The 288358-nt window shown below is 38.6% G+C and overlaps 3 protein-coding genes across 4 annotated transcripts in view; 1 reads left to right on the top strand and 2 right to left on the bottom strand.

Moving 5' to 3' along the window:
• Positions 1–91318: 91318 nt before the first annotated feature.
• Positions 91319–96565, bottom strand: LOC137498479 (uncharacterized). The gene is made up of 3 exons (XM_068226027.1): positions 96061–96565; positions 95510–95771; positions 91319–93975 (listed from the first exon to the last, which is right to left on the bottom strand). The coding sequence occupies exons 2-3, from the start codon at positions 95766–95768 to the stop codon at positions 93746–93748; spliced, it is 489 nt and encodes a 162-aa protein (XP_068082128.1). The 5' UTR covers positions 95769–95771; positions 96061–96565; the 3' UTR covers positions 91319–93745.
• Positions 96566–127394: 30829 nt separating this feature from the next.
• LOC136886345 (uncharacterized) lies at positions 127395–236846 on the bottom strand. Its single transcript, XM_068231040.1, has 5 exons — positions 235648–236846; positions 162879–163112; positions 151176–151385; positions 136650–139521; positions 127395–130717 (listed from the first exon to the last, which is right to left on the bottom strand). Exons 1-4 carry the CDS (start codon positions 236461–236463, stop codon positions 139348–139350), a joined length of 1434 nt encoding a protein of 477 aa, XP_068087141.1. The 5' UTR covers positions 236464–236846; the 3' UTR covers positions 127395–130717; positions 136650–139347.
• A 34757-nt stretch (positions 236847–271603) lies between these two features.
• The window catches only part of Hmgs (hydroxymethylglutaryl-CoA synthase), a 245140-nt gene continuing 228385 nt past the window's right edge, over positions 271604–288358 (top strand). Inside the window, exon 1 of one of the 2 annotated variants that reach the window (XM_067141604.2) lies at positions 271604–271899. Coding sequence is in view for 1 of the 2 variants with exons in the window: in XM_067141585.1 (XP_066997686.1) it covers positions 273458–273511 (54 nt within the window). In the remaining variant the exon portion in view is untranslated. Of the gene's footprint in view, positions 271900–273442; positions 273512–288358 lie in introns of those variants that run through there. The other variant, XM_067141585.1, reaches the window with a different exon arrangement.

Genomic DNA, 288358 nt, shown 5'->3' with positions numbered 1-288358 from the left:
TATTGTGACTGACAGTAGGCAAGAGGGGCTGCCATTGTAATCTAAACACCAAAACTCTACTGTGACTGGCAGCAGGAAATGGGGCCTGCCATTATAAAGAAAACTCCCCTAATTCAAACTTTACATGGGAAACAAGGGACCGCAACTCCCCATATTGTTTCTTAGGTATCGCTAAGAGCATTGCAATCTAATAAAATCTTACAACTTGTATGGTATTTTACCTAGAATTTCATATAAAATATAGAATTCCGTAGCAAAGCACGAGTACATAACCTAATGATTCATATACTCCACTATGCATACTGTATGTTTATTTTATTACAGTAAAATTTGGAATATGATTGTCCAGAACTTTGCTTGTCTGGATGATCCATAGTATCAGTTGGTCCAGATAATCAAGTTCCTACTATAATTCACTGTCAGCATGACCCCTTTCAGAGCCATTTGCAAGATCTAAACTAGATCCCTAATACTTCTAATAAGTGAATATTTTCCCCAGTTAGTCCTCTTGAATTTCAACCTTATCTTCATATCATGATCTTTCCCACTTTTAAAATCCCTTCTCAAACATGTTCATCTACTAATGTCTGTGGCAAGAAGACCTAATAATGTCATTCAATACCATCTCTCCACCAACAGCTCGGAACTTACAACATCTATATCACATACTACTTAGTCAAGCAGCTCTTCTCGTTACTCCCAAGTCTTCCCATTCCAAACTTTGTAACATTTTGGTAAAACACTGTTTTGTTGGGAATCACCCAGAACAAATTATGCTGCTTTCATTTGGATCGTTTTCATTTCTCATATTAAGTAAACCTGCTGTGAGTCTCGTACATTGAAACCATACTCTAATTGGTGTCGTACCAGAGACTTATACACCCTCTCCTACATCCTTACTAAACCAAACACCATGGTGCAACAGCCCCGAAGGGCCATGGCCTACCAAGCGACCGCTACTCAACCTGAAGGCCTACAGATCATGAGGTGTTGTGTGGTCAGGACGACGAATCCTCTCAGCTGTTATTCTTGGCTTTCTAGTCCAAGGCCGCCATCTCACCGTCAGATAGATCCCCAATTGTAATCACGTAAGCTGAGTGGACCTCAAACCAGCTCTCAGATCTAGGTAAAAATCATTGACATGGCCGGGAATCGAACCCGGGGCCTTCAGGTGAGAGGCAGGCACGCTACCCCTACATCGCGGGGCCGTTGCTTTGCATCCCTACTACAACCCTAACATACCCTAATAACCATATGAAGAGATCTGTAACCTTTATTTACAACCTCATTAATGTGATTGCCCCATGAAGATAATTTCTATATTAACACCTAGGTAGTCCGGCCCCGCGGTGTAGGGGGCAACGCATCCGCCTGTCACCCAGCGGCCCCGGGTTCGATTCCCGGCTGGGTCAGGGTTTTTTAAATGTAAATGATTAATATCCCTGGCCTGGGGACTGGGTGTTTGTGTCGTCCTTAACGTTCCTTTCCTTACATTCAACACTCTACACTTCCTCTGTTCCAATTACACGCAAGTTCATATCACGTGGTGCAAGTAGGGGCAAAAGTTATTTGTAGGTCGATGTGCCGAACAAATAGCATTTTGAAAGAAGAAAAAAAAAAAAAAAAAAACACCTAGGTACTTAAGGTGATCCCCATGAAGTACTATAACCCCATCAACGCGGTAATTAAAGCTAAAAGGATTTTTCCTCTTGTGAAATTTACAACCTGGCTTTTCCTCCTGTTTACCATTGTACCCATTGTCTGTTGTCCATCTCACAACATTATCAAGGTCTTCTTGTAGTTGCTTACAATCTTACAACTTAATTACTGCTCTGTACAGTATAATTGGGATGGACAGTATGGAACACTTATCGATTTTATAAAAACAGACCGAGAATGGGGAAGATACGTCATGAAAACGAAGATAATCCCCAGTGAAAGTATGGAAGGTGTGGAATTAAAACAAGTAAAAATCCCTAAAATTGTACTGAAGAAGAAACCAAAGATCAGGATTTGGGAATTGGAGGAAGAGGATAAAAAACTGGCATTCCAAGATTGTGTAAAAAGGAAGTTGCCTAAGACAGAAATATGAAGTGGAGAAGAAGAGTGGGGCAATTTAAGACAGACATTTGTGAAAGCAGCAATTGAGGTATGCAGAAAAATGAAAGCAAAGGTTAAGGGAAAGGAGACACTGTGGTGGACAGACAAAATAAAAAAGAAATAAAAGAAAGGAGCAAGGTGGAGAAAGAAATGGATAAGGAAAAGCAAAAAATGTATCAGAGGGATGAGAATAAAATAGAAAGGTTGCATGTGGAATACAAAAGATTGAAACTACAAGTAAAGAGGAGTATCAAGGAAGAAAAGGAGAAATGTTGGGGAGAGTTTATGAACAAAATTGAGCAAGATAGTCATGGAAATCAGAAACTATTATACAGAATAATAAAATCAAAAAGAATGAATCAAGAAAAAATCAAGGCATTAGAGAGAGAAGTTGAATCCTTAGTACATGACGGAAAGGGTCTTCAGAAGGTAATGGCAAAATATTTTGAAAAACTTTATAATGAGGATGACTGCTCGGAGGAAGAAGGAGATAAGAAAATGGAAATAATAGATGAAGAAAAAGAAGAGAACCCGATAGCATGGTTGGAACTTGAAGGGCAGTGAAAGCAATGACCAAACGTAAAGCAAGTGGAAAAGACTTATTCAACGCTGATATGATTAAGGCAGCAGGGAGCAGTGGACTACAGTGGCTATACGGAGCCCTTAGTGCCATATGGAAGGATGAATGGATACTTGAAGAATGGTAACAAGGAAGCATTGTACCATTGTTCAAAAAAGGAAATAGGAAGAAATGTGAAAACTATAGAGGTATATCACATGGGCTAAAAATAATGGAGAAAGTCATAGACAAAAGACAGAGGCATATAATAGAAACACAGTTAGAGGAAGAACAATATGGCTTTAGACCGAATAGATCAGCTTGATATTTACAATGTGAATGATAATGGAAAAACATCTGGAAAGGAACAAGGAAATCATCTTTGTATTTTTGGATTTGGAAGAAGCTTATGATACAGTTAAGAGAAAACATGTATGGGAATGTTAATGGAAAAGGAAAGTACCAAACTCATTAATTAACAAGATAAAAATGTTGTATACAAAAAATGGTCTCAAGCAAGGAAGTGCACTTTCGCCATTATTGTTTTATTATATTGATGGATGAAATCATAAAACGTGTAAAACAGAGTATCAGTAGTGATGAAGTGAATGCTTTGGTATTTGCAGATGATGTGGTGATTTGGGGAAAGGAAGAAAAGGAAGTACAAAGGAGACTGGACATTTGGAATGAAAATCTGAAGGAGTTTGAAATGGTAATTAGTAAAAGGAAAACTAGTCATGCACTGTGGAAAACAGAAAAAGGGAAGCCAAGTGAACGTAGATGGAGAACGGTTAGAGAATGTAGAAAAGTTTACATATCTGGGTAGCATTATTAAGGGAAGTAATGAAATCAACCCTGAAATTAATAACAGACTAAGTTAAGGTACAACACTTTATCATCAAGTCAGAGAGCTTTTATGGGATGACAAAGTATCCAAGAGGACGAAATTAACATTATATAAACAGTATTTCATACCAGTTGCTACATACGGACTAGAAACGCTGGTTAACTAATAAGAGACAAGATAGTAAGATCCAAGCAGTAGAAATGAAAGTTTTAAGAACATGGGTTAAAAAGACAAGAAGAGATAGAATCCAAAATATTAAAATCAGAGAAGAGCTAAATATAGAACCGTTAGTACAGAACATACAGAAAGCAAGACTGAGATGGTTTGGACATGTAAAAAGAATGGGAAAGGAACGGGTAGCAAGAAGTTAAAAGAGTAGAAAGAGAAGTTAAGGGAAAGAGACCAGTCGGAAGACCAAGAAGAAGGTGGGTGGATCAGATTTGGAAGGACATTAGAGAAGCTGGATTGGATGTGGCGGATGTAATGGAGCATGAAAAGTGGAAGGACAGAGAGGAGTGGAGGAGGCTTGTTAACAACACCCGGGCAACTCTAGTGGGATATTAATGATGATGATGATGATGACAGTATATCATCATTTCTAGAAACATAGCCACTCATTCAACCTGTCTTTTGCTGAGTGTTATAGCCCTCATTTTCACCAGTAGTCTTGCGTGATCTAACCTATAAAAAGCCTTGGATAGGTCAATAGTGATAACGGTCCATTTTACCTCCCGAATCTAAAATACTGTACATGCTATATTTTGGAATTCATTAACTTAACCATTGTGATTTAATTTGTTTTGGTCTACATTGACTTCAGTATATTCACCACTGAAAAACACTGTTATATATGTAAATAAGCCTTGTCAACACCATTAAAAATTTGTATTGTTTATTTATTTCAATCACTAAATGCATATATATTTCAAGAACTTTACATGTTCTATTCTTCAGTGGCCCAAAAACCACCAAAAACGTTTTGGACTTGACCTGTCATCACCTCATATTTAACAATAATCAAGCTATTATTATAAGAGTCATGTGTATAACATATTAAAACTTTTGTACTAAACAATTCAAAATTAAAATATCAGGTAGGCCTACTATTTGTCAGTCAACTGTAAACTTACAATCTTCTACACAAAATGCTATTAAAAAGACTTGTCTAGTATCTAAAACATTTAAAACTATACATAAATCAAATTATCATAAAATAAGTGTCACTTTCACTTAAAATACTAATAAAATCCTTCAAATGAAAGTTTTCGTTTACAGTGAATTGTTAGGGCTCCTTCTGTTGATCAACACCCCATGAACAATCTCTTCCTGGTAAGTTAGCCTTTCTTTTTACTTTTTATTTTATAGTGTAGTATATCGTAGTGAAAACAAAGGTTAACATACCAGTAAGAAATTGTTTGCGGGAAGGTGTTGTTCAAGAACTTTTATATAAAGTGTCCACGATTGCGCTCAGATCTTTAACCAACTGGAGGCCGTACGCTCAGATATAAATACAGCTGCCTCCCCAGCAACCATCACAGTCACCAGCAGGACACAGAAGAGAATACTTAGACGACATCACAGATGATGACTACCGCAGCAGTATTTGAAACGTATGACAGGAACAAGGGGAGAGTAGACCACGACAGAATAGCCCGGAATAATTTGATTATATTGACTCCGGCCATGAAAGCCTTTGTACTTTGATGATGTTTAGTTTTTGTATGAGGTCCCTTTTAGGTAATGAAATACTGAAAGAATGGTATACCATGCTATAATAAGTGCCGTGTTTGTGGGCTTGGGGGTGCAGAGAGTCTTGGTGAATAGTATTGACAGTTTGCGTAGATTTTCTGTAGATCTTGTAGCTGAGGGAATTGAGATGGTTAAATCTAAAAAATTAATTTTTTTTTCAACTTCTGATCCTAAGATAAAATTGATATGTGGATCAAGTGTATTCAAGTTTGATAGAATAGTAGTGGCATTGCATAAGCTCTCATTCATTATCACTAGAGTGTCATCCACATATCTGGCCCAGAACTAAATATTATTAAAAATGTTGTTATTGAAATTTTGGTATATTCCAAATTATCGAGGGAGTTTTCGGTCAAAATCCCTGAGGCTGGCGACCTCATAACTAGACCATTCTTTTGATATATAGTGTTATTGAAACTAAAATAATTGTTGTTCAAAACTAATTTTAAAACAGAAATATATTCAAGAATGTCAGGCTGGCTTTATCTACTGTGTTTTGCCAAATTCTTTTGGATAATGGAACAAACTTCCGATATGGGGATACTGGGATACATATTAACATAGTCAAAAGAGTGGATGGAGTGGTTGGCTTTAATTTCAATATGATTAATCTTATCAACTAGTTCTTTGGTGTTCCTGATGCATTTGTTGGATAAAAAATGTTTTTTGCTTTACGTCGCACCGACACAGATAGGTCTTATGGCGACGATGGGACAGGGAAGGGCTAGGAGTTGGAAGGAAGCGGCCGTGGCCTTAATTAAGGTACAGCCCCAGCATTTGCCTGGTGTGAAAATGGGAAACCACGGAAAACCATTTTCAGGGCTGCCGACAGTGGGGTTCGAACCTACTATCTCCTGAATACTGGATACTGGCCGCACTTAAGCTACTGCAGCTATCGAGCTCGGTAAATTTATTTTAAAGAACTTCTGAATGAACTGTAAAATGTTATACAAAGGGCTGGATCTGTAATTAAATATTGGTCTAATAGGGATGCCGACCTTATGAATCTTGGGAAGCGCTCTGGCCGTAGATGGGCTTGGATTCCTGTTGATAAGAAGAGTGTTGCACTCATAATCTGTTAACAAATATAATGTGTTTTTAAGAACATGTTTAAGTTGACGTTGAAGCTTAGTGGTCGGATCCTTCTTAATTGTAGAGATTGAACTTTCTGAGAAGAATTGTTCTGTTTTCCTTATATATTCAGCTTCGTCGATAATGACAGTAGAGTGACCTTTGTTTGCCTTAGTAATTATAAGATTATGAGCAGCAATTTTCTTTCTGAGATCGTAGATTTGTTTCTGTGTAAAAACTTTGTCCTTATTAATGTTGTTGATATTGTTGTTTACATGATACTGTATAGGCTTTTGGGCTTATGCCGTGTCAAGAAAATAAGGTGAAATTCTTTACGTTTCGCAGAGAACTGTGTTCTGCGTCCTCAGAAGAAATCTCGACTGTCCACGAGAAAGGCTATCAATTAAGTAATACCTGGTTGCCAGCCATTAAGAATTTACGTAGGTAGTTCCCTTCCCTGTCCTTTAACTATTGTTACTTCGTCTTGGTGTTTTCCAAATTCGTTCGTTCCTCGTCGCCAAATGTTTCATTCCAGGCTTGTGTCTATGTCATATACCTGTCAATGTCATATGTTACGTACACACGTTATGTGAACAGCTTAGACGGATTTTGATGGTTTGGTCAACTTCCGCTTCGAATGCTAGCATTGTGCCACGTCCAGGGAGCCATCTGGTGGTGAATGAACGTACCATTTCCACTTCTATTATAACGTCTAAATTTTAAAGAGTCATTGTTTAAGAAGCCTTTCTTGTGGGCATTCGAGATTTCTTCTGAGGACGCAGAGCACAGTTCTATGCGAAACATAAAGAATTTCACCTTATTTTCTTGACACGGCATAAGCCTATACAGTATCATGTCTATAAGTACAGGCCATGAAAGCATCGATGGCAATGATATTGTTGTTTAAGACTGTTGGGACTAATGGTATACAATAGTTTTGAGGATGTTACCTAATTTCTTTATTGCTTCATGCCTGACCTAGTCTTGACTATTAGGAAGGAGTTTACTGCTGGCTAATTCACTTTTGGCCATAGTAGTGATTACATTGTCAAATATATTACATTTGGGCCAATTATGTTTAGGACCTCTGCTCAAAATAGAAGTCTCAATATCATCCAGAACAACCTTAGATAAGTTAGTGATAAAGGTCCTATTGCCTGTTGGACCTTGGATAGTAGCTTGGTGGTTTCAAGGTGCATCTGGTAGAGCCTGTTATTGAGGAAAGATTTTTTCCTATAGAAGAATTTGATCTCTTCCCTGAGCCAAATCTTATTGGTACAGGTTTGAGTATTCATTATTTGGAAGGAAGACCTGTGTTTCTTAGAGTTTACCTTTAAAAAAATTAGGAATCAAGTTATGTGTTATACATTATTTAAGAAAGTCGATGTCCTTGCTTCACTTTGCTATTTTGACTTTTACTCCCAAATATAAGTCGGCTTTCTTTCTTACCTGATTAGCATTATAATTATAAGCAATAAATGATGAAGGTTATTGCTTATGACAATTCACTGTAGACGAATGAAAGGCTAACTACCCAGTAAGAGATTGTTCGTGGGGTGTTCAACAGAAGGAGCCCTAACAATTTGCTGTAAACGAAAACTTTCATTTGAAGGATTTTATTAGTATTTTAAGTGAAAGTGACCCTTATTTTATGATAATTTGATTTATATGTAGTTTTAAATGTTTTAGATACTGGACCAGCCTGTTATTTTAATAGTATTTTATGTAGAATATTGTAAGTTTGGAGTTTTATTTGACTGACATACTGTACCTAATATGTTAATTTTGAATTGTTTAGTACAAAAGTTTTAATATGTTATACATATGACGTATGTTATAATAGTTGCTTGATTGTTGTTAAATACGAGATGATGATAGGTCAAATCCAAGAAGTGTTTGGAGGTTTTTGGGCCACTGAAGAATAGAACTTCTAAAAGTTCTCAAAACATGTATGGTGTTTATTGATTGAAATAAATAAACAATTTTAATAGTATAGACAAGGCTGATTTAGATATATAACAGTGCTATATCTTGCTCGAATCCTACAAGTTGAGCCTCACCGGAATAGCATTTCCTAAACCCAAACTGCCTTCTATCAAACCAGTTAGTAATTTTGCTAATATGTTTAATATAATCAGAAAGAATGTTTTCCCAGTAAGCAACACATGTCAAACTAACGGACCTGTAATTATCCTCTTTATGTTTATAACCCTTTTGCTTGGAGAGTCATTGTTGACCTGAAATCTTTGAGGTATCCCAGAGAGGCCATCCATTGATGCCATGTTAAAGTGGTATTGCTACTATAGCAACTCTCCATTCATTTGGTACAGCTCCTTCATGCAAACAATAATCAAATATGTATGATGCCAGCCTCAGTTGAGCTAATGAAGATGAAATGAATGATTTTGAATAAAATAGGTTAAAGATGTGGAATGAGTCACCTGTGGCCTATGAACAGGAACTGTCCCGGCATTTGCCCAGAAGTGAAAATGGGAAACCAGTGAAAACCCTTCTCAGAACGACAGCCGATGGTGGGGTTCGAACCCACATATCTCCTGAATGTAGAGCTTGGCTCCATAGCCACAGCACATTAACATGTACGGCCACTCCACTCGGTTGGAATGTTCAGTACTTCATTAGTATCAGTCACCTCCTCTACCTGGGCATTATCATTATATCCAACTATCTGTACATACTACTGGCTGAATACTTCTGCATTCTGAAGTTCTCACATGATGATCCCTGGAATGTCCTTCCTGGAACTTGCCCCTGCCAGTAACTATACTACTTTCTTGATTTGGAAATGGTAGTATAATAAGAAGAAAGCTAGTTTAAAAAAAGGGCAAGGGTAAAGAAGGATAAGAAATAGAGATGGTAAAAGACAAGGAACATGGGACATGTTTGAGATATGTGGTTATGCAATAAGTGTAGGATTTATAGGTTTTTTGTTAAAGTGGTTTGTATAGTTAGGATTTGTTTTTATTTTTGGTTTGACTTTTTAATAGTATCTGTAATTGGGAGTTTTTATCTAGATACTGAACAAATCTCTCCAATTCCAGTCTCTTACTGGGCTAACATATCAACTCTGGAAATTTTAACATTCAAACTTTCTTTATATTCAGCATAACAATGGAAAAAAATTTGTTTGGTGGGAAATACTGTTTTAACCCATAGTATTTTTTACAAATAAGTTATTTTATTTTATTTTTCATTTTTTCCGTAAAGATTGGCTAAGGAGCGCAAGTGTGGCGAGGCATTGAGGGGTATGAGGGAGGAGTTGGAGAGTTTGAGGGAGAAAATTAAGATTCTCACAGAAGACAGGAAGGAAGATAGGACTCCCTCAAAAAATGTACAGGTTACAGTAGGTGTACAAGAGGGAGGGGAAGGAAAGGGGGGAGTTGTAGAAGACAGGTGGTCTAATGTTCTAAGGGGAAGGAGATTGCAGGCTAAGGGCTCTATTCAGGATCAGAATTCAGGACAGGTGTCTGTGCGAAATAATCGGTACGAGTCACTCCGGGTAGAACAACAGAGGGAAGATGAGGGTCAGGGAACTGATGCTGAGATGTGTGGAAGTAGGAGAAAGGGAAAAGGTAGGAAAGGGAAATGTAGAGTAGAGGATAGGAAAAGACAGGTGGAACAGGGTCGTGGGTAGGAGAAAATGGAGGAGAAAGTAGCTTCTGCAGCTATCAGGAAAGATAGGGCTGACCAGGAGGGGTGGGGATCAAATGAGATGGGTAGGGTTGAGGCTCTGGTCATGGGGGATTCCATCGTTAGGCACGTAGGGAAAGTGTGTGGAGGAAAGGGTACCAGGGTAGAGTGTTATCCAGGAATTAGGTTGAAGCCGAAGTTGTGGAAAGTAGAAGAGAGGGAGGAGGGGAAGGAGAAGGTGGTAGTGTTTCACGTTGGTACCAACAACGTAAGGCAAGCTGATATAAGTACCAACATCGTTGGAGATGTGTGGGATCTGGTAAATGCAGCACGGGTGTTTAAGAAAGCGGAGATTGTTATTAGTGGAATACTGTGTAGGAGGGATACTGACTGGAAGGTGATTGGGGATTTAAATGAGTCTATGGAGTGGGTATGTGGGAAACTGGGAGTGAAATTTCTAGATCCTAATGGGTGGGTAGGAAATAGGGATCTGCGCTCAGATAGCCTTCACTTAAACCGCAGTGGTACGTATAAGTTAGGAAATTTGTTTGGAAGGGTAATAGAGAGGTACATTCAGGGAAACAGGGTGGCCTAGGGAGCGGTGATAAGGGAACAGGGAACTGGAAATCAAGTAGGGATGACATAAAATTGTTAGTGTTGAACTGTAGAAGTATTGTAAAGAAAGGAATAGAATTAAGTAATTTAATAGATATATATTTACCAGATATTGTAATAGGAGTTGAATCATGGCTGAGAAATGATATAATGGATGCAGAAGTTTTCTCACGGAACTGGAGTGTGTGTCGTAGAGATAGGATAGGAATGGTGGGAGGGGGAGTATTCATTCTGGTGAAAGAAGAATTTGTAAGCTACGAAAAAGTTAAAGATGAGACACATGAAATTCTAGGTGTAAGGCTCATTTCTAAAGATAATAGGCAACTTGATATATTTGGAGTGTACAGACCGGGAAAGGGTAGCACCGACACGGATTCAGAATTATTTGATAAGATAATCAGCTATGTAGGAAACAACATGGAAAGAAATGTGATTGTAGCGGGAGATCTGAATTTGCCAGATGTCAATTGGGAAGGAAATGCGAACGACAGGAAGCATGACCAACAAATGGCAAATAAGTTAATATGGGAAGGACAGCTGATTCAGAAAGTGATAGAACAAACCAGAGGGAAAAATATCCTGGATATGGTGCTGATAAAACCAGATGAGCTCTATAGAGAAACTGAAGTAATAGATGGTATTAGTGGTCATGAAGCTGTTTTTGTCGTGGTTAAAAATAAATGTGATAGAAAGGAAGGTCTTAAAAGTAGGACTATTAGGCAGTACCATATGGTTGATAAAACAGGCATGAGGGAGTTTCTAAAAAGTAACTATGATCAGTGGAAAACGGTAAATAAAAATGTTAACAGACTCTGGGATGGGTTTAGAGTAATTGTTGCGAAATGCAAAAACAGGTTTGTACCTTTAAGGGTGGTAAGGAATGGTAAAGACCCACCTTATTATAAAAGAGAAATAAAGGGACTAAGAAGGAGGTGCAGACTGGAAAGAAATAGAGTTAGAAATGGCTGTGGAAGTAAGGAGAAATAGAAGGAACTTACTAGAAAATTGAATCTAGCAAAGAAGGCAGCTAAGGATAACATGATGGCAAGCATAATTGGCAGTCATACAAATTTTAGTGAAAAATGGAAGGGTATGTATAGGTATTTTAAGGCAGTAACAGGTTCCAAGAAGGACATTCCAGGAATAATTAATGAACAAGGGGAGTGTGTATGTGAGGATCTTCAAAAGGCAGAAGTATTCAGTCAGCAGTATGTAAAGATTGTTGGTTACAAGGCTAATGTCCAGATAGAGGAGGAGACTAAGGCTAAAGAAGTATTAAAATTTACATATGATAACAATGACATTTACAATAAGATACAAAAGTTGAAAACTAGAAAGGCAGCTGGAATTGATAAGATTTCTGGGGATATACTAAAGACAATGGGTTGGTATATAGTACCATATCTGTAGTACTTATTTGATTATTGTTTGGTCGGAGGAGCTATACCAGATGAATGGAGAGTTGCTATAGTAACCCCTGTATATAAAGGAAAGGGTGATAGACATAAAGCTGAAAATTACAGGCCAGTAAATTTGACATGCATTGTATGTAAGCTTTGGGAAGGCATTCTTTCCGATTATATTAGACATGTTTGTGAAATTAATAACTGGTTCGATAGAAGGCAGTTCGGTTTTAGGAAAGGTTATTCCACTGAAGCTCAACTTGTAGTATTCCAGCAAGATATAGCCGATATCTTGGATTCAGGAGGTCAAATGGACTGTATTGCGATTGACCTGTCTAAAGCATTTGATAGGGTGGATCATGGGAGACTACTGGCAAAAATGAGTGCAATTGGACTAGACAAAAGAGTGACTGAATGGGTTGCTATATTTCTACAAAATAGATATCAGAGAATTAGAGTAGGTGAAGCATTATCTGACCCTGTAATAATTAAGAGGGGAATTCCTCAAGGCAGTATTATCGGACCTCTATGTTTTTCTTATAAATATAAATGATACGAGTAAAGAAGTGGAATCAGAGGTAAGGCTTTTTGCGGATGATGTTATTCTCTATAGAGTAACAAATAAGTTACAAGATTGTGAGCAACTGCAACGTGACCTCGATAATGTTTTGAGATGGACAGCAGGCAATGGTATGTTGATAAACGGGATTAAAAGTCAGGTTGTGAGTTTCAAAAATAGGAAGAGTCCTGTCAGTTTTAATTACTGTGTTGATGGGTTGAAAGTTCCTTTTGGAGATCATTGTAAGTATGTAGGTGTTAATATAAGGAAAGATCTTCATTGGGGTAATCACATAAATGGGATTGTTATTAAAGGGTACAGATTTCTGCACATGGTTATGAGGGTGTTTAAGGGTGTAAGGATGTAAAGGAGAGGGCATATAAGTCTCTGGTAAGACCCCAACTAGAGTATGGTTCCAGTGTATGGGACCCTCACCAGGATTACCTGATTCAAGAACTGGAAAAAATTCAAAGAAAAGCAGCTCGGTTTGTTCTGGGTGATTTCCGACAAAAGAGTAGCGTTACAAAAATGTTGCAAAGTTTGGGCTGGGAAGAATTGGGAGAAAGAAGAAGAGCTGCTCGACTAAGGGGTATGTTACATGTAATAAATATCATTTTTGGTCCGTATTGATGATATTTGATTGAAATAATAACATTAAGTTATTTATTAGACCACCTAATCAATACAAAATCGTCTTGGATGATTTACATAAATTTGTTAACTAATAGTGGTACATGTTTCGCCTTCCCTGAAGGCATCATCACCCATAGTCTTAACCTTAAATTAAAAATAAGCATCTAAATAACATGTAATAATGAAATGAATGTTAAAATCTTGAAGAGATTTGAAGTAAAATAACATTAAAAATAACAATGATGGTTTAAAAATTCAATGTGATGAGATACAATAGTCATTAGAAGACTGCTAAAATAAGTGCAATGGATAAAACAACAGATTGTTATATAACAAGTAGTAAGATTGCATAAAGATAAAGTTGATAGTCAGGCGGTTATAATTAGACGATGGCGAAAAAACGTATATAATCAAAGTAAAGAAGAGAGAATAAAAGTCAAAGTTAGTCGAGAGATCCGAAGTTAATCATGATCTTGAAGATAAAAGACGAAAGTCAGAGGCATATGGTGAAGTTGTAGAACACGTTGAGGATATGAAGTTGTAGAATAGAAGTTGAAGAACAGTTTCAAATAGGATCTCTATGGACCATCTCAAAATTTGAAGTAATGCTCAAATGTTGTAAATTGTGAGTTTGTAGATATTCTAGTTGAAAAAGCATATAATAGTGGAATCTGTAAAAGGAAGCAAGAAACATAGGGTTAATTGTGTGAAAAGATATTTGAAAATATTGAAGTAGAATCGTGTGCACTTACCATTTGACGGTGTAAAGGTAGCTTGTAACGTTATGAGTTAGAAGTATTTGCAACAGTAGACTTCTTGCTACGTGTGTTATAGCTGAAGAAGGTTTGTGCTGGAGGGGGATCTGTTTGCATTGACGTAACTATTAGAGAGGGGCTGCTATTGGTGGGAGGGAAGGAAGAGAGTGTATTACTGCGCGTGTTGTATCGGTGTAAGGCTATTGGAGGGAGGGATGTTATGGTGGGTGTGGCTATGGGTTTATTGGTTGTATTTGAATTAGAGGTACTAGCGGCGGGGAGAAGGGAGGGGGGTATATTAGCTGTAGGGGAGGTGGGAACGCTAATTGATGTGAGGTTGAGGATTTTTAAGAACGTGTTGGTGAGGGGAGTTGATTCTCGTAATAAAATAAGAATCTGTTCATACAAGGGGCTTTTTTTTATCAATAGTGTCATTTAGGTTCTTATCTTTATTAAAATGTTGGTCGAGGAAAATAAATAAGTTTTCATATTCTGTCATGAGTTTACTTTTATCGACTCTTTATAGGATATGGAGGTCTTGTTCTATTGTGGTGAATTTATGCCCTGTGTCCCTCATGTGGTTGGCCATTGCGGAGAATTTGTTGTGTCTTTGGGCATTGTAATGCTCGGCGTATCTGGTGGAGAAGCTGCGGCCAGTTTGGCCAACTTAAGAAAAAATACATGTAGAGCATTTCAATCTGTATATTCCTGATCCAGAGTAACTATTGTCTGTGATGTTAATAGAGTTGTGATTGAAGAATAAATTACGATTAGTGTTTGTTGTTGTGTAGGCTATTTTTATTTCGTGCTTCATTAATGAATTGGTTATTGGATAAATGCTATGGTTAGTGAACGTGAATTTAGCGTATTTTTGTTTGACGGGTTTCAATGGAGTTAAATTTGTAGCTAGTCTTTGGCATCGCTATGTTGATGATACCATAGCTATCATTGGTAAACAAATCAACAACAGCAATAACATACTATCACATCTCAACAACTTAGATAATAATATTAAATTCACTAAAGAAGATGAGTTCAATAACTTTGAACTTCTTAGACATCAAAATCACACGAACATTGAACAAATTCGACTTCCAAATATACAGAAAACCCACCTTTTCTCCAACAACCATAAAAAATGATTCTTTACATCCCAACTCACATAAAAAAGCCACTTATCACAGTTTAATACATAGAGCATTAAAAATCCCTATGTCCTCTATTAATTTAAAGAAAGAATTACTATTCATTAAGGAAATAGCTAAATTCAATGGATTTAACACGAGTATGATTGATAAAATCATTAATAAAACTAAACTGAAACTAGCTACAAATTTAACTCCATTGAAACCCGTCAAACAAAAATACGCTAAATTCACGTTCACTAACCATAGCATTTATCCAATAACCAATTCATTAATGAAGCATGAAATAAAAATAGCCTACACAACAAAAAACACTAATCGTAATTTATTCTTCAATCACAACTCTATTAACATCACAGACAATAGTTACTCTGGATCAGGAATATACAGATTGAATTGCTCTACATGTATTTTTTCTTATGTTGGCCAAACTGGCCGCAGCTTCTCCACCAGATACGCCGAGCATTACAATGCCCAAAGACACAACAAATTCTCCGCAATGGCCAACCACATGAGCGACACAGGGCATAAATTCACCACAATAGAACAAGACCTCCATATCCTATAAAGAGTCGATAAAAGTAAACTCATGACAGAATATGAAAACTTATTTATTTTCCTCGACCAACATTTTAATAAAGATAAGAACCTAAATGACACTATTGATAAAAAAAAAAGCCCCTTGTATGAACAGATTCTTATTTTATTACGAGAATCAACTCCCCTCACCAACACGTTCTTAAAAATCTTCAACCTCACATCAATTAGCGTTCCCACCTCCCCTACAGCTAATATACCCCCCTCCCTTCTCCCCGCGCTAGTACCTCTCATTCAAATACAACCAATAAACCCATAGCCACACCCACCGTAACATCGCTCCCTCCAATAGCCTTACACCGATACAACACGCGCAGTAATACACTCTCTTCCTTCCCTCCCACCAATAGCAGCCCCCCTCCAATAGTTACGTCAATGCAAACAGATCCCCCTCCAGCACAAACCTTCTTCAGCTATAACACACGTAGCAAGAAGTCTACTGTTGCAAATACTTCTAACTCATAACGTTACAAGCTACCTTTACACCGTCAAATGGTAAGTGCACACGATTCTACTTCAATATTTTCAAATATCTTTTCACACAATTAACCCTATGTTTCTTGCTTCCTTTTACAGATTCCACTATTATATGCTTTTTCAACTAGAATATCTACAAACTCACAATTTACAACATTTGAGCATTACTTCAAATTTTGAGATGGTCCATAGAGATCCTATTTGAAACTGTTCTTCAACTTCTATTCTACAACTTCATATCCTCAACGTGTTCTACAACTTCACCATATGCCTCTGACTTTCGTCTTTTATCTTCAAGATCATGATTAACTTCGGATCTCTCGACTAACTTTGACTTTTATTCTCTCTTCTTTACTTTGATTATATACGTTTTTTCGCCATCGTCTAATTATAACCGCCTGACTATCAACTTTATCTTTATGCAATCTTACTACTTGTTATATAACAATCTGTTGTTTTATCCATTGCACTTATTTTAGCAGCCTTCTAATGACTATTGTATCTCATCACATTGAATTTTTAAACCATCATTGTTATTTTTAATGTTATTTTACTTCAAATCTCTTCAAGATTTTAACATTCATTTCATTATTACATGTTATTTAGACGCTTATTTTTAATTTAAGGTTAAGACTATGGCTGATGATGCCTTCAGGGAAGGCGAAACATTGTAACGTTCTTTGTACTTGATAGCGTCTTTGCTTACTATCAACTTGCTAGAAATAGCGTTGTAATTGGGACTTGCTTTCAAAAGGGTGCCCTTGATCGGGACACTAGATAACAAAATATCAAAGTACTCAGGAACGGCAGTACACAACCGCGCAGAGTGCCGAGAAGCGTGCAACATGAGAATATAACAGTTCAATACTTTGTGTCAACATTACCGTAAACAGTGCAGCTTAGAGCTCCATACATGTGCATAAATAAGTTAAAAGGCCGCTACCCAAGAGAATTGCCGTGGTAGGTACCAGTGAAAACAAAAGCATTAAGGGAAAGGAACTCGAGGAAGAGAATTTTGGAAAACAAGTTTGAAAAATAACAATATATATTATACCAATCTCAAAGGGGTAACAAATTATATTTTACATCAGAACAAATAGAATGAACCAGCATATGTCATAATAAAAGCGTTAAGTTTGATTTTAAGATACGTAGGTGATACAAATTTTAATTACATCGTCATAATCGAATCCCTAAGCACCAATCACTACAATCTTTGGACATATGTTCCGACACTTCAATTAGGGGAAAAAGAAAGGGAATGGGGGGGGGGGGAGACCCATAAATTCAGAAATCAGTTTCTTTGCATTATATTACACAATATGCTAGAAGGGAGGTACATCAATAAGGTTTCAGGCTCGTGCCAGTAGAATAGAAAGTTGGTAGTGTGATACACCTGGAAGATGAGCTCACAAATTGATACAGTGTTTACAATAAGACATCGTAATGCAACCTCATGGCAAACAATTCAAGAGATTCAGAATTGAAATAAACCAATCTCGAATTTCAGGGAGTGATCCTATTGGTAGATTAAAAATAAAAATAAATAGGAATTCTAACAAGTGATCCCAGCAGGGATTAAAACACACACGCATGCGCAGAATTGATAATAAAATAGAAGCTAACCAATGAACATACAAATATAATTAGCAGACCACATCTTTTGAGCAAGCACCATTTTTACGCAAATTAAGCAGATAAATGGGGTAAGAAAAGAAATAAAGATAGGTACAAGATAAAGGATAGAATAAGGAAATAAGAAACGGAGGAATGGGATAGCATAAGGATCAAGCCGCCAAGTCCCCAGCGCTAACAGACGCGATGCAAGAGTTCATCTCAGAAAGCAGGAATGTTTATGGACTAGAATAGTAGATCAGCTGTCCAGTACACCATTTTACACCACATTTTAGGAATATAAATGTCCAAAAGGCAGAACATTTGCGCTGCTAGAATACTCAGATGTGTCCTGAAGGGACCAAAGTTCAATTTTCGTTACTACGGCGAAGCCCAAGTATGGCAAGGGAGGGCACGTTAAATGATAGAAAGAAAGTGTGTCTGCTCACCCTTGACAGAAGTCCAGCACGAAGTTTACAAGTAAAATGGACACGGACCAGCCGTGTGGAGAGTTCCAGCTCCCACTGTCTTCAACAAGGTTATACCACAACTGACCTGCCAAATAAACGACACAAGGCCATATATATATGCCAGCGGGGTATATCGAGAACATACTATAGGTGTGACGTCAGAGTGGATGCGCGATAGAGGCGAGCAGTGACAGCAGTAGTAGAAGCAGCGGGGAAGCCGACAGTTCGTAACAGCAGACGGAGAAAAGAGCACCAATTCGACGGGGAGATTATTATTTTTTATTTTAACGTAAGGTAAGCACTAATAGTTCGCAACATATACTCCCACCACACGGGAAAAATCCGAAGGATTGGAGCGATGAACGATGAAGAAGCACGTCGAGCAAGCGATGGTTGGTGGAGCCAGCACAGATGAGGACGGTGAAGATGCAGCGCGGATCCCATGATGAACAGACGAAAGCAGCAACAGAAGAATGCAGAAGAAACGTAGACACGCAGATCCGACGAAGTCCAGACGTGGCGCATCTCCGGGGCCGGGCAGGATGCAGGAGCAAAGGGGAAAAAAAAGAACGAAAGAATGAGTAACAAGAAAGAAGAAACAAGAAAAAGAGGAACAAGTGGGGGGGGGGGGGGGGGGAAGGAGGAGGACAAAGGAAAATCCGGATCGTATCATAACAATAATACAATGATAAGTGGTCTGCAATCAAAATGTTTACAATAAAAGAACAAACTTGATCAATAAATATATATATATAAAGAAGGTAACACAGATAACGAATATAATGAGAGGAGGTCAGGCGTGAAAAGATTAGACAGTGGGAGCTGGAGGGAGGGAGAGCAGAAACCAGAAAAAAAGGGAGAAAAAGGAGGACTGGACAGCAAACGATACCAAAGAAACAAGAAAAAAAAAGGTATAGCAGGCCCGATCGCTACCCAACTCCCACCCTAGAAAGAAAAAAAAAGGGAAGGGGAGGGGGGGTTAAGAATGGAACGGTTTTAACATAGAAAAATGAGCTTTTTTAATGTCCGTGGGGGTATGAAGAGATTGAAGCTGAGCAGTATTAGGGGATGGAAAGGAAAGAATACGAAAAGGGCCTAACCAACGTGGGGAAAGTTTAGCGGAAACATTTTGTGAAGCGGAACTAAGAGGATGGTTTTTCAGAAGAACTTGGTCAAACATCTTAAATTTAGGTTGAGAGACCCGAGTTCTACAAGCTTTCCTATGTACTTCCCTCGCCTGAAGGAGCTTGTCATATGCCTTTTGCAATTGGGAATGGCTGAGGCGATGAGGAGGGGTGTCCAAGAGGGAGGGCAAATCCCACGTAAGAGACAAAGGGGTGTTCAATTCACGGCCAAGAAAAAGTTTAGCAGGGGAAAAACCCGTAGAGGAATTGATGGTCGAATTTAAAGCAAGCACAAAAGATGGAAGTTCAGTATCCCATAGCTTCTGATTATTGGAGTGAAAAATGGATAGGAAGGTTTTCAAATTCCTATGGTACCGTTCAACAGTGTTGGCTTGAGGATGATATGGAGAAGTACAGATTTTTTTGATACCTAATGAAAAACAAAAATTATAAAATAATTTCGACGTGAAAATGGATGCATTGTCAGAAATAAGAAATTTAGGGAGGCCAGTAATTGGAAAAATATGGTTAGACAAAAGATTTATAACAATTTGAGAGGAAATATTTCGCAAAGGGCGAACAATGAGAAATTTGGAGAAACCATCTAATAAAGTAAAAATATAAGAATTTGATTTAGACGATTTGACAATAGGTCCGACAATGTCAACATAATATTTCTCACAGGTGTAGGTAGCGGGAGAGGCGGCAAAGGTGCCATAAGGAAGGTGATTCAATGGCTTATGGCGTTGACAAGAGGCACAAGAACGCACCCATGAAAAAATATCCTTGCGCATTTGGGGCCAATAGAATTGGGAGGCAAGGCGTGCATAAGTCTTAGCTCTCCCAAAATGTCCCCCTACAGGAGAGTCATGAAAGTATTGATAAACCATGGATCGTAAACTGGAAGGAAGAACAAGGCGAGGAGTGACCTTGGGAGTAGGCTTAAAAATGAGAAGTTGCTGCTGATGACGAAACGGGCCAGAATAATTAGGGGAAACCAGGTCACGAGAAATTTGTTGGCAGTAAGGATCAAGCTGTTGATGTTGTAAACACGATTGAAAAGAAAGCGGAAAATTAGTTAACGAGGAAACAGAAAAAACAGAATTAACAGGAAGTGAATCGAGCTCAGAGGGTTGGAAATGAGGTTCTTCAAATAAACGAGATAAAGCATCGGCAACGGAGTTGTTATATCCAGAGACGAATTTAAGAGAGAACTTGAATCGTGAGAGGCGGAGTAACCAACGACCCGTACGACCAATTTTTGGGGCATTATGGAGGAGCCAAGAAAGAGCCTGATTGTCGGTACTAACAATGAATGGGCGGTGGTCAAGATAATCAGCGAAGTGTTCAATAGAGAGGATGAGGGCAAGAGCCTCTTTTTCGTAGGTAGAATATTTACGTTCGGCAGGGGATAATAGACGGCTAAAATATGCAATAGGGAGTGTGCAATCATTAATAGTTTGTTGGAGAACGGCGCCTATAGCAATATCAGAAGCATCAGTGGACAATTCAAAGGTGACGTTAAAATCAGGAATCTGGAGAAGAGGTGCATGAGATAATTTAGTTTTTAAAAGATCAAAGGCAATTTGTTGTTGAGAAGACCAAAGGAATTTAACACCTTTACGTTTAAGAGCATTCAAAGGTTCAGAAATAGCAGAAAAATTTGGAATATATTTGGCATAGAAACCGACCATTCCCAAAAAAGATCGTAAATGTTTTAAATTAGAGGGAGGCGGAATTCTAGTAATAGCAGAAACCCGTTCAGGGTCAACAGCAATACCATCAGAACTTAAAATATGACCCAGAAATTTAATAGAGGTTTGAGCGATCAAAACCTTAGACGGATTTACGGTTAAGCCGACGTTGCGGAGACGTGTAAGGACTTCGCGAACGTGGGACAGATGAGATTCAAAATCGGGAGAAAAAATCAAAATATCATCAATAAAAGGGAAAAGATATTTGTACTTAATATCAGAGAATAGGGAGTCGACGAAGCGTTGCATAATTTGGGAACCTAAATTCAAACCGAAAGGGACTTTTTTAAATTGGTAAAGGCCATTAGGGGTAATAAAAGCCGTATACCGGGAGCTAATGTCATCCAACGGGAGCTGGTTGTAGGCCGAATTAAGATCGAAAATCGAAAAAAATTTTGAACCGGAAAAATGTTGAAATGCAGAGTTTAATTTGGGCATAGGATACGCATCATAAACAATTTTCTCATTCAACTTACGAAAATCCACAATAAATCTCGCGGAGCCATCAGGCTTATCAACCACAAAGGCGGGAGAGGCGTAATCGGAAGATGATGGAATAATAGTACCATCATTCAACATTTTTTGTATTAGCTGATTTAAAACCTTCATCCGAGGAGGACTAAGGAAATATGGAGAGGAGCGAACAGGGGTGGTATCATTAAGATCAATATGGGCAAAAAAGTCCCTGACAGTACCGAGCTTAGGGGTGATGACGTCCGAAAATTCAGTGAGCAAAGCTTGAACTTGATCGGAATGAATAGAATTAATTCTAGGAAGGGGAGAATAGAAACGAGAAGGGTAGTCGAGAGTATGAATTAAGGGAACAGATTTATCAGAAAAGGGAAAAGAAACTTTAGAATGCGCGGAATCAAGAAGACCAGTATAAGCAAAAAAGTCATACCCCAAAATGATAGGGAGAGATAAAGATTCAGCGATAAGGAAGGTAAACGGCCAGGAAAAATACTGCATTTTAATATGCAAAGAAACCGTACCAATAATATTCAAAGGCTGATTAGAGACAGAAAGACAACGTGTAGAGGTAGGAAGATAATGTAAATGGGGATCTAGTTCGGTTAACAATTTATAGAATTGATAGCTGATAAGAGAAACAGCGGCACCTGAATCGAGAAGGGCGACAGAAGGAGAGTTATTGGCAGTAACTAAGATATGACAAGTAGGAGGTAAAAATGAAGCCAAATTTGAAGTGGATTGGGAAGATGCCGTTAATACAGGAGGCAGATTTTCCCCATCAAAGCGTCTACTGCCTAGCGACGCGGGTGGAATGCGTTTCCCGAAAATGGAGTAGTACACTGACGGGCAAGGTGGCCGGGCAGTTTGCACCGATAACAAATGATAGGAGGGCGGACAGCGTGAAGGGAAGGTGCGGGTAAAGCAGAATATGAAGAAGTAGAAGGAATAATCGGAGGAGGAACAGATGAATAGAACGAACGATCTCCTAAAGAATTTATAGTGTGCTGATGGGCTAAATTATAAAGGTGCAGAAGAGAAACAGGAGGAGCTAAAACGTTAAATAGCATGCGAAATGAGGGAGCCGCGTAAAACTGTATAATGGAAATTAATTCCTGGGTATTATGTGATATATTCAAAACATCGGTATAAGTTATGATAGAGTCAAGATAATCATGAGCAGGTTCATTAGGTAACTGATGTCGTCTAATAAATTCATTACTCAATTTATAACGTACTTCCAGGGGTAGAAAATAATTATGAACAGCGTGCCTCAATTCGTACCAGTTAGAGAAGTTGGACATATTATCAAGCCAAAATGTGGAGAAAAAACCCGTGGTTTTCGTGGAGAGAAGACCAATCAGTTGAGGAAAGGAAGCTACTTTAATATTTAAAAATTTACGGGCTGAAAATAACCAAATTGTAAGACTACGAGGATCTGTTGCCGATAACTGGGGGACTTGAAGTAAAGATTGTTTAATAATCTGAACATTGAGAGAACTATCCACCGAAGTGGTAGGAAGAACAGGGGAGGGAGGGTATGGAGGAGGGGGAGGGGCCATAGGGTATCGGAAGGGAGGTGGTTTACTCTCGTCAGATGTTACATCAGGCGCATGATCAGTAGAAGACGGAGAATCTGAGGAAGGAGAAGAAAACTAAATTAAATTGGGAACAGAAGGATTTGGGAGTGACAAATTTTGAGGAATTGGTGAAGACAGTAGAGAAAGGTCATCCCCTAAAGGGAAATTATCTGAAAAACAAGCCATGATATACAGAATAATCAAAGAAAAGGACTAAAATAAAGGGTAACTCTGCTACCATATGTAACGTTCTTTGTACTTGATAGCGTCTTTGCTTACTATCAACTTGCTAGAAATAGCATTGTAATTGGGACTTGCTTTCAAAAGGGTGCCCTTGATCGGGACACTAGATAACAAAATATCAAAGTACTCAGGAACGGCAGTACACAACCGCGCAGAGTGCCGAGAAGCGTGCAACATGAGAATATAACAGTTCAATACTTTGTGTCAACATTACCGTAAACAGTGCAGCTTAGAGCTCCATACATGTGCATAAATAAGTTAAAAGGCCGCTACCCAAGAGAATTGCCGTGGTAGGTACCAGTGAAAACAAAAGCATTAAGGGAAAGGAACTCGAGGAAGAGAATTTTGGAAAACAAGTTTGAAAAATAACAATATATATTATACCAATCTCAAAGGGGTAACAAATTATATTTTACATCAGAACAAATAGAATGAACCAGCATATGTCATAATAAAAGCGTTAAGTTTGATTTTAAGATACGTAGGTGATACAAATTTTAATTACATCGTCATAATCGAATCCCTAAGCACCAATCACTACAATCTTTGGACATATGTTCCGACACTTCAATTAGGGGAAAAAGAAAGGGAATGGGGGGGGGGGGGAGACCCATAAATTCAGAAATCAGTTTCTTTGCATTATATTACACAATATGCTAGAAGGGAGGTACATCAATAAGGTTTCAGGCTCGTGCCAGTAGAATAGAAAGTTGGTAGTGTGATACACCTGGAAGATGAGCTCACAAATTGATACAGTGTTTACAATAAGACATCGTAATGCAACCTCATGGCAAACAATTCAAGAGATTCAGAATTGAAATAAACCAATCTCGAATTTCAGGGAGTGATCCTATTGGTAGATTAAAAATAAAAATAAATAGGAATTCTAACAAGTGATCCCAGCAGGGATTAAAACACACACGCATGCGCAGAAGTGATAATAAAATAGAAGCTAACCAATGAACATACAAATATAATTAGCAGACCACATCTTTTGAGCAAGCACCATTTTTACGCAAATTAAGCAGATAGATGGGGTAAGAAAAGAAATAAAGATAGGTACAAGATAAAGGATAGAATAAGGAAATAAGAAACGGAGGAATGGGATAGCATAAGGATCAAGCCGCCAAGTCCCCAGCGCTAACAGACGCGATGCAAGAGTTCATCTCAGAAAGCAGGAATGTTTATGGACTAGAATAGTAGATCAGCTGTCCAGTACACCATTTTACACCACATTTTAGGAATATAAATGTCCAAAAGGCAGAACATTTGCGCTGCTAGAATACTCAGATGTGTCCTGAAGGGACCAAAGTTCAATTTTCGTTACTACGGCGAAGCCCAAGTATGGCAAGGGAGGGCACGTTAAATGATAGAAAGAAAGTGTGTCTGCTCACCCTTGACAGAAGTCCAGCACGAAGTTTACAAGTAAAATGGACACGGACCAGCCGTGTGGAGAGTTCCAGCTCCCACTGTCTTCAACAAGGTTATACCACAACTGACCTGCCAAATAAACGACACAAGGCCATATATATATGCCAGCGGGGTATATCGAGAACATACTATAGGTGTGACGTCAGAGTGGATGCGCGATAGAGGCGAGCAGTGACAGCAGTAGTAGAAGCAGCGGGGAAGCCGACAGTTCGTAACAGCAGACGGAGAAAAGAGCACCAATTCGACGGGGAGATTATTATTTTTTATTTTAACGTAAGGTAAGCACTAATAGTTCGCAACAACATGTACCACTATTAGTTAACAAATTTATGTAAATCATCCAAGACGATTTTGTATTGATTAGGTGGTCTAATAAATAACTTAATGTTATTATTTCAATCAATAAGTGGTATGTTCCGAGCTGTCAGCGGAGAGATGGCATGGAAGGACATTAGTAGACGAGTAAGTTTGAGTGGCGTTTATAAAAGTAGGAAAGATCGCAATATGAAGATAAAGTTGGAATTCAAGAGGACAAACTGGGGCAAATATTCATTTATAGGAAGGGGAGTTAGGGATTGGAATAACTTACCAAGGGAGATGTTCAATGGATTTCAAATTTCTTTGAAATCATTTAGGAAAAGGCTAGGAAAACAACAGATAGGGAGTCTGCCACCTGGGCGATTGCCCTAAATTCAGATCAGTATTGATTGATTGATTGACTGATTCAACTGTCAGAGATTTATTACTTTTTATGAACTTATAGCAGCTTATTTGATACTAGAGTAGATTGCAGAGAATCCCCATTGAATGATGTGATCAGCTGGGCTGGGGGGGGGGGGGGCAGAACCTATAAATTGTTGACTTGAAGTCTTTGAGGTATCACACAGAGGCCATCCATTGATGCTATGCAAGTTTGTTATATTGTTTCTGTCTTTCAGTACTTCAGTATTTTAAAATAATGTGATGCAAGAGAAGATCAGCATGAATGCCTGATGTTGAGGGTGATAAGAATTTTTCTTAAAGAACAATGTTCTTACAGCCAGTCAGTACTATTAAATACTCATTATTTATTTAAGCAGACACGTTAGTCGGTTCAAGTTCCCTTGGTTGAAAGAAAATTCATTATCAAAACATTGGCTGGCGGGGTAGGAGAGGTGGTAAAGTTGGATAGTTTTCAGCCACTGAACAACAGAATTACACATTGTTATCCCCAATGATACGGTATAGTATGGTAACACTGAAAACATTCTCCTATACAAAAACTTACATCACATTTACAGCAATATATTAGTTATCATTTTCTTCACAGCACACCCACTGTTGTGCTTAGACTTGCCATAGCAGACCTTGCAAGTACTCTGTGCATGCCCGTCCTTCTCCGTGCTCACTGCTGGTACTCTGTATGGAAAATTATCTCTACCTCCAGGCCATCCAGTAATTGATGCTCACGATTCTTCAGCGATTTCAGCCCCAACATTACCGATCAAATCATCTGCTAAACATTCACAAAATTTTGAAAGGGCAAGTTTCTGTGAACGAGTCTTATGGACAGTAGAGAGGCATTCACTATGGCAAGATCCAATAGAAGAATCATTTTTGCCACCACTTGTTCAATACGGACAAAAATGAAATTCTTAGATTTAAATTCCTCGTGAGTGCATAATATGCCAGCAATTTGTCAAACTTGTCAACTTTAATTTTGAATTTGTTATAGTCCACTACTGCTGATGGTTTGGACTACTCATAGCTCCCTCTTGCGCTGTGGGTACTTCAATCATGTCATCATTATGTGCAGTGCTCGCCATATGCACATCTCGAACATCTCACCACTTTATTGCTAGAAGGTGTTCTCTCTGCAGTGAAAGTTTTTCAACCATTCTTCATTTCACATAGTTGATAGATCTTAATTCCGTGTCTTTCTTCTCATGAAAACATAAAGAAATATACATTCCCTTAATTGATATATTGCTTTGTCAATTATCAGTGATTCATCAGGTGTGTAACAATACACAATTCAGAAAACTTGTTTCAGGCAGTCTACTATTGGTTGGATTTTGAACAGAGGACCATAGTCTGGATGGTCCCTTTGTTTCTGCTTATCGTTGTCGTTCAAGTGCAACATTGTCAGAATAGCGAGAAATTGGTTTCTTGACTTCCCAGTAGACTTCACGTGTTCAGTTTTTAGAATGTGGGTTGTGTTGCAGTAGTGCCGGAAAAAAGGTTCACATATCAGGCACATATGAATCACTACTGCAAAAAAAAGTTAGTTCATTCAATGTCACCAGTTTCCACTGCACATACACATTTAGGTTTCAAATGGTCATATTGCTTCTTCAGATTTATTTCAACTCTTTTTATTAAAAGTTTTTGGGTCCACCTTATTCAATACCTTACAATTTTGTTGTGTAGATGTAATTACAACATATTATGTTTCATTCAGTACTAGTTTCGACACTATACTGAGTCATCATCAGCTGAACAGAAGTTTTTAGAAAAATTGGCAATCATATAAGTTTATCAACATCAACTTTATCACATTTAAAATCATATTAATAACAATGAAACTGTGTTAAAAAGTATACTGTCTATTTATCCATCCTTATGTTTCAACAAGTCGAAGACTTGCGGGTCTTATGCAACAAACTAATAAAAACTAATAAAAAAATATAAAAATAAAAATATAAAGTGAATTCAAAATAGAACAACAGAATATAAAATGGAAATAGTCTTGAGAACTATTTGTGCTTAATTGATCACACTTCGTAAAACATCACGTAGTACCATAGTAAAAATAAGTTCAATATAATCTACAGTGTCCCTTTGACAGTGGTGTTGAATGAAAGCAATCCTAATGAGGTGGAAATGAACACAAAGTCCTTTAAGATATTATCAAGAACAACGTTTCCCAGTTCAATACGGACTTGTAAATAACAAAATTTGCTATAATTATCACTTCACCGAAGAGGCAAGATATAAGGTTGTGTCCTATAGCGTAATTGCTTCTACGTGACTCACCTCAAAAGGTCGCTGACTATGCAAAGCGTAATGAAGCACAGCAAGCAGTGATGTGATAGAGTTCAAGTGCCCAAGGTGGATTGGGATTGAAGAGGAGGAGTAAGGGCAAGTGGGAGGAGCAAATGAGGAGTGGCAATGTGGTGGAGCTCTGGAGGCCGTGGACATAAGAAGCAACTAGCAGAGCTAATCCGCATAATACGAAACACCGAACTATTGACCGGGACCTGTACATTTTTTTAAAACGCAATAGGAAAATCAAATAAAATTTTTGATTTTTCAAAAATCTCATTTAAATTAAGGTTTGGATAGAGGTATTGATCTAAGTGTATATAGCAACATTCCGTAATATCAAGCAAAGTTCCTTTTCTAAGTTTACCAGGATCTCAATGTCACGCTTTATAGTTGTGAATTTATGCTTTATATCGTGCATATGCTGGCCTACAGCACAAAACTTGTTATATTTTATGGCATTAGTATGTTCTGTATATCTAATTTTAAAGTTGTGTCCTGTTTGACCCATATACGTGCCCCCACAGTCGTTACATCTAAACCTATACACACCCGATTTGGAATAAGGGTTAGATCTATTGATTGAGGCTGAATTATGCAATACCTCAATATTACTATTATCGGTACAAAACGAAACCCTGGCATTATGCTTCTTGAAAATATTAGTAAACCTATAAATATCCTTGTCAAAAGTAAATATTGCAAAAGCCTTTTGACTATGTTTGTCTTTGAGCAACCTGGTTTGCGAACGATACCTAATCTTGTTGATTATACATTCAGATTAGACTTTGTCATGGGTATCCTAAAAGCTTGTTCTACTAAGCTATTGTATGTAGTTTTTTGATTCTGTGGGTGCTCTGAATCTTGCCTAATAGTAACAGCCGTTTGTGTAGGCTTTCTAAAAATACTGTATGTAAAAGAAGAATCAGATCTGTTGATTGTTAAGTCTAGAAAATTAATTGATTTATTGTTTTCCGATTCCAAAGTAAATTTTACCTGTGGATCAATGTTGTTATGCGCATCTAGAGTAACAGTTGCATCCCTAACACGTTCGTCTAAAACTTCAACATCAACATGGGTTGACCATGTGGGTTTAGTGACTTTCAACATAGAGTGATCATCAGTTGCCACATAAGCAGGACATCTGTAAGGGACATTTCTAACCTTACAAATGTGCCAAAATCTACTGTCAGTGATGTAACTGTAAAGTGGAAATGTGAAGTTACAATCATAGCACAACCCTATTCTGGTCACCCACATACTGTTTACTGACACCCAGGGACCAACAAATATGAAAGAGGGTGGTGCGAGAAAATTGTTGTCGGTAGAAAAAATCATCAGGGAACTTCAAAGTACTGCACATAGTACAGCCAGTCCCATGACCGTGCATTACAAGTTAAAAAGAATAAGGTTTCATGGTCGAACAGCTGCCATAAACCAAATATTTCCCCTCTTAATAAAAAGCGCTGCCTTGCTTGGTGTAAAGAGCAAAGTTACTGAAACAGAGGAAACAGGTAATTTGGAGTAATGAATCACATTATAAATTGTGGCTATCTAATGAGAGGATTTGGGTATGGAGAATACCCGGAAAACACTATCTACCATTAATGTTTAGTACCAACAGTGAAGTTTACAGGAAGTGGCATTGTGGTGTAGAAATGTATCTCATGGCAAGGACTCAGCCCTCTTGTTGGACTGCATGGCACTATAAACATAGAAGAATATCAACATATTTGTAATGTTTCCGTACTGCTTTCCGTGGAAAATCAGTTTGGTTATGGCTTTTGTTTATACCAAAATGATAATGATCTAAGTCATAAAGCAGACTCTGTAAACCAATGGTTGAAAGGTAAGTAAAGTAAACTCATGTCCTCGTCCCGAGGTGGAGCAACTCATTTCAAGCACACCTCCAACGGAGGTGAGCTGCACATGCCAGTTTAACCACATATCAGCCCTCCTGCTATCCTTAAAATTCTGACAGTACTGGGAATCAAACCTCCAAGGACAGCAGCTAATAGCGCTAACCATTGCACTACAGAAGCAGACAGTTTAAGGATAAGAATATTCTACAACTGGACTGGCCCACACAGTCCGTGAAAAATCAATTTTTTGATGACCATTGCTTATATAACCATGATAACGCCTCAAGTCATAAAACAGGCTCTGTAAGCCAATGATTTCAGGATGATAATATTCTACCACTGGACTATCCTGACCTAAACCCTATAGAACTTCTGTGGGATGAGGTAGAAAGGCAACTTAATCCCAGACACCATGTTCAACATCAACACATTCTCTGGGTATGGCTCATCAGGAGGAATACGATGCCATTCCCATGGAAATGTTCTGACTTCTGATGGAAAGTCTCCCTAACAGAGTCAGGGCTATGATAAAAGCAAAATGGGGGCCAAAATCATATTAATGTTGACTATTAGAAAGTATGTTACCAATAAACACTCTCTTCATTTTGTGGTAGGTGTCCAGATACTTTTGATCAGATAATGTAAGTTGTTGATCAAAAGAATTATGCACTGAGAATGTCTTTAAATAAGGTGAAACATGTCTGCTGGAATAAATAATAAGTATTTATTAGTACTGATCGGCTGTAAGTACATTATCATGTATCTAAGATTAATTACTGTAATCGCTATGGTTGAACATGACTTCCTTTTTCCATTATGATATTAATTCGCCAAGAGTTTTATATTCAATCTGTCTAGAGTTCTTGTAACTACTTCTCTCTGCTAGCTTATCTTAAACTGTTTTTAATTTTATCTTTTTCCTTCAACAGAAGAAGTTTGTGTTGCCAAATATGGATGACTTGATTATTCCGCCGATGACTTCAAATGTTCCTGAAAACTAGTATATACTTCATCACTGCACAATTTGTTGGGACTGCTTCTTTTTTGCTGGTGGAATGTTTTTTACTGCCATCTGAATAGGGGACCATGGAGATGGTGCTATTCAAGCAGAAGAATTCTGAAAATGAATTGCTAGTATCCTGATGCATATCTTGTTGCTTTAGTGACTACTGCTGTGTAGCATCAGCAATATTGCTTGAAGGTCAGGATGGTAATACAAGACAATATTCTTAGCCTAAGAAAACTGATTTTCTTAAGTTCATGCCTCTTCCTATTTTTCATTCTTAAATGTGTAAATAGTTGTGATGTGCAACTTATTCTTGCCTCAAGTACAATATTCTTGACTCTGTATTTTTTCTCTTACAACTTACATATGGCCTTTGTTGTATTAATGTTATACCTGTTTTGTAATTATGTGCAAGTGATGTTTGAGAACTCTTTATGGATAAAAATACTTGCTGTCATTGCAGGTCTGTCTAGAATTGGTTATATTTGACTTGATAATTGATGAGTGGTCTTGTCAACGTATTAAACTTTTGATTGAGCTTTTTATTTGCTGAAGATTTATGCCAGTAAATTGTGTTAGTTGTTTGGCTGACTGTGTGGTTCTCATAGGTAAAGAGGTACTGCTCTTTAACGTTGGTTGTAATATTACAGTTTTCAAAAATAAACAAGTGGCCATATTTAATACCTATCATCAGCTGAAATTGGTGATCATTGTAATATTCTGCAGAATAATGTCTTCAATTGTCAGTTGTAAACAGTGCATACTGGTGGTTTGTCTTAAGGATTGAATATTAATTTAATTAGTCCATTATGATCATTGTTTTTCTGTCTTAAAATTTGAGATGGTAAAAGTTAAGGTTATCCATGCCTTTATTTTTAAAACTGGTATAAGATATCTGTGAAGTACCATGACACTTTGTTTCTATACTTTTTCTCTCTGTTGTTAAATGGATTATATCTTGCTGGAATTCTTGTTTAACTCAGTGGTATTGTTTCTAAGTTGGCATTACTATACTGCAGAAGGATTCGGGAAACAAACAGTTCTAGGTTTCAGTATATGTGATATTTTTTGAACTTGTTATTAATATACTGAATCCCAAACATTTTTTCCCCGGCCGCTTGGTTCCAAACACCCAGACTTTTTAGGAATGTGTTTCAAATCATTCTGTGCATGATTTATGAGAACATATTAAAGAACCATTACCATATTCTGAAGGAATGAGGGATCAAGGATGTTTTAGATAAGAATTGACAACACCAATATTTATGTTTTCTAAATTTATTTGAGAAAATATAAAATTATAAGGAAAGAATTGCATAATTTGCATAATCGGATTAGTTGAAAGATGGCGACAAATCAACAGCATCAAAGAGAGAAGACCAGTAAACATGTCTGTAGTAAGCCAAACCCGAATTCTGGTCATATATATGAACTCTCAACACAGAAAATTTCTTCCTGTCTTATACTCAGGGGCACAGGTGTTTCATGCAGCCCAAATTCAAGGTCCGACATGTGCTGTAATGTTTGCCCTCCAGAGAGGCCTGATGCAGATCTTTCTCGAGTTGACTCCGTGTAGGCAAGCTGCACGTCTGTGAAAATTGGGCCCTGTTTATGATGAATTTGAATGCTGAACTCAGCACACACACCCAAGCCATCAGAATTAACCAACGAAGGCTAAAATCCCCGACCAAGCCAGGAATCAAATCTGGAACCCCTTGGACGGGTCGGGGATTTTAACCAATGGGCTTCAGTGTGTTAATATGAGCCCTTGTTTTCTTGACTGTAATCCAGCTAATACGTATAGGTTCAGCATGACATTTCAAAACAGCTGTACTTATTGTGATTTGGCGACTTTTTGCATATATGCATGGGAAAGTTTTACTTTTTATTTATTTCACTCAACCACATGCATGCACAAGGTGGTATAAAAATTGGAAAGCCCTGGAGATCAGTAACATTATATTACAAATCAAAACAAGTCAAAATTACATTCAGAGAGACAGGTGTGAAATTTGGCAGTTGATTGTGAGAAAGGTTAATGCAACTTACACAACGTCAAATATCAAGAAATGGTACAGAAAAACTCAAGTCAAATGTGGCTTAGATAGTTGCATGCATGTGGAAAAAACTTATAATGACCATAGCGTACTTAAATTATAGAAGACTTAACAAAAATCGCAGTGAGAGAGAAAAGGATAGAACTTCATTGTATGCAAAAGATGACTTGATCAGATACAGATCCAAATTATACCTTTTTCTTTACTAGTAAACACTGGCTTAGTCTGAACTTATATTATTTTACAGTAAATTAACCACATTTTACTGACGTTCAATGTTTTTTGATGGTCTTAGTTTTTATATGACAATTCTTTGTGCCTCCTTTATATGTTATCTTTATTTGCTAAACTTCAAGGCTTCAGACTTCATATAAAAACTATTAAGATAGCATCAGCGTTTTCTGGACTTGTAGGCCGTGGTCCAGGAGCGAGTGAATGTCCTGATGTTCCACTGGTGACTGCGTTCGGCATTGTCAAAGGTTCCAACTGACTTCGATAGCAGTGAAGCTCTCAGTGGAATTAAGTGCTGTTGTAATTCCACCTCATTATATAGTGCAGGATACGGTACGCTGCTCACCTATTGACCGCCATGGTGGGGGGCAGTCGCTGATTGGCTGTTCTTCGGCCAATAGTTGAAGCATTAGGGAGCCCAGTGTACATTGACCTGCCTTGGCAGAGACAGGCAGCTTATCACTCGTTGCTTTCTTCTGGTCTGCTGCGGCTATCGTGTCCTTCAGGATTTAGAGCTTTCAAGACTGGAAACCAGGCTTTGTTTACCCATTCAGATTCCTCCTTATGGTTGAAGCTGTTGGTGTGCTTCAGGATTTCAATGGCTTCCCTCTGTAGCTGGGCGTTATAAGACACGTTAGTTGACAGTACTTCGGTGTCGCTGTACTGTATGTCATGGCCTGCTAGCAGCGAGTGTTCAGCGACTGATGATCTATCTGTCTGTCCCAGCCGGCTATGTCCGTTACGCTCCTTCAGTCGTGTGGTGATGCTGTGTTTGGTAGTGCCTATGTATACCTGGCCGCAGCTGCACGGGATCTTGTAGACACCTGCTGTGGAGAGAGGATGGCGCTTGTCTTTGGCAGACCTGAGCAGTTACTGGATTTTCTTTGTCGGCCTGTATATGGTTTTAACCCCGTGGGACCCCAGGAGACTCCCTATTCTGTCAATTACTTTCTCGATATACGGCAGAAAGGCTTTAGCTGCCGGCCGCTCCTCTTCTTTCTTCTTGGTTGTTAGATGTCTGGGATGGAGTGCTCGCTGGATGTCTTTAGGGCTGTACCTGTTAGTGACTAGGGCCCTATTGAGGTGGCTGAGTTCCTCGTTTAAGTGCTGAGGTTGACAAATTCTCTTGGCACGGTCGGCTAGCTTCTTAATCACTCTGTATTTTTGTCGTCGGTGGTGGTTGGACGTCTTCTGAAGATAGCGGTCTGTGTGGGTCGGCTTGCGGTATACTGTGTGTCCCAAGTTTAAATCGTCAGTCTTCATTACCAGAACATCAAGAAAAGGGAGCTTTCCCTCATTTTCTGTCTCCATAGTGAACTGAGTACTGGTGTTAATACTATTCAGATGCTGTAGAAACAGCTGTAATTGTTCCTTTCCGTGGCTCCAGATCACAAAGGTGTCATCTATGAAGCGCAGCCACACCTTGGCCGAAGAACAGCCAATCAGCGACCGCCCCCCCACCATGGCGCGCAATGGGCGAGCAGCGTACCGTATCCTGCACTATATAATGAAGTGGAATTACAACAGCACTTCATTCCACTGAGAGCTTCGCTGCTATCGAAATCAGTCGGAACCCTTGACAATGCCGAACGCAGTCTTCGGTGAAACATCGGAACATTCACTCGCTCCTGGACCATGGCCTACAAGCCCGGAAAACACTGACATGATTTGTAACGCCGGCCGTGAAAGCCTCAATTGTTACATATTAAAATAGCATTTGCTTAATGACACAATTACATCTGTATAACATATACTAATTTAGGTTGTTCTGTTTGATGTAGTAATTATTGAACATGCTATTTTGAAAATAAGTCTGTAATCAACTGGAACATAGGTTATGGCTCTTCATAGTTTTTTCTCGGTTGTTGAGTACACACAGTGGCCTTTCTTTATATTGCTTGAATTACAGTGGTGGTGGTATTTGTGGGGGGTTTTTTTCTTCTTTCTTTTTACTAAATGGGTGCATGTAATTGCTTTGTGACTTTCAGACTTGCATCAATCACTCTATAAAATAATATTTTTAGGAGAATTATGAGAGGTGCTATTAAACATCAGTCAGTCTACCTCACCCAGTGAAATGCATATACCAACTGACTCCATAAGCAGTACCTTAAAACTATTTGTCACAGAGACTGGCTGCATGAGGAATGATATTAATAGCATTCCTGATATCTCTGCTACTTTCATTACTGACAAAAGACAAGGATGATATTTCAAAGTAACAAACTTGTTCTTGCCAATACCAGAAAACATAGGGTACTTCAAACACCATATCACACATAAGTTGAATCTGAGATGATAATGATGATTATTAACTATGATTTAACCTTACCAATACCTTTAAAATTCCAAGATATTGTTATGTAAAAATGTTAATAGCCTAGCATAGGGGTAGTCAAGAATAAAACCATCTGAAAATAATTTCTGAGTAAAGCTCTGCTTTCTCTGAACAATATTGTGGTTAAGTAAAATGTCAGGTGTAATTCAAATATACACTTTATTATTTATAGATAAATACCCTATATTTGAGTTGTTATATCATTATTCAGTGTTTCATCAAATCAAAGATAATCAGAAAAGATTCCAATTTCATATCAAAGGTATTTTTACCTTTCATATTTTATTCATTTTTACCCATCTTATGAAGAATAGACTAGTCTGTGAGAGAAATGATGCTGTGATCCTCAAAATCAGGCTGTATAAACAGTTATCCATTTTAATGTATGGTGCATAGCAATTGAGAAAAGGAAAGAAAAATTGGATAACCAATAGTCTTTTTTGGAGACTGGCAGCAACAGATTGAAGGTTTCTGGTTTCAGTTCGTTGCTGCTACAGTAACAGTGATATAATGTAAACTGCTTGAGTATCCCATGCAACTATTTATCTTAGCTGTCTCAACACATTAAGTACACTAAACAAAACATTCAGACAATGCTTTGCAGTGATAACAGTTTGCAGTAATCTTACATTAGGGAAACTGTTGATAGGAAGCGTATAGTATAAATTATTTCCTGACACCTTTCACCTCTTTGCAAATCATGCTTTTTATTTCACAATGGATAATCCACAAAACAGATTAATCAAGGGACAGATAATTACAGTTCTGCTATATAGGGTATTTTATACTATTGTACTATGGTGCAGCAATTTTAAGATTGTAAAACTTAATATTTAATCAGTAAAAAAAATATATATATTAAAAAAAACGTAAGACCCTGTAGTGGTGGGCTTTCCATAAAATTGTGTCATAACTATTGATATAAAAAAATTAAAAATGGGTTAATTTGCCATGCAGTAGAAGATGATTGTCCATTATATTATTTTCTTATCAGCTCCTTCTGGATTAATGCTTTTGACTAATTCTTTCACTTGGCTTTGTCTCATACATTATCCTTCATCAACAGCTTCTTCCTCAAATCTTTGTGAACACAGGCCATCAACTTTGTTCTCAGTCTTCCTATCTCTGGGACCCTCCACAAAACAGGTCCACTGCTATGCTTCCTGCATAATGTATCTTTAATGTCAGTTTAATACTTCTTTTAATCATCCTGTTCTTGATTCTATCCTTCCTAGTGACACCACACATCATCTCCACATTTTCATTTCAGCTACATCCAGCTTCTGACATTGAGACTTCATTGTTGTAAAAGTCTCCTCTCCATACATGACTACAGATCTTACCACACTCTTATAGACCTTCCATTTAACTTAAATTTCATTCTCCTATCACAGAGAACGTTAGACATTCTGGCACTTTGACTCTGTGAGTACTATTGCTGAACACAGTCAGTCCCAGATACTGAAACTATTCATCATTCTTAAATTAGCTGCCTCTGTGGATCAGTGGTAGAGTGTTGGCCTCCGGATCCCAAGATAGTGGCTTCAAACCCGGGAGAGGTAGTCGGATTTTTGAAGGGCGGAAAAAAGTCCATTCGACACTCCATGTCGTACGATATCGGCATGTAAAAGATCTCTAGTGGCACATTTGCTGTTTACCCGACAAAATTCATTAAATCTCAGCCATAGACGCCCAAGAGAGTTTCGGTTTGCTTGGTCTGATATCTAGTGGGCCTAGAGTAAAACGGAATGTCGAAATTGACGAGCAGACAGCCAGATGGCATCAAATTGAAATGTCTGCACACGGTAGCTGAGGCCATACGATTATTATTATTATTATTATTATTATTATTATTATTATTATTATTATTATTATTATTATTATTATTAAATTCATACCATCCATCCCAATATTATGAATTATCACAACAAAATTCTGTGATTATGACTTCTTGAAGCTTTGTTTACTACCATGCAACAAATTCAGTAATTAATAATCAATTGATTTAAGTGATAGTTGTGAGAATTACACCTGTATACTTGAAATTAATGAATTATTTCAGTCTAGATTCTGTGTTAATGAAGTTGAAAACCATATCCTGTTGATCACAACTCAAAGAAATGCTTATTTTTACATTTGAGCAGATTGTGGTCTAAATTAATTTTGTAGAAAAGAAGTATAATTTTGGTACTGTGATATTTTAATGGGGAACGAAGGCCATTTTCTCTTATGGAACTTTTGTTTCTTTGCCTGCCCATTGTTCAGAAATTTCTTGCCAAAAATGCTTCTTCACCCAACTTGGTTTTAAAGGTGTTTATAAACTTTTTACTTTAAATATTACATGTTGAGCTTTGGGCTGTTCTAAGGAAACTAGAGCTGAATCTTGAATACTTGGATTTTTGGTAGCTAATTTTACAAGAACCAGATGCACTGATCTTCAAAATTTTACAGTGAATTTTTTTATGTCCTTGAGGCATTTTATAGCTATTGTTTTGTGTTTTGTTCTTTTAAATGATATTCGTTCTCGCCGTCGACCTCTAGAGAACTTTTGCCACTACTTGCTCCACATGATATGAACCTGCGTGTAATTGGAATTGTGGAAGTGTAGTGTTGAATGTGAGGAAAGGAACGTTAAGGTCGACACAAACACCCAGTCCCAGGCTAGGGATATTAATCATTTACAACTAAAAACCCCTGACCTGGCTGGGAATCGAACCCGGGGCCGTCGGGTGACAGGCGGACGCGTTTCCCCCCGCACCGCGGGGCTGGACGATAGCTATTGTTACATACACAGAAACTTGCAGTACTGGAGGTGGTGTTACAATACATACATATTATTTTTAGGGTACCATACCTACTAAAAAGACGGAAATCTATATTCTTAAGCCAATTGGATTCACATAAAGCACACCATACTTTATTAACTGTAACTTCTGTGCTTCATCCATAAACAAGGAAGGAAGGAATTTTGTTGCAATCCTAAGATTATTCGTGGAGGTAAATAAGACTGCTACTAGATCTAACTCATACAAATAACCTTTGTGGTAGAGCCTCTGCTGAGAATGAAATGATGTGAGGACAGGACTACTAGTATCATTCTCTTCATAACTTTTGGTGTACTGTAACATATATGGAGCCTGAAATCCATTTCTACCAACAATAGTACAGAATGAATTAGGTAATTGTTGACATATATCAATAAAACCATCACCCTGAGTTAACCAAGACCAGACTGCTGTACTTTTATGACTGTTTCATTGTTTTATGTTTTATTGTTTTATGGCAATTACTGACAACATTGAATTTGCACTTAAAGACAAAACAAGTTTTCATAAATGTTATTCCCTTGTGAATTTGTGTAGAGTTTGTAAAATAAGATCATTTTTACTCAGTATTTAATCCCAAATCAGGGTTGATTATGTACTTAAGACTAAAATAATTAAGTGAACCCTGCATTCAATGGTTTATCAATCAAAATAACCAAGAATTGTGTCATATGTTTTTTAAGTTGTGATGTGTATTATAAATTTTCAACTTTGGTGGATGTTCTGCCTCATTTACAGGATACAGATATTTTAACATTGCATGGTCTTGCCTTTCAGTTTCAGAAGGCTGCCTCAGCAGCAGAATTGTTTTAATTGCTCAGACATGAAAAGGAAATTATATTCCTGAAAGTAGTGGTGTATTGTTATTTTATTCAGAGTGAAGTAGAGAAAAGAGAAATAGTGGTGGTTTTCAGAAGTTTCTCTTATAATTTTTTAATACTAAATTATATTGAGAGGTGGATACTGTACTTGTCAAAAGGCTAATCTTTTCTGAAATTGGTTATACAGCCAAACGTATGTATAATAAAGATCAGTATAACAATAAACCCACATTAACTGATACTTCTGTACGATCTTCACAAATTTCCTGTCGTAATAACATTAATTGTTGTTCATTACACCAGTGAAGCAATTTCATAAATGCCCTGTTGTAATTCTATGTTTCTTGATTTTAAGTGATCCTTGGAAAGCTGGTCTGATAATGGGAATTTTTGTGAATCAGTGAAGACCATTGGATCAATCCTTCTGACTGGTTGACATAAATTTTCTTGCCTGTTCCAAAGAAACCAATGCCTAAATCAGGTGGAGATTGTAGAATCGCAAGTTAAATGAGCCATATTCTTAAAATCTTCCTAAAAGTAATACACGTAAGAATATACAAAAAATGTGAATCATATTGTACATAGGTCATACCCAATTTGGATTTTTCACTGGATTTGGCACCAGAGAAGCATTGCTGGGCATTAAGGTTTTGTTATATATGTCTGTGAATGTATATGCTTGGTTTTTTGATTATGAGAAAGCCGTCTACCATGTGAAACATGAAGCATTGCTGCAAATCTTCATATGATATTGGCCTGGATGGTAGACTGATCTGAATTATTGCCAACCCCGGTATTAGAATCAGACGGTATTTCTTAAAGTTGATAGCACCAACACCTGTGCTATTGAAATAAAGCAAGGAGTAAGGCATGACTGTTTTCTGTCTCCACGCCTCTTCACTATCTACTCTGAAAAGGTATTTTCTGACACACTGGAAGGAAAACATGAGGGCATCACTGCTAATGGGGTCACGGTAAATAATCTGCAGTATGAATATGATAGGCCTTCAGTTCTGCTTGCAACAAGTGCTGAAGATGTACAAACATCATTGAACTGTGTAGTGCTTTTAAACACGAAAAAGACATAAGCAAACGTGCATTTAACCTGTTAACTTGACAGTAGCTGACATATCACTGGAAATTGTCCAACACTTGACTGCGCACTTGGTCACAGCTGGAACAGTGCTGTTGAAATCAGGTCCCGGATTGAACAGTCAAGGACTGCATCAAAAGAGTGAGTAAAATCCTCTGTAACAGGGATTTCTCCATCTTCATTTTAGTGTTACGTACCCTTTGTCTTACTTTGTTGTGATTAGGCCTGGACCGTAACAGAGAACACCAGTAAAAGACCTCAGTCCTTCAAGATAGAAGTTTATGGAATACATGGAATGTTCCAACACCTGAACAGAGAGTTGGAGCTCATGCACAGCATCAAAAAGAAGAAACTGAAGTAGTTTGGCCATATCATTTGAAATGATAAGTACATGCTTCTTCGGCCTATCTCACAAGGTAAGATTGAGAGAAGGAAAAACAGGGGAAGAAGCAGTATCTCAGCCATGGAATCTATGAGGATGGTTTGGACTCTGTACTCCTACACTTTTCCAAATTGCTGAGAATGAGAATCAGATTATCCTGATGACAGCAGACATCCGATGAGAATATGGTACAAGAAGAAGAATAACGTGAATGTGAATAAGTGAAGTAAACAATCTTTAAAAGTAGTCAGTATTCCCAGTTATTTTCTAAGATCATGGATATAACATAGATATTACCTCTGTTAAAAGTAAATCAATAAATTTGGAAACAAAATCACCAACGTTTAAAGATTTGGATGATGGAATAAAGCACACAACAGTTGCAAAAAGAAACATGGATGTTTGCAATCTCAGTTGACAATATTCAGAATTCATGAGAGAAATGGAACAAATCCAGTGTGCTTCAATTTCCCTTTAATGTGCTACGAAAGAACAGTTAATTGCTTTGGAATCTTTAACACTTTCAAACCCAACCTCTATAATAGTCAACGTGTGCACAGTAAGCCAGTACTTTCAAGGAATATTTTAAAAAATAATTGTTTATTATTAAAATGAGTTGGAGAATAGAATAGAATAGAATTTATTGCATTAAACAATGAATATTATAACAGACAAAAGTCCAGCAATCCATAAAAAAATATGCTCTTAAAAATCACGAGTATGCTATTAAACATCGTTCACTCTCTTGTAATATATACTGTACTATAACTATTTTATGCTGTATCAACAAGTAATATATCTACATATTTACACATCTTTACTAATTTATATGGATGTGCACCAATTTTGCTTCAAATTCCAGTATAATGTAAATGCTGTTTCCAGTCAACCAGCTTTTTAAAGTCTTTTGAAGATTTCACAGACGTATCTTTTAATTCCAATGGGAACTTATTAAATATCATTCCTGTGTAGTTATGGTATTTTTGTGTTTTCTTTATTCTAATATGAGGAGTGTCTATCATTTCTTCTTCTTGTATTATATTGATGTACCTCCTGCTAAATGTGTGGCAGCAAGGTGATGCTTTTATGCAAGAGATTCCAATTACATTACTTAGATAAAATCAATAATGCTTGACCAAAATAATTCACTTTGAAGCTATGTATGAAAGGAGTTATTTATATATGATTCAGTTTACACAAGTTAAATCTTCAGTAGCTTCATAAAAAGCATCATATGACAATGCAGTAATTTAGCATTATAGGGTACCTTAAATTTTTGTGTGCATGTATACATGTGCGCAAGACCAGTGGGATGAAAAGGAAGTATGTCCTATTGAATGATATCATCTCTGAAGTTGAAATGAGGAAACCTTAGAAAACCCAGTTCAAGAATGTTTGACAAGGCTCAGGATTATCCATCTCCCAAATTCTGGCCTTTATTGTAGGTGCCTCAATTTACTCACATTATCTATTGGTGTAGCATGATAAATACAATCTGTGAAAGAAATCTCCAGTTCAAAATAGTTTGGGACTGTGTAACTAAATAATAATTACATCCTTTCAATGACCATCAAACAAGACAGAATATAGACAGTGAATCAAACTGCACTGTAAAACTACAGAATATGGGCATTAGATCTTTGTCAGCTAAATCTGTTAACACAACCCACCTCTTTTTGTTTATATTGAAGTGCTGTTGCTGATGCAGAAAATCCACCTTGTTGTTATGTACCTACATGTTCTTAGTTAAGATTATATTAATAAGACTGTGTACAGTTCATGGGTATGTAAAATTATTAAAATGGCCTATAATTGTTTGCAAATATTTAGTATTAGAACTTTGTGATGCTTGCTTGCAGTCATGTTTTTCTTTCATTGTTATGAATAAAGATTCCCAAGTACAGCATTACTTTGTAGTCTTTAAAGTTTGGAGTAGTGATTACTGAACATATCTTGTGCCGTGTTTAAAGTTCTCTTGTATATTTTTATGGTGTATTGTTTATATGTATATACTGTAGATTACTCTGCTCTGATCATATTGTTAGCTCTGTTGGATTTTTGAGTGTGGTTTTGTTTTCTACTAATGAGTAGATTTAAAATAGTTTATTTGTTTTATCAGGAAGTGCAGACCATTTGAAGTAAAGAAATGAATATATACAAAGGCTTTTTCTGTATTAGTGGCAACCATTAACCGATACAAAAGAGATACCTCTACGAAACCTGTATAGTCCCTCAGTGTAGACCCCAACATCATGTAGACCCTGTTGTCAGCAATGTGGAAGCTGTAGTATTCCTGTAGTAGCACCTGTTCTCTGGGTACGAATGGAGCAGTCTACCATCTGCAGAACTTCAGGGATAGTTTGGAAGCAGATACTAAGAAGCGATTCCTTCATCTTTTACAAAGTTTAAACAAGGAGTAATTTTAATACCACCTATTCAATACAATTTATTCCACTATTGTGTGGTTAAATACACATAGAAATTACCAGAATTTTAAAGGTACATGTTTTGCCCACTATTTATTGGGCATCATCAGCCTCATTCCATCTTGAAACATACACTGGTCTAAGGAATCTTAACAATTTACATAAAACGTATTGATGAACATTTACAAGTGTTGATACTGTGGTTGCATAATGATTACAGCACAAAAATATTGAATAAAACAGAACGTATACTAAAATCACTTTGAAAAATTAAAATGTTCGTCTAAAAGTAATTGTCACACATTGTTTTTTTTTAAATAATCCATGCCTGACACTGAAATGTATCTTTTTGATAAAATGCTTGAAACCATATATATCACGTTTGGAGAACAGAATATCAAAACCAAGGCTTCCTTCATCTCTGGCATCAAATCAGAAACACAAGGCCTTTGGAGTGTATGGGGGATGATAGATGACTTCCCAGCCCCAATGAGCATATAAATAAATAACTGGTTGCACAAAATGAGGGCAGGCATATGCAGAAATTGTTGTCGCTTCTTGGGCAATGCTGGTCGCAGGTGTTCCAAAAATGAAAATGTAATACTGTACATTCATATTATTTAGTTTATTTTCCAGGTTGAACCGTGTTGTTGTTTTCTGTACATTACGTACAGTTTGCCGACGTTTCAAATACATACACGCCAAGAATCAAAACACAGATATTTCAGCGGTAGACAAGCATTCCTACAAAACAAGACACAGAATATCATTTGACAAGACCAAAATCCTAGCAGCTATCCCTTGGAATCTGGAAAGGAAAATCCGCGAGGCTGTCGAAATCAAGAAACATCCAAACAATATGAATTTAGAAGAAGGATTTAAAATCAGTAATTCTTGGGTGTCTGTCATACATAGATTAAGACATACAGACCACAACATAAACACGCAGGTCGAACCTCCTATTACATAACTGCGCGGGCAAGCCCCACTACCCAGTTGTGACACATACCTTCCAGAATTCTCACGAGACAGCCAGGGGGCTTACATCAGCCAGAAAGGCTAGGATATATAGACCAAGGTTAGGAACCACTCTTTGTAGTGTGATTGCTGCCTAGGAGACTGATTACCTCGGATCGAGTAGGGGTATTTCAGTCGCCTTGACAAAGAATACTGCAATGTATTCGAAACGTCGGCAAACTGTACGCAATGTACAGAAAACAACAATGCGGTTCAACTCGGAAAATAAACTAAATAATTCTACACACCGTGGAAGCTTCACCTCTAAGATACTGTACATTTATAGTTTGCCCATGGGGTACGGTATGTATTAAGATAATGCCATCACAGTCATGCGCCAGAATCACCATCCCCTTCACATTTCTGGGGTCTTGATACACTTTTGACTAGTGGGGACCGAATGATGCATTCATTCAATTGGTCTTTCAGTTTGGGCTTGTACAGTCGGGCCCATGTCTCATCCATCATTATGATACGATGTAGGAAAATCTCATCTTCACATTCATAGCATTCTAAGTGGGTTTGTGCAGTTCAATATTTTCAAATGGTGTGGAACCTAACACAATACTATTTTCCTCATACCAAGGCAGTCTTTCAGAATATGAAATACAGTTTTAGGTGGTATGCTTGTCTCTCAGGCTAACTCATGAACCGTGTAATCCACAACCTGTCAGCAAGGCATGGGCCCTCATTACTGACACCAGGATAACTCAACCAAGGTACGTAGACTACATGCTATCGTTTGTCATTGAAGACTGATCCACCATGCCACACTTCTGTAAGGCAATGCCGAATGCTCATATGACTATCATATCTAAACTAGTTTGATATATGACAGCTGAGAATGACCCCAAAGGGGTCGAAACCGGTACTGAATTTACTGTAATCAATAGTAAATAAACACTGTATTGATAAAGTGGAGACTTCCATATCATTTTTATGTTGCTCATATGACTCCCGAAGACCTTGTGCTAACACTGTCCTGATCACGGTGACAAATATGTAAACAAGGAAAGCTCAAGTGGGCGGCAACCAAGCTGCCAGCAATAACAAAGAGTCATTACAATACTAGATGCTGCTGCTATTATCTGTACAGGTGGATTGCACATGCTGGCTGGGCCTATAAAATCAGCAAGACAATAGGAACCAAAATGCATCAATAACTCGAATGCTAAGCATGAGGTGTCGATCTTCTTAAGGAGTGGCCTGGATGGTACAACCAGACCCATGTCGTCATGTTCTACGGCCTCCTGTGAACCATTCTGTACACACCCGTTGCACAGCGGACATGCTTCGTCCCCCACAAGCAGCAGTTTCCCGGATGGATGCCTCACGTTCTCTCATGCCAATTATGCGCCCTCTTTCAAACTGACTCATTTGACGCTAGGGTTCTCGCATATGTCTGCGAGGCATCCTGCACATATGCTAAAGTCACATTGATCCATTACCTTAGGTTTATAGCGACAACAAGAGCTGCAGGCATATTTTACCAGTCGGTGGGGGTGTGCCGAGATAATGATGTGGACCTTGAACATGAGGGCCGACATAGTTAAATGCTAATCATTTCTTCAGAACATACTAATGCACATGTCCTGTGAATATGAACTTCCTATCTCTAGTCTTTCAAGGTGTTCTGGTTTTTATGAACATAAGTGTACATCATGATGAATGTAGGGACAAATTTAAGTAGTAAAGATCTGAGGGGTCAATGCGAGGTATACTTAAATAAGAATTTGCTAGCTTATTTATGGGATATATGGGTTAAAATGCCCTCCATAAAACAAAGTTCAAAAACCATAGTTCAGTTTGACAAGGGCAACTTTCATCATATCCCGTATGCAACATAAATCTTTTAGATCTGTCGAAGAACAGACACGCTGGGATTTCCATGGCTAATGTTAATTGATGGAAGATCAGATTGTAGACTGTTTGGTGGAGTAAATAACACTTGCGTTCATGATCAAATGCACATCTCCTTTTCAAAAAAAAAAAAAAATTCACATAAGCATGTAATCACTCACAGATTAGTAGAGTAGAAATGTCTGCTTCAGCTTCAGCATGAAGTTCATTTGACAATCCTTCGTTGTACAGTCCTACAAAGCTTATACTCCCAAATCCGCCATGGCATTTAATATATACTTGAAAACATGTTTTTGGCTGGTGAACTAAGTAGTATTCATCGGGGTTTCATCTTCTATAATGGTACCGAGTGGTGGTTTGGCGATTACCAGTGTTTCTCTGGGCTTGCAAACAGACCAGTAAATATCTCTTACCTAGGGGGCCATTTAAGTGGTACAATGCAGTAAACTTCTAACATCATCGTGCACCCCACCGTAACCACCATACTCACTACACTGAATACCACCACTTCAGGCGCTGTCCCATCAGCTGCAGATCTAGCAGCCACTACATATCACACAGCCATCTTGTCTTCACACACTGATCCAAACTACCAGGCCCGGTTCCTGCCTGTGAACTAGCGTCGTGCTGTGACTCCACCATCACTACCTACTGACCCCATCACCAGAAGAGATCACTGACATCTGCCCTACTTGTAATGGGATGCTCATCATACTTAATGGAAAAGCCGTTACTCAGAGAGACTCACTCAAGCAATAGGTGCAGCTCAATTAGGATCATGAGTACCTTTTAAACCTCCCTCCACCCCAACTAACAAGTCATAGTTTAATCAGTTGGGTGATGCATCGGGTGGACCCGGTCATCTCTGATGACGATATTCTGAATGAGCTTCATGCGGACAGAATTCAGATTTGGAACGCCTTTCGCATCTTTAATTTCATCAGGTCCACCTTCATGGTCTGCATACTCCTCCCCGCTGTCTAGGATCGCATCCTTGTCAGTGGAGTTCCTATTTTTCGGCATCATCATAGGGTGGAATCTTCTAAAGCCCTCCCCCGTCAGCCCATCCATTGTGACAGGTGTCTAGTTTACAATCGGCATCCCATGGCATGATGCACCCCTGAACAACCAGCCTGCATCCACTGTTCCCATTCTCATCACATCTCTAAATGCCCTCATCTTCAACTTTCTCTCAAATGCCGTACCTGCGGGGACACTGACCCCACATATTCTCACAAATGTAAGGCCCGCCTGTTCCCTCCCACCAACAGACTGGATCTTACAGACATGATACTGTATAGACTTTTGGGCTTATGACATGTCAAGCAAATGAAGTGAAATTCCTTACGTTTTGCAGAGAACTGTGCTCTGCATCATCAGAAGAAAATCTCGACTGTCCACGAGTAAGGCTTCTTAAACATTGACTTTTTAAATTTAGACATTATAATAGAAGTGGAAATGGTACGTTCATTCGCCATCTGATGGTTTGATCAGCTTCCGCTTCGAAAGCTAGTGCTGTGCCACGTCCGGGGAGCCATCTGGTGGCGATTGAACGTACCATTTCCACTTCTGTTATAACGTCTAAATTTAAAAAGTTATTGTTTAAGAAGCCTTTCTTCTGGACAGTCGAGATTTTCTTCTGATGACGCAGAGCACAGTTCTCTGCAAAACTTAAAGAATTTCACCTTATTTTCTTGACACGGCATAAGCCCAAAAGTCTATACAGTATCATGTCTTAAGTATGGGCCGTGAAAGCATCAATGGCAACAAGACTGGATCTTGTAGACTCCATTCGCACGATTGATTGTCCCTCTGGCTCCAACCACTCTCTCTTTCCACCACCAACCTTAGAGGACCTAATCCGCTTCATTACCATATCCCTACTAAATATCTACTACTTTCACCAATCCTTTGTCCTTGAACAACTCCAAGCAGCTGCCAATTGAACTATAAACTTTTGCTATTTGCTTTACTTCGCACCGACACAGATAGGTGTTATGGCGACGATGGGATAGAAAAGGCCTAGGAATGGGAAGGAAGCGGCCGTGGCCTTAATTAAGGTACAGCCCCAGCATTTGCCTGGTGTGAAAATGGGAAACCACGGAAAACCATCTTCAGGACTGCCAACAGTGGAATTCGAACCCACTGTCTCCTGGATGCAAGCTCACAGCTGTGCGCTCCTAACCACATGGCCAACTCGCCCGGTGAACTATAAACTTGCATTACCAAACCTCCCACTCGGGTCTGAACACACACTTCACCTTCACCCCACTCGAGACATTGGTTTAACTCCTCACAGTACCCGGTTCCCTATACTATCCTGACCACTCACACCCCAGTACTCCACTCTAGGATGACGACCTCTATAACTGGACGGGACACCCTTCCGAAATTTCCATGCCCACCTAGTGTAGCAGTCACCCAAGGTAACTCAAATACTGTGGCAAAATCTGTACCTTGGGTACATCATTCCTACCCACAGGGAACAATTTAATATTAGTTTGCATGACAACATTGTGGTGTTCAAATTTGTATATACCAATGTAGATTCAGTCCACCTTCATACTCCTCCCTTAGATACTTAATTGGATACTTAACTGTAGAAAGGTGCAAAGTGCCAAATTCATTAAAAATGTGATAAGTGGTTTGAAAGGTGCAGGATACCAAGGATACATGTGAAAAAGGGCAATGTCCGCTGATAATTCCAAGCGGTTATAAATGTTGCCACTAGGTGGCAATAGTACTAAGTTGCCTGATGATTTCTTAAGAATGGTGCAATGTGCAATTCAACAATGTTTCTCTTTCCGGGTGTTTCATTGCCATGAAAGTTAGACTTTTATTCTGTCCTATTTTCTGAATAATTGCTCTTCAAAATTATAAGATATGTGCATAAATATTCCCTGCGACTCTGAGTTTGCCTTGATAGAGAGAAGGAAGTCAGTGACGAAGGCATTTGCACCCAGTGACCTATGCAAAATGGCCGAGGAAGCAAAGGTTGTTTAAACTTTCAAAGGACCTAATTTTTTTTTTTTTTTTTTTTAACATTCAAGCTGTGGCGGAAAAATAATCTGACCATTTCAAAACCTGTCAGCATCACATACGATTCATCAGATGTTGAAAGTGTAACAGTAAAAGAATGTTACACCGACATAAAAAGCGTCCGTAAGGTGAAAGTCCTAAAAAAAAAAAAATGGGAGGTGGGGGGGGGGGGCACAAGCAAGAAGCATCAATCTGCTATTTTTAATCTAGTTTCTCAATGAACTCAATTACAGATGAAAACAGAAGGATTGAAAGGCTATGATCCTGTACCTGGAAAGGAATGAGCATAAAGAATATTATATGCAGATCTGTGGAGAGTGACTAAGAACACAGCACCTAGAATAATTTGATGGAACTTAGCACCTTTCATAAATGTCTTAAGTTTGAATTTCCTCCAGCACCAAAATATTCCAACATTGTCATGAAACTGCCAGTAATGTATTATAAGAAAATCTCAATGGTAACTTCGAAACGTTTGAGGAATACATAATTAAAACACTGCACCACAGACAGCTATTTTTTTTGTAATAACTTCTGTTCAGAAATTTGGCACTTTGCACCTTTCTACAGTTAAGTATCCTATTATGTACTGGTGTCAACTTAGACAAAGGATCTCCTGTATGATTCTAAGATATTTGCAATACTGTAACTATGTGACTACGCAGATATAGATGCTAGCAACTTCAGACAATTCAAATGATGACTTAATGATGTATATATATCAAAACCTATGCTTACATTGTACATAATCATGTTAACCTTGTAAATTGCATATCATATAATGTCAATATCAAAATAGTAATGAAAGAAACATAAAAGCAACAAAAACACTTTTAAAAATAATTTAAAGTTTTTAAAAATAACAAAAAGTTAAAGTGGCCAAAAAATTCCACTGTTGTAAATTCATTTTTTGGGTTCAAATTAATACCGACCAAGCAAACAAAATTATTTTCCTTTTTTTTGTAACTTACTATCGTACACCAATTGATGTATAAAAATAAAATTTAAAAAAATTCACCCTTAGGCCGAAAAACCCAATTCCATCTCCTTCTTACTTCACATCTTTTACCCCTCTCCTTAATCCTTCAGTTCCTCTTCAACCTGCCCGCATCTCGTGACCCTCTAGGTGGCCCGCCCCATCCCTTCAGGGTGGGGAATTAAAACATTTATAAATAGATAGTTAATATCTGTCCAGGTATTCACGGCTTTGGGGGAAAGAGAAGAAATCCTTGAGGGAAGAAAATGTCTTTTACCTTGCACCAGGTAACCAATTTTCATTCCTCAAGTCAGGTAGATAAGCAGCATCTGTTGATTCTCAGGGAAGGAAGTAGGCTCACTGATACAAGAGGGCATGCACATTATGGCAGAATTTCACTCTGCTAGGCATAGATAAAAGGACTTTAGATCATTTGCACCTATGAGATGAGGCACTTGCAAAGGGAAATGTTACAACTTTCACAATACTGTCATTCTGTACGGCTGTGGCCACGTTCACCTTTAACCCAACTCACTGTTCTTGTTTCAAGTACGTCTTAGATGCTAACTGATCGACCGGTCTCCAACAGATGACACTATACTTCGCAGCACAGCACATGCACAGATTGTTGGATGGACAAGTCCATCTAGTGTGAGGTAGGTTGGATACCACCCTAACATGTGTATACATAAGAAACACTGGTTCTATTTCCTGATGTACACACAACAGTGTTGCCACTAATAGAGAAACAGCCCAGTATTAACAGTATGTTGTACTTTTTTTAAATCTGAATACATGCTGCTGAGAAGTTCCTTGAATGCAGGCACTTTCAAACTTTATTCTTTTGAATGGTTCTTTAAAAATGAACTTTGTTTATTATCTTCTCGTGGTATTGTCTTAGATTGAAAGACTGATCTTTCTATGTTCAATCAATTTTTTTTTTCTTAGTACTTTTACAGTTATATTGTATGAAATTATGGTAGTGGTGATAGTGGGGCTTGATTTTAATTTCATGTTGGCTAGAAACTGTTGCATATACCAGTATTCATATACACAAATAATTGATGAACAGTTATGTTGCTAATTCCGTAATTGATCATTAATTATAGTATGTTTTATCTAGATATCTGACCATCAATTTTCTCAGTAGGTTTATTGCTTTGAGTATCATTAATCCTCTATGTATTCCTCTGAATAGGCTTACAGTTTTTGTTATTCTTGTCCTTTTTGAATAATTTATTCTGTTTTATCAACATTTTATAATGCAAGAATTTGCCATTCTTTCCAAACCAGCTTTATGGTTAATTTAAAAAGCCTGCATATCACATATTTTAAAACATTCCAAGAGGGTGTAATTGAAGGGGAGCTACAATAGGGTACAGACTAAATGTCTTATATCATTAAAATGGAAACTGATTTTATATGATTGTCTCTTTGTTGATTCTGATACCAGATAGTTCGCTTTGCATCTTAAGCCCCAAGATCTCGGGTTCAATCCTGGCCGAGGTTGTTGACATTTTTGAAGACAGGAAAATTCACGGCATGTCAGATGTAAAAGAACCTTGATGATCACACTGTTGAAGGTATTCATTCTGCTAAATTATCTCACCATTCTAATCTATCAAAACAGAGTTCTTGTTTTGCTTCTTGTTTTGCTTTTAGGAGAGCTGACAGTAGTTAACTACACTGGTGTGACCTGTTTGTAAGATGAAAATATTGAATAATGTTTTAATTTTTCCAAGTAACACTAACTCAAAAGACTTGTATTTAGACAACAGAGACCATATGATGACATTTTAAATATTTATTTAGTATATGGCTTTTAATACCAGGGGAGTCCAAGGACATGTTCAACTTGTCTGGTGCAGGTCCTTCTATTCGATGCCCACGGGCGACCTGTGTGTCTGAGTGTGAGATGATGATAATGAGGCAGGGAGAGGATGAAATCCAATGTCAGCACATACCCTACTCCTGTCAAACAACACCAAGGGGTCTGCTCAAAGCTTAACGTCTCCATCTGATGAATGAATTACCATCAAGAGCATATGCCCTTACTCTATATGAACACTGCGGAGAGGTTTGAAATTGAATCCAGGCTTTTGGCATGCAATCTACTGAGTAGAAAATTGTATGCCACCACCTCTCCTACCCTGCTCGCCAACATTCTGATGATGAAAAATTATTCCACCAATGAAACATTTCTTATGTTTATATTGAATTCTATACTTCCCAGATAATTTTTTTTCTAACTTGGCTTCTTCTTCTTCTACTTTCCTAGTCTTTTTCCCAGTTACCTGGGGTTGGCACCAAAATTCAAGAGTTTGAGTTTACACAGTTCTGATAAAGATATTGGACCTTGGTGGAAAGCATTATTTCTTTCGTATTGTCCGTTTCAGTTTTAAAAGTTTTGAAACCATCTGAGGAAAGTTGTCCGTATTTCTTTTTGCCTTTTCATTCTCTTTGTCTAACAAAATTATTTTAATGTGGAGTTTTTTTTTTTTAGCTTGTTGAAGATTTCTAAAGTGGGTGTTAACTGTGTAGAGATGTCCATCCTCTTTCTAGATTTTATACAATTATCACAGTCTATTTCAAATGTATAACCAATATCATCCTGAGTCATTTTTTCCATTATCTCTTGAGACAAGGAGGTATTTATTTCATCATCATCGTCTTGGACATGCTCTGCACTGGATTAAAAAAATATTATTGAAAAGGCCTCAAAAGACTATTTTGTCTTCCCAGAATGAGTTACTGATGAGGACTGTACTTTAACCCATAAGTCAGAATAACATTTTTAGTGTTCCCTACTGGCCACTGTTAACTCACAATAAAAGAAGGGCAGCATTAAAAGTACTGTTTACCAAAATACCACACTAAAGTGATCATAACATTCAATTCACAATATCTAGTCATGTGAAACTACAAACTTCCTCTTTTTAGTATTTTCAGAAGCTAACATTTTTGGGTGTCACATAGAACTTCTCCATAGAATTCAGAAACCAATTTACACCAGCCACTTTGTTCATTGTATCACTGAATGGAGATGATTGTACGATCTATTCTTGAAAATAACACATGGATTTATTATTATTATCTTTGTTAAACCTTCTCAAAAGAGCAAATGAGACACGCATCTTAGTTGGTTGAAGCCTTAAATGGGAGAAGATATAACATTGTTTGCCACTTGGTTGATTTTCTGACTGGTCCACCACCCTGTTTGAAGAGAAATTGGAAGGTAGAAGGAGCAAAAAAAGACCTAGAGTAAAATTTATAGACAGCATTAAAAGCAAGCTGTTGGCCAAAGAAAGGAAATGCTTGGAGAATATGCATGTTATCCACCAACCTTAGGGTTGAGGAGTAGAAGAAGAAACCTATGTGTACAGTATACCAAGCATCACAATCACATAGAGTAGACAATTTATTTCTTCTTCTTCTTCTTCAACTGCTTTTCCCACATCTGTGGGATTGCGGGTGCAAGTTGTGTCGCATTTGTGGATTTGGCTTTATTTTACAATTGGATGCCCTTCCTGATGCCAAAACTATGTGGAGGGATGTATTCACTATTGTGTGTTTCTGTAGTGGTTGGGAGTGTGGTGTCTTGTGTAAATATGAAGAGAAGTGTGTTGGGACAAACAAAAACAAACACCCAGTTCCCAGGCCAGAAGAATTAATCATACGCAATTAAAATCCTCGACCTGGGCGGGAATCAAACCCGGGACACTCTGAACTGAAGGCCTCAACTCAGACCATTCAGGCAAGGAGTCAGACGAAACGGACAATTAATATTCCTTTCAATATTCTTCAGATATTCCTTGACAATGAAGGCTAATGTAGTAAAAATTCCTCTCAGTATTACATCTTTTAACTCTATTAAAGACATTAACTTTTACAAAGTTCTCCAAAATCACTAATTCTGCTAAAACTTTCATTCTCATTTGTCTGTCAATGGAAAAACTTATGATATCTAGTTTATTAAACTTATGATATCTAGTTTATTTTAGAGTCATTGACAGAATTTCCTTCCTCTTAAATATATGTGTAACTTCATAGTTTTGTGACCCATTTGACCAGTTGCATCTTTAGTATTAGTTGTCAGTATTGTGAAGCTTTGATGAATTAGGAGTAGTTTCAGTGATTTCTGTTCGCTAGCATAATATAACTGCATATTTTATACTTGATGGAAAGGATGTTGCTCTGATTTATTTTTTTATCAAGTCTGAAGGGACATGCTGCAAATCAGAGATAGGATTAGAAATTTGATCGTGAAATTATTTCATAAAAAAGTAGCTTTTAGTTTCTGCTGACACAGTACCACCTAGTGGCATATTTATAATGCTTATCACTAGAGCCCAGATTTTCATGCACTATCAAATCTCAAAGTATGCATACATTCATGCACTATCATATGGCAAAACATGCACAATAAAATGGAAAATATGCACTATCAAAATTCAGTTCAACATGGTTCCATTTTCAATGTCTTTTGAAACATTGCACAACATCTATATCAACAACTAAGTTCTCCAAATTGTTTTGATTGTCAGCATATTCATAAACACAGAAAATGATCTTTGTACATCACAGGAAGTAACAGGTGCACACTTAAACGAAAACATCTGGGGCAAAGTGAGGTCAGATTGTACGTCTTTTGCCGTTTCAGCATACAATACAACTTTTTTACACTTCAAGAATTCAAAATCATGATTTTGAACGGATCACTTCATACAGCTTATCTCTAGGTGCCACCGCTACTATCCGTGTGATTATTGCAGACACATTTGAATGTCTTCAATAACTTTGAACGATTCGACAAGGGGTAGACTTGTAGCTTCCAATGTTGGCAATGCAGGCAATTTGCCAAAATTTGATTTTATATCAATTATATCTTGCTCCTCATTTTTACTGCTGAATTCCACTTGCGCATCTTTAATGCAAACAACGTCATCTACTAGAAAGCGGTCTACGACCTAAATTACAAACCATCACTCTCATTTTTGTTCCATATTGAAAACAGCGATCTCACTTAGTTTACAAAAGGAGTATATTTATTATCCCACCTATTCAATACAATCAGTACCAACGTTGTGTGGTTAATTAGGCATAGAAAATCTAAATATTATGGGGACATGTTTCGCCCTTCTTTTATTGGGCATCATCAGCCATATTAATTTAATCTTTTTTTTTTTGCTAGGGGTTTTACGTCACACCGACACAGATAGGTCTTGTGGCGACGATGGGATAGGAAAGGCCTAGGAGTTGGAAGGAAGCGGCCGTGGCCTTAATTAAGGTACAGCCCCAGCATTTGCCTGGTGTGAAAATGGGAAACCACGGAAAACCATCTTCAGGGCTGCCGATAGTGGGATTCGAACCTACTATCTCCCGGATGCAAGCGCACAGCCGCGCGCCTCTACGCGCACGGCCAACTCGCCCGGTAATAATTTAATCTTAAAACAAACATTGTTTAGAGAACTATGACATTTATAATTTGTAAAAATTGAACTGTGATTTCTTATGATATTAACATTACGGAATAGTGGTTATAAAATATGATGTTGGGACATAACATATACAACACATGCTAAAATCATTGTAAACAAATTTAAAATCTTGTCCAAAAGAAAATTTGTGTCAATATAAAGTTCTAAAAACGGTACATGTCTGGTACTGAAGTGGATCCTCTTCATAAGAAAAGTCAGCATATACTTGTTGGGACAGTTTTAGAACTTTATATTGACACAAATTATCTTTTGGACAAGATTTTAAATTTGTTTACAATGATTTTAGCATGTGTTGTATATGTTATGTCCCAACATCATATTTTATAACCACTATTCCGTAATGTTAATATCATAAATCACAGTTCAATTTTTACAAATTATAAATGTCATTGTTCTCTAAACAATGTTTGTTTTAAGATTAAATTAATATGGCTGATGATGCCCAATAAAAGAAGGGCAAAACATGTCCCCATAATATTTAGATTTTGTATGCCTAATTAACCACACAACGTGGTACTGATTGTATTGAACAGGTGGGATAATAAATATACTCCTTTTGTAAACTAAGTGAGATCTACGACCTAAAACCGAAAAAAAAAAAAAAAAAGTTAGGTGATAAGTTGCATGCAGACAGATATTTTTATATCTAATTTACTTAAAGCAGTTGTCACTGTGGGGGAAAGGCTTTGCAACATCAAAACTTAATGGAAAAAGGTTGCTGCAGCAGAAAGCTGAAGGTTGGATGACATGTATAGGAAATTTAATGTCAATAGGAAAGCAGTTCGTTGAATGAAGACCAGGGATCGGTAAGCACTGAATGCTGTTGCTGCTACCTTTAAGTACACACAGGTGTAATAGGAACGGTGACTCTAATGTGCCGTGTATCGGATCACTGTATCAATTCAGTAACGTGAACAGAATCAAACGAATCTATTCAGTGAAATGATCTAATATCCCATCTCTATACCGTATGTACTAACTTTGGTTGTGAGGTAGGATGCCAGGAATACATTCTATCTCAATCTCTCAATCATAGACATATAACGTGGAAAAACGATCTCAAATTCTGCAAACTAACATTCACAACAGACACTATCACGCAACTTTAACAGTATATATCGCCAAAGTCAGAAGAGAAGTCATGTTATATGCGTTATAAACATCCAAATATCGCTGTTAAATTCAACATCCTCAAAATATGCATTATGCATTAATTTTCTCTTAAAAAGGCCAAAACATGCAAACATCAGGGAAAAAGAACAGTTATTTGGAATCGTTAAGTCATAAAACAAATATTTGCAAAGTTTGAGAAGTGTAACTAGCTTATTTAAAAACATGCATTTGCATGGAAATCTGGGCTCTACTTATCACTTTTGATCAATAAATGGTTAAACCTAAAAATGTAAAGAAACCATATCAATACTGCATACTATACTTGCATACAGTAGATAATGAGTACTGTGTATAAGTATAAAAGTTGTGCAATATTTTAAATGCATGACAAGTGTTGTAGACAAAGTTCTATTTCTATAATTTGAAAGAAATTCCACTGCTTGCTCGTAAGTTGTTACAGTGAATTGAAGGAATGCACATTTATAGGTGAAGTGTCTTAATTCGTGCTCAGCAATAAGATTAGAAAACATTTTGAAATTCAAAAGTGTAAAAACCTTGGCACTCTGTGACTATAGCGATTTTCTTTCGAGTAGCTCCCCTCCTCTTCAGACTTTGTCTTCAAAAAAATTGCTGGGATGACAGGCTTACCTTACTTCACATTGCAGGACACCTATCCCAGTACTCTACCTAATGATTAAAATTATTTCATACACTACATATCCAAAGATGTCTCAAGTCCATAATGTGAATACTTAGATACCAGTATGTTCAGTATGTTGAATAAATAAGAATGGTTACAAATTTGAAACAGAGTCAACACTAGAGGGTTGAAGATACTCAGAAAATATTAAATAACTTCTAGCTTTTACAAAACATTGAATATTATGTAAAGAAAATATTTTTGTTTCACTATTTTAAATGCAATTTTAATGTAACTGTAACAATGGCTTCTTTTTTTTTTTTTTTTTAGTAGCATTTAGAAATGGAAGATTCACTTCGTAATCCATTGTAAATTGCTCTCCAGCTAAATTAATGCTCCATGTTTTATTTAGTATGTAAAAAATGTTTAGATAATTTGATTTATTTCTATTTAATTATTAATTGTGTATATCCTTTCAAGACATTGCTTTTATTTTCTAGTCTGTTAAATGTCAAGGTCTTTGTTGGATTGTATGTGTCTGCTTTTAAATGCCTTGCAGTATCTCTCTGTGATTTTTATCACACAACATTATTTTCACTAAAGACTGTTCTAGAACACAGGTGTCTCATGTTATTCTTTTGAATGAAATGTGGAGCATTAAGTTGATTTTGTTATCAAAATCTATCTTTTGAAAATATACTACATTTATCATTTTATTTTATATAATCACACTTGTTACTATAAGGTAATTTAAAAATTTCATATTTTTGGAAGAAATGCATCAAATTACTAACTCAATATTATATGTCTTTTGATCTTCCCGTAAAGTGTAACCGAGATAGTTCATACCTTCAGGTGATATGTTTTTATAATGTGTTTTAATTGTGTTCAGAATTAGGCGGTATCGATACTAAATCTCAAGTTCGATATTACAAATTAAATGGTCTAAATTAACTATTGTAAATAATGATAACATTTTTAGCTAGCTGTCTGCTGCATATCTTCACAGTTGTTCTGGAAGTTATGAATGTTCAGTTAGGTTAGGAGTATGGTTATCCTTTATGAACATAAAGAGTTGTATTGAATGTTTAAAAAAAAATCATATTCTTTTAGGTAAGAAGTTAAAATTAAAATCCACAGCCTGTTTCCAGTCATTTGACCAGTTCAGTAATGGGATGAATGAAGCTCCCATCTAGCGGCGAGATTAGGAATTGTGCAAGCTGCCGAAGCTTGTCACACTCCTATAGGGCAGTGATTGACAGATGAAATGAAATGATATTGGAGAGTGTTGCTGGAATGAAAGATGACAGGAAAAACCGGAGTACCCGGGGAAAAACCTGTCCCACCTCCGCTTTGTCCAGCACAAATCTCACATGGAGTGATCGGGATTTGAACCACAGAATCCAGTGGTGAGAGGCCGGCATACTGCCACCTGATCCACGGAAGCTCGTTAGGGATGAAATATGCTGATTACATATTTTAATTCTGTTGTAATAGTAGCAATATTTATGTGTGTGGAGTACTGAAGAATAGCAACATTTACAAAAACACAATATTTAGAAGGTGCAAGGTAGCATTAATTGATTTGTTGTTCTATATTTTAGAGCTGTAGTGTCTTAAGAAAAGACATTAGTATTCCAAGTTAGAGGCTCTTCTTATTTAGAAAACATTCCAGAAAATTGTTGTCTGTATGTGTATGCTTTTAATTAAGATTACTTGATGCATTTCAGTTTTAAGTACTTTAAATAATGGATACAGTATGAGCTTTCTGTTATTAGGGACTTCTGCAGTGGTTTAATAATGTTATAAGTGATCAAGTGCTAATTTTATTTTTGATGGCAGGGGAAAGTTATTAGAGGAGTGAAACTTCTTTAAGTTCCAGGCTGTGTTTCTATAGATAACATAGAAAAAAGGCAAATGTGCCATCAGAAAGAAAAAAAAACTTGATTTGTTGATTATTACAGGTACAATTGATTGATTTTCTAGGAGAGGAAAAATGTGCTTGTTTCTTCTTCTTCTCCTTCTTCTTTATTGCATTCCCTTCTCCAATTCAGGTTGGGGTCGGGTTATGGATCAATGACCTATAACTGCTTCTGTTCTTCCACCACTCTACTTCAAATACCGTTCCACATCTTTCATTCTTCTTCCCAGATCTGCCTTAACCTGTTCCAACCATCTTCTTCTGGGTCTTCCCCTGGATCTTATGCTTTTATTTTCATTTCACATACTTGTCTTCATCTTCGTCTTTCCTCCATTCCCTGCAGGTGCCCAAATCATCTCAAACATGACTCTTCAATCCTTTCACTTAGCCCCTCACCTTCTGCACATGGGTTTACATGATCTGCATTTCTTTCATGATGTCTTCTTGTTCTTCCTAGCACACTTTGCAGGAATTTTATTTTACTTGTTTGTATTTTGCTCTCGTGGGCTTTGGTGGTCACCCATGTTTCTACTCCATTTGTCAGGATTGATACAACATAGCTTTTGATAAGGGTTCATTATTATTTTACACCTGTCCTCCAATATTGTGAAGGAACCTTCCTGCTAACTCCGCTCTGCTACTGATCTCATGGCTTAACCTCTCATCTTCTGATATCTCGCATACTTAGCATTTAAACTTTTTTACTACAATTCACTTTCACACACCCTCCTCCATTCCCCTCCTTTCTAAACAGCTGCCTTGGTTTTCACTTTACTAATTTTCATTTCCAATCCTCAATTATTTCACTTCACACATTAATTTGATCTTGTATTTGTTCCCTGTTGTCTCCCATCAGTACTGCATCATCAACAACCAACCATACCCTTGTTTTTTTCTTTTGTAATCTTTGTTTTTATCTCCTTTTCTATTTCATGTATGACACTTATAAACAAAAGGGGTACAGGATACTACCTTGCCTTGGCCCTATTTTTTACTTTGAAGTCCTAATGGTATAAAGTAATCTAATCTCTTTGACATCACTGTCTGCAACTTGGTTAAGCACTCACCTTCTGCATGTGGGGTTACAGGATCAAGTTTTGGCTTTGTCAGTTAGTTTTTAAGAGTGCTTAATTAAATGCAAGATATTAATATTGGTGCTTTCATGGCCCGTACCTGTAGACATAATATGGGGTTTTGGGCTTATGCCGTGTCAAGAAAACAAACCTAAAGAGTTTCACCTTGTTTTCTTGACATGGCACAAGTCCAAAAGCCCATATCATGTCTATAAATGCTAAATATGTTCGTTTGTAGATTTAGTGACATTAATGAGTCCATCTTTTGGTAAAATTACAAATTTCTCATAAAACTGAAAGTATTTTAGCAGATGAGCCATTTATATTAGAAAGCTTTTCTTTCTACATCATGTTTAAAACTTAGCCTTTCAAAAATGAATCTAGGGAAGAAAAATAAGAACTTGTATTTCAGTTTGAAGTGCCTTTTTCAATTAAAAGTAGCATTTTGTGCTTTTAATACTAAATATTTGGCATAGAGAATTAAATAATGGTGTGAATATAAGCTTCTAATCAGAGTATATTTCAGGATAAGTACGTTTACATAGTTAGCATTGTAAATCTAGTTCACAGACCCTTTGTCCTAATTGTTATACAAGATTTTTCTGGTTACTGATATTGGACTGAAGAAGATAGTACACTTTGATTGAAATATGGTGCATGTGCTGCTTTGCACCCATTTACTCAAGATGTTTTGCATTGCAGATATTAACTCACTCTGTTAAAAGGAATACTTTTCACTTCAAGAAATTTTCTATTATTTTACAAGGGCTGTTTTTTTTTCTTCAACCTCCGATGGGGCACAAAATAAATACAAGTGTGAATAAAAAAATGTTTTATTACCAGGAGTCAAGAACAGTCTGAGTTTTTTTTCCCCACAAAGTCACCATGAAGATCAAGACATTTGTCATAACAGTGGACAAATTTTTCAATACCCTCTTTATAGAAAGTTTCTGCCAGCATATTGAGATAGTTCTCCATGGCGTTTTGAACTTCTTCCTTGGTGTGGAAGTGCTGTTGTCCCCAGAGCTTTCTTCAGTTGTCGAAAAGAAGGCAAAAGTCACTCGGCACTAGGCCTGGGTTGTACATCGGGTGATCGAACACTTTCCAATGAAATTGAGCAAGAAGCTTTTGAGTTACCACATCAGCATGTGGTTTGTGCCATAAATGTGGCTCAATCTGCAATGAATTTCTGCTGTGCTATTCCCTTCTGTATGTATCGAATGATGCTGTGCAACTTGTACTTGGTGGGAGAATCAATGATGTCAGCCATGTTTTAGTTCTTATAGCTCAGCTTCAACTGATGTCTTGAAATCGCCAATGGCAGACTTTATAGCGAGGTAGCTGCACGGTAACACAGTGTGCAGATTCGCCCAATTCCACTTGTTTGGTCACTTAACAGTGCGATCAGAGATTGAAAAAAAAAATGGCTGTCAAGGTAGAGAGAGTTAGAAACATTTTGATTGGTCCGTATTAAACTGAGATTACATATATATTTGAGTAAAATTTACAGCCACGCTCTGCACACCGCTAAACTTTGTTGTTCAATCCTCCCCTTTCTTCCTTAATCTTGGAGCTAACATTGGCTTTTTTCTTGTTATTAGGTCCAATTACTCCACAATGAACTGAGAAATCTTCATCAATCTTCTTACAAACATTTATTCGACCTTTACGCATAGCGCTTGCCTTCAGTATCTCAGACCTCTACATGAAGTTCATCCAATGATATGTTTTTAATTTGCTTACATTATGTGTATGACTTAATTCCTTTACATTAATGTCAGCAAGGCCATACAACCGTTAGAACTTATGTGAAAGACACACATTTTATAAACAATTAGTACCTAAAACCTGTTAGTTTTTACTTTAGCGGTGTATAAATGCCATATTCTGAAGCATTTGTGCTTGTTTACGTCATGCGTATAACTTAACAGCATTAAGCAAGGTCAAACAATCACCAGAACTCATCTGAAAGATACACTTTTTAGACCAATTAGTACCTAGAAATACATTAGCACTTTTCCAACAGCATGTTCTGAACCACTTATTTTAGGAACTTTTATCATCTCTGTGTCTCATCATCATCTAACTTTTAAGCTTGACAATGTTATATTTGTTTATTTTAATAAAAATGTCATGTTAAAAATGTATTGTTTTAGGACCTTTCGACTGAATTGTATAATTGAATGTTTATGGCTAATGAACTGAGAAATCTTCATCAATCTTCTTACAAACATTTATTCGAACTTTACACATAGCGCTTGCCTTCAGTATCTCAGACCTCTACTTGAAGTTCATTCAATGATATGTTTTTAATTTGCTTACATTATGTGTATGACTTATTTCCTTTACATTAGTGTCAGCAATGTGACCCCGAACAGGGTCGAAACTGGTACCAAATAAATTTTAAACTGTAATGTAAAAAACTGCATTGCAAAAGTATATTGTATTGAATAGGTGGAATTGTAAATTTTACTCAAATAAATATATATATAAAGTAGAGAGAGTAGAAGGAATTTGGCACTAGCCCTAATCCTCTTGATACTCCAGAAATTAAAAAAATATGTGTACCTAGCAAGTAATATTTCTCCTTCACTACTGAAATGGTCATGTAATTTGACCAGAAGTTTATCATACATTATTTTTGTTAATATGGTCTGAGGATACATTTCCAATATGACCCTAACTACTTAAATCTTAAGTCCTAAATTTCTTTGAGGTGGAAGTAACTTGCCAGTTAGTAGAGTCTAACTTTTATCTCTCCAGAGCAATGAATAGAAACATATTTAAGTTCCATATTGAAGTTTATTGACAAAGTGAAGAACTTCAAGAAAAATTATGTTTCTACTTCATTTTGCTGTAAAATGTATGTGCCTCATGTATGTATTATATTTTGAACTTGTAGTGGAGCAGTGAAGAAGTATTCGAGACTAGAAATGTACGGCAGAAATTACTTTTCCCTCCCTGTATGAATAGAATTGGTACTGAAATGGTGTTTGACTTATTGACTCATATATTAGCATTTGTGTGTAGAAAAACTTCCTTATATCATTTGGTGTAATTAGGAAATGATTGATGATTGTAAGCATGGGGATTGATAGCCAAACCAGTAGGTAGAAAGAAAAATATGAGCTGTGTATAGACAGACTTGAACAAATATGCTTTGTATATTATGCACATTTATTCAGTAGATATAATGTATATATTTATTACTACCCAACTCTGTATTTCCCCTTCAACTGCTGTTGATACAAATTCATAAAACTTTTATCTTTCTTAGAATGGAAGATTTATATGTGCCTTTAATATAATAATTGTAAATGTAGGTATTTTATCATAGGTAAATTATATTTTGCTGAAGCCAGTGTCATGTCATCTTACGGCTGTTATATATTTCGAGTTCCATTGAATCTAGATAATTAGTCCATCACCACAACAGTAAGTAAAGGGTAGCCATATTAAAAGCAAAAGCAATATCTTTCTTAACATATACTTAATTATTGATACAGTATTAAATGATCACCAGAACAACTGCACTGACTGATAAGGATAGGTAATATTGAACCTAAATGTGATATTAATTGAGCTTTTAGCAGTAATAGGCTGGACTCCAAATAGTGGTGAATTTTTATGATGATTTCAGCGGTCTGTGCATCGTATTAGTTATTCACACATACAGAAAATATGATGTACTTGTCATGTGTATTCAGTTGTTAGTACAGTATTCACAAGCAGTCATTTATGAACAGTGTAACTGGAAATGAATACACTAATAAAAATAATAATAATAATAATAATAATAATAATAATAATAATGAAAATATTACTGGTACCTAATAATCAATAATACTGCTCTTTGTAAATTCAAGTAATATACACTAATTTTAACATTCTGTTTCAAGCAGTAATTTTGTATTTTTGAAAGGAAATCCAATGCATGGTAGATCAGAAACATTTGTTGCTAGGCATATAATGGAGACTTTTTCTTTTTACCTCCCTTCTGAAACAATATAGCAATCAGACTTTTACCATGGTTGAGAAGAATTTTCTGTTTCAGTGAGTCTTATATATTTAAACATAAATTTTGAATATATATGCTATGTACCTTTGGTTCATATTGTATGAAAATTTCTAAAGTAACAGTAAAAATACTTGATATTTGATGCATTTCATTTTTCATGTTAGGGTGTTGAATCACTTAAATGAAACTATAATGACTGGATAATATTTTTTGTGTTATTGTTGTTTTATTATGGTTTGGTAGTTGAGAAGCACTGAATGTTGTCTGTAGCGTTTCATCTTTTCTTTTCAGTGTGAATAGTAATCTTTTTAAATGTCTAGTCAGTAACGATTTATTTGTAAAAAGGAGACAAACATTTTACAGTCCAAAGAAACTTTACTCCTTAAAGAGACAATAACAGTTCTAAACTGTATGATCTGTAACTGATGTTTGTTCTTGTTAGTAGGAGTATAATGTTGGCCTTCTTCTTATATTATACAGTGTATCCATTTTCGTGTGTCATTATATATATGTTAGAATTATGTAGACACTACCAGGCAGTAGTAAATGTTCTTCCCGGTAAACGGTAGCTAGTGAAAAACAGGCTTGAAATGAAATGATGAAGTAGCCTTTTGTCTATTTATTTTTCTCTGTAGTAATGCAGCACATTCACATGTATCACTGCTCTTTTATGTCACTAGTTTCAGATAAATACCAGACAGAAATAAGTTAATGTAGGTCATGAATAAAATACAATCTCTGAAGGGTTTTGTTGTTTTAATTTTTATATATGTGAAAACTTAGAATCTACTTTGATTGTCAGTTCTCAAGTTATGGAAATATCTTAAAGCAGGACTGTATCCTTTCAGAATGAAAACATTTAAAAGTTGATTTGCATGAGGTAGGGTGAGACTAGACCCTCAATTCTACATCTTAATTAATGGTTCATATACATAACGCATATTCAAGATACGATTGCACTTGAGCTTGGATGGGCTAGTAGTTCTTTATTGTAATTGGTTGGTGACGTTGGGGTGAGTAACAGACTTGTGAGTGGGTTGAGTACAGTCATCACATGCATCTCGCATTATTGGCAGGACAAGAGTAATTTTAGAGAATAATTTGTGAGTGCTACTAGTGCAAAAAATAATAGGACAAATTCAGAATGGAATGTGTGTTCACTGTTCAGGAGCTAGCTTTGTTAGAACTAAGGGAACCACTGTATCACCAAGGACTAACTGTGCAGTCATATATTTATTGGGCTCCTATACCCAACAACAAAGCTGGATGACTGAGCACTGAACACAAACGAGGAATAGTTTCTGGCATGGCTGAGTGGAATTACATCTTGAACACATAAAACCAAAGCAGTAGAATATTAACTGTTTCCAATCAGTCTTTCGGACATAAGATATAAATATTTATAAAATACTTATACATTCCTGAAAAAAGTACAGATTATTTTCAATCATACCAATTTAAAACTTGTTTGTTGAGTCCAGTGAGATATTTCCAAAGATCGATCTGATATTCCTTATTAATTTTATTAGATCCACACAAGGAAGTAAGGTTTGTAGACTGGACTTGAGAATATTCTCTTTAGCACATCAGGGTGATGGGAGTCATTCGTTTGGACCAGTGATTCAAATAAAATTTGCCTTGCACACTGCTCCTTATATGCTGGCCTAATTGTATACCATACTGTATACACACTGCACTGATAATTGTGATAAATTGCCTGCCTGACTTAGCTATGAACTGATGAAAACAGGAAAGAACAGTCATTTTTTGTTTTAAATACTATTTGTTCGGGGCGTCGACCCATGTGGATCTTTTGCCCCTACTGGCACCATATTGTATGAACCTGCGTGTAATTGGAATGGCGGTAGTGTGGAATGTTGTGTGTGAGGAAAGGAAGATTAAGGACGTCACAAACACCCAGTCCCCAGGCCAGGGATATTAATCATTACAATTAGAAACCCCTGACCCGGCCAGGAATCGAACCCGGGGCTGCCGGGTGATAGGCGGACGCGTTGCCCCCTACACCGCGGGGCTGGACAAGAACAGTAATTACTCGTTTACTTTCAGACTATTGTGTATGCACCTGAACCAACTATAGAAATGAATACACTGTATAATACAATGGAATATCATTAGATATGATTTCCTATAATATTACACTGTTACTACTTTCAAAATTTGAACTTAAAAGAAGAGTCCATAAATGACGGAAACATTCTACACGTGACAGATCTCTTGCACCTGTCTCTGCTATAAATGGTTCACTATAAAATGTGTAGATAATAATGCTGGTGTAAGCTTGTATCCTGTATTCAACAGTGCATTCTTAAGCAATTTGTTGTTTGGCTTTCTATGTTTCAAGGCCTTGATGTAATTTTAAAAAAATACTGAAAAGGAACGAGATGATGTCTTTCAGCAGGAATTGTTTTTGTGTTTAGCTAGTCATTGTAGCTTTTTATCCAGTTTACTCAATAATACTGATAGAACATTGAGAAAATCTCTTCTCCTATTTTAATGTGATGGAAGGTTTTTATTGTAGCATAGATGTTGAGTGTAATTGTTGAATGTTTGTTTGTGATACTTCAGTAAGCCAAAAATTGTTTTGAAATTATAAAAATGTTCTATATTATAACTGTTGAGAAATATGTAACTGTTATGTATTTCTTTAAAAAAAAAAAAAAGGTGCAATTTGTATTTTTCTGCTATAAAAAGAATGGGTTTACTGGTAATAAATTCCTTTATGATATGAATGGTTTGTTACTACCATCCTTCCAGTAATGCATGCAACATAATTTGTGTTTCAGTGAGTTTTTTTCTTTTACGTTGCACCATCTTGGATAGGTATTGTGGTGATGATGGGATAGGACGGGGGGTTTGAACCCACTATCTCTTGAAAGCAAGCCCACAGCTCATGACTCGAACTGCGTAATGAACTTGCTCTGTCTCCCTGAAATTAATCACCTTACTTAATATTAAATACTGTCAGAATTGAAATCATTACTAATATATAAATCTAAATATTTGTCTCTCTTTCATGTAAAAATTACTTGACAATCAAGCTCAAATTTGGCAATATATAGCTGGTGCTTTTGGTTAACCCTTAACCTTAGATCACAAAGCTTTTGTCTGCCAGAACACAGGAACATGGTAACATGCGCTGTGTATGACAAGGAGCTGGGCAAGAAGAAGAAAGTACAGTGCGGACTATGTGAAAAATGGACTCACAGTTAATGTAGTGAAATGAACAACGGCAAGTGTTGTGGGGCAAGTACGAATCAAAAGCAGTGCTATTCTATTGAGGACATGGTAAAGTTGTTACTAGAGCTGCAAAGTGAAATAAGGGAACTCAAATCTGAGCAAATGAAGAGAGAGTGTGAGCTAGAGAAGTCTATAGATCTCTGCCATGAAAAGACAGACAGCAACACTAAGTCTATTGCTGAGCAAGAACACCTTATAAGGAAAATTAGTAAACAGGTGGAAGCAATCCAGGTCGAAAACTCTAATCTCAGAGCTCAGTTGAAAAGACTCGGCACTCAATTAACAGAGTCTGAGCAATATTCTCGCAGGAACACACTTGAAATATTTGGTGTTCCAGAGAAAGTCAACAAAGACAAGCTGGAAACTTTAAAGGGCATAGGGAGAGCTCTGGACCTCCAAGTAGAAGAAAATATGATAGATGCCTGTCACCGGTTACCCAAACTACCCAGCCAGTCTCACAGTGGGATCATCGTGAGGTTTGTTCGATGTTCCGACAAGGAAAACTTCATGCAGAGAAGGCGAGTTAAACACAACTTTTTTACACGGCACCTAGGACTTCCGGGCGACAGCATCATTTATGTGAACGAAAGCCTGGCGCCGGAGAAGAGGAAGTTGTTAGCACTCGCTTGTAGATTCAAGACAGAGCACAACTACAGGTATCTATGGGTAAGAAATGGAATCGTACGACTAAGAAAGAGTGAAGGTTCAAAGATCTGTGTAATTAATGAAACTGAAGACTTGAATAAGTTGAATTAGAAATGCCAACTTTGACTTCTGTTATGTTTCATGTCCTTTGCATTGTCTGTAGTATTAGGAAAATGAGTGTACTCCGAGTAGGTATGTTCAGAGAGCAGCAGGCCTAATCTTCTTTACTTTCACTTTGCAAAGGCTTCTATTCATAGCTACCGGCATTCCTTTCTGCATTACTGGAAGATTTCTAAGTAAGTCATTAAACGTGTATTACCAGAACTGTAGAGGTCTAAGAACCAAGCTTGATTTATTTTATACAAACTTATTAGGAAATAACTTTGATCTGTGGGCTCTGACGGAAAGCTGGCTAAATTCTTCTATTAGCAATTATGAACTCTTTGATCAGAGATACAACGTATTTTGATGCGATCGTAATAAAACATCAACAGGTAAAGAACTTGGCGGAGGTGTTGTACTGACTGTCAGCAACAAATATAAGGCCTCAGAGGTTGACTACATGTTTCAACTGAGCATGTATGTGTTAAACTTTTAAGGGAAAATCTTGATAGTATCTTTATTTATGTGGTATACTTTCCGCCTAGTACTAAACTGGCTGCATATAATAAATTTTATGAAGGTATTGAAGCCAGTCCTATTTTAAATAGTAAACAGTTAGTAATATTAGAGACTTTAATTTACCAAAGATTACTACAGAAAACGATATAACATGTACATCCGTACACTTGAATAATTCTTACAGTTCATGGGATTGAGAAATGTTAACGGCGTTGTTAATAACAATGGCAGAATGCTTCACCTAGTATTGTCAAATATCACTCCCATTACTGTCGACAAAATCTTCCATCCTCTCGTACCAGAGGACAGAGGCCTTAAACATTACTTTCTGTTACCAACAAAAGGAGGTAAAATGTAATGATGCAGGAAATAAAATTGTATACAATTATAAGGGGCAGATTTTGAATTGTTACACAGAGGACTTTTGCACATAGATTGGTGCTTTCTGGAAAATGATACTGATGTTAGCCAGGCATTAGATATATTTTATTCTAAATTTTATTCTGTTACTAGCTGATGTACCCGTGCTTCGCTACGGGATTCTCAGAAAGATTGACTTTGTGGCTTTCGTAACTGAAGTCAACATAGGTCATTACATAAAACATCAGTAGGAAAGTAGCAATTAAAAGCAATGTTGTCATATATAATATTCAATCAAATGAAACATTGCACATTTTCTCACTTTTAACAAATAGTACTATGGTGCCGATCTAACAGTGGAAAGTTCCAGAGCTGGTATGACCAGGCCGCAGACAGCCGAGAACGCTCCTTTGCCATTATTCCGCTAAATATGCACACTGCTCATTCCAATCAGTGCCTTAGAGTAGAGATTGAATAGCTCAAATGCTATGATGAACCAGAGGAATGGCATACAAAAGAAGAAAGTTTTCTAGCTCCCCAGCTACTTCCCGCCAATATTCAGGCAGACTGTTACACTCGGTATGACCGGGCGAGTTCGCCGTGTGGTTAGGGGCATGCAGCTGTAAGCTTACATCCCTGAGATAGTGGATTCGAACCCCACTGTTGGCAGCCCTGATGACTGTACTCCGTGGTTTACCATTTTCACACCAGGCAGATCCCATCGTCGCCATAAGACCTATCTGCGTTGGTGCGAAGTAAGGCAAATTGAAAGAAAATACTCGGTACGCAGCAGTAATCCTATATATCGGAGATGAGTGACAACAGAAGACACAAAGCACAACACAACAAACAATGGTCAATGTAATGTTATTCATAAATTTTATGAGCTTTCTGTAATGTAGGCCTTCACATTTAGTTTTCTTCCGACTCTGTGATATTAGGGCGTCATAAAATTATTTATAGCGCAGACTGTAGTTCTTTATTCTCCGACTTTACATACGGATTTTCATTAAATCCTGTTTACCAATTTTCTCGTGACTCGGCGCTGATATGGACTTAGTAACGAAAATTCAAATTCATGAATATCTCTGCGATTATAGCTGGTACGGTAATAATGTATAAGACATAAATGATCGGAAATTTAATACCGGTACTATATAACTTTAGTTCTGTAGTATTTATCGACATGACCACTAATAACATAATTATTTGGCAATTAACCGGGCGCGTAGAGGCGCGCGGCTGTGAGCTTGCATCCGGGAGATAGTAGGTTCGAATCCCACTATCGGCAGCCCTGAAAATGGTTTTCCATGGTTTCCCATTTTCACACCAGGCAAATGCTGGGGCTGTACCTTAATTAAGGCCACGGCCGCTTCCTTCCAACTCCTAGGTCTTTCCCATCCCATCGTCGCCATAAGACCTATCTGTGTCGGTGCGACGTAAAGCCCCTAGCAAAAAAAAAAAATTGACAATTAAATTTTAGGACTTCCCCTAAACTACCATTTCACTCAGCGCAAATAATATTATTTATGGCCTAGATTATAGCAAGTTATTTCCTGACTTTGCATACTGATTTTCATTAGGAGACCACTAATAACAAATATTTGAGAATTCCATTTTAGGCCTTCCACTAAACTATCATTTATCTCGGCCTGAATACAATTATTTATGGCCTAGCTTGTAGCAACTTATTCCCCGACTTCACCTACCGATTTTTGTTAAGATACGACCATTAATAACATAAATATTTGAGAATTAAATTTTATGGCTTTCCCCTAAACTACCATTTTACTCAGCGTGAATAAAATTATTTGTAACTTAGATTATAGCAACTTATTCCCCGACTTTGCACATTGATTTTCATTAAGATACGACCACTAATAACATAAATATTTGGGAATTAAATTTTAGGCCTTCCCCTAAACTATCATTTCAGTCAGCGTGAATAAAATTATTAATGGCCTAGATTGTAGCGACTTATTCCCCGACTTTTCATACCGATTTTCATTAACTTCTCTTCAGCTGTTTTCTCGTGATTCACGTACATACATACATACATACGTACAAACAGACAGAAATTACGGAAAAGTAAAAAGTGCATTTCCTTGCTACTATGGACACGACTGATACAGAAATACCATCCTTTTTAAATTCTGAGCAATGTACAGACAAAACTCTTATTTTATATATATATATATATATATATATATATATAGATAAATTCTTGCGTTCCGGCAACCGTCAGGAAAAAGAAACGATACCCCTATTGGTTTACGCTAGAGATAATAAGAAATATTAGGTGGAAAGCATAGCATCACAGGAAAATGCGTGAAGGGCAGAGAAATCAGGCTTTCCATTTCTTGAAATTCAAAGAATTGAGAAGAAGTGTTAAGAAAGATATAAGCATTGCGTATAAAACCTATATCGGGCAGGTAGAGCATGAAATAGGCATAGATACGAAGAACTTTTGGGCATTCGTTAAAAATAAGCAATGGAAATCCTATGTCATTGTAATGAAATACAATGGAAAAGAACTACTAAGAGACAAATCTGTTGCTGGCAGTTTTGCACGGCTATTTCTCATCTGTATACTCAGAGAAACGGGCATTTACCGAAATATGAGAATACGGTTATGGATCCATTGATGAATGTACTAAATGTTAATGAAATTAGTACTACCGAAATTCAAAACGCAATATCGAGATGAAACCTAAAAAAGCCGCCGGCCCAGATCTACTCCCTCCATATATAATTATTTTTAACATTTTGCTAAAAACTGTAACTTTTCCTACAAAGTGAAAGATAATGCGAGTTATCATCATCATCAATGTCCCACTCCAGTCACCCGGGTGTGGTAAACAAGCCTCCTCCACTCCTTTCTGTCCCACTTTTCCTGCTCCATTACTTCCGCCACATCCAATCCAGCTTCTCTAATGTCTTTCCAAATCTGATCCATCACTTTCTTCTCGGTCTTCCATTTGGTCTCTTTCCCTTAACTTCTCTATCCAATTCCCTTCTTGCTACCCATTCCTTTCCCATTCTTTTTACATGAACGCGAGTTAGTCCGCTTCACAAATCCGGAGATAGGTCAGTAATTAATAACTACAGACCTGTTGCAATTTCTTCCGTGTTAGCAAAAGTTTACAAACAAACCCTCTATCGGCATGTGTTCAGAACAAGTAGAAATTATCATCAGTGACACCCAACATGGCTTGAGACCGGGGAAATTGACGACAAATCTGTTGGAGTTCACTCATGAAGTATCGGCAACCATGGATGAAGGAAGCCAAGTTGATGTAGTTTTCACAGACTTTAGAAAAGCAGTCGATAAAGTTGATCACGATGTACTTTTAAATAAATTAGCTTATTATGGACTCTCTCACAGCTTAATTCTCTGTTAGACAACAATTTGTGTCTTATAAAGGATTTGACTCTGTGTATTACAATACTCGATCTGGTATCCCACAGGGTTCAAATCTTGGACAATTACTCTTCTTACTTTAGATTTTAACATTAACAAGTGTCATGTAATGATATTTTCCAGGAATAAAAGTAAAATTAGTCACTCATATAATATTTTGAATACTAATCTGTCATCAGTAAATCCTATCAAGGATCTTGGTATGCATTTTGATGCTAAATTGACGTTCTCTCTACACTTGAACAAAGTTGTTGCAGATACTTACAGAATATTAGGATTTATTAAGAGATGCACACGTGACTTCACAAATCCCGTGGCAATAAAGCTATTATACAACTCCTTTATAAGAAGTCAGCTAGAATATGCATCGCTCATTTGGAATCCCAGCTCTAAACTACAGCACAGTATATGAAAACAAAGTTGAAATGGTGCAAAACAAATTTCTTGGATACCTTACATACAAAATAACTAATAGTTACCCTAAATTTGATTCTTATGATGACTTAATGAAACAACTTGGCTATAAGTCCTTAGCAAAAAGACAAGTAATTGCAGTTCTTGTATGTGTATACAAATTATGTAACAATCTTATGGGTAGCTCTAACTTGCTCTCTCTGTTCAACTTGTCTGTCCCTAATCCATCTATATGCCCAAAACATATTACCTTCTACTGCTCTAGGTCAAGAACCCAACAACCAGTAATTCACCAGTTAAACTCAATGAAAATACTGTATTTAATAAATACAGCAATGAGTGCAGACTAGATATACTGTATTTGCAACTAGATTCTCTTCCATAGTAAAACAATGTAAACAAATAACTTAATTGTTTTCTGTTCTAAGTTAAAATCCCAATTTGCTGACTCTATTGTTATGCTCATAACTTTAGTTCACTGTTTAGTTTCAAGTAATACCATCTGCCTCATCATCATTATCCTCGATAACATCACTACCATCATGTATATTTACAGTACTAATACAGTTTTAAAGCCGTTAGTAAATCATTTCAATTGTACTCTAATATTTTAATACCTTGTTACACTATGTGTATATGTAACTGAATATTTGTAATATTATGCTACTGAAGAAAAGTGTAATTTTATTTCATTTATGACTTTATTTTATAAGGACTTTCATAGGAGATAATATAATTTTAATTTGATATTTGTTTTTATCTAATGTAATGTGTTTCATATCATTAGGTTTACACCTGTCTGAAGCACAATAAATAAATAAATAAATAAATAAATAAATAAATAAATAAATAAATAAATAAATAAATAAATAAATAAATAAATAAATAAATAAATAAATAAATAAATAAATAAATAAATAAATAAATAAATAAATAAATAAATAAATAAATAAATAAATAAATAAATAAATAAATAAATAAATAAATAAATAAATAAATAAATAAATAAATAAATAAATAAATAAATAAATAAATAAATAAATAAATAAATAAATAAATAAATAAATAAATAAATAAATAAATAAATAAATAAATAAATAAATAAATAAATAAATAAATAAATAAATAAATAAATAAATAAATAAATAAATAAATAAATAAATAAATAAATAAATAAATAAATAAATAAATAAATAAATAAATAAATAAATAAATAAATAAATAAATAAATAAATAAATAAATAAATAAATAAATAAATAAATAAATAAATAAATAAATAAATAAACAAATAAACAAATAAACAAACAAACAAACAAACAAACAAGATTCTATCAAACAATACTTTTTTATTATTAAGTTTTTTTTAAATTATTACTAACCCTTGGCTGGGCATGTCAGAAAATTGTGTTTATGGTCACTAGGGGCCTTTCAAGATCCCACTAGTTTACTTAAGGAAAAGAAGCATCATTCTATATTTTGACTAAATTCACAATTAACATTTATTTGGAAGCATTATGGCCTCTTGTCCATGACACAAATGTTCACTGGAACGGTAATTCTGCCAGCTGGTAGGTAACTTGTGTGGTCTTGTCCATGGAGACTCCTGTTAACGTAAGTCAGTGCTGGAAAATGGATGTATATATGCTTATTGCACTATACTATAAAAAGAAATGGTGACAACGTAGGAAGTACTGGGTGAATCCTGTGTTGCAAGACAAATGAAAATTTGGTGCAATTAGCACATCATTTGAAAAACTATGACAAGACAACACAAAGCATGATAAATTTGTTAGAATGTCAAAAGAAACATTCGACAAGTTACTGCAATTGTTGTTCATCTATTTGAAACATGAACTGTGGAAATATGCGGAACTGTGTTTCTCCTCCTGAAATGATAGCTGTGACACTAAGGTGACATTATTTTCCTGCTTGAAAATAAATACTTTAAATGAAGAAACTCTCTGTAAAACAAGTGAAATGAACAATAAATAATTCCTTTTAGGTAATTTAGCACAGAATCAAATATCCATTTTTATTCAATAAACTCAAAAACAAATGAAAAAATATCCAAAATTGATATGAATTATTAAAATCTAATTACACAAACGATAAGTAAGCTTCCTTAAATTAATGTTATACTCTTAAAGTAGCAACCAGACAAAAAAAGTCTTACCTTTTTTTTTTTTTTTTTTACACATTTATAGTTTACAGACGTCACATTTTAGAATTAGTTTTAAAAATCTATAGTCTCTGAAACATGAGATATATGTTCCCTAGATGCAGCACTTCCACTAGTTGAGGCTTGTGAATAATTGACTAGTTGGCCATGCTGCTGATTAATCCATGACGTCCGATACAGCGATGGGCCTCCGACAGTTTTGTATCCAAGTGGTAGACGATGATGGTTTAATTAAACTAGGACTATAGATGCATTCCACTATTTCAAGGTTTTGATAGGATTCTTTTAATCAACTTCATGATTTCATATTGAAAGTTGACGAGATCTTCGTCATTAAGTTTGTCTACAGCTGGTGCAATTCCCTTAAAAAAGGACGTACTATGCTTTGTTCCCATTCAAGTGAAATGTCAATGATAGTCTAATTTTTCTGTCCAATTCAGTTGCAGCTCTTATTTTTTCAGCTGTTTTTCACAAAAGAATTTAAGGTAAAACAACATACCATATTGTTTCTCCCTTTATCTCCCAGTTTTTGAAGTCTTCTTGCAGGTGTGAGCATACGTCCTTTCAAGCTTGCACATTTAGCCACATGTCTTTGTACTCTTCAATTGTCTTGTCTCAAAGCACTGGTCTTTCCTCAACAAGAGTAATTAATAGTTCACTGTTAATAATCAAGTCTGCACTCATCATAATCAAAAGAATATCAGAGATACTCAGTGAAACTTGCATTCGATATCACTGCTAAGTGTTGATTAATGGCGAGTTTGCCAGCTCAATGACATGTGCTCATGCTATTGCATTGTCATGATCCTAACGACAGGACAGGCTGAGGACTTGGGTTTGATTCTAGGAGCAATGTAACAAATCAACAACATACCAGATTAACCTGACTCAAAATAATATCACCTTGTATGGTTTAATCCTAGCGATTCTATATACACAAATTTTTCACTTATTGTACACAATGTACAAGATCTTTCTCTGCCTTACAATCAAGGGAACTCCCTTCCTTGAAACATCAAATGAAATTAAAAGTTTTTCCTGGAATCCTTTTAGTTCCCTTTTTTAATTTCTCGAAGTACTCCTCCAAATCACATCTCTCTTAAATACAGTTAATACTTAGCTCAGTTGGATGTTTGCCTTCTTCTCTCATACGGACATTGATTACTGCTTCGGACACCTGGTTGACTGTTTGAATGGAAATGCAGAACCACGCACTCAAACTCTTGATCTTCTAAGCGGAGATGAGGACCACATTAGAGTCTTAATTCCTTCCCTTTTAAATACACTCCTTGTCTTCCATAGTTTGTTACTGTGCCTATTGCCCTTTCCAGTCCTGCAGACTCCAACAACTCAATGTTAAAGAACGAGCTTCCGTATTTCAGCCTCACATTCCATAGTTTTCTCTTGTCTACCGAGCTTCTCCCTGCATGGACTTCACTCTCGTACATCCAATGGTGCCTCTCTCCCACACTTCTTATGGAGTTTCTCCCATATGAACTTATTCGCAGCTACCGAGCTTCTCTGTCCTCATGCGGACTCGATTGTGGCTACCCAGCTTCTCTCTAATGCAAACTCAATCATGGCTGCAGAGATTGCCCCCTGATGTGAACTCGATCACGGCTACAGAGCTTCTCCCTGATATGCCCTAAAACTTCAGCTTATAATGTCCAGTCTGTCTTTCTAGGAAGTTACCAGCGTTCTCCCAAATAACAACCCCTACTGTTTCACAGTTCTGATATGTCCACTCAATTGGTTCTCGTGATCCTCCCACCATCTAAAGGGTGTTGGTTCATGCAATTCTTTCTAGAACAATATATTTTTCTACAGCGTCATAGCACTGTGTTTTTCCTTTCACAGTTTATCTGATGTATATGGCCCTACCTAAAAGTGTGGCGACAGCACGACGCTGACACAATATTTCACCATATTGCACTCACTGCTGTTTCCACTAAGATTTTGCTTCATGCTAAATGTGTTGCATTAAATAATGCTTAAATACTCTCAACTACAGGGAGTATAGTTTAAGACATCCCACTTCTGTTCACAGGCCGTGGGAATCCCCTAGCGGGTTCCATATGACTTGTGTCAAGCCTCACAATTACAGAGTTTTTCTGACGTTCCCACCTAATCAATACTATTTATGTTGTAAAATTTATTAACATCTAAATTACAATACTGGTTTTGATCTGTGGATCATCTTCAGTTGTTTACGTTAACAATTAAAACAGTACACACAATCATTAAAAACCACTTTTCTGAGTTTGTCATAAATAAATCTTGTAAAGTACAAAGACAACTGAACCACACTTCGCACTATTAAAAAGAAAGTTAAGAACCACAATACCATCGTGGACACTATACATTAGCTAATTGCAAAATCTTATTCTTGCAATGAAATCTGTAGGCTGTATGTTATGGACTGAATGAGTTTGGTAAGATCGTAAATGTAATAATTTTGTTGCATTACATGGTGATGAATGTGAAATAAATTATAACAGTTTCCAAGTAAACATTACACATAATTTTTTGCAAATTTGTTGCATGTTCTTTTTGTCTAAACTTCTTGGTGACATGGAGCACTTTTTCTCTAGTTTTGTCCTTGTTGTCTAGAAGAAATTCCAGATGGCAATTCATAGTCATATCCAAGGGCAAAAAGACCTCCCATCACACCCTTTTGCATACATCTTTTTTCCAGAAGCTGACTGTGCGTGTAGGGATGAACAAGCTTTTTTCCTTGCTGCAGCAGAAACTTTCTCCTTTTCTGATTGGAATGTCCTGAAAACTGTACTGATTGTGTGTACTACTTAAATTGTTAATGAAAACAAATGAGAATGATCCATGAATCGAACTAGTATTGTAATTTAGAGGTTAATAAATTAATTTTACAACATAAATAGTATTGATTAGATGGGAACGTTAGAAAAACTTGGTAATTGTGAATCGAGAACCATCAATACGGAACATACATACATCATTATAGACACTTATACCTTTCAGCGATCAGTCTGCAAGCCTCTGTGAATTTATTAAACGTCGCCACAATCCTCTATTTGCAACTAGTGCTGCGGTCTCATTTAGTTCTATACCTCTTTTTTAAATCATTAGAAGAAACTGAGTCTAACCATCGTCATCTTAGTCTCTCTCTACTTCTCTTACCCTCCATAACAGAGTCCATTATTCTCCTAGGTAACCTACCTTACTCCATTCGCCACACATGACCCCACCACCAAAGCCGGTTTATGCGTCACCTTCATCCATCAAGTTCATTCCTAACTTAGCCTTTATCTCCTCATTCCAAGTACCCTCCTGTCATTGTTCCCACCTGTTTGTACCAGCAATCATTCTCGCTACTTTCAAGTCTGTTACTTCTAACTTATGAATAAGATATTCTGAATCCACCCAGCTTTTGTTCCGTAAAGCAAAGTTGGTCTGAAAATAGATCGATGTAAAGAGAGTTTTGTCCGGGAGTTTACACCCTTCTTACAGAATACTGTTGATTGCAACTGCAAGCTCACTGCATTAGCTTTACTGCACTTTGATTAAATCTCACTTACTATATTACCATCCTGGAAAATTGACATTCAGTTCTGTTGAATTTTTTATCTGCTGACATCAGTTTAGTCTATGAAGGGTTCATTTCCATACCATACTCATTGCACCTATTTTCAAGTTCCAAGTTATTAGACTGCAGGCTTTCGGCACAATCTACCATTAAGACCAAGTCGTCAGCATAGGCCAGACTACTTACTACATTTCCACCTAACTGAATCCCTCCCTGCCACTGTATACCTTTCAACAGATGATCCACGTAAACTACGAACAACAAAGGTGAAAGATTACAGCCCTGTCTAACCCCTGTAAGTACCCTGAACCAAGAAATCAATCTACCATCAATTCTCCGTGCAGCCCAATTGTCAACATAAATGCCTTTGATTGATTTTAATAATCTACCCTTGATTCCATAGTCCCCTTGTATGGTGAATATCTTTTCCTTCGGTACCCTGTCATATGCTTTTTCTAGATCTATGAAACATAAACATAAATGTCTATTCCTCTCGTAGCATTTTCAGTTACCTGGTGCATACTGAAAATCTGATCCTGACAGCCCGTCTGTGGTCTGAAACCACACTGGTTTTCATACAACTTCCTCTCAACCACTGATCGCATCCAGTGAATACTTTGCCTGATATACTAATCAATGAGATACCTCGATAGTTGTTGCAATCCTTCCTGTTCCCTTGCTTATAGATAAGTGCAATTACTGCTTTTGTCCAATATGAAGGTACCTTCCCAACACTCTATGCTTATCTTACTACTCTATGAAGCCACTTCATCCCTGCCTTCTCACTATACTTCACCATTTCAGGTCTGATTTCATTTATTCCTGCTGCTTTGTGACAACGGAGTTTATTTAACATCCTTTCCACTTCCTCAAGTTAATTTCACCACAACATTTTCCTCCTCCCCATTAGCTCAGTTGTTCGCAACACCACCATGAAGATTTCCTTTTATGTTGAGAAGATTTTCAAAATATTCCCTCCACCTGTCCAGTGATTTCCTGGGATCTATTATGAGTTCACCTGAATTAACCAAAACACTGTTCATTTCCTTTTTCCCTTACTTCCTACAATTCTTTATTACTGTTCAGGAAAGTTTCCCTGCTGCTTGACCTAGCCTTTTCAGGTTATTACCAAAATCTTCCCAAGATTTCTTTTTGGGATTCAACTACTATTTGTTTCGTTCTGTTTCTTTCATCTACGTATAATTCCCTGTCTATATCAGCCCTTGTTTGGAGCCATTTCTGATAAGCCTTCTTTTTACATTTACAAGCTGCTCTCACTTCATTGTTCCACGAAGAAGTTTGATTTTTCCCATCTTTACATACAATGTTCCTAGGCATTCCCTTGCTGTTTCTATTACAGCATTCCTGTATTCCACCCATTCTCTTTTTATATCCTGAACCTGCTTACTGTCCACTGTTCAGAACTTCTCACTAATTATATCCATGCACTTCTGTCGAAGGTCCGACTCATTGGCTGAACGGTCAGTGTACTGGCCTTCGGTTCAGATGGTCCCGGGTTCGATTCCCGGCTGGGTTGGGGATTTTAACCTTAATTGGTTAATTCCAATGGCACGGGGGCTGGGTGTATGTGTTGTCTTCATCATCATTTCATCCTCATCATGACGCGCAGGTCACCTACAGGTGTCAAATAGAAAGACCTGCACCTGGCGAGCCAAACCCGTCCTGGGATATCCCGGCACTAAAAGCCATACGACATTACACTTCATTTACTTCTGTCTAATTTCCTCGTCCTGGAGATTTTCTACCCTTATTCATTTGCAGACAGATTTCACTTTCTCTATCCTAGGCCTAGAGATACTTAGTTCACTACAGATCAGACAGTGGTCTGTATCATCAAAAAATTCCTGAAAAACCTGTACATTCCTAACAGATTTCCAGAATTCGAAGTCGATTAAGATATAGTCTATTATGGATCTGGTACCCCCGCTCTTCCATGTGTAGCGGTGAACAGCCTTATGCTTGAAGAATGTATTTGTAACTGCTAAACCCATACTAGCAAAAGCATCCCATTCCTATTAGCTTCCATATCTTCCCCACATTTACCAATCACCTTTTCGTATCCTTCAGTTCTATTTCCAACTCTCGCATTGAAATCGCCCATTTGCACTATCCTCTCCTTGCTGTTGACCCTGACTACGATGTCACTCAATGCTTCATAAAATTTGTCAACTTCATTTTCATCTGCACCCTCACATGCTGAATACACTGAGACAATTCTCGTCCTAATTCCTACAACTGCCATATCTACCCATATCGTTCACTCATTTACGTGCCTAACAGAAACTATGTTGCTTGCAATAGTATTCCTCATGAACAGTCCTACCCCATACTCTGTCCTTCCCTTTCTAACACCCGTCAAGTACTTTTTTTTTGCTAGGGGCTTTACGTCGCACCGACACAGATAGGTCTTATGGCGACGATGGGATAGGAAAGGTCTAGGAGTTGGAAGGAAGCGGCCGTGGCCTTAATTAAGGTACAGCCCCAGCATTTGCCTGGTGTGAAAATGGGAAACCACGGAAAACCATCTTCAGGGATGCCGATAGTGGGATTCGAACCTACTATCTCCCGGATGCAAGCTCACAGCCGCGCGCCTCTACGTGCACGGTCAAGTCGCCCAGTCGTCAAGTACTTTATAATCTCCTCTCTCTTCCTCGTTATCTCCCTTCACCCGAATATCACTTACTCCTAGCACATCCACATGTATCCTCTTTGCTGACTCAGCTGGTTCTACTTTCTTTCTCCTATAAGCTCCATTAATATTGATAGCTCCCCATCGAATTCCATTTTGTTCGCAGAGTTGTTTTTAAGGAGTCCCTCGCCTGTCAAATGGGAGTGGGACTCCGTTACTCCCTTACGTCCAAGGCTTGCTTAACATGTTCTGAGCTTGGTAAATTCGCGAAGCAGGATGCTATCCTACTTACACATAGTCCAAGTGAGGATCTCTCCTCTGACGTGTTAGGGACCACTGGTGGATTGTATAGTCCTAGCCGCCTGAGCACAAGGAGGGCCATGACTCAGAGTATGTCCGAGATGCCCACTCCCATTCTGTAGCAACTGGTATCCCGACTCTAAGGACCATTTACTAGGCCACTCAGCCATTGCCTATGGTTCATGAACTAGGATGTGACTACAGTAACTCACATCATGAACCATATCAATAAGGTAAAATGAAACTAATCTCACATGGTATTGTGTGAAGCCTGGTGTGATAAAAAGTGTTCACAGCTGAGGCAGTAGGATGTTTAGCTCTGTCGCTCAGTTCGCTAGTAATGATTAGACATTTAAGGTTTGTTGTAAGATTATTATCACGATGATTAAGTACACTACAGCGCTGTTAATATTTTTGATTGAGTGTTATTTGCACAAGAACAAGAAACCATTTAAAAGGTGCCTTCAAAAATTTCACTGTAATGGTTCCATAACTACTAAGAAAAAAAACAGCGAATGAGAACAGCTCTTACACAAGAGAGGTTAGAAGATATACAGGCAAGAATGCAAGTCAGTCCGCATAACTCGCTTTGGAGATTAGCTCAGGAAACGGGTATGGCAATTAGCTAATGAATAGTGTCCACGATGGTATAGTGGATCAGAACTTTCTTTTTATGAGTGTCGAAGCGTGGTTTCATTTGAGTGGACATGTCAGTTCACAGAACAATAGGATCTGGAATACAGAGAACCAGCACATTTTAAAGCCGAGACCTATACATGACGTGAAAGTGGGTGTATGGTGTGCTATTAGTGCCAGACGAATTATTGGTCAAATATTTTTTCAGGACACAATTACTTCTGACTATTATATTCACAACACTCGAACCATTTTTTTGCTGAACTGACTGAAGAACTAAAAAGGGACGTCTATTTCCAGCAGGATGGTGGGGCGGCTCATACAGCACGTAGCTTTTTGCGATGGTTGCAGGAAGTGTTCAATGATGATCAGATCATCAGTTAAGGCTTATGGCTCCCTAGTTCATCTAATTTAAGCACCTGCGACTTTAATCTATGGGGAAATATCAAAGGAAAAGTTTACAGAAATAATCCTCAAATTGCAATGTGCATTTTGAAATCTCATTACAAGATGTGAAGCTTGCACTGCAACTCAGAGAGATCACTTTCAGCATCTTCTGTAAATACTGTCGAGTTCACTTTCATTTACTAGTTGGTTTGTTTATTTATTTATTTGTTTCTTTGTTTATTGATCATGATGTGGGTTACTGTAGTCATGTCCTAGTTCGTAAACCATAGGCAACGGCTGAGTGGCCTAGTAAGTGATCCTGAGAATCGGGACACCAGTTGCTACGGAATGGGAGTGGGCATCTCGGACATGTTCAGAATCATGGCCCTCCTTCTGCTCAGGAGGTTAGGACTATATGATCCACCGTTTGTCCCTAACCCCTTAGAGGAGAGATCCTCACTTGGACTGTGTGTAAGTAGGGTAGCATCCTGCTTCACAGAATTTACCAAGCTCAGAACATTTTAAGCAAGCTTGGGACCTATGAGAGTAACACAGTCCCACTTCCATGTTGACAAGCAAGGGACTCCTTGGAAACAAACTTGGCGAATGAAATGGAATTTGTTGGGGGAGCTATCAATATTAATGGGGCTTATGGAAGAAAGAAAGTAGAACTGGCACAGTCAGCAAAGAGGATGCGTCTGGATGTGTTAGGAGTTAATGATATTCGGGCAAGGGGAGATAACGAGGAAGAGACAGGAGATTATAAAGTGTACTTGACGACTGTTAAAAAGGGAAGGGCAGAGTGTGGGGTAGGGCTGTTTATCAGGTATACTATTGCATGCAACATACTTTCTGTTAGGCATTTAAATGAGTGAATGATGTGGGTAGATATAGCAGTTTAAGGAATTAGGACAAGATTTGTTTCAGTGTATTCACCATGTGAGGGTGCAGATGAGGATGAAGTTGACAAGTTTCATGAAGCATTGAGTGACTTCGTAGTTAGGGTCAACAGCAAGGATAGAATAGTGCTAATGGGCGATGTCAATGCGAGTTTGAAATAGAAACTGAAAGGATACGAAAGGGTGATATGTGGGAGATATGGAAGCTAATAGGAATGGCAAGTGTTTGCTGGACTTCAGTGCTAGTATGGGTTTAGCAGTTACGAATACATTCTTCATAAGGCTATTCACCGCTACACATGGGAGGGTAGGGGTAATAGATCTGTAATAGATTATATCTTAACCGACTTCGAATTAAGGAAATTTGTTATGATGTACGGGTTTTACGGGGATTTTTTGATGATACAGACCACTATCTGATCTGTAGTGAACCAAGTACATCTAGGCATAGGATAGAGAAAGTGAAGTCTGTCTGCAAATGAATAAGGGTAGAAAATCTCCAGGACGAGGAAATTAGACAGAAGTGCATGGATATGATTAGTGAGAAGTTCTGAACAGTGGACAGTAAGCAGGTTCAGAATATAGAAAGAGAATGGGTAGCATACAGGGATGCTATAATAGAAACAGCAAGGGAATGCCTGGGAACAACTGTGTGTAAAGATGGGAAAAAGCAAACTTCTTGGTGGAATGATGAAGTGAGAGCCACTTGTAAATGTAACAAGAAGGCTTATCAGAAATGGCTCCAAACAAGGGCTGATGCAGACAGGGAATTGTACGTAGATGAAAGAAACAGAGCGAAACAAATAGTTGTTAAATCCAAAAGGAAGTCGTCGGAAGATTTTGATAATAACCTGGAAAAGCTAGGTCAAGCAGCAGGGAAACATTTCTGGACAGTAATAAATAATCTTAGAAAGGGAGGGAAAAGAAAAATGAACAGTGTTTTGGGTAATTCAAGTGAACTAATAATAGATCCAAGGGGTTCACTGGACAGGCGGAGGGAATATTTTGAAAATCTTCTCAACGTAAAAGGATATCTTCATGGTGGAGTCACGAACAACTAAGCACATGGAGAGGAGGAAAATTATGTTGGTGAAATTACGCTTGAGGAAGTGGAAAGGGTGGTAAATAAACTCCATTGTCATAAAGTAGCAGGAATAGATGAAATTAGACCTAAAATGGTGACGTATAGTGGGAAAACAAGGATGAAATGGCTTCAGAGAGTAGTAAAATTACCATGGAGACTTGGAAAGGTACCTTCAGATTGGACAAAAGCAGCAATTGCACTTATCTATAAGCAAGGGTACAGGAAGGATTGCAACAACTATTGAGGTATCTCATTAATTAGTATACCAGGGAAAGTATTCAGCGACATCTTGGGTAGGAGGGTGCGATCAGTGGTTGACAGGAAGTTGGATAAAAACCAGTATGGTTTCAGACCACACAGGGGCTGTCAGGATCAGATTTTCAGTATGTGCCAGGTAACTGAAAAATGCTATGAGAGGAATAGACAGTTATGTTTATGTTTCGTAGATCTAGAGAAAGCATATGACACAGTACCGAGGGAAAATATGTTTGCCATACTGGGTGACTATGGGATTAAGGGTAGATTATAAAAATCAAAGGCATTTATGTTGACAATTGGGCTGCAGTGAGAATTGATGGTGGAATTAGTTCTTGGTTCAGGTACTTAAAGGGGTTAGACAAGGCTGTAATCTTTCACTTTTGTTGTCCGTAGTTTACATGGATCATCTTCTGAAAGGTATAAAGTAGAAGGAAGGGATTATCCTTTCAAAGACTAAACTGATGTCAGTAGGTAAGAAATCCAAGTGAAATGAATGTCAGATTGGTGATACAAAGCTGGAACAGGTAGATAATTTCAAGTATTTAAGATGTGTGTTCTCCCAGGATGGTTTTATAGTGAGATTGAATCAAAGTGCAGCAAAGCTAATGCATTGAGCTTGCAGTTGCTATCAGCAGTATTCTGTTAGAAGGAAGTCAGCTCCTGGACAAAACTATCTTTACATCGGTCTGTTTTCAGACCAACTTTGCTTTACGGGAGTGAAAGCTGAATGGACTCGGGATATCTTATTTATAAATTAGAAGTAACAGACATGAAAGTCGAGAGAGTGATTGCTGGTAGAAACATGTGGGAACAATGGTAGGAGGGTACTCGGAATAAGGAGATAAAGGATAAGTTAGTAATGAACTCGATGGATGAAGCTGTGCGTCTAAACCAGATTCAGTGGAGGGATCATGTGAAGTGAATGGAGGATGATACGTTACCTAGGAGAATAATGGACATTGTTATGAAGGGTAAGAAAATTAGAGCGAGACCAAGCCGACGATGGTTAGACTCAGTTTCTAACGATTTTAAGATAAAAGAGTCAATTCACAGAGACCTACAGACTGAACGCTGAAAGGCATAATTTTCTATAATGATCGACTAATTGATTATTTATTTGTCTTGAGCATGTATATAGCTGCTGAGTTCAGTTTCATTTAGTTTCTATAGGCGAAATCATGCCGCTTCTTTGAGACGACTACGTCTGTTCACCATTGCGGGCACTCGGCTCACTATCACCGCTCTTATGCCTTGGTACTCTGCGATGAAGTCTTAAAACATACTCCCTGTATAATCACTAATACTTGAAGTACATATGTGCTCTGCAACGTTTTTAAGGGTGTGTTCCTAATGCCAGGGAAGGACGATACTGAGAGCACAGGAGACAACACTCCGTGCGGAGAATGTGGAAAACAGATAACAGAGACCAGTGCTGCTGTGGGTTGTGATGGAAACTGTCGTAAGTGGTTTCACAAGGAGTGTTCCGGAGTTAATGCGGGTGACTTCGCGACTCTCAAAAAGCCTAGCACTACATTGCTATGGATGTGCAAGATATGCAAAGATGATTTAATTATGTTAAGACATGGAAAAGAAGAATTAAAAGCAATATGGGAAGAAATAAGAAGTCTTAAGGAAAGCATCAAACAAACGGTTGCGGAGGAGATAAATAAAGCGATTCCTAGACAAAATGAAGAACATAAGAACAGTTCTAAAGGAACCAGTACTTCTGTTATAGTTCAGCATCCTCATATCACTGCCAAGAAAGGATTGGCCCCGAAACCACCACAAGTGGAGTCAAATAGCCACGAACAGAAGATTCCAGTAATTGAAGACAAAGAAACGTCATCTGATAACACCAAAGAGGGGACTTGGACGGAGGTTGTGAAGCGAAACTGGCACCGTAGACAGGTAATCATAGGTTCGAGAAAGGCTGATGAAACCAGCAACCTAAGAGCAGCTAATAGAACAGCCTGGTTGTACATAGGCAAACTTCATCAGAACATGGTGAGGGAGGATATTATTAAATTCCTTCGAGATAACAATATATCTGATGACATTATTTGTGACCAATTAGACACAAAAGGTACAAAGAAGGCGTTCCAAATTGGTATTGGATTTGACCACCTAGAAAAAGTAAATAACCCAGAATTCTGGCCAGGGAGGATTTTGGTGAGGAGGTATAATTTTCGACCCCATAATGGCTCGGGTACAATGCTCCCAACCAAATCCTGATAAGGACGACAACGTTTTGCCTACATCAAAGATTAAGCTACTATTATGGAATATTGAAGGACTGCTGAGCATGACAAACACACTAGAAGAGATGATACAGGAATTTGATGTAATAATCCTAGTGGAAACATTTTTAACGCATGCGTGGCAAACTAGTAGACATTGTTCAACATTTGTCATGGCAGTAAAACCTCCAGTAGGGAGGCCCAAAGGAGGCATTGCATGTCTGTTCACTGATCAATTCTCACCATTTAGTGTACAATACAGATCTACGAACATTTTAGTAGTTCGAACCAAGCCGTGTGTATGACTGTGTATTTCCAGCCAGATTTCTCATCAACTGAGATTGTTGAGGAAGTTAGTAAAGCTTTAACTGTGACTACTAGGGATGATGCCATTATCCTTGCCGGAGACCTAAATTGTCGCATCGATACAGAACATCGAAAATCAACAGAAGTTTTGGACTTCTTAGAAGAGGAAGGTCTTCGGTTGGTGAATGCCTCTGACATGAATACCTACATGTCTCATAATGGTGCTAGCACAATAGATCTGGTGTTTATAAACTCTAAGTTTGTGCCGATCAAGCAGGAGGTTATTCTCGAGGCGCAACGGAAACACCTACCAGTTGCAACTTCCTTACAGCTGGAGAATAGGCCTAGTACGCTTGATACAGTTAGAGACCGTACAAAAATAAGTAGGAAAAGTAATCCGTCTCTTATCTGTGGTGACGATAATCAAACGATACTTAACCTATTACGAGAGGGTAATCTTATTTAAACCTAAGAATTTTATATTTTTGTCCGTATTGAACTGAGAATGGAAGATAGGAAAACTTAAAGGGGTCCACCTTTTCAATACAAAAATGTAATAGTTTATTTATAACATGTATTTGCACTTGGAACTAGTTTCGACGCTGTTTGGCGTCATCATCAGCCAAAATGTGGGAAATAGGCCAGCATGTAGGCATTTATATTACACAAGGCGTTACATTAAACAATACACATCTTACAAGGAGATAAAAACAGGGACGAATATAGAAACAAATGAATCGTTGAGAAAGCAAAAGTTGTACATATTAAAAATAACCTTAACCACACATCTTGCAGTGCGAAAATATTCTTCTTGAATGATTCCTTAATATAAAACACACGCGCACACATTTCTGAAGAGCCAGCAGGCAGGACAAAGTAAAGTGAAACCTTAAGAGTTCTTCTGAGAAGAAAATAGACAGAACATAGACAGAATGATGAACCCTTCTCAGAAGAACTCATAAGGTTTCACCTTACTTTTTCCTGCCTGCTGGCTCTTTAGAAGTGTGTGTGCGTGCGTTTTGTATCCAGGGATCATTCAAGGCAAATATTTTCGCACTGCAAGTTGTGTGGTTAAGCTTATTTTTAATATGTATAACTTTTGCTTTCTCAACGATGCATGTGTTTCTACATTCGTCCCTGTTTTTATCCCCTCGTAAGATGTGTATTATTTAATGTAACACCTTGTGTAAAAAATTGGGTTAAATGAAGGAGTCATATCATGTTCAAGATCATGCTTTCACGTCTCTGCACAACATTTAAAATGAAATTTACCGTTGGTCTTTATAGCTATTGTTGAGAGTGAAGGAGAATTTCCTGTTGTGTATGTTTATCAGGAACTCAAGGGAGACTTCATTAGTTAGTCGGAACATACAAAAAATGATGAACTCTTCTCAGAAGAGCATGAGTAAGAGATGACTCTCAACGTTATTTTTCACTTCTGTACGCAACGGCTGCGCAAAGATCGCCAGGAATTGCACATTAGCGCCTCTAGTGAGCACAGGGCTGAACTAAAATTACCGGGCGGGCGATTTAAATCGTTTAGCGCGCGGAGGGTCCCCAGGTTCTCCCCCCCCCCCCACTCTTAAATATTATATTAAATATATTTTTGTTCTTTTTTTTCCTTGTATTTTTTCTTTCATTTCATTTTCTTTCTTTCCTTCTTTGTTACCTTTTTCTGAAATACTGCATTCTGAAGAACAATACACCTGGAGGTTGGCCTGTGCTTTATTATTATTATTATTATTATTATTATTATTATTATTAATTTTTTGCTGGAGAAAAGAAGCTTACCAGCTTGTGCTGCTTATTATAATTATTTGATTTATGGAGTTATATTTTACTTTTACTAATTCACAAAGCCATGAAGGATGGGAGTGACTGGCCTTGCCTGTGCTGCTTTTGTTTGTTTCTGCTGAGAAAAATGGAAGCTAACTCACAAAGGGAGGAAGGAAGTGACCAGAAGGTGAGTGGAATTGGCAATCCCTATCTCAGATTAAGACCTATGACAGAAATAGGCACTAAAATCCCCTCGTACATCAGTCCTCTTTAACACTACTTAAGCCAACCGTAACAGTCAATAGTATCAAGATATGCCACTTATGCAGGAAATAAAATATAAATACAATGTAAGAAAGAAAACCATACACAGGAACCACAATGATGAAAGGAAACTCATATGATAAGGAGGGAGTTTGTAGGATTCAAAGATAAATTGAAATGAAACATGATCTGTTGATATTCTACCTACTATCCACAGTGTTACAGGTATAAAATTGTGTAGAAATTTGCACAAAAGTTTTAGTGATCATAGTATATCATAATATCATGACATTACATTCAGCAGTGTTAATCATCAATTAATATTCATCAGCCAGAAAACTATGCAATACAACACAAATACAAAATCATTCATTTAGGAAAGAAAGACTGGAACTGACAAGTTACAACATAATACTTTTCTCTCTTATTGCAGTCTAACGTTGCACTGACATTGCAAAAGTTTTCAGCAACACCATTTGTATTTTCCCAAGGAACTTACTATATGATAAATCTTTCAGTCTGTCAAAAGAGGCACCTAGGGCCACACATTGAGAAATATTGAGATTTGTACTTCTTTTGCATCTACTAGAGGATGGCAAATCTCTGGCAGAGTAGTGTTTGAAGAAACCAAGACATGATAGCACATACTCTGTTCCTACATACTGCACCAAAACACAACATATCATTCAATCAGTCATCTGCATTTAGATGATAAACAATGTCAAGCTACAAAATTGTATGCATCCCGTGTATTCATTGATCTGCACTATTTACAATACTTAAAAATGTTCTATTTTATGTGACAGTAGGATATACCGTATCTAAATTTTTCTGCTACATGGAAAAAGATGGAATCATGAATATGTTTGTGGGTTTAAAAGACAAGAGAGCGCTTACAGATTCTGTGATTGTTCCCTCTTACAACATGCAGGAGGTACAAATAATGCTTCCTTTCAGTCCATCCGCAGGAGAGGAGTTCCAATAAATGGACAGAAATATGTAGCATCAGGATCTACGTACAATAATATGGCAGCTGATCCAGCACAAAACATTACCATGCCAAGTCACAACATAGCTCCGCCTATTAAGAGCTATGTCCAAGGAATTGTATGCTAATTTAGTACAGTATTATGAACAATATGCTGCTACTTCCACAACATTATGGTGTGCAAGGGCCTTTGCTGTGATCTAGACGAAATGCCTGTTGAAGACAGTGCCATTTGTACCTACTGTATATCGAAGGCGGAAATCTATGTTGGTGGTTGCAGAGTAAGCTGATCTGTGGTCTGACAGCATGCACTCCACCCGGCCAACCAAGTGGGGAGCCTGGCACAAGTAAGCGGAAACAATGCCAAAATTCAATTAAGGGCTGCGTGGTTGCCCACCCCCTACCCACAGGGGGACAATTATGATAAGGCTAGTTTCTTTACGTTGCACTGACACAGATAGGTCTTATGGCGACGATGGGACAGGAAAGGCCTAGGAATGGGAAGGAAGCAGCTGTGGCCTTAATTAAGGTACAGCCCCAGCATTTGCCTGGTGTGAAAATTGGAAACAACAGAAAACCATTTTCAGGGCTGCCGACAGTGGGGTTCGAACCCACTAACTCCTGGATGCGAGCTCACAGCTGTGCGCTCCTAACCGCATGGCCAACTTGCCCAATACTATGATAAGGAAAGTTTGTAGAACTGTTACCATCACATCAAGTGAATGGGTTACCAACATCACAAAATTCACAAATATTAATTTAGTTACTTGGACATTGCATACATTTATTTATTTTTTTATTTATTTATTGGTGACAAAAGGTCCCATGAGCCTCTGGCTCGTGATAGGGACAATACAGTACATACTTTTTTAAGGCAACACAATAATTACATTTCATATACAATGGCTTTTCTGTAAAGTGACAAGTACTTTTTTTTTTTTTTTTACATGTTAGGATCATAATTTTTCAGAAGTATATTCAGATATTGCATGGCTGTAATATACTAAATATGGACAATATATATATTATTGTATTAATTAAAGCAAGTTATATAGAGATTATATTACGATATCTGTAAAAGAGTAATATTCCTTCAGTTTTTTCTTAAAACATATAACCGATTTAGAGTTCTTTATAACAGGAGGCAACACATTATATTCCCTAAACATTGATGATTCTATGCCTTTCACTCCGTACTTTACTGAATTAGAATGAGAGGGATATATCCTTAATGATCCTCTAGTTTCATATCCATGAATTTCACTAAAATGGGAGAAGTTAACAGTAGAATGGGTTAATTTCCTGTCTAGCTTATACATAAAGACTGCTGATGAAAATGCAATTTGTTTATGGAATGGCAGAATATTTGACTCTGAAAAAACTTCATGTGATGGTTTGAGGAAGGGGAATCCATACATGATTTTGATGGCTCTTTTTTGTAGGATTTCCAAATTATTAATGTAATCTTTCCTACATCTTCCCCAAATAAAGCTTGCGTATGTTAGATGTGGGTGGATCATTGCATAATATATACACCTCAATTGTTGATGAGAAAAATTACTGTATCTTAATCTGTGCATTATTCCTATCAAAGGGGTAATTTTGCTGATTACATAATCAATATGGCTTTTCCAGGAAAGTGTTGAGTCTAATATTATACCAAGATACTTAGCTGAGTTGACTCGCTCTATTACTTGGTCCTGTAGGATAACAGTGTTAGCCGCTGTTATCTTATGGGCTGTACATACCAGTACATACTTTTGTATAGGAGGATGTGCATACAAACTGCAAATAAGAGAGGAGAGAGCATAATATATTTCCTGTGTTCTGATGAGAAATGTTCTCCAAAATACAAGATTTTCAGTGAAACCTCCTTTGGTAGAAATGAATGCTTAACCAGAACTATGACTTCTTTACACAAATCATTCACACAATATCACACGACACTTCCACTTCAGTATTTGAATATTATCATACAAATGATGATCTCATATAAAGGAACAGACTATGAGTTCAGTAAACCACATGTTTGAAAGGTTCATTGCTCTTGAAAATAACTCCACATTACAGTTTTTCACTTCCCATTTAGCAGATATGTTTCATGATGTACTTAATCTCCCTATAATAATATTAATAGTAATACTAATATTAATGATAATAATACATGTCCCATGAAGTTTAAATAAAGTGTTTGATTATATAACAATTGTAGGGCAGGAATTTATAAAAGTCATTATGAATGCAATTAAGACAAATGGGGGTCTGAAACATGCAGATGTATGGCATATTTTGAATTACAACACTGAACATGAACTTAACATTTTTCCACCTTTATGAACAATTATAATGATGTTCTGGGCTTCATAATGACCACATTTTTTTGCCTATGAGGCTCATACACCGATTCATGGCAACGACAGAATGGGCCTCAGAAGGATGCAACTGTGGCCTTAATTACGGTATGGCCTTAGTATCTGCCTGCCTATTGCAAAGAAGGGAAACCATCTTCAAGATAGCTGACAGTGGGGTTCGAACCCACCACTGCCCAAGTGCAATTTCATAGATACATGACCACACTGCACAGCCTACTTGTTGGGTCTTTTGTAATACAAAATTAAATATATTACTAAACAATCATTAGCATTCATAAACTGAAATTGCGTAATTTGAATGTAAAATTAACAATAATAACATTAGCACCAGTGTTCTCCCCAGAAATGTTTGTCAGGCGGGTGGCAAGAATGAGTAGCCGGGCGGGGAATACTACGTAAAACTTCAATATGAATATAAATTTCAATTCGTTCCCCTCAGGGCGTTAACAATAATATCAGACAGGTAAATATTAACTGCACAATTGAACTATTTGAATGTTATTATCATGAACAAGTTATAAGAGAGTACGTTGAACGTCTAGTGTTCTATTGCTCCTTCCAAATCATGTAACACTGGACTTAGGCCTCCCACTTGGTTGCTGTGGACATGTGGACTGCCTTACAGGTTTGTGATGTCATACGGAATAGAGGGCTCGCATGCGATTCCACGCTAATCCAGACCCCTGCTCGCGACTACATAGTGGTCAAGCTAAACATTTGATCTCTGATGTAACTGATGCAATTATGGTAATGATTTATCATTTAAATTGGCAGATTTACAGTATTTATAGGTGAATTTGGAGTACCCAATGACTCAAATGTGTACCTATTAATAATATTATGTAATTAGCATATATCTAGGTTTAGTCAAGCGGTCTCTAAAACCGGCAGGGTGGTGCACCCATTAGAAAGGTCCTAGGGAGAACACTGAGCACATAAATACCAAGTAGTGAAACAACAATTACAGTCCACAGGCTGAAGAGAATAAGAAATTACCTCAATAGTTCTTCATAATAACAACTCTTTACAATAAACGACATCCACTCAGGAAGGGAAGATTTCTTTCTAAGGGTTATATATCACTGTCAGCACAGACGAGCGATGACTCATTAAAGGTTTATTCGTAGTAGTAGCAGCAGGCGTGGAGATGGTGGTGGCAGCAACAGCACCGGTGATAGTAGTAGTAGTAGTAGTAGCAGCAGCAGTAGCAGAGGCAGTAGGAGTGCAGATGGTGGGAGCAGCAGTCATAGCAGCTGAAGGCCTTGGCCGAGGACCAGACTCGTGTTCAGGCACACCTACATGCACAAGAAAAAACAGTAAGAATGGTACCATTTTTTCCTCCTCTACTACAGTGAATGCAGGGTATTGATTTTCAAATCTCATAATGTCATTCATTCATAAACATGTATTATGGTTCTTATGGTCCCTCTATGGTTCTTACAGTAGGCAAAACAGCAATAAAATTACATTGAGCATATGATATTGTCCACCTAAATATTAAGCACTTGAATACATTAACAGTAACTGTATTGAGAGATGTCATACAACTGTTTTTGCTCCATTCATGTTCAGTTGAACTTAAGGAAGAAAACCTAATTGTACTTGCACATGTTATATTCACTGAGTCCAGAAAAGATCCCCTACATGCTGAGAGGATGTTGGAAATAAATTCAAAATGGTACATTCAAATGTTAGAAATTCCCCATCCCCTCCCCCCATGGGCCTGGTTCACCTCTGCTTAGCCAACCCAGTCACTCCAAGCACCCCCAGGGTCACCTGTGCAGACACCAAGTCAACGTAGATCACTGACCAGAACTCCTGCCCTCAAACCATCCTCTAAATGAAGAGTGGACACTGCAGTTCAGCACATAATGAAAGCCATCAAAATAGTGAAAAATAAAGAGCCTGTAGTTCTGGGAGGTGACCTAAGTTGTAGAGTTAATACACCATATCAAAAGACAATGATTATACTATAATTAATAAATGATGAAGGATACAAAGTAATCAACAACTCAATGGAAAAGATATACATAACCCTAAACAGTACAGTACCACTGACTTAGTTTTTGTGAAAGGCGCCATTGTATGAATTCTAGTGCAACAGATTATGTACACAGATCCGGGAAACATGATGGTAACAAGCAGGTAAATACTAAACAATGTCTTGTCACAAAATAAAGTATGAATTCATGATGGCAAAACAACTCCAGATACTATTAAACAGTGGGGTGAAGTATTACAGGGTGATCTATCAGTCCGCTTCTATTAAATATTGCCACAGCAGACGTTACAGAAATAATTCTTAATGCAACCAAATTGTACTTATACGCTGATGACCTAGATATAGGTTCTTACAACAAAGATTATCTTCAAGCAACTATGGTCAGCCTTGAAAAATATTCTGAAGACAACAAACTTAAAATTAACCTGGACAAAACGGTACAAATGGTTTTCGGATAAAGAGGCAGTTAGGATAGTGAGCTCATTTAAATACCTCGCCTTCACAATACAGGCAACGTAAAGCCATTGATGGATTATAACAAGGAATAACATTTGCACATGTGTGCACTATTTTGTTAATAATAAATGTTAGGTATTTCAGCTACACTCTGCCTCAAAGAAATGTACACATTTCAACTTACAGGTAAGGCAAGCTCAGGTATGACAGGCATTATAGTAAATTTCATTATGAGAAGCGAGGTTCCCCCCTCATCTGGCACTGATGAATTTATGATCATTACCTCTGGAGAGCAATTTGAAATGAATCACAGGAAAATGTGATAGGTCACAGTACCGGTACTGTGAACAACAATAATAACAACTACTTACTTCTTTCCGAGACAGCATCTTTATACAGCATCTTTGATAGGGGTCCTGGATAGCTGGAGTGACGAAAGTGCCCCGAACACACAGTGCTGTTCCCCAGCTGCTTCGGGGGAAGCTGCCGCAACCGTTCGACCTCCACAACGTCCAACCATTCTCTGCAAATGTCAGGTCTAGCAACAGGGAAATGATGAAATAAGATTCCCTGTTGCCGGCCTTCTTCGCTATCTGTGTACATTCCACAGATCTGACACTTTTCGTGCATGGTCTGAGACATGAAAAGAAATAGAAGAAAATATTTAAGGACACTGTAATCAGCTTATATTTTTACTGCTAATATCAATACTATCAAAACGATAGTGGCTTATCAGACATAATATAACATTACATCAACTGAATTTTAAGGTGTCTGTTTCAAGTAGGCTTATGTAACTATCATATCAACCACCATGCAAAAAGGTAATAAAAAGGTGACAGTCAAAAATAATAAAAATACATTTTTGGGAACAGAAGCAACTATCAATCATCAACTTATTAACTTACTTAAGGATGCTTACCTCAAATATCTTGTACTTTTTCTTCAAACACGCAAACGAAGATAACAGATATACGCATCCAAATCAAAGTGAAGCAAAATGTCACAAACGTCAAAAACGTGGTCGTCCCACGTGGTCCAAGGTGTCAAACTCAAATCGACCAATAGCAATCGGAAGATGTTTCTACCAATAGGAGCTGCCGTATTCGTCACGTGGGCTATGGGTGAGTGACGTGTTGTACAACAGCGCCCTCACAAGAGTGGAGGGCGAAAGTATTCAGTCTGAGCCGAGCCCTCGGAAGGGTAAGACCTATGCCGCTGTCAAACCCTTGCTAAGTTAGGCTCGTCAGTTGGGACTTAGCACACCACCCAAGACGCAAGGCTAGTGCATACCGTGGAGGCCACTGCATAGGCTACTTGAAGCCACCAGCAGTGCCAATGCACTATGAGAGCTATGTCTCATTTCCAAAAATTGATGCCTGCCTGGCCATCAAATGATGTGGATGTTGATTTCCATAGGGAACCTAAAATATTTGTCCTGAATGAGTAAATTTATAATACCAATATAATGGTCCGTTATTGGACATTATAAATTTTCCAGCTAACTCATTCTTGGTTGCCTGCGTTTCGCCCTCGTGTGCTAAGTTAGGCTCGTCAGTTGGGACTTAGCACACCACCCAAGACACAAGGCTAGTGCATACCGTGGAGGCCACTGCATAGGCTGCTTGAAGCCACCAGCAGTGCCAATGCACTATGAGAGCTATGTCTCATTTCCAAAAATTGATGCCTGCCTGGCCATCAAATGATGTGGATGTTGATTCCCATAGGGAACCTAAAATATTTGTCCTGAATGAGTAAATTTATAATACCAATATAATGGTCCGTTATTGGACATTATAAATTTTCCAGCTAACTCATTCTTGGTTGCCTGCGTTTCGCCCTCGTGTGCTAAGTTAGGCTCGTCAGTTGGGACTTAGCACACCACCCAAGACGCAAGGCTAGTGCATACCGTGGAGGCCACTGCATAGGCTACTTGAAGCCACCAGCAGTGCCAATGCACTATGAGAGCTATGTCTCATTTCCAAAAATTGATGCCTGCCTAAGGACTGGTGTAGGTATGGCTTTTACGCGGTGCACGGCTTTGCTTTAACTCAGCCAAAAGGAAGACCTATCGAAGGGGTGTCATGTGTTTAAATCAAAAATTTTCTCCTTTCACAGTTGAAATGAAATCGTCAAACATCGTTGTTATAAGAACCAAATTTCGTACTATTTCAGGCATTTATATTCAACCTGAATACAAAGAATGCGATATATTAGATCTCATTAATGAAGGTCTAAGTAAGACTAACCGGGATGAATTGGTAATTGTTGCAGGAGATCTTAACTGTCGCATAGATGTTATGTCCCACAAATCGGAAATGGTGCTTGACTTCTTACAAGCAGAAGGTTTGACATTAATAAACAAACGACAAGAGAAAACTTATATCTGTCCCAACGGAAGCAGCACAATAGACCTGGTGCTGTCTAACCTACACTCTGTTCAGTCTGTCAACCAGACAATCCTCAACAGAATTAAGAGGAAACATCTACCAGTAACAACGACCTTTCTACTTAATCAGAAACATATTACCCCTCGTAAGATAACCTGCAGATCCAGGGTATTGGATACGGACCTCATTATTTCAGATAAAGAACGCGTCATTTCAATTAACAATCTATTATGAGATGGTCACATTAATATAGCAATAAAAGAAATGGAGACAATTATTCACAATGCAACGACAATAGTTAAAACTGACAGGAAGACAAAGCCATGGTTCGATACTACCTGCTACAGAACTCAACAGGAGGTCTTACACTATCTTCATGTTGTTAGATATTCCCCAACAGATGTTACTCTTCATGATTATGCTGAGAGAGGAAAGGAATACAAGAATCTCATTAAACTCAAAACGGCAGAGTACTATGAGAAAATAGGCAAGGAACAAATTAAAAAGGCTAACAGTCAACCATACAGTGTACTCGGGCAAAGAATACCGAAATTCCCTCGTGACATTCCGATGGAAATCTGGGTTGAACACTTCTCCAAGGTCCCCCGACCTAACAATACAAGACCTGCTAAGAGATTTGACAAGATATTGGAATTTGATAACTCTCTCCTATTCACACAAGACGAAGTAAAAGATATAATTGACAAGCTGAATATGAAGAAAGCTTGCGGACCAGATAACATTTACAATGAACACACAAAGAGTGCGGCTCCTGTTCTTCTGTTCAATGAATGCCTACGACAGGGTTGCATTCTGGATCATTGGAGAACCTCTACTCTAAAGCTCTTGTACAAAGGGAAAGGGGATCCTTGTGATCCTGATGCTTACAGGAGTATCGCCTTGGAATGTACTCTTTTGAAACTGTTAACCAAACTTATAACACGAAGGCTAAAATCCCTAGTAGAAAGTTTTCTTCCTGACAAGCAATTTGGCTTCAGAAAAGGTCGATCGACTATTCATGCAATTCAGTGTTTACAAAATGATATTCACGAGGCTCTCCGGTTTAAAAGAGGGAAGTTGATTACGGTGTTTGTGGACTACACTAAGGCTTTCAACTTAATTAACCGAGTGAAACTGATGGATAAATTAACAAATTTATTGGGTGAGAACAACCTTTTAGTTTGTATAATTAATTACATTTTGGCAGAAAACGGACTTCAAATTAATGACTCTGTATCCATATCTACAGGAATTGATCACACAATTGGGGTATTACAAGGGGATCCCTTGAGTCCTATATTATTCAACATTGCAACCCATGATGTGATGAAAGCAATTAAGACGAGTGGAGTACAAACCTACATCTACGCTGATGATATGGTCCTCGCTTCAGCTTCTAGAGATGCACTTCAGGAAGCCTTCGACAAGCTACTAGTTTGAGCTCGAATCAACGAATTGAATATAAACAAAAAGAAAACACGTGATCTTAGAGGTGAAGCTTCCACGGTGTGAAGAATTATTTAGTTTAATTTCCGGGTTGAACCGTGTTGTAGTTGTCTGTACATCACGTACAGGGAGCTGGAAACAGTAAACAAATTTAAATATCTAGGTATAACGTTTCAAACTCACGGAACAACTTTCACTATCCACGTTAAGGAGAGGTTGTCGGCAGCATTTCTTGCTATTCATGATATTCAGCACCTGCAAAAATTATCTCTGAAAACTGCACAATTCTGAGAGTTTATCAGGATCACTGACATTCTGGTGTCAAGTTTGAATATCTATGTTAAATGCCAACACTATGTCCAATGGTTTTACGAGATGTTTCAAAGTGCATTGTTGGGCAGCAAATATGCGGGGACGTCATGTTCATTAGAATAAGAGGTTCAGTAATCTGTTTACAGATACATAGCTTATTCTCAGTCTATGTCAATGCTGAAAAACATGTTAGTGAATGCCACTATTCTAAAAAATACTTAACGTTAAGATATATACATATGGTACAGTTTTGGGGTTAAAGGGCTTTTATCCTGGCCCCATGATTTCTACATATTTCAAAAATTATATTTGTTGAGGTTAAAATTGGATACAATTCTTAGAGTTTATGAAGAATCACTGACATTCTGGTGTCAGGCTCGAATATCTAATGTTAAATGCCAACACTATGTCCAACGGTTTTATGAGATGATTCAAAGTGTATTGTTGGGCCGCAAATATGCGGAGACATCGTGTTCATTAGAGTAAAAGGTTTAGTAACCTGTTTCTAGATACATAGCTCATTCTCAGTCTATATCAATGCTGAAAAACATGCTAGTTTATATTGGACTTCCTTGTTGAGGTTTATGTTGCTGTGTGCGACATATTGAAATCAATGAAAGTGAGTTGTGGGTGCTCCCCTCTTCATACTTGCATTCCCTCAGGTAAATTTTAAAAATCTGACAAAGAAGAAAAGGAAGGTAGGTATTAGAATAACTGATAGAGAGTGCCTGTTAAATAGGTTGTGTACATGGGGGTGTGTGTGTTTTTTTACTTACATGTGAGCTGGATATGTCCTTGATAGTTAGGAGTGTGCTGCACATTGCTGCGTGTACATCTTATGGCTGTCGTAGTGTTAAGAAAGAGAGGTGGTGGGGAGGGAGAAGCAGCTTGTAGAGGGGGTGGTGTGGAGTGGGGTGTGTGTGAGTTTGTGTTCACTGATTCTTTTTAAATATGTGTCTTTTAGAATGGGTAAGGCTGTGTTGAAAAGAATTGTATCCAATTTCAACCTCAACAAACATAATTTTTGAAATATGTAGAAATCATGGGACCAGGGGAAAAGCCCTCTAACCCCCAAAACTGTACCATTTGTATATATCTTAACCTTAAGTATTTTTTAGAATAGTAGCATTTATGTTTATTTTAATGGCATTCTTGTTTAATTTTAGTAGTATTTATTCTGTACAGTCGCTATTAAGCAGGTTCTTCAACAGCTGAAGATGACCTATTTACAGGTAGAAACTGGTACTGTCCTATTATGTAAATAATATTGACACTATGTAAAATAAACTACTGATTAGGTGGAGAACTCATCCTTCATACTTAAATGCTTGAACTATCAATACGGACAGAAGCTAATAGATTATAATGTCCTCGTACTCAAAACAGAGCTGTCGGCCCATCTACCTATCAACAGATTTTAAGAATTCCTGCATACTAGAACTTTATAAATATTTAACATGTTCAGGATTAATTGTGACATTACCTGAAGTAACCAAACTCTATTCTTTAATTTTGACTATTCCTGCTACTAGCACCTCCGTCAAATGATCTCTCTCGGCAATGAAGCAGATAAAAGCTTATTTAAGTACACAAGCACAAGAACGATTATTAAAATTGTCATTAATTTCAATTGAGAAGAACCTTCTAAAAAGCTGTAGGAAGAATCCAGGGTTCCATGATTCTGTTATAGACATTTGTGCTGCCAAAATTTGCCGGATAGAGCTGTGTTACAAGATGTAATATGTGTAGATGTACGGAGAGGACTGATTTGGGTAACTTTAAAAATACATTATTCTCAGCTTTAATACCCATACATTGTTTTTATCCATGTTTCTACAAACTAGTGTGCTAACAGTTTGATAAGGGTCATGTGCCACCACTGCTGAAAAACTATCTAACACAAAATATAATTATGTTACATATTATATACTTGCAGTTGGAACACAAAATACATTAAACCTTGTAGTTTTTTATTGTGTGGTACTTTTCGAAACAGTTTTCCAGGTGGAGACCAGGTTTTGTCGAACACGTTTTGCAGTAGTAAACTGTTTCCTTTCTACCACCTTATTTGCTCCTCTGTGAACAGACAGCATCTTTATGTTGTTTTCCAGGTAGGTTGTTAGGTTGTTGATGATGTGGAGTTTACCATTCAAATGTTCTTTAACATCAGAAGTAGATGGTCTTCCTCGCTTTTGAACTTTGTTGCGTACTTCGCCAACCAACCCACTGATCCCCTGTTTCCGCAAGATTTTGTGCGATGAAATGTCCTTGCGTTTTGCGGTTATGTAATTGTTATAGAGCAAAAACCTGTCGACTATTGCCACTTACAATAGCCAGAAGTATAATTTCCGTCATCATTTCAAGCTTTTCACTACAAAAGCATAGCTTGATGTGCAGTGATCCGTGCGATCAATGCCTTCCATCTTTGAAGGGTAGCCAATAATTACGTTAGATTTCTCTAACTGTTCAACATAGTTTCACGTCTTTCTGTCATAACTGAGGTTGAATTGTTTCCAGATGTTGAAAGCATCTATACTGTCCACTAACTGTTCTAAAATATCCATTTCCTTGAGCGAAGATGAAGCAGAAGCCACGTTTACATTAAATCTATATCATCAGCAAAATGTCATAAACATTTGAGAATAACAAAAGTTACAAAGACATTACAATTCACACAAACTATAATAGGGAAACGGGTTCTCTCAGAGACTGCTAGATAGATCTACAATATTGGAACAAAGCACAGTCGTCATAGGAGCACTGAAAGTATGAGCTATTGTCACGTCGAGTGGGACTCAACATCGGAGCGCAAGTCTAATATTTTAATGTCGAGTGCAAAAGGTTAAGATGTGTCCTATCACTCTGTCTCTCCTTCTGATCACATTTCACCAAATAGTTCTCCCTCACCAATTTGATGCAGTAACTCTTCATTTGCGATCCTATCTACTCATCTCACCTTCATCGTTCTTCTGTAACACGGTATTTCAAAAGCTCCTATTCTCTTTATTCTTGAGCTAGTTATCATCCATGTTTCACTTCCATACAATACCATGCTCTAGACAAAAGGCTTCACAAACATCTTTCTCATTCGAAGTGAACAAATTTATTTTTGTAAGAAAGGCCTTCCTCGCTTATGCTAGTCTGCATTTTATGTCCTTACTTCTGCCATCATTAGTTCTGCTGCCACCCAAGTAATAATATTCATCTACTTCTTTTAAGACATTTTCTAATCTAACATTTCCTGCATCACCTGACTTTGTTCAACTGCACTCCATTAATTTTGTTGTGGATTTATTCATTTTCATCTTGTACTACTTCTCCAAGATTGTGTCCATATCATTCAGCAATTTCTTCAGATCTTCTGTAGACTCAGATAAAATAACAATATTATTAGCAAATCTCCGAGTTTTGATTTTGTTGCCTTGGATTATGGTTCTTTTTCCAAATTTCTCTGTTAAAATATGATTTAATTTAGTAGAGTGAATAATGGGCATTCTTTTAGGTGTATGTGATTGATAAGTTTATTCTGGTTGGCTTTTTTTGAAATATGTATTTCTTTTGCCTCCTTTATATTTAATGATTTGTCATTATTTTTGATGTGTAATATTTTTTAAGATCCATCCTGATGTCTGTGAAGTGGTGGGCGTTGTCATATAGGTGTTAACAGAGAGTTGGGGGGAATCTGTTGTGTCTACTGTCATTTTTGTGCTCTTTGTACCTGGTGTGGAAATTACATTTTGTTTAACTGATTTATGTTGCATTATAATTGGTTCTTGGCAGTTGAGTTCATACACTGTATTCCTGATGTGAAAAAAGAGTGGAACATGGAATATTATTAAATAAATTGGAGGGAACAGGATTGGACGTAATGGTTATACGTTGGATAAGAACATTTCTAAATTCAAGGGTTCAGAAAGTCAAAGTAGGAAATTATATATCACAGGAAGAGAAAGTTTGGAAGGGAATTGCACAGGGTAGTATAATCGGTCCGTTACTTTTCTTAATATACGCAAATGATTTAGGGAACAATATAACATCGAAAATAAGATTGTATGCAGATGACATAATTGTTTATAGGGAAATAAATAACATTGAGGATTGCTCAGAATTACAAAGGGACCTTGAGAGTATCCAAGAATGGGTTGAAGAAAATAATATGAAGATTAATGGAGGCAAATCAACTGTTACAACATTTACAAACAGGAGCTTTAAAACTGAATTTGAATATACTTTGGATGAGGTAGTTATCCCTAAAGATGGCAAGTGCAAATACTTAGGTGTGAGATTTGAAAGTAATTTGCACTGGAAGGGTCATGTTGATGACATTGTTGGGAAAGCATACAGATCGTTACATGTCATAATGAGGCTACTTAAAGGATGCAACAAAGAATTAAAAGAAAAAAGTTACTTAAGTATGGTTCGTCCATTATTGGAATATGCAAACAGTGTTTGGGATCCTCACCAAGAATACCTAATAAAAGAACTAGATGGTGTGCAGAGGAAAGCAGCAAGGTTTGTAACAGGGGATTTCAGGAGAAAGAGTAGTGTATCAGAAATGCTAAAGGAACTTGGTTGGGAACCTTTAAGTAAGAGAAGGGAGAAAACTAGACTTACAGGATTATATAGAGCCTATACAGGAGAAGAAGCATGGAGAGATATCCGCAAGAGGCTTCAGTTAGAAAATAATTATATTGGTAGAACTGACCACAAGTACAAAATTAGAAGGAATTTTAGCAGAAGCGATTGGGGTAAATTTTCATTCATTGGGAAGGGCGTGAAGGAGTGGAACAGTTTACCAGGGGTAGTGTTTGATCCTTTTCCAAAATCTGTACAGATATTCAAGAAGAGAATAAACAACAGCAGAGAAAATAAATGAAATGTTAGAGGGCATTCGACCAGTGCAGGATATTGTAAATAAAAATGTGTGTGATTAAATTAATTCCATCCCCTGGTCTATGGAGTTTGGACAGCCCAAGTAGGGGACTGCCTGTAGGGGTGAAGTACAGTGGGGACTTCGAGGGCCCTGGGACCGCTACGGTAGCTGTGAAGGCCCTTCAGGAACTCTGAAAAGTGGTGGCAAAAGGGGCTCTGGTTAAGACGCAGCAGGTCGTTATGCTACTTATGTTCCAAAATGGGTAAAATATAAATATGTAAATAAATTCAATGTTAATTTTAATCTTATACCAGTTGTATATTATTATTAGAAGTAATTTCACATACTGTATATGAGTTGACTATGTTTGTAAGATATTATAAGTAGAATCTTGTAAACAATATAAATTTATTAAAGATGATGTATGTGTTTAATAGAACAAATTATTAGCGTAAATTGTATAATATTGTATTCTAGGAAAATTTTCTTCGTCTCTTGTTAATTTAAAATTTAGTGCTTGACAATAATGTATTTTAGTGTACCATTTGCCACCGAGGTAGACACCTCATTTGCAAATAAAGAGATTTTGATTTGATTTTGAAAAAAGAACTCCTTTATTTAGATTGCCTTTTGAATATGTTATCTATTTTGAATGTGTTTATGTTCACATATATTCATTGTTTTTGGACGGAGGTTTGTTTAGGCTGTTTTGTTGTTTTCTTAATAAATGCTGTGTGAACTGTTTTTTCTTCAGTGATTTGTTTTGTGATCTGATATTCATTGTTAAAATATATTTTGTTTATTGGTATGGTCAGGTAATTGGAATAATTTTCCATTGTGTGACAAGTTTGAGTGTGTTTCCTGTATATGTTGTATGATAGATTATCTGATCCTGTAACAATTGAGAGGGGGATTCACAAGTAATTATTATTGGACCTTTATGTTTTTCTGTGTATATAAATGATATGAGTAAGGAACTGGAATCACAAGTAAGGCTTCTTGCAGATAATGTTATACTGTATAGAGTAACAAATAAGTTACAGGTTTTTGAGTGACTGCCAAAAGACCTCAACAATATTGTGAGATGGACAGCAGATAATGGTATGATGGTAAACAGGATGACAAGTCAGGTTATAAAGTTCACCAAAAGGGAGCGTCCTCTCAATTTAATTACTGTGTTGATGGGATAGGAATACCTCATGGTGATCACTCTAAGTACTTCGATGTTAATGTTCACTAGGGTAATCACATTAAGAGGTTATAAATAGAGGTTACATATCGCTTCATATGGTTATGAGGGTATTTAGGGGTTTTAGTAAGTAGCACAAAATTAAAAAATGGGATGGTGTACTTACAAATTAAGTTTAAATATAGACAATGAAATCAGCAAATAATAATGTTATAACAACAGTTATATTTAAAGTATTGTAACACTTACCCAAACCATCATATACACCAAATCCATCTGTCAGTTCCTCTTTGTTGTGAATGTGTCAATGACGTTCTCAATAAAGGCAGTGTCAGAGGTCAGTTCTCCTAAACATACTCTTTCTACTGCTAAAATGCTTACATTATGCAAATGGTAATTCATGAGTTTCTTAAGTTTTCGTCCTCTTAAGTGTACTCATGGCTCTCTCACTACTTGGTGTGGCAGCGGGATATGTTGCAACCAAACGCATCAGCTTAATGACCTCATACACAGAGCAGAGCCAAAGTCATGTACAACCAAATACTTCAGTAGGTTTTGTGGTATTAAATACTTTTCCTAATCTGTGAAAATATTCAAGATATCATTTTAAGGCAGGTCTGGATGAAAATAAGTAGGGTACTGCTCCATTAGTTTGGAAATTTTTGTCTTAGGAAATTCTTTCTTGTGTTCCGTGAAATTTTTGTCATTCATTAATTCTACAAACTGGAGCTGTGTAAAATAGGTGAATCTAGATTTCATTTGAACAATCTGGCAGTTGATTAATGACTGAATAGGAATGTAACCATGGATAAATGGCGCTTTTTATGTAGCCTTTTGAGAGTCTCTGAAATTTACATTTTGCACACACTCTTCAATGAAAGCCTTGCACCTTAGGTTCTGTACATTTGCAATAGAAAGTAGTATTTTATTATGGTAAGCTTTTATACCAACTAGTGATTGTAGAATTTTAAACATAGGGTCAATTTGAACAAAGCATACCTCATAAACACACAACAGGTACACAAAATTTGCATCATCTACATATTTAATCAGTCCCCTTGCACGATTGATAGTGTTGTAGTTCCAGAGAGAATGTTCATGATTGATGATTGCACCAAAAACTTGGTACAACTCAAATATTTAATGATGGTCCTCGAGTGAAAGTTTCATCTTGTAGTGCAGGCCTGTGGCAATTCAAATCCCTTGTCAGTAAGCGATACAGCGCCTTTGGTTGACTCGCTGAAAAATCTTTGAAATATGTTAAATCAGAAATAAACAAATGTACTTATTTTATTGAACCACATAAAAGCACTAGATTCCACTGGTATCCATAGCACTGAATAAAGATAGTGTAAGGACAAAACTGCTTTACAGTATATTGCACACTCCTTTGTTGGCCTGCTGTTACCTTGCAATCATCGTAAATTCGGTTTATGACTTTATTTTTATCTATATTCCACTCTTCCAAATCCATATGAATGATATCTGCAAAACCTGCACCATTTTATTACTCGAGACATTGTAAAAAACTACTAGTCTTTCCTCAAAAACGGTACTGGAAAATTATGCTTAGTTGGCTCTTGCAAGACTCGTCTAAGGTCTCACCGGTTTGGATTGAAACAAAAGAATTGAATTTCTGAATTCCTCAACAACAAACTCTTTTTTCTAGTGGTTTAACTTCACACTAATATTGAAGGTTTTTGGAAATGCAAGCATGGGAAAGGGTTACGATTGGGAAGGAAGTGGCCGTGGTATTAAGTAAGGTACAGCCCCCTCATTTCCCTGGTGTGAAAACAAAAGAAGTTATCACCTAATTAAGTTCATTTTGAACCTCTCCTGAAGTCCCTTTGAATGTTGATGTAAATGGTCTCATGTAATTGATTCATTCAGAACAAGTAAATTTAAAAGTTCTTGCCCCCGTCATTTGATTAGTCATCTTCTCAGTGACCACATTGTCCCTGTTTAAGTCAAAATATAAAGTGCACCAGATAAGACTCTGAACCCAGGTGTGCCCAGTTCTTAAATTACCTTAAATTTAGTGGGGTTTTCTTTGTACAGGGAGCATATTTTTGGATATGGAAATCCCTACAGCAGGGTGAATCAATAGCTACAAGGAAACAGGCAAGATTGATTTGAAAAGATAAAACACAAAATTTATTACACTAGCAAGAGAAGAGTGCGTACCGGGGAATTGCGACCTTATGTAATTCTACACACACATTAAATGAGCCAAGAATAACACAACCAAAATACGTCTTTTAGAAATTAATTTGTGCAACCTATAGAAAGCATTAAAGTTTGTATGTTTGAATTGGTGTGCTTGGTTATGCAATACTGCATCCCCCTGTGGGTGGGGGATGCAGACGAAGAATACACCCACGGTATCCCCTGCCTGTCGTAAGAGGCGACTAAAAGGGGCGACCAAGGGATGATTATATTAGAACCATGAAACTACTTTCGATTAGTACCATCACGCGGGGAACACCATGGGTCATTTTTACTTGCGCGTAGTACCAATATGTTAGGTACCAAATGGGTTTATGATTAGAAGCAAACGAGAGCATGACGGCTTTTACAGTACCTGTGATTAGTAGTACTATATGAGCGACACCATGGGATGACGGTGATTGATTGATTGATGTTTGTTGTTTATAGGGGCCAAACATCGAGGCCATCGGCCCATAATGGTATGAAATGAGATGACAAATTGTTTGTTTGTCCAACCCTTGTCCCGTTTCCCTACGGGGTCGGGTATGAGGTGAGATGAATTTGTCGTGGCGGTTTTTTATGACCGGATGCCCTTCCTGACGTCAACCTCATCAGAGGAGTTAATGAGAGATGAAATGAATGACATGATATATGATAGTAGGGAGAGGGTGAAACCCGGTGCTGGCACATAGCCTACTCCTGTCGAATAGTACCAAGGGGTCTGCAAAAGGCTTAACGTCCCCATCCGACGGACGAATCACCATCAACAGCGTCATATGCCCTCACTCCATATGAGCACTGCGGAGAGGTTTCGAATTTAATCCAGGCTTTTGGCACGCAATCTAGTGATTAGAAATTGTATACCACCACCTCCCCTACCCTGCCGACCAACATTCTGATGGTGAAAATTTTTTCGACCAACGGGACTCGAACCGGCTAACCTCGGCGTTAGACCGTTTTAGACTTCAGCGCCTTAACGATCATGGCCACCAGGCGGGCTAAATGAGATGACAAATTAAAAGTCCAAAATCCTCCACTGACCAGAATTCAAAGTGTGAGGATGAAGAATGAATGGATGGATTGATATGAATTTAAAACGATCAGTGGATCCGACCCACAGTGCCTTACATTCACAGAACCTGGCAAAAAACAATAGTAGTACAGACCAAGGGACTGCTTCTATAGCACGATGCTGAATCAATTAGAATATGCTCGTTCTCGAAACGGGTCCAAAATCCACGTCATCGGCCCTCATAATGGTATTTATCGCTAGAAAAGTAGAACCATGGTATTTCCATGTTGCGGTACTAATCAAGAGCAGCGTAGACTCGCGGTATTCCATACATTTTTTTTAGCTAGGGGCTTTACGTCGCACCGACACAGACAGGTCTTATGGCGACGATGGGATAGGAAAGTCCTAGGAGTTGGAAGGAAGCGGCCGTGGCCTTCATTAAGGTAAAGCTCCAGCATTTGCCTGGTGTGAAAATGGGAAACCACGGAAAACCATCCTCAGTGCTGCCGATAGTGGGATTCGAACCTACTATCTCCCGGATGCAAGCTCACAGCTGCGCGCCTCTACGCGCACGGCTAACTCGCCCGATATTCCATACATTATGGTACGACTCGCAGGTAATGAAATTCGCACGTGTATTACAGACCTAATGTGTTTCGCACATTGCGGCGCCCCTGACAGGCAATGCTAACCTATGGTGTTCATCACCTAAGTGTACTAACCATAGGGACTCGTACTATCCCATGGTGTTCCTCATATGGGGGGTACTAATCACAGGCAAGCCAGAACCATGGGTTCCTTCATCCCATAGTGTCGCTCATATAGTGCTACTAATCACAGGTACTGTAAAAGCCGTCGTGCCCACGTTTGCTACTAATCACAAACCTATTTGGTACCCAACATAGTGGTACTAATCACAAATAGTTTCATTGTTCTAATCTGATCATCCCTTGGTCATCCATTTTAGTCGCCTCTTACGACAGGCAGAGGATACGTGGGTGTATTCTTCGTCTGCGTCCCCCACCCACAGGGGGTGAGATGACGGAACCCATGGTCTGGCTTGCCTATGATTAGTACCCACTATATGAGGAACACCACGGGATAGTAAGAGTCCCTGTGGTTAGTACCCTTATGTGATTAACACCATAGGTATGCGCTGCCTGTAAATGGCACCGCAATGTGCAAAACAGCGTAGGTCTGTAATACATGTGCGAATTTCATTACCTGTGAGTAGTACTTAATGTGTGGAATACCACTAGTCTACGCTACTTTTGATTAGTACCGCAACATGACAAGTACCATTATGAGGGGCCGATAACTTGGATTTTGGACCCCTTTCGATTACAAGTATCATTGATTCAGTATCGCGGAATAGAAGCAACTGCAAAATGACCTTGATAATGTTGTGAGACGGACAGTAGGAAATGGTATGGTGATAAACGGGGTTAAAAGCCCGGTTGTGAGTTTCACAAATAGAAAAAGTACTCTTAGTTTTAATTAATGCGTTCATGGGGTTAAAGTTCCCTTTGGAGATCATTGTAAGTACCTAGGTGTTAATATAAGGAAAGATTTTCATTGGGGTAATCACATAAATATGATTGTAAATAAAGGGTACAGATCTCTGCACATGGTTATGAGGGTATTTAGGGGTTGTAGTAAGGATGTAAAAGAGAGGGCATATAAGTCTCTGGTAAGACCCCAAGTAGAGTATTGTTCCAGTGTATGGGACCCTCACCAGGATAGCTTGATTTGTTCTGGGTGATTTCCGACAAAAGAGTAGCATTACAAAAATGTAACAAACTTTGGGCTGGGACGACTTGGGAGAAAGGAGACGAGCTGCTCGACTAAGTGGTATGTTCCAAGCTGTCAGTGGAGAGATGGCATGGAATGAAATCAGTAGACGAATAAGTTTGAGTGGTGTCTTTAAAAGTAGGAAAGATCACAATATGAAGATAAAGTTGGAATTCAAGAGGACAAATTGGGGCAAATATTCGTTTATAGGAAGGGGAGTTAGGGATTGGAATAACTTACCAAAGGAGATGTTCAATAAATTTCCAATTTCTTTGCAATCATTTAAGAAAAGGCTAGGAAAACAACAGATAGAGAATCTGCCACTTGGGTGACTGCCCTAAATGCAGATCAGTGATTGTCTGATATACAGGAATTGACATGCTGATTGATGCAGAGGCCGTGGAGTGACATAAAACTTGACAAGAGAGGTTGATCAGAGAAAAGTTGTTATAGGACTGTTCATTATTGTTTCCAACAATATTCAAATATAATTCAGTATTATATCATTGCAGGCAGAGTAGCAAGAACTGCTACTGTATTTAGTTGCAAGAACTGTAATTTTTGCAAGGATTTTCCCCTTGTTTTCACATCTATAAGAAATATTTATATATAAACTTCTTGTTCCTTGGCTATTCTAAAGAACAGGAAGATTTTATTTTAGTTCCAACTGAAGGTTATTTTGAGATATCACAAATTCTAAAAATAAGTTACATTTATGTTCTTGATTTCATAGGAGAAAAGGTATGCCTGTTTTCGAAACATCTTAGAATTGCAAATGGTCCATATTTCTGCATATCTTTTGTGTGTTTAACCTTGCCATAGGAATGTTGAGAACAAGTACCTACGTATTTGAAATTCTAATACCACATTTTAGTTAGAGTGGGGTGGAGAAAGAACAGAGAGAGTCCAAGACTGTGCTAGATCATTAAAGGCAGTTCAATACCTTTTCATGGTGTAGAGCCATCATTACATGAACAAAACTTCCCAGTATCATCTTATGTGTCATCATATTCTGTTCTATGTCTTCAAGAGTCAGTCAACTGATACATTCACTGTACTTCATTATTCTTCAAGCTCTTAAGGTATGTTACTTTAGACCTGTTAGCATCTGGATAAAACTGTGAAAAGATAAAATTGAGAATTCAGTTTGGTGGGGTGTTAGTGGTGATGGTGGTGGTATGGACTGTTATTTTAATGTAGAGAAACAACAAGAATGTCAGCTTCAGAATTCAATTACATGAAGAAGACATTAAGGGAAATTTTCAGTCAAAAATGTCAGAGTACTTCTACAGGTGGAAGCGAAGGTGAGGGTCTACCCCAATGATCTGTATAGCTTCCTTTATTTCCTCATTACATCATCTACAAGATTGTGATGTATCTTTAATAAATTATACATTCACTTCCGAATATTTCCTCTGAAAGCACAACAGTCTATAATGAAGATGGACTGTATGCAGAATATTTATATCACAAACATCATAAGTAGTTTGTAGATGGAATTAATAACTACTGATGATTATGAATACCTAAACTTATGGATAGGTTCTTCCTATTGTTGAACATGTGATGAAAACAATAATTTCAAGTACCTAAACACCAAGATCACCAGTCCTGTATCACCAAATCCATAACTACAGCATTTAGAATACATGGCTGATGAAACTGGAAGGACCAACATTTTATGTATAAAATGCCACCTTCTATAGTGTTTATGGTTATATTATCTGCTCCAAAATATCATTACTATTATTATTGTATTATTCTTTCTTTTACAGTATATTCAACCTACTTAGGAACAGACTTCCCGTCCTTTCCTTTTTGCTAGTAGGTTTTCACGTGCTGGTTTATCTGCTGTCTTTGTTCAGCAGAGAACTTCCTCTTCTAGATTTCTTGAGTGTTTACCCCAGCAATCGCCCATTTCTGGATATTGTGTCTGTATTTGGTCCTTACATATATAGTTTTCTGTGTATTGCCAGATTGTTTTAGGTCTTCTCTGATTCCATCAATATATCTGGGTATCCATGGTTTGAACAGAGTTTTTCGTAGGTGTACATCAACATCTTGTTTGACAGTCTAGTTGAATCCACGTAGGACTTTATATATTTCTGTAGAACTTCAGGCGCCATTATCTTATGGACAAAACAGAGAGGTACCGGGCGAGTTGGCCGTGCGCGTAGAGGCGCGCGGCTGTGAGCTTGCATCCGGGAGATAGTAGGTTCGAATCCCACTATCGGCAGCCCTGAAGATGGTTTTCCATGGTTTCCCATTTTCACACCAGGCAAATGCTGGGGCTGTACCTTAATTAAGGCCACGGCCGCTTCCTTCCAACTCCTAGGCCTTTCCTATCCCATCGTCGCCATAAGACCTATCTGTGTCGGTGCGACGTAAAGCCACTAGCAAAAAAAAAAACAGAGAGGTTCAATGTATTGATATATTTCCATATTGCTCCTGTTCTTCACTCACCGTCATGGTTCTTCCAGGATCCTAATACTGTCTGTATGAATCGGTATTCTCTAAGCTCTAGTGTATTAAGTAGGCCTTTCTGGTCTAGTACAAGTGTCTCTGCAGTGTACAGTACTATTGGCCTGATAACTGCAGTAGACAGATTTAGGCATTTCTGTTGATATATTTCTTATTATAGACTTCTGTATTGTATTTAACGTGTGCCTTTCTCTGTGATACTTCAATTTTCAAACTCGTACAATGCATCTGAAATGGGTATCTACGATTGGAGCACTTGTGTTAGTCATGAATTCTGTCTTTCAGAAGGAGATCTGCAATCCAGTTCTTTCTGCACAATTAGAGGCTTTCTATCCGAGTGCATGTTACATCAATGTTTGTTGAGAGTAAGGTTAAGTCGTCTGAGAATGCCAAACAATCGATCTCAACATCTTTCCTCTTATGACTTTCTCTAAATACTTAGTTAACCCATTAGCGCTTGATTTTTTCCTTTTTTTTTTTTTTTTTTTTTTTTTTCCCCCTGCGATTAAGTTACTTATTGTGTTTTCCCCCATGTTTGAGACCAAAATAAACTAACGCAACAAGTTTCAGAATTTTGGGACCACTAGGCCATTAGATGTTTAATGTTGCCATATGGCAACACTAGGCGAGGCGCTTGCACTACATATTTTAACAGTGAGGTTTAATAGAAGAATTTAGGTTACAGAGTAGTTTTTTTGTTTGTCGTATAACAACAATGTTGAAAAATCTTAGCATTATTTATTGTAAGAATATGGAATATAACTTTTTATTCACATCATAGGTAAAAAAATAGAATTATTGAACAAAGGAAAAATGTTTATGGTACAAATTATGTTGCCTGTCAAAACAAAACACTCACTGGAACAATCGAATAAAATCAAATATAAGAAAACGAAGAACCAAAGAACTTCAGATGCAGTTACACACTACAGAGTAACTACAGCAGTCAATATTTTCTGATGCAGATAAAAGGCTATCCTCACTACTTGTGCATTAGGCACAGAGATAGAGAATGACATGACACCGGGCTGAGTGGCTCAGACGGTTGAGGTGCTGGCCTTCTGACTCCAACTTGGCAGGCTCAATTCAGCCTCTGTCCAGTGGTATTTGAAGGTGCTTATTAGAGAATGAGTCTTTTACTGTCTTCGTATCATGCTGCGTGACCCAAGAACACTTGGGGGCAACTTACTGTATCCAGAAATGAAAAGTATGGCGATGAAGCAACAAATTTCATCAGAAGTTATTTGTGGTCCGTACGATTTTAAAACATTGCGTACTTTCCAGTCTCTTGAACTAAATGTTCGATCACCTGGTTATCCACAAACAATTCAAAAACGTCAACAACAGTAATGTATTTGCACTTCCTATAATTATGCTCCGGAAATGTCAACAGTTGCCCTAAATCGAAATCAACCCCTTCAGTCCATCTTGGTTTGTAGTTTGATTTATTCTTTTCTCTATCAGTTACCCACTCTTTTACCTTTTCGGGTATTGAAACAGATATTGCATCAGTAGACACAAAAGGCACTACATCCTCTGGTAACACACCTTCACCACCATAACTAATCCCAATTCTTTAATTATTTACAGGCTTCATTTCAGCACTGGCATGTAAATGTCGAGAGCTGAGATTATCAATAAACCCGCCATCATCTTCATAAACAAAACCCTCGTCTGTAAGTACACTTACATTGGGCGGTTTCACAAAAAAATCACAACTGAGATCTTCAGTCAGTATCATATCCGCGCTTCTGGAAAATCCCTTCCTGCAACGAAGATGTACGATAGATTTTATAATTAAACTAGCAGAATTACCCGTTCTTCGTACGGGTTATCAGAAACTGGCTTTAGTTACTCATACTATCGGTGTGACTGACTTCATTAGATATTTATATCACTGGTGTATTTACTTAAGTACATACAAATTATTTATCATGTTCGGAATTATAGTGTACCTTCTTTTTTTTTTTTTTTTTTCTTCATCGGGGCCTCTAAATATTAGTTTCTAATTAGCATCGACCTCTAAAATCTTTTGCTACCATGTTTTTCCTTCATTCCCACCTGCTCCCTTCACAAAGCTGCAGGTTTAGTGTAAGTATACTTCCGCTAGAAAGTACCACAAATATAAATATTATTGAATGTATTTGTTTGATCTAACATCTCGTAACTATTAAAAATGATCAAGGAAGTATACGATGCATAAAAGAAACTGCTATAATTATCGAGAATTATAATTATTAGGACTTGTCACTCATGTTGCACATCATATAATGAATCTGAGTATATGTTGAGAAATTTTTTCAAGTCATGGGCGCACCAATTGTGTACAGTATATAGGTTGTTTTCATCATTACAATGATCGTAAAAGTGGACCAAAATATCGGTACTAATAACATCAGTGATCCTACTACTCCATGATTTGATAGAAAATAGTTTAAACTATAGGTAACAGACTCCGCAAAATGCTGAAACCTAAGCCAGTATGTAAAAACGGAGGCCCGTCGACAACTGCTGGTCGCTGTATTACGGAGATCTCCGGGGCTATTATTTTTATACTTCACTTCCTTTCCATCCCTGCCCAATGGAGTGCTATGAGCGTCTTGCACAATAGTTTACTTTTTCCAGATAGTAAGTCATATGTGTATCAATTTTGGTTGGCAGCTATGCCCAAACATACATGCATAATCTAGCTGCTGTAGAATCCTGGAGCTGACGTTGCCATGGTTACGGCCGTTCGTTTCTTTATCCGATTCCTACAGCCGGGGTAGTGTGGTTCCAATATCTCCATAACGGTCGGTTTTAAGGCCTTACAACATGGTTTTCGGGCCGGAAGGGCTTTCCGAGTTTTGTTCTTTGCGTCAAGGGGCTTAAAAGTGAGCTTTGTCTCGTCCTTGTACGATAAATTCAATTTCACCTATATTAGCCTATTATTTTAATATTTTATATCTCCACCCGTCGCCCCCCCCCCCCCTCGAATTGTTTTCAAAATAAAATACAGCCCATGTTACTCACTGGCAATGCAGTTTTCTATAGGTGAAGTAATTTTTAAAATCGGTTCAGTTGTTTTTGAGTCTATCAGTTACAAACATATATACAATTTTTTCCTCTTTACAATATTAGTATAGAAGTGTAAATTACATCCCTACACATACGGTTGCAATCAGGAAGGGTATCCAGCCGTAAAACAGGGTCAAATCCACATGTGCGACACAGTTCGCACCCGAAACCCCACAGGTGTGGGTAAAGCGATAGAAGAAGAAGATACTCATTTTAAAAATTCACCTGCTTTTTAATTCTTTTCACCCCCTTAAGTGGATTTTCCAAAATGAGTGTGTTCATTTTTAAAAGAGATTCCAAGTACCAATTTTAAAGTCTGCAAAATCTTCATTTTTTGAGACATATGTATCCTCATATAAATAATTCCCCCCCTTAAGTGGATTTTCTGAAAACAAATATGTGTTCTTTTATTTTTAAAGGGATTCCAAATATCAATTTTCATGTCTGTAACATTTTAGGTTTTTGTGATTTATTGTAGATAATTTCCCTGCTGCAGTATCCTGGAGCTGACGTTGCCATGGTTACGGCAGTTCATTACTTCATCCGATTCCTAGAGCAGGGGTAGTGTGGTGCCAATATCTCCTTAACGGTTGGTTTTAGAGCCTTAAAACTTGGTTTTCGGGCCCATAGGGCTTACCGAGTTTTGTTCTTTGCATCAAGAGGATTAAATTGAGCTTTGTCTCGTCCTTATATGACAAATTTGATATTTTGCCTATATTAGCCTATTATTTTTATATCTGCACCCCCCCCATGCCCCCCACCACGAATTGTTTTGAAAATAAAATACAGTCGATGTTACTCACTCACAATGTAGCTTTCTATAGGTGAAGTAATTTTTAAAATCGGTTCAGTAGTTTTTGAGTCTATTCGTTACAAACAAACAAATTTTTCCCCTTTATAATATTATAGTATAGATAAATGTGATTACTCGATTCTACAAACACTTCCTTAACTGTCGGATGACACCACAGTCTTCCAGACTATTTCTTGTTGCCAAGAGTACTAAAAGAAAAGAGTGCACGGCGCTAATGGGTTTTAAATAACATAGATCTGTCCTCCTGTCACACGCCAGACTTGATATAGAAAGATGTTCTCAGATCTCACTCATAAATTTCACTTAAGTGTTTATGAGTGTTTGCTTAGTATCAATATCGAACTCATACAACACATAAAAAGTGTGTGATGTGGTCAATCAAGCTGTAGCCTTTTTTTGGAAGTCTCTTGTCAATATTATTACGAGGAGTGTTTTTTAAGCAAGTGCCTTTATTTTTAGACACTAGCAGTTCGCATACACGTTGCAACGAGCACGTGCGTCATGTGCCGGCATGCCTCAGGAACAACGGTGCTCAATTGCAACTCTGTTGCTAACCTGTATGGTTCTGTTCTGTGCTTGCTCACAAGTTCAAGATTATCGACTCGGCCGCCCCATGCGAGGTTCGGTCAGCGATACGGTTTTTGTTGGCAAGGAACCTGCCTGCTGGAGACATTCACGGACAGATTTGCGAAGTGTATGGTGCTAATGTTACGAGTGAAGGCAAAGTGCGTAAGTGGGCACAAGACTTCAAAAATGGCCGTGACGTGACGCCCACGATGACACCCACTCCAATCACCCATCTCTGATCACAGACGATTTGGTGGCTTCAGTTGAAGCGAAGATTCATGAGAACAGATGCTTCACAATAACAGTTCTCTGAAATGCCTTTCCTGACGTTATCGGAACAGGCGGCAAGTTTCTATGACGAGGGTATTCAAAACATAAGTTGTAAGGTATGATAAGTGTTTAAACAAACTTGACAGCTATGTTGAAAAATAGAGTAAAATCGGCAAATAAAGGTGGTGTTTGACAATCGTCTTGTTCTGTAGTAATTTTCAAATGGACCTTACTTAAAAAACATGCCTGGTATTATTATTATTATTATTATTATTATTATTATTATTATTATTATTATTATTACTACACTTAAGAAAATGGAAATTGCAACACCATGAAGACACTGGTCGTTTGTGTTGATTTTCAAGATATGGAACGATGCCATGTAGGTATGTAAATGATCAAAGTGTCAGACCCATTGGATTGTTGGTACAGGTCTCCCCACGTGATTGGTCGCAGAGGAATCAACTCCAGTACATGGACTCTGGTGTAGCGTAGTTGACATGCAGTCTGTGTAGTGAAGTGTTCCCATCAAACATGCCTCGACGACAGAGAAGAGCACACTATCAACAACTGTCGTCGTTTAAGAGGGCTCGGATAATTGGGCTGTGTGAGGCTAGATTATCGCTAAGGACTGTCGCTGCACGTGTTGGCCGACAGGCATCTACGGTACAACATGTATGGCAGCAGTAGTCAAATGAAGGTACCCACACTCGTAGACCTGGCACAGGCCCAGCGCGACAGACAACTGTGAGAGAGGATCGCCGCATCATTCGAATGGCCCGGATGGAACCCCATGCAACAGCAGCGCAAATTCGAGCAGCTGTGGCACCCCACGTTACACAACAAACAGTTAGTAATCGCCTGCGTGCAGCTGTCTTACGAGCCTGTGTCCCTGCAGAAGGTGTTCCACTGACCCCACAACAGCGACGTGTAAGGCTGGCCTGGTGTCGAGAAAGATTGACGCGGGTTGACGAATGGCATAGGGTCGTCTTTAGTGATGAATCGCGCTTCTGTTTTGCCCGTAGTGATCGCCGGAATCGTGTGCGCCGACGTACTGGGGAGAGGGGCCGCCCAGATCTTATTGTCGAGAGGCACACAGGGCCAACACCAAGCATTATAGTCTGGGGAGCTATTGGCTTTAATGTGAAATCACAATTAGTGCTTGCTGAGGGCACTATGACTGCTCGACATTACGTTGATAGGGTACTCAATTCAGTGGTTGTCCCGATGATGGCGAACAATGCTAATGGGATGTTTCAGCAGGACAATGCCCGGGTTCACACTGCACGCATCTCCAGAGAAGTTCTCCACGACATCACAACCTTAGAATGGCCCGCCAGATCCCCGGACCTCAGTCCTATTGAGCATGTGTGGGACATGATGGGTTGACAACTGGCCAACCGTCCTCAGCCACCCACAACTCTGGAACAACTGACCCGTGCAGTGCAGCAAGCATGGGCCACAATTCCCCAGGAAGCGATCCAGAGCCTTATTGACTCCATGCTTCGACGAATTCATCAATGTATTGCAGCTCATGGTGGGCACATCCTGTATTGATTGTTGTCCAAACTTGCGGTCAGAGGGACCTGAAAGTGTAATCATCAAATCACAACCGAACCCTCATCCTGCATGTTCAATTGCAGCAATGTAGCACCACTCCTTCTGGGTGTTGCAATTTTCATTTTCTTCAGTGTATATTGCTGCAACTACTACCATTACCACATTTATTACGCTTCTACATTAAATTTTTATTTCCTAAAAAAAAAAAATCCACCCACCAAATGCTATGAATGAAGGCAAACTGCGTAAGTGGGCACGAGACTTCCAAGATTGCCGTGACGTGACGTCCACTTATTTTGAGTTAATGCAGTTCTGAGAATTTCATGAAAATGCTGTGAAATCAACTTTCCAACTAATGATATCGAAATAATACAGAGTTACTCTAAATTACAGTAGTTACTTGAAAGTATCAATGAATAATTTCAAAACCACTGATCAAAATTTATTCTGCCAGATGTCAAACCTCATGCCATGTTGTCAAGTTTTTACCTAGCTGACAGACTTTGCGCCGTGCACTCTCCTTGCTCATCTGGTAGGAAATGTGATGCAGTCACCATGGAGGCGTATAACAGTGCAGAGAGCACGCAGTGTTGTCTGTGGTTTCATGAAATGAAATTGCAAATTACCTTATAAAGACGTTTCAAAGCAGAGTATCAGAAAGCTCCGTCACAGGTGAAAACTATCAAAGCATCGTATGATCAATTCGTGGAAACAGATTGTGTGGCACGCTGAGAGAAAAGACAGGGATGCCCTCATGTAGCAGACCACGTTGTGGAAGCCATGAGAGGAACGTATGCTTGAAGTCAAGAAAGAAGTCTACACTTAAAGCAAGTTTGGAGCTGGCCATACCACAAACAACAGTATGGAGAATTTTACAACGACTGCAGTGTAATGGGTACAGGCTGCAACTGAGTCAGGTGTTGAATGCTTGCAACAAGCAGAAACGGTATGAGTTTTGTGTGCACAGGATGAACAGGATGAAAGAAGACGATAGTTTTCTTAATAAGCTTGTGATCAGTGATAAAGCGACCTTTCACCTTAGTGGTACAGTAAACTGCCATAATGTCAAGATATGGGGCACACAGAAACAAGAAACTGACAGACTTCATGGAACATACTTAGGCCTCACCAAAACTGAATGTGTTTTGTGCATTAAGTTCTGTGAAAGTGTATGCAACATTCTTTTTCCATGAGAAGACTGCGACTGGCATCACACATCTAGATATATTGCAAAACTATCTGATGCTACAGCTGCAAGAGGATATAGGAGGTCACAGAGGTCACTATGTACCCATCCCACATCACGCCTGCTTAGATTAGACTATTTAATGCCAGTAGATTTTTCTCTGCGGGGTTACGTGAAAGATAACGTATACATCCCTCCATTTCCAACAACCCTCCATGAACTTCATCAACGGATCAACACTGCGACTGCTCAGGTAGATGCGGACATGAACTTTTGTACAGGTAGGATACCTGCCGAGTGACGAATGGGAGCTACACTGAACATCCGTAAAACATTGCAAACAAATCTTGATGGTATGTCAATTTATGGTTTGGAAATGAACCACGTAAAATAATTTTGTATACGGAGTTATTTAATGTTATTTTCAAGTAAGTAATTTAGAATAATCCTGCATATTATGCTCACTATTCACTGCTATTAAATAATAAAGTATATTATCTATTGCCCCAGTTCTTAAATGATTGTTCTGCAGTATTTCTATGGAGCTATAAAAAAAATTGCTTTTATTCTACGAAGTGTAGTTCCTCATTTTTTATTTTGATTTTTCTCCTGACAAACAGCTATTTCACTTTAACTGTAGTCCTATCATAATTACAAAAACATTCTGGTATTCATTCTGGTGAAAGAAGAAATTATAAGCTACAAAACAGTTAAAGATGACAAACATGAAATTCTAGGTGTAAAGCTTATCTCTAAAGATAATAGGCAACTTCGCTTTTGGAGTGTACAGACCTGGAAAGCAGGGTTGGATTCAGGGAGGGGCTAAGGGGGGCTTTAGTCCCCCCCCTATTGAGCTCGATAGTTGCAGTCGCTTAAGTGCAGCCAGTATCCAGTATTCGGGAGATAATGTGTTCGAACTCCACTGTCGGCAGCCCTGAAGATGGTTTTCCGTGGTTTCCCATTTTTACACCAGGCAAATGCTGGGGCTGTATCTTAATTAAGGCCACGGCCACTCCCTTCCTGCTTCTACCCCTTTCCTGTCCCATCATCGCCATAAGATCTATCTGTGTCGGTGCGACGTAAAGCAACTTGTAGCCACCCCACTCAGTTACATTTAAAAGTTTCAAAATTTTCGGCCTCACGGATTTGATGTTGGATGAAAAGTCAGGTAAATCTATTGGAACCCAAGCACTGATTTTAAATGACCAACCTCTGGCATTTTACACATACTGCTTCAGCCATCAATTGAACTTGTGCATTACAAAAGGCTGTGAAATTAGGCGAATTAACACTATGTTAGGAATAATTCCATCAGTAACAACGTTTGTCTGTGCTTATGTGAAAAGTATGTCTGCTCTTCAAAGAATGCTGTTAGTGAACTGATATCAGTTAGTCAAAAGACCAAGTTAAAAATATTTTGTTCTACTCATTGGGTAGAAAGACATGATAGCTTCATTGTATTTCAGGAACTAATGTTACATGTTGTAAAGCTTCTTGAACAACTAGAAGAAAATCCACAAAGTGAGATGTTAAGTAATGCAGTTGCCTTAGACACGATTTTGGTTTGTAAACAGCTGTTCACTCTTAGGCCAACACTGTGAAACTATGCAAGTGCTTGCAAGATCCTAAGCAATATTTATCATCTGCATTGTCTTATTTGCACCATAATAGGAAGGTTGATTATAATGAGAAAAAATACCGATAAAAAGTGTAAAAGCATATTTATTGCACAAGTGACATGACTGCTTCAACATGCAAAGAAATCTGTCTCCCATGTATTTGTGGCAGGTAAACTCAAAGAATTAATGTGTCAACTAAGGATTCTGAGAACTATTTCAGGAAGGTAGTAGGTTATTTTTACCTTTTGTTGAGGCATTACAAACCCTTTAGGAGGGGTTATTCCCAGCACTTTCCTTTTCAGTACACAAAATTATTAAAGCAGCAGAAATATATGAAGCAGATTGCAAAACAAGTGCTGAATTAAGAGCAGAAATATCACTATGGAGAGATAACTGAACGACATCTTCATTAGCTCTATGTAGTGAAGACTTCTTTCCCAACATTAGACCATTGCTACAAATACTTGCCACCCTGTCAGTCTTGCAGGTTCTACAGAGAGAAGTTTCTTGGCCCTACATAAGCTAAAAACCTACAAGTACAATGGAAGAGAACCTGCTTAATGGTCTTGCATTAGCAAACATCCATAAAGGAAAGGGCAATAAATGTTGATCTTTTAAGTCAAAACCACAAAGGCTGGATATTTCTAACTGGTCATTTATGTTGATTGATTTGTACCGTTAATACGCAACCGTACATAGTAAAGTTAATGTAGTACTTTAAACATTATTTAATGAAATTTTCATCATCATCATCATCATCTTCATTTCCCGTTCCCAGCTTCCCAGGTCAGTTTGTGAATCAAGGACCTCCATCGCTGCCTGTCTCTCCACCACTCTTCTCCTTTTTTAAAGTCCATCTTCTGGTTTTCCTCCCCTATTCTCTATGCACTCCCACACTGAATCTGTCCACCTCTTTCGGGGTCTTCCTCGTGGTCTCTTTCCTGTAACTTCTCTGAAAAAGCTTTTTTTGGTACTCTCTGCCATTCTCATCATATGTCCATACCACTTTAGCTTTGTTGTTTCTATCCTGTCTTGAAGTTTCAAGATTCCTGTCCTTTTACTTACCTCTTCATTTCTAATTCTATCCTTTCTGGTCTTGCCCTCGATACCTCTTAGGAATTTCATCTCCGCTGCCTGTATTCTACTCTCCTCTCGTTTTGTTGTAGTCCACAATCCAGCTGCATAGGTTAGTATGGATTCATAATAGGTTGAATATAATACTTTCTTACATTTCTTCGGGACATCTTGGTTCCACAAAATACCCCTTACACTCTGGTAGAAACTGTTTGCTTGTTGTATTATTTTCCCAATTTCCTCGGTTATCTTTCCATCTTCTGTGATCACACTTCCCAAGTACTTGACACTTAACCACTTCCAGAATTTTACCATTCAGTTTTATCTTTCCTCTTCCTGCCTTCCTTCCTTTCTTTCCCTTGTCATCACTATTGTTCTATACTTTTCTCTGTGCTTACTTTCTTCCCAAATTTTTCTATCTCTTGATTGCATACATCTACTTGTTTTGGTACTTCCGTTTCATCCTCACCTCAAATCACTATCATTTGCACACAAAATGGCTTTTGTTGTCTGTCTTCCCAATCTCTGTTTAATGTTCTTATGAATTTCATCCATGACTATGATGAATAGTATGGGGGATAGTATACTTCCCTGTCAGAGACCAGTTTCAACTTTGTTTTTCCTATACTAGTCTTCACACTACTAACACAATTTTTGTACATAGCTTTTATCATTTGCACTTCCACTCTGTTAACTTGTTTTTTCCTTAGTGTGTCTCATACCAACTGTCTGGGCACACTGTCATAAGCTTTTCTCAATGTCAATAATAATGTCATCACTATGTCTTTTCCAAACTCCCATCTTTTCTCTATCATATGTCTTAATGTAAAGATCAGGTCAAACGTTGATCTGTCTTTCCTAAAACCATACTGTTCTTCTTCCATTTCTCCTTCTAGCTTCCTTCCTTCTCAGTCTTCCTTCCAATACCCTCTCAAATATCTTAGCTACATGGGCAATGAGGGTGATCCCTCTAGTTATTACATTCCTTTTTATCACCTTTTTTAAATATCGGGATAATTAAACCCTTTCCCCACTCTTCTGGGATCTCTTTCTTCCAGATTATTCTAAGTAATCTATACAGCCACTGTAGCTCTATTGGTCCTGCTGCTTTTATCATTGAGAGGAGGTGGCACAAGAAGACATGGAAAACATTGTTCCCTTACTGAATTGCATTCCTGGCTGTGAGGATGCTACGACTCAAGATGTGAGTAAGTAGTGTGCACAAGATCAGCTGTTTGAACTAACTGACCCCGATATTATTGGTTTTGTGAATGCTAACGAAAATGAGGACGAAGAAGAATGAGGCATTGCGGAACAAAAGAAAAAAAACGATGACTCACAGTGAAGGATTATCGTCGATAGCGGGATCTCGCAGCAAGAAAACGTGAATCAGCAGCCAAGCAGACATTATTGACAAGTTTCTTTTCGTAAGACATTTGGAATGTTTTCGTTCAGTACTGCATCTACTGTACAATTGAATTTAAATGTCAATAAATAGAGTATCGTAAAACATAGTAATACAGTATAGCCTTCCTGTTTGTTTCAGTTCATTTTCAATCTTATTCTGTATTATCCGACATTTTCGGTGATCCGACGTACTCCAGGTCCCGTTTAGGTCGGATAATCGAGACTCTACTGTATTGAGCTTTCTTTGTGCTCGAGAACAAGTGATGGGAGCAAGCTGGACATTTGTATTTTGTATTTAACAACTTAAACATCTGTTGGATTCCCTTCTGACCTGATTTAGCAGTACTTAGCAACTTAGGCGCTAATTAGTGTATAGGACTTCTGACTTCCGTAACATTCTGTGTTTTTCTCCTAGTCATGATGAACATTTTTATATGTTTTCACACTAGTTTTATGTATGAACATTCTTATTGACTGACTGGTAGCAATGATATCCTACATGATTTTAATTACTTCACTACCAGCTTTATGTTGTACTTTATGTTTTTAACTTCTGTCAACATGATTCTGTGTTTTTCTCTTAGCCATGATGAACATTCTTAAATGTTTTCACACTAGTATTAAGCCCTATTTGATTTTCTATAATGTAAGTGTTGAGTCTTAGGGTACCATATATTTTAAGGACACTAGGTTCGGGGCCCTGATCTAACTTTAGGCTAAGATTTATTTTCGGCTGATGATGCTTAAGACAGTTAAGCGAAACATGTCCCAACTTACAACACCAGTTTTAATGTTTATATCCTAAATATAAGGAAAGATAAGTATTGGAAAGGTGGTGTAAATTATTATTCTTATTTTAATGGTTAAGATACGTCGATGATATATTTGTTATTATCGATGAAGAAAAGGTTAAACCTGATGGTCTATTAGAGTATTTCAATACTTTGAATAAACAAGTACATTTTACGATTGAATCTGAAAATGATCGAACTTAAATTATTTAGATTTAATAATTACTAAAAATTCTGGTCATTTCGATTTTCACATTTTCAGAAAAGCGACTCAAATAGATACTATTATCAGATATAACTCCAAACATCATAAAAAGGCAACATTTTACGGCTTAATTAATAGAGCTATGGCCATACCTATGTCTAGGAAGAATTATAATAGAGATAAATACAGGGTGTTCCTAAATTCCCATTACGGACTTAGAGGGCTAGCAGTGGGGACCATGACTGTTAAATTTATCATAGGAACTTGTGTCTGGAAACGTACCGTTTTCCCACTATTCGCAAAAAACCCACCACAGCACGTTTATAGCTCCTGCATTTTCGGCGCCCTGTCCGACTCCTGATGCTTGTTGTCTGGGTCCAATTACAGGTGGGACTCGATGTGACGACCACCGATGTCAACACAGACATGGTACCTCCGTAACGTTCTTGTACACACGATCACCGCTCCTCGGTCCTTCGATATCCGCTGCAGCCATAACCCACGCCAATAGGTCTTCCTCGGATTCCACAGGGGTCTCGTAAACCAAGTTTTCACGTGACCCCACAGGTAGTATACCGCTTTTCACGAGAGAGTAATCCTGATGTAAACAAGTAGGCGGTGCACCTAGCCTTTGCACGTGGACATACATGTAATTGATTGGAGAAGCAACCGTCGCACTCACTCGACTGTATGCGAGCTCGAAGTAAAGTAGTACGTCGCATTAATTTTATTTTATTTTATTACATTTAGAGAGTTTGGAAGAGTACGTAATCAAATTAATATATGGTTGTCATGTATACCAGTATATATATGCTCTTTTTTATAAAATAGTGATTAAAGAACGAGAAATGAAGGCACAAGGCGTGATGTAATACAGGAAGTCTTCTCGTAGTGATGGAAAGTTCCAAGCTGTACAGCATGTAGATAAGGTGTTGCATCTTGCAGCAGCATCAGTGTCAGTATTCATAGTGAGAGAAATGGAGCAAGAGATAGGACCATCGTGCGTAGTGAAGCACAAAAGAGGAAAACAGCTCAGAAGTGACAATAGGCAGTGCACTGTGAATGTGTTCAATAAACTAAGCGAACAGAATCCAGGTTTACTCCTTTATTCAGAAGTTCAGATCTTCGCACTGTTGTCGTATGTGATGCACAGCCCTGTACGTCGGAACACGAGACGTTGACGGGGTGGAGGTCGGTACTACGCGCTCAGCGAATCGCAACTCTTTCTTTGGCAAAGGCGTGGACATACCGTGTTTACATCAGGATTAAACTCTCGTGAAAAGACATATAGTATAGTGGTGTCAAGTCGGGTGAAAGTGCAGGCCAAGTAATTGGGCCACCACTACCTATCCATTATTGACCAAATCTTTCGTGCAGATGAAATACTGTACATAAAGCTTACTGTTGTGTATGTAGTAAATTATTACTGCTGTACTGTAGTATGAACGAAGATCACAAACACAACAGCAGGTACAACACGTCTCCGTGCGTATCACCCACTCAACTGAATGGCATGGAATGTCAACAAACCTGTAGGGGAATGAGACATCACGTGATCGTTCAATGACATACGTACTTTAGTCAGTGGCGCGTACAATGCAGGAGATTTGAACATGTGCTGTGGTGGTTTTTTTTTACGGGTAGCGGGAAGACGGTGCGTTTTCGAACACAAGTTCCTATGCTAAACTTAACCATCTTGGTCTCCACTGCAAGCCCTTGAAGTCTGTAATGGGAATATAGAAACACCCTGAATAATCCACCAAATTGCTCGTAACAATGGATACTCCAGAAAATTTATTAATAGAATGATAAATAAAATTTAAAATGAACCATAAACAACTTTAAATACAGAGCAAAAGGTGAAAAGAAATTTGCAGTCCTGACATTTTGAAATGAGCACTCTTATCAACTGGCTAAAATTTTCAGGAAAAGGAACATCAATGTCACATAAAAAACAGATAATACTAATAAGATAATTTTCAATTCAGATAAAATAGAGAATTAATGTATATTTAACGAATCAATAATTTACAAATTGACATGCCAAACATGTAGATACACAGGACAGTCTGGAAGAAGTTTGGCTATAAGGTACAAAGAGCATGTTAATGCAGTCAAACAAAAAAGATATTCGGCAATGGGAGAGCATATGGTTGAAAAGAAACAAAAATTTACAGACATTTCTAACGACATGGAGTTAATACATTCGGCCAAAAAGGGAAAATTCATAAATGTTTTGGAAAGTTTAGAAATTTATCTTGCACAAAAAAATGACTTTGAATCAAGTTTAAATGAAAGAAGTACAGAAGAGAACTCATTGTATAGACTAGCGTTTGATCATTTAAGGAAGAAAAAGAAGAAAGACTTGAAGATCTTAAATTTATTTAGGTATTTTCATTTCAATTCATCAATATATTAAATTTTATGTAATGATCATTTTCATAATATTTCATTAGTTTCTTTATTCACTGATACGGTGAATTAAGATACAATATGGCTTTAAATTGTAAGCAAAACAAAAGATAGTTTTATATTGTTTTACTCCTTGAATTGACATCACTGATGAACGGAATGGATTTTCCTGAAACATGTACGATGAAATAAATGAGGCGGTCCGTTCCAAAACTCGTCTTATCCATCATAAGTGATTTTTCAGGAAAAGCGAAAAACCTGTAATTTTTGTAATATAAGTCTCACTGGTTTAAATGTATTACGACGCGTTCAAGTCCAATGTCATAGGGTCGTCTTACTGAAGAATTATAAATATAATTAGTAGAACGTCAATAAATTACATTTGTATTTTGGATAAGACGAGTTTTGGAGCACCCAAAAAAATTCAAAATATATTACCTCACACCACTTATTTTTAAATAAGAAAAATGAAAGGATTGAGAATATAATGTTGTAATATAACTCACCACTACACTCATGTACCTTTTTGCTATCAGTATAATGATATTCACAAATAAATTAAACACAGCACGGTGATTTATCATATTTACATCCTATCCATAGTATTTGGAGAGAATTCTCCCTTTATAGGCTACATTGCACTCGCAATAGAAGTAACTTGAACAATAAAACATCACTTTGTTGTTAATCAAACTCTCAAATCTGTTCCCTCCTCTTGATGTCCATCATAAAGAACTTCTGTTTCTACAACAAGATTGTTTTCGTCTACAGAAATTGAGGTGAACAGATTCTTATAAAAAGAAAGCAACACATTCCTATCCCAATCCATTCTAAAATGCTTTTCAAGCAAACGTTTTACGTCCTTTACTTTGGCGGGATTCAAGTTTACTCCTGGCAATAATTCAGGTGGCATTAGCATATCTCGTCAGGCGTTTTCCCTTTTTCATTACCGATTTTCCTAAACCGATGTCTGAGTTGTAAGGAGGTTCTCCTCTAAGGGTGGCATTTCCCAGCGAGTCTTTGCTAATAACAAATCGCTTCACTGAAGAAAATTCACAGTGCCAAGATGCAGGCATTTTCATCATATTTTCAGAAACCATTTTCCAATTGTTCACCGAGGAGTCTCTGCCAAACTTGAAGACTTCAGCATGTTTGCTAAAGATGTCTTCATATTCTGCTGGATTACAGATTATAGAGCATTTCCATATCTCTCTCTCTCTCTCTCTCTCTCTCTCTCTCTCTCTCTCTCTCGACTTGAGTAAATACCCTGTCAGAGGGCAGAAATGAGTGGCCTGTCATAGGAAAGACCTATTCAACACTTTCTATATTAGGCGGAGCTGTGTGTGTCAAGAAATATGAGCACATTGCAATCATTGTAGATTTGCGGTTCTCGCACGAATTCGTATAGTAGTCAAGTTTGACAAATCAGTTTGTGATAATCGATGGTAAACTGCAGATGTCGTTTCATTAGACCCCTTGTTGGATTCATGCTCCATCCATGTGTATGTAAAAACATTCTCCTTTGTCAACTTGGCATGTGAGGTACCCCTCACAATGGTAAAATTATAGGTGTACAATTGGCGACTGTAATAGGCAATCTGATCTGGAAATTTTGGATTCACAAGATTCTTTTGGCAGTCAAATGAAAATATTGCCATGCTATCCCTTTATTCTTGGAGCATTCTAAAAAAAGCTGCAGCCCTTAGTTAGAAGTTCCAAGATTAAATCATTCTTCAGTGCTACGTTCAAACTTTCAAGTTTAATTTTCTCCTTGAACTCTATGCACTTTGAGCAAGCGTTAGTAACTGGTGTTCCGAATCCTATGTTGTAGCAACGCGTAAAAATTTCAGGAAGAACCACCGCTTCACCCTGAGTTCTTCAGGCGATTTGTTGTTATACATTTTGTAAAGCCCAGCGATGCTTAAATTTACAGGTAGATACTGTCTGACCGGTGACTTTCCGCGGCGATAGTGACTTTCACAACACTGCAAACTTTCAATGAAACGTTTCACGGAGTGCTTCTTTTCAGTGTACTCTGGTTTGATCCTAGCTCCTCCCCCCTTTTCTGTTGGAAGTTTCCCTGTCGTGAAGGGATTTCTGGCAATCCTCTGAACCCGATCTTTCCTGACATGCAATACATTCAAGAATGTCTTTTGGCAGACGTGAATGTGAAACTGTTCTGTATTAGCAAGTTTTATATACCTTCCACAACAAGAGCAATATTTTCGGTCATCTTAATACACTCTATTCACAGCACAAAACTGCATGAAAGACTAACACAGTTCAAGAACAAGTCAAAGAGGGGAAAGACTGGCATAAAACGCGGGTAAATTGTAGCGTGAGTCACGTGCTGAAATTATCCATTCCTATTGGTTGATTGTATATGGCGAGTTTTGGAACGACAAGCGCCGTGGATAAGGCGAGTTATGGAACAATAGCCTAAGTTTGCTGACAGATTTCTATGGGAAAAGGCGCGTTTTGGTGCTTAATTTTGTGTTAGGACTATCACAAACATCACCAAGAAGGCAATGCTACCTCTAACTCATTTTTTAAAAAAAATGGATAAGACGAGTTTTGGAACGGACCGCCTCAAATAATTTCAATCATTGAAATTGTATCGACAAAGTGGACCCAACAAACTATTTTAAATAGTTTCCTTTAATAGATTCAGACAAGTCAATACAGGACCAAATAAATACCTATTATGGTTAAGTTTATGAACAGTTCTTACTTAATTTCAGTGTAGAGTATTAAAATTAAGCAATCTTTTACTTAGCCTTTATTTCTAACGAGTTAATAACCGCTGTTGACCACATTTTATTTACGTATTTAATACAAAAACATGTTCTCCTCCTTCATTTCTGATTTTCTTTACGGAATGGCAGATGACAGAAATTACTAATCGACACCACCTTCGAATTACATGTTATAATTCTCATGTTAGGTCCGTATTGAAATGTACGTAAATACAAAGTATGTTACAAGTGTTTATTTATATATCCACCTATTCAATACAAAGAGATCTTTTTAGAAATTAAATATTATTATAAAATGTTAAGGGACATGTTTCGCCCATATTAAGGGCATCATCAGCCTAGTCTCAGACATTCTTTTAGGAAAGCTATGTCTTTACTTAAACTGCCAGGTTGAGAAATTTGTTTAGCATATAATAGGCCTGGTTGGCTTTTACATTACATGTTCTAATTCTCATGTTAGGTCCGTATTGAAATGTACGTAAATACAAAGTATGTTACAAGTGTTTATTTATATATCCACCTATTCAATACAAAGAGATCTTTTTAGAAATTAAATATTAATATAAAATGTTAAGGGACATGTTTCGCCCATATTAAGGGCATCATCAGCCTAGTCTCAGACATTCTTTTAGGAAAGCTATGTCTTTACTTAAACTGCCAGGTTGAGAAATTTGTTTAGCATATAATAGGCCTGGTTGGCTTTTACATTACATGTTATAATTCTCATGTTAGGTCCGTATTGAAATGTACGTAAATACAAAGTATGTTACAAGTGTTTATTTATATACCCACCTATTCAATACAAAGAGATCTTTTTAGAAATTAAATATTATTATAAAATGTTAAGGGACATGTTTCGCCCATATTAAGGGCATCATCAGCCTAGTCTCAGACATTCTTTTAGGAAAGCTATGTCTTTACTTAAACTGCCAGGTTGAGAAATTTGTTTAGCATATAATAGGCCTGGTTGGCTTTTACATTACATGTTCTAATTCTCATGTTAGGTCCGTATTGAAATGTACGTAAATACAAAGTATGTTACAAGTGTTTATTTATATATCCACCTATTCAATACAAAGAGATCTTTTTAGAAATTAAATATTATTATAAAATGTTAAGGGACACGTTTCGCCCATATTAAGGGCATCATCAGCCTAGTCTCAGACATTCTTTTAGGAAAGCTATGTCTTTACTTAAACTGCCAGGTTGAGAAATTTGTTTAGCATATAATAGGCCTGGTTGGCTTTTACATTACATGTTCTAATTCTCATGTTAGGTCCGTATTGAAATGTACGTAAATACAAAGTATGTTACAAGTGTTTATTTATATATCCACCTATTCAATATATGGGCGAAACATGTCCCTTAACATTTTATAATAATATTTAATTTCTAAAAAGATCTCTTTGTATTGAATAGGTGGATATATAAATAAACACTTGTAACATACTTTGTATTTACGTACATTTCAATACGGACCTAACATGAGAATTATAACATGTAATGTAAAAGCCAACCAGGCCTATTATATGCTAAACAAATTTCTCAACCTGGCAGTTTAAGTAAAGACATAGCTTTCCTAAAAGAATGTCTGAGACTAGGCTGATGATGCCCTTAATATGGGCGAAACATGTCCCTTAACATTTTATATTAATATTTAATTTCTAAAAAGATCTCTTTGTATTGAATAGGTGGATATATAAATAAACACTTGTAACATACTTTGTATTTACGTACATTTCAATACGGACCTAACATGAGAATTATAACATGTAATGTAAAAGCCAACCAGGCCTATTATATGCTAAACAAATTTCTCAACCTGGCAGTTTAAGTAAAGACATAGCTTTCCTAAAAGAATGTCTGAGACTAGGCTGATGATGCCCTTAATATGGGCGAAACATGTCCCTTAACATTTTATAATAATATTTAATTTCTAAAAAGATCTCTTTGTATTGAATAGGTGGATATATAAATAAACACTTGTAACATACTTTGTATTTACGTACATTTCAATACGGACCTAACATGAGAATTATAACATGTAATGTAAAAGCCAACCAGGCCTATTATATGCTAAACAAATTTCTCAACCTGGCAGTTTAAGTAAAGACATAGCTTTCCTAAAAGAATGTCTGACACTAGGCTGATGATGCCCTTAATATGGGCGAAACATGTCCCTTAACATTTTATAATAATATTTAATTTCTAAAAAGATCTCTTTGTATTGAATAGGTGGATATATAAATAAACACTTGTAACATACTTTGTATTTACATACATTTCAATACGGACCTAACATGAGAATTATAACATGTAATGTAAAAGCCAACCAGGCCTATTATATGCTAAACAAATTTCTCAACCTGGCAGTTTAAGTAAAGACATAGCTTTCCTAAAAGAATGTCTGAGACTAGGCTGATGATGCCCTTAATATGGGCGAAACATGTCCCTTAACATTTTATATTAATATTTAATTTCTAAAAAGATCTCTTTGTATTGAATAGGTGGATATATAAATAAACACTTGTAACATACTTTGTATTTACGTACATTTCAATACGGACCTAACATGAGAATTATAACATGTAATGTAAAAGCCAACCAGGCCTATTATATGCTAAACAAATTTCTCAACCTGGCAGTTTAAGTAAAGACATAGCTTTCCTAAAAGAATGTCTGAGACTAGGCTGATGATGCCCTTAATATGGGCGAAACATGTCCCTTAACATTTTATAATAATATTTAATTTCTAAAAAGATCTCTTTGTATTGAATAGGTGGATATATAAATAAACACTTGTAACATACTTTGTATTTACGTACATTTCAATACGGACCTAACATGAGAATTAGAACATGTAATGTAAAAGCCAACCAGGCCTATTATATGCTAAACAAATTTCTCAACCTGGCAGTTTAAGTAAAGACATAGCTTTCCTAAAAGAATGTCTGAGACTAGGCTGATGATGCCCTTAATATGGGCGAAACATGTCCCTTAACATTTTATAATAATATTTAATTTCTAAAAAGATCTCTTTGTATTGAATAGGTGGATATATAAATAAACACTTGTAACATACTTTGTATTTACGTACATTTCAATACGGACCTAACATGAGAATTAGAACATGTAATGTAAAAGCCAACCAGGCCTATTATATGCTAAACAAATTTCTCAACCTGGCAGTTTAAGTAAAGACATAGCTTTCCTAAAAGAATGTCTGACACTAGGCTGATGATGCCCTTAATATGGGCGAAACATGTCCCTTAACATTTTATAATAATATTTAATTTCTAAAAAGATCTCTTTGTATTGAATAGGTGGATATATAAATAAACACTTGTAACATACTTTGTATTTACGTACATTTCAATACGGACCTAACATGAGAATTATAACATGTAATGTAAAAGCCAACCAGGCCTATTATATGCTAAACAAATTTCTCAACCTGGCAGTTTAAGTAAAGACATAGCTTTCCTAAAAGAATGTCTGAGACTAGGCTGATGATGCCCTTAATATGGGCGAAACGTGTCCCTTAACATTTTATAATAATATTTAATTTCTAAAAAGATCTCTTTGTATTGAATAGGTGGATATATAAATAAACACTTGTAACATACTTTGTATTTACGTACATTTCAATACGGACCTAACATGAGAATTAGAACATGTAATGTAAAAGCCAACCAGGCCTATTATATGCTAAACAAATTTCTCAACCTGGCAGTTTAAGTAAAGACATAGCTTTCCTAAAAGAATGTCTGAGACTAGGCTGATGATGCCCTTAATATGGGCGAAACATGTCCCTTAACATTTTATAATAATATTTAATTTCTAAAAAGATCTCTTTGTATTGAATAGGTGGATATATAAATAAACACTTGTAACATACTTTGTATTTACGTACATTTCAATACGGACCTAACATGAGAATTAGAACATGTAATGTAAAAGCCAACCAGGCCTATTATATGCTAAACAAATTTCTCAACCTGGCAGTTTAAGTAAAGACATAGCTTTCCTAAAAGAATGTCTGACACTAGGCTGATGATGCCCTTAATATGGGCGAAACATGTCCCTTAACATTTTATAATAATATTTAATTTCTAAAAAGATCTCTTTGTATTGAATAGGTGGATATATAAATAAACACTTGTAACATACTTTGTATTTACATACATTTCAATACGGACCTAACATGAGAATTATAACATGTAATGTAAAAGCCAACCAGGCCTATTATATGCTAAACAAATTTCTCAACCTGGCAGTTTAAGTAAAGACATAGCTTTCCTAAAAGAATGTCTGAGACTAGGCTGATGATGCCCTTAATATGGGCGAAACATGTCCCTTAACATTTTATATTAATATTTAATTTCTAAAAAGATCTCTTTGTATTGAATAGGTGGATATATAAATAAACACTTGTAACATACTTTGTATTTACGTACATTTCAATACGGACCTAACATGAGAATTATAACATGTAATGTAAAAGCCAACCAGGCCTATTATATGCTAAACAAATTTCTCAACCTGGCAGTTTAAGTAAAGACATAGCTTTCCTAAAAGAATGTCTGAGACTAGGCTGATGATGCCCTTAATATGGGCGAAACATGTCCCTTAACATTTTATAATAATATTTAATTTCTAAAAAGATCTCTTTGTATTGAATAGGTGGATATATAAATAAACACTTGTAACATACTTTGTATTTACGTACATTTCAATACGGACCTAACATGAGAATTAGAACATGTAATGTAAAAGCCAACCAGGCCTATTATATGCTAAACAAATTTCTCAACCTGGCAGTTTAAGTAAAGACATAGCTTTCCTAAAAGAATGTCTGAGACTAGGCTGATGATGCCCTTAATATGGGCGAAACATGTCCCTTAACATTTTATAATAATATTTAATTTCTAAAAAGATCTCTTTGTATTGAATAGGTGGATATATAAATAAACACTTGTAACATACTTTGTATTTACGTACATTTCAATACGGACCTAACATGAGAATTAGAACATGTAATGTAAAAGCCAACCAGGCCTATTATATGCTAAACAAATTTCTCAACCTGGCAGTTTAAGTAAAGACATAGCTTTCCTAAAAGAATGTCTGAGACTAGGCTGATGATGCCCTTAATATGGGCGAAACATGTCCCTTAACATTTTATAATAATATTTAATTTCTAAAAAGATCTCTTTGTATTGAATAGGTGGATATATAAATAAACACTTGTAACATACTTTGTATTTACGTACATTTCAATACGGACCTAACATGAGAATTATAACATGTAATGTAAAAGCCAACCAGGCCTATTATATGCTAAACAAATTTCTCAACCTGGCAGTTTAAGTAAAGACATAGCTTTCCTAAAAGAATGTCTGAGACTAGGCTGATGATGCCCTTAATATGGGCGAAACGTGTCCCTTAACATTTTATAATAATATTTAATTTCTAAAAAGATCTCTTTGTATTGAATAGGTGGATATATAAATAAACACTTGTAACATACTTTGTATTTACGTACATTTCAATACGGACCTAACATGAGAATTAGAACATGTAATGTAAAAGCCAACCAGGCCTATTATATGCTAAACAAATTTCTCAACCTGGCAGTTTAAGTAAAGACATAGCTTTCCTAAAAGAATGTCTGAGACTAGGCTGATGATGCCCTTAATATGGGCGAAACATGTCCCTTAACATTTTATAATAATATTTAATTTCTAAAAAGATCTCTTTGTATTGAATAGGTGGATATATAAATAAACACTTGTAACATACTTTGTATTTACGTACATTTCAATACGGACCTAACATGAGAATTAGAACATGTAATGTAAAAGCCAACCAGGCCTATTATATGCTAAACAAATTTCTCAACCTGGCAGTTTAAGTAAAGACATAGCTTTCCTAAAAGAATGTCTGAGACTAGGCTGATGATGCCCTTAATATGGGCGAAACATGTCCCTTAACATTTTATAATAATATTTAATTTCTAAAAAGATCTCTTTGTATTGAATAGGTGGATATATAAATAAACACTTGTAACATACTTTGTATTTACCACCTTCGAATGTCGACAAGATAGCTCGCAAGTACACATAGCGAGAAACTGATAGTGTTCCGAAGAGGATTGATTGCTTTTTGTGGAAAATGTTTCAGTTTTCTTATTCAAACAGCGTCACCTAACCTAACTTAACCGTACTATATGTATCATTAAAACATAATTCAAATGCTAGTTGAGAAATGATAACCTTCTCGGTATAAGTTTACATGATAATGGCCTTTCTGAAACTTAACCAGACATGAGAAAATATAAACCAACCTCCGAGATCAATGATGCACTCTGCCATATCTTGAGATGTATCCCAATCTTACTTAATTGCAATATTTAGCATTAAAATTAAGCAATCGCTTACTTCAGCCTTTATTTTTAACGAGTTAACAACTGCTATTGGACACGTTATTTACGCATTTATTATGAAAACATGTTCTTTTTCATTTCCATTATTTTTTATGGAACAGCAGTCAATGGATTTTACTAATCGAATCTGACACACCTTCGAATGGCGACGCAATATAATTTCTGGGTGCATAAATGTTGGTAACAGAAAAAATCGTGCCCACTTAATTGCTCGTAATAACGGATGCATCAGTGATAGGGCTCTCGCTGTAACCTAAGGATAATACACAGTTTAATATAGGAATTTTGAAGGGACAGAATAATACTGATGCTATAACGGGGTTGAATGATAAGACTTTCATTTGGTCCGTACTGAACTGAGATTATAATTGAAATAAAATGTAAAATAATGTAACCTTACATTAGTAAGTTCTCTTGTATTGAATAGGTGGAACCACAATATATTTTTATTTCAATTATAATAACAGGGTTCTCGTTATATCCCGTACCCACTGTAGTGGACTTCTACTGTACCACCGAACTGAGCCAGGATCGAATCTGCCAAGTTTGGGTCAGAAGGCCAGCACCTCAACTGTCTGAGCCACTCAGCCTGGCAGCTTGTTAACTCTTACACACTGCCCTGGCATGAAAAAGTTCTTCACTGGAACATTCAGAATGGAATCAGGGTAGTCACAGTTTGTTGGGAGAAAATTAAACCTGAACATGGGGCAGCATGTTTCAGGCATGCAGGGTTTAAGAAGAACATACAGCTGAGAGAGTCTCAAGGAACTGGGGCTAGAGTTCATTGAACTTTCAAGAACCTGGAGCATGAAGCAAAGTTACACATACAATGATTATACTGATGTTGATACACGTGTATAAGATAAACTGTCTGACAATGATATTAATAATGTATGATCTGGGGAAAAAGACATTTCTAGCACAGAAGATGACCCTAGTGATCCCATATGCATGGCAGTACTGGAAGACTTGAAGTTATAAACAATGTGTAATGGGCAACAAGTGCATCTGTAAAGAAATTTCTAAAATTTCATGGTGAGCAATATTCTTTACAAGCTAGTAAAAAAGTTACAAAGCAGTTAGATATCAAAGATTTTCCCCAAAGTTTAACTGTGTTAAATGTTTGCATAAGATTCCATAAGCCTCTTTGTGAGACGGCAAGATATTCTGCCATCAGTTTATTGGTTTACCTAGTCTGTGCTCATCCTGAAGTGTTTGGTAGGAGGGGGAAATGACAATCATCACTTAACGATGTGCTAAACTTAACAGATTGTTAAAACTGCACTAAGGAAATAATTTACTGTACTCTGTTCATTATGGTTTGATGTTTATAATAATTTTAAAAGGCTACACAATCCTCTTTAGTCTTGATTTAGTTTTTACAGGAAGAAGCAAACTCCACTATATCAAAGCCATGATCATCAAGCACCAACTCCATTGGACAGGCCACATTGTTCGTATGCCTGAATTCCGTCTGGTAAAACGATACTGTATTCCCAGCTAAAGAATGGTGAAAGACGACACAGGGGACCACAGAAGCGGTACAAAAACACACTAAAAACCTGCATGAAGAAATGTAAAATTTAAACTGACAAAACTAGGAAGCTATTGCATTTCATCGTTCAGTAGGACACTGTAGTGACTTAGAAGGAACTCTGCGCTTTGAGCAATGTCGGAAAACTGAAAATGACAAGCACATTGCTAAGAAACAATGGGAACTTCAAAAGAAAAACAACACTACACAGCCAGACCCCACCACACCAAATATATATATCTACAATGCGGGAGAATCTGCAGTTCCAAAATTGGCCTCTACAAGCATCTAAGAGCCCACAAAAACTGAGTCTTGAAAAAGACAATCACTGTCATCGTGTGATAACCCATCATCATTTCTGAACTACCTACAGTTGTATGCGTAGTACATTAATTATAAAAGCATAGAATTTTTGGTCTGTTTTTTGGCTTGCCTCATAATCTATGATCCAATTACAAAAATGTAAGTAAATGCATTTTTGGTTATTGTAAGTACTCATTATTATAAGTATTTTTGTAACTTTATCAAGTATCACTATAATGAGGTTCTACTGTAACTAGAGGTACTTGCATTGATAACATCCTCTTTTATTTATAATATATACAATATTTAGTTCTCATATACATATATCATGATGATGATAATAATAATAATAATAATAATAATAATAATAATAATAATGGAAGACTTAAGGACAACACAATTAAAAAGTACAATACAATGAAATTAATAAAACCCAAATCACCTAATATCTACAGTATAATTATTATGAATTCTTTATTTATCCAATCACCAAGTATGACTGAGTCAAGCATGCCTGCCACCAAACAAGTTCATTTTCAAACAGTTCAAATCCATGTCTTGAAGAACACCCTCACTTCTGCTCATTTGATATTTCTGCGGTGAATTTCTCGTTACATTTTGAAAATGGCATTCTCGACATACAGCCATGTACTTGTCTGCTCCACCAATTACCTCCAACTGAAACAAATGAAACACATGAAGTTTTCTATGGAAAAAAACAACTGTTGCACATGCAGCTCAAATATATTTCGTAAGCTTGATTTATTAAACATGACTTTCATTAACAGTTAATAACAATAGATGTGATAAATTAAAGAGGTAGTTATAAATAATCAAACTACGAGTGGGTTGCAAGAACACATTTATACATTTGTTAAATGATATTGGTCCTATCAGTATTCATGGTGCACTGCAAGAATGATCTTCAAGGTTACTGGATCGTTAAATCACTCTTTAAACTACAGATTGAAAATCAGACCTACAAACTGTTAACGAGGTGAGAAAAGTTTGATATTTGTCGTGTGTGCTCTTGTATCCAAGTAATTATCTGGACATGTCATCATCGGATACTAATAAGCAAAATTAAACAATTACAGCAATGAATCTGTATTTATCATGTAAGATGGCGTAGAAACCTGTTTTATTCATTATAGAATCATCATCTGACGTTGAGGTTATACTGGACCTAGTGCAGCATCTCTAAGACCAAGAATATTCAGAGACAGAGCAAACAGGAATTTTGCTTCCGCAAACTAATAACGTGGCGATGAAAGGCTGTCAACTTTTCTTCGTGGGCAACAAGGAGACATTGTGAAATAGATGTACGTCTTCGCCTACACAATCCATTTCTTTGATAAAAGTGCCTTATCCACCCACAGCTTGCAGTAAAATCCTCCTTTTTAAGTTCCTCTGCGCTCTCTAATGATTTTAGTAGACACATTTAAGTCGAGCCACCATAACCTAGCTCGCATTCTTTAATTTCAGGAAACTGTGAACTCTGCCCTCAGAAAGCTCTACGATCACCGTTAGCTTCTAATAACATTTTCTTCTACTTCCTCCAATCGCGAATACATGATTCATCAATATCATATTTTCTGCCAGTGGCACGATTTCCAATAGTTTCAGCTCCAGTTACAACTTTGAGTTTCTCACTCACAGAAAATGACCTCAAACGCTATTTTGAATTCATCACTTGTTACCACTGATGCTTCTTCACTCAGAACACAAAGTATTTAACACCTGCCACACCACGTGGTTCCAGTAATGCGGAATTAGCAATGGCACGAGATATCAGCTATTGCTAAGTCGCACGACATGAAACTGCTATTGCCGCGTCTTTGGAACAATGTATTATGAGACCAAGATACGAAGAGCACCCGAATTTAAAGAAGTGCAGGTGGTATTCGGGATTATACAGTATTTTTTGTGCTACAGGACTGCAGCCGTATGAAAATTCAAAGCCCTGGTATACACTTAAGTGAGATGTACCTAAACAGAAAAGGTTATTTCCCTATTAACCCGTGGTTACTTGCATGGTGGTGTTGGAATGTTACAACACCTATACTTTTTGAACAGCTTGTTAGGAAGGGGAGGTGTCAGTTATTTCCATTATCTTTGAAAACCAAAACCCTCAATACAATATTAGGCATGGGAGTGCATGTTTGGTGAGCAGTATGCTCAGTAGCGCGTGATACAGCTACTCACATTCCATGCAATGTAATAAGTCAAAGTTTGTCTTAAGCTTGTGTTTAAAGTGAAATGCTTATATTGTGACTGTTGTTAGTAAATTTATACAAGTTATCATGACATGCACTGATCAGATACTTTCGTGGTTGGGTGAAACGATGGAGGAGGTGGACATGAACACCGAAAGCGATGGTAATGAAACAGATGAGGTTGACGAAAGTGATCGTAACTCTGAAACAGAGCATCTACAAGTTCTGAGAAAGAAGGGGGCACTTCCGGTGCCTGAAGATTGTATTCCATGCATTTTAGGAAAGAATGGAATTACCAAGCGAGGTCTCCATGCTCCTGCTACAAATGTTCGAACCTGGAAACAAAATTTGCAAATGTTCCAGGAATTATGCAGAAAACAACAGAAGTGCTGACTGAGTGTAAAATGTTTTGTTTCCTATTATGCTGGATTATATACATGTCCACATTATTTAGTTCACTCTCCTATCCCAAATTTCTTTATATTTAAATATTTGTGTTCCTAAAAAAATATCTATGTATTTTAATGTAAGCATTTGTGTTCCTAAATAAATTGACATGAAAAATGAAGTCAGTAGGGCTGCTGAAGAAATGTTAGGAAGGAAGAAAAGATCAACTAAGAATCAGTGGATAACTCAGGAGATACTAGACCTGACTGATGAACGACGAAAATACAAGAATGCTAGAAATGAAGAGGGCAGAAAAGAATACAGGCGATTAAAGAATCAAGTGGATAGAAAGTGCAAGGTAGCTAAGGAAGAATGGCTGAAGGAGAAGTGAAAGGATGTCGAACGTTGTATGGTCCTAGGAAAGGTAGATGCTGCGTACAGGAAAATCAAGGAAACCTTTCGAGAAAGGAAATCTGGGTGTATGAATATTAAGAGCTCAGATGGAAAGACACTTCTAGGGAAAGAAGAAAAAGCAGAAAGATGGCAGGAGCATATCCAACAGTTGTATCAAGGTAAAGATGTAGATAATTTGGTTCTGGAACATGAAGAGGCTGTTGACGCTGATGAAATGGGAGACCCAATTTTGAGGTCAGAGTTTGACAGAGCTGTGAGCGACCTAAATAGGAACAAGGCACCTGGAATTGATGACATTACCTCTGAATTACTGACTGCCTTAGGAGAAACCAGCATGGCAAGGTTATTCCATTTAGTGTGTAAGATGTATGAGACAGGAGAAGACCCATCCAATTTTTGACAGAATGTTGTTATACCTATTCCCAAGAAAGGTGGTGCTGACAGGTGAGAAAACTACCGCATAATTAGTTTAGTATGTCATGCCTGCAAATTTACAGAAGAATGGAAAAACAAGTTGAAGCTGAGTTGGGAGAAATGTAGGAACAAGTGAAGCAATCCTGACTCTACGTCTGATCTTAGAGAGGATCGAATCAAGAAGGACAAGCCCACGTACATGGCATTTGTAGATCTAGAAAAGGCATTCGATAATGTTGATTGGTCCAAGCTATTTAAGATTCTGAAGGTGATCGGGATCAGATACCGAGAACGTAGCATTATCTACAATCTGTATAAAAATCAGTCTGCAGTGATAAAAATCAAGGGCTTTGAAAAATAAGCAGCAATCGAGAAAGGAGTGAGGCAAGGCTGCAGTTTGTTCCCCTCCTTTTCAATGTTTACATAGAACAGCCAGTAAAGGAAATCAAAGAGGAATTTGGGAAGGGAATCACAATCCAAGGAGAGGAAATCAAAACCTTGAGATTTGCCGATGATATTGTTATTTTATCCAAGACTGCAGAAGATCTCGAGAAGCTGCTGAACGGTATGGACGAAGTCTTGGTTGAGGAGTACAAGATAAATAAGTCCAAAACAAAAGTAATGGAGTGCAGTTGAACGAAGGCAGGTGATGCAGGAAATATTAAATTAGGAAATGAAGCCTTAAAGGAAGTAGATGAATATTGTTACTTGGGTAGTAAAATAACTAACGATGGCAGAAGTAAGGAGGACATAAAATGCAGATTAGCACAAGCAAGGAAGAGCTTTCTTAAGAAAAGAAATCTGCTCACTTCAAACATTGATATAGGAATTAGAAAGATGTTTTTGAAGACTTTTGTGTAGAGTGTGGCATTGTATGGAAGTGAAACATGGACGATAACTAGCTCAGAAAGAAAGAGAATAGAAGCTTTTGAAATGTGGTGTTACAGAAGAATGCTGAAGGTGAGATGGATAGATTGAATCACGAATGAAGAATTACTGAATCGAATTGGCGAGAGGAGAACGATTTGGCTAAATTTGACGAGACGAAGAGATAGAATGGTAGGACATATCTTAAGACACCCAGGACTTGTTCAGTTGGTTTTTGAAGGAAGTGTAGGCGGTAAGAAGGGGTAGACCAAGGTATGAATATGACAAGCAGATTAGAGCAGATGTAGGATGCAATAGTTACGTAGAAATGAAAAAGGTTAGCACAGGATAGGGTGGCATAGAGAGCTGCATCAAACCAGTCCATGGACTGATAACAACAACAACAACAAATAAATTTATCCCTTAGTGTAGTTTCGTGATACGGGGTTGGGGCCAAGGTGATATAAATTTATATTGCATGTTTTACGGCCAGATGCCCTTCCTGGTGCCACCTCAGTTGAGAAGCTAATGAATATGAAATGAATGAATATGAATGAAACTGGGTAAAGAGATGGAAGTAATCAGCTGTGGCCTATTATTAGGAATTGTTCTGGTATTTGCATGGAAGTGTAAATGGGAAACCGTAGAAAACCATTATCAGGACAGCCGACGGTGAGTTTCGAACCCACACATCTCCCACATGCAGAGCTTGGCTCCATAGCCATAGTGCGTTAACACCCACGGCCACTCCACTCACTCATGTCCCTAAGTATATAACTATCTCAAATTGACATACTAAAAATACTTCCATCTTTTCATGGGCAAAGAAAGACAAGGGCCATGAAGGGGGTGAAAATGAAAGACTCTCTAGGCCTCGTGATCTAATACTGTTGGGGTTTAAAATGAACAAGAGTTGACCAAGGGAGGTCAGATAAGATAGGATAGATGAAAGTGAGGAGCCCAGCACAAGGAGAAGCAGAGGCAGGACTCAGCTAAGCGCCCAGTGGTCGCCAACCCATGCTCCCAGAGCCCCTTTTAGTCACCGCCTCATACAACAGGCAGGGGATACCGTGGGTATTATTCTACCACCACCACATACAGTGGAAAATGCCAATGAGTTTCCAACGTCATTCAGAATAGAGTGTTTGCATACAATTCCACGCTAATCCAGACACTACACGTTGAGTCAAGCTAAGCATTTAAACTGCGATGTAATTGATTCAATTATGCTGACAATAATGATAATTTATCATTTAAATGAAAATTTTTTACAGCATTTATGGTTTAATTTGGAGCACCCAATGACTCAAATATGTATTAATATTATGTAAATAACACATATCTAGCTTATGTTAGCCGGGCATTCTGTAAAAATGATCGAGTAGTGCGCCCATTAAAAAGGTCCTAGGGAGAATACTGTATCCCGCTGCCACTTCCCGACAGCTGAGTTTCTTGGCATATCCATTGGCCCTTTAAATTGCAAAGTACCACAGTGTGAATGAAACACTCAATTTTATTGTATATTTAGAATTAAATACAAGATTATACCCAAATGTAAATTTTTTAAAACCATATTTGAGGCGCCCAGAAGCAAAACACTGTGAGTGCACCAGAACATTTTTTTCAGGAAACGTGAAAAACGTCTTACTTCCTTTGGCTCTAAGATATGCAAAATTCCTTTTCATTGTAGATTTATATTCACTTACGGACTATTTTTATGACAATCTTTAAAATATTGGGGTTTTATTTTTTTAGTTATTACCTAAAATTGTTTGGATTCACCGAGTTTTGCTCCTGTTTTCATGGATCTAGGCAGGTTTGCTTCTGTAGAGATATTATCACAACGTAATTGGAAAGAAGATGCCTTAATGCTGGTTCAAATGACAAAAGAAATTATTTATTAACTACAAGTAAGTGTGATTACATAGTATATGACATCAAATTAAAGTCTGCAAGAAGTAAAAAGGCCGCAACCTTGCAAGTCCTGTCCTGTTCCATCAAAATTACACAGGCAACTCATTGTCTTCTGGATGAATTTCGAACTCTGAGTCCTCCTCTGCATTGTTCACAGCTGTTTGAGAATCCTTCAGATTCTTATAGAAAACAATTTCTTTGTTTTCTTCCCAAGTCTCCTTGAAATGCTTTCTAAGCAGAAAATCAGTGTCCCTAAATTTAACTTCTTTAAGACTCTTCCAATCTGGATAACACTTGGCTTCATGGACGAGTAGGCTTTGCCACGTCTGCATATCCCTCTCCCTTCACTAGCGTCCATTCTGTAGGCCACTTCACCTCTTAAGAGTGCGTTTCCATGTTTACTCCTGGTGATCACAACCCTTTTTACAGGAGCAAATTTGAAGTGCCACTGACCACAGGGCTTGACGACATCAGCAACTGCATCTTTCCAACAGTGATTGACGACATCTGCTCCCAGCTAGAAAACTATTCCGTGATCCTTGAATACTTCATGGTACTCACTCGGTAATATGACAGTAACTTTCGGCCTGAGAACCTATTCTATTCGATTAAAAATTCTATCGGGTGGTAGAAAAGAATGTCCAACCATGGGATAGAAGATCTTCACCCGTTTCACACTGACAGGAGCCTCTTGTGTTAGCCAAAAGCACAGCATACCCAGCATTGTCTGGTTCTTGTTTTGCCCTCCACAGCTGTCCAACATTAGGCGGATGGTGTGGATGCCATTCAAATCTGTTTATGTTAACCTGTGATGCACACAGGACACAATTTCATTAGATCCCTTTGCAAAATCGGTTTCTTTCCAAGTGTAAATAAATGCATTTCCCTGGTTTTGCTGCGCACCTGATGGGCCTTGGCAGATCGTAAAATTGTACACATACATTTGGCGTGTATAATAAGCACTTTGATCTTGCAACTTAGGCAACGCGAGGTTTTTCTGGCGGTGCACAAGCTAACATCCATGGAGAAAAAAGCTTGTAAAATAGCATTATTCAAACGCAGGACACAGTGTGTATTAAGCTAGTTTTGCACCTGCAAACCACCTTAAGTAATGGCGCTTGGTAAGGATACACCAATTTCTGCTTCTTTATGATGAAAATGGATTCACTCAGTTTTGCTTTGCATACAGATGTGGATACACACACTTTTGCATCTGTAGGCTGTTTTCGGGGTGCGATTTAAAGCAGACGGAAGCAGTTTTGCTTGAGTTTTAAGGGTCTAATCAACAGACGACAACATAGAGAACAAAATGGTGGCAACAACTAATTTTCAAGCAAAAATGGATTTACTGCATTTTGCATCTGGACGCCTCATTTAGTGATACATTTTTGGTGAGATATATATCCCACTGCCATTTTCTGACAGCTGACAGTAGTGTTACAAAAATGTTGCAAAGTTTGGGCTGAGAAGACTTGGGAGAAAGATGAGCTACTCGACTAAGTGGTCTGTTAAAAACTAATATTTCTTGTAATGATCCACTCAATGATTCAAGATTCCACCTGTGTGCGCACTCATACGTTTCGGAATGTCATTCTTGTTTATTGTTAACAACTTTGTCTTTATGGATGAACAGTGCAGTAATTATTATTAAACAAGTGTACTTTATACCGAGATGCCAACTTTCAAGAAAGGCAATTATTAATGCAGCCGAGAGGGCACGGGCAGGAGGGGGCGGGTGCGGCGGCGATTTTTTTTTTTTTTTTTTTTCAAGATCTCACTAACTTACACATCATTGAAAAATCAGTGAACATACAATTCAACCAAAAATAACATACTCAAAGACTGGTAATTAAGGCCACGGCCGCTTCCTTCCAACTCCTAGGCCTTTCCTATCCCATCGTCGCCGTAAGACCTGTCTGTGTCGGTGCGACGTAAAGCCCCTAGCGCAAAAAAAAAAACTCTTCAGCAAACAGTAATAAACAAATTTAAAACTGTTCAATATTAACATTTACAAGAGCACTGCAACCCTTTTGAGGATTTTCTTTACAAATGAAGGAGCTCACACCTTTGGAAACACCAGTCATAGTACTTGCATTATCACATGCAAAACCTACACAGTTATCCCACGGAATCCCCCTATTCTTCAGTTCATCATCCAAAATATTGAATATTCCTTTGCCTGTATTGTCACTGGATTCCCGAATTGCAAGAATTATCGTTAAAATTTGCGTAGATTCCTCATCGAAAAGCATCACAACTAATGGGTAGAGCTTTTTGTCATTCATATCGTTACTGCCGTCTGTTGCCAGGGCAAAGGGCTTGGACTTCATTAACCCTGTTACCTTTCCCTCAACTGTAGAAGCCAAAGTTTTAACTAGCGCTCCCGTTTTTGTTCTCGCACAACCGTACTTCGAAAGCTATTTTCGAATCGGGAAATGAAACATTTTCTTGAACAAACGTCCCGCATGGTCACTGCAGGCTAAAGGCAAGTTGTGTTCAACAAGAAAAGTCGTAAACAACAACTCCGTGTTTGTTACTGAGCTTTCATCTTCAGAGGGTTTAGCAAAAATGGTTAAATTTACGTGTTTACGACAATCGTCTCGCCCAGCATGCGCAACTGAAAAATCACGGCTACACACACTACAAAACACGTGTGAAGGAGATTTTGAGGAAGGAAGTTAACAGGGTTATTCTTTAGAGTATTCCACCCTGAAATTTTGAACGATTTTTGGTTTCTTACTAGCGTCACTGGTCACGGAAACTTCACCACACATATTTTCCTGCACAAAAAATCGCTTCATTGTTTATTTCAAACTGTTCGCATTTCGTCATACGCGATTAGTATATAAATACTAGAAGAGCAATATTTGTAAATCTGGCAACCTAAATTGTCATAAATACTTATTCAACAGTCACGCACACAGTATTCACAATGAAACAGGGTTTGCCACCACTGCCGCCACTTTGCCGCCAAAACAAAGACAAGAGAAATCAGATACTTGCATACATGTGACGAACAAAGACAACAACTCAGCAAGATATACCACTTCACAGGTGGCTGTTTTTTCCGATACTGGAAGCACACACTGCGTTTGGCGCGTGAAACTCTAAATATTCTTAAACGAGGATTACTGAGAAATCCGAAAAGAAAATTCTGAGACTTCAAGCTGAAATGGCATTCCTTGTGTATCTTTTTAACACTTCATACACTTACATTTAAAAATCAACAAAAAATCGTAATTTGTGGTGTGTCATTTTTAAAGGCGTAATTATGATGGGTAATTCGTAATTATTAAGATTGAATCGTAATAGTTGGCATCTCTGTTTATAATATGAGTGCGGTTTTTTTTGGCAAGTTTAAGCAAAATTTCAGTGAATTTCAGGAATTGATGCAGGATGAAATTATAATCCTGTTGTTCCCAAGGTAGACAGTAACATTGTGGCTAGTGATGACTGAGAAATTGACAATGTTGAAGAAAGTGATCAGGCACATTCCTATTTATTTCCTCAATAGGAATTAGTAATTGGCAATTGTATCCTATTTCAAATGCTCAAGTCATCTATAAACCAAACAATCTCAACCTATGTTCTATTAAAACTGCTTGAAAATGTTGTCCTTTTATCTCACGAAGGAACATTTGGCATCGAGAAGGAAAATACTGACTCTACCAACAAATCACTGAATTTGTATCCATTGGTTTTCTGGAAAATCTCAGGAACAGAAAAAATACAGTCCTCAAAAAGCGTTGAGCAGGAAGATGCGAAGGCTGTGGAATTAAGGAGGATAGAAAAACTACGAAGCGTTGTGTAATGTGTGGAAAACTAATTGTCGGGAACATGTGAAGCCGGTGTGTGGAGAATGTGTGGAATTAGTGAATGAGTAATGGATAAGTAATGGATCAGGCGTGAAGTGTAATCAAGTCTGATCTTTTAACATAATCTACAGTTTTTACCCCCTGCTATTCCCTATATACCCAACAGATGTTTATCATATGTGACTCCTTTGATAAAGAAAATGTGTGTCAAATATAAACAATGTAATATAAACAATTGAGCCATGCCAGTGTATGTGTAAGCGCTGTGAGAACATGAATATTTCAATATCCATTCTTATTATCACAAATTGTACATTGTCATAATTATTCCAAAACTATTACAATTGATTAACAACATTAATGCAGCATCATTTACAGGGTTTTCAATAATTACAATTTAGAATTACGGAGGATTTTTGCTTATGAGTAATTTTCACCCATTGCGTGTCCTTGCATCTCGACAGAGAGTTCGCATCCTGCCGGGTTAAATACCATTACGGCCATCAGTGAAGTTTTACTGAAATTATTGCTCATTTTAACTACGTTTCTGAGCAATATTTACCATGCTTAATTTGACGGTGGATGTACTGGTCTCAGCCCATTATAATGTTGTACTAGTCAAAAGCAGTACCGGCAACTGCATGGTATCTCTTGGTTATTATATTAATAATAGCTTCAATGGCTACAATATGTTTCCCAGGTGTTTTAAAAATTTTGTCTGAAAATTTTCCGCATAATAGCTGCACCCACATTTTGGAACTTTAAAAATGGCATAAAAAGTGCGGCCAATATGCAAGTAAATACGGTAATTCTGTTACCATTTGGTTTCCTTTCTGGGTAGTTTACAGATTTATTTTTCAAAAATCAGTTCGGCAGACTGAAGAACCTAACAGTTATAATTAGAAAATGAGAAGAAATGGCTTCATATCACAAGACAAAAAATTAGTTAGATCTCAAATTCACATCAATTTATGGAAGATGCCCAGGAAATCCTAGAAATGCCTTTATAATCATCTTTTGGGTCCATCCCCCAATTTATTAGGGTCAGCAGTTTATGTGGATTTGGCCTAGTTTTATGACTGGATAACTTTTCTGATGCCAACCCTATGAAGAAGGATGTATTCACTGTCCCATGTTTCTGTGGTGGCTGGTAGAGAGTGAATGAATGAATGCATGAACGAACGAATGAATATATATTTATAAAAAACACCCACACACATTCTCAAGCCACAGTAATTAACCATACGCAATTCAAATCCCCAGCCCGGCCAAGAATTGAACCCATGTCCTCTGAACCTAAGGCCAGTATGCTGACCATTCAGACAAGGAGCTGGACAAATACCTTAATAATAATTTTTTCCAATATTGTTTTTAAAGAAGTATTTTTAGTCAAGGGAAAAGTAGAATTCATTGCATTCGTTCATACTGTCGAGGTTACATGAACAAGGAGCAGAAAACAAGATTTTACAGGATGATTCTACACAGCACGATCCCTAGCCACTGCAAATCTGTTTTAGAAGTGTGGGTGTTCTGAATGGGCCAACCTTGAAGATGTGAAAACGGGGTAGGATATCTATACATAAAAGCCTATGGAGGAGAGAGAAATGTGGTTGATTTACAAGTGATGATGAAATCCTTATACTCGATATTCTTCCCAGTGATAACAGCTACCATAATATTTATATTATAAATAATTGCAGTAGTTCTGAGCACATTCTGTTCTACCCTTGCCTGGAAAGCATTCTCCCCTTCTGTCAAAATAACGAGTACCAGAAGATTTGTTAAACCATGGAATGAGAAAATAACCAAAGAGGAGGCTGAAGAGACATGGATTCTGGAATAAATTCACATATAGCTCAATTCCTAAATAAGAGTAACAAATAATCATCATCCTCTTTCCCACCCATTTCCCCAGTTACTTGCAATCAGCAGTATGTGTCAGCCCAGATTTACAGATGGATGCCCCTCCTGACACCAACCTTATTAGGGGGGGATATATTCACTATTGCATGCTTTTATGGTGGTTGATAGTGTGATGTGTTGAATGTAAATGAAGACATGTAGCAAGATGAACATAACACTCAGTCCTCAAGCTAGAGGAATTAAACAGATTCAGCTAAAATCCCCTACCCAGCCAGGAATCAAACCCAGGGCCCTCTGAATTGAAGGCCACTATGCTGACCATTCTGGAAGTAGATCCAAGACAGTAACAAAAAATAATTTAAATCACCTAAATCTGATAAGACACATTTTTCTTTTTCTGTCAAGGCTATTTCAGTGATAGGATTAATTACAGTGCACTTACCTCCTGCTCATTACTAATCCGCTTGGTATAAGATGCATCTCTAAAGCAATTCATGCAAACAGCATGAAGTTTTATCACATCCTCTGCCAAAGGCACCAGGTTCAAAATATCACCAAATGGAATTCTCTGGTAAGTACCATCCAAGGCAGCTACAATCACTATCTTTCCTTGGTTAGCCAGGGCTTCACAACACCGTACTACATCATTAAACTAAAAATAAAAACAGAATGGCAGCAACAAATTACAAAATCAAAAACATAGTTGAAAAGCAAGTAAAACTTGAAAAGTAAGAGGTCAAAACTATAACAATAACAGAACAAAATACTTTTAACATTACAACTTATATGCTGGTTGCTATTTCTTGATGGGTGCAGTAATTCAATGTAAGTCTTCTAGCACAGGTCAGAGCAAAATGCATACTTGCCAACTTTTACGAATGAAAAATAGGAAGAATTTTTTTAAATTCTTGGATTTCATCATGTGGTCTCGATGAAAAATAGACAAGATACAATCATACATATTTACAGTTAGAATGCGACTTGACCATTAAATTTAAAATCTTAAACTAAGAAAACATAAAAATGGTTACAAGAAATTGTAACTAATCATTAAATGTAAGCGAGTGAGCAATCTGAACGGGCTCACACGCGAGGGCTTACGTTGTTGAAAGTGGTCGTCAAAAATATTACTTTTTGGAACTGTAATTTATTCTCAACATTTAGCATTAAAAAAAAAAATAAAAAAATAAAAAAAGAATTTATGCAGTACTTTCAATCGATAATTTGATTTTAATATTTACATCAGGTAGATTAATTTGGTACTTCTACAGTAAAGATTGGGCTGACTTCAAACAAAGACATCTGCTCATAAAGAAATCATAATAAATTATGAATTATTTATTAATTAATTACAGTGGAACGTCGATGACTCGAATCACCTCAGGAGCTAAATTTTATTTAGAGTTATCAAAATTTCAAGATATAGAGAATACCGGTTTTGAGGAAGTATAGCACATAACTGAATCTACAAGCGTATACTGAATACATTATTTTTAGCAGTATTTAAAAATATATAAATAAACATTTTATGCATCACTTTAATTATAACCCTTATTATAGTAACTTTTTAGAAGACAGGATACAGTTCATACAGTAGTGAAACAAGAAACATATCTCTGTTTACACCTTTGGAAAAATCCGTTAGTCTCTTCTGTTTGTTACTGTTAACCTTTCCCCCAATCACGCTGAGACTTCTCGCCAGTACTACGAAGCCGACATTCGTAAATGGAGTTTGTCATCCGCAACTTCACCGGTTGCTTTCGTATGTGACCGGTAAATAATTCACACTTGAGAAACAGCGAGGCTTCGCCGATTTTCCGATCATTAGAAGTTTTAGTGTTCCGGTTCCCATCATATTATCTCCCAGCATCACTGTAAGCATTTTTTTACTTGTTAACTGTTCCTCACAAACCACAACTGTCGTATTGCACAGTTAAAGTAGCAAAAAATTCGAGTCAGAGTGATTTTTGCTTCAAGGGAGGAAATGTTTGCTTCGAGAAATCAAGAAATTTGTGTAACCAAAGTTCGAGTAATAAAGAAATACACATGAAGAATAGGACAAACAGCCAGAAAATTTAAGTTACTTCGAGACACTGAAAATTCTAGTAATGGAGGTCTGACTGTATTATTAATGATAAAACGACATTAAACATACAAATCAAGTGTATTTTTTTAAAATCACAATTCGCTTTATAACATACTGACAAAGATCTTATGGTGACAATGGGATAGGAAAGGGAGAGGAGTGGGAAGGAAGCGACTGTGGCCTCAACTATGGTGCAGCCCCAACACTTGCCTGGTGTGAAAATGGGAAACCACGATAAATCATCAGAGCTGCCATCAGGGTTCAAACCCACTATCTCCCAAATGCAAGCTGACAACTACGTGACCCGAAATGCACAGCCTCTTTCTCGGTAGTGTAATTATTACAATCTATGGATAGCTACGAGCGTTACAGAAAAAAAGATTTTTTACACCAAATGGCTTTCTCGATAATTTTTGTGTGTGGTATTTCTTTGAAGTCTGTCTGTGCTTTTTGTTAACATGATGTTATTTTTGCTTTTTAGTAGATATTGATTTCTTCATAGTATAATATTGGGTCGATGCATAAGTTTGTGCAGTTCTTATATTTTATATTATCTTACTGTCACTGTCACACACTGGAACTCTCAATCACTCAGTGATGTATTCACCTCCACTCTATATGACCTTCCACCAACGTTCAGGTAGCAGTTGAATGCCTCGCCTGTAGAACTGTTTTGGTTTGACTGGAAGAAATCTGTTAGCCATTGGTCAAGAGAACCTTCATCAGGAACACTTACTCCTGAACGTGGTTAGAAAGAGAGCGGAAAAGATGGAAACCTGAGGGGGAAAGGTCAGGGGAAATACGGAGGATGAGGAAAAGGTTCCCAGCCAAGTTAAGCAATCACACCTTTGTTCAATTGCGCTGTATGCGGACAAGCATTATCGTGGAGCAATAAGAATGGTTGTCTTTGTCTTCAATTTCTATACCCTACTCATCGAATGCAAATGGCATACAATAATAAAACGATCACTGTAGTCACGTCCTAGTTCGTGAACCATGGGCAACGGCTGAGTGGCCTAGTAAGTGGTCCTGAGAGTCGGGATACCAGTTGCTATGGAATGGGAGTGGGCATCTCGGACATATTCTGAGTCGTGGCCCTCCTTGTGCTTAGGCGGCTAGGACTACACAATTCACCGGTGGTCCATAACCCGTTAGAGGAGAGATCCTCACTTGGACTATGTGCAAGTAGGGCAGCATACTGCTTCATGAATTTACCGAGCTCAGAACACTTTAAGCAAGCCTCGGACCTATGGGAGTATTGGAGTCCCACTCCCATTTGACAGGCGAGGGACACCTTGGAAACAACTTGGCGAACAAAATGGAATTTGATGGGGAGCTATCAATATTAATGGGGCTTATGGAAGAAAGAAGGTAGAACTTGCTGAGTCAGCAAAGAGGATGCATCTGGATGTGCTAGGAGTAAGTGATATTCGGGTAAGGGGAAATAAGGAGGAAGAGATAGGAGATTATAAAGTGTACTTGACGGGTGTTAGAAAGGGAAGGGCAGAGTCTGGGGTAGGGCTCTTTATCAGGAATACCATTGCACGCAACATAGTTTCTGTTAGGCACGTAAATGAGCGAATGATGTGGGTAGATTTGTCAGTGGGAGGAATTAGGACAAGAATTGTGTCCGTGTATTCACCATGTAAGGGTGCAGATGAGGATGAAGATGACAAGTTTTATGAAGCATTGAGTGACATCATGGTCAGGGTGAACAGCAAGGATAGAATAGTGCTAATGGGCGATTTCAATGCGAGAGTTGGGAATAGAACTGAAGGATACGAAAGGGTGATTGGTAAATGTGGGGAAAATATGGAAGCTAATGGGAATGGGAAGTGTTTGCTGGACTTCTGTGCTAGTATGGGTTTAGCTGTTACGAATACATTCTTCAAGCATAAGGTTATTCAACGCTACACATGGGAGGCTAGGGGTACCAGATCCATAATAGACTATATCTTAACAGACTTTGAATTCAGGAAATCTTTTAGGAATGTACGAGTTTTTCGGGGATTTTTCGATGATACAGACCATTATCTGATCTGTAGTGAACTAAGTATCTCTAGGCCTAGGGTAGAGAAAGTGAAATCTGTCTGCAAATGAATAAGGGTAGAAAATCTCCAGGACGAGGAAATTAGACAGAAGTACATGGATATGATTAGTGAGAAGTTTCGAACAGTTGACAGTAAGCAGGTTCAGGATATAGAAAGTGAATGGGTGGCATACAGGGATGCTGTAGTAGAAACAGCAAGGGAATGCCTAGGAACAACTGTGTGTAAAGATGGGAAAAGGCGAACATCTTGGTGGAATGATGAAGTGAGAGCAACCTGTAAACGTAAAAAGAAGGCTTATCAGAAGTGGCTCCAAACAAGGGCCGAGGCAGACAGGGATTTGTACGTAGATGAAAGAAACAGAGCGAAACAAATAGTTGTTGAATCCAAAAAGAAGTCATGGGAAGATTTTGGTAATAACCTGGAAAGGCTAGGTCAAGCAGCAGGGAAACCTTTCTGGACAGTAATAAAGAATCTTAGGAAGGGCGGGAAAAAGGAAATGAACAGTGTTTTGAGTAATTCAGGTGAACTCATAACAGATCCCAGGGAATCACTGGAGAGGTGGAGGGAATATTTTGAACATCTTCTCAATGTAAAAGGAAATCATCATGGTGGTGTTGCAAACAGTCAAGCTCATGGGGAGGAGGAAAATGATGTTCGTGAAATTATGCTTGAGGAAGTGGAAAGGATAGTAAATAAACTCCATTGTCATAAGGCAGCAGGAATAGATGAAATTAGACCTGAAATGGTGAAGTATAGTGGGAAGGCAGGGATGAAATGGCTTCATAGAGTAGTCAAATTAGCATGGAGTGTTGGTAAGGTACCTTCAGATTGGACAAAAGCAGTAATAAGCAAGGGAACAGGAAGGATTGCAACAACTATCGAGGTATCTCATTGATTAGTATACCAGGCAAAGTATTCACAGGCATCTTGGAAGGGAGGGTGCGATCAATCGTTGAGAGGAAGTTGGATGAAAACCAGTGTGGTTTCAGACCACAGAGAGGCTGTCAGGATCAGATTTTCAGTATGCGCCAGGTAATTGAAAAATGCTACGAGAGGAATAGGCAGTTGTGTTTATGTTTCGTAGATCTAGAGAAAGCATATGACAGGGTACCGAGGGAAAAGATGTTCGCTATACTGGGGGACTATGGAATTAAAGGTAGATTATTAAAATCAATCAAAGGCATTTATGTTGACAATTGGGCTTCAGTGAGAATTGATGGTAGAATGAGTTCTTGGTTGAGGGTACTTACAGGAGTTAGACAAGGCTGTAATCTTTCACCTTTGCTGTTTGTAGTTTACATGGATCATATGCTGAAAGGTATAAAATGGCAGGGAGGGATTCAGTTAGGTGGAAATGTAGTAAGCAGCCTGGCCTATGCTGACGACTTGGTCTTAATGGCAGACTGTGCCGAAAGCCTGCAGTCTAACATCTTGGAACTTGAAAATAGGTGCAATGAGTATGGTATGAAAATTAGCCTCTCAAAGACTAAATTGATGTCAGTAGGTAAGAAATCCAACAGAATTGAATGTCAGATTGGTGATACAAAGCTAGAACAGGTCGATAATTTCAAGTATTTAGGTTGTGTGTTTTCCCAGGATGGTAATATAGTAAGTGAGATTGAATCAAGGTGTAGTAAAGCTAATGCAGTGAGCTCGCAGTTGCGATCAGCAGTATTCTGTAAGAAGGAAGTCAGCTCCCAGACGAAACTATCTTTACATCGGTCTGTTTTCAGACCAACTTTGCTTTATGGGAGCGTAACCTGGGTGGACTCAGGATATCTTATTCATAAGTTAGAAGTAACAGACATGAAAGTAGCAAGAATGATTGCTGGTACAAACAGGTGGGAACAATGGCAGGAGGGAACTCGGAATGAGGAGATAAAGGCTAATTTAGGAATGAACTCGATGGATGAAGCTGTACGCATAAACCGGCTTCGGTGGTGGGGTCATGTGAGGCGAATGGAGGAGGATAGATTACCTAGGAGAATAATGGTCTCTGTTATGGAGGGTAAGAGAAGTAGAGGGAGACCAAGACGACGATGGTTAGACTCTGTTTCTAACGATTTAAAGATAAGAGGTATAGAACTAAATGAGGCCACAACACTAGTTGCAAATCGAGGATTGTGGTGACGTTTAGTAAATTCTCAGAGGCTTGCAGACTGAACGCTGAAAGGCATAACAGTCTATAATGATAATGTATGTATGTATGTATGTATGTATGTATGTATGTATGTATGTAAAAAACCTAGCGCCATTTCCCGTGTTGTTTGACGAGGATTCTCACAAAGCAACTTATTCAGGCAATTTTCGTCAAAATCTGAAGGTCTTCCATCAGAAAAGTCTAACTGTCCTGCTCGAAAGCGGGAAAAACCATTTTCTTGCTGTTCTTTCAGCAATTGCTTCATTCCCGTACACTTCACATATTGTTATCGCAGTTTCTGCTGCACTGGATCCTCGGTTAAACTCAAGGAGCAAAATGTGTCGGAAATGCCCACTTTTCTCAACTCGATATTCCATATCTGTTTGTTTGAAATATACACAAATAATATGTTCACAATCAAGAAAACCTGTGTTTCATGACACACAAACTCCAAACTCAGTTAAAACAATGGAATAACTGATAAGCAATGCTATTCAATACATACACATCTCCATCATTAGATGGAGTAATAGTAGTCAAACATGTTTCGACTCGTTTGAGCCATCTTTAGTGAAAAAAGGGGGTTATTTACATGATAGAAGCTAAAAAAGTGTTAAAAACACGATGAAGGAACAAATGAGAAACAAAAGAGACATGGCAGAAATAAAAAACAATTCAATATTGTAACAGGAAATGATTATGGGGCCAGAGAATGGGAAGGATCTCAGGTAGTGTTCGGTTTCTTATTGGAGCAGGTACAGAGATGGATAGTATCGCAGGACAAATAACAGATGGTAAAATCTTTGACAATATTTATTAAAAATATTCATGAAAATCACCCTGCAGTTAAAACTTCAAATTTCCAGCCAATATTTTCAAAAATGCAGAAATAAAATATTGATGTTGTTGTATTCTGAGACATCTACTTGCTTAAAAATGTCCAAAATAAATATTACTCTTTTAGAGATCGTAAACACCCTACAGTTCATCTAATATGGATTTAAATACCAAAATAACACTTTGCACCTTGAATTTCATAAAGTCCATCACTTATGATGCAGACCTACACGTTTTCTAATATTTTTGAACATAATATTAACACACACTTTCACGAATAAGTTGATAGTTCAAATAAAAATATTTGACCACTTGCTGTATACTTTTACAGTTCATCTAAGTTGAAAAATAAAATAGTGCACTTGCAAACCCTAGAGTTCATCTATGTGAAATCACTTCAAGTTATAAATGATTTTAAAAAGGAATTTACAGTTCAAAAGCAAGACATGAAGCTTTCTTGAATTATTATAAATAGCAAGCTGAAATTCACACGAAGCACTTTACTGTTGTTGGAGCACTATGATTAACCGAGTGCTTTGTTAAAAGTCAGTCAGTGGGATTACTCACTCAAAATATGAGAAGATCACCTGGAATCTGTTTATAAGTGTTGGTGTTGTGCTGTCCAGCGGCTTGGTGCCTGGAACATTCTGCAACGTGCAGCCAAGGCTTGAACTCAGCACCAGCAGCGTAACAAGTCCATTCAGTGAAGATACCACGTTAATATCCCTCGTCGACGTCCCTCGAAGAAACCATGTTAATCCCACGCAGGAAATGACATTCGATGCAGCAGAATCTCATAACACTTTGCCAAGATTTCCGATGTTCTTTGATATAATGTCGGGACACGGAATGTTCAACTGGACTATAGAGCTCTCAATTATCATTAACACTTTAGCGTCGACGTGTACATTTGCTTTTTTCGTGGTAAACTGCTGAAATGCGATATACATTTTTCAGGTTGCTCTGGGCTACGGATGTTTGTAATTTCATTCGTAGATGATAATCAAAGACATAATTTATGTTCAAAGTTACTATTTTTGTGTCCCCCCCATTGGGGTGACATATGGTTATTAGGTTGACTATGCAACAGAGAAAGCGCACGTCACCCCTAAGGGGGTGACAGCCGTTTTACCTTTGTTGTTGTAGAACACTGTGCTCTGTGTTGTGAGCTGTTGAATTACACGCCTTTCAACGAGTTCCTTGTAATTTACACTTTTGTGACAAGAATTTAATTCGTTATGTGTTTCTGTGTTGAGTAAGCCATGATTACCAATAGAGATATATACCAATAAAAAATCATGTAGTATTTGACTACAAACTTAACACACTAAAGATACTGCCAGACTGCGCGTGGAAAGCAGGTGAATCAGTGTCCATGAACTTGACATGCACATGAACTGATAGAAGAACAACTTGAAAAGGGTTCGAGTGTTGAATCAAGAAATGTTGACATTTAGGATTTGCAGTGTGATGCCACCTTTTCCGAGTCAGAATTCGACATGTGTAGTGAGGACACTAGCAAAGATTCCGGCGCTGCATCGGGCGATGATTCAACCAAATCACCAGCCAGTGACAATTACCGAGTAACATTCTCAGGTTTGCAGAAACATTTGTTTATTCACACGTAGCCCCAGTTTACAATTTCATCTGAGTGCTCAATCTCAACCAGTATGTAAGAATAAAGCAATAATAGACTCCAATCCACATTATTTTCTTTGCCATTAATAATCGAATTCTGATGGTTGCGTATGTCACCCCGCGGGGTGACAAATGTCAGAGAAATTCCACTGTCTGTTGCGCAATGCACAGCGTGCTGAGAAAGGAATGGGCACTGCGCTGCACTCTATGAACACCTTACGTGAACAAGCAATGCAATACTACAGCGAATGGTAGCGCTAGTTTCGCGTGACAGCCTAAAGTTTAGAGCCCTGGACACACTACTGTGTCACCCCATGAGGGGTGACATACTATATTTTGTATGAGGGTCTGTCACCCCACATGGGGTGACATCGTCTTCAAAGTGTTAAGATTAGTATCATACAATGACAAAGTCTCAATGCACAGTTCGTACTCTCACGTTCGAGTTACGGTGTTGAATGTGTGACTTAGAATATCACTTACAATCGTTTTCAACACGGAAAACACAGTTTATGGAATTAGGATTTAACACTGTCACAGTTCATAATAGTCACTGATTATGTCCGAGGTTCAACCATAGAATAATCATCACAGTCCATAACGCACTGGAAAAAATGTCAATAACAACAGTCTCTGGAATAATACTGTTCATAGATTAAGATTTTATGACTGAATTTGCACAACACGAGTCCGTACAACTTAATATTGTCATAAAAAGTTCTTAATATTCATTTACTTTCTCGTAGTGGTGATCGAAAGTTCGAGAGAATACACGAAAAAATAGTCACATTTAGCCTTGTTATTTGGTGAATGTTTAGTGGAATAGTATCTCACACAGTCCACAATTGTACTAGTATAGGAGAAATGTGTGTCTGAATCATTAAAATGGTCACAAATTAGAAGTTTAGTTTATCAGACGCAATGTCTTAGAATATTGTCACGGTCAATGACACAGTTCAGAATTACATGAAAATTACAAAGTCCACAATATCGTTTTCTGATAAATGAAATACTTGACACTTCAACTCACAATTTCTATTATAACTTCACTCGGTTAACGCACTCCTAAATATTATATAATGACGATTTAGTCGGAGAAAATTTCCCTCGTCGCGACGCGGCAGAAACTTTACTTGTGACATCTTCGCACAATTTCAAAGTGTTCAAGTGTGACTTCTACGTCCTCGCAGATCGCGACGGAGCATACTGTCCTGTCATAATTGCAGAACACACTGGCTCAAAGAGAATGCACTGGCTACAATTTAGTGTTAGCCACATGTTAATTGATCCAGGCGTTAAAAAGTTCAGTGCAGTGAGAACGAGAACCTTCTCTCACACAGCTGTTTGTGCATCGGAACTTAGCTGTTCGCTCATGAATAAAGATTTATAACTTGTATGTGCCAGGGCCTATGCCTTCCTGGCACAATATATACACATTTCCATCATTAGATGGAGTAATAAACAACTCGTCTGAGACATCTTCAGTGAAAAGAATTAACATTTTTTATATAATTGAAGTTAAAAAGTGTGTTAAAACCTATGAAGAAATAAAAGAAAACAAATGAGACAAAACTGAAACAAACAGTAAATGTATCTAGTGAGGCTGTGAACCTCTTAGTCTAAAAATTTTCAGTGTGATATAATTAAAATACAGGACGAAATCACTGTGTTATAAAAATTCAGAATTGACAGTCTGTAGAGTCACCATCACGAATAGTTAAGAGAGGAGCGAAAAACTTGATATCTAAATTTAAGAGGAAACACGTGTCAGGTGGAATGTATTTGACACGTGATGGAAAACCGCCAATGAAGGTCAAATTTTAGAATAGTAGCACTCGCGAAAGGCCTGATCTTCTCAATTTTAGCAGTCCCGTCCTCAATGATTGTTTCCAATGTTGGCTAGGTGTGTTTGCCTTATTTTAAAATAGTCAGGAGGGCAGCGAAAAAATTGAGAAACTGTGTTAAAGATAACAGATGCCCGGTAAACTGTATGTGACCATAGTGGAAACTCAATGAAGTTCCAATCTGTAATGGAAGAAATGACGTTGTATAAGACTCCTGTCAATTAGCACCAAAGGGTGCATCCCCATCCGATGGATGAATCACTATCAACAGCATCATATGCCCTCACTCCATATGAACACTGAGGAGAGGTTTGGAATTGAATCCAGGCCTTTGGCACGCAACTAGTGATTAGAAATTCTATACCACTAACTCTCCTACCCTGCCAGCCAACATTCTGATGGCGAAAGTTTTCGACCTAAGGGACTTGAACCAACTAACCACTGTGTTGGACCCTACACGTAGACTTCACGTCTAAACGACCATGACCACTGGGCGGGCTATGGCTTCCTTCTTAGCAAACTATTATTAGTGTGAAAATTATGATTACGGTTATTCATTTTCTAGTAACTAGAATTGTATAAGTTTAATCCAATTCTTAACTTAGCCTTATTGTAAGATAAGGTTTCAGAGCCCTAAGTACACTAAGCAAAAAAAGGCCAAAAGTGAGCAAATAAATAAATAAACAAATAAACAAATAAATAAATGAATAAATAACAAACCTGATAAATAACTTATTCAAAATAGCAAACATGCTACTTCACAGAAAAGGTGTAATTGAGGACTTTCCTTAACTCTTAATGCAAGGGACTCAAAACTTGGAAGCATGGATTGACAACCGTGAGGTTCTTAGCCGAGACCTGGCATTCCTTCCACTTACTGGTGCCAGACTCCTCACTTTCATCAACTCCATCTTACCTCCCTTGGTGAACTCTTGTTCTTTTACGACCCCTACAGTATTAGGTTTTTGAGGTCTAGAGAGTCTTTCATTTTCATGCACTTCGAAGTCTTGGAACACCGGGCGAGTTGGCCATGTGGTTAGGAGCACGCAGCTGTGAGCTTGCATCCGGGAGAAAGTGGGTTTGAACCCCACTGTCGTCAGCCCTGAAAATTGTTTTCCGTGGTTTCCCATTTTCACACCAGGCAAATGCTGGGGCTGTACCTTAATTAAGGCCACGGCTGCTTCCTTCCCATTCCTAGGCCTTTCCTGCCCCATCGTCGCCACAAGACCTATCTGTGTCGGTGCAATATAAGCAACTAGCAAAAAAAAAAGGGGGGGTTGGACCTCTTAAATTTTCCTTCTGATTAGTGTTAAAAGACAATGCTGCCCATTTGTACTTCCTCTTAAAACCATAATCACCACCACCAGCACTCTTGGTTATTTTATCATCCTTTACGCAGATGGCAACTTAGAAATGGCACCATCTTCGCTTCTTTTCTCACATGCAAAGTATACATCATTACCTGCCATAACTGTTTCAGTCAATTTTAATATGGTAAAGAAACAACTAATATAAACAGGGACTGTTATTTGATTCAGTAAATACTTACGAACTGGCCTTCATCAATACCAATGACATCATACTCTTCAGCATTAATTCCAATCAGCTTGTCTGTTGCAACAGCAGGAAGAGTTTGTTTATCATGAGTAGAAATACCATCAGTACTGTATCTAACATCATTAGCGTACTTCACAATGAGGCATCTGTAATTTGCAATTTGGTATCGTTTCAGTCGACGAATTAATTCTGTTGTCTTGCCAGAAAACATGGGTCCAAAGATGATCTGCAAGTAAAAGCATTGGAATAATGTTAAAAAGAAAATTAGGCAAAAAGTTTTAGAATAGTCCAGTTCTAATTTAATATAAATCTTGAGATTATAGTTGAAATGCCCAGTAAATGTATGGACCTAATAGGAAGATATGTTTCTTATTTTCACATGGGACTGGTAATGGCATCAGAGAATAAAGTTAAAAATGATTTTTTTTCTCTTGTTCATCATCATTTAGACAAATCTATTACGGCATATAGGGTCATAAGAAACCATATGCAAAACAAAAGAAATATTGAGTCAACCGGAAAAATTACATGTTTAAAAAAAATACCTCCCCAGTGTTGTACATTTCTTATTTGTGGAATTCTACAGTAATAAGAATTGTAAACAAATTCTGGACACGTTTGCAGCAGAATAATGCAAGAGAAGTCACACAAGTAATTAAGTAATGGTCCATCGAAAGGGGGATAGCAGCCTTTCGGAAGTTGCAATGGGAGGGCAGTCTAGATGATTGATTGATACGGCCTTGTAATAACACTTAACATGGTGTAGCTGTGTCGATACTGCTACGCGGCCAAAAGCAACGGGAAACTACAGCCGTAACTAAATCCTGAGGATATGCAGCTCTCTCTGTACGAAATATGAAATGATGATGGCTTCCTCCCGAGTAAAATATTCTGGAGATAAAATTGTCCCCCCATTTGGATCTCTGGGTGGAGACTATACAAAAGTTTTGCCAAAAGTTTTTAGCAGCGCATAAACCGTAATTCTGAGGACAATGTTTATGTTTATTATTCTACTTCTTCGAATAACCCTTTTGAGGGCATGATAAATCAACTTTGGTTATTTTTCTTTGCATTCAACTTTCTTCTTTTACAAACTTCCTTCATTTTCTGAGAATGTTCTCCCTTTTCCTCTCGAGTCAATTTTCTTCCAGTTGTTAATTTCTTTCTCTCCTGAAATCCTGCCTTTTGTGTTACTTCTCTGAAACGTGTTCTGTTTTCTATCGTATCTATTTTAATTCCAGCATTTTTCATATCCTTTTCAATTTCAATGAACCACGTTGGCTTGGATTTGTAACTGTTCACTAAGTTGAAGATTTTTTTAGTTTGTCTATTGATATTCATTCCATAAATGTGTCCAAAAAACTGGAGTCTTCTTTTCCTCATTACAGTTGTCAGTTTTTCAACTTTCAAATATAGCTCTATGTTTGATCTTAGTCTAAATTCAGCATTGTTGTTTCTTATAGGTCCCAGAATTTTTCTCAAAATTCTTCTTTCAACTTCTTCTAATTTTTCAAGATCCCCAATTCTTGGAAGTTTAAGAGTTTCTGCTTCATATAAAATTTCTGGCTGGGCCACTGTTTGATAATGTCTTAATTTCAAGTTCCAGGATAGAGATTTCTTATTCTATATATATTTTTTGTCATATGAAACATCCTTTCCATTTTCTTTAATTTTATATCAATAGCTACCTTTCCTTTTGTTTTGTTGTCCATTCTCCTAGGTATTTAAAGCAATCTGTCCGAGATTTTTATGTTATTGTTAATTGTGATATTTTGAGGGGCATTAATGATGTTTGTCATGAACTTAATTTTTTCAAATGATATTTGCAGTCCTATTTTGGCCGCTTGTTTCTATAATTCTCGTATTTGTTCTTGAGAATTATCTAATGAGCCTGTAATTATAGACATGTCATCTGCAAAAGCTAAATGATCTATAATGATTTTATTTGGATTTCTTCCTAGTTGTTCACTTTAGTATTAATGGTTTTCCTCCATTCTCAAACTACTTTCTCTAACGCACAACTGAAGAGTAGAGGTGACAAACCATCTCCCTGTCTTACATCTGATCTTATTTCAAATGATTTTGAGAGTTCTCCCAAAAAATTTACATTGGATGTTGTGTTTGTTAATGTTGCTTTAATAATTTCAATTTTTTTATTTTCAAGTCCAAATTTCTTTAAAATATCAAATAGAGTAATTCTATCAACTGAATTATAGGCCTTTTTAAAGTCTCCAAAAGTGATTACAAATTTAGAGTTTCTGATCTTCCTCATAGCTATTATGTTCTTTAGATTTAAAATTTGTTCTGAACATGACCTTCCCTTTCCAAATCCTGCTTGATACTCTCCTAATTGTGGGTCTAGTATTTCTTCAGCTCTCTTTTACATGTAATTAGCAAAAGGGAAATTCTTCTATATTTGTTAGGGTCTGATTTATTCCCCTTTTTGTGTAATGGATGTATTAATGTTTTGTCCATCCTGCTGGTAAAGTGCCTGCTGTCCAGATTTCTTCGATGATTTCTGTTAAACATTGTATCATATTGTCACTAGAGTATTTCCAAAATTCAGCAACTATATTATCTTCCCCAGGTGCTTCCCTTATGATTTCTTTGATTTCCTCTTTTGTTGGTGGTTTTGAGTCTGTTTGTATTATCAAAATTAAATTTCTCTTCTGGTGGATCGCTGTTATTTAGTTCTTCAAAGTATTCTGCAATTATCCTATAATTTTCTGTGTTTTTGGATCTTGAAATATAAACTTGGTGGTGTGCATTTCCTTACATTGTTTTTAAATGCTTTGTAAAAGTCTCTCGAGTTGTTCTGTTTGAAGTCCAATTCCATTGCTGTTAGATGGTCTTTCATATGTTGTATTTTGATCATTTGAGGCCCTTTGATGTAAGCTTCCTGGCTTTTATTTTTATAATTTTCATTTGCATTCCTTATGAATTAATTGATCACACCCATCATTCCACCAAGCATGTTTTCTTCTCTTTTTAAGAAGAATAGTTTCTTCTGCTGTCTGTAAACTGTCCTTGAAGTTGTACCCATGTTTTAAGTGTCTTTTTTCCAAGAGTATTTTGAAACTATTTTCTTTGGCTGGTTTTTGTACATCAAACTTTTTAGGTTGATATTGGTTCTTTTACTGCTTGTTTTAATTTTGAATTTAATGAATGACAGATAGGGGTCTGAATCCAAACTGGCACTCTTGGCAACCTTTACATTAAATATCTCTGGTGCAGACTGTCTACTTATGGCAACATGGTCAAGTTGTTTCCCACCACAGATTGGATTTGGGGAGACCCATGTAGTCTGTTTTCTAGGAAGTTTTTAAATAATGTAGATTTTAGGACTATATTATGCTCTCTGCATAGACTAATGAGCCTTTCTCCATTAGCATTTGTCCTTTCTCCATTAGCATTTGTTCTTCGATGAGCAGGGAATTTACTTACTATGACAACGTTCTTTGCCGATTTCAGCATTAAAATCTCCCAGCAATATTATTGTGTTTTTGGATGGAATTTGTTCTAAGATGTTTGAAACTTCTTGCCAAAATGTTTCTATTTGTTCTTTCCAGGTTTTATTTTTCTCATTTGTAGGTACATGTACATTTACAATAGTGTAGACTTTATTCATTGATTTAAAGGTTAGTGTGGAAAGTCTTTCATTAGGAGATTTAAACTCTATTATGGAGTCTAGTATATTCTTGTTTACAATGAAACCTGTTCCAAATTGAGGTACATAACTCTTTTTCTCCTGGTTTTCCCTTAAATACCCTGAATCCCTCTGAGTCAAACGATTTTCATCAGTATATCTTGTTTCTTGAAGTGATGTTATCAAAATGTTTTTAACTCTTACAAAATCTGTCAATGTTTTCCTGTCTTTAAAAGCGAGTTCACATTAAAAATAAAATAATTTATGTTTCTGTGCCTGATTTTGTATGATTGTTGCTTAACCCTTTGGGGTCCAATGTCGGACTGAGTCCGACATCATTAATTTTCAGTTCCGGTCCTATGTCGGACCTAGTCCGACACAACTTTGAGGTTATATATTTCGTATGCTGGAGCAGAAATGGCACCGAGCTTTACGCAGTATACAGCCTTGGCATTTATCTCTTGCCTACTGCCATCTGCTGTTCATTCCTTTAAGCTGAATTGTGTTTTCTTTGGAGATAATTCCTCACTGTCACTGCTGAGTTTACTTTCGTTATCAACATGGCGTCTACCAGCCGCGGCATGGAGCCTAATGATATTTATGAACAGTTATGTGACAGTGGCGATATTGACGATGATTTGTTGACAGATTCTGATGGTGACAACCGGAATGGGCAAGGAGAAGAAAGAATTTTGAAGCCTGGTGCCATTATAGATTACACAGGCAAAATGGGAGGGGTCGATCGTGCTGATCACTACTGCTCATCTTATGGTATTGTAGTGGAAAGCCTGAAGTGGTGAATGAAATTGTACTGCTGGGTGTTGGAGGTAGCTTTGGTGAACAGTTTTCACCTATATAATTTGCAACAAAAGGCAGAAAATAAGCTCGAGGTGAATCACAAAACATTCAGGGACCGAGTTATTATGGGGCTTGTTGGGGACGTTAGGAACAAAAATGCCCGTAAGCGCGGCCGACGGAGCAGCTGTGACGAAGAACTTCGACTGAACTGGAAGCTACACATCATAGATGCTCGCCAGGATAAAAAAAAACCAAGGACTGTGCCATGTGTTCTGACAGGAAAGTGAAAGGAGGCAGAAAGGAGACATCATTTTTTGTGAGACCTGTCCAGGGAACCCAGGACTACACCCGAACAAATGCTTCCGGAAGTACCATACTTTGAAAAAATATTGCTGATAATGTGGTTAACTTGACTGATAATAAATAAATTTGCAGTTCGTATTATTAATGTAAAAATTCAGCTTTTTACTTATGTAGTACTTCCTTCCCATATTTGCCTAATGTCAAATTGGACCTGTGCAGGATGCAGGTGGAAAATCAATTAGACCCCAAAGGGTTAAGGCAGGTTTCAGGATGCTCCGACTAATCCTTTGCACAATGTTGTAGGCCCCCAGAATCCGAATGCCCACTTTTCATTTTCTTGGATACTCCCTGGGATAAAGTCTCTTACAAAGTGCATATCCATAGTTGATTGATTGATGGGTTAAAGGAACAAGTCCCTTAAAAATTCTACTCAAGGTTGTTAGCTCCGAGGATAGATTTTTCAGCCGCACCTCTGGTGAACAGGCCCTGACCATTCAGCCATTTCTTACAAGTCAGACGCGAAATGGATTTTGTTCTTTTAGCTGTCTCTTCCGCTAATTCTGCCGTATCGAGATACATTCCCTCTGCCTTCACTACCGTTGAGATTCTTCTTCTTCTCCCTTTATTCATGGGGTCTCAAAAAGTTCCTTTTAGCATCAACCTCGAACATCTTTTGCTACCATGTTTTTTCCTTCATCCCCCACCTGGTTATACCTGCTCCCTTCATAAAGTTGCAGGTCCTCCTTATAGGGTCTTCTCGGATGTTTCTGATTCTTCCCAGCGCCTCACATTCAAAGAGTATGTGTTCAGCTGATTCTTCTGCATCGTTACATTTCCTACATACATTGTCTCTTATTACAGATGGCAGTGTCCAGTCAGCAGTCCTACTACCCATCTTATATTTTCTCTGCTGAGTTCCAGCAGTTCCTTAGTATGCTTCTTGTTTGCGCTCTTTATTAGTTCTTTCACAAGCCTTGAAAAGTCAGGCTTGTCTATAAGATCTCACATACTGGTTCTGGGCCCACCAAAGGCGTTTCTGACCCTTTTCTTGCCAGTTTATCTGCTTTTTCAATACCTTCTATGCCTGCATGCCCAGGTACGCATATTATTTTAACAACATTGTACTCTGAGAGCTTCAGGAGAAGTGTATGACTATACCAAAAAATTCTGGATGTAATCCAGACAGCTTCAAGTGCCTTAATGGCTGCTTGGCTATCTGTAAATATGAAAATGTTCTTATATCTGTAGTTAATTTTCAGGTTTTCCTCAAGGCATGTAATGATGGCTATCACTTGAGCTTGGAAAACTGTAGTGTGTCTGCCCAGACTCATTTGGATATTTGGATTGATCTGCCAGGTCTTTCAGCGTTGATCCCTCCTCCTGTTCCAATTGTTACCTCTACAACAGTGGTAACACCAAACAAGGCACAAACACAGTTTAAAAGGGGAAGGTAAGAGTACAATACACAATATAAGAAAACACTACACACTCGGAAAAACAGTAGCTAGCATACGGGGATCTCCAACAAAACAAGTACGTAACTATCAGTAGGGCCAACTAGTGAACGACAAAACAGGAAGATGGAAGGGGCTGGGAACCTACCAAAGGCATGGACATGGCTTAGATAGCGGATTCCGAAATGAATCACCGTGATCCTTAGTTTTAAAAATATTATTTACAAGATAATTCTACACATACATTCCAAGTGATGACCTATAAGTTCAGTGATATACATAGGTTGTTTGTAGCAGTGTAAATTAAAATTACAAATCAACTGTACATCTAGTTACCAGTGCAGTAGTACAATGCAATTTACAGGTTATCCAAAATCTAGCGTACCGTACCTAAAGTGATACAAAACTATCAGAGGCAAACCCCAAGGGAAATACTATTAAACTACAATATACATATTTTAGTGAAACAAAACGGGAATGCCTCGGAAACGAACAGGTAAGTCTAGCTGAAAAACTAAGGCGTCATAAGTAACTAATTTGGTGAATCTAGGCGAGGTTAGGGCAGACTCCTGTATGAAAACCAAATCGGAACATTAAGGAATTTTTAGCAGGAACGGAATTCAAGAGTGCTTACCCGAGGAGTGTGCCATCCCGAAAACCGGAGGGACGTCATCCAGATAGGCTGCTCGCAGACAGATAAACCGAGACGGACAGAATTCAGGATACAGAATCTTTTTCCGAACACTGCCTCGCTCACTATATATAGGAATTACTGGCCTTGGAGGCAACCAATCAGCATGCACGTGTTCCCTATCGCCACCTAGACTCACCAATCACAATCTTACTTTCGATCGAGAACTTAGACTAACATTCTAGAATACGCATGATCGCGAAAGTCGTATTTTTCCAGAATAAACAGAACACACTTTCTAGAACACATACCAACAAAGTAACACACCCAGTACAAAAGTTATGTAACTTTCTAGATCTTTCCAGGAACTATAGACAGAATTCTACTAGGCCTATTTACAAATGCCTATGTTACAACATTATACAGTACAGGTTAGGTCATTAAATTATCTTATGCTCTACAAATAACAGTACAGGTTAGGTCATGATAAATAAAACATTATATGATACTTCGCCAATAAAGTCTTTAAAAAAATTACATTCCACTCATCCTACATAGTTCACTTGTAACACAATCTCAGTCCTTGAACCATCTGTCCACCACACAATATCTTCCCTACCAGTTTTTCATCTGTTAATGTCTCAGTCTTCCTTTTTGTTGCCTGGATCTCAAATGGTTCCTCAAAGATATACTTTGGAATCATATGATCAGCTGGCATGTGTAAAACTTACCCTGTTATTACTCTATTAATTTCACAGTGTTCAAGATTGGGCCTTCCAATCCATATGAGCTCATTATAGCCTGTCCCTCTATAAAGTTACTTGAGATCTAGTAGGTTATTCAAGGCTTCTGTCAGCATAATTTTCATTGCCCCAGTTATGGCTATACATGCCATTCTCTGAAGGCTATTTTGTTTGCTACTGACATTTCTTTGACTTGCTTCGCCCACCAATGATTGCTGCATAGGTCACCAGTGGTCTAATGATCATTGTGTATATCCACATTACCATTGCCGGCTTTAGATCCTATGTTATCCCGACTGCCTTCTTGCATGCACACAATAGATTCTTAGCTTGGGTTACGTTTCTATGTGAGGATTCCTGGTTAACTTTTTGTCTAATATTACACATAAGTGTAACACTTGTTCTTCCATATAGGTTTCTTGCCCAAGGAGCTTCCAGTGTTCTCGTCCCCTCTAATTTCTTCCTTCTTGTGAAAGGGACCGGTGTTATCTTGCTCGGGTTGACTTGAGTTGTTCTTCCCGACACCTTGTCTCCACAAGGTTAAATGACCTTTGCATGCTGTCCTGGATGACCCTCATCACCTTACCTCTTACCACAATAACTAGATCATCTGTGTATCCTTGCGTATAAAATCCATGTTCACTGAGTATGACTATGATTTTGCTCACCACAAGGTTCCACAGAAGAAGAGAAAGGACTCCTCCTTGCGCTCAACCTCGGGCAGTTCTAACCTTGAGCGTCTCTTCACACAGAGTTGCCTTTTATTTTCCTCCCGTCTAACATGGATCTAATCCATTTTACGACAGTCTTCCTCGCCCTACTCTCTTCAACAACTACAATCATCGAGTTGTAGGTTGTATTACCCAAGGGCCCTTCTATGCCTAAAAATGCCGCCAGAGCTATTTCTTTGGATTCTAGGCTTTCCTCTAGTTTACAAACCAAATGACGGAGTGCTGTCTCAGCTGATCTGCTAGGTCTGTATGCAAACTGATTTTCATGTAAGGTTGAGTTCAGTTGCACCGTTTTCCGGATGTATTTCTCCAATATCTTCTCCACTGCCTTTAGCATGAAGGAGTTTAAGCATAATGGTCTATAGGCTTTGGCATAATTTGCCCTTCCAGGCTTTGGTATAAATACCGCTTTAGTCTTAGACCATGATTTCGACACATACCCCAGAGCTACAGTAGACTTGCTCTAGAAAGGTCTGTCAGGGCCTTGATGATTATCTCCCGTCCTTCCTACAAGTCAGACGCAAAATGGATTTTGTATCTCATCTGGCCCCGGAGCCTTTATGGTCCACCTCATATGCTTAGACTTAATTAATCGGTTTGCACAGTTCCAATCTGCTCTTCGTGGTCTGGCCTCTGTTTCAACCAAATCTTCCCCTTCTACTTCCCCAGCCTCAGGAAAATGACAAGCTAGCAACACCTCCAGAATCTCCTTTCCCATCTGAGTGTATGTTCCATCGGGTTTTTCCAGTGTTCCCACTTGATTTATATGTACCTTTTTAAGAACCTTCTGGACCCTTGCTGCTTCAGTGTTTGATTCCACATTCTCGCAAAACAGTCTCCAAGAGTTTCTTTTTGCTCTCTGTATCTCTAGGTTATCCTCGGTGAGTTTCCTATGACATACGTCCCACATGCCATCTCTTGATGATTTTTTGTACAATTTTCTAACCTCTTTCTTCATTTTGGCTAGGTTGTTATTCCACCAACTAACATTTTTGGCAGTTTTATTTTCTTTAAAGGGACAGTTATGATATGAGGCTAAAATGGCCTCTTCTAATTGTTCCACTGGCTCATCGAATTCCCTCTGTCCCCTTACATTCATTTGGATCTTCTGTACAGCCTGCCATAGAACTTCCCTGTATCCATCCCAGTTCTTTCTTCTGAGATATCTGTACAATTCAGTATCACATTGCCTCGCATATATCACAAATTGGATATGCTGGTGGTCTGCCAAGGATAGCTCCTCCAGCACCTTCTAATTCTTAATGAAGTTTGCCATATGCGTGGTGCTCAATGCGATATCTATTATCTCTCGACGATTCTTATGTATGAATGTCAGTTTATTTGCTAGGTTTAGTATTATCAAATCTGATCTAATAATAAACTCTAGTAAAGCCACACCCCTTGCATTGCGGTTGGTACTGCCCCATGCAGTGTGATGTGCATTTGCAACTGCTCCGAGTACTAGGTGTTCACCTTTCCCCTTTGCTTTGCAAATCAATTCTTCAACGTCTTCCGATGGAGGCGGATCTGTTGAGTCATATGGAAGGTTCACAAAGCCTATTGTTATTTCTCTGGGACCTTCCCAATTTCCAAGTTTCATCTTGGTTGCCACAAAATCCCTCGAACAATGTTACTGTAACAGACGACATTTTAATTTTCTGCTCACAAGTAAACATGTTCTGGGCATATTCGATGTAGTATCATACACTGACTGACAGAGCAAATGCAACACCAAGGAGGAGTGGTTCGAAAGGGATGAAAGTTGGGGACAAAACAGAGACGGCACGGACGAATAATTGATGTTTATTTCAAACCGATATGCAGGTTACACAATGCGCACGGCATCGACTCAGTAGGATGTAGGACCACCGCGAGCGGCGATGCACGCAGAAACACGTCGAGGTACAGAGTCAATAAGAGTGCGGATGGTGTCCTGAGGAATGGTTCTCCATTCTCTGTCAACCATTTGCCACAGTTGGTCGTCTGTACGAGGCTGGGGCAGAGTTTGCAAACGGCGTCCAATGAGATCCCACACGTGTTCGATTGGTGAGAGATCCGGAGAGTACGCTGGCCACGGAAGTATCTGTACACCTCGTAGAGCCTGTTGGGAGATGCGAGCAGTGTGTGGGCGGGCATTATCCTGCTGAAACACAGCATTGGGCAGCCCCTGAAGGTACGGGAGTGCCACCGGCCGCAGCACATGCTGCACGTAGCGGTGGGCATTTAACGTGCCTTGAATACGCACTAGAGGTGACGTGGAATCATACGCAATAGCGCCCCAAACCATGATGCCGCGTTGTCTAGCGGTAGGGCGCTCCACAGTTACTGCCGGATTTGACCTTTCTCCACGCCGACGCCACACTCGTCTGCGGTGACTATCACTGACAGAACAGAAGCGTGACTCATCGGAGAACACGACGTTCCGCCATTCCCTCATCCAAGTCGCTCTAGCCCGGCACCATGCCAGGCGTGCACGTCTATGCTGTGGAGTCAATGGTAGTCTTCTGAGCGGACGCCGGGAGTGCAGGCCTCCTTCAACCAATCGACGGGACGGGAAATTGTTCTGGTCGATATTGGAACAGCCAGGGTGTCTTGCACATGCTGAAGAATGGCGGTTGACATGGCGTGCGGGGCTGCCACCGCTTGGCGGCGGATGCGCCGATCCTCGCGTGCTGACGTCACTCGGGCTGCGCCTGGACCCCTCGCACGTGCCACATGTCCCTGCGCCAACCATCATCGCCACAGGCGCTGCACCGTGGACACATCCCTATGGGTATCGGCTGCGATTTGACGAAGCGACCAACCTGCCCTTCTCAGCCCGATCACCATACCCCTCGTAAAGTTGTCTGTCTGCTGGAAATGCCTCCGTTGACGGCGGCCTGGCATTCTTAGCTATACACGTGTCCTGTGGCACACGACAACACGTTCTACAATGACTGTCGGCTGAGAAATCGCGGTACGAAGTGGGCCATTCGCCAACGCTGTGTCCCATTTATCGTTCGCTACGTGCGCAGCACAGCGGCACATTTCACATCATGAGCATACCTCAGTGACGTCAGTCTACCCTGCAATTGGCATAAGGTTCTGACCACTCCTTCTTGGTGTTGCATTTGCTCTGTCAGTCAGTATACATTAGCTTACCTCCAGATTCTGCCAGTCATGCTACTCAGCCCTTAACAACCCATGACTCTTGTATAAGAGCCACGTCGATAGCTTCGGACTTGAACTTCTTGACGAAATAGGTAACAGCTGCTTTTTTTTTTTTAAGGTTGGCCGGAAGAACCTTCAGCACCATCCTTGCCAACACTAGGTTTTGAATTTCCCTTAAATACTTGAAATTTGATCTGCCCAAGTCCAAGCTTGGCCTTAAGACCTCTCTTCCTGAGCTCCTCAAAATCTCTCTCATTAAGGGCCAAAACAATTGTCCTTCCTGTGTCATTGGTAGTTGTCGCATTCAGAACTCTCCACTCTTTCGTCGGAAGTTTGGTGTCATGGTGATGTATTCTGACAAGAACATCTTCAACCTTCATCTTGTCAAATGGAGGTGTAAACTTGGTGATGACCTTTGTAATGTTCAGCACCTTCTTGGCTTCTGCCACCTGTAAATTCTCTCCTTTCCAAGGATTGCGATTGGCTACGGTCTGTTCAGGCCAACTTTTGGTTTCTGGATTTGCACAGATCAGTACCATTGCTCCACTTTCCAGCCTTGGAGACTTGGGGAAGCCTGAAAGACATCCGTCAGATAGTTGTTACATCTGCACTATAAGAACAGATGAGAGCTCTTTCACGTCTTCCTCCTTCTGTTTCCCACCTGGAAAGTTTTTCGGTATTATGGCTACCTTGATTGAAGTAAGTCTTTCCAAAAAGGACATGGCCGTTTCTTCTTTCTGTTTCTTGGCGGGCGGGTTTGTAGCCTAACTTGATGGCGTACTATCCTCCGACCTTAGCATTTAGGGCATTGTTGGAGGGATAGCCTCTCGTTGATCCCTGTTGCTTGGCTTCTTCTCCGTCCAAGTTCCAGCCGCTATTTTGGCTTCTTTCACCTCTCTCTTCCTTTCCTTATAGTATGTGCTGTTGCGAGGTGGTCTGTTGATATGTAACCTGTTGAATTTCGATGCAGAAATCTTCAGTTCTGTCCTACAGGCATTCCTGATTTGCTTGTGCTAGCAGTCTGCTCTACTGGAGATTATGTTGCCTCTTCTTGATTTGTTTTGACGACAGCCTGTCCTACTGGGGCTTCTGTCTCCACTTTTCCATCACGGGCTTGCTCCTGGATCTGCTCTGCTGGAGCTTCCGTGGCTTCCCTTGATGTCTTGAGGTTTTCAAAATGGTTCCTTTTGATCATCCATGTTTCAATCAATCATACGGTTTTTGCCCCATTCTAGTGTCCTGAGCATCGTTCTCACCATCCGTGATGAGGCATACAGCCAGACGTCCTCCCGCAACTCAGGCTCTCCGTAGCAGAATCCACGCTCCTCAGTCGTCCATCCAGCAGTCTGCCTGACCCGAACCTAGCCAGGTTTGTTCCCCCTTCAGTAGGCCTACTCAAGTGGTTTCCACTTGGCATTCCCATGTCTGAGTTCACAACCATAAGATTAGCTCCCTCCATAATTATAACCCCTGAAGGGAGGATGTCTCAGTATTTTAAAGCCCCCAAGAATTGGGCTACCTGTTGGTCCGCGAGTCCTACGACCATCCCAGCAGAAGTGCTAGGAACTCCCTATCCGCCACCTGGGGTCCCGCTCTGAAGAGGTCAGATTCCCCTATAACTTAATGGAAGTTAACCCCCATCCACAGAAGCTGGGGTTATTTGCAGGGCAATGTTTATGTATTATTATTTGTTATTCAAATACAAAACCTATTTTACGAAAGGAAATGAAAGCGGAATTTGGAAAGGGAATCACAATCCAAGGGGAGGAAATCAAAACCCTGAGATCTGTCAATGATATTGTTATTTTATCCAAGTCTGCAGAAGATTTGGAGAAATTGCTGAATGGTATGGATAGAGTCTTGGCTTGGGGAAGGAGTACAAGATGAAAATAGATTTGTCCTAAAACAAAAGTAATGGAGTACAGTCAAACTAATTCCGGTGATGCAAGGAATATTAGATTAGGAAATGAAGTCTTAAAGGTAGTTGATGAATATTGTTACTTAGATAGTTAAATAACTAACGATGGCAGAAGTAAGGAGGATATAAAATGCAGACTAGCATAAGCAAGGAAGGTCTTTGTTAAGAAATGAGATTTTCTAATTTCAAACATTGATATAGGAATTAGGAAGATGTTTTTGATTACTTTCATCTGGAGCATGGCATTGTATGGAAATGAAACATGGACAATAACTAGCTCAGAAAGAAATAGAATAGAAGCTTTTGAAATGTGATGTTACAGAAGAATGCTGAAGGTGAGATGGGTAGATCGAATCACAAATGAAGAGATACTGAATCGAATTGGCGAGAGCAGATTGATTTGGCTAAATATGATGAGAAGAAGAGACAGAATGATAGGACACATCTTTTACCCAGGACTGGTTCAATTGGTTTCTGAGCAAAATTTAGGCAGAAAAGAATGGTAGGTGTACGCCAAGGGATGAATATGGCAAGCAGATTAGAGCAGACATAGGATGTAATAGTTACGTGGAAATTAAGAGTTTAGCCCAGGATAGGGTGGTATGGAGGGCTGCACCAAACCAATCCATGACTCAAGCAGCAGCAATAACAACAACAACTAATATTTGCGAGTCCAAAATATCCCCTAACTCACAAGTAGCCTAATAATTCCTTCACCTCCTCTTCTGATAAACAATGAAGTGTATAAGAAGATGTACAATATTAGAAGGATCCACCTTTCAATACTTCGTTGTAAGTTGAACTAAAAAGAAGTCACAACTTGTTTATTGGGACCGGTTTCGACACATTACAAGTGTCATCATCAGCCAAATAGTAAAGTAGGGCAAGATATAAAGATCTTAAAACAACTGATACATTGAACACAGGCAAAAAATTAACATTGATTCATATCGTAGCAATTCAGTTAATGTCCAAAACACAATGATCGCAGTCAAAAGAGTAAACAGAACATCATTGTCTTGCGCCGAAAACAAATATAGTTGAAGTTCACAAGCAGGTCAAGTATGCACTTATGTAGAGTCGTTGCTAGACAGGTCTTGTAGTGTATTTCGAAAAATAAATCTACTTTTGTTCTCAACTCCATATTCCATTATTGTATTAGGGCCAGGCTGAGTGGCTCAGACGGTTGAGGCGCTGGCCTTCTGACCCCAACTTGGCAGGTTCGATCCTGGCTCAGTCCGGTGGTATTTGAAGGTGCTCTAATACGTCCGCCTCGTGTCGGTAGATTTACCGGCACGTAAAAGAACTCCTGCGGGATTAAATTCTAGCACTTCGGCATCTCCGAAAACCGTAAAGAGTAGTTAGTGGGACGTAAAGCAAATAACATTATTATTGTATTAGGCATAAGTCACTGCACAACTAGGAACATTTACAAAGATTAAGCAATCTTTGAAGTCATATTCAAGCATTGCCTAATGCAACAATGGTTTTTTATTTTATTTTATTTTTCTTTCTCATTTTGGATATAACTATTAGATTCTTTGATATGCTTAAACTAATTTTGAATAAATAAATTTATGAAGTATCTGAAAAAAGAATAACATCTTATTCTTAAAGCAACATCAGATTCATTATCCGAAGGGGTGATTTGAATTCGAGGAATGAATACTACTTCGCCTGCGGCATATCCAGCCATGATGGTGTCTCCAATAATATTCAGCACCTGTTTCTTAACTGCGAGTCATGTTCTTTTTCAGATGAAAGGATGATTCATATTCCTGAGAAGGATAATCTGCGTCACAATTGTCCGCTCCAAGATATTTGAGGGTACTCCAGTTGCCTTAAGTTGTTCAAAAGCTCTGTCGTATAGCTGACAGCCTCATCTTCATTACTTATCATGTAGATAGATGTGTAAATTTTTAGAACACCGGGTAATTATTGTAAATGTTGCTTGTTGATGTCACCATCAGCTTCATTTCTTGGAGCATTTCTTTGACACAGCCATGCATGATCGGTGAAATGCTGTGCCCACATATGTTAAAATTTGAGATCTTTGCATGCCATAGATTTGGCTGGGCATCGTACATGAAAACACAAAATATTCCCGGATAACACGGACTGAATGAAAATTGCTTCCTATGCTATGGATTTCTTTTTTTTTTTTTTTTTTTTTTTTTTTTTTTTTGCTAGTTGCTTTACGTCGCACCGACACAGATAGGTCTTATGGCGACGATGGGACAGGAAAGGTCTAGGAGTGGGAAGGAAGCGGCCGTGGCCTTAATTAAGGTACAGCCCCAGCATTTGCCTGGTGTGAAAATGGGAAACCACGGAAAACCATCTTCAGGGCTCCACCTAATCAATACTTATTTATTATCACATGTATAATTCCATCATACATGTGATAATAAATAAGTATTGATTAGGTGGAACCTTTCTTTCTTTTTATGATATTTGGTCGCTATCAATACGGAACAAAAATGAAATTTATAAAGATATCTTCAGGGCTGCCGACAGTGGGGTTCGAACATACTATCTCCCGAATACTAGATACTGGCCGCACTTAAGCGACTGCAGCTATCGAGCTCGGTACTATGGGTTTAAAATGGCACCTTGACTGATATATGTATTATTATCATCATCATCATAATCTTATAAAATATTATGTTTCCCCTAAGTAAAATATAAGATCGAGTTTATAATATCAATATAATGGTCCGTTATTGGACATTATAAATTTTCCAGCTAGCTCATTCTTGGTTGCTTGCGTTTCGCCCTCGTGTGCTAAGTTGGGCTCATCAGTTGGTACCTAAGTACACCCACCAAGAAGCATGGCTACTGCATACCGTGGAGGCCACTGCATAGGCTACTTGAAACCACCAGCAGTGCCAATGCGCTATGAGGGACTTTCGTCTCATTTCCAAAAATTGATGCCTGCCTGGCCAGCATGTAATATAGATGTTGATTCCCTTCAGTAAATAGGAGTGCCTTAGTATACCGTGGCCGATCCAAACACGTCATAATACCACGGCTTCCCTCCGAGAAGCCCGAAGGGAATCCTCCATACCTTCGTTGTTCCTTTTATCACTCTCAGCTTATTTGGAATTGGAATGGCCTGCCACTCCATCTCCCAATGGGACATAACCAGATGTCTCAGCTGAGTGCGAATATGACTTGCTGGAACCTTGTAAGGTAACGGGGGCAGTATAACTGCCTCCTTGGGAACCTTATCTGCTAACTTGTTTCCCTCTACACCCATGTGGCCTGAGAGCCACATGAACGTGATTCTGGTGCCGGCATCTGAACACCCGGCCAGCAGGTCCTGGATCCGCCTGCACCAGAGGATGCCGAGGTAAACAGGTATCAATAGACTGTAGCGAGCTCAAAGAATCAGTACACAGAAGAGTGTTGGCGCTCAGCGGACAGTGCATAACGCAGAACTTTACAGATAGCACCGAGCTCTGCTGTGTACACACTACAGGTTTCCGGGAGAGCAAAAAGAAACCCATCATTTGATGATATAGATGTTGATTCCTATAGAGAATCTGAAGTATTTGACCCAAATGAGTAAATTTGTAATACCAACATAAATGGTCCATTATTGGACTCGCAGAATGTCAGAATCCATCTTCCTAATATCGCCCCCTCTCGTGTAGTTCCCACCCGGAGATCCGAATGGGGGACTAGTTTACCTCTGGAATATTTTACCCGGGAGGAAGCCATCATCAGTACATCATTCATACAGAGAGAGCTGCCTGTCCTCGGGAGGTAGTTACAGCTGTAGTTTCCCCGTTGCCTTCAGCCGTGTAGCAGTATCAACACAGCTAAGCCACGTTGAGTATTATTACAAGGCCGTATCAGTCAATCATCTAGACTGCCACCCTTGCAACTACCGAGAGGCTGCTACCCCCTTTCGATGAACCATTCGTTAGTCTGGTCTCTCAACAGATACCCATCCGATATGTTTGCACCTGCGGCTCGGCTATGTGCATCATTGGGACACGCAAGCCTCCCCACCGCGGCAAGGTCACATGGTTCGCAGAGGAGGTATCTTCATATATGTGCATAGAATAAAACACTTTCTGAAATTTTAAAATGAGTTCCAGTAGTGTAGTTACAACTAGGATAAAATGTATGTATGCAGCTCTGCTGTGTGTTGAATCTTGTTTTATGTTAAAATCGAATCATATTGTACTGTGACATTAATAAAATTTGAGTGGCATTAGACTTAGGGTGGTAGCTCTTTTCCCATCTGTAGCTGTGCGTTGGTGTTATGATATCTGTGGAAGATAAGATTGAGTTATGACCAATATTTTATATTGGAGGAATGTCTAAGGATTGTGTGTGCTAATTTAAATATGTACTTACTATTGTTGGCGTGGTTGAGTTGCGTTTTGTATGAGAGCTCTCTGTGTACTGCTTCGTGTTCGTCTTGGGCTCACACCGCCAACTATTTAAACCTAGGAATTTCATTTTTGTCCGTATTGAACTGAGAAAGGATTTGTATTGAAAAGGTGGACCGTTTTAAGTTTTCCTATAATCCCACCGCCAACTATGCGAGGAGAGGGCAGAGGGGTAGGGTGAGTTGCTGTTGCGAGGGTAGGGATGGGGTCAGGTGTGTCATTCCGTGGCTCTCTGTCGCGTGTCATATTTTGTTTATTTATTTTCTTAAGGTAACCGTTTTTAGAGCGGGGATGACTGCATTGAAAATTATGTTAGTTTTTTTTTCTGTGATTTCATTTATATTGAAATTTGGATTAATATATTGATCTAGAGAGATGTAAAATTCTTCTGTTATATTGAGCAGGGGGCCCTTGGGGTTTATGTTCAGAATTTGCATGCCATTTGCAATATTCATGAACCTGTGTTTGTAATCTTCGATGTGTTGACCAATTGAGGAAAAATGATTGTGTTTTACAGCATTTATATGTTCATTATAATGGGTTAGAAAGTTCCTGCCGGTACGTCCGATGTAGCATGTCTCACAGTTATTGCATTTGATGACTGATGTTTGTTGTTTAAAGGGGCCTAACATCGAGGTCATCGCCCCTAATGGTACGAAATGAGACGAAATGAAGTGACAACTTAAAAGTTCAAAATCCTCCACTGACCAGAATTCAAAGCATGAGGACAAAGAATGAATGGATGGACGGATATGAATTTCAAACGATCAGTGGATCCGACCCACAGTGCCTCACATGAACAGAAGCTGGCACAAAACAATAGTATTACTGACCAAGGGACTGCTTTTATAGCACGATGCTGAATCGATTATGCATATAGTCAAAACGGGTCCAAAATCCAGGTCATAGGCCCCTCTTAATGGTATTGATCGCTAGGAAAGTAGAACCATGCTATGTGTAATGTTGCGGTACTAACCAAAAGTAGTGGAGACTAGCGGTATTCCGCACATTATGGTACTATTCACAGGTAGTGTAATGCGCACAAGTAAAACAGACCTATGGTGTTTCGCACATTGCAGCGCTATTTATAGGCAACGCAAACCTATGGCGTTCCTCACATAAGTGGACTAACTACAGGGACTTGTACTATCCCGTGGAATTCCTCACAAATTGGGAACTGAGCATATGTAAGGCAGAACCATGGTGTCGCTCATATAGGGGTACGAATCACAGGTACTGTAGGACCCACCTCCTGCTTCACACACTGTCGCTACTAATCACAAACCTATTGCGTACCTAACATAGTGGTACTACGCGCAAGTAAATGTGACTCGCGGTGTTCCCTGCGTGATGGTACTAATTACAGCTAATCTCATGGTTCTAATTGGATCATCCCTTGGTCACCCCTTTTAGTCGCCTCTTACGACAGGCAGGGGATACCGTGGGTGTATTCTTCGTCTGTGTCCCCCACCCACAGGGGGTCGTTACTGCATTTAATACAGTATACCCCTGCGTGGTTGTATTTATTTTTACTATTAATTGTCCTGACATTGTGTATAATATTGGTACTATTGTGAGTAGTTTTAAATGCTATTTTTAAGTTGTGATTTTTAAAAACATTGGTTATGGTATATATGTGTACATTATTGAAAGTAAATAGTGCATAATCTTAGGTTTGTCTATGTTTGTTAATTTAGTTTTGGGTTGGAAATTTATTTTATAAATAATTCTGTTTACCATTTCTTTCTTGTATCCGTTGTTTTTAGCTATGTTATGAATTAGTTGTAATTCTTTGTTTAAATCTTCCTTTGTTAACGGTATATTGAATGCTCTAAGCATCATACTGTAGTATGCTGCTCTTTTGTGTGCGTTGGAGTGAACGGAATCTATTTTAATTGTGTTTGAGGTGTGCGTGGGTTTTCTATATATTTTGTAAGACAGGAGGTTTTCATGCCTATTTATTGTTATGTCCAAATAGTTTAGGGTACAATTGTTTTCGGTTTCTTTGGTAAATTTTTATGTGGGGGTCTATTGTGTTGAGTTTGTCCAGTATAATGGTTTCATCTGTGAACCTGTTGTCGATGATGACAAAAATGTCATCAAATCTACAACAAAAAACTACTAATTGATGTGTGCTCTAAATGGTCTATATAAATTTTGGCAAGTATACCTGTGGGAGATCCCATCAGTAGGCCTTGTTGCTGGTAAATGGTATCGTGGAATTTGAAGTAGTTGTTACTGATGGCAAAATCAAGTAATTTTATGCATTCTTCTATTTCTAAAGTGCTCAGATTACTGTGTTTTCTTAGGTTGGATTCAATTATTTCTAATGTTTGTTTTGTGGGAATAATGGGATACATGTTTATTATGTCAAATGATGCGAGAATGTGGTGTTGTTTTATTGGCTGAGAATACGTAAAGTTTTTTAAGGAATTTTTGGATAAATTGTGACAGTTTGTAAGTTGGGCTTGCTCTGTAGTTGATGATGGGTCTCATTGGTATGTGTTCTTTATGTATTTTGGGATAAGCTTTAGCAGTTGGTATTTGGGAATTCATTACTATAAGTTTTGTGGATTCTGCTTCAGTTAAAAGAAAATGTGTATCTTTTAATAAAGCCTTGAAATTTCTTTGTATGTTATTAGTCAGATCTTTGCGTTTGATGAGTAAAGCATTGTCTTGAAAACATTCTTTAGTTTTCGTTATACAGGGTCTTTATTTATGCTTGGCAAGGAATTTCTCGCTCAACCTTGGCCGCCGATGACAGGCCCCTACCGGCCGCTGGCGTGCACGATTTCCGGCACTTCCTGAGAGCTGAGCTTCGAGATAGTAGGGAGTTAAGTGAAGCTACTGCGTACTGCATGTCATATTGTATAGTGTTTTATTGCGATTGTGTATAGTGCTGTAATATATGTGAAATATTCGTTGCGTGAACATGTATATCTGCACAATACTTGCATTAAGTGCAAAAAAATCGTGCGCTAGGACAAGACAAAAGTTTCGAGCGAAATTTCCAGGGAGACCCATTCCTATCAACCAGACAATAAAACAACTGGCCAAGAGATTCAAACGTACAGATTCAGTAAACAATAAAAATAGACATAAAAGGTCGTTATCTCCTTACTGAAGCATGTTTGATACGAGTATCATAAGTAAAAATCTGTGGCTCACTCGTGGTCCAGATTTAACGGCATGAGATTTTTATTTGTGGGGAATGTTACAAAATGTAGTTTATAGGAACAACCGTCACACACTAGATGAACTTAAAGACAATATAAGAGCTGCAATTGCATCCATCAGTGCTGAAGAACTTGGTAGCGTAACAGAAAACTTCACTAGGAGATGCCGATTATGTTTGGCAGTGCATGGGGAACATTTTCAGCATAAACTGTAAAAATGGTGAGTAAAATGCATGATAATTATTTTGAGCATTAACTGTAAACATGTGAAAAAAATGTATGATAATGATTTTGAACATCGTATTCTGTCGTACATACGCACGCGCGGCTACTGACGGTCAAGGTTGAGCGAGAAAGTCGTTGCCAAGCATAAATAAAGGCCCTGTATATTGGTCCTTGTCAATGATAACAGTAGTATTGCCTGTCGGCTTTCGTAATGAGTAGGTTATTCTGTTTTATTTATCTTTGAGTTTGTTTATATGTGATATATTTACAGAGTTATTGTTTTGGATGTTACTGTGAAGTTTGTCAATATATTGTGGGAGCCTTTCTTTAATATCGTATCTTGACTTCATCTCGTAATTCGTGTGGAATTTTTTGTATGGCGTTTTTTATTTCTGTGATGTTCTGGAAGGATGATGTGTTGTCCCAATTATGCTTGGGTCCCTTGCTCAATATAAGAGTTTCCATGTCATTGAAGGTCATTTTTGTGAGATTTTTTACAGGTGGGTGAAATCTGTGATCAGTAATTTCGTTAGGAAGGGTTGAGGAGTTCGTGTTCGGAGTTTTGGTTTTTCTGTCATCTGTTGAAATTAATTCCAGTTGCTGTGTGGTAGCCCATTGGAGGCTTTTAGATGTATTTGGTATAGTTTGTTGTTAAGGTGGTTTTTTATGGTATAAAAATTTTATTTCTTCTCATAGCCATATTTTGTTTGTTCTTTTTTGCATATTGCGAGTTTGAGTAGTATGTCTGTTTGTTATTATACTTTCTGAGAAATTTAGGCGTTAGACATTCCTTCAGAAAAACAATGCTCTTATTTGCATTTGTTAGTTTAATCTTTAAGTTTTGATATCTATATGTGTTCCGCTTTGACTGGTTGGCTACGGTATCGTAATCTATAATCTTCATATCCGTATTGACGAACTACACAATTATAAATAGGAAAGGAATTCCACCTTATCAACACTTGTTCATTATACTTATTATACTACAGTACCGGTTTCAACCCCCGATTACGGGTCATCCTCAGCTGAACTACACGTGAGTGTATTGTTCAGCTGAGGACCTGAACCAACCAGGCAAAGTGGAATGCATATAAATATCAAAAACTAAAGATCAAACTAATGAATGTAAATAAGAGCATTGCTTTTCTGGAGGAATGTCAACACCTGACCTAACACCTAAATTTCTCAGAAAGTATAATAACAAAGACATACCACTCAAACTCGCAATTCGCAAAAAAGAACCAACATAATGTGGCTAAAAGAAATAAAATTTTTATACCATAAAAAACAACACCTTAACAACGAACTATACCAAATACACCTAAAAGCCTCCAATGGGCTACCACACAGCTACTGGAATGATTTTCAACAGATTATGACAGAAAAAATAAAAAAAGCCCACTAACAAACAGACCACACTAAATAAGAAATTAGAAGTGCTTAACACGTTGGCTGCCAAAGCGGTACATTGTACCGCTGAGTGAGTGTCTCATGAGGCCACGGCGGTACAAAGTACCGCTGACAGGTGTTGCTATATGACTTTCCCTGCTGGGCCGGTGGACCGCTGAGCTGTTGAATTCGCTATGCTAGCGTACCGCTATGACCTCGGAGCAAATCCTGGCGTGCTTGGTTTCCAAAATATAGTCTTTATTTTTTATTAATCCATCCTCTTTTTATTGGCAATATGTGAGTATTTGTCCAATCAGTTTAGCCATGCGCTTAGCTGTGCCGGGTTAGTTAACTGGCAAGCTCAAGATTTTGGAGATTGGGTTTGAATCCTACTGTCGGGAAACCTGGTTATGGTTTTCTGTGATTTTCCATTTTCACCCCAAGCTTATGCCAACCTAATCAATAGGCCACACTGATTCCTTCCAAATTTTTGTATCCATACCTGAGCTAATTTCTTCGCATATTGCAATGAATATAGCGTAAACATGAGCTTATTTGCATTTTCTAAATTGACAACATTCATTGACAACATAGCAACATTTTACACTACCATTGAGCATTTGGCAAGGAGTAAATACGAAATGAATATATTTCAAATTTAATTTGGTGAAGAGTTTTTGTGTTGCAAATCGTAATAGATCAGTTTGCTATATACACTACATACTAGAATTCTCATACTGAAGAGCTAGCGTCATTATCTTCCGAGTCCGAGAACTAACCTCTCCGTTCACTGGTAAAATAACTTAGAAATATCTCGCAAGTATTTCACACACACCCTACTGTAAAACAATGAGTGTCTTGCGATTGTAGTCCTAAGCGCCAATAAACAAATCGTGGCACGCTCTGTTATCTATAATGCGTACTATCAAGCAATGCAAGCTTCTAGTACCGCTAGACTGTACCGCTCTGGCCGTCTAGGCAAAACCATGCAGTGAACTTTCCTGTGGGGCCACGGCGGTACCTCGGGGTGCTGGGAATATTTATTGTATTTCGTACGTACATTGAACACCTAAGTGAAATATCACTTCGATTTTTGCTTTATTGCTTATTTACTACATGCATGAAAGAAAAAATGCTTTGGCCACCGGGACTTTTCTTGCTATGTGTCCTGGCAGTCAACGTGTTAATCAACAATTCAAACCAAACCCACAAACCAAAACTCCAGACACAAACTCCTCAACCCTTCCCAACGAAATTACTGATCACAGATTTCACCCACCTGCAAAAAAATCTCACAAAAACGACTTTCAATGAAATGGAAACTGTTATATTGAGCAAGGGACCCAAGCATAATTGGGGCAACACATCATCCTACCAGAACATCACAACCACCATCACCGAAATAGAAAACGCCATACAAAAAATTCTACACGAATTACGAGATGAAGTCGGATACAATATTAAAAGAAGGCTCCCACAATATATCAACAAAATTCACAGTAACATCCAAAACAATAACTCTGTCAATGTGGTGTTGTTTGAGTTATCAGTCCATAGACTGGTTTGCTGCAGCCCTCCATGCCACCCTATACTGTGCTAACCTTTTCATTCCTACGAAACTATTGCATCCTACATCTGCTTGCCATATTCATACCTTTCTACCCCTACCATTCTTACTGAAGAAGTTCTGGGTGTCTTAAGATGTGTCCTATCATTCTACCTCTTATTCTCGTCAAATTTTTCCAAATCGCTCTCCTCTCACCAATGCGATTCAGTATCTCTTCATTCGTGATTCGATCTATCCATCTCACCTTAAGCATTCTTCTGTAACACCACATTTCAAAAGCTTCTATTCTTTCTTTCAGAGCTAGTTATCGTCCATGTTTCACTTCCATACAATGCCACGCTCCACACGAAAGTCTTCAAAAACATCTTTCTAATTTCAATATCAATGTTTGAAGTGAGAAAATTTCTTTTCTTAAGAAAGCTCTTCCTTGCTTGTGCTAGTCTGCATTTTATGTCCTTCTTACTACTGCCATCGTTAGTTATTTTACTACCCAAGTAACAACATTCATCTACTTCCTTTAAGACTTCATTTCCTAATCTAATATTTGCTGCATCACCTGCCTTCATTCGACTGCACTCCATTACTTTTGTTTTGGGCTTATTTATTTTCATCTTGTACTCCTTACCCAAGACTTCGTCCATACCATTCAGCAGCTTCTCAAGATCTTCTGCAGTCTCAGATAAAATAACAATATCATCGGCAAATCTCAAGGTTTTGATTTCCTCTCCTTGGATTGAGATTCCCTTTCAAAATTTCTCTTTGATTTCCTTTATTGCCTGTTCTATGTAAACATTGAAAAGGAGAGGGGACAAACTGCAGCCTTGCCTCACTCCTTTCTGGATTGCTGTTGTTTTTCAAAGCCCTCGATTCTTATCACCGCAGGCTGATTTTTATACGGATTGTAGATAATTCTTCGTTCTCGGTATCTGATCCCAGTCATCTTCAGAATCTTAAATAGCTTGGTCCAATCAACATTATCGAATGTCTTTTCTAGATCTACGAATGCCATGTACGTGGGCTTGTCCTTGATTCGATCCTCTAAGATCAGACGTAAAGTCAGGATTGCTTCACGTGTTCCTAAATTTCTTCTGAAGCCAAACTGATCTTCTCCCCACTCAGCTTCAACTTGTTTTTCCATTCTTCTGTAAATAATGTGTGTTAAATTTTTACAGGCATGAGATACTAAACTAATGATGCGGTAGTTTTCACACCTGTCAGCACCGGCTTTCTTGGGAATAGGCATAACAACATTCTGGCGAAAATCAGATGGGACTTCTCGTGTCTCATACATCTTACACACTAAATGAAATAACCTTGCCATGCTGGTTTCTCCTAAGGCAGTCAGTGATTCAGAGGGAATGTCATCAATTCCAGGTGCCTTGCTCCTATTTAAGTCACTCATAGCTCTGTCAAACTCTGACCTCAAAATTGGGTCTCCCATTTCATCAGTATCAACAGCCTCTTCATATTCCAGAACCAAATTATCTACCATCTTTACCTTGATACAACTGTTGGGTATGCTCCTGCCATCTTTCTGCTTTGTCTTCTTTCCCTAGAAGTGGCTTTCCATCTGAGCTCTTAATATTCATACACCTAGATTTCCTTTCTCCAAAGGTTTCCTTGATTTTCCTGTATACAGCATCTACCTTTCCCAGGACCATACAACCTTTGACATCCTTGCATTTCTCCTTTAGCCATTCTTCCTTAGCTACCTTGCACTTTCTATCCACTTGATTCTTTAATCACCTGTATTCTTTTCTGCCCTCTTCATTTCTAGCATTCTTGTATTTTCGTCATTCATCAATCAGGTCTAGTATCTCTTGAGTTATCCACTGATTCTTAGTTGATCTTTTCTTCCTTCCTAACATTTCTTCAGCAGCCTTACTAACTTCATATTTCATGAATATCCACTCTTCCTCTATTGTGTTTCCTTCAGCCTTTTCATTTAGCCCTTGTGCAACATGTTCCTTGAAACAATCCCTCACACTCTTTTCTTTCAACTTGTCTAGATCCCATCTTTTTGCATTCTTTCCTTTCTTCAATTTCTTCAGCTTCAGATGGCATTTCATGACCAACAAGCTGTGGTCAGAGTCCACGTCTGCTCCCGGGAAAGTTCTGCAATCTAACACCTGGTTTCTGAATCTCTGCCTAATCATAATGAAGTCTATTTGATACCTTCCAGTGTCTCCAGGTCTCATCCACGTATACACCCATCATTTGTGGTGTTTGAACCAAGTATTGGCAAGGACTAAATTATGATCAGTGCAGAATTCAACCAGCCGACTTCCTCTTTCATTCCCTTGTCCCAATCCAAATTCTCCTACTGTATTACCTTCTCTTCCTTGGCCTACCACTGCATTCCAGTCTCTCATCACAATTAGATTCTCATCTCCTTTTACATATTGTATTAAATCATCTATCTCTTCATATTTTCTTTCGATTTCCTATCATCCGCTGAACTAGTAGGCATACTGACCTGCACTATTGTGGTGGGCATTGGTTTGGTGTCTATCCTGACGACAATAATTCTTTCACTATGCTGGTAGTAGTAGCTTACCTGCTGCCCTATTTTCTTATTCATTATTAAACCAACTCCTGCATTTCCCCTGTTTGATTTTGTGTTGATAATTAAGTAGTTGCCTGACCAAAAATCCTGTTCTTCCTGCCAACGTACTTCACTTATATACTAACTACATCTAACTTTAGTCTATCCATCTCCCTTTTCAGGATCTCTAACCTACCAATACGATTCAAACTTCTAACATTCCACGCTCCGACTTACAGAATGCCAGTGGCCATCTTTCCGATCTTGTGTAGTCCCCACCCGGAGATCCGAATAGAGGACTAGTTTACCTCCGGAATATTTTACCCAGGAGGAAGCCATCATCAGTGCATCACTCACACAGAGAGAGCTGCATGTTCTCAGGAGTTAGTTATGGCTGTAGTTTCCCGTTGCTTTCAGCTGCGTAGCAGTATCAACACAGCTAAGCCATGTTTACTGTCAATATATCGCATATGAACAAACTCAAAGATAAAATAAAACAGAATAACCTACTCATAACGAAAGCCGACAAAGGCAATATTACTGTTATCATTGACAAGGACCAATATATAACGAAAACTAAAGAATGTTTTCAATACAATACTTTTCTCATCAAACGTAAAGACCTGACAAATAACATACAAAGAAATTTCAAGGCTTTATTAAAATATACACATTTTCTTTTAACTGAAGCAGAATCCACAAAACTTATAGTAATGAATTCCCAAATACCAACCGCTAAAGCTCATCCCAAAATACATAAAGAACACATACCAATGAGACCCATCATCAATTACAGAGCAAGCCCAAACTATTAACTCTCACAATTTATCGAAAAATTCCTTTAAAAACATAACGTATTCTCAGCCAATAAAACAATATGGAATTCAACAGATTTTTGTAACAGAAGGAAAATATTAAAGATTGAACAACACCACATTCTCGCATCATTTGACATAACAGAGGTGCCAACTTTGAAGTAGATTATCAGTAATCGCCCTCCGCCCCCAAGAAAAATTTCGAGTCAAGTCCAAAGCGTACTCCTTCCTTCTTGATAATGACACCACTTTTGCCCTTCCCTCTAGCAATCTATCCAAAAGTATATCAAATTACACAATAACATTTGCACGCAACCTGTTGGTTCTGTGATAAAACATTCCTTGTAGCTTGTTTCTCACGCAGCAACTGCTTTTCAGTGTAGTTTTTCTTGAAGCATCCTTCCGACTGTGATGACATTTTTGTTTTCTGAACCATAAGCGATACCAGTGCAGAAGTGCTTAATGTACGCCTCACTTCTTTTTCAATCTTTCTGTCAACTGTCAGGTACACTTAACACAGCAAATACAACATTACTGAAGGATTTGTAGTGGAGAAGAGCAGCGCCTGAACTCCTTCATTCACAATGAATTTTACAACGCTTATGGGTAGCAAAAGGAAGTCACGATCAAATAAGTATCGTTGCCAACTCACAAGCATTGAAATAAAAACGATTTAGGAGAAAGGCTCGAAAGGACTCAACATTTTTCCTTTTCTTTTGTTTCCGTAGAAAATTATTTTTCGTGATAATGTCAGCTTTTCTGTAATAATTTCCCCTTTGACTGTAACTCCGTAATCGTGAGGTGAAATCCGTAATAATTACGGACAATCGTAATAGTTGGCACCTCTGACATAATAAACATGTATCCCAATATTCTCACAAAACAAACAACAGAAATAACTGAATCCAACCTAAGAAAACACAATAATCTGAGCACTTTAGAAATAGAAGAATTCATAAAATTACTTGATTCTGCCACCAGTAACAACTACTTCAAATTCCACGATACCATTTACCAGTAACAAGGCCTGCCAATGGGATCTTCCGCTTCTGGTATACTTGCCGAAATTTATATACAACATTTAGAGCACTCATCAATTAGTAAAATAGAGATTTTTTTGTTGTTGTTGTAGATTTGTTGATGACATTTTCGTCATCATCAACAATAGGTTCACAGATGAAACCATTATATTGGACAAACTCAACACAATAGACCCCCACATAAAATTTACCAAAAAAGCTGAAAACAACTGTACCCTAAACTATTTGGACATAACAATAACTAGACATGAAAGCCACCTGTCTTACAAAATATACAGAAAACCCACGCACACCTCAAACACAATTAAAATAGATTCCGTTCACCCCAACACACACAAAAGAGCAGCGTACTACAGTATGATACATAGAGCATTCAATATACCATTAAAAAAAGAAGATTCAAACAAAGAATTACAACTAATTCATAACATGGCTGAAAACAATGAATACAAGACAGAAATGGTAAACAGAATTATTCATAAAATAAAATTCCAACACAAAACTAAATTAAAACTTAAAAATAGCATTTAAAACTACTCACAATAATACCAATATTATACATGTCAGGACAATTAATAGCAATAATAAATACAACCACTCAGGGGTATACTGTATTAAATGCAATAACAGAGACAAACTACATAGGACTTAAAAAGTTATTATATTAATAAAAACCACCTTTCCAATACACAATAGTCCTTTATATTTAGGGTAAAATCATTAATAGATATTATAATTAGGACATGTTTCGCTCATGCTAAGTGAGCATCAGCTAGAAATAACTAAATCCATGGTGTGTCAGGGCCCTGATCCCGGTGTATCTAATGAAAAAAGTCTAATCTTACACTGATAAAATACGAATTTTAACAATTTAAAGTAATCAATAAGATTATATTATGTCTATTGAAACAAATATTGACCATTAAAATTGCTTAAAATGTAAGTGGAATGAATGACATGAAGATGCTACAATAATATGTAGTGATTAATTGTTCGTATAAATCGATGACCATAATAATCTTTGCTAAATGGCATTAGACTGCTTATAATTAAAAAACAGTTATTCACATAAGGGTGATAAGTTATTTCTAGCTGATGATGCTCACTAAGTATGAGCGAAACATGTCCTAATTATAATATCTATTAATGATTTTATCCTAAATATAAAGGACTATTGTATATTGGAAAAGTGGTTTTTATTAATATAATAACTTCTTATTCTGAAATCCAATACGGTTTTATAATGAGATTCATAACTTGTATATACATAGGATATACCGGCAGGAACTTTCTAACCAGTTATAATGAACATATAAACGCTGTAAAACACAATCATTTTTCCTCAATTGGTCAACACATCGAAGATTACAAACATAGGTTCACAAATTCTGAACATACACCCCCAGGGCCCCCTGCTCAATATAACAGAAGAATTTTACATCTCTCTAGATCAATATACTAATCCAAATTTCAATATAAATGAAATCACAGAAAAAACTACCATCATTTTCAATGTAGTCATCCCCGCTCTAAAAAACTGTTACCTTAAGAATATCAACAAACAAAACATGACATGCGACAGAGAGCCACCAAACGACAAACATAGCCCCACCCCTACCCCCACAACAGCAACTCTCCCTACCCCCCTACCCTCTTCCCTCATAGTTGGCGGTGTGAGCCCAAGACGAACACGAAGCAGTACACAGAGAGCTCTCATACAAAACGCAACTCAACCACGCCAACTATAGTAAGTGCATATTTAAATTAGCACACACAATCCTTAGACATTCCTCCAATATAAAATATTGGTTATAACTCAATCTTATCTTCCACAAATATCATAACACCAATGCACAGCTACAGATGGGAAAGGAGCTACCACCTTGGGTCTAATGCCACTCAAATTTTATTAATGTCACAGCACAATATGATATAATTTTAACATAAAACAACAAAATTCAACACACAGCAGAGCTGTATTCATAAATTTTATGCTAGTTGTGACTATACGCATGGAACTCATTTTAAAATTTCAGAAAACGTTTTATTCTATGCACATATATGAAGATAAAAACATTTTATAAATAATAGGAGAATTTTACAAGCAAATCATATTATTAAAATTCAAAGCATCAACCAAATGCACAACCATGACAAAAGACTTAGCACAGAAGCCAACTGATGAATTGGGTAAACGCAAGACACGAACATTTATGTGAATGAAGTGTTTTTATATATATTGTTTTTAGCTATATATACTTATAAATAGGGCCCGGATTTCAATGGCATGTCATCTTTTAACTGGTGCGTCATAGAAGTTTCTAAGTTATATGCAAATCCTGTTCATGGCTCCAGATTACAGAAATGTGTGTTTATTAAGTCATTTTTTAGTCATTTTTTGAAGTATTTGATTTCTAGGTCTTTTTTTTTTTTTTTTGCCTTTTGCATCATTATTTTGTCATTTTTTATTATTTTACTTTTCTTATTGGTTATTTTTAAATAAGAATCCACGTTTCACCTCATCATCCAACCCGTTCCTATATCTTTACGTACTTGAAGGTTTACATTAAGGTTCATCTTCTAAAGTTTCTGTACTCAATTGTGAGCTGAGTACATAACTTTGTCACCTTTGTGTTGGACTTGGATGAGATTCCTGTATTATCAACTATGGATGTGCTCAATATTACTTCTACATCAGAAGAGGAGGTAAAACGAGTCATTAATGGAAAACTAAAACCTAAAAAGTAAAGCGGTCCAGATAACATCCCACCTTATATAATAATTAAAGAATGTGCTGAAATACTGGTTCCACAGCTAACCTTCATTTTCAACCTTTCATTAAAAAAGTCTTGCTTCCCTGAAAGGTGGAAAATATCAAAAATTACACCAGTTCCGAAGGCATGCGTTCATGAAAATATATCTAACTACCGCCCTGTTTCCATTATTGACACCTTTGCAAAAATATACGAACATATACTATATTTTAAGATCTATAATCACATTAAGGCAGGTATTTCAGAATTTCAGCATGGATTTTTGCCTAATAGATCTGTTATTACAAATCTTGTAGGATTTACTCAGACACTGTATGATGTATTGGATAACAACGGAAGAACGGATGTTGTCTATACAGACTTCGAAAAAGCATTCGACAAGGTAGATCATAAGATTCTTGTCCAAAAAATGCACCAGTTTGGGTTCTCGATACCACTACTTCGAATGTTATGTACTTACCTGAAAGATCGATGTCAGTTTGTGTCTTTTAAAGGCGAAATCTCAGACAACTTCATTAGCTACTCCGGTGTTCCTCAAGGATCTAATTTGGGTCCCCTTCTATTTTTAATTTTGATTAACGACTTGCCGAATAATCTTTGTCATGCCAGTTGTTTGCTGTTTGCTGACGATGGAAAACTATTTAAAGTCATACATCACAAGAAGGATGAGGATGAGCTACAGCAGGACATTGATCGTGTTGTAGAATGGTGCGATATAAATCATATGTCTCTTAATGTAAAGAAATGTAAATCAGTAACTTTTACCAGGAAAAAGAAAGGTACGATTGCGTCGTACTATATAAAAGATACCAAACTAGAAACAGTTTCGGCAATAAGAGACTTAGGAGTAATATTTGATGAAAAATTAACATTCGAAGCCCATATTACAAAAATAACGAACGATGCCAACCGTATGCTCGGGTTTATAATAAGGAGTTCTAAATTATTTACTCAATCATCGATTGTTATTCTGTTATTTACTAGCCTTGTTAGGAGTAAATTAGAATATGCTTCTGTAATTTGGGACCCGTGTTCTAACGAACAAATACATACTATTGAAGTTGTTCAAAACAAGTTTTTGCGGTATCTGTATTATAAAACAAATAAGACATTTTTCCCTTTTGATACATCAACAAGGTATTTAAGAAGTAACTTTAACCTCACGTCGTTGCGCAACAGAAGAATCATTATTTCTCTAAAAACGTTATACAAAATCGTAAGAAATAAATTTAATTCCATAGGACTGCTCAATTTTATCTCCTTTCATGTTCCACGAGCTGGAGCTCGCATGAACACAGTATTTCAAGTTCCAAGATCTAGAACATCTCATCACTTGAACTTGCCATTTATTAAAATGTTACGATTTTATAACACATTTGCTGCAGGAATAGATTTATTTTCAGAATCACACACTGTCATTAATATACATTTAAAGGCCTGTGTTTCTAATTTATAAATTCAGACTCCTTTTCTATATAATAGGTGCTCTAACTTATAAGTACTGTTGACTGTTGTGTTAAGAAGGTACTGTATTGGGCTTACTGCCTGTGTACTTTCAAAAAGTCAAATAAATAAATAAATAAATAAATAAATAAATAAATTAATTAATTAATTAATAAATAAATAATAAATAAATAAATTAATTAATTAATTAACAGGAGGTGAGAGCTAAGCTATTCTTGGGTGACCTACATACGAGAGCTAAGCCTTTATCAGTTCACCACGGAAGTGTGTTCACAGTGTGACGTCAGCAGTGAGGTATTTCTGCCAGTGTACTCTATTTCCTTCTTCTTTCAGGTCAGTTTTAGTTGTACAGTTTGAAGATGTTAGTTGTGTATAACCATTTTGAGTGGCTATTAAAATGCCAAAGATAAAACCATCCAAGGCAGGTCATCTGAGACAAACTCTCTGAATTCGGGGAAGATACCTTTTCTACAGCTGATGAAATACTATTCTGTAAAGTGTGTAAAGTGAAAGTGGCAGCAGCATAAAGATTCACTGTTCAACAGCATGTCAGTCGCGATAAACATGTCCGCGGTAATCAGAATATCAGCAGAAAGAAAAGTACTCAACAGTTATTCATGCAAAACACATCAAGCAGAAGTAAAACCTCAGCCTTTTTTAATGAACTGTGTGAAGTTTTTGTCACAGCAAATATTCCTCTTCATAAACTAACTATTCCTAAATTAAGGCAGTTCCTAGCATGGTATACAGGTCATTCCATTCCGGACGAATCTACGCTAAGGAAAAATTACATACCGCTCTGCTATGAAAAAACATGTCAAAGAAAACGGGAAAGAACAAGCGGAAAGAAGATTTTTGTCTCAGTAGACAAAACTACTGATGGTGAAGGTAGTTACGTAGCTAATGTAATTGTAGGAACCCTGGAAATAGCAAAAATATTTCTCCGGGATTATCTAACTTCTGAAGTCCTGGAATTTGTCAATGATTCTACAATATCTTGAATGTGGTTCTGCTGTGGCCTGACGGTGTGTCAAAAATGGTGCATGTAACTTGTCTAGCTCATGCTTTCCACAGAGTGGCAGAAGACACGAGGGAGAATTTTCCTGACATTGATAGACTTGTGTCACAGGTAAGAAAGGTATTTATCAAGGCCCCATCGTGCAGGAAACTCTTAAGTCACTAGCTCCCGATATCCCACTACCTCCGCAGCCTGTTAAGTCACACGCTGGGGTACGTGGATCAATGCGTGCAAGTACTACAGCGACAACTTTTTAGCACTGAAGCGAGTAATAAACTCTCTACAAGCCCAAGACACCAGGGCTATCGAAGTCGCCCAAGAGATGTTTTCAGCTGACGATGTGCAGGGTAAGTTGGCATATATTAAGGCAAATTTTAGCTCCCTGCCGTCAGCTATTACACAACTTCAGGAGAGAGGTGTGACATTCAAACAAGCGACAGCTTTGGTGAGAGCAACGCAGGAAGCTCTGGAAAATGTGCGTGGTGAAGTTGGCGAGTCGGTATTTCGGAAACTAAAATCTGTTCTTGATAAAAACACAAGTTACAAGGTTTTGTGCTCAGTCATCCGGGTACTCACTGGGGAAGATTTCAGTGTAGTGGATATTGAAGAAGAGCTGTCACCAAGTGATTTAGCGCACTTCCAAGTACGCACCCCTCACATCTGTGGATGTCGAAAGGAACTTTTCGATGCACAAGAACGTTTTGGCCAACAATTGAGATTCTTTTACCTTTGAGAATTTACGGATGGTCACAGTTATCTACTGCAACGTGGTCTGAGGTAAATATTAAAACCTACATAATATGGCATTATATGTAACTTTACAGTTAAATCTGCAACAGACGGGGATTACAATTATCTTTATAGGAACGTTGTTTTCCTTTTCAGATCATTTCTCTTTATGGAGTACCTGGTGTCAGAAGATCTTTGTGATGATGATGATGATGATGATGATGATGCTTGTTGTTTAAAGGGGCCTAACATCGAGGTCATCGTCCCCTAATTGTACGAAATGAAATGACAACAAAAAGTTCAAAAAATCCACTGACCAAAATAAAAAAAAATCATGAAAAATGAATGAATGGACACGAACCCAAAAAACAAAAACAAGAAACAAACAAACAAAAAACAGTGGATCCGACTCAGAAAGAGTCATAAATAACACTATTACTGACCAAGGGACCACTTATAAACCACAGTCCTGAATCGAGGGTGCTTGATGTCTAAAGGGGTCCAAAAACCAGGTCTAAGGCCCCTCAGAATGGTACATGTCGCGAGTAAAGTAGAACCATGGTATTTGTCATGTTCGGGTACTAATCAAAAGTAGTGAAGACTCACTGTGTTGCAAGTGATAAAAATCATTGTTATCCGTATTGAAGATACTGAATGTAGGATGCTAAAAGGTTTGTTTTATCACCTATTCAATACATATAAATTTTATAAATTAGGAATTTATTATTGATTCCACTTGAGACATGTTTCGCCCTTCATTGAGGGCATCATCAGTCAAATTATCACCTCAAGGCAAAAAATCAGGTACCTGGTTCGTAGTTGACATGCACAAATTTTTGTATGTGTATTAATAGCATCCTACATAGACTCACTGTGTTCCACACAAGATGGTACTACTTACAAGTATTGTACTTTGTATAGGTAACACAAATCTATGGTGTTTCTCAAACAATGGCGCCACTCATAGCCAACGCAAACCGATGAGGTTCCTCACCTAGGTGTACTAACCACAGGGACTTGCACTAACCCGTGGTGTTCCTCACATAGTGGGTACTAATCACAGGCAACGCAGACCCACGGTGTCTCTCATATAGTGGTACAACTCACAGGCAACGCCCAGACCCGTGGTGTTGCTCACATGGGTACGACGCACGGGTACTGAAAACCCACAGGAGAACCCCCTCTTGTTTCTACTAATCACAAACCTATTTCGTACCTAATGTAGTGGTACTACTTGCAAGAACAGGCAACCCATGGTGTTCCCCGCATGATGGTACGAATCAAAAGTAGTTTCATGGTCCTAATTCAATCATCCCTTGGTCGCCCCTTTTAGTCGCCTCTTACGACAGGCAGGGTATACTGCGGGTGTATTCTACATGTGCGTCCCCCACCTGCAGGGGGTAGTGTGTTTGGTCCGCGAGAGGTATTTTATTTTCCTCAAGTCCGCCGGCAAGCCAGTTAGGACCCCCCTATCCGTCACCTGGGACGCGCCACGTGGGAGCATCACCTCTCCCCCTGCTATGCCAGCGTAGTAGGTTCGTGGGAAGATCTTTGTACCGGTACATTTTGTTTCTAAGGAAAACCGAGATTCAAAAACGAAGAACTGACATATTGCTATGTAAAAATTGGTATTGCTATGTAAAAATTGGAGAAAATATCAATTATCAATATTGTTCATATCTAGAAATGTACATAATTTAGTTTCAAACAATAAATACTTGGGAATTTTTAGGTCTTTTCTGTTCATTTTTAGGACATTATTCGATCATTTTACAGTCTTTTTTTAAAGCAATTTTAGGTCAACAAAATCCGGGCCCTGTTTATAAATTAGCTGTAAGTTAAGATAGTGGTATACAAACCAATTTTAAGTTAAAAGTATTTTATTATAGACATATACTTGCAGTGTCACACAGTGACGCACATGTCAGCTCCCGATTTGACATGCCCCACTTGGACGTATTCAAACATTTGTTATCATATGGCATTCCCCAGACAAAGTAATATCAATCAATCATTGCTTGATGTACTCTATGTGAGTATATTGTTCAGCTGAGGATGACCCAAAATTGGGGGTCGAAACCGGTACTGTAGTATAATAAACAAGTATTGATAAAGGTGGAATTCCTTTCCTATTTATAATTATGAAAAACAAGAGACATGACAGAAATAAAAATAAACCAATTCAATATATACACATTTTCATCATTAGATAGAGTAATAAACAACTCATTTGAGACATCTTCAGTGAAAAAGTTAACATTTTACATACTTGAAGCTAGAAAGTGTGTTAAAACCTGTGAAGAAAAGAATGAAAAATGAGATAAGACGGAAACAAACAATAGGTGTTTATGGCGAGGTTGTGGACCTCTTAGTCTAAAAATTTTGCAGTGTGATACAATTAAAAAACAGGACGAAATCACTGTTTTAAAAATTCACAATTGACAGTCCAATATTTTTCATGTAAGTTTTCCTTATACAGCTGATGATGACCACTAAGTGGTCAAAACATGTTCTGTGAGTGATAATGTATATTTAATTTTGCCCAACGAAAAATATAAAGTATCGATTAGGTGGTTCTTTAATTATACTTGTTGATTAGTTAAGAGGGAAGCGAAAAACTTGAGAATCTAAGTTTGCCAGGTGGAATGTATGCAACACGTAATGGAAAACGCCAATAAAGATCAAATTTCAGGATAGTAGCACTTTCGAAAGGCCTGATCTCAATTTTAGCGGTCCCTTTCTCAATGATTGTTTCCAATGTTGGCTAGGTGTGTTTGCCTTATTTTTAAATAGTCAGGAGGGCAGCAAAAAAATTTAGAAGCTGTGTTAGAGAAGATAACAAATGCCTGGTAAACTGTATTCGACCATAGTGGAAACCGTCAATGAAGATCCAATCTGTAATGGAAAAAAATGGAGTTGTATGAGAAACTTGGGCTGATAAGTAAAATAAAAAATAAGTGTGAAGGCCTTTTTGAGAGGACAACCACAACCACTTAACAAGCAAGTTTATAAGTTTCTTCATACTCATTTTTTATTTTACTTATCAGTCCAATTTTCTCATACAGCTTCATTTTTTCCATTACAGATTGGATCTTCATTAATCGTTTCCACTGTGGTCACATACAGTTTACCAGGCATCTGTTATCTTCTCTAACACAGCTTCTAAATTTTTTCACTGCCCTCCTGACTATTTAAAAATAAGGCAAACACATCTAGCCAACATTGGAAACAATCATTGAGAACGGGACAGCTAAAATTGAGAAGATCAGGCCTTTCGAGAGTGCTACTATCCTAAAATTTGAAATTCATTGGCAGTTTTCCATCACGTGTCACATACATTCCACCTGGCATGCGTTTCCTCTCAAACTTACTCAAGTTTTTCGCTCCCCTCTTACTATTCATGATGGCGACTCTACAGACTGTCAATTCTGAATTTCTAACACAGTGAGTTTGTCCTGTTTTTTAACTGTATCGCACTGCAAAATTTTTAGACTAAGAGGTCCACAACCTCACAATAAACACTTATTGTTTGTTTCCATCTTATCTCATTTGTTTTGATTCTTTTCTTCACAGGTTTTAACACACTTTTTAGCTTCAATTATGTAAAATGTTAACTTTTTTCACCACAGATGTCTCAAACGAGTTATTATTCCATCTAATGATGGAAATGTATATACAGTGAATTGTTTTTTTTATTTCTGTCATGTCTATTTTGTTTTTCATTCGTTCCTTCGTTATGTTTTTAACACTTTTTTTAGCAACTATTATGTAAATAAATGTAACCCCCTTTTTTCACTGAAGGGCTCAAACAATTACATGTTATAATTCTCATATTTTGGTCCGTATTGAATTGTACTATAAAGTCAATATTAAAGTTTATTTATTCCACCTATTCAATACATAAAAAGTGATTTTAATTAATTAAAATCTGTGAATAAAATTATAGGGACATGTTTCACCCTTTATTTAAGGGCATCTTCAGCCTTAATCTCTATCTGAAAGATAAAAAATCAGGATCCTGATTGTTCTTAATTGTTTTTTTTTTTTTAAATAAATTACAAATGAATGTGAGGATGATGTAGGAAATATGCTGCAAAAGGTGAGCGAGATGGTTGACAGTAGTTAAGATATTCTTAAAAATAAAGTCTTAATAAAGTCTTACAAACAAGAACATTCAAGAAAGTGTTTAAATTACGACTATTTGTTTGCAAGACGGATTTTAATTCTCAATTAAAATAACTTTTTATGTATTGAATAGGTGGAATAAATAAACTTTCTTCGACTTTATAGGGCTCAAACAAGTCGAAACATGTTTGACTATTATTACTCCATCTAATGATGGAGATGTTCATGTACTGAACAGGAGGATATATTAAATTTTGCTTTTTAAACTCAACACAGTGACGATAACTTCTGCTAGATTCAACCAAATGACAATTCCTCTACGTACAAATTGTAAAAAATTATTTCATCGCAATCTGATCTTCTGGTCATTTCCGTGCAGAGTGACATTAGGCTGTATTTTTCTTTTTGCAAGGAGTCTGCAGGGCCCCTTGGAGGCCCGGACCCACCTGCATTGCAGGCCCTAACGTTATGCCCCTGGGCATTGATCTGCTAAAATGAAATGCAATCTTTCAGGTCTAGTGTTCTCTTTGGTTGGCTGGAATCGAACCTGTGATCATGGGTTGGAGACCAGCACTGATCTCCCTAAGAAGCTAATAAACCAGTGCATGATGTGTACGAGTGCTGGTAATGCTGCAAAATTCAAATAATAATAATAATAATAATAATAATAATAATAATAATAATAATAATAATAATAATAATAATAATGATGCATGGCATCTGTACAGGTTTTGTGGTGACCTAATGAGGATGAAATGAATGGCGAAGACGTGATAAACACGTCTTGGGGGGGGGGTTTGATTCTGAGAATTGAACTGGGGCCGTCAGACCAAAGGCAAGCTTCTATCCATTTAGCAACAAACCCGGATTTCAATTAATTTGCTCAACCTTAGGCTACCATCTCCACTGATCACGTGTTATTGACAGTGGCAGAGGCCAGGGCAGTAGCCTGTAAAACAGCACTGACAACACAGCACTCACCTGACATTCACCAAACCAACTATCGAAAAGCGATAACCTAACTGCCAAGTGCACCGACCTCGTTTAAGATTCAGCTAACCAGTGTGTACGTAAACATGGTTTAAATTTAAGGACTGGTTAGAGGGAAGTGTGGAGCACCATTCTTAATCAATGTTTAGTTAAGCATGTTTAGCTGGCAGTAGAATTAAACACTACCCCGATGTTTAACTTGGTAGCGAAGAATAGTGAACGCGCTTCAATGATTTCGTGTTTCTTTTGTTAGAACCACACCTCTCAGGAAGGAGAAGAAGAAGGAGGAATATTAATTTATTCTTTGCTGGAAGCTGGAAGTACTTATTAGAAACATGGATGAACAAAAGAGGAAAAGGTCGTTCAATTTTTCGGATTTTGAAACCGATATTGTGGCTGAATTAGTGATCAGACACAAAGATGTCATAGAAAATAAAAAGACAGATGGAGTTACAGTAAAGCAGAAACATGAAACATGGGAGAAAATCGCAGAAGAATTCAATTCTATTGCAGGTAAGCATTATATTTCTCTGTACTATTGTGAATTAATACAGTATTTCGAGTTAGGTTATGAAAATCGGTCAACAGAATATATAGTATGGCAGGTTATTTCCTGTACAATACGAGTACTACAAAACTACAACTAAAAGTACTTGGGTTTATTTATTCCCGTAAAATTGTAAGAAAAAACAATATTAATACACCCGAATATTATAATTCTATTTATCTGTGCTATTGCGATTTAAAGCCTTCTAAATTCAGATTATTTTCAAAAACAATACTACAAAACTATAATTAAAAGTAGATGCTCCTTAATTTCATAAATAGTGAAAGCAAAATAGTGTTATCACTCCAGCATGTTATAGTTCTGGGTTTTTTTTTTTTTTTTTTTTTTCTTCCAGGTGTCTCTTGCAGGAGTGCAAGAAATTTGAAGACCTGTTATGAGAACTTGAAAAGGAAAACAAGAAAAATATGTGCAGACAATAAAGTGATGATGAACGCAACTGGTGGTGGTAACTTTAAGCCCACATTGTCTAAAACTACTGAAAAGGTTATGGCCCTAACACAACCGACTATCACACCACTTATGAACGCTCATGATTCAGATGCTTTATACCAAGGACATGTGAATAAAGGTAAGTGTATGGACACAGAGTACACTAATGCAATTTGTATCAGGCATTTAACAGTTAACCTCCAACTGAACATATTAATTACACGTTTTCTTCTTTTTTCAGTTTTAGTCCTTCCGTTTGATGACGTGGAACTGGAAGAAAGATGTACCGAAACTGAAGCACACGAAACAGGAACACTGCCAGCTGTAGTAGCACCATCTGCTGACGCGGCAGAAACTTGTACTCAAAGTCAAGGTCAAGCGGAAGCACTGAATTCCTTAATCAAACCTCCCATAAATTCATTGACTCAACCACCATGCCTCCCGTCTTCACATACAGCAGTACAACCTTCAACATCAGCTGATACTGTATTATCAGAGCTAAATCTCGTCAGCGTAGACTGTCAACACCCAGAGACAAAATTACAGATGCCTGTGAAAAAAGAATTTCAGTGTTGGATTATCAGTTAGAAGTAATGAGAAAGGAACATGAGAAAGAAATGGAAATAAATAAAAGAGTTAAAACTAAACATTATGAAAGAAAAACTAAAATACTGGCAAAATATGAACAAGAACGAAGATAGGCCAAACTAAGTGGTTTTTGTAAAGCAGCAAGTGTTAGATTAGCGTACTTTTATTTTCATTTTCTATAAAAGTCAAGTTCATTTGTGCTAGTAGGTTAGGACGATGAGGAGTGTGACCGGTCGACAGAATACTAATTTGCTAAAGTGTATAGTTTTTCTAAAAGTTAATAAATTTCACTCACCTGAAATGACCATTTATTAAAGCCTGGCGCACTGCTCTGCCAGCATTGTCATCATTTCTGTACATTTGGTGTACTGGATTTAATTGTTCGCCATCTTCGATATCAGGACCCCGAGCTTGCTGGAGCTCTTCGATAATGTGCTGAACCATTAAATCATCCGGAGGGTTTTCTTCTCTTGTTGAAATTGCAATATTGTTCAATACTGCTGTAGCAACAATTATATTTAGAGCTTTATGGACTTCACACCTCAAACCAACAGAAAGAGCAGGAAACCTCCGCTTCCATACACCATACTGTCTTTCTATGGTATTTCTTGTCTTAATATGTGCCGTATTGTACATATGCTCTTCTCTGGTTTGCGGGTTCAGCAGAGGTGTTAAGAGAAATGGCTTGCACGGATATCCACTATCTCCCAATAAATAACCATGTTGTATTTCACCTCTCTCGAATTGTGCCCTCTTACTGCAGTTCAGAAATATTGTACTGTCGTGGACAGAACCAGGCCACCTAGCTACAATATCTCTCATGAGTAAATTACTGTCACTTATTGTCTGACAGTTTATGGAAAAATAACCTTTCCTATTCTGAAATATCTCGGCATTTTCTCCACCTGGAGATCTGATACGAACGTGGGTGCAGTCGATGGTTCCAATTACACCAGGAAATCTAGCAATATTAAAAAAGCTTTCCATTACCTCCCTCTTTTCTGCTTGCGATGTTGGGAAATAAATATAGCGTTGACTGAAGGAAGCTATAATATTACTCACGTCGTGTATAATCCGAGCTGCTGCTGTTCTGTGTATATTAGTAGTATCACCTACAATTATGTTAAAGGAACCAGTAGCATAATACCTCAATGCAGTGAGCAGTCTGCTGATAGCAGAAACAGGATTATTTCTCTGCGTTGGAAACTGTAGTTTATTTTGCATTGTTTCCAGAAGAAATGAAACTGTTTGTTTAGATAAGCGAAACCTTTCCAAAAATTTCCTATCACTAAGTTCTTCAAAAGGATCACCTCTCTCCACTATTATACCTTCGCGCTCATTTCCATTCTGCTCCAGATACTCCAAATATAAAAGTTCATCTTCAATATCATCTCCAAATCTGGCAGCCATTTTGCCTTCACTGTTTATGTTTGGTAACCGCTCGAACTGGACTGTTTAACTTTAACCGACAATAATCAAGGATTAAAGTATTAATCAGGAATGATGCTCCGCAGTTTCATTTAAACAAGGTTTAAGAAGAATCTTAAATGCTGATTACGCTAAACGGGGTTCGTGCACTTGGCCATAAGTCTAGTAGTAGCCCACGTCTTTATCCCTGCATACGCCATTGCCACTTAGGTCCAGCAATTGACCAAACCATTGGTCTGGTTAGGTTGCAACATTGGCTAGTGACAATACCATTGTTTGAATTTGTTAGACCACTGGTCTGGGGACATAAGCTGCAAAGCAGCCCACAAGCCTCTAGAATCCCGTGACAGCAGCATTTTCTACACTTGATGGTGGACAAAACTTGATTTATGATGGTCACGACGCCTCAGTCATGAGGCAAAACGAAGAAGAAGAAGAACCCACTGGGAGATTAGAGCAGTCTATGTCTGATAGTGACAAGACCTGAATTAATGAACATTGACTTACCTTCACTATGGTAAAAAAAAAAAAAAAAAACACAAATTTCACCCCTTCCATAGTCACTCATATAGCACTTGCATCCAGTACACCCCATGATACTTTCAAACTTCGTGGTTTCATTTTTATTGTGTCACAGCCCTGTGGGCAGACATGATTTCAGCTCTATCAAACTGCTCATCACAACTGGCCAATAAGAGCAGAGAAAATTGGTGTATTTTGCAATTTACATGCTTTTCTCATCACTAAACATGAACCCCTGTTAGCTAAGTGCTACGTACTCCAAATTCTATGAAATGCAGAGCGTATCACTCAGATATATTTAACCCATTTCATGCAAAGATATTTAGCAATCATTAAAAAAAAGTAACATAGAAATGCTACTACACTTCAACGATGCCATATTGAACATCATTACTTACAGAGGTCCGCTTTTAGCAGATTATAACCTAACATGTCGCAAAAAAAAAAATCATGTATTACTCAGGAAGTGGAGCCATAATCTTAGATCCTCAATGTCTATACTGCTGAAAGCCATCATTAGGACATTAGATTGTACTGTAAGACTTATTTCATATACTAGCTGATGTACCCGTGCTTCGCTACGGAATTCTACATTGTATACAGAACTGTAAGTTTGGTAGTGTACACGTTGTGAGCAAGATTGTATTAAATGGCATAGCTCTTAACATTACCCTAGAAACGAGACGGGGAAGTCACGAAACGTCTCTTCTCATATGAAGACTGTGTTAGGGAATTTTCATTTTAATGGTAGGCCCATTTGCCTACCATCAATCACAATCAAGTTAGGGAGTTTTCATTATAATGGCAGTCACACAATCTCCAACCGCCTTTTCACATCCTCAGAAAGACTGTCTTAGTAGTTTTTCCAACCGAAATGAACATAGGTCATTATAATGACGTCAGTAGGAATGGCACGATTAAAAGCAATGCTTTCACATGGCATACTCGATCAAATGAAAAACTACCCATTTTCTCATTAACGGACAGTACTACGCTTCCGATCTAACAATCTAAAGTTCCACAGCTGGAATGACCAAGCCGCACAGTGACGTGATCCGTAAACACTCCTCTTCTTTTCACGGCGAGGGGGGGGAGAGGGGGTTGAATAGTGGAGAGTCCCGGGGCAAAAACTATGCCCTTTTACTAATCTCTTTCCTAGGAGTAGCTGATAAATCGTGAAATCTCAATTCACTCACTACACTGGCGGCAGAAAGAACTATCGGACTTGGAGACAAATTCTTCCTCCAAGCCAGAGGAGAAACCCCCCCACCACCACCACCACCACCTGCTTCTTCACTGCTGATTTGGAATAAAATGAATGTAGAATTTAATAAAAGTGAAGAGGAAGATGATATTGTTAAGAAGGGGCTCTTTTCAGGGTTGAATTTAGAGTTATTTAGTGAATTGTGGTGCTATAATTTGGAATAGGCCTAAATTGTAATTCTAGACCAGGTCATACTACTACTACTACTACTACTACTACTACTACTACTACTACTACTACTACTACTACAAGTTAGCCTCTGCCTTAGATGTGCACACTGCACATTCAAAACAGTGTGTCAGTGTAGGTATCGAATAGATGGAATACTATGATGAACCAGTACGTTACGTACCAGTAGTATCAGGAAATGTTTGAACCAGAGGAATGGAATGCTGAAGAAGAAAGTTTTCTAACTCCCCAGCTATTTCCCGCCAATATTCAGTCAGGCTGTTATACTCGGTACGCAGCAGTAATCCCATCTATCGGAGTTGGGTCGCAGCGTAAGAGACAAAGAACATCACAACAAACAATGGTCAATATAATGTTATTGTTGATGATATTGTAGGCCTTCATATTTAGTTTTCTTCTAACTCTGAAATATCACTCTTATCATAGTCGGTACGGTAAAACTGAATAAATAATCGGACATTGTATTCTCTCAAACTTTTGTTATGTAGTACTTTTCGATTGGACCAATAACATGCTATTTAAAAGTAACGTTTTACGTGCTTTCCCCTAAACTACAATTTCATCCAGGGTGAATAAAATTGTTTATAGCCTAGACAGTAGTTTCTTATTCTCCAACTCTCCTATACCAATTTTCATTAAATTCTGTTGACCCATTTTCTCGTGGCTCGGCGTTGATATGGACTTGGCAACAAAAACACAAATTCACGAATATCTCTGTTATCATATCCGGTACGTTAAAATGTGTAAGACATAAATTATCGGAAATTTAATTCTATATAACTTTAGTTATGTAATATTTATCGATAGGACCACTAATAATATAAGTATTTCAGAATTCAATTTTAGGCCTTCCCCTAAACTACCATTTCACTCAGCGTGAATAAAATAATTTATAGCCCAGATTATAGTGGTTCATCGCCCGACTTTACATACCTATTTTCATTAAATTCTCTTCAGCCATTTCCTCGTGATGCGTGTACATACATACAGACAGACAGACAGACAGAAATTATGGAAAAGTAAAAAGTGCATTTCCTTTTTACTGTGGACATGACTGATATAGAAATACCATTCTTTTCAAATTCTGAGAAAACTCTTATTTTATATATATATATATAGATATTGCACACAGGTGCCTGAAAGTAGAGTTCAATTTGATCAAAAGGATATATATTGTGACATGTTGGCAAGAAAGACATCCAATTTCCTTGGCATGTAGACCTCCTCCAGTCATAACCAAAGTTACTTTATAAATTTCCGAATGGAAAACCATTTTAAGCACAGCCAATGACATGTAAAGACCATAATGTATTGATTAGGTGGTAACATCCCATCCTTATATCTTGTGAAATGTAAAGAGTAAAACAAGGTAGCAGACTTCCTCCACTCTCACACCTTTATGCACTCCAGCATAGAGAACAATGTTTCTTTTTTATCTTATGTTTCTTCCTTTCCTGATTCTAGGATGAGGAAGAGAATGGAATAAAAACCTACTGGATAGATAAGGACAGCAACTATAGAGTTTGGACAAGTTTTAAATGCTTGTTAAATATAAACAACCAGTAATGAAAATTGTATGTTGGGTACCAGTATAGTGGCTTATGTATGAGGATATTTCTAAGTATGTAGGCTTACAATGAAACTATTAAAAATAATAATTCATGTTCAGAGATTTTGTCAATAGTAGTTTAAGGCTACTGATGTGAAACTACAATAATTCAGCCTAATGCATATGACAAACCGTTGACACCTATACAGAACACTGTGCCTCGACAAAGGCAGCACACATGGACACAATGCCATTAAACCAGAATTGGGTACTGCTCAATACACAACTTCTTTTGGTAACTACAATATGTAATGACAGAAATTTTCTTCATATCAAAAGCTAACACCAAAAATTGAAAATGTATTAATTAGAACATATTTCGAACAGTAAAGGACAGTATTCAGAGACATCACTACAACTTAACTTTTACTTACATCTTGCTTTCACGTGTTTGAAAGAGATCAACCTTTACCTATACTTTAAGTGGTAACCTAGCACAAGTTAGTACGATTCAAGAGAGCTGGAAGACTTAACTTACACCCCACTTTCTTGCTACAGTTTGCCTAAATAAGAACTGTGATAACATCTGTTCAATGCGACAAAATTAACTTTAGGATTTAAATGGATCTTGAAGACAATGATTTCCAAGAATTCATGGATTAAGTGTATGAAGATAATTTGGCGGTACCATAGGTGTGTGTAAGAAACTGAAAATCCTTTTGATACTCTCACGTGTGAATTTCAAAGATGATATAGGTTCTCTAAAGAATGTAAATTACATTATAATGCCACTGGTGATGTATGAATGTGTTTGAGATCACAACAGCAGAGGGGAAACATTGCGAATAGGCTATATATTAAATTATTGACGGTTTTAACTTTTTATGCAACTGGCAGTATGCAGACAAGCAACAACATAATCACTCCTAAAATTCAATAACTGTAAGGAGAAATTAAAAATACTTTTACTGTATTTGGTCTCTAATAATTGTTACTGTAGGTACTCATTTTGAAGAACACCTCGACAACCATAACCTCTCAATCCTCCTCCAGTCTTGATCGCACATTCCAAAAGTATGGTACATAGCTGCAATGTATATCGCCCAGTGCCATTATTTTTATTGCTATCATCACTAGCACCATATATCGTAATTTTCATCTGAAAATTTGTAAAGAAACAATGCTGCAACTAATAGGCTTATTGCAAGTTTAAACTGGGCTAGGCCGGTTTACAAGTGAGAGGTAACTTCATGATCTTGCTCTGAAGACCAATTACATATATTGTGCTATTTAATGGGTTAGTAACGGTATTAAGCTAAAATCACGAAACCATTTTTAAGTTTTATAAATATGAATATCTAGGTACCGTTAACTTTCTCAGCTAATTTTGTGAGTAACCAATATGACAACATTGTTTTTATTATTTCAGATCATATGTGGAGATCTCCACACCAACTGTTGGGCAGGAAGAAATAACTTAACCCCCTAAGAGGATCAACGGCTTCAGGCAGATGAGTTCTCTTAGGTGGGGTAATGGTCCCCTCAGTGTAGGAAATGGCACTGGAACCCATCAAGCAGCATCCGTTCCAGGTCAGGGGCAGCTGCAGGAGGAGTCTGGTATACTCCATGTTAGGAATGGCCCCATCACCTGCTGGCAGCAGCTCTGAAATGCCTTTGGGAGAGGCAAACCCATTGTAATGAAAGCCTAAAACAAGTGCAGATATGGTGTAGCTTCAGAAAATGCTAGGGTGTCCCCTGCATGTGATGTGCAGTTCAGGTAATGGAGGAGCTGTGAGAAGTGGGTCACCAGTATCACAATATATCCAAATCAACAGTCAACATCCTAACCCTGACAGACAAGACCAAAGAGCAGATAGAGTTCATGAGAGAGGACATAGCCATCCTTGGTGTTAGAGAAACAAAAATAAAGATAAAGAGGGGAAAGAATTGAAGGAAGGGTACAGACTGTTTTACTAGAGGACACGATGCAGTAAACTGAGTAGGAATGATCATTAGAAAGGTTATCCTGGAATATTTGGGGAAGGTGAAGGCGACAGAATTATCGTAAGGGTACAGCTAGAGACAGGAACACTAGTAGCCGGTTTCTGGTATACCACAGTTACCTGTGAGTTACCTAAATACGCTTGTAATTTTAACTGCGCTGTTAACTTTAATGAGTTTCCGGAAACTTAAATCCAGATTTATAAGCCCTGGTAATAAACAGTGCAGTTATCGTCATGTTTAGTATCTGTCGTCCTCCAATAGATGTCTCTACTAATATCTAGTTACTTTTACTAGCAGAAGTTTTCTACAATGAACAATGGTTAGCAAATATGTACACAGTCATCTCAAACAAATCTGATTAGCATGTAATAATCTCTCATAATATGAATATACAGTATGTACGATCAAATAATGCAAACAACATATATATTTCCCGTTCTTTCTTATTCACAGTACGCAGTCGTCTAAATTTCACCTTGATCGTTGTTGTCAGTAAGACTATAAAAATACACAGCAATTTCTAAACAGATCACTTTTCACTGATCCAGAACACAACAAGTGTAAACGAAAAAAATCCATAAATGAAAACATGCAGCACACTTTGGAACCTATCACTCCGGCACTGAAGTTCTGCACTGATGGTGCGATATCCATTTGTTCCCGCTGCAACTGTTGCAGATTTTTTTTGTAGATTGCAAACAAACCGAAAACTCCTAATTAAAACACACATATGCCGTTTTTCTCTTCAAGGATGCTGGATATGTACGGTAAGATTGTAGTTTCTTCAGTTTTTCTTCCGTATCTCGACGCCGAGCCTTACGTACAAAATGTTGCTTATTCCCGTTCGTATCTCTCTGGGGACTCGCTCATTTATCATTCTTCTTTGACATGTAATTTCACCTGATCAGATGCCAAACCCTTCAAGAATTCCATTTTTTTTCCGGGCTTTCATGGCACAACTTGGACAACACGAAAGCATTACAATCTGCGATCTCCAACAGCCAAAAGAAAATAGCCATATCACTCAATTTTTCATCAGTACTGTAGTTCCCTAATGTACTCCTCGAACTGAGAATTTGTAGTTCATAATAACTGCAACGGACGAGTAATTTGAGATGTTTTACTTACACTGAGCACGCAACATGCATTGACAAAAATACTCTCGTAACTGCTGACGTGAAGTCCACTTGAGAATTTCAATCGACCCCAGCGAGCTAACCCCGACCTAGGGTGTGAAGTGTGTTGACACAGATAAAATGACATAACCTACAGCTCCCTGCAAGATTTTTAATTAAGTCCAGATGTTTTATGTTTACTGGGAGTCTATGAGACCTCACGTCACCGGTTAAAGAATATAATAACATTAAAAAAGCAATGAAAAATCAATATTTATTATTCAGCAGGCTTATATTAAATACATGCCGGTACCTAAGATATATATTATTTAATACAAATGTAAATATTCCATAATTTCAGACTGGGTGTTAACTAACTGTTGGTGGGACACATGAATCAAAGCCTGACAAAAGAGATCTTAACATTAATTCTACTGTACACAGAAAGATCAATTTGAGCCTGATGAAAATCCACTTGATTCGAGTTCTATTTTATTTGACGATTCATTTCCCGTATTGCAAGATACATCTACATTAGAGGCGTCATACTCCGAGAAGACCATAACCTAAACAGATGACAGGGACAGATGACACCATTTAAGTGGAATCAGTGACTAAAAGCCAGTGATAACGTGGAAGTAAATGTACTGACCAAAATAATGTCGACTCCAGCACACCCAAGCACGTTAAAACTACAATGAATTACTGTAAATATATTATAACCAGTTCATTATCATGCATTAATGTTTACGAAACTAATATAAGACCTTGTACGAGTGGCGCCTCATAGTATATATTGGAATCAGTTCTAACATAGAGGTAACTACAGCACTAGCTGCAGTTACCAGTCGTTGCGCAGATAACTGCGAAGAAGCCGATAACTGTTGTTTCGGAAACTCCTTTTAAACATATCACCATGTTAAGTCACTGATAACTACGCATCTACAGATAACTGTCATTCCAGAAACCGGCCATAGATCTGTTCGAAGTACAGCCAATGCTCCATAAACTAGAAATAAAGAAGAGAATACAACACAATTCCTTGAGGAAATGCAGAAACACATTGAAGACAAGTAATTACATTGGGAAAATTGAACGCACAAGTGGGAAGAGAGAGAGAGACTGGGAAGAGAAGAGATTCTGGGGCCATATTGACATGGCAACAATAAGAAGTGACAATATTAATGGAGTTTTGCCAGAGGAACCAACTAATAATAGGAAAAACATGGTTCAGGAAGAAAAATAACCAGAAGATTACCGGATATGAATTGGGCGACTGAAGAACAAAAACGCTGATCGATTACATATTAATGGAAAAAAAGGACATCGGAAAGATCTTATGGATGTTACAGCTATGCCTGTGGAAGCCTTTGGAGGTGACAATAGAGCAGTGATAGCAAAGTTGAAAGTACGCAATGTCACAAATCTACAAGAAAAAAGAGAAAAAAAATTAGGGTCTCAAGATTGGATGAAAAGGAGGTTCAGGAAGTTTAGGAAAGAATTTAAAGAAATGATACCAAGGACAGAGAAAGGTCATGTTGAACCAGAAGGAATAATTTTAAGAGTGCATTTGTAAGATGTGCAGAGAAAACATGTGGCAGAACATCAGGAAAGGTAACAGAAAGAGAGAAAATGATGGACAGATAGAGCAAAAATTAAGTAAAATAAAAGAAAACACAAAAGATTGGACCAAGATACACAGAAGCAAAAAGAGTTTGCAAAAAAAGTAGTAGCCAAAGAAAAGAATAAAAGCTGGGAAGCATTCACCCAGGAGGCAGAGGAAAATTTGGAATTATAACTACAGGAATGATATGGTGAACGCAGGGTTTCTGAAGAATAAAGAAATAATACTGACAATACCAGAAGAGATAATGAACAGATGAAAAGAATATTTTCATGAATTGCTGAACGTGAGAAACCAGCGTGTCCAGGCAGCAGGAATAGAAGAAGTAACAGAAGGAATTGGATGTTACAATGACAGAGGTGAAATGGGCAGTTAAAAAGATGGAGATGGGAAAAGCTCTGGGAATAGATGAAGTAGCCATAGAAATTATAAAGGCTGCAGGACCAGTGGGATTCCGATGGACCAATAGAATACTCAAGTGTGTGTGGAGAAAGGAAAAAGTACCTGAGGATTGGGAACAGATGGTTATAATACCAATATTCAAGAAAGGAGGTAAGATATGCAGTAACTTCCGAGGAATCAGCACGTTTCCAATGTTGCCAAGATAACGAAAAAGATTGGAAAGAAGTATTAGAGGAAAGGTGGACAGTCACAAGAGGAGCAATTTGGATTCAAAGTGGAAAGTCAACAGTGGAGCCCACTTTTATTCTGAGGCAGATCATGGAAAAGAACTTGGAATATTTGTGATTGAAAAGGAGTGCACATTGCACACATGTAAAAATAATTGGCACACACTTGAGAAAACTGAAAAAAGACCTAAAGGGACAAACTTTCAGATGGGAAGGCAATTGGAGGTTGTAGGCAACTAAATGATGATAAAGGTTATAGTATTATTATGGTTTGGCTGTGACAAGAAACAAAAGAATCTTTGAAGGTATAAGGAAAGCATCCAGTTCACCAGCTTTGTCCACCTGGCATTGATTGATTCGTGGTGTTAGTACAAAGGCAATGACAGAAATACTCGCCTAAACACTCCCTCCCATATGATGCAGTAGACGTTATGAAGCCAATATACATGGATCCCAGTGATAAGACTTTGTTAGAGAAGGGTCTAATGGAAGAACACACTACCCAAACAAGAGTTTCAATAGTTGCATGACCGAGCTCGATAGCTGCAGTCGCTTAAGTGCGGCCAGTATCCAGTATTCGGGAGATAGTAGGTTTGAACCCCACCGTCGGCAGTCCTGAAAATGGTTTTCCATGGTTTCCCATTTTCACACCAGGCAAATGCTGGGGCTGTACCTTAATTAAGGCCACGGCCGCTTCCTTCCCACTCCTAGCTCTTTCCTGTCCCATCGTCGCCATAAGACCTGTCTGTCGGTGCAATGTAAAACAACTAGCAAAAAAAAAAAAAAAGCATGTGGGAGTAGGTATCCAAAACTGTCATGGTGGGTCTAGAAACATTGAAAATAGGTGTAGTTGATGTTATCTGTTTTAATGGCGGAACTGCTGCAAGATGCAAACTGCTACACAATCACTAGGAGTAGTTGGTGTGAAAAAGATGGATAACTGAAGAAATTTCAAATCAGAAAAGGGAGCCCAAAAAGCAGCAAAGAAAACTAGTATCAGATGAGGAGAGCCCAGAAGAGAAGAAAGGAAGATCAGAAGTTCATAAACCAGAAAGATTATGAAAATTAAAGGAATGCTTTAATTTTTTGTCATGTGAGATGAAAAAACTAAACTTTAACACTAAATTTCCAAAACTTTACTTTTTATATGTAAAATTGCACAGATCTCAAACTACTGAAGATAAGAGCTGAAATTTTGTACAATACTTATAGGCATGTATTAGAGAAAAGAAGACTATTTTGAAGGTAGTAGGTGAAATAATTCCCATATTTGGTAAGGATTAATCACTGAAAATTTTCAATACTTTTTTGTTTGTTTGTAAATACACAAATTCACACTGCAGAACACAAACACACTACAAATGGTTTTATTTTATTTTTTTTATTTTTTGCTAGTTGTTTTACGTCGCACCGACACAGATAGGTCATGGCGACGATGGAACAAGGAAGGGCTAGGAGTGGGAAGGAAGCGGCCGTGGCCTTAATTAAGGTACAGCCCCAGCATTTGCCTGGTGTGAAAATGAGAAACCACGGAAAACCATTTTCAGGGCTGCCGACAGTGGGGTTCGAACCTACTATCTCCCGAATACTGGAAACTGGCCGCACTTAAGCGACTGTGGGTATCGAGCTCGGTCACCAGAAATGCAATGATGGTCTACTATGAAGACCATTTTAAATGAACATCTATGAAAACTTTCAAGCTAGTAAAGTTGCCGCTTTCTGAAATTCATGCACCAACTCATGAAACAAAAATTTATTCAGTTACAAAAACTCATCAAAACATAACTTTTCAGAAGTTAAAATAATGCTATAGATGTAATGAAATTATCATATTAATTAACCCTGTAGATTCCAAACTTCAACAGAAGTATCCCTGGGAGAACTCAAGATGGCAGATGTGCCAGAGAATTAAACTCTAGGTAACGTACTGGGAAACTGCCCTTATGGCGATACATTAAGAGATGCCTGCCATCAGAAAATAAGATCATTCACTACTGAAGAGCTTCGTGGAAAGTGTTCTACCATTTACAAAGAGGTTCATAGCGTGTCAAACGAGAGCACCGGAAGATTCAACATGATAGCCTTTATGACAGCGAGAAAGGTTATAAGAGGGCAGATCAGAAAATAAGTTGCACTTCCCAGTTATGGCCATTTATTACACCACCTATACAACAGCAACACCACTATAACGACATACACTGTTACGTCACTTTTCACATAGTTTCCAAGAGACTCGATAAACATTTCTGCGAACGCACAACCAACTTGTCGATGCTGGATGCATAGAAATTTCCTCCAGCATTCTGCAACCACTCAGAGACAGCGGCCTTCACCTCCTCATCGGTCTGGAAACGTTGACCACCAAGCTCCGTTTTGAGCTTACCGAACAGATGAAAGTCACATGGTGCTAGGTCTGGACTGTAGGGTGGATGTTGCCAGACCTCCCACTTAAATCACTGCAACAGTCCTCTCGTTTGGAAGGCCTTGTGAGGTGTTGCGTTATCGTGCAACAAAATCACACCGGCGCTCAATTTCCCCTGGCGCTTCTCTTTAATCGCTTTACCCAACCTGTGCAACATTTGACAACACGCCGCCGCGTTGATCGTCGTTCCTTTCGGCATGAATTCCACGTGCAGCAAACCCTCCATGTCAAAGAACACTGTCGCCATAACCTTACCGGCTGAAGGTTGAACCTTGGTCTTCTTTTGTTGTGGTAATGACGGGTGCACTCATTCCATTAATGTTCGCTTCGTTTCGGGGGTGAAGTGGTGGACCCACGTTTTGTTGCCTGTGACGATTTGCCGCAGAAACCCGTTGCCATCTGCAGCATAGCATTGCAAAAATGCCAGGGAGGATTGGAAACGTCCCTTGTGCTCATCGGTGAGAAGACGTGGACCCACCTTTGACACAGCTTACAATATCCAACGTCCTCGTGAAGAATAGCGAACACACTGCCATACGACACATTCAGCTGCGTCACGATTTCTCTCAGTTTAATGCGCCAGTTCTGTCTAATGATCGCATTCACACTGTTGACCTTTGCACGGGTCCTGGACGTTGCGGACCTGCCTTCGCGATGATTGTCCGTGATATCTGTGTGTCCGGCTTCGAATTGCTGACACCACTTTATGATATCTTGCCGAGAAATGGCCCGCTCCCCATACACAGCACTAATTTCATGATAAATGTCCATGCGATTCTTCCTTTTGGCCTATAGGAATCTGATTGTCACACCTCATATTTGGAGTGAATGTCCAGTTGACGCGCCATTGCATTTGGGCGATATTCACACAATACTAGACGAGACACCACAGCGACCTGCGTAACAGACGTGTGGGCAGTGTCTGTCCCTTTCTCCGCTGTGCCCACGCTTGCGACACACAACGTGCTGCTGCGGCGCGTTAGTGCAACTGACCTTTTGACCCACTTAAGTATAATAGATCCAACAGTCAGAATGGAGCATCACACGGGCTGGCCTGAGAAGGTCAACAATGAAGAATGGAACATCTACACACCTACAATCAAATTTTCAGGAGAAAATATTGGGTTCAATGGTAGGGGCACGTGGCAAAATAAGTTTTTATTTTATTTTATGAATTTCTGGAACAGATTCAGCTTACAAAAGTCCAGAATCAGTTTCTTGGTAATCACCACTTTACGAGGATCTTCGTCCATTTTAAAATCGCATTTGTATTGACAGTAGTTCCCTTTATACTCCCGTTAATGCCCTAATAATCAATGTCGGTTTTTTTTTTTTTTGGTATTTCCAAATGTTCAATGTTGTAGACTATATATTGTGTTAATCTTTGTATTTTTAGAATTATGATATTAATGTTCAAATTTAATTACTTGGTAGAAATATAGTAAAGGGGCCTCAAGGAATATTACTTTAAGTGCTGCAGTTCTCACCTTAAAATGATCGTGGAAGAGATGTGTTCAATAAGCTTGCCAGGGACCAACCCACCCACCCCTAGAAGTACATTTATTTTAATAACAAATTTATAACAAAAATAGGGGCAGCCTGGCCGAGGCGGTAAAGGCGTGCTCGGTTCGCCCAGAAGGACGTAGGTTCAAATCCCCGTCAGGAAAACGTAAAATTTAAGAAACGAGATTTCCACTTCCGGAGGTGCATATGGCCCTGAGGTTCACTCAGCCTACACCAAAAATGAGTACCAGGTTAATTCCTGGGGGCAAAGACGGCCGGGCGTAGAGCTAACCACTCTACCCCATCAAGTAGCGAGGTTACGGATAGTGGAAGCCTTTACCTTCCACCCCTCCAAGGGCCTTCGTGGCCTGTACGGAGAAGACTTTGCTTTGCTTATAACAAAAATACTGTTTTAGACGCCATACTCCATTGCATACAACTGTGACTGGTTCACGTGTTGAAGAGGATGACGTCATCGACACCTAGGATGAGGTTGAGATTTTGTTACCAACCACTGCAGAAGAAAAAAATTATGAATAAAGGTCATTTATTAGTTTTTACGTATTTTTGCATATCCAGGCCAATCTCTGTCATGAGAACAGTGGCCCCGCACTCCCTTTGAGAGGCTCTTTTCTATCGCATACTGTCCGCACGACAAGAAAAAAGGTCTTTATTAGCTTTTAGGTATTTTTGCACATCCAGGCCAATCTCTTATGAGAACACTGGTCCCTTTGCGGCCACACTCACTTTGAGAGGCTATTTTTTATCGCTGCGGCGCATACTGCCTGCACAGCAAGAAAAAAGGTCATTTAGTAGTTGTAAAATGCAAGAAATACTGTAGGACAGAAAGGGTCCCCAAGCAACAGTTGGGTTTTTTTTTTTTTTTTTTTTTTGCTAGTTGCTTTACGTCGCACCGACACAGATAGGTCTTATTGCGACGATGGGATAGGGAAGGGCTAGGAGTGGGAAGGAAGCGGCCGTGGCCTTAAGTAAGGTACGCCCCAGCATTTACCTGGTGTGAAAATGGGAAACCACGGAAAACCATTTTCAGGGCTGCCGACAGTGGGGTTCGAACCTACTGTCTCCCGAATACTGGCCGCACTTAAGCGACTGCAGCTATCGAGCTCGGTCAAGCAACAGTTAGCAGCATTGTCGTTCCTCTCGGCGCTCCCTCCCAGCGCTACCATTAACTCACGTGCACCACCTAGTGGTGGCCCGCGTTACTAATCCTTGAGGCCAATTTACTATAGTTTTGCCAATTTTTTTTTTTATTGGTGTAGTTAAACTTTGTCCTTGTGACAATCCAGAATGTAAGGAAAGTCATTGAATTTCTCACATATATACAAGCAAATTTAAAGCATTTTCTGATTTCACATACAAGACCCATAAGTAATTTAGAAGTATCTATCACTTTCCGGGAATAATGAAGTTTACTTAGGGCCGGTTCTACCATCTGCTGGTAAAGTGGCTGGCAGCTGCCCGGGAGGTAAACTACCTGGGGGTGTAAAGCAGCTGGTACTTTGCGCTGCATCCAACCACCTCCGCGCAAGTGCTGGGTAGCTACCAGGAGCTAGACACCGATATACGGAGTTGGCTAGACTGATTTTCAGCGACTTCTCGCTTTCAAGTATGGTGCTATCTATCGTCAGATGTATGAAGCTCATTTCGATTGTCTTATTTTCCTGTGCTTGCATCTGTTGATTATCTTCAAAAAGCCTAATAAGGGGAGTCTTAAGAGTTATGGACAACGATTTATGTCAAGCTTTCGTGATTTTAATCTATGAGCTTCAAAATCAATACCTAATTGGGATTAAAATCTCGAGATTACATTTTCTTATGCCAGTTATAACCTGGCATGTAAGGCAGCGTTTTTGGAAAGTATTCTCGTAGTAGATTGGTCAAGTCGCTCGCTACGTAATAGAAGGTACGCAGGTTTTCATCGTCTTTCTAATTTACATTTTAAAAAATATTTTCGTTCCCTGTCGTTGTTCTTAACTCCTTTTCACGCGCTTCCATATACGTATATACACCCAACATCTTCCTTACGGACTTATTGACTTTGAGCACTCTATCTGCAGGCTTCTGTGAATTGATTATCTCCACGATGCTCTATTTGCAACTAGCTCTGTGACCTCGTTTAGTTCCACATGCTTCCATTTATTTATAATTTGGAAGGTGCCGTACTGTTAAAGAACTAATCGGGGTAAATATTAATCATAGGAAGAGGAATTCGGGAATGGAATAGTTTCCAATTTCTTCGAAATCATTTACAAGAAGACTGTGTAAACAACTGATGAGGAATCTGCTACCTGAGCGACAGTCCTATACGGTACGCTATATTAATCGTAACATCACTTTCTATAAGTAGCACACATATAAAGCATTTTCCTAGTAGACATAATATTGTGATTAAACATTTCAATGAAATATGTTATTAACAAAAGAACGTATGAAAAGAGGCATACAGATGAATACAACGCTAATAATGAAAAAAAATATTTGTCATAATGAAGACTCGAACCTGCAAACCTCGTAGTATGAACTGCGCGCGTTAGCCATTACGCTACGAGGAAGCTTGGGGTAATATGGATACATAGAAATAAGTTATACCTGGTGTTTGAAAACTGAAAGACTAAAATATTAAATCTCATTTGAAATTATTTCCAAATAGGTTTCAATTTTATATCCTTTTAGAGTTTCTTTGCGAAAGCTTGACGTATAAATTGTGTTCCGTACGCTATCAAAGCGAGAGGCTGGTGTGACCGTTGCAACTCTAAGGAAGCATTAATGTTCAAAATCCTGCAATGCAATATCGATCACTGTTACAGTATAATGCTTTTTTCAGTATACTAATCTAATTTGAGTTGTATGTCACCAGAAATACGACTAATAAAGTTCAGCTCTCAAAACTTGCCCAGCTGGTAAAGTCTTATCGGGTCCTCGAAGTGGCCGACAAATTACGCGCCGGGTAACGACGATTTATGCTGCCGATAGCGCTACCTGGGAGTGGTCGAACGGAAACATCGTTTTACGCGGAGGGCAAGTTACGCGCTACTTTACCAGTAGGTGGTAGAACCGGCCCATAGTCGTATTTTCTTATTAATCTGTAACTCCTACATAACCTCACCTCAGTTAATATCCAGTTACCTACCACTGTGACATTTCAGACACAGTTCATGGTATTACATTTACACTTAAATGGTTCAGAAATGCACTTACCTTTGTGTGTTGGGAATTCAGATTGAATTCTTCAGCAGTTTCCTGCTATTTCTTTTTGTTCATAGAAATCGAAACATCAGATTTCTTTCCACATGTACCTATATTTGAATGCAAGTACCTTTATATACCCTCCTTGTTTCCCTGGAAAGTGATCATAGACTCCTCATTGGATACTTCAAGTTCATCAAGTTAAAGAACCACACAGGTAAAGAAACTCTCAAAACATGGAAGCTGCAGGACAATGATAGAATAGTAGTTTTTCAAGACATCAAAACATTACTACCAAAGACAGATGAAAAAACAGTCGAGGAGGAATGGAAGGATCTGAAAGAAAATCTAGTAATGATAACTGAGAAGGTACATGGACGAACCAGTGGCACAAGAAGATGGAAGGAAACTCCAGGGTGGAATGACAGAACAAGAACAACATGTTCAGAAAATATTTCAAGGACCTGACTGACCATAATAAATAACTATACAGGGTTGCTAAAAAACAAGCAAAACAAGTTGTTACAGAAGAACCGAAAGAAGCGGTTGAACAAGTGGAGTGATGAAATAAAAGAGGATGTTAATGATAAGAGAATGTTATATGGGATAATGAAAATTGAAAAAGAGATAAAGAACACTCCAAACACCTAAGAGATAATAATGAAAATCTGATCACAGAAAATAAGATCAAAGACTTAGAGGACTTACTCTGATGAATAGCTAAATGTGAATTGCATGCAGCCTAGACAAAATAATAGTATTATCTCATACAAGTGTGCCTCTGACAACGAGTCAGACTTAACATGGAATGATGTGGAATATGCCTGGAGATACATCAAAACTGGAACATCAGCTGGTGCTGATGAAATGGAGAAATGATCAAGGCTATGGGTATTTCCGGAAAACACTGGATCTACAGACTCTTTTGTAAGATCAGGAAAGGGGACATACCAGCTGATTGAAAAACAGGCATCATAATTCCAAAGTTTCAAGAAAGGAGATAGAAAGAAATGTTTCAACTATAGAGGCATCACTTTAACATCTCAAGTTCATAAACTTTATGAAAGAATTTTAGAGCATAAAATCAGATCCCAAACTACTGGAGAATATGCACAGAACTGCAAACAGCCCCCAGATTATCGACTGAAAACTAGATGAGGCATTAAGAGGCATTGAGGAATTCATCTCTAGCTCAATCGTGGAAGCCTAAAACTTTCGTCGAGCACAGAAATGGTTTGACTGAGAATGTTATGAGCAGAGGAAAACCACACTTATGTCTGCAGCAAGTAAGGCAAACCATGGACAAAGATGATCTGCTAAAATACCAGGCAGCCAGAAGAAAGTACACGACCATGCTAAGGCAGGAGAAAAAGGAGCACAGAGAACGGGAGGACGAACAAATGATAAAGGAAGCAGAAGACGACCTACAACAAGCGCTTAGACAAAAAAAAAAAGCGATGATTCCCGACAGACATCCTGATGGCAACACGGGAGGAGTACATGAAGCGAGCCCTAACCGCCAAGGAGACGAGGCTGACACTCGAGATAAATGATACTCATATACAGTGAAACCTCGGAATGCGAGTAACTTGGTCTACGAGTGTTTTGCAAGACGAGCAAACATCTATATATATATATATATATATAAAGTAACTTGTCCTGACTGACTGACTGATTCATCATCGCCGAGCCAAAACTACTTGACATAAAGAAATGAAATTTTGAGGATACATTCATAATAAGATGTAGGTGCTCGCTAAGAGAGGATTTTTGGATATTCCGTCTCTAAGGGGGTGAAAAAGGGGGTGAAATTTTAAAATGAGTGTATCTATATCTCAACACTTTAAAGGTTTACAGATGTAAAAATTGGTATTTAGAATCTCCTTTAAAAATAAGGAAACACATATTTTTTTGTTTTCGGAAAATTCCAATGGGAGGGGTGAAAAAGGGTGAAATATTGGTTGAATGCCTTTAATGAGGATACTTATATCTCAGAAACTGAACATATTACAGACATGAAAATTGGTACTTTTGATCTCTTTTAAAAATAAAGAAACACGTATTTTTTTATTTTTGGAAAATCCAATTAATGGGAGGGTGAAATGGGGGGGTGAATTTTAAAATTAGTGTATCTATATCTCAAAACTTTGAAAGTTTACAGATGTAAAAATTGGTATTTAGAATCTTCATTGAAAATAAAGAAACACGTATTTTTTTGTTTTCCGAAAATCGCAATAGGCAGGGTGAAAAGGGGTGCAAAATTGTTTGAGTGAATTTAATGAGGATACTTATATCTCAGAAAATGAAGGTATTACAGACCTAAAAATTGGTGTCTGGGAGCTCCTTTAAAAATAAAGAAACGTGTATCTTTTTGTTTTCGGAAAATCCAATTAATGGGGGTGAAAAGGGGGGTGAATTTTTAAAATGAGTGTATCTATATCTCAAAACTTTTAAAGTTTATAGATGTAAAAATTGGTCTTTTAGCATATGCTTTAAAAATAACGAAACACGTATTATTTTGTTTTCGGAAAATCCCAATAGGAAGGGTGGAAAAGGGTGAAAAAGGGGTTGAGTGCCTTAAATGAGGCTACTTATATTTCAGAACATGAAGATATTACAGACCTGAAAATTGGCGTTTGAGATCTCCTTTAAAAATAAAGAAACACGTATTTTTTGGTTTTTGGAATATCCAATTAATAGGGGGTGAAAAGGGGGTGAATTTTTAAAATGAGAATATCTATATATCAAAACTTCTAAAGTTTATAGATGTAATAATTTGTACTTAGAATCTCCTTTAAAAATAAAGAAACATATATTTTTTGTTTTCGGAAATGCCACTTGGGTGGAGGGGGTAGTTAATAATGACTGAAAATGGTGTTGAATTCTTTTAATTAGGCTACTGATATCTCAAAAATGAAGATGTTACAGACGTGAAATGTGATATTTGGAATCTGCTTTAAAAGTAAAGAAACGCGTATTCTCGGAAAATCCACTGGGGGGGGGGGGTTAAAGAATAGAAAAATTAATTGACTTACTTGTATGAGAATACATAAGCTAATAAAAACTAAAATTGTTACAGACGTGAAAATTGGTATTTGGATCTCCTTTTAAAACAAAGGAAAACGCGTTTTGGGGCGGAAACCATCTTGGGGTGTGTGTGGGGGAGGGGGGGGAGTGAAAAGGAATTGAATTCCTTTCGTGAGGACACATAAATCTAAAACTGAAGAAGTTAGAGTCGTGATATTTGGTATTTAGAAGACCCTTTACTATTAAAGAAACAAGTATTTGTTGCCGGAAAATTCACTTAGGGGGGAGGGGGAGGAGTTTGAAAGGAATTGAAAAAAGTGAATTATTTTTATGGGTATACTTATATCTCAAAACTGAAGTTAATAGACGTGACCACATTGGTGTTTGGAATCTCCTTTAAACATAAAGAAGCACGCCATCTTTTCATTCTTTTTTTTGGGGGGGGGGGTAAATAAACTTAACGGCGGTGGGGTGTAAAAGGAGGGGAGACCAATTGATTTTACTGTTCGCAATGTACTTACAAGGAGCCTCCGTTGCTCAGGCAGCAGCGCATCGGCCTCTCACAGCTGGGTTCCGTGGTTTAAATCCCGGTCACTCCATGTGACATTCGTGCTGGACAAAAAGGAGGCGGGACAGGTTTTTCTCCGGATACTCCGGTTTTCCCTGTCATCATTCACTCCAGCAACACTGTCCAACATCAGTTCATTTCATTTGTCATTTATTAATCATTGCCCCAGAGAAGTGCGACAGGCTTCGGCAGCCGGAACAATTCCTATTGTCGCCGCTAGACGGGGGCTTTATTCATTCCATTCCTGACCCTGTCGAATGACTGGAAACAGGCTGTAGATTTTCGATGTACTTATTCTGATCATAAACCGATCATTTCTAACCTTTCCTGGGTTCATTTTCAAGAAACATCTTTTCCTTCGGAGAACGTTCTTAGATTACAGTAGATTCTGCTGGCATATAAATAAAAATTTAAACTAATTTGAAATAAACGATAGGAAAGAGATTGACCGTCCGTTCACCTCTATAATAAGGTCAATAATGCACGGAAGTATGTCATTCGTATCGCCAGAAATCCCGCACATTTGCCTACGCGCGACGATGGTGCTGGTCACATTGTCAACAATGACAATGGCAGCGGATGTAAGTTACCGCCAAGTAGCGGTCTTGCATCTTGCTGTGGGGTCCAGAACATCTATAATAATAATAATAATAATGTTGTGGACCGTCGTCAAATGTGCGGACCGCGCTGGAAACGGGTCCTGGACTGCTAATGACTAGGAATGCAGTCCGGCCGCGGGTTCAGTACCGCCAAGGCATCCAAGACGACACCACGCCGGATCTCCTGAAGGATTTGATCCATATTTAAAATGCTTATAGGAAAAGATGGCAAAGATTTAGGGACCCAACTGACCGGGTAGAATATCTGGACCTAGCCCGGGATGTACGAAACCGATTGCTGGAAAGAAAGATTGAAAAATGGGAGGAAACTTGCCGTAATCTATTAGAAAACGAGTCAGATCTCGAATTTTGGTGGATTCTCGCAGAAAACGAGTCAGATCTCGAATTTTGGTGGATTCTCGCAGAAAACGAGTCAGATCGCGAATTTCGGCATTCAACAATAAGCATTCAATTACAAATTTCAGTATAATACCGTAGCGAAGCACGGGTATATTGCTAGTTTTAAATAAATTGTAACTTGGTACGCGAGTGAGGTTCCGTAAGACGAGCGTCACGTGTGCCTACGTTTTCCCCTCCCTGTTCGTTTGTTGAATGGATGAACAAGATCTTTGGTCCTGCAGTGAAGAAATACCTTTCAGAAAATAATCTGCCGCTCAAAGTTTTGCTGGTTATGGACAATGCTCCTGCTAATCCTCCAGGCCTTGAAGCCTCGAGAAAGACTTACTGGAGGAATTCAAGTTTGTTAAGGTTAAGTTCCTTCCTCCCAACATTACTACACTACTCCAGCCTATGGATCACCAAGTCATTTCGAACTTCAAGAAGCTATACACCAAAGCACTATTTCAGCAATGCTTCGAAGTGACCGGAGGAACAAACCTTACCCTCAGAGAGTTTGGGAGAAATCATTTCCCCATCGTGAGCTGCCGGAAGATCATCAATAAAGCCTGGGATGGAGTAACCAAGTGAACTCTCACTTCCGCTTGGGAAAAGCTGTGGCCTGTGTTCTTAGACGTGACTTTGAGGGGATTGTTGTTGACAATGAGCCACCGATTATCGATGAAATTGTGTCCTTACGGAAGACTATGGGGCTGGAGGTGAATGACGTGGACATTCAAGAGCTGTTGGAAGAACATAGCCAGGAACTGACCACCAACGAACTGATGGACCTGCATCGCGAATTAAAATTTCATATGAGCTCCTATTTTCATTATTGTAATTACTATTATTATAAGAAAAATTATGATTTTTATATTGTACTCATTATTGTTTTGTAAATGCAATGCACATTTTATATTAGCAAAATAGGGTAAACATAACAGTATTTCAGAAAACTGTACTTTCTTATTTATCCGTCAGACCTTTCTTCCATTCGCAAAACATGGCATAATATATAAACAATTTTAAAATCTCAAGTGAAAGTTGGCATAATACAAACAGCGTTTTTCAAAACTAGATGCTCAAACAAGCACAAAGAAAAAAGAATCATGCAAATATCTCCTACAGGTACAGAGATATAATGTTTTAAATATCCTTAAAAATGCCAGAGTCCAGAACGTTTGTTAGGGATATTAAGGCCCACACTGGAATGGGTTAACCAACTTTGACTTATGTGAAGGTACTAATGTACAGCTGAGGATGACTGTATAAAAAGTCGAAATCGGTACTGTAAGTAGAATCTTATATAAATAAAACTTGTATTGATAAGGTGGAACCTTTCTTATCTATAATAATCCTCAAAAAGAGCCGAAAGCAACAGTGATTGGACAGGTTCCTCGTTAAAGTTGCATGAAAAGAAAACAATTCCAGTGAGCCAACAGATAGCAGTGATTCCGTTTGTGAAATTCGTGCTTCACAGTAACTTCTCATGTCATCTCTCGTCTCCCTCACACCAACCACGATTCCATTGTAAGGAAAAGTGCACTTTAATTTGTTTTACGTTATATTTTGTTTTAGAAATGGTATGTGAATAAATATTTTTGTGTTGTGGACGAATCATTCGCGTCTCAATTGTTTCTTATGGGAAAACTTGCTTTGATATACGAGCGCTTTGGATTACAAGCATATAGCCGGAACGAATTATGCTCGCAATCCAAGGTTTCATTGTAATGGAAAATGGCATGCGCTTTACACCAGTGGAAGTAAGGAAGATAATATCTGCAAGTATAACGTGCAGGGCACCCGGTCTAAATGGGATCTGAAATGAACACTTAAAGCTATCATTCCCCTATCTGGAAAACATCTGGACAGAACTCTTTAACAAGTGTGTCAAAAGAGGCCATATTTCACTTGACTGGCGCAAATCGATCATGAAGTTACTGTACAAAAGCGAAAAAGCGAACCCAGCTCCTATAGAGGAATAGCACTAGAATCGGAGCCCTTTAAAATGCTAACAAGACTGACTCATAGGCTGAGCATCAAAGTGGACCCCACTTCGACCAGAATAACAATTTGGCTTTAGACATGGTTGATCCACCTTAATGGCCGTTGGAAACCTACTCATTGAGATTCAAGAGAAGATTCAGGACCATAAGAAGATGTTCGCTATCTTAATCGATCTCAGCAGAGCGTTTGAGATAGTGAATAGAAGTGCGCTTATGGAGAAACAAATATACTGGCTGAAAATCAAATACAGGTGTCAATACAGATGGGCTGTCAAAATCAAATTGGATAAGTCAAACGGTTGGTGTGCTACAGGGCGATCCACTCAGTCAAGTCCATCTACACGAGTGAAGTAGCCACCAGGGTCAAGGAAGGCGCACCGAACACAAGTGTCTACTCTATGCAGATGATATGGCTCTCGCCTCAGAAAAGAGAAGACCTACAGAAAGCGATGGACCTCGTTGCAGAGTGGACAGAAGAGAATGACTTGGTGATAAGTGAAAGAAAGACAGAATTTGTAGCTTTTAGAAAAGCAGGTAGGCTACAGAGAAGAGAAGCTATAACATGTAAAGAACAAGTGCTGACTCCAAGGAATCACTTTAAGTACCTGGGCATCACCATCCAAGTAACCATATCGGCCTTTACAATCCATGTAAGGGAAAGACTAGCTGCTGCTATAAAAAGCATAAGCGACATCAGACATATCGAGAATGTCCACAGCCGCGGCAATGAAATTGTGTGAAATGAAAGTGATTCCCGTACTTACTTATGGACTGGAATTAATATGGGAACATCTACCGAAGAAGCAATTAAGGGAGGTTGAAAACCTAAAAGCGAGATACTTGAAAAAGGTACCAGGTCTCTCAAAATACACACGGTCATGCTACACTTATGTACTGGTAAGGGAAACATTTTTAGTAGAGGACCTGGGGTTACAATTGCTCTTGTCAGCTACAGCTGCATACACGGAGCTCCTACAAGAGTTGCAAATAAAAAGGAATAACATAGATGAAGAATTTTACACCACCACGGCTATGCAAACCAAAGACTGGATGGAAGCAGAATACCAACTGAGGAACCTAGCGACACGTTTGGCAACACATGGCTTCCACCACTAAATCTGCAGTCTGAAGTTGTTCCATGAGGCAATGGACGAGTGTATTTGCAGTTTGTGCGGGAAAAAGTGTGAAAAATATCACGTCACGAAATGTACCAACAGAATAGTATCGCTGACAATTCTGTCTAGAGTAAGTTGTAATGTACTCCTATGCCCACTGGGTGCATCTTCCTTATGATTATGATTATTATTATTATGTCCGACTCGTTGGCTGAACGGTCAGCGTACTGGCCTTCGGTTCAGAGGGTCCCGGGTTCGATTCCCGGCCGGGTCGGGGATTTTAACCTTAATTGGTTAATTCCAATGGCACGGGGGCTGGGTGTATGTGTTATCATCATCACGACGCGCAGGTCGCCTTCGGGAGTCAAATAGAAAGACCTGCACCTGGCGAGCCGAACCCATCCTGAGATATCCGGCACTAAAAGCCATACGCCATTTCTTTTTCATTATTATTATTATTATTGAAAAGCACCTCTTCGAAGAACAGTATGGATTCAGGAAAGGGAGATCAACAACTGATTTAATTCTTACCGTCCATCCATTAATGGAAAAATACTACAAACACAACCGAGATTTATGGTTAGCCTTTCTGGATATCAAGAAAGCATTTGATGCTGTGAACAGAGAGGTGTGGGAAACACTGAAGAAAATTGGAATACAGGATGACATGATACACAGGAAAAAGAATTTGTATGAAGATACCCACACTAAAGTCAAAATACCTGTATCGATGACTGAAACCGTTGATATAAAATTTGGGTTAAGACAGGGTGGTGTTTTGTCTCCTCTTCTTTTCATCACTCTGATGAACGAGATTCAGAGAAAAGTACACCAAACCATTGGAGGTAAGATAATGAAAGTTATCTTGTTTGCTGACGATATATGCTTGTGGGGAGACTCTAAAGAAAACCTTCAAGAACAAATAAACTTCTGGACAGAAGCTGCTAAAGAATACAGACTCATATTCAGCCAAGAGAAAAGCAAAGCGAGTTATGTTCATGAAGATATGGACAACCAATGGGACACATTGGAATGGAGGAGAAACAGCTACAGATGATAAATTCAAATAGGCCTATCTTGGAAGTGTTATCTCGGATACTGGTTCTATAGACAAGGAAACTTCCCACAGAATTCAGACAGGTAGGAACTTCTACAAAATAATTAACGAAATAATATGGAACAGGAAAATACCATCAAAATGTAAGTCATACATGAAACCTATTACGTACCAAACCTGACCTATGGTTGCGAAACCTGGACCATGAGAAGTTAAGATGTCAGTAGAATCAAGGGAGCAGAAAAGAGATTTGTCCGTAGCATGATCGGTAAAACACGGGGCAACAGAGTCCATAATGAGGAAATCTGCAAGCAGGCTCAAATTGTAAGACCGCAGGACAGAATAACATCGCAGCGACTGAGATGGTATGGGCATATGCGATGCATGGAAGATAACAGATTAGCAAAACAAATATATGATCTAAAACTTGAAGACAAGAGACCAAGAGGGCAACCAAGACTCGGGTACAAGGACATGGTGAAGACCGACATTGAACAACAAGGACATACTTTGGAAAGCATCAAATAATGAGAGAAGTTCAAAGACCGGAAGTGGTGTAGAAGCCTCGTTCGCCGACCCATCGCCTAAGATGGAATGACGTGGGATATCTATATCTACCTTTACATAAACTTTTTCCTCTAGAGTACAATAGAATGTCATCCTACTTTCTTCCATTTCCATTAATTTCTTTAACGGACAGTACTTCCAAAAAGCAACAAGCAATAACTTATGCAACACTATCTTACAAGCGATAAATGTTGTCTATTAATGCATGGAGCAGCTGGACACTCGAAGTATTACGTCAAAATGACGTCGGACACAAAGGTCACTAGTTTTTAACTCAAATCTTAGTCAAGCTGAAACTAAAGTTTTGTCTCCGAATATAAATTTTGAACTTTCCTTCAAGCGGCCTAGCTTTTTTTCTTGACTAAATTAATATGAAGTTAAGTTGAAGTGGCAAAAATTCAGAACTTACATTTCCAGCGCACGCATCTAGGCGCGATTGCACTGTCATTTGTTTCTCTCTTGCTTGCGTCTCGCAAAGGGCTTGATTGTGTGGTGGACTGAGCTGCCAACTGTTCATATAAAGAACTAGTCATAGTGCAGCAGCGCTACTTTGAATTTACGAACCTCATGACAAAGCCATTCTCTCGTGACAAAGCCGTTGGTCTGGATTGGTTAGGCCATTGGTCTGGATCAAGCAAAGGGGGTCTGGGTGCGTAAGCCTCCAGGTTAGAAGCCGCGAAGCGGCCCTAGGCCTCTAGTATCCCGCATGACACCTCTATTGGTCTGGGCAGTCGTGTATTTCTTGTGCGCGGGTTGGTAACGGAATTCATTTTACTTCATTGCTGGGAGTGAAGTCACATCCCATTGTGTCTCACCCAATGGAAATGCTGGTACATAGTTAGGCAATGGACTATGGCGCGTCATAAATTCTATTAGGTTATAAAAGCAAAATTACTTCTGGGGGATGGCGGGTGGGTTCTTAACTCTTTCCCGCGGGTTGCGTAGTACAGCGTACTGGAGTCGCACATTGTCTCCCGCGGGTTGCGTAGTAAAGCGTACTGGAGTCGCACATTGTCTCCCGTGGGTTGCGTAGTAAAGCGTACTCGATTTTCAAACCGACTTCCTCTGCCATCTGTCTGCTAAACGTATAACGGTTTGGAAACAGTGAATTCCCTACGCTTCCTAGATACAATTGGCATGCACGGATTCCTAAAATAAAGTGTTATTTTATACGTTTCCTTAGATAGAATAGACAGCTGACTGAATTGTAAACACATTGCAGCAACATGGCTGCTCATAACCAGTTGAGTGCGGAGGATATTTGTTACAAATTAGATCAATATGTTGACAAATGCAATTGTAGTGGGTTTGAAGTTGTAGGTATGATAATAAAAATGGTATGCCAAGCAGTTGGGACATGATATGAATGCGAGGGAAATCAAAATACGGCACAGGACAGTAAATGTTCATTCAGGTACAGTCTCCTTTTAAAATATTAGGCCTACTTGTACAAAACGTAATTATCAGTTTTAATTCTCCAGTTAATTCTGTTTAGGACTATGAGCCTCTACTTAATTACATAATATTCCAACTAATATCAACTTATCTTTGAATCCCATTCAGTGAAATAAAGTGGGAGATTCAGGGTGAATTCCTGCGTTCTCTGCATTACCAAGAAAATAAGAGCCCCATCAGGTCCAGCAATTCGGAATGACTTCAAGAACAAGCAATTTAACATTATGCACCATATTGGATGCTTCTTGATGTATCAGTTTAACCGGGCGGGCGGGGGGGTGGTTTCCTGCGTGTAATTAGGTGATCTCATTGTATCGTTTTAGAATAACTATAGTGTATTTTCCATTGTTAGTGAAGGTACTCCACAACTGTACCTGGCAAGCAAATTATTACTCTAGGTTTCACCAGACAGTGAGTCAAAGATAGTCCGTGGGAAAGGGTTAAATGTCGCAGTGAACACATCTTTCCTCTACAAGGTATTCCACTTAAGATTTCCAACATATTACATTCTTATCATGCTATAAAAGTAATGGCCAACCTGGGGAGACTGGAAGCTGTGAAAGCCACCTACTTGAAAAGAGCATTACGGCTACACAGAACAGTTCGGACACGATTAGTGTACAAACTGGTAGACACGGACTTTTTCATAAGGGAGATAATGATAAGCAATAATCTAGAATCCACCCCAGCATATGAAGCCCACATCGAACAAAAGACAGCAAAAGCTTGCAGCAATAGATCCAGACTTCTATGAAACTCCAGCAATGAACACAGATGTATGGAAAGAGTCCAACTTTGAACTTTGACACGTCTTCACGCGGACTGCAGCGCACGGCTTTCACCACAGAATTTGTCACCAACGAGGTTACCATCATGCTTCAACCCAGTGTTCCTGTACGCTTTGCGGCTAGTATTGCCCTCAGTACCACTTGATCGATTGTAAGGAGAGGATAAATTCCCTGAATTTCTATGCAAACGATGATAACTTTCAAGGGACCTTATAACCATTATTTGTTAAAAGTACACAGTGTGTTTAATAAATCTATATAAAAAAGTAATGTCAGTCTTACTGAATTTCTACCATTAAGGTGATGTCTCTGAATAAGACTAATTTTATAACTTACCTTTCGTTAGCATTCTACAATTACTTTTACTTGGTGCATAAGGTAAACAGTACACGATCGACACTCGTATCTGATGATGCATTACGATGGTAAATAATTGCCTAAAAATTCAGGGAAGTTGCAAAACAAGAAGTACAAAAGGATTTCTGAATAACTCCAGTACATTAGCTCTTATTGTTATGGACAGTTATTCTTAAAAGAAAATAATCTCAACTTTACATTCAGGTACACAGCAGGAAAATATTTTAGTGGCTTCATGATACCATATTGCCATTTCTGTGGCCATACTTCTACAAAGTCAAGTTTTACACCACCAGTGCATCTCGTCTTAATGACTTGTTCACATCTTCAGTAATAATAATAATAATAATAATAATAATAATAATAATAATAATAATAATAATAATAATCACAACCTATTTATATTTTATATACATATATACACTGACATGTCTCTACCTCTTTTAAGGCAAATGATATAGGTCTACAGACATACCATGACACAAACATAACTATACGGTACTAAAAAAGTTTATTTTACAAGCACTTAACTATTCAAATAAAAATGTCTTAAATACAATTCCTTAAAACCACCACTTGAATTTCTTTTATCTAAATAATTTAGAAAAATTAATTTTGATCTAAGACAAGAGTCATGGACTTTCCTCCATTAAGCAAGCGAACAAGTGTCCATGACATCTTTTCTTTAGCTTCTTCAAGAGGAGTCTTACCACTAGCATTTTTTAGATTTAACATAGGTCCATGTTTAAGGAGAATCTCTACAAGCCTAGTACTACCAGCATAACATGCATAATGAAGAGCTGTGTTTCCACGCAAGTCTTGAATATCAAGATCGCATTCCCCAGACTGAAGTAGTAACTGTACCACTTGCACTCGCTGATTCTGACAAGCAAGATGTAAAGGTGTTGTTCCCTTAGAACGTGTACAAACATTTGAACGAGCTCCAGCATCCAGCAGAAGTCTAGCAATGTCTGTGCGGCCATGCATTGCTGCCACATGTAAAGGGGTGAAGCCCTCAAGATTGCAAACATTCACATTAAGAACTTCTCTTTTCTCATTATTTTCTTCGTCACTATCTTCCACACTATTCTGTGGTTTACATTTATCACAAACACACAGAGGATGGCATTGAATCCTACCTTCCTGTGATGAGTCAATTAGATTCACATCAGCCACAACAGGACCATCCAAGCCAAGATAATAGCATGCTAAGTGAATGTCACCATGTGCTATAGCTCTTAAAAGCTTCTCCACTAATTTCATTTGTCCTGTTGTCTGAGGACGAACCCCAATCTCTACAGAACCATCCTTTGCCAAACTGCTATTTGAAGATGCAGAAGTGTTGGATTCCTCAGAAAAGTCCAGGGGTGGTTTTGTTACGGCTGCAATATCCTGACTTTTCAAATAAACATCATAACCTCTACCACACGAGCCATTTAAAAGAATTGAAGAAGGAACCGTTTTGAGAGCTTTTACCAACAATCGAGAAATGTGAAGACTATGAGCACAGTCCATTGGTGTTACATGGCGTTTGTTTTCCACAGCTGGATATGCTCCGTATTCCAGCAATATTTGCACAATACCTTCATACCCCCAACGAGATGCACGATGCAATGGAGTATCACCACTGGAATTTGCAAAATTAATATCCATTTGTATGCCTACGTGTTCAGCAAAATACAATAATGCCTTAACACAACCTTCATGGCCATTATTAGCAGCAAAATGCAAAGGTGTATTCCCTTCATTATCCAAAACATGGATAGTAGCACCTGAATGTAACAAAAGCAACAGAGCATTCTGGTGCCCCTTTGCTGCAGCATAGTGCAGAGGAGTTGCACCACGATAATCAGTAGCATCAACATTAGACCCATAACTTATAAGAACATCAACCATTACAGGGTGACCATACATGCACGAGATGTGTAAAGCAGTGAAACCATGATCATCACATGAATTTATAGTAGGAGTTGTATCACACATACTTCTTGAAAGAACACTTTCACATTTATCACATGAACACAGTGGATGACAAAGCGTAGGGGGAATGGTTGAATTGCAATCATTACTCGATGCCAATGGCTTTTCACCTACAGTACTGTTTAACCTCTTTTCAAGAATAGCTTTCACTATCTCCACATTGCATAAACGTACCTGTTCAAAAAAATACATAACACCAGTTATCCCATCAGCCTGTACTTCAGGAACATCCTCCTTCATTAAAAACACTGTACTTTCACTCATAAATTCACTATCATTCATTATGTGAGCCTCAGGATCAGACGGTCCAAGAAGAATACCAGATTTAATATGTTCAATGGCTGCTTCAAGGGAAGTAACAAGAAAACTATCTTCATCAACTTGGCACGTAGATGACACAGAAAAATGGAACTGCTTCATGTAATTCAAATGGGCAATCCAATTTGGAAGACCTGCTTTTATAACTAAGAAAACTATCATAGGAAGGAGATCATCTGCGGCAATTGCGTTGCTCAAGCCATTATGTGTTCCACTGCCATCAATAGAGTTTTGTTTAGAAATAGAGGCAACCATTCTTCTCAAACAACCAATTTTTCCAAGAACTGTACCATAACCATCAACTCTAGCCAACTCTTGCTTTGCCCAGGGAACTGTCTCATATAAGTCAGCACGGACACCTAAGTCACGAAGCTGGACATCAGAAAGATTTCTTATTATCTTGTTGAGTTGAGCATCATCGTAGGCTGTACAACCCGTTATACCTTTAATAAGTTTTTTGTAAATGATATGATGCATATAAGTTTCAACAGATAACTTCACGTTTTCAAGTAAATGTTTGTTCTTGCTAGCTCTGTCACGTAACCGAGCATCCCGTAAGGCTGTTTGCAGACACTTAGTGTATAGCTTTCCTACAAGATCTTTCTGAACACCCAATGGTTCAATCTCGAGATTATCATTAGTCTCCAAGAACTCCTGGATTATTTCATCCATTTTCTCCAATACTTCCCTCCCACCACTTTCTGACCACAACAAATCTATACATTCTCGAAGAGTATGTAATGTTACATAACAAGCAGCATCGCCTGCAACAGGACCAACATTTAATTGCTGTTCAAGTGGATTTTCTATGCACAATACCTTATATCGTACGTCATCCGTGTAATATGTTTCCTCAAACAGGATATGGGTACTATAAGGTGCCGATATATCCTGTTCCTCAACAGTGATAACTCTATTGCAAATACGCACTTCTCTATCATTAAGAGTTCTGAAGTGGCTTTCGGGAAGTTCATCACTGGGAATTAAAATGTGACTAAAGAAGTCTTCATGTGTCAATGCATATTTCGGCACAGAACCCAAGCGTGGAATGCAAATAACCCAACCTTCAACGGTAGCCTTCTGAAACAGTTCTGCATGATCCGACTGGAGTACTTGAAAGAACGGGTTCTCGTTCAAATCTTCATCGTAATTCTCCATCGTAAATACAGAACGCTGAAAATACTGCTGCAGCGTTTTATGCAACACATAATAAGTTAATCCCGCAACAAACCTACAAACTGCACACACTAAACAAATCACATTCCTATTTCATAATAAAATTATCCTTGAATTCAAATCATGCCCTTGGGCATCAGAGCCAACCACTTGTTCAGAGTTGCACTGTGTTAACAGTCGAACAACAAACTAAGACAAGGAAACAACGACCGCGAGGATTAACCTTTTGAAACCCAATCAGAATAACTGTACCTACCTGTATTTGGCCTCTGCAGTATTGACGTCTGCCGTTAGGAAATATGACAGACATGTTAGTAAACTAGATTACACGTCTTCGAATTGTACCTAATACGACAACAAGTGACAAATCGCACAAGAAGTCACCGACTTCCCTCGATTTTTTACGCAGTTCCCGCCATTTACTCCATCCAAAGAAACCTAACAAACAAAAAATTCATAACATAGCTACCGATGCTACTCTCGCCAATATATATAAATATTTATAAATGATAAAATTTAGAAGCACTAACTGTTAGATTTTCTTCACCAAAAGTATGAAAATACTAAAACCAACGTCCATTTACACAGATGAACCAAACCTAAAAAGCATTTACGAGAACAACATTAAACAATTAACAAGTACAATAAAAGAAATGAGTGTGACGTTCAAGAAGAATGAACACTTAAGGAATTGTTTCTTTATTGAATAAAACTCCTTTCCCCAACTCAAACATCAATCCCTGAGCACTTTGTTCAATCACGCACGTCGTTTTCGATTAGTGCTTTGAAACGAAGCGGATGAGGGGAAAGAATTTCTTTTACTTGGGGAGAGGGCAACAGAAGCCGCTCCCACTACGTGGCGATCAACATCAACACAAACTATAATGACAACGACATGCTGTTCCTTCGATGAAGAGAAAAGACAGCACAGAGGGATCGGAAAAATAATAATCAAGTAAGTATTGTTGCCGGTCCCCGGGCTATTTTTTGTATCGGGGGCCCCCGAAAGCCGCACCCACCGCGAGGCAATCGGCAATAATCTACATTGCCACCGACATACTATTGATTCTAAGGAGAAAGAGATAGCAGGGAGGAGAGGGAAATGATACTCCAGGAGTATCGGCCAGTTTGCACGTCAGACGCGTTACCAGGCAGACTTTGTATTGGTTACGTGGTGTTAAGGCGTGGTATTAAGGGTCAGGACAAAACCATATTGCAGAAAATAAAGAGCCTACATGTAAAACCTGACCAGTTGTGTATAGCACATGCAAGGATGTGATTCAGGAAAGGTCCAGGTGATAGTGTTAGTTGAAAACAGGTGGCATGTACAAGTCATAAATCATATTCTCTCCAGTCCAGTTATTATGGGGATCAGTCCTGGGCACTGCCGTGACTAGCGCGGGTCTTCCCGGTTGCCGAGCCATGCGCCAATAGAAAATAATGCCTGCCACACTGCTGAGTCACCTTGGGGTCCCGCCTAACCACTCTCCGATCCCAGAGAATGGGGACAAGCACTCCAAGGCGTGGACCTCCTTGATGGGGGTGGGACATGAAGCCAGGTCTCCTTCTCTGCCCTTGCCATGACCCGGTAAATAGTGCAATTACGATGGGAGGTCGGTGGACACCCACGCGGTTGGTGCACACCAGCACCTCTTTAAGTCCTGAGCAGGCCCTGCAGTAGTGATCACCCCTACAACGGTTACACCCACTAGGAGCCCACACATATCCAGACGGTGGCACCATCTCAAACAGCGGAAAACTGCAAGAGATATTTGTTGGGACGTACAGATCTCACCGGACTGCCGCTACCCGCTGAAATTCTCTCCTGATTGTCTCCTCGGTTGACTGCTTTCCTGGGAGCAGTCCTGGGCTGCGCCTTGGTGGCCCTGTCTTGGTGAGCCAACGTCTTCTTCATCCTGGTATGGGGGCAGCCTCTGCTTCTTGGCGGTGGAGGTCTCTTCTCGGCAGGTGGAAGGCCTTGTCCTGGTGGCCAACCTCCCGCCATTGTGACAGTGAGGCAGCGCGTGGCGCTGCTAGCGGTCGCGCTGATGTGCCGAGTTCCCCTTGTTCGTATATGGCCGTGGCGTCAAACGGTGCCGACGCCTGGTTGCGTCCCTTGTCCTGTGGGGCGCACATCGATGTCTGCACGTTACAGACGCGCAGGCAGGCCGGACCTGGATAGCAGCGTCCAAACGCCAGGGGGCGTCCTCCTCTATTGCTGTACTGACGTCCATCATCTGGAGCGCTTTCCTTGAATGGCCCAGGTGATATGCCCATCCTGGTTGGCCCCTGTTCTACGTCTACTTCACAGCAGTGGGCCTCGGGAACTCGCCAGAGTCCACTTAGCGAAACCGATTCGCTCGGCCTGGATCGCACAGCCGCGGTGCCAGAAGATGACACGCTCCACCTCCGTGATGACATCCTTGATCTGCGGCATGCCCGAGAGGGGTAAAGTCGATATTAAACGCCCTATTACTCAGCCATCTATCGTTCCTAGCCACCTGGGAGGTGGCTGTACTGGTCACATGCTTCCAGAGGTAGGTAACGCTCACCCCTGGTGCGTCGTCCCTCCCTGGTAGCCGAATAACCTGGAACAGAAGCCCCTTTGCGATGTTGTCCAGCCGCTCCTGTGTATGATCACTGATGATTAGGTCTCCGCGGAGGAAGCCAGTCGATGTGCTGGGTAGAGAATACCTATTCCCTTTGGCAAGGAGGTGGCGCTTCATGTGCAGGACCATGTTTTGCTCTGCGACTGCGTTTTTCCCCGGCTTGTGTTACACGAGGCAAGTCTCGTCCTTCGGGGTTTCACTGCTCTCTTGGAACACGAAACCAACAGGGGGGGGGTCACACCCAACCGTGTAGGCGTCCCATTCCGTCTCGTTCTCCGCCGATGTCATTCTGGTCGTCCAGAAATAAATCTCCTGAAAGAGAATGAACACTGAGAAGTGCTGCAAGACAATTCTCTAGCGTGTACTTAAAATTACATAACTGTAGACAACGCTCCTTCGGAAGAGTACTAACAAATGCAAGTTACCTTGCTAGTATTTGGAAAGTAGAGATAGCTTGGCGATGACTGTAACACGGCGGAAAGCACGTACGTCTTTCCGTTCTGACTGCCGAACTCATCCACTCCGGGCTATTTTTATCGCGGGGGAGGGCCTAGCCTGTCCCTCCGCTCGGCAATCGTCGCTAATCTACACTGCCTCAGACATACTATTAGTTCTAAAACGAAAGATATACCGGAAAGGGGTAGGGAATTATACTACAGGAGTATCTCCCCTGTCCCCATGTTAGACATGCTACCAGGCATGTATGTGTTGGTAAGGTGGTGTTGAGTTAGGGTATCAAGGGTCAGGGAAAAAACACATATGCGGAGAAAGAAGGAGCCTACATGTAAAACCTGACTGTATTATGATATCATATGCAAGGATGTGGTTTCTGGATAGGTCCAGATGATCGCGTTAATTCAGAAAAGGTATCATGCACAAGTCATGAGCCATATTCTCTCCAGTTCAGTTATTCGGAGGATCAGTCTTTCTGGGCACTGCCGTGACTAGCGGGGGCCTCGCTGGTTGCGGAGCCATGAACCAATAACCATTAGGACCTGTCGCACCACTCGGCTTCCTTTGGGGACCCTCGTACCCAGTTTCCGATCCCAGAGAATGAGGCCAAGCCCGCCGAGGTAGGGGACCCCCTGGATGGGGGTGAGACATGAGTCCGGGCTTCCTTCCTTCCTTCCTACTATGAGAGCCCGGGTGGCTCCCCGAGCAGAAGGCGCACACTGGCGCCTTCTTAAGTGCTGTGAAGGCCCTGTATTGGTGATCACCCCCACAACAGTTGCACCTCACTAGGAGCCCACATCTATCCAGTCGGTGGCCCCACCTCAAGCATCGGAAATACTGCAAGAGCTGCCGAGGGGACGTACAGGTCTCACCTGACTGCCGCTACCCACTGAGGTCCTCTCCTCGGTTGAATGCTGTCCCGGATTGTAGCTGGAAGTCCTTATCCTGGTGAGCCGGCGTTGTCAACTTCCTCCTGGTCCGGGGGCGGCGTCTTCTTCCCGGTGGTGAAGTTCTCTTCTCGGCAGGAGAAGAGGCCTCCCCCGGGTCAGGGTTTCGCTCATCCCGGCCTGGTGACCCTGGGACAGCGGGTGGTTCCACTGTAGAGCCGGATTCTCACTCCGCTTGGCTGGCAGTGGTGGCGTCGATTATTGCTGACACCCGATTACGTTCCCTGTCCTGTGGGGCACACATCGATATCTGCATCTTGACAGACAGGCTGGCAGGCCGGGCCTGGGCAGCAGTCTCCAAACGTCAGGGGTCGTCGTCCTCCACTGCTGTGCTGCCGTCCGCCGTCTGGGGCCCTTTCCTGGATTTCGCCCGGGTGATAGGCCCTTCTTGGTTGGCTTCGGTCTGCGTCCACTCCACCGTAGTGGGCCTCGGGACCTCGGTCTGCTTCAACCTGGCAGAGCTGAGCAGCACAGTTGCTGGGCCCGGGAGCGGTGCGCTCCACATCCTTGCTGGCGTCCTTGGTCTCCGACTGGTTGGCTTGGAATAAGTCAATATTAAACGCCTTATGCCTTTGCCTCCTCGGCGTCTGAGTGGTGGCTTCGGTGGTCTAGGTCTCGGCCCTTCAGATGAGGCCGCCGGAATTCGTTCCTGGCACGCCGTCCCTCGCTGGTAGTTTGACGACATGAAACAGAGTAGAAAGCTCCTGCTCCACGTCACGTATCCGCTCCTAGTCGTGATGCCTGAAGTTGAGGCCTCCTGATAGGAAGCTCTCGACAGACATCCTGTACCAGACTAAGCCCTGTTAAGAAAATATGGGGCGCCCCAGCCTGTAGTAATGTTCCCAAATGTTAACAAAAACTAGTTTTATACTCACCGTTACAGTGCATTATCATGTTTTCATCTTCTTCACAGCCAATCATGAATATACTGCAGTGTTCTTGTTAGAATAATGAAACACTTGTACGGAATGACAAACTTTGTAATGTTCATTTTATTTTCCCACACACTTAGTTTCACGGCAGTGGTAAAAAGCACTGGCTACGCAAATGTTCTGTCTACTTGAAATGAGAAGAGAAAAGTACAAATAAAAAAAACCTGTAGTGATTTAGTAGCGTTACGAATATGAAAGTTTATTTTCGTAATGCGATTCCTAGCATACACATTCATTCAGCCAAAACATATCTCTCACTTGACAAAATAATCCATTATTTTTATAAAAATGGACAAAAAACTACGCTTAAACCTGATTAATAGTTTAAATTACTTGATTTAAATAATATGTTCTTAAACATCAGAATCGGGTAAAAGAAGTTGAATTCTTCTAAAAGCTTCTCTAGAAAATCGTGTAAGTACATTTTAATAAACTTTTGTTTGTCCTCTGCCATTCTTTCACGGTGCATAGCCCACAAAAAGTCGATCGTATGTCATTGTTGATTAAAGCCAAGATTTCACCCTACGAAGCGTGCTGAAAATCCTTTCCGCTGTTCATTTTGTCGCGGGCAGGAAAATACAAACTTCTAAAACAACACCTACGCTCGGGTAAAAATCCTCACCTTCGCATTTACTTGCCGATAACGCTGTCCGTTCGTTACGAAGGTTTAATCCGCAGTTATATACCATATACTTTGAGGATATATTCCGACGAATGACTGACAACCTCTTCTCTTATCAATCGTTACTTCAGATTTTACAAGATTATATTAATTTGCATCATCCCATGATAGCAACCCCCCCCCCCTCAAACTTATAGGCGCCCTCCGAAAGTTAAATGGTGGGACGAGGAATGCCATTTATTGGTACAAACTCGTAAATTTTGTTCCACCAATATAGGCAACACTCCACACCTCACAATTATTTCCGGCTCAAACATCATATAGCATACACTAGAAAATTTTGCACAAAAAAACGTCGTTTAGCTTAGCGAGAGTTCATCTCTTCCCTTACTCGTCAAGTTTCTATCACAACTTTGTGGAATGCTATCCGGGCGTTAACAAGAGTTACGCAACATTCCCCTTCCATGACAATTCTACAACAGGCGTTATCAGATTTTCTTGTCCGTGAGACTCCAGATTATATAGTATCTCATTATGTCCCCTTACAGGACCCGCATGATACACGTTTTTCCGTGTTATTACAGCCGTGCGACCACCTGGAATTAGAAGCGGTTATTCAATCTTGTTCGAATTCATCTCCCGGTCCTGATAATGTTTTGTATCAGATGCTTCAATTACTACCGCTTAGAGCTAAGAAAGTATTATTAGAGATGTATAATGACATATTTTGAACTTTTATTACGGCTCCTACGTGGAATGAATTTTTTCTTATTCCTATTCTTAAAAATAGGCAATTACCCTCTGAAGCGAACAATTACCGCGGTATAATGTTAGGTTCTTGAATCCGCAAAGTCTTTTTAAAGATTTTACTTCGGAGGATTGTATGGGCATTAGAGTATTATAGTCTAACGCCGCAATATCAATATGCCTTTTTCAAGGGACGAAGTTCATATGATGCGTTTAATATGTTTGTCATCGACTTGTTACTAGTTCGTCACAGGAAACACAGCACGAGTGCCATTTTTCTAGATATCCAACGGGCCTGCCACCCTGTACCACTGAATATCCTATGGGATAAACATTCATCACTTAAAATACCTGTGGGGATTATTACCATTCTTAGACTCCTACTTATATATCGAACATTGTACTTTAAAACATCACAATATGCAATACTGCCACGTCAGGTGAGTACAGGTTTGCCTCAGGGAGATATCCTGAGCGGCATTCTTTGTGCTATATTGATGAAGGATTTTGAAACAGTCATCCTCCACTGTGCTCGTGCACAGGCGTTCGCAGGTGTTTTTTGGTTTATTATACTCACGAGAATTTACAGATTTGTAGACAGCATATCATATACACGCTTAGAGAGGCCATGGCATGGTGGGATGCTAATAGACTTCGTCTTTCTATCGCCAAATGTCGAGCGATGATCTTCACACCACACCGTACCTCTGATCGCTCACCGATTTCTTTTGATGTGTATGAAATCCCCATCGTTAGTCAACATAAATATCTAGGATTATTTATAGATCCTAAGCTTACATGGAAGCAGCATTTTATCTACTTACGCTCGAAAAGTAATCTTTATATACAGATACTATAATCTGTCACCCGTAGACACTGGGGAGCTGAACCGTGTGTGGCAATATCACTGTACAAGTCCACTATAAGTTCGATCCTGGACTATGGAGCATATATCTTTGACTTGGCAGCGAGTACGAATTTGAATACTCTTAACATATGTCAGGAAGGGAAAAGGTAGGAAAGGGAAAGGTAGAGTAGAGGATAGGAAAAGACAGGTGGAACAGGGTCATGGGAAGGAGAAAAGGGAGGAGGAAGTAGCTTCTGCAGCTATCAGGAAAGATAGGGCTGACCAGGAGGGGAGGGGATCAAATGAGGTGGGTAGGGTTGAGGCTCTGGTCGTGGGGGATTCCATCGTTAGACACGTGGGGAAAGTGTGTGGAGGAAAGGGAACCAGGGTAGAATGTTATCCAGGAATTAGGCTGAGGCAGATGTTGAGGAAAGTAGAAGAGAGGGAGGAGGCGAAGGAGAAGGTGGTAGTGTTTCACGTTGGTACCAACAACGTAAGGCAAGCTGATATAAGTACCAACATAGTTGGAGATGTGTGGGATCTGGTAAATGCAGCACGGGTGAAGTTTAAGAAATCGGAGATTGTTATTAGTGGAATACTGTGTAGGAGGGATACTGACTGGAGGGTGATTGGGGATTTAAATGAGACTATGGAGTGGGTATGTGGGAAACTGGGAGTGAAATTTCTAGATCCTAATGAGTGGGTAGGAGATAGGGATCTGCGCTCGGATGGCCTTCATTCAAACCGCAGTGGTACGTATAAGTTAGGAAATTTGTTTGGAAGGGTAATAGGGAGGTACATTCAGGGAAACGGGATGGCCTAGGGAGCGGTGATAAGGGAACAGGGAACTGGAAATCAAGTAGGGATGACATAAAATTGGTAGTGTTGAACTGTAGAAGTATTGTAAAGAAAGGAATAGAATTAAGTAATTTAATAGATATATATTTACCAGATATTGTAATAGGAGTTGAATCATGGCTGAGAAATGATATAATGGATGCAGAAATTTTCTCACGGCACTGGAGTGTGTGTCGTAGAGATAGGATAGGAAAGGAGGGAGGGGGAGTTTTCATTCTGGTGAAAGAAGAATTTGTAAGCTACGAAAAAGTTAAAGATGAGACACATGAAATTCTAGGTGTAAGGCTCATTTCTAAAGATAATAGGCAACTTGATATATTTGGAGTGTACAGATCGGGAAAGGGTAGCACTGATGCGGATTCGGAATTATTTGATAGGATAGTCAGCTATGTGGGAAACGACATGGAAAAAAATGTGATTGTGGCAGGAGATCTGAATTTGCCAGATGTCAATTGGGAAGGAAATGCGAACGACAGGAAGCATGACCAACAAATGGCAAATAAGTTAATATGGGAAGGACAGCTGATTCAGAAAGTGATGGAACCAACCAGAGGGAAAAATATTTTGGATGTGGTGCTGATAAAACCAGATGAGCTCTATAGGGAAACTGAAGTAATAGATGGTATTAGTGATCATGAAGCTGTTTTTGTGGTAGTTAAAAATAAATGTGATAGAAAGGAAGGTCTTAAAAGTAGGACTGTTAGGCAGTACCATGTGGCTGATAAAGCAGGTATGAGGCAGTTTCTAAAAAGTAACTATGATCGGTGGAAAACGGTAAATAAAAATGTAAACAGACTCTGGGATGGGTTTAAAGAAATTGTTGAGGAATGCGAAAACAGGTTTGTACCTTTAAGGGTGGTAAGGAATGGTAAAGACCCACCTTATTATAATAGAGAAATAAAGAGACTAAGAAGGAGGTGCAGACTGGAAAGAAATAGAGTTAGAAATGGCTGTGGAAGTAAGGAGAAATTGAAGGAACTTACTAGAAAATTGAATCTAGCAAAGAAGGCAGCTAAGGATAACATGATGGCAAGCATAATTGGCAGTCATACAAATTTTAGTGAAAAATGGAAGGGTATGTATAGGTATTTTAAGGCAGAAACAGGTTCCAAGAAGGACATTCCAGGAATACTTAATGAACAAGGGGAGTGTGTATGTGAGGATCTTCAAAAGGCAGAAGTATTCAGTCAGCAGTATGTAAAGATTGTTGGTTACAAGGATAATGTCGAGATAGAGGAAGAGACTAAGGCCAAAGAAGTAATAAAATTTACATATGATAACGACATTTACAATAAGATACAAAAGTTGAAAACTAGAAAAGCGGCTGGAATTGATCAGATTTCTGGGGATATACTAAAGACAATGGGTTGGGATATAGTACCATATCTGAAGTACTTATTTGATTATTGTTTGGCCGAAGGAGCTATACCAGATGAATGGAGAGTTGCTATAGTAGCCCCTGTGTATAAAGGAAAGGGTGATATACATAAAGCTGAAAATTACAGGCCAGTAATTTTGACATGCATTGTATGTAAGCTTTGGGAAGGCATTCTATCTGATTATATTAGACATGTTTGTGAAATTAATAACTGGTTCGATAGAAGGCAATTCGGTTTTAGGAAAGGTTATTCCACTGAAGCTCAACTTGTAGGATTCCAGCAAGATATAGCAGATATCTTGGATTCTGGAGGTCAAATGGACTGTATCACGATTGACCTGTCTAAAGCATTTGATAGGGTGGATCATGGGAGACTACTGGCAAAAATGAGTGCAATTGGACTAGACAAAAGAGTGACTGAATGGGTTGCTATATTTCTAGAAAATAGATCTCAGATAGTTAGAGTAGGTGAAGCTTTGTCTGACCCTGTAATAGTTGAGAGGGGAGTTCCTCAGGGCAGTGTTATCGGACCTTTATGTTTTCTTATATATATAAATGATATGAGTAAAGGAGTGGAATCGGATGTAAGGCTTTTTGCGGATGATGTTATTCTCTATAGAGTGATAAATAAGTTACAAGATTGTGAGCAACTGCAACGAGACCTCGAAAATATTGTGAGATGGACAGCAGGCAATGGTATGTTGATAAACGGGGCTAGAAGTCAGGTTGTGAGTTTCACAAATAGGAAACGTCCTCTCAGTTTTAATTACTGCGTTGATGGGGTGAAAGTTCCTTTTGGGGATCATTGTAAGTATCTAGGTGTTAATATAAGGAAAGATCTTCACTGGGGTAATCACATAAATGGGATTGTAAATAAAGGGTACCGATCTCTGCACATGGTTATGAGGGTGTTTAGGGGTTGTAGTAAGGATGTAAAGGAGAGTGCATTTAAGTCTCTGGTAAGACCCCAACTACAGTATGGTTCCAGTGTATGGGACCCTCACCAGGATTACCTGATTCAAGAACTGGAAAAAATCCAAAGAAAAGCAGCTCGATTTGTTCTTGGTGATTTCCGACAAAAGAGTAGCGTTAAAAAATGTTGCAATGTTTGGGTTGGGAAGAATTGAGAGAAAGAAGAAGAGCTGCTCGACTAAGTGGTATGTTCCGAGCTGTCAGCGGAGAGATGGCGTGGAATGACATTAGTAGACGAATAGGTTTGAATGGCGTCTATAAAAGTGGGAAAGATCACAATATGAAGATAAAGTTGGAATTCAAGAAGACAAACTGGGGCAAATATTCATTTATAGGAAGGGGAGTTAGGGATTGGAATAACTTACTAAGGGAGATGTTCAATAAATTTCCAATTTCCTTGAAATCATTTCGGAAAAGGCTAGGAAAGCAACAGATAGGGAATCTGCCACCTGGGCGACTGCCCTAAATGCAGATCAGTATTGATTGATTGATTGATTGATATAAACCACTGCGCACATGTATAGGAGCTCTGAAATCAACACCTACTAATGCACTTTTGGTGGAATCCTGCAAACCTCCCTTACATGTTCGTAGAAAAATACTTTCTATGCAATATTTACTTTTAAATATTTCTCTTACGAGGAATCCTTTAATCCCGAAATTGCAGCTCCTCCATGAGTATTATTCCATACGGCGTCAAGGTTTGCGAAGACTGCCTGCTTTATATCATGCCATCGATGTTTTCAAACCATTCCAAGGTACATTACTGCAAAGTGTAACTTTAATTCCCTACACTTTACCGTATTCTGTTCTCCATTATTGGCCACCGATAGTCTGGCCTAGCCCCAGTAGCTATACTGCTGTCATTCGTGCACAGGAGCCAGATCAGTTGCCCACTGAATGGTTGAAACTTTCCGGTACCTCTCCAAGCACAGATGTATACACAGATGGTGCCAAGAATACCACTGGAGTTCGAGCCGCTTTCTGTATACCTTCAATAAATGTCAAGAAACAATGCGGTTTACCTAGTGCTTGTTCGATCTTTACCGCGGAATTATTCGCTACCCAACAAGCTTTACTCTTTGTTCAGCGGCATGTCTATAAGCGAGTTACGATTTATACGGATGCACTGAGCGCGTTGCAGTCCCTGACCTCCTATGCTCTATCTTATAACTGGTATGTATATAACGTTAAAAGTCTTCTTTATATGCTTGATAATTCCGGTATTTATATACACTGACTGACAGAGGAAATGCAACACCAAGAAGGAGTGGTCAGAACTTTATGCCAATTGCAGGGTAGACTGACGTCACTGAGGTATGCTCATGATGTGAAATGCGCCGCTGTGCTGCGCACGTAGCGAACGATAAATGGGACACGGCGTTGGCGAATGGCCCACTTCGTACCGTGATTTCTCAGCCGACAGTCATTGTAGAACTTGTTGTCGTGTGCCACAGGACACGTGTATAGCTAAGAATGCCAGGCCGCCGTCAACGGAGGCATTTCCAGCAGACAGACGACTTTACGAGGGGTATGGTGATCGGGCTGAGAAGGGCAGGTTGGTCGCTTCGTCAAATCGCAGCCGATACCCATAGGGATGTGTCCACGGTGCAGCGCCTGTGGCGAAGATGGTTGGCGCAGGGACATGTAGCACGCGCGAGGGGTCCAGGCGCAGCCCGAGTGACGTCAGCAAGCAAGGATCGGCGCATCCACCGCCAAGCGGTGGCAGCCCCGCACGCCACGTCAACCGCCATTCTTCAGCATGTGCAAGACACCCTGGCTGTTCCAATATCGACCAGAACAATTTCCCGTCGATTGGTTGAAGGAGGCCTGCACTCCCGGCGACCGCTCAGAAGACTACCATTGACTCCACAGCATAGACGTGCACGCCTGTCATGGTGCCGGGCTAGAGCGACTTGGATGAGGGAATGGCGGAACGTCGTGTTCTCCGATGAGTCACGCTTCTGTTCTGTCAGTGATAGTCACCGCAGACGAGTGTGGCGTCGGCGTGGAGAAAGGTCAAATCCGGCAGTAACTGTGGAGCGCCCTACCGCTAGACAACGCGGCATCATGGTTGGGGCGCTATTGCGTATGATTCCACGTCACCTTTAGTGCGTATTCAAGGCACGTTAAATGCCAACCGCTACGTGCAGCATGTGCTGCGGCCGGTGGCACTCCCGTACCTTCAGGGGCTGCCCAATGCTCTGTTTCAGCAGGATAATGCCCGCCCACACACTGCTCGCATCTCCCAACAGGCTCTACGAGGTGTACAGATGCTTCCGTGGCCAGCGTACTCTCCGGATCTCTCACCAATCGAACACGTGTGGGATCTCATTGGACGCCGTTTGCAAACTCTGCCCCAGCCTCGTACGGACGACCAACTGTGGCAAATGGTTGACAGAGAATGGAGAACCATCCCTCAGGACACCATCCGCACTCTTATTGACTCTGTACCTGGACGTGTTTCTGCGTGCATCGCCGCTCGCGGTGGTCCTACATCCTACTGAGTCGATGCCGTGCGCATTGTGTAACCTGCATATCGGTTTGAAATAAACATCAATTATTCGTCCGTGCCGTCTCTGTTTTTTTTCCCAACTTTCATCCCTTTCGAACCACTTCTCCTTGGTGTTGCATTGTCACTATCAGTCAGTGTAATATTAGTCTGGTTGCCCGGACATATGATTATTTTGGGTAATGAACAAGCGCATTTCCTCGCAAAACAAGCTTCTCTCCTCCCTGTTCCGGTTTCTAATAATATCGTGCCTTCGTCAGATTATGTAGCTGTAATTAAACACACTGCGCGTAATGAATGGCAAGATGAATGGCGACAGCCTGCACAAGTCAAAGGTATTTTGTTATGAACATCTATCCCGGTAAAACTATGGTATATGAGAGGATCATATTCAGAAGACATATTACTAACATCATTAGGTTGCGTTTTAACCATACCCTTACGCCCCAGTATAAATTTCGGTTCCTTTTAACGCAGGAGCGGAACTATTCTTGTGATGCTAGTGATGGAGATGCGAATCATCTACTTTTTCAGTGTCTTCTATATGTAAATCCGCGTAGGAAGCTTATTAGTAGTATCATGCGACTTAAGCAGGTTTTTCCAACAACCAGTGTTTCTTGTTTGCTATGTAATCCTTCTGCTAAGATCATCAAAGTTCTAAATACGTTTCTAGATGATGCAAATATTGCATTATAAGTCTCTATGTGGTGTACGGTGGATCGTATTCAGATACTACTGATTCCATTGGGGTGATTCATCATATTTTGGGAGTATTCAGCGATAGTGGTTTAGTGGAATATAGTGGTGTGCTTCCTCTCAAAATGATGACTTGTTATGGCCTAAGGTGTTCGCTTGCATTAGTGTTATTCAGCAATTAAAGGATTGTAGAATGTGTGAAATTACCTCGGTAAAAGCCCATAACTCATCACCAACAACAACAATTATGAGCTTCGCGACTCTATATGAAGGGTGGAAATGCTTCAGTATCTAAGTGCCAAAAGTGAAATTTTCAGGAAGCAAAGAAAACTGCACGTTTTTGTGAGAAATGAATATTTATTTGTAATTAAACACAAATGAACTCTTTTCGTGATTATAAACATGTTAACAAAGGTTTTTTAATTATCTTCAAAAATAAAATAGATATGTGGCTTTTTGAGCGGAAAGATCTAAGTACAAATAGTTTTGACACAGCTAATATAAATAGATCTAAGTGCCACGAGAGTACATTGACTTTATTGAGCTAACAGCTGGTGGAAAAAATCCTTGTTATTTTCATCCACGTAATCAACAATGATGAAAAGATATTTTTGCTTGTTTGGTGCCAACGGATCTGTAGCTGGAAGTTTCTCTAATTCCACAGCTTCAACCTCTTGCCTTTCTTCAGTACATGAAAATGCTCCCAGTCACACAGATCGGAAAAGGTTGTTTTGCACGACACAATACCAGGCTGTTTTTTGCTTATATTAAGCAAAGAAACCTGAGTGATACCAAGTTATTTGGATCAATGCACTCAGAAGCCTTTTTCTCAAAGCTCCTTGTTGGCTCAGGTCAAGTTGGTGATTTCTTCAAAGAGCTGCGTTTTCATATTGACAATATCTCTGCAAGTGTACCGGTACTTACACTTGCATAATACCTACAAACAAAACAAAAATAAAATATATACATAAACCTGCTAGAATTAGTACACGAGCACTGTAAGCAAGGTATAGGCAAGGAATGTAGGCTTAAAGGCAGAAGTAGACCTATGTTTTGCGGTAGAACAGGATACAATTACGACTGTTTCTCGGCAATTTTATATTAAGAGATGACGATGTAGGCTTACGGAAATACATGTGTGTTATGAATTTACTTCTACTGTAAAAGAAAACAATAGAACTAACCTATAAAGGCGGCGGTTGCTTCGTGGCAATTTCCCGCCTGTTCTGCTTCTTCTGTATGAGGTAAGGCTTTCTACTTAATCTTACTTTTTGCTGTTTTGTTCTGAATATAAATTTCTCAACAATACCTAAAACAAAATATATACATAAACCTGCTAGAATTAATACACGAGCACTGTAAGCAAGGTATAGGCAGTAGCGTAGCCAGGATTTCAGTTTGGGGGGGCCCATTCTTCCAGAATTTTATTTTGATAGGTGTCCAAACTTCCATAGTTTAGGTGGTGTAGAATATCGAAAAAGGAAATGGGTGTCCTTGGATCCAAGTAAGAGTGGTGGATTCGTGCGGATTCCGGAAGCTAATAGTAATTTTCTTCTTCTTCTTCTTCTTCTTCCCCCGCTTTTCCCACATCTGTGGGGTCGCGGGTGCGAACTGTGTCGCACATGTGGATTTGGCCCTGTTTTACGGCCGGATGTTCTTCCCAACGCCAACCCTATATAGAGGGATGTAATCAGTGTTGTGTGTTTCTTTGGTGGTTGGTAGTGTAGTATGTTGTCTGAATATGTTGTGACAAACACCTAATCCCTAGCCAGAAGAATTAATCAGACGCGATTAAAATCCCCGACCCAGTCAGGAATCGAACCCGGGACCGTCTGAACCGAAGGCCTCAACACTGATCATTCAGTCAATGAGTCGGACTCCGTAAGCTAATATTAATGTACGTTATATATAAAATGCTCAATAAAAGTACATTCGTTAAAACTCCTGAGGTGTCTGGACTTCTTGGACGACAACACCCCCGTCTCCCGGCTACCTCTGTTACTCCCATCCCAACATAACTGCAACATTTCATATATTCCGAGTACAAGTGAAATGAATGCAAGAATAAACAGTTTGAGTAAGGATGCAATATTCTGGTTTAGAGTAAATACGGTAATGTTCTTATAATAATGGTCATGTGATAAGCAATAAAGAAGTGACATTTTATACAAATAATGCGGCAAAAATATACACACACACGCGTCGAATACAGGTTTCTCGTCCTTCTTGTCCATGGCTAGATGATGAAGGCAAGAGAATGATGGCCCCCCGTGACTCGTTATTTCGACATTATAAACAAACCCTAGATGGCACCGACTTCGAATCTAACCGCATCTTAAGAAATTGCACAAAGCAGTTAATAAAAAATTTAAAAAATGTATATATTTTCGGAATTTAGCTAACAACTTAAATTCTAATCGCGCACGGGCCAGCTTAGAGCTCTGGGAATAGGAAAACATCAACAGAGACAGACAACTCCTGACATTCCACTTGACAAACTGAACGATTACTTTAGTAGAATAAATAATCGACCTATCCAAATTAACTTTTCCGACTCACCGCCCTCTCCAGCCAATCCACCATTCACATCTCACAGTGTCACAGAAAATCAGGTTAAAAGGCTTTGTACTCGATTAAATCAAAGACTACAGGTGTAGATGATATTCCTATTACTTTTATACATAACAGTATGTGTGCTATCTCGCCTATACTGACGCACATACTGAACTACTGTTTACTAAACGGAACTTTCCCTACTGTCTGGAAAACAGCCAATATTATATCGGTACCTAAGAGTTTAGACCCACAATCACTCTCTGACTATCGCCCTATGTCCGTACTCCCTGCGCTTTCTAAAAACTTTGAACGTTTAGTATACGAGGAAGTTCTGGAATACCTAAATAAAAATGCCCTTTTGTACCCATTACAATCTGGATTTGAGAAGGGTCACAGTACCGCGACAGCAATTTTGAAGGTTACTGAAGACATTAGAAACGCTATGGACAAACGTCTGCTCACTGTACGTATCCTTCTTGACTTCAGTAGTGCCTTTGACACTATAGTAATTCCGACTATGATAAAGAAAATGGAACTGCTAAATTTCGACCTGGCTGTGGTTAAGATTTTTAGTTCTTATTTGAGTAATGACAGTGTACTGTATATGCACAACGAAGCTCTCTTATACTAAACTGCAAAAAAACTCAGACAATTATAATTGGATCACGAAAATTATCGAGTTGCTCAAACAATGTCGCAATCCCGCCTATCCTACTGAATTATCCCCTACAGTAAAACGGTTTAAAATCCCGGCGTAATGATGAATGAAGCAGTTGATTGGTCTGATCACAAGAAACAAATACGTAAAAAAGATTTTTGGAGTTCTTCACCCTCTTAAACGGCAGAGGGGTGTATTTCCATTTGAGCTACAGGCCAAACGAATACAGACTCTCATTCTCCCTACTCTTGATTATTGTGACGTTGTTTTAGTTGACATGACGAGAGAAGAAACACTTAAACTTCAACGAGCACTGAATTCCTGCCTGCGATTTATTTACAATATCAGGTACGATGTTCATAACACCCCATACTATCAGGCTGCCTCATGGCTGATGTCTGATAAACGTCGGCAGCTACACACTTTAAAGATGGTGATCAGAGTGGTAGCTGAAAGTCAGCCAATGTATATTTTTTCTAAATTCATCTCTTTATCATCATTTCACAACTAAAATACACGTTCTAGATTCATTCTTTCTATTTCACTGCACCGCACAAATAACATTAATAGATAATTTGTGGTGACTGTTGCCAGATTATGTAATTCCCTGCCAGTTCAGGTCAGAGAAACTAGCTTTTTTAAATCACGATTTAAGGTCACCTGCCGAGACTACCTGCTGAGGACAGCTGACTGAATGGTTGAAGTATGAATGTGTGCGTTCCTGAGGATTAGCCATTTTTAAGAGTTTTTAATATTAATTAGTTCTAATATTAATTTAGTAAGTAATTTATTTAAATTTATTTTCAATTCTATTAATGTATGTAGTTTTAACTATTTTAAGTATCTCCGTATTTTATTTAAGATTCTGATAAGGATGTGGTTAAGTGTACGAGAGGGCCTGGAGCCCTAACTTCGCCACTGTACTGAAGGCACTAATAAACAAACAAACAAACAAACAAACAAACAAACAAACAAACAAACAAACAAACAAACAAACAAACAAACAAACAAACAAACAAACAAATATATAATGTAAAGCGTATGGGTATAGATATTTTGTTAGTTGGTAAAGAAAAATACGCGTTACAACATATGCTATGTAGGGTTTACCTTGTCCTATTAGTTTCCAACGCGGTTAGGGCCACGCAGCTGTGTCTTGCATCCGGGAGATAGTGGATTCGAACCCCACTGTCGGCAGCCCTGAAAATGTTTTCCCGTGGTTTCCAATTTTCACACCAAACAAATGCTGGATCTGTACCTTAATTAAGGCCACGGCCGCTTCCTTCCCACTCCTAAGCCTTTCCTCTCTCACCGTCGCCATAAGACCTATCTGTGTCGGTGCGACGTAAAGTAAATTGTTAATTACTTTCCTCGCAAGCCTGGGATACAGAATATAGTAGTATAAAGTTAGAGTTTTGTGACGCTAATATTCGTATATATCATTTTTATTAACGTGTCAGAAACCAACGACACTGAGCTGTTGTCATTTCAATACCGTTTTAAGGGTTACCGATCCAAGCCGGGATTTGAACGTGCGAACTCGGACTCAGAAGGACAGAGACACAACCTACTGAGCCACATGAAAAGAAGGCGTTTGTGATTATTGTTATAAATAGATGCAGTTAGTATTTTTACAAAGGTTTTATGAGGAACATTTATTAAGGCGCACGTTTTCTTACTGTCCTAAATGCACGAGGCCGGACAGAAGAACTAGCTGGAAGCTAAGGAGCCTTGTAGGGGTGTCGCTTCCTTCTCTGTTCACTTTTCCAAACCAAACTTCATGACGTAACAGCCCCGAAGCGCCATCGCCTACCAAGCGACGGCTGTTAAGCCCGGAGGCCTGCAGATTAAGAGGTGTCGTGTGGTCAGCACGACGAATCCTCTACACCGTTATTCTTGGCTTTCTAGACCGGGGCCACCATCTCACCGTCAGATAGCTGCTCAATTATAAACACTTGGGCTGAGTGTATCTCGAACCAGCCCTCAGATCCAGGTAAAAGTCCTTGACCTGGCCGGGAATCGAACCCGGGGCCTCCGGTAAGAGGCATGCACGCTACTCTTACACCGTGGGGCCGGCTGGTTACTTTTTGTTCTCCTTATTGTCGAATTTGACTTAAGGCATCCTGCATTCGATTCCCGGCACTGACAGAGTTAAGAAAGGCATGGGATGGGGGAGGATACAACCTAGTTTTGGGGTGCAGTAGAGTTTTCCTTGAGTCTCCCGTAATCGAAATATCTATGGCCTGGAAGGTAGTCACCTTCACGGAGTGTAGTACCAAAATGGGTCCTTTTTTAAGAAGACAAATTAAATAAAGATTCTACTTCCTCACAAACGAAGAACGATATTATCAATTTTACGAACAGTTTCAATAATGCAGCCGCTGTATGTACAGAAGCTATGATTGTACATGGTAACAATCAAAACCAACAATATCTACTGAAGATCCGTCACCGCACTCGGTAGGACTGGCTTTCTTTTTATATCCACCGGGCGAGTTGGTCGTGCGGTTAGGGGCACACAGCTGTGTGCTTGCATCCAGAAGATAGTGGGTTCAAACACCACTATCGGCAGCCCTAAAGATGGTTTTCTGTTGTTTCCCATTTTCACACCAGGCGAATGCTGGGGCTGTACCTTAATTAAGGCCACGGCCGCTTCTTCCCACTCTCAGCTCTTTCCTTTCCCATCGCCGCCATAAGACTTACGGTGCGACGTAAAGCAAATTCTAAATAAAAATTAAAAATCTTTTCACAACCCCTTCCAAGGAAAAGTTGTATCCATACTACTGGCCTGGACTGAAATTATTTTGTGGGTACGCCACTGCATCCACTCACCATTTAAGGTACAAGGTAAGTCCGAAGAATGGTTGGATACTCAAAATAAGCCACCATAAATGATGCGGTTCTGGCTCAAAAGTGTAAGGAAATGTAAGGGACGGGGATCTAATGTTTTAAGTAGAATACGTATCAATAGAACGTGACTTGCCATTTTAAAAATGTTACATGTATCGACTGCGGTTCAAGCCTGCGCCGTCCTGATGAGAAGATAGAACCATTGGAACTGAGTTATCAAGCCCACCAATTACAAAATAGTTACCTACACTTTTGATGGTGCCATTTGAGGTTCCAATCAGTCCCCGGGCATTTGACAAAATATATAGGCCTAGCTATCGAACTTAGGCACGACTCCGCGATTGTCTTGCTATTTTAAAAGTAAAAAAAGAAAATTCATAACTTACCGAGGATGCACATCAAGTTGGCTTCTCAGTGACAAAACGGTCCATCTTCAAAAAAAGTTACTTATATGGCACAAAATTGAGGAAGTAACGTGCAGCTCTCAATCCTCTCACAGTCTTCCCAACGCTGCAACTTAAACACAGTACATCTCTCAACCACGGTACAACCCGAGGATCCCTAGGACATTGTTGTTTCCTGGAACCGATATGCAAAAGCTGACATGAAGTTGTAAGCTTGCAACTGTTTCTGGGCGTGGCCCCCCATTATCTCGTTGGTCACGTTCCGGCCCCCTACTGAGTAATCCCTTGCTAATTGCCCCTTCCTTCATGTCTTGACATTTGTCAACACACGGTTACATTCTCAATACTGAGGCCTCTACAGGGAAATATCCCCGCGCATCACAATCCTAAGTGTCTTCCTTTCATTCAAGCAGTACAAATATGGAGAATTATGTATGGCCCTATTGAGCCCTGCTAGTAGATTCTTGTCGCTACGTTAACTTAACAGTTCGGCGTACGTTTTTAAGTTGTTCGTACCGTACGCAAAACAACGGCTGGTCCTCGCTCTGGTTACAGGAAATATTTTGGGGGGGGCCCCTTGGCTACGCCAGTGGGTATAGGCAAGGGATGTAGGCTTAAAACATAGGTAGAAGTAGACCTATGTTTTGCGGTAGAACAGGATACAGTTAAGACTACTAAAAGCACTGGCGTTGATACCATTATTATCATCATTCTCGTGCATCATTTTCAATAACAAGCAAAAGCTTCAGTAAGCAAAGCAATAGCACGAGACGAAGTTTATGGCATAACCTTGACTACTGACTACTGCTCGGCTAGCGGCGGACAGTTGTGGCACATAGATCCATTAGAACAACAGGCCTGTCTGAACATAGGATTAGCGCATTCTATTAGGGACAGCAGCAACTCCAAAGAACAACTGAGGCACATATATCCCTTAGCACAGCACTGGCGTGAAGACATCTTAGAGCATTAGGATATAAGGAAATTGTCAAACAGTGACATTCGAAAAGGCGGCGAAATCGGAGTATGATATGTACCATGCTTAGCTGTTGTGGTTAAGCGTAAATTACAATAAAAACCGTGGACATAAATGCATAATTACGACGGAAATGTTTAAAACCAAAAGAGACCTATGATAGGATACACCCTCATTATGATGTTTTTTTTTGCAAGTATTACATCCTCGTGAGTAACACTAATTGTTTAATGTTAATTATTTATTATAATATAAGAGACAAGTAATTTTTTCTAATACCGCATCATATTGGGATTAATAGCTGAAAGCTAACCTCTGAAATTTGTCCGTAAGGAAGTGTAGTCTAATTTGAAATATTAATGCGACTAACATCTACAATAAACACTTCATAACTTCCAAAAACAACTTTAAAATACTGTACTTACCGTGCCCGGTATACTTTTGACTGAAATAGGCCTACTTCAAACCAATGCCCAACAACACAAGATGCAAAGAGTGACACATAGCCTAAAGGACCATTATGGAAAGAAAATAACACAAGTATCATACGTAAGTGAACCATACACCACCAACAGATGGCAACAAAAATGAACTCTCCAGGGTAAACGATAAACAGGTACCATAACAAGAAATATTCACTTATCATAAGTTATAAAAATTCACAATAGAGTAGGGTCAACTGCAAATCTATTGGCACTGGTTGTAGTACCTATTTATGCCTATGAAGCAGGGATCTGTTGCAATATGCTGTGTCAACAACAAGAAAATAATAATAATAATAATAATAATAATAATAATAATAATAATAATAATAATAATAATAATAATAATAATAATAAAATGATACATAAAATGCTAAACAGGTAAAATTTCACTCCACTGCCACCTACTAAATTAAGCTTAGTTTAAAGCCCAACATAAACTAATGCACATGCCACATTTGAAGTAGGCCTATAAATAGGAGGTCACATCTGAAGAAAAGAAAACATCCTGTAGCATTCAGTAATGTTGTTCCCAAAATACAGAAACAAGACATGCCAATATAAAAGTATTTTAAGAATGAATTTCTATAAAAATCAACCTGACTCACAGACCGAATGATTAGAGGGAATATGCCTAAAAGTAGAACACTAATACAAATCATTGAATCTAGCATACCACACCAGCATCCTCTTACATTAGCATCTTGAGTCTATATAAATATTCCAGTCATAGGAAGCATAGAAATCCTCATATAGGCCTATACAGTCTAACACGTTTATATAGCAAATGCAATAATTATATTATAAAGCAGCCTACCTTATATTACTGGTTCCTGAATAGAACAGTATTTGTGTGAACGCTTCGTACCCTCACACTGTGAAGTTTTTCTGTTTCAAGCCGTGCTTTATGGTGTAACCTCACTTTAAAGTATTCCATCAAAACTGCTCGCTTCAGCTGTTGAATGTGGTTGTCAAGGGGCGGAGAAGCAAATGTATGCTCCTGAAGTTCATCAAACACTTCTCTCTTAGCATGGTTCAGTACTGCCATTACAAGTACATTTAAAGGGTCCTTCATCCTTGTCATTTTGTGCTGGAATTGTCGCATCATCTTTTCACCTTCCCTGCAGAGGTATATCACATCTAATGATGGGATTGAAAGGCCACCTCTATTTTTCCTCTTCAGGAGTGCTGAATGTGAAACTGCTGTTTGGAGAACCGCCTTACAAACATCACATTTAACTGCTTTGTGTAATTTTTTCACAATAAAACCTGCTATATATTCCACTACATCCTCAACATACAGTGTCAGGTTGGCTGGGTGTGGAATGTAGTCATGATCGCGACTAACAAAAAGTACATCAGTACTGTTGGCAGGCAGATGAATAGGATCACCAGTTATTTGACTGCGGTCTCTACAATTCATAATAACAGTACGGTCAACTGCAGAGCAATTGGCACTGGTTGTAGTACCTATCTGTATATGGAGCAAAAGTCTTTTATATGCTGCTTCAAACTGCCTAGCTGTGAGGTTGTTGTTATGACCACCATGACTCCTAATGGCACTAAAAATACTTCCAGGTGATCCTGACTAAGTTTGTAGGTGAGCAGAAAATGCATCTTCAGCTGCGGTATGTTCAAAATTGAGTCATACACTCCTAAGACAGACTTTAGACACACAATCAAACCTATGAAACCAGCTTTTCTAGAGCACTTCGCTAGACAAACACCACCATTCATCTCTTGCGGTGATTGTATATATTCAATAGCCTCGTACTGTGGATATTCTCTGCTTTCAATGGTTTCTGCCACCCCTTTGAACAAAGATTACGGCTGTTCAAGATATCAAATATATTGTTCATAAGCCTAACAAAATTTACAGTCTCCTCACACCCTTGAAACTGAGGAAGATTTAAGTCTCTGTCACAATATGTCATTGCACTTGAAACACTTTCACTGAATGTTTGTGTGGCGAGCTTTACTTTCATGGGTTCCTTCTCCCAGTGAATGTGCCTTTTGGTAAGTTTTGTTCCTAGATGAAGGCCCTCGATACTCTGAAGTTTCTCTAACTTCTAAGTATCTCCAATCTATGACATTATCACCCCTGGCAAAAGTTCTCTTAGCTCCTAAAGTATTCCTCACGAATTTTATAACATGGCAAGCATCTAGAAGAATAAACACTTTAGAATCATTTGAGGGATTTTCAAACCAGTTCACCATATTACTTTTAATCAAAAGAAGCTCCCAAACAACGGGCCATGGATAAATTAGAAGCAGCACCATCAAAAGTAAGTGACACTACAATTACATATAGGTCATTTAAAAATTTAAGGCACTCAATCACTAGGTTTGCTCTCTCCGAGCCACTTAAACCGTTAACAAAAAATAACCCACTGGAATTTTCCAGTGTCGATTTAGTGAGACCACCATAAACGTTAAAGCGTCCTTGGCTTCTGGTAAATCCAGATCCTCGATTTCAGTACCACAATTCACATAACCAAGGAATTGTTTCCATCAAATTCAATGTGCTTCTGGATGCACATTTCATCCATCATCAGTGCACACACTAGGGGATTTTCCACTGATAGCCATCTCCTTCCCTTTCGAACTGAGAGCAGTTGCGGCCTCTGAACTGAATCCTGGCTTACCATCCACCGACTGATACCACTTCCGCAGTGTACTTGGATAGGGCAAACCATGAGGAAATACATCCCTCAAGTAGCTGTATGCACGACTTGAATAGAAATTCAATGTAAGTGCAAAGCAGCGTAGATCAGGGTGATACTCTGCTCTTGTATCACCATCCTTTGTTCTCTTCAGAAGTTGAGCAGCAGCAGGAGAAAGACGTTTCTGGAACAATGGAAGTTAAAAGGTGCATTATTCATTTCAGAAGTTAATTTATGGTATTACATTATTTTTGAAATATTTGTTTAACAGAGATTGTGATACTATAAAAACATATTACAGACTTCTAAAGGCTCCAAATTTTATGTATGTATGTCTGTCTGTTAGGTCATCAACCCAGAGACTGGTTGGATCCTCAAATAGCACCACCAAAGGCTAGCGGATATAGGGAAACCGAAAAAAATATTTAAGCTGTTGTTTTCTTATCTCAAGCGTGCAAGCAGCATCTTCAGTTATCATCATTTTCTCCTTCAGATGGTTTACTAAGGCTTTCCCATTCTGCAACTGATTAATAGCTCGTCGATACTTCTGCCTTTCCAATTGTAGCTTCTTATGGGATTTATGAATAACTTCCCTGGCAACCTGCATGAAGGTCTGGGTTTTCCTTGGTGACTTTACCATTTCCTCAGTGTAATCACCAACATAAGATTTTCTGAACACCTTTGTTTTAGAAAGAGACTCATTCTCCTCTTCCTGAGGAACACTGAAAAAATATGAAAATTATAAGGGTCAACAACAAAAATGTCTTACCTATGTGTAATATAGTAACCTAATTTTCAACTGAGGAAAGGGCACGAAGATCGGAGCGTCTGAAGAAGTACTGGGAGGACCGCAAATCCCGAACAATCCCTTCAAAGAGACCTGAACGACGGACTGACAAAAGTGATCCTATGTGGTCATAAAAGAAGAAGAAAAGAAGAAGATAGTAACCTAATATGCTGCAATAGATGTTGCAGTTGAACAGTATGTTAAATGTCTTAAACACAAATATTTCACACAAGGATGACAGGCATAAATCTATGGAAAATAATAATTTTTTAAAAAATGAAAATCTGCTCACACACAACTTGTTGATGCAACAGGATCCACTTGAAGTTTCCTCTTCACAGGAGGTTTTCTCCTCTTCTCAGCTGTTAAAAGGTGGGGTGGAAAATTAGAAATTTTTGGTACTGCATTTGGCTTCAGTTTAACTCCCACACCAAATGTTTCATTATCAAAATATTCCGGATGAAAAATGCTTAGAGTATAATCTTGAATGCTTTCCAGGCAAGAAATTCTCTCTTCTTAATGCAACTACCCATTGCTTTTTCCTTGCCTCATCAGCAGGAAAACTGAAATCAATAAAAGCACAGTATTCAAAATTGGAACTGTAACCAATACAATAAACGTACTTATTCTACAGACACCTGACAACAACTGTATGAAACCCCTTACATCATCATCATATTTACGTAAAAATTTACTTACCCGTGAAAGGAAATGCCAGATCCTTTTTTGAAGGTCTCCTTGAATCCATACGCTACGCAATTGTGCACCATCGCTTCATTAACAGTAGCTAAAAGTCACTTTTATGTACGCTGATCATTATTCTCGCCTATAACACAATGTTCAAAACTCTCGCACTACCCACCAGTCAGCTGATTGAGATCCTTGTTTCAAGAATGTGACGTCACCAGCCATCTATTGGATATATGATCGAAGGAAGACATAGATCGGTTTGCAGTGAAAAAATACGAAAGTTAGAAATGGAACTTAGATCCTTTAGCTTTTCCATATTATGTGCATATATTAGACTGTGCTCGTATTTTGTGAACGCAGCTTGGGTGGCTTGGGTTTAAGCACTCATACATTTTTATTCTGTGCTTTCTTCCCACTCTTTTGTATTCTTTGCGTAAGGTAATTGAGGATTCAGGATTGGATAGTCTCGTCCGCGACATTGTACCGTACGGTTCATTGTCTTCGAGGTTTCGTGTTCGGTGTCTGAAGTTTCTAGAACTTACTCCTGCGTCCGAGTGCTAGCTTGCGTGTGATTGTGCAGTGGTGGCATGAGTTCTGATAGTGGAGGTACTCGGGACTTTCATCCCGCGTCAAATAGTAATGTTGAACGGGAAGAAGAAGTGAAAATGGATACAAACGTGAATGATAGTTCTCCTCCTACCCCTTCGTTGAAAACTTCAACTCAATGCAATACTAACCCTCCCCCTCCTGTTCAACCTCCTAATACTAGTGCATGTAATTTATACCCATTAAACCACCCAGGACCGTATCTTGTTTTTGTTTCATCCAAACAAGGTAATAACATTGGCAACCTACATCCTATGGCTATAGGGCGTTTACTCCATGAAATGAACTTTCCTGTTAAATCCATCCAGTATAAAGGCCGTAACAGGATTCAGGTAAACTTTCACTCTCCTAATCATGCTAATGACTTTCTGCAGAATAAGTTCCTTGATACACACAAGTTGCATGCCTTTATTCCTCACTCCAATATCTTCCGCGTAGGCATTATACGCGGTGTTGAGAAAGATCTAACTGAATCCGATATTCTTACTTTACTTCAGAGTGACGTCAAAGTTCATTCAGTTCATCGCCTACGCCGTAAATCCCTCCAAGATGGTCAGGCAGTATATCTACCAACCGGCTCCGTAAAGATTGTCTTTTGCTCCAAAACGTTGCCCAAATATGTTTCAATCTATCATGTAATGTTAGAAGTCAATCCCTTTATATTTTACCCCATTATTTGTTCCAAATGCCAGCGTTATGGCCACACCATACGCAATTGCCAGTCCACTAACTTTCGCTGTCGCAACTGTGGTTTGAATCATCCTACCTCAGACTGCCTTGCTAATGTCAAATTATGTGTACATTGCAACCGGGAACACGAAACCGGTTCATCAGATTGTGCTGTTCATCAGAAGCAAGTGGAAATCAAAAAACTCATGTGCACTGATAACATCTCCTTCTCAGAAGCTTCTGCTCGACTCTTTCCACCTACTTATTCTGAGTATAATAACATTCAACAATTTCCTCCCCTACCCTCTCAACATCCTTCTCCTATACCAGACGCCCCTCGCAAACGCAAATTCACACAAGTGATTGTTAAGAATTTGCCACCTAAACCTTCTCCCGGCTATGATAGAGCTGCGTATCTCCAGCTAGTGCAATCCACTACATCCTCTCGCCCCTCTCAATCTCTGAGTTATCAATACCCCATTCAACCCAGTCAGCCCACTCCCTCAACATCGAGCCCGTCAATGCCTCTGCAACCCGCACAGCATCCTCAAACAGGTACTACACTCCCTCAGCGGGAACATGTCCATCAGTGTGTTCTCAATCTTCTCCTGCAGCTTACTCAACTAATTGGAGATCACCCCAATATCTTACCCGTTATTAGTCAACTTCGCGAAAGTTTACACCTTATCTTTAATAATGGTAGTACGCATCCTTCAATGGAATGCTAGGAGCCTACAAAATAAACAATACGAATTCAAAATTCTCATGCACGAAACGTCTCCTCATATAGTCGCTTTGCAAGAAACTTGGTTTTCTCATACAACTCACTTTTATTTTCCAGGATATTCTATCGAACGCCATGACGGACCAGGATTTGATGGTGTCGCACTTATGATACATACTTCGTTATCGTACACTCCATTACATCTACAATACTTAATACCAAATACCTATTTCCTAGGTATTATATATCAGAACACGTAAGTTATAAACTTGTATAATCCCCCTGATAACTACATCTCTTTTGCCCAATGGTTCAAATTTTTTAATAAGTTTCCACCTGATACCCAACTGTTGTTTTTGGGAGATGTCAATATTCATCATACTCAGCGGGGAGCCCCGATCAACACCTCCAAAGGCACACAGTTCTTACATGCTGTAACTCAACATAATCTCTTGCTTCTGAACGACGGTTCCCCTACCAGGCTCACTCCTCCTGGTTCGTTGCCTAGTGCAGTCGATCTATCACTTTGCCGCAACTCCATTGCCTCTATAACCACGTGGCGGGTACTCCGTGACACTCATACAAGTGATCACTTTCCTATCGTCATTACTTATGGCCACGGGTATATTACTACAAACCCACTTAACGACCATTATATCGCTCCGCTACGTTCCCTGAAACAGTTCAATGCTTCGTGCTTTAACTCCTACATGGTAACCCAATTGGAGACCTTCCCTGTAACAGAATTATCCTATCACTCACTGCTCAAAATAATAACAGAGTATCTGGACCTATACCATCCTTTTACACCGCCATCAAACTCCATGACAACTGGTGCCTCTCAATTAAAGTGGTGGGACAGTGAATGTCACCACTTAATCCTTAAACGCAAGAGACTCTTCAAAATTTATCGTAAAACTCTAACCCCTTCACACTACTTTCACCTCAAACATCATATTGCTCATATCAAACGTGTATTCAATCAAAAACGACGACAGGCCTGGAAAAAATTTATATCCTCTTTCCATAACCATATTTCTGCATCTCAATTATGGAATGCTATCCGTGCTCTCACCCGAGCTTCCACTCACGTCCCACGCCCTCAAATCCCGCCGACTATTCTGAATGACTTTCTAAAGTCCCTCACTCCAGATCATGCACTTCCACCTTATACTCCAGCTATCTCTGCTTCCACTCGTCAGTGTTCAGTCCTTTCACGTCCCATCACTCTCCCTGAGCTCACGTCCGTTCTTACTTCCTGCAAATCATCCACTCCCGGTCCTGATTATATCTCTTATGCCATGTTACAACAGTTGCCGACCAAAGCCCTACACGTGCTTGTTCAGTACTTTAATTTTGTGTTACATACTACGACTCCTCCTCCCGAGTGGAACACTTTTTTCCTCGTTCCGATTCCAAAGCCTCGACGTCCAATGACCTCCCCTCACAATATTAGGGGAATAATTTTGCCGTCTTGTATACGCAAACTATTTCTTAAACTCCTGCTCCAAAGGTTTCTCTGGTACTTAGAATATTATTCCCTCCTTCCCAAGTATCAGTATGCTTACTGTAAGGGTCGAAATGCTCAGGATGCGATCAATATGCTTATAATAGACATCTTATTAGCTAAATCTCGAAAAGAACACACTATTGCTGTCTTCCTCGATATACGAGGTGCCTTTGATTCCGTCCCCCTGAATATGTTATGGGATGTGTTATCACAGAAAGGCATCCCAACCACTTTCATCACTCTTCTACGTCATCTTTAACGTCTCGCACTCTAATCTTCAAACCTCCTCTCACTACGCCATCCCCTCGTCAAGCTACTGTCGGCGTCCCTCAAGGTGATATCTTCAGTGGAATACTGTTTGCTTTATATTTATCCGGTCTCGAACAACTTGCCCTCCAATCTGCCCGCATTCTTATGTATGCCGACGACATAGTTCTCTACTTTTCCCATGAAGACGTAGATGTTGCTCGCAAATGCATAACACGGCTGCTCATTCAAGTTCAGTCTTGGTTACACACTCATGGGTTCTCTTTATCACCCGATAAATGCTCTGCAGTAATCTTTACTACCAAGCGGGTTTACAACTCCGAGCCTTTACTGTTCGATACTTATGAAATTCCCATACGTTCGCACCATAAATATCTTGGCATTATCCTTGACCGTAAATTACAATTTTCCCAACATATACAACACCTACGCAACAGTACTACCACGTATATTAACCTCCTAAAATCCATTACACGTCGTTCGTGGGGAGCTGATCCTGCTACAGCAAAATTAGTCTACTGTTCAACCATCCGTGCTCGTTTCGACTACTGCGCACATATAATTGATCTTGCATCACCATCTGCCCTTCAATCCCTCAACACAATTCAAAACCAAGCACTACGAGTTTGTTTTGGTGCGTTGTCTACCACGCCTACTAATGCCTTATTAGTTGAAACTGGTGACCCTCCTCTTCTCCTTCGACGCAGATTTCTAGCATCTAAGTATCTCCTCAAACGACTTCTCGTGCTCTCCAATAACCTTCTCCCCAAAATACAATTACTCGCTCAATCATTCTCAACACCTATCACCCCTCCTTGCCGAGCCCCTGCCTTAATTTGGGCATTCGAGTCTGTCTCCCCTTTTAAATCTACTATTATTCGTAGCCATGTGCTACCATACTATTCTGTGCCATACGACGTGATTCAATATACTCCTACTATTATTCATTCTAAAGAATCTTCTTTTGCTATGCTCCCTTACCGGCTTTCATTTTTTCCTCTACATTCTAAAAAAGTTCGCATTTCATCCACTAATGCCTGTCCCAATTTTTATACTGATGGATCAAAAAATTCTTGTGGTGTCGGCGCTGCTTTTTATTACGAACAGACTCAGTATGCTGAATTGTTTCACTTATCGTCCCACTTTTCTATTTTTTCGGCTGAACTCCTTGCCATACGACAAACATTACTGTACATCAAACATTCATCCATACAATCTGCTAATATATTCACTGACTCTCTCTCCGTGCTCCAAACACTAAAATCTAACAAGTTTACGCTGAACTGGTATGTTTATAATGTCAAACACATCCTCTTTAATTTACACCAATCAGGTGTCCAAATAACCCTCATTTGGATACCTGCACATAAGAACATACCAGGCAATGAACGAGCCGATCGCTTAGCGAAAGAGGCTTCCCTCTTATCTACAACCCCAGCTACATTTTCTGTTCCAGCCACAGATTTCATATCTCTCCTCAAATCACAACAACGACAACTATGGCAAGACACATGGACAACATCTGCATGTCAGAAGGGCAAATTCTATCATAGTCTCCAACCCATACTACCTACTACTTTCTGGTATCAACACGCCACCTACACTCGTCGTCATATCATCAATATCATACGTCTTCGCTTTAATCATTCCCTTACACCTCTCTATAAATTTCGATTTCGCTTACAACCGCATCCCCTATGCCATTGTGGATCTGTAGATGCTGATATCAATCATCTCTTTTTTCAATGCCCATTGTACACCTCTCCTCGCCGCTGCCTGTACTCCAACTTAATACAATACAATTATCCACTCCCCTCGTCACTTGCATGTCTCGTCTACAAGCCCTCTCCCACAATCATACGTATCTTAAATCAGTTCTTAGATCACTCTAATTTACAACTCTAACCCCACTTTCCCACAATACATTGACACTACTTACATATTTCATCATATTCTCATTTGCCTCCCGCCCTCCCTAACGCTTCCTCTTCAAACAAGACACATAGCTACCGTTTATTCTCGTCTCCCCCTCCACCGATCGCGTGTACATTTTCATATCAACACACTGTCGCCCCTCTTCATCTTTTGTTTACGATTTCACTGACACTTTGCCCCTCTACATCCCCCCATATACGTTGCTCAGATATTTCTTTCCATCTGTCCAAAGTCCTACACTCTCACATATATCCACCCCTCCGTCGTTCCCCTGCCCTCTCCTGCTTGTCCCTTATATGTTGGCCCGGTGTGTATGTTTTGTAGAAGTCGCTGAGACGGCCACTCTAGCGTGAAGATTAGTATACCTTGTGTCCCTGTGCTTTTCCTATAGGTGGGCCGGCGTAAGGTTGCACATGACAGCTGCGCACAATATTGGTCACACTGCAATGGCGCACGAAGCGATGTTGCCGCTGTAACAACAGCTCATTGCACGACACATGTGTTTTTAAAAACATGGGAGAAATGTTTTTAATGTCATCGCGATGATACACAATACAAATGAAATCTGCCGACAAAAATTGAACTTTCAACTCACCGATTATTCATTGCACAAAATTATACGAGATAATTATACTACGAAGTTCTTATTATCGCGATGTTAGAAAACACGGAAGAAATCGGCCGACAAGGATCTCACTTCAATGTACACCTTCACCAATAAATGTTAGAATAATATACACCGGTGCTAACACAAAATGTTTCAAGTAAATTCTATAAAATTTACGAAAATTCAGAAACCTTATTTTCATACCTGATTCACAAAGGCAGAGGCTCGATAGCCTGCAGTTGACTGCCATCACTACCGTCGCCTTCGTTGTCACTGTCATCATCGTCTAGGCAGATCATCAACTCCTGAGAGTCACTGATGATGCCATGTATTGCCTTTGCCGAATTAATGAATGCTGCGACATGGCTAAATTTCTTCCTGCACAAAGCCGCATCCATTAGAGCAATACTCTCCCGGAACAGTCCTTCCACTTCAGTAACTGTGAAGGACGTTTTATAAGTGCGTACGTAATGTTTTACTTCACCCCATACCGTACCAACTCAGTGAGGCTGAAGTGACAGTGGTACGGCGGCAACCTAATAACCTCGTGCCCTTGTTCCTTCGCTACCTCGTCGACTATTTTTTTTTTTTTTTTTTTGCTATTTGCTTTACATCGCACCGACACAGATAGGTTTTATAGCGACGATGGGACAGGAAAGGCCTAGGAATGGGAAGGAAGTGACCGTTGTCTTAATTAAGGTACACCCCCAGCATTTGGCTGGAGTGAAAATGGGAAACCACGGAAAACCATCTTCAGGACTGCCGACAGTGGAATTCGAACCCTCTATCTCCCGGATGCGAGCTCACAGCTGCGCGTCCCTAACCGCAGGCCAACTCGCCCGGTGTCGACTAATTTAGTCGTACACATATGCGCTGGGATATTTCTTTACTGCAGCCATTCCACTTACAGTTCTTTACGGGCGCTCGAAGAAGGGGTCTTGTCCATTATTACGGAGTGCCAACGTGCATTGTCCATAACAATGACAGAAGGGACTTTGAGCTGTAAAAATCGTACTCGTGTCTTCGTATTGCATCAGCCTGGAAAGAATTAATTCCTATTACAGGAGATAGCTTAATTCGCTTCTTTCCCGGAGTGCTGTGAAACAAGTCCCTACTATCAGCCCCGTTTTCACTATTGCTATGTACCCCAGTCACATTTTCCTTCTGTTCTTGGAGGCGAACACCTATTTAAATGACAGTACGCTTTGAAAGCCCTAATGTTTGAGATATGCGATCCACAACATGATCTACAGGAACGGAGAGACGGCTATACAAGCGTACGAATTTCGTCTCCCTCTCGTAAAACTCACGAGTTCTCCGCACTAATTCTAATGCCTGACTATTAAGGGACACTCCGCGGCTCAAAGGATTATCACTTCGCGCTTCATGACTATGTTGTCATTTCCGAGACATCGCACTGCATTCGTTAAAATAAAATTTCACAATTATCTCAAAATGAAAACAAAACTTTCATAAACGTGCGAATCACACCTAACCACGTGCTAGCGGCGACAGACAAAACGGCAACACTTCAATACAGTAGTCAAGCTACTTATAGATGGCACCACTATACTACCTATATTGCCAACAACAATCAACTGAAAATAGTTCGTATTTATTTTGTAGCTCGCTTAAACCTTGTAATATATTTTAAATGCTCATATTTGTGTAGGCAAATAAAAGATTATGAACACTATACGGAATTAAATACGAATTAATATGAATAAAATGCGTAACTGTATCTGACATAAAAAGTAGTGGATTGGTGATTCTGACTGACGGGTGACGTTCTTCATTTCATTTTTGTAGTGGTGCCAACATGACTTACAACTGTCAAGTGCAACCTTGTGCCGGCCCACCTATATATCTCCTAGTCTTGTATACGTATTTCCTCACTCTCAATTGTCTAGGTGATACGTCTTTTCCTGAACTACTTTGAAGTGCTTTGAACCCATATTGTGAGTCTGCTGCATGGTCTACTTCCCTCAATCTTCAAGTACTTCGTACTCAGAAAACATTGTCAACTGCATTGGTGTACTACTTTATTGAAATTGTGTGCGTGTGTAGACCTAGTACAAATATAATACAGTATTGTGTCTGGGTGAAATAACGAGCCCAAATCAACTTCACGAACAGAACAGAACAGAACAGGATTCCTTCCTGAAAAATATTATGGATTCCTACCCCGTCTGTTTTCCTTTCTCGTTTTCATAACGCACATTATTTTATGATATAAAATTGCAGTCCAACAGCTAAAATTTAAATAATATTTCGTAAATGACCCACCTTTTTTTTAGAAATCAACCAGAGAGTAACTCGTTTGATCGCACGAAAAAGTCTAGACCTATTCTATCCTCTTTGGTCTAGGCTAGAATGTAGGGATGTAGACATTGAATATACACTGACTGGCAAAATTAAAGATCACGTATTTTCGAAGGAAAAAAAAAAACCCCATTTAATTGCGATATATTTGTTTTATTATTTGCATTCATTATTTTCATGAAAACATCTAAGGGTAGTAATAAGAGACTTCTAATATTACTCAGATCATATTTTCATGGAAATCAATGTAAATAACAAAACGAATCATGCTTCGTTCTTTTGACATGGATTTCTACTTCAGCTGTTAAAAGCTTGCATTTTTCACCTGACTACGGTTCGCATTCGCATTTTCACGAATGTTTCCATTTGTATGTACGATGCTTTGAAACGAGGGGATGCATAACTGGGACGGTAATTTGAGGATGCGGGATTGACCCACGGTGACCGACTGTCACTTTGGAAAAGCTAATAATATTTACATATTACGGCACTTTCCACGACCCAGAGGGTCCTTCTAACGGTTCTTGCATGTAACAGTATTGGCTTGACGTCATCTTCTTGAAGACATTATATGTGAAATAACTCGCAGCTGTTTTTACTAAAAAGAAAAATTACAAGTGTCGTGTGAAGAAAGTAAGGGACTGACCGTTCAGGTGGGTTGTTTGGCGAAGAAAGTTTCTTTTCCTTTTGAAATTAGGTTAAGTGGTTCTCGTTAAGCCACTCGGGGAGGAAATGTATTTTTCACACACACACACATATATATATATATTTTGCATCAGTTATTATACGTCCTTGAATCTAAATATATATTTTTCAAACATATCGTAAATACTAAGGACGATGGAATCATTTGCTGACACATTTTAAAACGCATTGTGTCCTACTTAGTTGTGGTGAATTATTTGGTTAGGAATTTGACGTGCAATGCTTAGAGAACTTTTGAAGGCTTTCGAAGAGCCTAATTTTTTTAAAAAAGTTAATATTTCAGTGATCATGCTAATGTATTTCTGCCCAGGCGTAGCTTAAATGTCTTGGGTGAAAGTAGGGAAGTACTAAAATATTTACTTACGGTACTGACATCTCTAATGAATTCACGAGTCAATTATTTTTAGTTTAAGTTGTTTAGGCCGTCAATTTCACACGTTTTGGTCATTATACAACTACGAGTAATTCTGTCCGCTTCTCATCATATCATTGCACTAAAATGGTGGGGATTTAAGGACGGATGTGTTTCAGGTTAGACTTAACAGTTCCGTCAACTGGTACCAGTATTAGAATACTAGCAGCCTTATTTATCATTTCATTTTTCTTTGTTCAGATGTTTATACACTGGTGGTGGTGATATTTGTTTGGAAGGGGCTTATACATATGAAACCCCCATTCCAATGTTACACTGTATCCTGAACCATTTTAAATAATAATATCTATAAAAAAATTACTATTCATCCTCAATTTGTTTTCCTGTTGATCACCTGTCCCAAGTATTTTCTGTTAGTAGCCTGTTGTACTACTGACAACATTGTATTTCCTTTCTGTTATAGATGTCAAACTTCCTTTGTTGCTGATAATAATAATAATAATAATAATAATAATAATAATAATAATAACAATAATAATAATGGAAAGAATATGCATAGATGTACAGGTTGTTGATATTGTGATCATACAGTAGTGGGGAATTATGCCTGGATTATCATCTCACGTAGGATCATTTGTTTGCTGCTATGTTCCTTTCAGTGCCATACCATGCTGTGATTGAATGCTTGGCGCTTTACTTTCATATATCTACTCCAAAATCTGACATGAATCAAGACTTTTGAAGGCTAGCTGATTAGCACATTTGCCTTAGGCCATCACTTCCTGTGTTCAAGACTTGTAAGATTGAATCGAAGCACAGTTGTTTGGCATTTAAGATTAGTTAAGTGTAGGAGACCTGTATCCAGTATATTAGTAGCATGTTAATTTATCTCATTTAAGGCAAAATTGTAGTAATGAATGCTCTTTGTGCAGCCTGTTAATTGAAAGTTTGTTTAACCCACATATGCCCGACGGGTCGTTAACGACCCGTGGGTGTATATCCCCCTCTCCTGTTTCGTACAATGTCTGAATTATTACAATAATGCTCCACAGTATTACCATACACATTGTTGTATGTACCTCGTAATCTTGGCGCCCTTTCTCGACAACAATGTGCGTGTTCTTTCCTTAACTATGGATGCATGCTCTCATTTGTGTTCCACAGAAGATGCAGTACTGAGGAAAAATGTAAGTATTGTTCACAAATGGCATGGTATAATAGTTCAGTGATGGTTTGGGTGAAAGTATGTTCATATTAGGTATCTATTTAGAAAATGCTCTCTGTTGAGTCATAAACATTGGTTTATTGACTGTAAAACTTGTCTGGGTCGTTAATGACCTGGTGGGCAAATACTGTAGCACTTTGGTTCTTTTTCAAAGTTTTCATTTTTCAATTATTTTCATGCACAACAAAGCACAAAATCATATTATCTTCTGGAAAATAGCTATAAATAAATATATAATTATCTGCTTACTTTTCATGTCTTTATGGGTTTATGGTTTAATATTGTGTTGTTTTTCAGGGCTTCGCAAAGTCTGACTACTTTTGATATACTCCAGCAACTCGATACTCGGGTTGATAGGTGTCCTCTTATGAATGAAAAAGACATGAGCAGTTGGAGCAAGTTTCTTATGACTGCTGTGTAGATGAAGCAAACTAGATATGTGCTGTATGCTGTTATGACAATAGTGTTGTCACCCTCCTCTCCATTGAATTTGGCGTGCATCCTGAGGAACTGTGAGACTCTATTCTGCTGCCACTAAAAGCAAGATAGATGTAGATCAACCAAATGTAGCTAAAACGTACACCACCTACATGGAGGAGAAGGGTGTTGATCTGATGGATGACAATATTTACACTTACCCAATTGCAATCAGAGGAAAGAAGTGGTATGTCCCTATAATCTTCTGGATGTTTGACGTTGGACAGAACAATGCCTTTCAACTGGCAAAATCAATGGTATACTCTTCAGAAATGTTGAAGTTATGCAGAGATTTTGCAAGGTCACTTTTAATGAAATATGGCTCACCAAGATCACTTCCAGGACCAAATCACCTCCTAGCTACTCCTCGGATAATACCTGTGTCATTACGAAAGGAAAAGACAGAACATCTCATTGTCATGCAGCAGCCACGAAGGCGGTGTGCTGTTTGTCAACATAAAACAAAGGCCTGTATAAAGTGTGGCATTGTGCTCCATGATAAGTGTTTTTTTGAATTTCATAGGGCTTAAAAGGATTCAGACTGAATTCTTTAACTTCCTGGATGTGTATGTTTAGTCCTCAGCCCGAAGGCTGGTTGGATCCTCAACAGTTCCGCCATCAGCTGTCATAGATGGCCTAGGCATCACTGAAGAGGCGTACTAGGGAAATGAGGAGTGAGGTAGTTTCCCGTTGCTTTCCTCACCGAGCCAGAAGTTGCTATTACACATCAGTCTGCCAAGCCCACTGAAATGCATGCACCAACTGACCCTATGAGCAATATTTTCACACTATTCATAGCAGGGACTGGCTGCAGAAGGAATGGCATTACTAGCATTACTCATACCTCAGTCACTTTCATTTTGTCAAAGCTAAGGATAAAGCTGAGACAGATCAATGAAAGTAACAAAATTGCTCTAGCCCATACCAAAAGACATAGTGCACTGTAAACACTAGGTCCTGCCAGCAAAGGCACACTTCCTGGATACAGAATCAAATAATCGTAAAGATACATTTTCGGAGGAAGAGAACATCATCTAACACAACTTGTTATTTTGTATGGTATGTGGTATGTAATAATGGAGCATTTGGATCATCACATTTTATAATCAGATATTAGCGAAAAGTGTCAAATGAGCAATTATTGCACAAATGAACTAAAAAAATAGCCAAAGAAATGGAAAAAGTCAACTTCATTTCCAACAACACTGTATCTGCCCGCTGGGTCGGTAACGACCCATATTAAAAAAACAACTGATACAAATAATAACATTATTTTATGCATTTAGTATGAGTTCTGTACCTCTAGTCGAATATCATAAAAATTTTACAAAAAAAATGATACAGGCATATGTGGGTTATTATTATTATTATTATTATTATTATTATTATTATTATTATTATATTGAATGTGAGTTTTGTAACTTGAAAGTTTGTGTTGTATTTCTTTGCTGTACCATAAATACCCTCTATAACAAGCCCTGAATGTAACATGCATAGTAGGAGTTTTCATAAACTTGAGCGAAGATAGATTGATTCTATGTTTATGTTAAAATGTTTATTTTTTTTCTGCAGATATGACATGTGGATATGATCTGATAATGATCTGAGCCCTTACATTCTTACTGCTACTATGTTAAGAAAACTTGGATCTGGAGCATTTGGATACGTTTTAACATACATACATACATACGTACATCATTATAGACCGTTATGCCTTTCAGCGTTCAGTCTGCAAGACTCTGTGAATTTACTAAACGCAACTAGTGCTGTGGCCTTATTTAGTTCTATACCTCTTATCTTTAAATCATTAGAAATCGAGTCTAACCATCGTCGTCTTGGTCTCTCTCCACTTCTCTTAACCTCCATAACAGAGTCCATTATTCTCTTAGGTAACCTATTCTTCTCCACTTGCCTCACATGACCCCACCACCAAAGCTGGTTTATGCGTACAGCTTAATCCATAGAGTTCATTCCTAAATTAGCCATCTCCTCATTCCAAGTACCCTCCTGCCATTGTTCCCACCGGTTTGTACCAGCAATCATTCTGTTATGTCTAACTTATGAATAAGATATCCTGAGTCCACTCAGCTTTCATTCCTGTAAAGCAAAGTTGGTCTGAAAATAGACCGATGTAAAGATAAATTTCGTTCGGGAGCTGACTTCCTCCTTACAGAATACTGTTGATCGCAACTGCGAGCTCACTGCGTTAGCTTTACTGCACTTTGATATTTGATTCAATCTTACTTACTATATTACCATTCTTGGAGAACAGACATCCTCAATACTTGTAATTATCTACCTGTTCCAGCTTTGTATCACCAATCTGAAATTCAGTTCTCTTGGATTTCTTACCTAGTGACATCAAGTTCCAAGATATTAGACTGCAGGCTTTCGGCACAATCTGCCATTAAGACCAAGTCGTCAGCATAGGCCAGACTGCTTACTACGTTTCCACGTAACTGAATCCCTCTCTGCCACTTTATACCTTTCTGCAGATGATCCATGTAAACTAGGAACAACAAAGGTGAAAGATTACAGCCTCGTTTAATCCTTGTATGTACCCTGAACCAAGAACTTATTATACCATCAATTCTAACTGCAGCCCAATTGTCAACATAAATGCCTTTGATTGATTTTAATAATCTACCCTTAATCCCATAGTCCCCCAGTATGGCAAACATTTTTCCCCTCGGTACCCTGTCATATTTATGCTTTCTCTGGATCTGCGAAACGTAAATATAACTGTCTATTTACCAAGCTTGATAGCTGCAGTCGCTTAAGTGCGGCCAGTATCCAGTATTCGGGGGATACTAGGTTCTAACCCCACTGTCGGCAGCCCTGAAAATATTTTTCCGTGGTTTCCCATTTTCACACCAGGCAAATGCTGGGGCTGTACCTTAATTAAGGCCACGGCCGCTTCCTTCCCACTCCCTGCCCTTCCCTGTCCCATGGTCGCCATAAGACCTATCTGTGTCGGCGCGACGTAAAGCAACTAGCAACAACAACTGTCTATTCCTCTCGTAGCATTTTTCAATTACCTGGCACATACTGAAAATCTGATCCTGACGGCCACTCTGTGGTCTGACACCACATTGGTTTTCATCCAACTTCCTCTCAACCACTGATTGCACCCTCCCTTCCAAGATGCCAGTGACTACTTTGCCTGGTATACTAATCAATCAGTGAGATACCTCAATAGTTGTTGCAATCCTTCCTGTTCCGTTGCCTGTAGATAGGTTCATTTACTGCTTTAGTTCAATCTGAAGGTACCTTACCAACACTCCATGCTAATTTTATTACTCTATGAAGCCATTTCATCCGTACCTTCCCACTATACTTCACCATTTCAGGTCTAATTTTATCTGTTCCTGCTGCTTTGTGATTATGGAGTTTATTTACCACCTTTTCCACTTCCTCAAGCGTAATTTCACCAACATCATTTTCCTCCTTCCTATGAGGAATATTTCCTTTTATGTTGAGAAGATTTTCAAAATATTCCTTCTACCTATCCAGTGATTCCCTGGATTCACCTGAATTACCCAAAACACTGTTCATTTCCTTTTTCCCCTACCTTCCTGAGATTCTTTATTACTGTCCAGAAAGGTTTCCCTGCTGCCTGAACTAGGCTGTACAGTTTATTAACCAAAATCTTCTCACAACTTCTTTTTGGATTCAACAACTATTTGTTTTGCTGTTTCTTTCATCTACATACAATTCCCTGTCTGCATCAGCCTTGTTTGGAACCATTTCTGATAAGCCTTCTTTTTACGTTTACAAGCTGCTCTCACTTCATCGTTCAACCAAGATGTTTGTTTTACCCATCTTGACACACAGTTGTTCCTAAGCATTCCCTTGCTGTTTCTACTACAGCATCCCTGTATGCCACCCATTCTCTTTCTATATCCTGAACCTGCTTACTTTCCAATGTTTGGAACTTCTCGCTAATCCTATCCATGTTCTTCTAATTTTCTCAGCCTGGAGATTTTCTATCCTTATTCATTTGCAGACAGATTTCACTTAGGCCTAGAGAAAGTTCACTACAGATCAGATAATGGTCTGTATCATCGGAAAATCCCCGGAAAACTCGTACATTCCTAACAGATTTCCTGAATTCGAAGTTGGTTAAGATATAGTCTGTTTTGCATTTGGTACCCCTACCCTCCCTTGTGTAGCAGTGAATAGCCTTATGCTTGTAGAATGTATTCGTAACTGCTAAACCCGTACTAGCACAGAAGTCCAGCAAACGCTTCTCATTCCTATTGGCTTCCATATCTTCCCTACATTTACCAATCACCCTTTCGTATCCTTCAGTTCTATTTTCACTCATTGGCAGAATGGTCACTGTACTAGCCTTCGGTTTAGAGGGTCCCTGGTTCAATTCCCGTCTAGGTCGAGATTTTAACGTTCATTGGTGTTAATTCCACTAGCTTGGGGCAGGGTGTTTGTGCTGTTCCCAACATCCCTGCAACTGACACACCACACATAACACTAATCTCTACCACAATAATTTGCAATTACCTACACATGGCAGATGCTACCCACCCTCATCGGGGGATCTGCCTTAGAAGGGCTGCACCCGGCTAGAAATAGCCACACAAAATTAAATTAATAAGTTCTATTTCCAACTCTCGCATTGAAATCGCCCATTAACACTATCCTATCCTTGCTGTTGACCCTGACTATGATGTCACTCATTGCTTCTCAAAACTTGTCAACTTATCCTCATCTCCACCCTCACATGGTGAATTCATTCCCTTGATACCATGTCATATGCTTTCTCTAGATCTATGAAACATAAACATTACACTGAGACAATTCTCGTCCTAATTCCTCCAACTGCCAAATCTACCCACATCATTCGCTCATTTACGTACCTAACAGAAACTATGTTGCGTGCAATAGTATTCCTGATGAACAGCCCTACCACATAGTCTGCCCTTCCCTTTTTAACACCTGTCAAGTACACTATAGTCTCCTAGCTCTTCCTCATCTCCCCTTACCCGAATAGCATTTACTCCTAGCACATCCGATGCATCCTCTTCGCTGACTCAGCCGGTTCTACTTTCCTCCATAAGCCCCATTAATATTGATAGTTCCCCATCGAATTCCATTTTGTTTGCAAAGATGTTTCCAAGGAGTCCTTCGCCTGTCAAATGGGAGTGGGGCTCCGTTACTCCTGTAGTCCGAGGCTTGCTTAAAATGTTCTGAGCTCGGTAAATTTGTGAAGCAGGATGCTACCCTATTTACACATAGTCCAAGTGAGGCTCTCTCCTCTAACGGGTTAGGGACCACTAGTGGATTGTACAGTCCTAGCTGCCTGAGCACATGGAGGGCCACGACTCAGAATATGTCCGAGATGCCCACTTCCATTCCGTAGCAACTGGTATCCCAATTCTCAGGACCACTTAGTAGGCTACTCGGACATTGCCCATGGTTTACGAACTAGGGCGTGACTACAGTAACCCACACCATGAACCAATACGTTTAAAGAAAATCAAATTAAGTAATGAATAGGAACAAACACATGATGAATCTAGACATTTATAGAAATAGGAACATGAATGGGAAGAACTAACAAGATGACAGGTCAGTTTCAGAAGAGTGAGCAGTAAAAAAAGAAAGGAAACAAGAACAAACGTGAAAATGCAAATTGTTAAGGACAATATCCACATCTTTGTACACTGCTGTCTTCAAATGGATAGGCTTACTCCTCACCAATCCCAATTCTTCTGTATGGTATCCATTTCTTTCCAGCCTCTGATGGGCTCGATTCTGCTTTCCAGCTTCATCAGGAGGGCTTGCTTCAGCTTTGGGGGGGACATCTGACAGTTCTTCAGCCGTAATACGGGAAGTGTGAGATAAGAAAAAGCTGGATACACACAGGAAAAGGGATAGTAGAAGATTAGGATCACAGGACAAACACCAAAAGGAGAGAAAGAACTCATTGATTGGTTAAGATAACTAAGAGAAAAAACCAACAGGTGACAAATTGAGAAATTCTGTGTACTGGGCAAATTGGCCGTACGGTTAGGGGTGCGCAGCTGTCAACTTGGATCCAGGAGATGGTGGGTTCAAACCTCTCTGTCAGCAGCTCTGAAGATGGTTTTCCATGGTTTCCTATTTCCCATTTTCACACCAGGCAAATGCTGTGGGCTCTACCATGATTAAGGCCTCGGCCAATTCCCACCCCTAGCCCTTTCCTATCCCATCATTGCCGTAAGACCTATCTGTGTCAGTGTTACATCAAGCAGTTTTTTTTTTTTAAGGAAAGAAATTCTGTATATAGAAAAGTAGGAACATGAATATGACCAGGCTAAGCATATTGATGTAGCAGGTAGTGAGAAATCTGAAGGTTGGTTATAGTCTATTCAGCAATCTGCCAGACATTTTTATTTTAAAAAATTTTATTTTATGGCTTTTCATGCCAAAAGTGTCTTGAGGTCATGTTCAGCTTGTCTGGTGCAGGTTTTTCTATGTGACGCCCATGGGCAATCTGTGAAAGATCTCTGGATACATTTGGTGTTTACTCAACATTAACGATATCCACAGGATTAATTAGGACATCTCTCTTACAAACTGCTTTCCATGCCCTGAAGTTTCTTATATCTTGTAACTTCTTTTGCTCTTTTCTCGACAATGATATGGAACACTTTTGACATAATTTTACTACATTCTTATCATTAATTTACGTCATTTAAGTTGATCCTATTTTGAGCTCTATAACACCTCTGTGGGTGGGAGCATTGTTAAATACATTCACAATATCCTCTGCCTATTGTAAGATGTGATTTAAAGGGGGGTAAACACCTAGGGGCTGTCAACTTGGAGTGTGGGGTGATGATCACAGGGCATTTAGTTGAGTCTTGCATTACTCCCACTTACCTATGCCTGTTTCCTCTCTTTTATCTCCCCCTGTGGGTGGGGGGGCGCAGACGAAGAATTCACTCACGGTATCCCCTGCTTGTCGTAAGGGGCGACCAAGGGATGATCAAATTAGAACCATGAAACTACTTGTGATTAGTACCATCACGCGGGGATCACCATGGGTCACTTTTACTTGCGCGTAGTACCACTATGTTGGGTACCAAATTGATTTGTGATTAGTAGCAACCGAGAGCGTGACGGCTTTTACAGTACCTGTGATTAGTAGCACTATATGAGCAACACCATGGGATGAGGGAACCCATGGTTCTGGCTTGCCTATGATTAGTACCCACTTTATGAGGAACAACCCCGGGATAGTACGAGTCTCTGTGGTTAGTACCTTTATGTGATAAACACCATAGGTTTGGGTTGCCTGTAAATGGCGCTGCAATGTGCGAAACAGCGTAGGTCTGTAATACATGTGCGAATTTCATTACCTGTGAGTAGTACCGTAATGTGTGGAATACCGTGAGCCTACGCTATTCTTGATTAGTACCGTAACATGACAGATACCATGGTTGTACTTTCCTAGCGATAAGTACCATTGTGAGAGGTCGCTGACTTGGATTTTGGATCCCTTTCGACTGCAAGTATCATTGATTCAGTGTTGTTCTATAGAAGTAGTCCCTTGGTCAGTAATACTATTGCTCTACGCCAGCTTCTGTGCACGTGAGGCACTGTGGGTCGGTTCCACTGATCGTTTTAAATTCATATCCATCCATTCATTCTTCGTCCTCACGTTTTGAATTGTGGTCAGTGGATGTTTTTGGGTTTTTAATTTGTCATTTGATTTCGTCTCATTTCGTACTATTAGGGGCCGATGACCTAGATGTTACGCCCCTTTAAACAACAAGCATCATCATCATCTCTTTTATCTTTCCTACCCACTGTGGGTTTGGGTGGTAGAATACATTCATTTATCCGCTGCGTGTCATAAGAAACAACCAAACGGAGAACTTAGGGGTTCTCAAACCCCTCTAGGGACATCATGATCTTGACGTCAGCATGGGGGCTTGTATGTTCATTGATCCTGAGGGCTGTGCCAGCTCAGGGTTACCCATGCTGAATTGGCCTTGGAGTAGAGCTGTACTAACCAGGCAGTCTGTCCTCATCAAGGCAGCTTTGGTAGAATAGAGCAAGCGGTTACTCGAGGTTATGATGTTCGATACTGTGTTTGTCAAAATCGAGAAACATAAATCCGTGATTACCCCTAGTTACCTGAGAGGTGTCTGTGCTGCCTTTTCTTAATGTCTTTTTCTTTCTTTCTTTCTTTCCTATCCTAACCTCTGTAAGTTTCTCTTACTGTCTAGCCAGTCCCTCTGACTTGGGTAGTAAGGTTGTATGGAGATACAGCATCTTTCTCCCCCAGTCACGAGTTTCGGGTTGTGATGAGGTGATGCGCGGCTTCTGGGAGAGTAGTTGCTAAAATCCCACCTTCACATATCGGGCGCCCTCTGGAGTATGAAGCCTGACCTCGGCATGCAGAGTTCTGCTGAGGGTTGACTAAATATTTTCGTAGCTACTTGTGGGACCAAAAACTGAACCTAAGCTCAATTTAAAAAAAAAAAAAAAAAAAAAAAAACCAAGGCTGCGAGCCTTCAAACAGCATCTTTTAAAAGTAAGAAAAGGAGATAAACCCAATTGCATTGATTAGTGAATGCGATGAATGGTTACGTCAATTCATGGTAACTACCGGGATCGATGATAAGGGTTTTCTCCCTGAACATCTATTCTTAATTAGCAATTCGGTTGAATATATCGTTGATGGTGAAGTAGAAGAAAAGAGGAAGTTTGGTGACGGATCTGTTCTCTTCAAGTCAGCTTCGGTAGAACAGAGCAGGCGGTTACTTGATGTTATATAGATGTTGATTCCATAGGGAATCTGAAATATTTGTCTCGAATGAGTAAATTTATAATACCAATATAAATGGTCCAGGAATGAGTTAACTGGAAAATTTATAATGTCCAATAACGGACCATTTATATTGGTATTACTTGAGGTTATGAAGCATAAATCCCTGTACTCCTGCAAAGGAGTAATATTACACATACTGGGCGAGTTGGCCATGCGCGTGGAGGCGCGCGGCTGTGAGTTTGCATCGGGGAGATAGTAGGTTTGAATCCCACTATCGGCAGCCCTGAAGATGGTTTTCCTTGGTTTCCCATTTTCACACCAGACAAATGCTGGGGCTGTACCTTAATTAAGGCCACGCCGCTTCCAACTCCTAGGCCTTTCCTATCCCATCGTCGCCATAAGACCTATCTGTGTCGGTGCGACGTAAAGCCCCTAGCAAAAAATAAAATAAAAATATTACACATGGATTTGCTAAAGGCTTCCGATGAGGATATGGTCAGGAATCTTGCACGTTGGGCCATTACCGACATGAGGGGGTTAAAGAGGTGTGCCGTGATAAGCTGCTCAATAAGGCTGGTTTCATCTTAACATTTGATATTCAGTCACTTCTCGAACGCATCAAAGTAGTCTTGTAACTTTTGACTGTTTGTCTCCTCTGTGGGTGGGGGTGGAAGATTAACACCCACGGTATCGCCTGCCTGTCGCAAGAGGCGACTAAAAGGGGCCCCAGTGGCTCTGAACTTTGGAGCGTGGGTTGGTAACTACGGGGCCCTTAGTTGAGTCCTGGCATTGCTTCCACTTACTTGTGCCAGGTTCCTCACTTTCATCTATCCTACCTTCCTTGGTCAACACTTTTTCTTTTCCGACCCCAATGCCATTAGGTTTACCGGGCGAGTTGGCCATGCTGTTAGGAGCGTGCAGCTGTGAGCTTGCATAAGGGAGATAGTGGGTTCGAACCCCACTCTCGACAGCCCTGAAGATGGTTTTTCGTGGTTTCCCATTTTCACACCAGGCAAATGCTGGGTCTGTACCTTAATTAAGGCCACGGCCACTTCCTTCCCATTCCTAGGCCTTTCCTATCCCATCGTCGCCATAAGACCTATCTCTGTCGGTGCGACCTAAAACAAATAGGTATTAGGTTTGCGAGGGCTAGGGAGTCTTTCATTTTCATGCCCTTAATGGCCCTTGCCTTTCTATGGCCGACACCTTCATTTTTCGAATTGTCGGAAGCCTTCCATTTTTTCTCTCTGATTAGTGTTACATAGAGGATGGTTGCCTAGTTGTACTTCCTCTTAAAAAAGTAATCACCACCACCACCACTTTGACTGTTTGACCATACATTCTAGCTCCAATGAGGTGTTAAAACTGCCAAAAATTTGGCTACATCTAATTGGGTTGTCAAGGCTTGATGACCTGTAAAATGTGTGGAAAATTTGAGCATGATGGTGGCAAATGTGCGTCAATTGCGTGGGTGTGCATTCTCCCTTATCCAAGGAATGTCTCGCATTGAGGCAGGAGAAGAAGATCAGGAGATCAAAACTCTAGATAAACTTCCTTATCGTGTGGCCCGGAGTTCTCTGTCTTCTTCACCAAAAACGATCACGAAGGGACAGATCATGCCAGAGCTTTGTTCCTGGAGCAATAGAAGACATGCATGATCCGGAGTTTTAATTAAAAATGTGGCCAGAATATAGAAATAATAAGTCCAAACATGATAAAATTAAAATACAAAAATGTCACGTGACAAAAGTATGCCATCTCATTGGTCTGACGTCGTCGTCCAGGTAGGCTGTACTAGCAGACAAAATAACACATAGTGTGCTTTGAGAAACAGGATACAGTTCACAGATTTCTCGTTTATATTAGTGTCTGGTAAAGTTAAGTTCAGTTTCTATACATTGTGTAATAATGTTATTTTTTGGACCTAGAATGAATCTTGCACAGTCAATGAGGCAGAAAAGTTATAAATGGTGTATAGTTCTGATGTGCACTAATACATTGCATACCACCACAAAAAAAAAAAAAAAAAAAAAAAAATTGTGCCAAAGGACCGTAAAACTAGGAAGAAATGGGTTTTGGCGAGCCGGTGATGTTAATGCTGATTATTTAAGTATTCTCCAAACCTAAGCCAAGTTTTGGGTGATCCATGTCAAAGTAATAAACCTAGGTGTTTATGAACCAAATTGATTGCTCTAATTATACCAATTTATTTATCTTGGTATGTGACATTTATTTATTTATTTATTTATTTATTTATTTATTTATTTGCGGCCCTGCGGTGTAGGGGTAGTATCCCTGCCATTTACCCCGAGGCCCCAGCTTCATTTACCATCCAGGTCAAGGACTTTTACCTGGATCTGAGGGCTAGTTCGAGTCCACTCAGCCTACAATTACAATTGAGGAGCTAACTGATGGTGAGTTAGCGGCCCCGGTCTAGAAAGCCAAGAATAACGGCCGAGAGGATACGTCATACTGACCACATGACACCTCGTACTCTGTAGACCTTCGGGCTGAGCAGCGGTCGCTTATTACGCCAAGGCCCTTCAGGGCTGTTGCGCAATGGGTTTTGGTTTGATTTATTTATTTATTGAAGAATTTACATTTATAAACAAATTTAGGGCTACAACTAAATACTCTATAACAGGGGTTTCCAATTAGTAAGGGCTCGAGGGCCACATTGGAAACCTTAGGTATGATCGCGGGCCACACTTCAATAATAGGCCAATTTTCGTAAAATTCTACAATAGAACAGAGGTACCAGTATGAAATAATGTTCATAGTCCAATTGAAATGAAGGTTTGATAATTTTAATTGCTTAAAACACTGTTGTACATCAGCATAAATTAACACTGTTATACCCAGGACAATTGAATTCTGAAGAAGAGCACCCAGCAATGACAGTTCATTTGAATTAATATTTGACGAAAGACAAAAAAGAAAAAAATGCCTTAAGAATAACTGAAATTAATAATGTAGTCAAAACAAAACTTAAAGAAGGACAATTTAGTGGCAGTAGTGTGGTCGATCAGCTGAATCTACCAATGAACGAATGTCTACCTCCAGCTCTGTTGTTGCTAATCTCAAAAGATGCAGCAGGGAAGAATCTGAAAGTCGACTTCTGTATTGATTTTTAATGAATTTCATAGATGAAAAAGCACTTTCACATATATATGTGCTCCCAAACATTGAAGTCATTTTTAGTCCAAATTGTCTTAACTTTGGGTATTTTTTGCTGGGTAGCAGTTTAAAAAAATGTGATCCCTTGTCTTGTCTGTAGGAACGTATCGGCTTGTAGATTGCACAGCTCAAGTTGTAGTTGTGGTTCTTGTTCCTTGGTTGCAGCACCAAGAGGATTCATGTAAAGTTGTATACTGCTTTTCAGAATTTCAGTTTCCTTGAATCGTGTGTTGAATTCTTCAATGATCTCTTGAATGTGTGAACTGAAATCTGAAAAATGAATGGTTTCTTGGTCCTCATCTACCACTAATTGTAGACAGCAGGGGAAATGAGTCAGTTCATTGTTTTCTAAAGAACGTTTGAAAATTTTCACTTTGTTTCGAAATCCATTAACAGTTCCCACCATATCTGACTCCTCATGGTTTCTTCCTTGAAGATTCAGGTTGAAGGTATTAAGGTGATTTGTGATGTCTGTTAGGAAAGCTGATTAAAAACTCTGGGCTTTGAATTTTCTCTTCTAGTTCTGAGGTATCTGACGAGACACACTTATTAAGAAATTCAGGGATTTCCTTGTGAATTGCCAAAAAAAAAAAAAAAAAAAAAAAAAAAAAACACGTTGAAGGCACTTCCCTGCACTCAGCCACCTTACATGGTTGTAAAGCAGCAAGTCTCCATATTCTGCGTCAATTTCCAGCAGAAACTGTTTGAATTTTCTATGCAAAAGGGCTCGATTTCCACCTTTTAACATTAATAATTGTAACCACAAGCTCAAAACTTCCGTTTTCTTAATTGATTTCCCACACAACGCTCCCTGATGAATGAGACAGTGGATCATTGGACATGTTACGCCATTTTCTTTTAGCAGTCCCGTCAGTCCTGTCTTCACCCCTGTCATTGCTGGTGCTCCGTCTGTCGCAATGGCTGAGCATTTAGTGAAGCCTCCAGTTCTTTTAACAGCATCATAAATTTCCCTCCCTTTTGTTGTTCCTTGAAGAGAGCAGACATCAAATAGCTCCTCTTTACTACTGAAGTACCGAGCTCGATAGCTGCAGTCGCTTAAGTGCGGCCAGTATCCAGTATTTGGGGGGTAGTAGGTTCGAACCCCACTGTCGGCAGCCTTGAAGATGGTTTTCTGTGGTTTTCCATTTTCACACCAGGCAAATGCTGGGGCTGTACCTTAATTAAGGCCACGGCCGCTTCCTTCCCACTCCTAGCCCTTTCCTGTCCCATCGTCGCCATAAGACGTATCTGTGTCGGTGCGACGTAAAGCCAATAGAAAAAAAAATACTACTGAAGTCTTTGAAGATGGTGTATACAAATATTAGTAGCTGACTGACATCTGACCGATCAGTGCTTTCACCAAGGCATAGCGAGAAATATGTGCTTTCCATAACCAATTTAATGAGCGCTTTTTCTACTTGTTCTTTCATATCGCTGACCCTTCTCTGTACTGTTTGGTTGGAAAGTGGCACTGATTCAAATTTCTCAGCCATTTTAGCATCTCCAAAAGCCTTTGCCATTTCCATAGCGCACTTTTTAACAAGACTGCCATCAATGAAGGTTTCTTTTTCCTTTGCAAGTTCAAACGACACTGCGTAGGAGGCGTACAGAGAAGGCGACTGATTTTGTAAGACTTTACCAAACATATCTGTTTGCTGTTTTAATTTCTTTTTGAAGTCTGCAACCAGTGCGTGCCGAGCTTCTTCCTTATATGCTGCATACTTTTTCTCATGCATTGTTGAGTAATGTTATTTAACATTGTACTCCTTCGGCACAGACAGTATTTGCATGTAGACCAAACACTGAAGCTTCCCACTGTTGTTAGTAATTAAATAGCCACTCTCCCAGCTTTCCTTGTAAATTCTGTTTTCTTTTTCATTTTTGTGTTTCACTGAGGTTTCGCTCATTTTCTGTTCGCGTAAAAGATCCAAGCACTTCACACTCAATATTAAACAAAGCCTCCAAAATGGACAGTATGGTAACTTGTGAAACTTCACTACACGCCAAGCAAGCGCGACTGAGTGTGTGGAGACGGGACGAATAGCCAGCAAGCCTTACCGGGCGAGTCTACTGCTGCGTGAGTGAAGGGGATGGAGGTCCGCTCTTGCCGCATCATGCACTGTGAGATACAGCGCATCGCTTGTAGAACAGCTGACTTAAATCTTTATCAACTTCATTTGCTTATTATTTCTATATCCTTTTCAGAGCAGCCACTTGCTGTTATGAGTGTCTTTTATGCATTTCATTAACATTAGTGATTAGAATTCAGTTTCTGTGGAGTTGGGACTGGTTTCACATGAATGTGAAGATTCTTTGTATCAAGTAGGCAGTGCATTTCTACGAAAACATTTTTAGACAGGTTGGAAATTATGAAAC

The sequence above is a fragment of the Anabrus simplex genome, chromosome 1 (assembly GCF_040414725.1).
Source record: "Anabrus simplex isolate iqAnaSimp1 chromosome 1, ASM4041472v1, whole genome shotgun sequence".
Taxonomy (NCBI): Eukaryota; Metazoa; Arthropoda; class Insecta; order Orthoptera; family Tettigoniidae; genus Anabrus; species Anabrus simplex.
Note: the sequence above shows the minus strand (reverse complement) of the source record. Positions and strands in the feature narration are given on the sequence as shown.

Coding starts and splice junctions, on each gene's coding strand:
- LOC136886345 (XM_068231040.1), bottom strand. CDS start 236,463: ATGGATGAAATAATCCAGGAGTTCTTGGAGACTAATGATAATCTCGAG. Junction 163,113..235,647: donor TTATGTATTTTTTTGAACAG/GTACGTTTATGC, acceptor TTTTACTTGCAG/ATCATCTTTGGACCCATGTT. Junction 151,386..162,878: donor GTATTGATGAAGGCCAGTTC/GTAAGTATTTAC, acceptor TTTTATTTTTAG/TTTAATGATGTAGTACGGTG.
- LOC137498479 (XM_068226027.1), bottom strand. CDS start 95,768: ATGCACGAAAAGTGTCAGATCTGTGGAATGTACACAGATAGCGAAGAA. Junction 93,976..95,509: donor AGATGCTGTCTCGGAAAGAA/GTAAGTAGTTGT, acceptor TTGTGCATGTAG/GTGTGCCTGAACACGAGTCT.